At 39.8% G+C, this 206,690-nt stretch overlaps 4 protein-coding genes and 1 long non-coding RNA gene across 7 annotated transcripts; 3 read left to right on the forward strand and 2 right to left on the reverse strand.

The window, feature by feature from the left end:
* Positions 1-1,094: 1,094 nt before the first annotated feature.
* Positions 1,095-70,271, reverse strand: GSTCD (glutathione S-transferase C-terminal domain containing). The gene is made up of 12 exons (XM_082482649.1): positions 70,174-70,271; positions 64,994-65,425; positions 62,898-63,359; positions 56,969-57,223; positions 56,199-56,292; positions 19,606-19,721; positions 19,347-19,391; positions 18,804-18,932; positions 12,567-12,700; positions 10,767-10,797; positions 7,121-7,190; positions 1,095-2,154 (listed from the first exon to the last, which is right to left on the reverse strand). Exons 2-12 carry the CDS (start codon positions 65,402-65,404, stop codon positions 2,018-2,020), a joined length of 1,884 nt encoding a protein of 627 aa, XP_082338775.1. The 5' UTR covers positions 65,405-65,425; positions 70,174-70,271; the 3' UTR covers positions 1,095-2,017.
* Positions 70,272-74,521: 4,250 nt separating this feature from the next.
* INTS12 (integrator complex subunit 12) lies at positions 74,522-93,661 on the forward strand. The gene is made up of 7 exons (XM_082482245.1): positions 74,522-74,667; positions 80,980-81,143; positions 83,153-83,305; positions 83,866-84,053; positions 88,811-88,970; positions 90,333-90,485; positions 92,708-93,661. The coding sequence occupies exons 2-7, from the start codon at positions 80,988-80,990 to the stop codon at positions 93,287-93,289; spliced, it is 1,392 nt and encodes a 463-aa protein (XP_082338371.1). The 5' UTR covers positions 74,522-74,667; positions 80,980-80,987; the 3' UTR covers positions 93,290-93,661.
* Positions 93,662-95,755: 2,094 nt separating this feature from the next.
* Positions 95,756-102,238, forward strand: LOC309671024. 2 transcript variants are annotated; one of them, XR_014269085.1, is made up of 3 exons: positions 95,756-95,806; positions 96,344-96,505; positions 101,948-102,238. It is a non-coding gene; the product is annotated as an uncharacterized lncRNA (long non-coding RNA). The 2 variants fall into 2 exon arrangements; XR_014269086.1 differs by lacking the exon at positions 101,948-102,238 and adding an exon at positions 101,681-101,719.
* ARHGEF38 (Rho guanine nucleotide exchange factor 38) lies at positions 101,855-138,156 on the reverse strand (the record flags this gene model as incomplete). Of its 2 annotated transcripts, none has more annotated exons than XM_082482189.1 (14): positions 101,855-102,040; positions 102,799-103,058; positions 103,231-103,429; positions 104,597-104,737; positions 106,296-106,616; positions 109,053-109,175; positions 110,366-110,470; positions 112,159-112,292; positions 112,804-113,003; positions 117,311-117,328; positions 120,741-120,888; positions 125,044-125,167; positions 127,697-127,887; positions 137,961-138,156. In XM_082482189.1, the coding sequence occupies 14 exons, from the start codon at positions 138,154-138,156 to the stop codon at positions 101,855-101,857; spliced, it is 2,346 nt and encodes a 781-aa protein (XP_082338315.1). The 2 variants fall into 2 exon arrangements, with proteins under 2 accessions (XP_082338315.1, XP_082338314.1); XM_082482188.1 differs by having other exon boundaries at positions 106,296-106,637.
* Positions 138,157-148,002: 9,846 nt separating this feature from the next.
* PPA2 (inorganic pyrophosphatase 2) lies at positions 148,003-188,667 on the forward strand. The gene is made up of 12 exons (XM_082482224.1): positions 148,003-148,174; positions 149,942-150,006; positions 151,745-151,789; positions 160,424-160,477; positions 162,994-163,113; positions 165,477-165,563; positions 168,747-168,873; positions 176,527-176,654; positions 178,489-178,574; positions 180,128-180,197; positions 187,421-187,460; positions 188,494-188,667. Exons 1-12 carry the CDS (start codon positions 148,018-148,020, stop codon positions 188,520-188,522), a joined length of 1,008 nt encoding a protein of 335 aa, XP_082338350.1. The 5' UTR covers positions 148,003-148,017; the 3' UTR covers positions 188,523-188,667.
* Positions 188,668-206,690: the final 18,023 nt, after the last annotated feature.

Raw genomic sequence — 206,690 nt, forward strand, 5'->3', positions numbered from 1 at the left:
AACTGATCTCTGGAAAAAATAAATCTGTCAGAAACTCACTTTCTGTAGTTTGGCTCATCCAAGAAAAATGGGATGTCATGATATGTATAAACACAGCACCAGTTTTGCAGGTTTTCTCCCTTGCTTCTATAAACCTTTTCTGCCTGTGAAGCCTAGTTTTACGAGGGACAGCAGCTATAAAATAATTTACTTAAGTCACAAATAAGCAAGACCTGTGGGAAATTGCATCATTAACACGAAAACAGGTACTTTAAAAAATGGAAAAAAAACCCCAAATGCTAAGCACCTAATAACCTCTTGAACATTTGTCCAAATATGGCTCCTTCTCCACCTGTTTCCAAGAAATACTGGTTTTGCCTGCTAAAAAAGCCATTTCTATCTTTTATTCAATTGGACACATGCTCCCTGTGGCACATCCCAAATGTAGTACTTCTATCTTCTATTCCAGTAGATCCAAATACTATTACAGACTATTCAGACAGATATTGTAGAAATTCTGAAACACGCAGCAGTGCAGATTTTTGCTCTACTGAAAGCTGTTTATTATTGCATAATATCAGACCATGCCAAATATTCATATATTCATTCATTCAAATATTCAAATAAGTATGCAAGAAAATCCTGGAGGCAACTGGTATTGCCATATATTTTGTATTTGCTATGTATTCTTCCAACCTCCAGTTACTCCTGTAACTATAAAAATTTGCAGAAAAAGTACTATGTCATTATCAGGCTAAAGATATGAAATCATACTCACTTGCTTACCTTTGTGCTTCCAAATAAGTGTGCAGCTTCCTTCAGTCTTCACATTTAAAAAACCCAAGTATTTCGATCTTTTAGATATTTAAGTTTCATGAAGAATAAAATATTTCAGGATCTTTTTTTTCCTCCAATACCTATGGTTGTTTGTAATTCTGTTTGCCACATGCACTGAAGGCATATTCACACTGACCAAACTTCAGATATATTTAAATTAATCTGTGGCAGAAAAATCTTGTTAGAAGCGATCTTCCATTGTGTTAGTGTCAACAGATGATTTTAAATTAGGGTAGAAAACTGCCTACTAATCAAAGCACAGAAGAACGTTTATTTTCATTTTACAGTAACATGTCTGGGATTGATCTTTTCAAATGGTTCCACAACTGCAACTTTTCCAAATTTTAAACTGAATATAAAATCAATGAAGGTGATGAATACAGAGACACAAACTGCCCTTAAAGATTCCTTCTGACAGCAAGTTTCTTAAGAATGGGAAGCAATACACTTCAATTAGCAGAGGAGGCAGTGAAGTATCCATTTGCTAACATCACCACTAGCTCCCGTTATCTGGTCAATCAGTAGATAGACGTTTGCTTTCTTTAAACAGAATTATGGTTACAGAATTCTTGTATAATACTTAGAGATAATTTTTAAGTCTTTTTAAGAAAATTGGCAAGTTAGAATACATTTTTCTATAAGCAGAATGATGCCCAAAGTATTCAGATGAACTTTTATTAAAAATAATCTTCCTATAGTAGTATGGAATTCTTTAGCCAAGTCAAGCCACCACCTGTTGCACAGCCTTCTTCACTAACATCATAAATTTGATCTTTTCTGGTCCTCTAGTGATCTGCATTATTGGCTGATAACTGCTCTGCTTATGAGCACAAACAGTTTTGAACATGAGCACAATTTCGAAGCAGCCAAGACAGCTTTACGAAAAAGGAAATCACCTTCCCTTCGTTGAGACCATCTTTTTTTCTAAACTTTTTCAGCTGGATATGATTCCATGCACAGTCATTAGATCCAGAAACTTCTCAGTAAGAGAACCAAAAGTTGCTTAATGACAAATAACAAATATGATTTGTGACGCTCTGCATGCAGTTCACTTTCTAAGACTTTTTGTGCCGCTTCCTTTACCCAGCGCAATGGGTTCAAGACGCGTGATGTCTGGTTCCCAGCTATGCTTGTATCTGCTGGATGTCATTATCCGCCAAAGATTTATGTTCAACTTCAAATCAAATGCAAGTTTCACACTCTAAGTAGGGATGCCCACAAACATATTGTTCTTTGGCGAACAACTCTCTGGCTCCATAGATATAACTTGGACAGAGTAGTTATGTTCTTCTGCAGCCCATGCCCGATCCAGATCCACAAGCCCCATACACTGCTTTCCTAAAACAAGAGCAAAGGAGAGCATGGAAACTCTAAAAATGTAGAAACATTATCAGAAACGTGCACTTCAATATTCAATGTTAGGAAAACACATCAGTAAGTCATCTAAAAATTAAGCTCCAAATCCACTTAAAAAACTATCTTAATCTGTTTTACTTCAGACAGGCATTAATAGTTCAAAATCACATCTGTGACTTGTAACCCTCATTTAGCAAACAGCTTGAGGATTATTAACTCTTTACATATGGAGAAAAATAACAGGCACAACTATTTTTAAATATCCCCAAAACTTACAGAAAAGTCCATGCATTAATGTAAAAGCCATAGGAAGAAAAAAAATGCCTAGTTTATCCCTTAGCTCTCTGAATTTATATATATAACCATATATAACCAGTTATAACCATAACTGTTTTCCTCCTGTACTTTCACCTAAAAACTTAAAATCTCTGGTTATTGAATACCAATAAAAGACTAAAATACCAAACAGTGATCCAGTATAATTGATTTGAGACGTATGAATGTAACTGCTTATACACAAAAATACTAAATTACTAATGAAAACTAATCTTCTCTCAGATTTACCTGCAGAAAAAATGGGAAGGATAAATTCAAGGGTTTTTTTCTGCTTTGAAGTTTGTATTGTGATACAGCCACAGCAAGACCTATTAGGGCCTATTAGTCTGTATATATTTACTCATTATAATTGATTATTATGTTCTGAAATAACAGCATTTATTTGATCATATTTTCAGCAGTTTGAAACTCTCTTGTGAGAAAGATTTAGCACTTCCCTGAAACGTTTTATCACTTATTGTCATACAGTCTCAAGTCACAAACAAGGCACAATCCTGCTTCAGTCTCAGAGCCAATGATCCTACATCTTTTCTTGTTTCTGACAGAATTGTACAGTTAAATGTATTTGGGGTCTGAGAGGACACCAGGCTGGGTGGGAGCGTTGATCTGCTTGAGGGTAGGAAGGCCCTACAGAGGGATCTGGACAGGCTGGATCGATGGGCCGAAGCCGATGGTATGAGGTTCAACACAGCCAAGTGTCAGGTCCTGCACTTGGGTCACAGCAACCCCATGCAATGCTACAGGCTTGGGGAAGAGTGGCTGGAAAGGTGCCCAGTGGAAAAGGATCTGTGAGTGTTGGTCGACAGCCGGCTGAATACGAGCGAGCAGTGTGCCCAGGTGGCCAAGACGACCAGTGGCATCCTAGCTTGTATCAGGAATAGTGTGGTGAGCAGGACTAGGGAAGCTATTGTCCCCCTGTACTTGGCACTGGTGAGGCCACACCTCAAATACTGTCTTCAGTTTTGGCCCTCACTACAAGAAAGACATTGAGGTGCTGGAGGGTGTCCAAAGATGGGCAACGAAGCTGGTGAAGGGCCTAAAGAACATCTTATGAGGAGCAGCTGAAGGAACCAGGGTTGTTTAGCCTGCAGAACAGAAGACTGAGCTGACCTTATCACTCTCTACAATTATCTGAAAGACTGAGACTGACCTTATCACTCTACAATTACCTGAAAGGAGGTTGCAGTAAGTTGGGGGTTGGTTTCTTCTCCCAAGTAACAAGCGACAGGACAAGAAGAAACAGCCCCAAGTTGCGCCAGGGGAGGTTTAGGTTGGACATTAGGAAAAATTTCTTCATTGAAAGGGTTGTCAAGCATTGGAACAGACTGCCTAGGGAAGTGGTTGAGTCACCATCCCTGGAGGTGTTTAAAAGATTGGTAGATGTGGTGCTTAGGGACATGTTTTAGTGGCGGACTTTGCAGTCCTAGGATAACAGTTGGACTCAATGATCTTAAACATCTTTTCCAACCAAAATGATTCTATGATTGTATGATTTGATGAAGGGAAGAGACAGGAGCATTCATTCTGTCTGCCATCAGGATACAAGTCTGGCATTCCCAACTACCCTCTGGAACTGCCTACCTCTCTCCCCTGAACACATAAAGAGCTTGAGTGCCTGTATCATTACAAGCCCTGGCACACATCTCTTAGGTGCCTGTAGAAGTTTTTGGGTGGGTGGCACTAACATGCTTCTCAGTATGCTTGTATTTCAGAACAGCTGATGCACATCACAATTTAATAAAGTACTCAGTCCAATCTATTCATTCTTTCCACAGTGAGCCATTGGCCAAAAGTATTTTCTCTTTCGAAGCCAAATTCTTTATTTACAAAAGAATTTCACTACTTTGACTTCTCCAAATGTCATAATGTTGGTGTCACTTCTGCCAGTGGCTTGGAATTTGAGAGGGGTAGTAATTGAGTAGCAGACAATTTAGAGATACAATAATAAGGTTAAGCTTGAAAAAGAACTTTCCAACTCAGTCCTGTATGGAATTATATGTTGCAGGGAGAAATTACCAGTTTATATAACCAACCAGGACCAATCTCCATAAATTACTTCTTGTGGCACTATTCTCCCACATTTGTAGTTTCATAGAAAATCACCTTCTGCAGCTCGTTGAACAAAATGGCATGTACACGCTCCTGCCACTGACAGCAATATCATTGTTATGCAAAGTGTACACACTAAGGGGCAGACGGGATTGTCACAACTGGGGCCTGGTTCCCCGGGTGCTCTCAGTAAGATCGTGTGAAATACACGGAGCAGTTCTGTGATCAGATAGAATAAATTAGGTGCCCTGTACCAATGTTCACAAAGCCGTTCAGTGTGTTTGCACTCAGGTCCCACTGCTGCATATAGTGCGTAAAATGCACATGTTCAGTGAAAATGGGAAACAGAACTTTGTTCATTTAAGAGGGAATTGCTGTGTGTAGCGGAACTGAGTTCAACTGTGTATTTTTACGTTCACAGATACTACAGAAATTGGTGATAACTCTTTTGATAAATGCATTGTTTCAGCCATGACAGACATAGACAGAATGCTGTACTTCAGTGCTTTAGGAGCTTATGGGTAAAGAATCAAAATGATTTGTTACTTCACTGAAGCTGCATAAATTCAGTGGTAATTGCTAAAATACAGTTTACAATGCAATCCTTAAATATGCAAAGAAGTAGCAGAATAAGTCATTTTGCCACCATTTACAATAGAACAGAAAGTCTTCACGCATTCAGGAATATTTTCATTAAATGAAATCTACACAGTTTTCTCAATACCTGATCATGCATTGCACAAAATTAAATAAAATAAATAAATCTCACCACGGCTGTAACACTGATCTGATACAATCTTCAATTATTTGCAAGCAAAACTTAAAAGTACCCCAACAAGATTCCCATAAAACAAGTTTCAAAGCTGAAACAGAACACTGAAACAGGTATGATCTTCACAGAAACAGATTAATACTACATAGAACAACTTAAAGAAAAAATAACATTCCTTAAAACAGAAAAAGCAATGATGTATGGGAAGGCAGAGGAATAAGATTTATGTTTGGGTTTTTTGCCAAGGCAAAGCACATAAAAGTTAAGTTGGGGTGGGGGGGCACCAAAACCAAAAAAAAACCCCGCAGTTTCAGAGACAGAGAACAGATAAAAGTTACAATCTTTCAAAAAAGTTTTTTTTGGGCCCTTTTCCAATTCTCAGTTCACCTGGCAAGCAGCAGGAGACAATGTGGGGTGCTACACTGGGAACTGAACACTGCTCTTTTGTTTTATTTTTTTCAAATACTGTGATGATAGCAAGAGCTGACAAATTTATTATAAAATAGATATTGTTATCTCAGAACCTGTATTATTTTCTTTTTGTGCAGTGGGTGTAAGGAATACTTTGAATTCTTCAAATGAAGCTTTCTGAAAACATTATGATTATTTGCTACTACTGCTTTAATATACTTTCTAAGTGTTTCTTGCAAGCCAAGAATGCACAGTTATATCCGGAGGGTTCCCAGCCCCTTCTGTCTTTTCTGACCTGGAAGCTAGTTTATAGCTTCCATCAGAACATTAATACCAGACAGGAACACGTTATACCTTTTTTGTAAGCCACAGAATACTAGAACATTGCACATAATGAAGAAATGGCTTTGCTTATTCCAAATATTTGAAGTGTTATGCATTTTGCTGTCCTCCTGAGTAATGAAATTCTCTGCTATCTTAAAGATTGCTTCTTGCATTTCTTTTCTTCAGAAATCATTGACACCTGACCAAGCAACTAAAATCTCAGGGATCAACTTACTTTGGCCATTAATTGCACGGAAATGTCCCACAGAAGGCAGCTGCTCTTACTCAGAATGGCAATAAAGTACAAACCTGAAACAGAACTGACTACTGAATGGTAAAAATTGAGTCATGCACTGCTGTAGCTGTAACATAAGTTTCCCCACAATGGGAAGGCTGGTAACCCAGGGGTAAGCCAAACCATGCTCTTGGCAAAGCCTTCAAATTAAAAATATTATTCACTATTAAAAAGAAAAAAAAAAATCCCAGAAAACCTTCTGTTTTTTTTTCTAAAATTATTATGATGATCTTAATAATGAGGTGGGCCAAATAGGTTTATATGTTCTTAAGCCTGCCTGTACCAAAGCTAGCTCAACGTCTGAAATTTAGCCTTATTGTTTCCAGCTGTCATTAGAATTTTGCCCTTCTAAAAGAGTTATCACCAGCGATTACAAGCAGAACAAATGGTGCACGCTGAAACTCACCACTACCAATACCCTGTGCTTTTAATGTAAGATAAACCAGTAACAGCAGGACTTTAGTGAACTTTAGAAAAACCTCATTCTTTTCAGAGAATTATGAGAGAAAAAAAAAGGTGGAGCAACAAAAATCAGTAAAATGCAAATCCTCTCTCTCACATTGACAATTTTGAATGAAGAGGAGTTTATATACCACAGTTCAGAACAGCAACAGGAGAAATGTGAAGAAACTTAAATTTTTCAAGTGTTATGTGAAGAGAGCAACTTAATGCCCTCTTTAAAAATGTACTACTACTTTCTTTATATAGCAAAGTAAATCCATTACTAAGATAATTTACACAACAGCTGCAGAAATTCCTACCTATTAGCCGGCGTTCAGGTGGAAGCTGAACAGCTGTCTGATCTGCAAATCTGCAAAGGATCATGTGCTCCTAGAAAAAAAAGAAAGTAAGAAATTTTGTCCTGTAACATTTCCCTCTTCCAAATAAAGTAAGAAAACTCTAATTAAATGCTTGAAAGTATCAAACCCACTATCATATTGAAGACTATGTTTCTAGAAAAGTTACCTGCATGCAAATCCTAATTTTGATACTGCCTTGACTTGTAAATAAGCATGTAAGTCAAGTGTTTGTAACCATGACCACATTTCTACACATGACTATTTGTTTCTTGCTAAAATTTCTCTAATTCTCTGCAGTACTTGAATTGGATGCAACGTATACAAGATAGCATTCTTCATATACATACTACAGACTAATTTTGTCTTCAATCGCTAATGAGCGACACAGCCTTTTTTTTTAGCACAGTCATCATCATGGGGCTTCATCTCCACATCAATAAGCGGCCAAGACAAAATTATTAAGTAGGTGATTTGAACTACTGCACATTTCTCCCAAGCAGTGATTTTGAATCCCAGAAGAATTGCCTTGTGGGTCAAATTTCCTCTGCTCCTCCACATCCATTCAGGATCAACCCAAAAGATCCTGAAGGCAAAATTGATCCTAAAGGCAAAAAACACCTGGCTGTGAATGGGAGAGTTTCCTACTTCAGAAAGAGCACAATTCACTTTCAAGCTATCCCTGTTCCACTTGAAGTTTCTGCAGAGGCTTCTACAACAGCTGCTGTTGATTTCTTCTTGTCTTGTCACCCAGGGGAATGGTGCAGCGGAGAGTTAACTCCACCACCTTACTCCCTGCTTAGATCGCTACACAGGCAAGCAGAACCCCATCCTCATTTGCCTTCAAAAAACACCGTCTGTGCTAGCACAATTGTATCTCAAAGGCCAGCCAAGCCAAGGAAGGCAAGTTAGCCAGATGGTGAGACAAAAAGCCTTGAAGGTGTAGCCATGAAATTAATGCCCTGATGACAGCTGTGCTCTTTGGGACAGCTGCAATATTAAGTACAGGACAGAGTAAATCAGAACCATTTTAGAACTGTACAACACTCCCAAGTCTCGTATACCACCATTGGGAGAAAACGGAAATGGACAACAACAAAAAGTGCTCGGCTTAGCAAAGCTTCCAGAGCTATAGTTCTGAAAAAAGGACACGTCTTGCATCAGAAAGAAAACTTTTTTTTCTTGCCTGATATAAAATGATAATTTTAAAGGTCTGGTTCCTGTAATAGATGGAGAGAGCAACTTCACCTGAGGATACTTCAGTATCCTGAAGCAAAGGTACTTACTCTGACTTTTTTTTTTTCCTTTCCAGACATAAACATCCAGTAGTCTTCATGTCACAAAAGCCCTGAATTAAATCCCATCTTCATATTAAATCAAGATGGTAACTTCCTCCACAGTCCATTCCATCCAATTCATAAATTTAAGACACCTGACCACAAAAAACTTTGCCCAGATACTATAAAAAAAATATTATCACTACGTGATGGTCGAGTATTACTCATTTAGATAAATTTACAGTATCTTGAGGCAGGGATATTTGTTCCCTAGTACAACTCATTCACATGAAGGTTTTCAGCTCACAGCTCCATAAAAAATATGTAAGCAAACTGAGAACATGTTATAATATGTTTAGAACTTAAACATGTTATACCCAGTCAGTTCAAATATGTCTATTTTTGTAGTACAGAAGAGCCAAAAACATTAAACCCAGATATGACTACTGAAGAATGGAGGAGGAGAGCCACAGGCAATGTGGCTGCTGTTAGTAGAGAAGAAGCAGTGATACGCAGCTTGGGGAGAAAAAGAGGGATACAGAGGAGAGGTAGAAGATACACGTTAGCACAGAACCCCTCACCAGCCTTCAGGCACTCAACACAACCCGGCTCTTTGCAACTTCAGGTTCTCAGCGCATCCGACTAGACCAGAGCCAAGGTAAGCCTTGCCAACCCGAAAATTTGGACTGACTCTTATGCCTTGGCTTCCTAAGGAAATGATCCAAAAAGTTAAACTAGGCTCTAAGTTATGATTACATCGTTTCCCCATGGCACAGTCATTAAATTTTCCCATTCCCTGTTGGCAGAAATAAGAAAAGCATTTCCAAAATAATGAGGATAATAATTATAAACTGCCCAAACTTTGTGTGTGCATAAACAGTTAACTTGCTTACTAGAACACCCACGCCTTCAATTCCTATTAAATTTTCAGAGCTGTATGGGCAAAGTTATTCAGTTTTACTTTCCAATTCTCCTATAGGGAGAGTGTCTTGACAAATAGAGTCTCAAAATGTATCATGGTAGAAATCTACAGCTATCATAACCTTATTCTTTGCAGCTATAAACTAATGAATTACAGCATAATGTTCTCATCAAAAAAGTTTTGGAATTGCCAGACTTCTGGATGTCTTTTTAGATCTCACTAAAATGAAAGATAAGAGAAATTTAAAATGGGAACCGGAGGGGGGTGACACAGACAATGTCTGGCTAACACATGGCAGCTTTGGCTAGTAGCCAATAACCTGTAACAATTTATTAATATGAAATATAAAAACGCCTATAGCTAGCTGTATAAAAGAAGTTATTTATAAGTAGGATTATTTGAGGCACCAACCAGCCTAGACCATTTGTATAGACTCTAACATTATCAAGAGCAGTAATATTTTTCAGCATTGTCCTTGGCCCCTGTGCCCTTCCTCAACACAAATAATAAAACGCTGGAACTTCTATAGTGTTGGCAAACCCTGTGATTTAAACCTCCATGGATTAACACATTAAGAAAAAAATTCACTGATCTTTAATGAGATTATACACACTACCCTAATCTAGGCATCCTTGACTTTACAGTTGTCACAATCTCTCTCTGTACTGTCAACAGGTCTACTTTTACTAGTATGTTAGTAAATAAACTTTTTCTGAATTGAAACCAGAGTTCTTTGTGATTATGTGTTAGAAACATATAAATGTGTTGAAAATAATGTTCATCAAGGGAAAAAATAATGGCAGGTCTAAATCCACCACGCCGCTTTTATCATCTCACTCTACGGACATTTATTTCCATATGAATTAGTGAAGTGCACATAAACCAGACTGCCATGAAGATAAGACTTGTGTTACCAGACAACTGAACTTCCCTATATAAGATGGCTGGAAATTTTCTGAATTTTCTAACTGCCCTCTTACTTGAGGACTAAAAAGGATAATCTCCAAATTCCTGCTACTTATCTAAAGTTCATCAGAAAATTAATATTTTTACCTAAAATATAACCAGACATTTCCAAAGTATAAACAGTTGTATTTAAGATCTACATAAGTTGGCATCCTGTAATTGTTAACTGGTGCATGTTGAAGTATCTTAGGAATGGCTCACATATATTATGATTTAAAAAGTTCTTTTGTGGAAAAAACATTTAATTTTATTGAAGAAAAAAAGTCAAAAAATGGATGGTGGAAAGTACTATGACATCTGCACTACTAATGAACATTTCACATAACACATACTCCTCTTTGCAATTAAAAGATAACCACTTATATTTCATTTAATAAGAAGACCCAGTGAAACACAGGAAACTGCACATAACCCTCCCACCTCGCCCCACAACCCTTTTACATACCTTGTAGGACAAAATTTCTTTGAACTGATGACTGAAAAAAAATAGACCAATTCAATTAACATCTAGAAAAGCAGAGGTGGAAAGTAGAAGCAATCATTACATACTTGAACACATTTTAAACAAAATAGCAATATCTGTATCCTACAGAAAAGGCATTCAAAATCCAGAAACTATTACAGTTCTAGTTCACTAGGAAAGGAAAAGTGTATTTGGTATTGTCTTTTTTTTCCAATTGTATTATTCACAAAAATTCTCCCTTTAGATCATTACAAATCCTAACACAGACTTACTGGCATTTCCATGTTGTCACATAAATACTTTAGATTACATGTACGCAACCTTTAGACATGCATATATTTTGTTTGTGTCACAAAAGTAAGGTACATCTACAGTGGAATTGAGCATAGAACACAGGTGATATGGTATCATGCTTTATGATCATATCAAATTAGGAAAAAATAAAAAGCAAACCCTAAAATATAGTTCGAGCTAGGGTTGATAATTTTCTACATAGGCTTAGGAAGTTAGATTCAAAATTTTCACAAACACAAGACCATAATTTACATTCTTGCAGCATCTACAGCAACAAAAGTTTTCTAACATAATGAGCATTTCCAGTATTCATGATCTGAAAACGTAAATGGTCAAAAGTTACACAGTATCCAGTCCATTTTAAAACAAGTCAACAGAGAAAAGCTATATGCCTGCTAACTTCAGGAGACAAAATTGTATTGCTTCTTCCTTAAGAATACTTATTTGTTTTACTGTGTTACAAGAGAAAACAGAGAAGGACACACATAAAAAGATGGAAGAATCAAATTGACTACAAATACACTGTTAAATACAAAGTTTATCAAACAGACAAATTCTAAATATTTACTCGACCCACACTTCTGTGACAGCACACTTTGATATTACAGAAAAATATGACAAATATTTAACACGGATGCATAAGTTTTTTTAGATTTGTTGATTCCTTTTAAGACAGCTTGTTTCAGTTTCTTAATTTAGCGAATATATACCTAAGTCAATGTTGTAATTCCTAGTAGAATTAAATCTGATTAATCTTGGACATCCAAAATGAAAAGCCAGCTTTGTGAGAAAAAAAAAAAGCACAACCCTCTTCCCCATCTAGTTCTGCCTCAGAAAGCTGTTAGCCTCTTACCTTCTGCCACTTTATCCTTACCTTTTACAATTTATTTATATCAGAGGCATTAAAATTCTTAAGCCTGAGATATATAAATATCTCCAACATGGCAGATTTGAAGATGACAAAGTATCTACACAGTCCATTGAAAAAGTATTAAAAATATGAACTGAAATACAGAAGAGCTTGTCTACTTGGGAATAAATCAGAAGAGTTTCACAAGCAGTAAACTGTGGTATAAGGCAGACCCATTTCTTTAAGTTGACTGCCTACATCTTTCTCCAACATTAAAATGTCAATTCCCCTTCTTACAGTAATTTTCATGAGTTTTCTATTAACTGTGATTTCGAGGTAAAAGGTCTGCATATTACATAGATTCTCACATACTGTATCTACTATGTTGATGTTATAAAGTCTTCTGAACTATGAATAGATAAATCCAGACAAAAAATAACCCAGGAATTACCAGTCTGTATCCCTCTCAGGATGGGTTTGCAAAGAGAAAGAGGAGGAAACAGTTGTATTAGAACTGTGAACCAATTTAGCTTAGACGCTTCCGAAGGTCTTCAATCGATTAATTCTATACTCCTTTAGCATTTTCTTCCCTCATTTAAGTTGATATTTTAAAGCTTATCTTGTTAGCTTTAGTTTACCTTCGTGGATATTTAAACTTCACTGTGTTTTGAATGAAGCCATAGCAACAAGGGGAGACGACAAAGGCTGCCCGTGCCTTGATGCAGTGTTCGATCACCATGTCTGTTGCCACACCACAAGCATGCAGAGCCACCTGGAGTGTTAAAAACACAAAAAACAAAGAAACAAGAAAATCCTTTATTGCAATATTCTAAATACAATCCTGTTGTGGTATTTTTTTGGTTGATTAAATTACTTAAATACATGCGGAAGTTTTTGCAATGAAACCTGTTATGCCAAAGGCTTGGTCCTTAATTCCTCTGTTTTTCATTCCTCTCCCTCATATCTATGCTGAGGAAAATTTATGGCCTATTCCATTAACAAGGCAACCATCAACACTGAACAAGGGTCACTCACCAAAAGCACTCAAAAGGCAAGTACATTGCATTGTGATATCAAATAAATTAAAAAACAAGCTCCAGAAAAAATATTAAAAGAAAAACTACTGTGGTCATTAGTAAAAAATTTGTGTCAAGCAAAAAGGACTTAGAAATACAAAGAAATATTTCAAAACTGGATTTCAACTTAGCAGTAAGAGAAGTAACAAATATACCTGAAGGTCACATTTAAAGGACAAAATTTATACATATGTTTTGATCATTTGATTGTAAAGTATTGAATAATTCTTTAGAAAACAAACATGAGGGGGGAAGCATCAAATACAACTTGCCCTCCTTTTCTTTTTTCCTCCTCATTGTTTTCTTTTTCTTAGTGATGGGCTCTCAAACTAAAACTAGAATGTCATTCAATCACAACAGCTACCTGCAAGCATCGATTGCGTATTTGGGCAACGCACAGGTTGCACCTAAATTCTTCATGCTCTCCTACAGAAAGGCAAGTTATCGCTGTACTCAATACACTGCAAGGAAAGGCAAGCAGCTCTCTCCTGTGACACCAAACGAGCCAGGTGAAACGGAGGCATTACTTTCTTTGCCTTCTTCCATGCACTCAGTAGCTCAAAGACTAGGCCTGGTGCATACACATTGCTCTATGTTTTCATTAAACTAAGGACATTTTTGAGGCATGTTTTTAATTTTCTGCAGCAGTGCGGATTTGTAAAACTGCATCATCGTGTTCTTTTTTTTTTTCTTCACTGTAAATTTAGGAAAAAAAGTTTAAAACCGCAAAGCTCAGATTTCAGGCTTCAAAGTTTTTTTCAAGGTATAGCAGTTGGAAGAGAAAAATTTTGCTCTCCGATATAGGTTAAAACAAAGACTGTTTTGCTTGCAGACTGCTTGATGTAAGCTCATCTGAGCAGACCATTAATCATCAACAGAACTATAACAGCATACAGATGCTAACAAATATTCTTGTCTCAAGCAGAACAGTAAAAATTATTAAGAACATAAATTCACAATGAAATTATGAAAAAATGAAATTTTCTGCTCGTATGAATTTAACAACAAAAATAAAACTACTTTAACGTCAGAAATAGATTCTTGGTACCGCAGCTATTAGATTGTCATGGAATATTGTTATAGTTACTTCCTCATCTATCCAAGCAGAAAACAAAGTCCTTTGCTTTGCTTGCATGTTTGTAAAAGAGACCTTAAAACAGCAGTGGATAAAAACAGTAGCTTTGCTGAGCCTGTATGAACTTTTACAACAGCTGATTTCTTCTTTGGGTTTCTCAGAACCAATTTAGTTAAGTGGAAAATCACAAATAAAACTCAAGACAAAGCTTTCTCAGGATATCCTACACAGTAGAGTCACTATCTGAAACAAAATAAAAAGTGAGGACTAATGCAGGTAATGCATTTGGTTCACAAATCCATACATCTGCAGACACTCGATCTTGTAGATTGAGAGAGGTCCTCCTTCCCCTCTACTCTGCCCTGGTGAGACCGCATCTGGAATATTGTGTCCAGTTCTGGGCCCCTCGGCTCAAGAGGGAGAGAGAGCTGCTGGAGAGAGTCCAGCGTAGGGCAACTAAGATGATTAAGGGAGTGGAGCATCTCCCTTATGAGGAAAGACTGAGGGAGTTGGGTCTCTTTAGTTTGGAGAAGAGGAGACTGAGGGGTGATCTTATTAGCGTTTATAAATATATAAAGGGGGAATGTAGTGAGGATGGAGCCAGGCTCTTCTCAGTAGCAACCAATGATAGGACAAGGGGTAATGGATTCAAGCTGGAACACAAGAGGTTCCACTTAAATTTGAGAAGAAACTTCTTCTCAGTGAGGGTGACAGAGCATTGGAACAGGCTGCCCAGGGAGGTTGTGGAGTCTCCTTCTCTGGAGACATTCAAAACTCGCCTGGACGCCTTCCTGTGCAACCTCATCTAGGTGTTCCTGCTCCGACAGGGGGATTGGACTAGATGATCTTTTGAGGTCCCTTCCAATCCCTAGCATACTGTGATACTGTGAAAACAAAGTGGCCCTTGAAGAAAGCAACGGAGCTAATGCAGTGCGAGACCACTGCCCTGTATCACTCCTCTGGCGCTTCAACTCCCCAGAACAGACTAGTGCACACAGAAAAGCGTGCAGGGAAGTGAAGGGAAAAGGTTTCATGAAACCTCAAGTTCACTTCAGTGATCTTAAAAAGAAAAGAACTCAACACACTAAGAGACATACTCCACCCCCAACAGAACCTTAAACTTTTCAACTTGTTCTCACAAATTAGCTAGATACTATGAGTACTACATAAGTATTAAAAACAACTAAGATCTCAAACACTCCTCTGCATGTTGGCATGTAAATGAACAATGCATGCAAATATTTGAAAGCTTTCACTTTTAGACTGAAATCCTTTGTTGTTGGTGGTTGTAGTACAACATATAATACTACAGTGTACCAGTACATTTGGCACTCTACAGGTTGTTCTGTAGAATGATAGAATCATTCAGGTTGGAAGGGACCTTAAAGATCATCTAGTTCCAGCCCCCCACCATGGGCAGGGACACGTCCCACTAGACCAGGTTGCTCAAAGGCCCATCCAGCCTGGCCTTGAACACTTCCAGGGATGGGGCATCCACAACTTCCCTGGGCAACCTGTCTCCAGCATCTCACCACCCTCACAGTAAAGCATTTTTTCCTAATATCTAATCTAAATCTACCTTCTTTCAGTTTAAAACCATTACCCCTCGTCATATCACTACACTCCCTGATACAGAGTCCCTCCCCATCTTTCCTGTAGGCCCCCGCTTTAAGAACTGGAAGGTTGTTATAAGGTCTCCACAAAGCCTTCTCTTCTCCAGGCTGAACAACCCCAACTCTCTCAGCATCTCCTCATAGGAGAGGTGCTCCAGCCCTCGGATCATCTTCATGGCCCTCCTCTGGACTCGTTCCAACAGTTCCATGTCTTTCCTGTGCTGAAGCCTCCAGAGCTGGACGCAGTGCTCCAGGTGGGGTCTCACGAGAGTAGAGTAGAGGGGCAGAATCACCTCCCTCGCCCTGCTGGCCATACTTTTGATGCAACCCAGGATGCAGTTGGCCTTCTGGGCTGCAAGTGGACATTGCCGGGTCATGTTGAGCTTCTCATCAACCAACACCCACAAGGCCTTCTCCTCAGGGCTACTCTCAATCCATTCTCCATCCAACCCGTATGTGTGCTTGGGATTGCCCTGACAAGGTTTCTGAACCTGGATCTTCAGTACCCCAACAATCCATAAGGGCAGAAAATTTATGTGGAGTGAAAGGGAAGTAGTCGCCGGAGAGGACCCAGAGAAGGGCCACAAAGATGATCAAAGGACTGGGAAGCCTGCCATATGAGGAAAGGCTGAGAGAACTGGGTTTGTTGAGCCTTGAGAAAAGGCTTATGGGAGATCTCATCACCATGTTCCAGTATTTAAAGGGTGGCTACAAAGAAGATGGAGACTCCCTTTTTACAAGGAGTCACATGGAAAAGATGAGCGGTAATGGGTACAAATTACTCCTGGGCAGATCCTGATTGAACACAAGAAGACATTTTTTCACAATGAGAACAATCAGCCATTGGAATAATCTCCACAGGGAAATGGTGGATTCCCCAACATTGGACACTTTTAAGATTCAGCTGGACAGGATGCTGGGCCATCTTGTCTAGGCTGTGCTTTTGCCATGAAAGGTTGGACCAGATGATCCTTGAGGTCCCTTCCAACCTGGTATTCTATGATTCTATTATACTTTTTTTTTTTTAATCTGCTTTTCAACTCCTGGCAGATAACAGATAAGTAAATAGCTATCTAATGCACACATTTGATGTCAAGGTAACTAAAATGCATATGAACATGTTTTAAACTAACACCAAAAGGAGAGAGATTAAGACTTCTATCATGTTCATTTCTCTATACCTCTTAGAATTTCAAGTACTATAAACCAGTGAATTTCTTGTCATCATGTTCACCCTTGTATTCACACTGTATTGTTTTACTGAAAATGGTGAAGTCATGCAATGAGTGAATATCTTTACAAGCCTCAGAAGATGGGTTTAGAAATGATTCACTGCCAAACTTTGTACATACCTATGTACTATGGTATTATATTGTTGTTTTTGTATCAGACCAGTGTTTATGACATAATGATACTAAGGCAGCTAAACTTTACATTATATACCTTCAAACACACCAAACACTTGTGCTACCAGTCAGCTCCTGTCTTAAATGTGGCTGCATAGCAAAGTTATTGCTGAGTTAATGACCTAATCCTGAAGAGTGAATCATGGTACGATACAAACTAATTCTGAAACTGAGATTGATACAGGTCTCCCAAAAAGGGAAAGCTCCAGGTTTGTCGGTTGAATAGACTACAGAATCAAGTCACAGAAACTGAAATCACAGGCCAGGAAATGAAGAATTTCCAAGCAATTTTTTCTGACTTATGCTTCAATATTTTCCTTGTCACAAAACTTAAAAGAGAAAATGTAGTATTTTTTTCTTAAATAAAAACTCCATAGAGATATTTAATTTAGTATTAACCTTAAAAATAGACCCCAAAAATGAAGACAGGAACTCTTATGATCACAAAATTGGAGACTCATTTCACTGAAAAACTATTACACATTTCACACACAGAATTCAGTAAGTTATTCATGAGATCCTGATTTTTTTGAAACAGATCTCTAGTTCATCCACTGAGATTTATATGACAACGTAGTACAGAAAATAAAACTAGAGAATTGGAAATTTACACTTGGAAGGACTGGGCTAAAATAATTTACTCTCCTCTTTCTTCTGCAGTGTATTTCTTTTCCTTTATTAAATAAACCAACCAAATAGTTCAACAGCGCTGTTCACGTACCATAAACCTTCAGCATTAAACATTCTAACCTATAGCCAAAAGTAGGTCCTTGGACGGGCAATTTAAAGAACAGAGTCACCTTGAAAGCTTTGGGCTTGCTGCAGAAGTTCATACTCTATTAACAGAATATAAAGCTGGGAGACAGGAATCAGGACAAAAGACTATTTATACCTTACTCTTCACTAGGCCTACGTAAGTGTAGAGAAGACATTAATCTTGTTTATTTTCAGGGTCTAATACACATGCTTTGAATCCATATTCAAATCACCTAACTTTGCTCCTGCAGAAGTCAGATTCTTGCTTTGGTCTGTTCACGTACAGTTAACTTTCAGAATACCACCTGTTGACTGCAATAGGTGTGCTCAGCGTAAGTCCTACAAAACTGAGGTATCCTTCTGCCTTTATAAATATAGCTTGAGTGTACTTTACACAATAAATACACGTGTATATCCATAACATAACAATCTCTCTGTCATGATAGTTCCTTCTCAGTTTTGCATTGTGTAGTCTGGAGTTGTTTGCTTTATCTTAAAATGCTTTTTCTGTCACCTAACTACACTTCTCATCGCACTTTACTGTACTCCTGCTTAATTTGAGCAACAGTAGTCTTCTCTTCTCATCTTCAAAACCTTCTCCAGAGTTTATCCATTAACGAATCACCGATTTTAAAATAACATGATTAAACCAAGAATCTACCCCACTTTTTCTTCAACAGGGTCAGGCAGAACTCATATTTTTGCATTTTTGACTGGAGCAGACACTCCTTTCTTCACTCATTTAATATACAAGCCATGTCAATTTGCAACAAATAATAAATACAAAACAAACTTAATACAGATTAATATAACAAGGGTGCTTCTCATAGCATCAAAAATACCTGTTTGTAAGGACATACAGGATTATCTTTTCTCAGATATTTTAGTTGTTTTAAAAATAATTAACCAGATACTGAAGCTCTGAAGTGGAAAAGTTATAATCACTTACCCCAATGTTAAAAGTCCCATTAAAATAGTCCAAATTTGCTTGAATGAAGCAAATGTTGTTTAAACCTAGTTCATCACTTCTGTCTTTAGCACGCATCAGAGACAACTCCTTATTTTCTATGAGCACCACCTAGATTTCATACATAGCAGAAAGTAAGGCAAAATAACACTGAGAAATCAAAGTACGACATTACCATCCAGCACAAAACTTAATAGTTTAATTGAGAAAACCTCTAAATTACCTGTGGCAGAGCCCGAGATCTCAAAAAAATAATTAACAGGAAACCAAACAAAAATGCAAGCCATTTAATTCTCGCCAATATCAATCAGCTTGTAAATATTTCATATTTTCCTATAACTTTTGTTTTCTCAGGAAAGCATCATACGCAATTGGGATTATGCTAAAAATTTGCATGATTCAAATCCGAGTCCTCTGCTGAGACAACTGTATCTTTATATTTATTCTTCCTACGTGCACATCTTTTTGAGATGATTACCAGAGATGAAAAGCTCATACTGTCTGTATTTTCTATTTAGAAATTACCTGACATGATGGCATCATGTGAGCAAGAACAATTCCAACATGGCCCTGTGAGAACAAAAACAAACAACAAAATCCAAATCACTTTTCAGTGTCCCCTGTTGCTGACCCATTACATGACCTCTAACCAGTGACGGAACCTTTGAAAGCAGCTAAAATTTCAGCATTTGTACTTTTGCTTTGCTTTATGGCAGCAACTGCCAAGAACGGCAAACATGAAAGCTGAAAGAAAATGCATCATGTAAACAAAAATATACGTTACCCCTCCACTGCAAAAATCCACAATCACATCTCCAGGCTTAGCAAGCTTTGTCACCGCTGCTACCAAATTATTCAATTGCTGCTGCTTCCTCAGAGCCCGGTCTCTAGACATTTTTCCTGGGAAAGACAGAGAAAATGCCTACGTAGTGATCAGCAGTTCTCTACACCGATAATTTTAAATGGGTGCAAGGCATTGCAAATGAAGTTTATAGCTGAGACTAAAAACTGGCTGGAACACTTGGGCATCTGAACTCACTTTGAGCTAAACCCACAAATATTTGTGAGAGCTTTCCCTAAAACTTTAGCATCTTTACAAACTTACTTTCCAGCTGTTGCTGTTAATGTATCCTTAGGAATAGGCTAATATAAACTTCTAGCCTGATTATATTCCAAACCTGTGAATCATGCCCAGAAACAGAGCGCAAACCCATTCACAGTAGTAAGGTTGCCAAAATAAATCCCTCTTTACTATATCTATACACTACCCTTAAGCATCTTGCTTTTAATAGTTGTACTTTCTCCTATCAATTTTCATTTTTCATAATAAGCAGCCCTGTTTATTTAAATGAGTGTGTGTGTAAATTGGTACTTCTCAAAGCGGATACTCCTGTGTAGCAAAGTCTGTCTTTCCATCACATCTATAACACAACTAGAAATGGAAAAAATTATTAATTTCTTTCAAATGTGCTCAGTAAAGTCCAACATACCGTTGCTTCAGATATGATGAATTTGTTCAGTCAGCACTTACATATTTGTAAAGATGCATTTCGTCTCAGTGGGGCTAACAGAGTGTTGACAGTCCTATTTGATACTCTTTTCGTTTGTCCAGAAAGCAGAGTTTGACATAGATATTGACAATAAAAATATTCACGAGCTCATCTTTACAGTAAGAAAAAAGGTAATGAAACAACTCTCTTGAATGAGTTTTCATGAAGGAGGTTTAAGTGTACCAAACAACGCTAGTGTTCTCTGAAATATGAACATATTTTCTACTTGGAGTACCACATTATATTTGAGTATGGGCACTCTCAGGTTTTGTATTAAGTTCACTAACTTTGTCTATGAAAAATACATTTTTCCCCACTACTGAGGAATACTTTAGAATAAAACCCACAAATCAGTGAAGTTTCCTGGTTACTACAAAAGCAATTCATTTATCATCATAATCATAAATTGCATTTATTATAAAGTTTATTGTTTAAATCTCTATCCTGAAAATGTATTATTTTGTTTTATATTTTACTGTAAACAGCATTTCACTTTACAAATAATCCATCAAATTCAACAAACTCATTAGATAAAATTGTCCCTATGTTGCTCTGGATAGAATGAGGAAAAAAAAAAATAAAAAAATCACTTTTCAAGGTGTTACATTCTACAGTGTCAGGGCAAGGAAAAGAGAAAAAATGGAAACAGGAGGCAGAGGAAGTAGGGCAGAGTTCATTCTGCACAGTTATTGCACAGTCAGTCATTTAAAAAAATACAGTAATGACGTTTTAAAAAATATTCCTAGGTGACTGCACTGCATGGTGACATAGTAAAATGTGTACTACTTCTTAATGGAAATTAAGAGACTGAACACAACCTCCTCACTTCTTATCAGCTTTATAAGTATAAAATAGTACATTTTCTAAAAATAAAACCACTGTTACACTTCAAAGATTTTTTACACTTTGTGAAACTTACCATAAAGAAGAGACTCAGAAAATGACAAAATCTTTCTAATGACAAAAATGTATACAAGGACTGTGGATATGAAACCTTTACCACATTACGTAAAATGACAAATACATTTTAAGAAATCATCTCTTTCACATGAGCAGATCCTTGGAAAAACCTTTTATGAAAGACTATACTGGAAACCCTAATTCCTTGTGTGCCAAATATCTATGCGAACTGCTCCATAGCATTTTCATGCTTTCATCTGAGAAACTGATGTTCAAATGCTCTCAATGCCTACAGTTCTAACTGAAGCCAACAGAAGATGCAGGCATTCCAGCATGTGTAAAATCCACTGCCGTCACAGTGTTCGAGCTACAAATTCAGCTTGTGAGGTCAAACCTATAATTTTTTAGGTAGACAGGTATTGTGATATTAACACCTAGAAAATCCTATATCTAAAACCACACAAGTACGTTCTGTGTGTACATGTATATACATATACACACGCACACACAATCACGATGGATTGATTGAGTTTTAAAAGTAGATGTTGTCCCGCACATAGCTTTCATGTAATTAGGCTACCTGAGCAATAAATTAAAAGAATCAAGAAATATAATTTATATTTGTCTGCCATATCCCACACACCTGAAATACAGTTGTGGCAAGGGGGACACAGTTAACAGGGACTTTTATCTTGATAATACAGGCTACTACTTGGGCTTGTTTTCATCGATCAACAGATCTTATTGTTTTTGTTTCAATTATTTCAATTCTACCTGATAAAGTACTTAATGAAATAGATGCTACTCTAAACCAAAACATGACCAGATGCCTTCCCCTTTTATAGAGGCAGCAAGAAACTGAGTCACGTCTGAATTCTTTCATTTGATAAGCAAATGAGCAGCCAAGCAAGTCCAGACATCCCAACACATACAGCTTCCTTACAAGCCCGCTACAAGCTGTATATGCACAATATCTACATCTGACTATGATTACACAGCTGTAAGAGGTGTGATCCCGGCTCAGCTCAGTAAATCTGAGCCTGCTTTATACAAGCCAGTTTGGACACCGATGGCAACACTGCTACGACAGCTCTGCGTTTAGGGCAAGCTAGCCTTCCAGAAACCTATTTGGCTCCTATCCTTGTAAAACCCAAGCTTAAAATTAGCTTGGCTTACCGCTGTAAACTGCAGGCACACTTCTAACTGTGATACAACTGTGATATTGCAGGTCCAGAACTAGTGGACAGCAGTAGGAGGAACAAAAGGCAAGAAGGAAGCAGCAACATAAGTCCTGATCAATTAAATCACATAGAATTTCAGGTTCAGCTAAAAATAGGAAAACGGGCTTTCCAAAAGCATGATAAAAGCATAAACAGAGTTTTTTGTTTGACAGAATTCAGTATGGACTTGCCCTTTTAACCTCAACATAGTCAAAGCACACAGAATCCCCGAGTTAGAAATACACTGTGATGATACAAGGTCAGCTCTGTTCTCCAAAATGGGTTTGAATGAAACAAAATTTGCCTCATAAGCTTAGGTGGCTTCATTTACACTGTAACTCATTTTTAACAGGGGTTGGTTCTCCGCAAGCTCCCTTGGGGGAAAAGCCTTCAGCATTCAAGGCTTCCTGAGCTCAAGTAACTGCAGCAATTAATTTAATGGGATTTGCTGTAAATGCCTTTTCCCCTGGTAACTTTTGTATCGCTGTCTTATATCTGCTTTCAACTGCAATATGCGTAATTACGAGGGGGACCAGACAGACAATTTTGTTTCCAATTCCTGTCTCTCAACAGGCAGTAGCACAAATATTCTTAACTATTTTCCTGCAGAATACTGAAGGACAGACCGCACCTGTCGTGCCACAAACAGCACAAAAATCCATCCATGCAAATGCTTACTTCCCTACCCAACTTTTCTGATATTATTACCCAGCCCTAAGGTTTTCCCATAAGGTCTGGGATTTATTAATATCAAGTACAACTCCTGAAAAATGCCATGAAATTTTCATACTGTGCAAAGTCAGCAAATAGATCCCAGAGTGACTAAAAATCAAAAAGTAAAATGGTAACAGCTTTCATCAGCAACAACAGATCCACTACTTAGCACACAGTTAATTGACCTCCTGAATATTAAATTAATAAGAAATACTTAAAAAAAAAAAAAAATTAGCCTTTAAGAACTCCCTAAAAAATTAACTCTTTATGGTTACCAACACACAAGGTTTCATCTTCCCTTACTGTGCCAACAATAAGTAACATACATTCCCTTAAAAGATGAAGAAACCCAAGCTTGAATCAATCGGTCTTTTGTCTGCTCTACTGCTGTATTTTAAGCTCAGTAGCTGGAATTAGGGAAACATAGCGAGCTATGATGTAGCCTGTAGCAAATGTTAGTTAGCACAGCTGGGCACAGTAGTCCTTCATTGCAGCAAATAGGCAATAAATTCAACTAAAATTTCTGCGTCTAAAAACACTAGAACTCACTTTGCATTTCTCAAGCCCTGTGATGGTATACAATGCTAATTGTTGTCTTCAAGAACAATAAGAGAGGAGGTAGCTTGAAATTTAGCCCTGTAAGGTAAAACCTTGAAGAACGTGACCTTTTCCTCCAATACACTGAAAGGCCCCCACAAAATGCTTTGCTCCCTTCCTAAGAACCCAACTGACAGTTTGCCACACAGTGCCAGAAAGATATATTTTCATTTTTAATTAATGGTCACAACAAAAATATTATATTTAGCTTAATGAATCCAACATTACTGTTAACTCAGCCCTTGTCAAGCAAAGCTTTGAAGTCTCTGTGGCACTTAGAGGTCTTGCATTTTGGCACAAAGAAATACAACTTTTCAGCAGGCAAAAAACCCTTTATTTTTATATTGCTGTTTGTCAGTGTTGAAGTTCATATAATCCTTCAGTCTTCAAATAGTACTTCCATATTTCTCCAGTTAAACTTGAAAAGCCACTTAAGTTTCCTTAAAGAAGCAAAACCCAATTATCATCTCTAAGACTTTAACCTTATTCAGCTTTGAAGTCATGACACAGTACAACAGAACACACAACTACCAAACCATATATATATAACACACAATACACGTCTTCTCCTACTCCATATAGCAGAATTGCATACTTCTATTTAATAGCAAGATACTTTAGCACAAGTATCTTGCTGTTAGGTTTTTCATAAGCCTCAGCTAACTAATTCAGATGATAATGTGAGTCTGCTTTTCATGGAAATTCAGGTAGAAAATATTTTTTTTTTATATTGATTTAATTTTAGTAGAGCAAAAAGGCTCAGTAACTATAAAGCAAAAGCCAAGAGACAGTTTTATTATTTTATACTAAGCTGAACACATTTTTCCTAAACCAATGTGCTTTTTTTTTCTTCTAGTTCCTCATAATTCAGCACATTCTAAATATTTCTTAATACTCAGCTCAGATCTCCTTCACTTTGATGATGTTATCTCTTCCTACACTATTTTTGGTACCTGTTGGGTGATAGGGGCGGTTGTTTGCTCCTGTTTTGGGGGTGGTTGTTGCGGTTTTGCATTATGGGTGTTTTTTTCTTTTTAAATATAGTATTTGTCATATTAATATAGTGGTTCCCAAGCAACTGCTAGAAAAAGCAGAATTCAAACAGGTGAAGGATGCCAGCCCAGCTGACATTTATTGACAAAGAAATGTTCTTACTAGTCAGAAATAATAATACCTTCTCTGCCAAATCTTGCAATAAATACAATTAGCAAGGACAATAACTTTGCTATGGCCCAGTGGTCACCTTGGTTACTTGAACAATATTCTTCTTCGACTTCAGCTGCTTTAATTCAACCTGTGTGGGCCCAGTGCTGAAAGCTGAAGATCTGCCTTCTCTTTCTCCAGCCGGGGGCCACCTTCCAGCTGCCCCCTTTCACTGCACTGACCTGTCTCCCTTCCCCTCCCGCCCAAGAAGGGAACTGTTAGCTTTCAGCCACATCCATTCCCCACTCTTATTGCATGACCACACAAGAGGAGAAGTAGTAAGAGACAGGCCAGGCAGTCTCTGCATCATCTACAAGTATGTCATGCTAAAGACCCAGCTGAATCGCAGTCCGAAATACATACTACATTATAAGGCAAACCTGCCAAAACGGTGTGCGAGAGGCAAGTGTATCTGAATTCTCCCTCTCACCCTATTTTCATAACAAAGGAAGGAGGCAACTTTGATCACGCAAATAGGATGATTATCTTTTTTGAGCAGTATTTGAATTCAAGACAGCAAATGCTGTGTTTGTGGTTTTCACACTTAGGTACAACTCAAAAGTGGGGGACCCAGAAAAGAAAGTGGTGCTGTTGAGAGAGAAGTTTGACCACATCCTGTATCAGGACTTGAATATCTCCTAATTGATATAAATCTGTCCATTGAAAAGCAAAAAGTTACATTCTTCAGAGTATGCTTTCAGCTTTGGGAATAAAGCAGGCTCTTATTCCAGAGTAGCTGCAAAACAATTAGCACCGCAAAATGTCCTTAACTGATTCCTCATGGCAGTCTAGATTGTAGAACAACACTAATCTTGGCCCTCCACTTGTCAGGCTTGTTTTCCTTATGTCCAGCTCCCTTATTGTTGCATAGCTTTATGAAATAATTCAGTCTGGATGTTTCCAGTGATGCTGAACTAAAAAGTGTTTGTCACTGGAAGTCTGCCTCTTATTTACAAAGAATGTACTCCTTTACTAAGGGTCAGACTTTGAGCTCTCACATGAATGCAGCATTCAAAGGCTGGCCTCTAACACAGAGTAGTTTTGAAAAAGGATTTTGTGTGTTTGTTTTACTACTTTACATTGACATACAGAACAAAGTAACTTGTTAGCAACAATCTTGCTTCTTCATCTTGAGAATTCTCTTTCCTTTGCTAAGAAAAATAATACAGGAACACCTAAACGTGAAAAATAAATTTGAGTCCAACCAAAAAAGAAAGTCTGATCCAGCCCAATGCTAAAACAAGTCATCTGACATAGTAAAATGAAATTTGACGAGCTTATGAAGAGATGAAAGAGACAGAGAAGCAAGGCTGAAAATACCCAAGAAATGCAAAGTCTGCTGAATTTGGTCATACAATTGCTCTCAACGAAAAGTAAATGGAAACATTTAACTCAGAACAGCTTCACAGAATTTTAAAGCAGGTATTTAATCAGCATTTTCATTATATGGAGGAGATATTTCTGGGTTGTGCTACCTGCAGCAACATATGAAGACTAGGAATCTAATTCACATTTTGGAAAGCCAGGGAACAGAATCATCAGAAACAAAAAAGACATACTTTGAAGCATCACAAAGTATCAAATAATCCTGCAGCCAAAGCTCTATGCCAGAAACTATGTTTTACAGTAGGGAAAACTACAGTAAACCTTAATTTTTTTCTGTTTCATTCTTCTGCTTTTTTTGCCTTTCCAAGACCTTCTTCCTAAGGCATACCCAAAAGGCAGTTGGCAGGTGGGGAAAATATATGCTTTTTGGCTCTGCAGACAAACTGAGTTGTAGTGTGACATAAAGACAGAGGGGCCAGAGATCTCCAAGGACCCCTGGGCGAACTAAATGCTCAAGCCCTTTCAAGAGACATACCTAACAAGGTGCAGCAGAAAGATGTAGTTACACAAGATGATGGCAACTGTACTGGCTCTTTGAGCAGTGTTAATCCCAAATTCCTTCGTCTCTACTACTACTTTTAGGAATCCTCAGCTTGTTTCTCTGTAAGGTGCTACACTGCACCATATGAAGTAGGTCGCACTCACTGCTTATTTGAGCATGTCCTAGTGCTGTATTCCACATTTAGACGGTATACATACACTTCAGCTTCCTCCTTGCCTTTCTCTAGGCACTGTGACACTGTCCCAGAAAGCAAAACACATTTTAGGACAGAACAGAATTGTTTTGTACTTACAAAGGCTGCTTGTAGCAATTCTTACAGGTTTTCTAATGCATATAGCCATTGGATATTAGAAAAACTTTCTTCCCAGAAAGGTTTAACACTGGAACAGTGGGTGGGAAGTGGTGGAATTGACACCTCTGGAGGTATTTAAAAGACAGGTAGACATGGTACTTCAGGACATGGTTTGGTGGTGGTTTTGTCAACATTAGGTTGATGGTTGGACTCAATGATCTTAAAGATCCCTTCCAACCTAGACGATTCTATGACTGAAGCCCTCAAAGCGGAAATCACTTCCTCTATTTAACCAGGTATAAATTCCTATGCAAAAATCAGACTAGAAGATAAGCTTTACTACCTGCATCACTAAGGGACAACATTAACCACCCTTTTCCCTAATTCTGGCTATAATATTAAAGGAATTCTAAGATAAAAAAAAAAGGGAGCCTGCAAGCGAGTTGAAAAATTGCTTGCTGAACAATTCCTAATAGAAAATGTCAGTAAAGCAGAATAGCATCTACAGTGAGCAATCACCTGCTGCCTTACTCTCCTACATAGATGACTCAAGACAATCTATCATTATTTTTTAGTTCTCAAAGAAATAGATGTCAATTCTTTTACATTTAAACTGTTGTGTTTGTTTACAGAGGCTAAAATATTTGTTCAATCAGATACAAGATCAGATAACTTGGGGTTATTATTGACTCATTTGCTCTTCTTTTACTTTTGGAAATTGCTATTCTGATCTTTCTAACCACACATTGGATATGAAAAAAATACATATATACACATATATATGTGTACATATATATGCATATATATATGAAAGTATTGTATTTTAAGCTAAAAAAATGTAGATATTCAACATTAGTTAATATAATATAGGTACACTAGAAATACACCAGGGTCTCATTTCTTTTCAGCTTGGACTTCCTGCATTGGCTTAAGTCGATTTCCTCTTAAAACCATTTTCCCACTGATTTAATTTCAAAAGTAACTGAGTTGGGTCAAACTAAAAAAAAAATTAAAAAGTCTAGTTCTGATTGTATAAATATTTCCTTACTTCTGCATCAGAATTTTAATGCATTAATCCTATCATGAAATAACCTACTTTATCACAAACATAAGCAAAACAGAGCAAGTGAGTAATAAAACCCAGCATGACGGGCTGTGCTTCTATTACTGTTCTCCACACCTCACCTCCTCTCCTTTTTAAGCTTTCTCTCTATTCACTCATGGAGAACGAAAGTATGAGCTAAAGATTCACAGAAAACACCGGTTTATAGATCAGGTTGCAATGAAGTAAACCTCATTTTCCTCTATTTTTAGTACTAACATTTTATAAAATAACTTGGTTTATAATATGCCTGTTTGAAGCAGACAGAAAGATATCCTGCTGCTCAGAGTGCATTTGTATGAATAGAAATAATCAGCAGCCTCAGCAGCCACATTTATCCAAACAGTTCAGAGGAAGGTGCTGCTTTGTCTGTTCCCCACCCCACACCCCCCCTTTTTTTTTTTTTCTTCTTATCCCCTTGAGTGGATGTTTATCAAAACATATTGTGGAACTATGAGGTTTAGAAACACCTCACATGCCTTTACTTGTTGGTAAAAGGGCATGTAAATGCTTACTTTTTAAAAGAGGTAACAGGTACATATGCCAATTCTACAGCTTCATGTATTTCCAAAAGTAGTCATCCCTATCAAATGAAGAAAATTGCTATTAAGTTGTCTAGGGATACAGTCTATTTAACTTTTCCTATCAGATCACTGCATATTTTCATTGGCAACATCTGTTGCCTGGAACCTCATTACAGCTAAGAATATACAGCTGCTCTGCTCTTTACAGTTCAGAATGCATCAGATTTCATTCTGCAAAGACCATGCTTTGCATACTTGGATGTTCCTGGCAAGTCTAAGAACTAACAGCACTCATGAAGTTTACTAACGCGCACAAATGTAAAATAACAGCCTTAGCATTCAGAGGGCAAGGGAGGGGGTTGACAAAAAAAAAACAAACAAACAAACCCAAACATCACAAATAAAGCCTATAAACTATAAACTAACTTTCTGGAGAACATATAGCATGTACTTTCAGTCAATAGATAAGGCAAGAAAAAAGTCCTCAGAGCACATATTATTTTTTACTATATAAAGGCTTTTATGATCAAATGTCGTGATATTTTAGCTATAGTCAAGGGAGTAGGAGAAGAGAATGCTATAATGCATGGTTTAAAAACTATAGATATAGGATAATAATAAAAAGGACAGGAAAGACAACTGAATTCCACGGGAACATTTTATTGTTTTTTTAAATAGGACTCCCTCCTGATCTTACTAACCAATCTGCTCTTTATTAAGGCAAGCTTTGCAAAATAGCTTTATCACTTCAGGCATAAAAAGCCCCCTTCATCTCACATACACTACCTTGGTGTAGTCTAAAAAGGTCAGAGAGCTATGAAAACTGACCTTTGACAGCTTAAGCAGGAATTTGGCCTGCTTCCTTTTTTGTATTAGAGGATTTTAAGCAATAAAAGAATAAGTCATCTTTAAAAAAATAAAGATCAACATAAGCCAGTAAAAAGAAATGACAATTAATGCTGGGCTCCCCCTGAATGTAACTATGTTCTACTTATAAAAAGATTTCGTTTTTTTTTTTTTTTCCAATTGCTAATCTTCAAAAATCATCTTCTGAATATTAAACAAAAATCAATCCAGACACAAACAGCTAACACCATTTTCACACATCTAATCTAGTATTTACATTATTTTTTGTATTTTTTGTACTAGATTATGAAGCCTTTATATGTACTCAAAATTAATGAGTGTTATCCACACTAGTATGTACTTGTTAGAGACAAGCTCATCTAAGTTTTTCACATTATAATATTGCCAACAGCAATCTTTAAAAAAATCATGTACCAACACCTCTCCCAAAACACTAGGTTTGTTCCAAAATTCTGAGCTACTACACATTTAAGCTAACTGACAATCTCTGTTCATCCTTATTTTGATTCTGAAGCCTTTGAGATTCGTATTTTCAAGCTATTTTTCCAGAATCCCAAAGATTAGGGAATTATTTTATTTTAAAATAAAAGCAGGCAATATTATACAACCATGGGATTTCAAGTAAGATATCAAACACTGTGTCATAACAGAACTGTGAGAAAAAAATGTCATTGCATTTACCCTTGGTTTTCTCACATTTATTCATATACTGCCTCTTGTGCACTCCTCTCTTTTTTCCTTCACCCTTCTCTCTTACCTTCCCTTCTTTAGGTTCAAGATGCCATAAAGAAAAGTCAATGTGTTCAGAACTCATAGGCATTTGCAAGATCTCATAACTGACCCTACTGGACTACATGACCATCTGAGGTCCCTTCCAACCTGAATATCTTATGATTCTATGAATGGATATATTACAGGTACTAAGAGTGTTAAACATCTTGCTCAAAGAGCACGTATCAAAGCAAACACAGTACAGCAGACAGATTTGTAACAGCTTCACAGCAGTGGTGTTCCTTTAAATTTACATCTCCTGTCCTCACCTTACCTCCTCTGTTGCTGCTTTTTGCCTCTATCTTCCACTCCTTATGTGCCCAAACCCATCTATCACTTACAGCAAAGCGTTTGAGTAAGATGTGCGGAGGAAAGCACATCAATACAAACCTTAAAAAGTGAAAGACTATAAAACTTTTGGGGAAGAATAAAGGAAAAGGAAAAGCGGTCTCTGCTGTGCTAAATGTGGAAAAAGGTCTCTAACCCCAAAAGGTGCGCTGCTTTACCTGTCCATAATATTACACCAAAGCTCAACAACATCCAGGCTTGTGAGGCAGGGACTGCTCACTTTCTGCAAAATTTCTTTAGATGAAGATTTCACTACCTGACAAGACAGGAATCAAATGGTTTCTTTACCTCTCACAAGCCTAATATACTGATTGACAGCTACTGTGTGGCTAAGAAAGTGGAACAGCTAATTCCTGCTGAATTCAGTGCTTACCAGGGGCAAAGAGCAGTTTCTCTTGCAGAAATAGGAGAGCTCTTTCCACAGCAGGAACCAGAGATGAGGTCCAAACAAGGGCCAGAAACCCCTGTCACTCACACTCACAGCTGTTCAGCAGGATCTTGCCTTCAGGGGACCAGTTCTCGGTATTTAAGAGGCAGCCTATTCACTGTGCATGCAGGAACACAGCAGATCTCCCTTTCTGAGCTCCTTATGCTGAGTATCTATAATTGATTGTTAAGAAAAGGCAAGAGTCTCTGTACAGTATGGAGTAATGAATCACAAGCAGTTGAAGAAAAGACCAAAAGACACCTTCCCACCACAGCCTCTAAAGAGGTAAAAAAAAATGTAAATATTAAGTATATTAATAATTTGGATGATTTCTGTCTCTGATTGGCTTATCAATAAGAGTGAGAAAGCATGAACTAATAATTTAGAAACAGGAAAAGCTGGCTTAGAAGACAGACATGATTCATTGGCCCTTATGCATCAGGCAATCGAACAGCTGGCTGCTGGACAAACTTTCAGCTTAACTTTACACCTCATGTCTGTTTACTGTACAAAGGTTAACGGCTGGAGGCTCCAAAACATTTACCCCAATTAAAAGGAATTTCATCCTTGAAATTTCATCCTGCATTTCAGTCATTACAAAAATTAAATCCCACATTGCAAAGGGTTTGATGACCAATTAATAATTCATTGATATTTAAATACACAAATTACTACATGATTTCACAACGGCTTCAAAATAAAGTCATTCTACTTGAACATGGAAAGGCCAAGGTTACAGATTTCTATCTTGTCTGATTCACACTGCAATTATCACACCAATTGTAGCTTGATCCTGTATAAATCTCCTGTTTATGAAAATTTTAGTCAATTCAAGCAATTTTACGGTATTAAATGAGTGTCTGGTATTCATGTGGTTTATGTTAGTTAAGAGGGCTGAAGAAGCATTCAAGAGTTGATAGGAAATATAGGAATTACACGACTCCATCATAAGGTTTTAATTCAGTAACAGTAACTGCTGCAACACTTAACTGTTTTCCTTTCATTTCTTTTTTGTCCGATTAATTTTCTTACCAAAGTGGGGGGGGAGGGGAGATCAAAATGAACAGCATTTTAGACAGTAAACGCAATAATTCCTTTGAATACCTAGCTAACTAGGATGTTTTCTATACAGTTTTGAAGTGAGTCACCAGCTTTCAATAAGCGCTCTTCTAATCTCTGATGTTGAAGGTCAGTATCTGCTTCTGCTAGGTTATCAGTCTATCACTGTAAATGCCGATGATCAGTATTAAAGTTTGTATAACCTCCAGAATTGCATTCTATAATAAACAAACTTTTGCTATAAGTACATATGACAGATTTTAAAAAAGTTATTTTCAATTAGCATTTCTCTTTCCACAGTCTTTTCCCTCCAGTGCTTTCTCATACTACGAACACAAAATGACTAAGCCACAAGCAGCTGAGACAGCAGTCCTTTAGCTGTAATTAAATTCCTGTTACTGAATGCTAGCTGTACAATTCTACAGGTAGCATACCACAGCCAAGTATGGTTACCAAGTAGTCCTTTGATATGTTTATGGTGCTCTGAGTAACCAATTTGGGTCAGAATCAACATGTATTTCATCATTCTCAGCTTTGCCTTTGACGAGCTCTGTACCCATGTAAAACCAGACCACTTGCTAAGTGACTTTGGCTTTTACTATTATGAAAAAAAACAGGCTTCATAGCCAAGGTATTCATAAAGATAGTCCACTGGTATCTCCGCCACCTTTACAGCTGTAATAGATATGTTATCTATCCACACTAATAGAGTCAGGGCATTTTGCAGAATGCTCCTGTTCAAGCTGCTCCTTTTCGTTGTTGTCAGTAATCCAAACCACCCATTCAAATCTTTCAAATTAAGTAAAGCACAAATTGACTATAATCAGCACAAGCTAATTAGAATGCAGTGGAAGACAAACTAATGAAATGAACAGAATAAATATCTACTTTTTTTCCTTTTAATAAATAAAAAATAATGGTGTGATCATCTGGATCATACTTCATAGCAAGTCATCCATTATGAACAAATGCTACTTTACTGCACACTTTATGACAGAAAGATTGTGAAGTTTAACAATCCTGTCCTAAATAGAAATTTTTCATGACGAGTCAAAAACATGCAACGTGCAGACAATAACATTTTATATCAAGTTTATAAAAAGAAAATGTAATAAAATTTCAACATGTTTTAATGAGTTTCTGAAGGACTCCACGAGGGGAAAGGCCTCTCAAATAACACAGAAGTGTCGGCTTATGCTACACAGCACTTACAAATAAATACATACCTTGGAGATTTTCAGAGCAAGCATAAAATACCAATTAGAGATAATTTGGACGTATCAATTCAGAAAGCTGCCTAAAGATAGAAAATATTTTAATTCTGGTTAATCCAATGTAAAATCACTTCAGAAACACTGCTGGAAAAGCTAATTGTGCATACCATTCTCCACTACAAACATACATGCCTTTGACAAGAAAGCAAAAGACAGTCTTCCCTTACTGATACTATAAGGAATAAAAGTACTCAAGCTTGCAAAGATTGTCACAGGTAAACTTATTTTCCTGAAATCCAAAGCAGAGGCAAAAATTGAGTTTCCAAGACAACGGATATATACAATTGGCACTTGTTGCCTTATTAATGGTTCTAATAACAAAAAGCTCCTTTCACTTGCATCTTAAGCAGCTTTTTGCATTATTCTTACATAGTTTATGAAAGCAAATAGCCAGGAAAATCCATAAATCCCTTCAACCACGTTTGAAACAGAGACCAGGATTTAAATGGAAAAAAGTTAATGAAACTACAGGCACCAGCCCAGTACTGTACTCCAGTCCCCTAGGCTTTACACGTAAAGAACATTAGGAAACAAAGATATGATTTCATTTGGTCCTTCCATAGCAAGCAACTCTGAACAGCTGGCTGCCGGGCAAACAGCAGTACTTGCAGCTTAACTTTACACGTCACTTCTGTTTACTGTATAAACTATCAGCATACTTAAGGCCATCTAACTAAACAGTAAGGTCATCCATAAACTTATCTCCAGCATGAAAACTCTGTATTAATTAGAGGAGGAAATGTATGATAGTATCTTCCTGCTCTTTATGTCAACACCGAGTTCTTTGCAGAAGGGAAAACATTAGCACATTTCTCTTCCTCATCCCCCCAATATATTTTGATTACTTTATAATACTTGAACAAAATTAGACAAGAAGTTTTGAAGGGATGGAGACAAAAATTGGGTAGCATGGATTGAAGTAATTCAAACAGTTTTCCGAATTTCCATAAATATTTCAGAAATTGATCTGAAGCCAACAGAAATGAAAAATTATGAACTCTTTTCCAACAGAAATTAATCAGCTCAGTCAACTAAAAGACTCAGGCTAAAGAAACATCTGCCTTCAGAAACTTAAAAAGAAAATATATCTCCTACTAATTGCCAGAAGGCAGTTTCATAGAAACCTCTGCCTTAATGAAAAATACACTACTAAACACAAGAAAATTGTAGAAACATGACTTAGTTCAAGAATAGTAAACAACACAAACCTAAGATTTTTAAACAACAGACTAATATTTTTGTAGGGCATTGTGTAGAAAATGGTCTCTGACACACACTTCATATGCCAACACAATACCAAAGGAGCCAGAAGCTGGAAAACATACAAAGAAAACAGCACAACAAATCATCACAACAATGTATTTTTGGATAAGACCTCTGGAGTTATTCTGGTACAACCTCCTGCTCCAATTAAAGCTACCATCAAGACTTGGTCAGATCTTGCCAGGTCTTAAAAAACCCCAAGCGTGCAAATACCACAGGCCCCTGGGTAACCCATTCAAGTGCCATACTGCCCTTCTAGTGCAAAAATCATCACATAGAATTATTTTTCCTCCATCAACATCATCTGTGGATACAGAGAATATACAGATACATTTACTATACCATCATCATTCAATGCTGATGTAGAAATTGACCTAATAGGTCACCAAGTATCTGTGCCTATAGACCTCTTCACCATCTAATATATTGAGCACACGAAGCAAAGACAGCACTTACTTCACAGTCACTTCAGAGTGGGGCTAACAGTTTGGCTTTTTTGTTATCCTATTTTCCTAGGATAACAATTTCCTATTTGTTATTCCAAGTTTTCCTATTCACAAACTCCACACAGAAAAATCTGCAAGATTCCTACTGCATCCCACTCTACCTACAACACAGGCACTGACAGGCGGAATTATTTCTCTGGACATATAACTGGGTGGGGAATTGAGAAGGGAAGATCCCAGTCACACAGGTCACAAGGAAATCAAAACTCCTTAAAGTAGCTGAAAGGAACTGAGAAACATGAGGACCCCTCTCCTTTGCATGAACACCACCTACAAGAGCTAGGCACATACAAACTCCTGCAATATTTCCAAGACAGAAGTCCTGCAGATTTTTAAGGTTTTAGATACCCACCACACAAAGCAAGCATTCAAAGAAGAGTGAGCTAAAGGGGTATTGACATTGAGAGCAAATTCCCCTCAAGGATAAAGACATTAAAATGCTTTGACTGTAACTAATACAGACACGGCATAGCACCCAGCCTAACTTACAGAGAAAAGTGTCATCAGTCAGATCAATGCTGTTTTACAAATATAATCCTTAAAATGGGCGTTTCTGGTATAAGAGTGGGATTATTTTGAGGCTATTTGACAGAATTATTTTCTTTAGATTAAACCACTTCTTGAATAAACCAAACTGAAAAGACATGAAGCCAGAACAAGCATCTCTATACTAAAAGAATTATGTTGCAATTACAGGGAAAAGCGTTTCTTAGAAGTACCCATAACTGAGTATTCAGCAATTTTAAGGAGTGTTTTTAAATACAAAATAAAAAAAAAAAACCTGAGCTGTGATAGTAACCACAACCTCCATCATGTACCCACATAATGGTGAATATTGGCAGAGAAGTACAATATAAATAGTCTACAGTCACTAAAATCTGAGGATGGAAGACAAAATAATCACCGGTTTTCAATTCATTCCCCCCTCTTGATAATCAACAGCCCTTGTAAAGCCCATTTAATGTCTTGTATTGCAGCTTTATGTAAAAATATAATAATCATCACATATGCTTCTAAATTTACTCATGCAGCAGTCGCTAGATGTCTTATGAATGGGCTACAGACTACATTCCATCAGATGTGATTTCTCCATAAAGCTGTTTTGAGTTAATGACTAAAATATTACAGGGTCAGGTTTTGGGTTTTTTAGTTAATTAATTATTACTGAGTTGAAAATACTAAGAAAAGTAATTGAAAAAAATTAATTGAGCACTATGCTCTGTCCCTCTCTGATATACAATGAAATTAAATGGGAAATTAATACAGTATGGAGCACTTGACTATGCAGCATATTTGTGATACAAAAATGAAAGAATACGCTAAGTAAAGTAAGAGTCTTAAAATTTATTTCTTTGGCTTTGTGTATATTGCACAGTAGCAAATCTAACTAATTACCTTAATGAACAACATAAAATTAAAGCTGTGATTCTACTGAAGCTCTTGCTGCTCATTTTTTACACAACCTCAACAGGACTACTCCTACATTTAGACAAAGTATACACATGGTTGCAGTAGGGAAGAATAAGCTCTACAAGTCACTGCAAAAATTAAAATTACTAAAAAAAACCCACCCAAACCAAAACCAAATGGAATTTTCCTTATATCTTTTTAACTAATTTAAGAAACTACTTTTTTTTTTAAGCAGGCATTTCCCTATGACATTTATTAAAATGATGAACGACTTCCGCAAAAAAAGTTCAGCATTCATAAAATGCTTTGAACTACATACATTACCTAATTATTAGATTATTACCTTATCCTTGCAGACCTTCAGAAAAAACTACAGAACAAAATCTGCTCATCTCCCTGATAAGAAAAATCATGAACAGATACGTTCATATAGACCTGCATATTTTGAATTTGACACAAACCCAGGTGAAGCTGAATCTACAAACAACCAGCGTGTTCTGCAGAAAGTTACTGCAGTGATTTTCAGCCCTACTGTTTGACATTGCAACAGCTACAAACCAATCTTTAAACAAAATTTCTGACCTTATAGCTCTAATAGGAGTGCAATATTCATAATCTCTGCCATATGTTCTACTTGCTCTGTAAATCAACTGTGGCTGTAATCTTTCTGTCACAATTAAAAACATATAGAGATGTAAAATGCATGTATTAACATGAAAGAAGAAAAAAATGGGGATACAAGTATAGAAAGAAAAATCTAACCTTTGTTTACAAAGCAATTAAGATCCAAAATGTCAAGAAAGCTTGACTGAAGGTATGATTTATTTTCTGCATCACATCTTACTTAACATCATCCAAAATAAGTTACAGAGAACTTATAATTCCAACATACATCAAGTGGGATACAACTGGGCCAAAGCATCCAGTAACAAGCACAAACAGAGGAATGTCAAATACGTGCTGTAGATAAGATGGAAAGTAATCCATTTGGCAGATGTTTATTTGAACAGCACAGAACACAGGATTAAGAACTGTTCTGTCTCAGCTCAAATTGGGTGCGGTTTGGGGTTGGGTTTTTTTTGTTTTGTTTTGGTTTTAGAGAAGCAGATTATTTTAATTAAGAAGTGATTTCCAGTCTTTCAAAGAGATGAGAGTCTAGTGAAAAAATTATGGCCACGCTTCACAAAAATTGTACAGCAATAGATTGTGCTCAAAAAATACATTACAGAATATAGGGACACTAACAATTTTGAAAGATGGCTATATACCCATTTATGTTTGCTTTCATATTTTAGATCAGAGGAACCACATGAACAAAATTTATTTCTATTGTCAAAGTTCCTCAAAACTGATACCTGCCTAGCAGGCTATGGTTACTTCACGTGAATCTTAAATGCAAACCTGATTTACAAAGAATGAGAGTCTAGCAATGGGGAAGCAATGGAGTGCTCAAATGAAGAATTTTACTGTTTACATTTATACAATTTTGAAAAAAACAATCACTAGATTCAAAAATGGCTAATTTAAGAAAGCATGAAACATTCACATGATTAACTCAAAATGCATCTCCCTCCCTCAAAAACTAGCACCATTAACAAATGGTTTACAAAGAAGTACAAAACTATCTGACCCACAGTCTATTAAAAGAATGGGAAGTCCAGAAAACCTGGAGAAAAAATATGGAACAAAAATTTATCACAATTTTACATGCCAGACTTATTTTCAAAGATTTTTGGCAAGTGGTGTGACAGAGAAAATAAAACTCTAAGTTTAAAGTGACTAACAAATGAAATGTCTTATTTAGAAACTATCAGTCTGAAGTTACAAGATCTGGATGTAAAATCTGGGATTTGCTTTCACATTTCCTACATTTAAAGCATAGTGACATTTATTTTTGCTTACTTCCAGTTTGCTAGAGAAACCACCAAAGAATGCAAACAATTTCAGGATTAGCACGCATAGAAAAGCTGTACAGCTACTTTATGGTTAAAGGGCTAAATCAGCTACAAGTATAAATTCGGAAGCCGTTCAAGAGTAAACAGTCTTTCTTAACCCTTGATTCTAAAAGTCACATACAAAAAAATAACACTAAACCCACTGGCTACAAGACTTTTCACAGTACTTGCTTACAGTTTTATATTTCCATTACAAATAAAAAAGAAACATATCCATATACATTGAACCATAAACATAATTATTTTGAAGCATGTCATAAATATCATACAATACAGTTTTATACTAGAAATAATTTCTTGCTACTTGCTTAATGTAACACCACACTGGTCAGTAACAAGTTTCCAGATCACAAGTAAATTAGGCCTGGAAATCCCAACTCATTATTTTGGAAACCATTTAAATTATTAATTGGATTTCATGGAGCTTTCAACAAGCAAGGTGTAAATTCTTAGGCTATGAGTTATTGTAGAGTTAGATCTGCAAATTCCAGTATTAAGGAGTCGTGCATTTCAGATTAAGCCATTTACTGAATTTGCTAGGACTGCTCACATTCACAAATCATACCTAAACTTTCAGTTTTATTTGAGAAGAAAAAGATGGGTCATGGGCTACTATACTAACAGTAAGCAAAGTTCAGGTTCTGGCTATTTCATTTTTCTCTTGTAGACCTCCTCAGGCTAAGCCCAGTGCCTCAGCTGTTATGTGGGTATTACTGTTGTCCCATGTCACAAGTCAGCTCTGAATGTTAACAGCTGAGAAACTATGAACTAGATAGCACAGCAACAGCAGTGACATAAATGTCTACAATAGAAGGATACAATTGAAAGCGTTTCCACTTCTGAAAGAAACTTGTGTAAGAGAGCTATGTTGAAAAAGAACAACCAAGGAACAACCACACTGCAACAACCCACTCATCAGAACAGATTTTTACGGTACAGGCAATTACAAGAATTTCAGAGGCTGCACAAACAATGGGGAAAAAAATGCAACAAAGCAAATGGGAAAAGAGATTAAGATGAACATTACAATAGCTATCTTGTGGTATTTTTTATTTTCTTTTTAATCTTCACATATGCTAAAAGACTAAACGCATATCAATCCACGTCCATCTGTGCTGCCACCTCTTCCTCCTTCTTCCATTAAAAAAAAAAAAAAAAAATCACTAGGTAGTTCAAGCCAAATCCAAACAAAATATTCTGGAAAAACAGAAGTCATTAATGCAAAACATTAAAAATGTACATCTCTGTGATTATATTAATTGAATACGTACAGAGATATCTATGTAATTGTCTTGCAAACAATTGCAACTGCCTGGATAATGATAGAATGCAGACTTGCTGCTGTAATACATACACTTGGTTCAAAAAAAAAAACCAAAACCAAAAAATAAAACCTCTTAGTATTACCTTGGGTTTCTCAATTTACTGATTTACAGTGATCAGAGATGCAGTGATCTCAGCCAAATTATTTCAAAACCAGTTATGCTGCTGAATTATTCTCAAAAGAAATAAAACAGTACCTTTTTTTTTTTTAACGTTTAGTCCAAAGTTGGGGTCAAAATGTTTTCATAGAGAATGTGGGAAAGAAATTTGACAGTGATGAGATGATGAAATGAACAGACTGGTCATACAGCCTTTCAGATGTTCAATATTGGAACTGAAGAAGGACTTGATATTGAAACCGAGATACTCATTACTCTGCTGAGTTTTACATCCTTATCTTTTCTTCCTTAGGAAATTACTCTGGAAATGAACCAAGTGAAATCAAAGTACAATTTAATACATGGAGGAAGTGGCAGAATCAGACTCTTCTAGGAAGAACAAGGGACAGGTTCTCCAGACAACAAGCTGTTCTGGGACAAGGACTCTAATTATGGGTACATGCAGAATTAAGCACAAGAAAGGATTCTAGGTCAGGTGGAAGTTAAACAAGTTATTAAATCATGCTTGAGTGCTACTACTATCAGACCAAACATGCAGCTTCCTCATATTGAAAGCATTGATTTGATATCACCCTGAGGGCTCAAATGACACTTCTAATTCTGTCCATCCCTGTCCCCCCCTTTTCTTTTTGACATTTAACTTTTACTGAAAAGCTTCAATTGAGATAAGATGCTCTCTATCTATAGTACTATCTATTGCCAAGTCAGGTTTCAGGTGTCCTGTCATAGCTAGCATAGCAGTATCTAGGCACAAGGCCCAAATTGTGTGCTAATTTGTCACAGATACAGTAGCATGCCAATGTCTAATTCAGATCAGACTTTGTACTGTGAAGAGATCTGGCAGTGAAACCATTGCTTCTGTTGAGAGACTTAAGTATAGTATATATACTTAAATACAAACAACAAAAAGCCTTAGAACTCTGCAGATCAACAGATGTCTACGATGATTAGAAAGCTCAAAATAAGCAAATACTCACAAACTAGAAGTGAAGGAAGTCCCACCAAAGCCACCTGTGACTAAGGTCATGGTGATAGGACTGAGGCAGTCTCTCTTATTTACCTGCACTATTCTCCAGCATTACACTGTAGGAGTACAACGCAGTGCTCTTTTCAACAGAGGACACTTTCAAATCATGCCTTCAAGAAGACACATAGCACAAGAACAAACAAAACATAGAACTGAATTAATATAACTAAAATATTTTTCAGTGTTAGCATTGTTGCTTCATCCCTTTTTCCTTTTTGCTAAATATAAAAGTAACATTTTCCAAGGTCTGGAGGACACTCTTCACAGCAGACTACTAACAAAAGAAAATAGCTTAACTTCTCACTGCAGAACGAACTATACTTTCCCTCTCACATTAAGAAAAAGTTTGCTGATTTCAGAATCAAAAGAATTCTCTTCCATTGAACACACAACACCAACACCTGTGAACAGCCATCTTTAGTGAACAACAGACTTCAAGCAAACTGTTAACTTCTGCTTTTGAAAATAAAAATTCTCCATTCTTCACACTACCGACCGTACCTATTTTTAAAAAAATCCACTGAAGTATCTAACCAGGGTACATTTTAAAATGTACTCATCAAAAAGAAAGAGTCGCATTGAGAGAATGTGAAGAAATATAGAAACTGCAAGCTCTAAAGAGCAGAAAAAAAAAAAAGAAATTTCATTCACACTTAGATTTGTAATACGAAGCTTGTTAGAGGTAAAAAAAGTAATTCTCACTATTACAGTTGACAAGTTCTAAAGCATAAGTCAAAAAAAAGCCCAAATCATTGATTTAAAGTAAGAAAACCACTAGAAATTTATCTATATTAACGTCAAATTTGTCATTACGGTCCACAAAATTTACCTTGTGCAGCAAGTCTGGTTTTCAGGCATACCTATGTGTATTTGATACCCTGGCTCATTTTTCAATTTACTACTTCTGAACAAAGATTTAATTACATTCTTTTCCCTGTATGAGGGCAAATGAGCTACAAACACCAAATCCCTACTCACAGTATTGAAACATGCATTTTGAGAGCAGGCAACACATATACAAGTAGCTTCTGTTGATGATACAGAAACATAAGAATGATATACATATATAAATAACATTTCAAGCAAAATATACCCAATATTACTATAAAACACAATAGAAATGTGAGGCATGATTCAAGGTATTACATCTACAAATTGCCTCATTTCATGCACAAAGTAAGCCTGTCACACTGCAAGTAACAGCACTGTGTTCTTTCCTAAAGATACCGGCTAGTTAAGTCCCACTGAAGTTGCAGCAAAACACATGAACCCACCAGGATGCAGCATGAAATGCTAGCTCATGAAAATCCATGACACATATCAACATTTCCTAATGTCTTTAACTGATGAAGGATAGGGAACCAGTTTCAAAATGCATTTACAAACTGAGCAAACTTTCAGTCCAGACTTCAAAATATCGCATTCAAAGTCTAGGACAACAAGGAGAGTTTATATAAAACAGACAAGTTTAAGAGTGCATCTTATTTTTTCCAGCATACTCTTCCTAACAAAGGAAGGACTGCAGAAAACATGCAATGCAACTAAGAGCCGAGATAAGAACTTTGTCCAGTGTACCATTTCTTCATGGAAGCACTCAGAACAGTTTATACTGCTAAGAAGTACCTCAGCCTTGGGGGGGGAGGAATGTTGGTTTGTTTCTTATTCCTTGCCCCCAAAAATGCAAGAACACAGGAAAGATCTGCAAATGGGATATTCAAAAGTATTTAAGCAGATTTAAGAGCACTTCACCAATCAAATTAGAAAATCCCAGGTAGAGTGTGCTGATGGAATGACTAAATGAATACTATCTCAACTGGTCTACTCACAATACTAACACAAGTGATTTAAACATCAACACAAAGACCAACTACTCAGTGACAGATCTGCAAAAGTTTTAAAGTAACATCCTGGCACAAACTGAAATAAAAGCATCATACCTCTCTCTGTTATCTCTGGATTTTTAGATTAATGTTCCACAGTAACACGGGACAAAGTTTATTGCTTCAATTAGATTTGACTGATTTTAATATTGGGATTATTCTCCAATTCTTCTACACTTACGAGACAAATTATACAAACAGCTGAATTTCCTACTTGCCTATGCTCTTCAGTACTTTAAAAGTTTTTAAAGGATGTGAATTCCTTTTGATATTGTTATGGTATGATGCCAGAAATTTGACATGAGACATGCGCCAAAAATTAAATTTTCAGAAGCTATTCCAGACCATCTGGAGAAGATGCATTTCAAGTACAAAATAATTAATACCACCTTCACTGAAACACTAACCAAACAGTAGTCTGGCCTTTCCTTTGTGCAATTAAAAGCTTTGAAAGTATCAGACTACTCACAACAGATTATGAATCACACATAACAAAATAATTATACTTTTTTTTTTTTTTTAACACTATTAGGTTTGGGGTTTTTTTCTTACACCTAGCAGTGCTGTCTTCCTTGAAATTGCTGATTAGAATTTCAAATGCACAACTGTGGCCTAAGAACTCACTTTCAGGAAGAGCTAAAATGAAACTCCTGACCTTATCCAATGTGGAATTGTATCCAAATCAAGTAATACATTCATGGTTCTTAACACAGAAATCTAAAAACACTGAAAGTGCAGATGGAAAACATAAGTAACTTCAACAGACAGAAAAATTCCTTCTTATCTCATATTTTGTCACAAATGATTTATGTATTGGAAACAAAACCTGTACCTGACTTCTGCAACAGATAAAGATTGGGGGATGGAAAAAGAAGGTATATGCAGCCACTTGTACAATGCTTACCTTTAAGAGTACACACACCACCTGTGTTTCTAGCAGAAACATTAGTTTCAAAGTATGTTTTATATATACAAGCCTACTGCTTTGCCTCCATGAAATATGTTGCAATTCATAAACTCCTTATAAAATGGCAATAAAGAGCTTACAGAAATTCACTAATGCCGCACAAAACTTGACAATACCGCAATAGCGTTATGCTTTTTACATTACAACGAGGCAGTCCTGCCCCCTACTCTGACACTGCAAAGTAAGGCTGTTCAAAACATGTTTGCCTACATTTCTGAGGGAAACTGCGTGGTATAATAACTGTAAAATAAGCCTCCATTTTATTTACATAAAATCAAGACAATGACAAACTCTGGAAACAACCAGTAGCCTTAGAAATAACTCCTTAAGGATATTAAATACTAAGCAAGAGAGATTAATAAAGTAATCCAGTAAAATAAGAAACTGAGAATTAAGAACACAGGTTGAATTATTTTTCACAAATAACCTAATGGGTTCTCCAAAAACCATTACAAAAAAGATAATGTAAACCATCTATGAAATATTTCAACTTTCAGCAAATCCTCTCCTCCTTCCCTCCCAAATCAATAACATATAATGTTTTTAAAGAATCTTTTCCACAACAAAATATGAGTGAATGTCAATAAACCTAAGTGAGAACAACATATAAATTCTTTTGGTATGTTTGCAGCATTTTGTCACCAAGGAAGAGGAGAAAGAGACACATTCAAGGTCAGTTTCAGTCGTTCTCTGGGCTGCATTTTTTTCAGTGCCCAAGCACAGAAGCTATACTTTCATTCTCATGTTTAGTTAATCTCCTGATCTTAACTTCTGTGTAATTTCTCAGGGCCTACATTTCCTTTTTTGGAAGCAAGATTATACCAAGAAGAGAAGTTGTGAGAGGTTCAATTAAGAGAGAGAATCTTTTTTGACTTGTTCCTGGGGAACATCTTCAAATGTTTGCAGAGGCTAGACAGCTCTTTCACATTCTGACCACTGCCCTCCCCTTCCAGTAAAGAGGGTCACATATTCTCATGTGCTCAGAGCGCTGCTACAAAAAGAAATATTACTGGTTAGTTGCTTAAAATTCACCTCTTTACATCCTTTCATTTGCCTACTTTTTTTTCTTCTACCATATCAAACAAGTTCTTTGTCTTTCCTCTGAATTCCAGCCATAACCTAGCCTTCAACGCTACCATCTTTTTTAATTACCAAAACTTTGGCCCTTGAACTGTGGCAGCATTTATTGATCAATTAAAAAAAAAAAAAAATTAAAATCACTTGCACAATTCTTCTCATGTTGTTACATATGTGCCAGGAAAAAATTTTCAGAAATTTCCATTGAGCTCCTCGTTCTCTTACAAACATCTTCCAAGCATTCTCCTTTATCTTCAAATATATGAAACCATCAGAAGCTAAGCTGATCAGTTTTCTCCTTCTGTCACTCCCTGCTCAGCTGTTACCTCTTTTCTTAGACTTGAAAGCAGTCAAGGCAGAAGGCATCACTCTGCTACGAGTTTACACAGCATCTAGCACAACAGACTCTGCAATTATTGTTTTTAGGTCCTACTCTGACATAACGAGTCTGTCAACTGTTAAATCATCAACTCTAATTTGAAGGAAGAAAAAAATGTTTTAAACCAGTCTTTTCCATCAGGTGGTCCCAAATTTTAGGATTAGAGGTTATTGAGCTGAGAACTGTCACATAAAAAGCATCTTTCTTTTGGGTGACTCCTTAGTCGCAGGGCACAGCTCCATCCATCCAGGTATAGTTTCTTATCCAAACAGATTTTGCTGCCCTCCTGTGGCCTGTGAAGATTTTAAACTCCAAAAGTCAGACACACACCAGTGCACCGGCAAAACAGCTAAGAAAAACTCTGATTCCGCTGGACCAGTTTCCACTTTAGCCTTGAAAGACAGATTGCACAGCTCAACATTTGAAGAAAGTAAAAAAAACCCAAAATGCTGTTGCAGAGGTAATGAAGGTCTCCTGATGCCTCTGTTTGAAAGGATTGCTTAGGCTTTGTAGCAGAAATACAGAGATCAGTCATGCTCACTTAACAGTTGAGCCGATAAATTTAAAACTCAGCTGTCTCTCTGTTCACAACACGTAGAAAACAACAATGTAAGTGACCTATAAAAATACTGCAAAGAAAGGGAAAAAAACTACCTTTAAATCCTTGTGCCGATTATGCTACATAGCTACATGAATTATGAATCCCCATACTCTCAGATATGGCAAATGAAAACACATGAAACAGCTACAGGACACAAGCTGTACAGTAGTTACTATCATCGATGGAGTTGGGATTTAAGTCTAATGAGAACACTTGCAGAACAATCTTCAAATAAGCAGTGAAGACGCTTTACAGCAAGAAATACCAGAACGCTGAAGCAGATTATATACTTCTTTTGAAGACAATGCTGGTGCTACAAAAGTTCAATTTAATTGTACAGCAACCGGAATACTAAAATATTAGTATATTCTGGAAAAAAAGTCATGAAGACTAATGTCATCAACAATTTAACTTTTTATCCAATAGCATATTCAGAATATTTGGAGACAAAGGCAGGCATTTACTCCTCCTAAATCTTTGTAATTAATACAAATATGCAAATGCATATGGAATTCATTACTACAACATTTATTAAAATATTTAGAAAGTTAAAACAGATCTTTCAAAAAGGGAAATACTGGCCCCAATGACGTAAAACCAATCTTTTCACTTGCTTAGGTGGAAACTGGACAGGATTTCCTTACACATCTGTACAAGTTTTTAGACGGTATCCAGAGGTTTTTAAAGGAAATTATATTCCAAAAACGGGCACATAATTACAGAAGCATGCTGAAAATCAGGTACATACAGATTTAATACTGGACAAGGTATAAAAATGAATTTGCTGGAAGTTTGAAGACTATATATACTGTGTAGGAAAGTTCACATCTACTAGTACAAAGAGCAAAACTCCTGAAAGAGGCATTTAGTTCTTCCTCATAGTGGCAGACATAAAGTGCATTTTGACCAATTCAGAGGTATGCAAGAGAAAATAAATGGAAATGAAGAAAAAAAGCCAGCATTCCTCCATCTAATTATCTGTTTATATTTTTGCTGAAGTTCTGAAACAGGCAGATTTTTTTGACAACTAGTTAGCCAGCTGCCACGAGGACTTTCTGAGGTCCAGCAGTGCATGAATGGTCAACATCCGTGTAATTCAGACTGGATGGCATATATGGAATCAACTATTATGAAATGGCAACAATATAAACAGGACTCAAAAAAATAAAAAGTAGTTAAATGATTTCTCGTATGTTGTTTCCAGGCAAGAAGGAGCAAGAAATGTGTCATCACTGTCTTCTCTACAAAGTGTCACTTTGTACCACAGCATGACTCTTAAGTACACCTTACTGACCATTAAAGGAGATAAATTTCTATACACTCTGGCTTCCCTAAAAACACCCTTGCTGATGATTTCAAGACATGTTTAGAAGAAAATGTCTTTTTTGATCCCATTAATCATCTGTCCTGGATTTTTACTGGACATTGTCCCAAACCAAAAGTGCTAGAATGGATCATCAATCTTTCTTTCCTCCACAGTAATCTTCCATAAAGCATGTCCCACATCCCCATGCTGTGGAGCACTTAGCAGAAACTTCTTCTCTAAACCTCTGCCTTAAGAGATCAATAATATAACTTTGGAGCTCTGCTATCCCATGAACAAGGAATACAGAAATATAAAAGGGGCAAAGAAACAAGTAAACTCTACTATTGTGATATCAGGAAAAGACCAAAAGACCAAATAGTCTAAATGAAACAAAGGCCAGAGTTACTTAGCAGGCTATTTAACGCTCACGAAAGGTTTCAGAGGAAGACATGGAAAATTAATTTAACAGCCCTGTTAATAAAAAAAATAATCAAAAAAAAAATGCTACTCATCTATGGTTTTGGTTCTTATGTCCTTCCATATGTGTGAGAACTTTAGAGACAAAAGAAAAAAAAAATCCACAGTCTAATGAATAAAACTACTTTTGCTATCTAGGGCAGATCACACAGAGATTCTATCTACACATAGCCAGCTCAGGCAGTGACTGACAAGTGCAGACATTTTGTAAAAGTTCACTCTGATTAATCAAGAACATGTTTTAATTTAACTGTCAGAACTAAGACTACTGTGAATTTACAAAAACAAATCATTAAGAATTGCCTTCAGTTCCCAAATCATAAATCCCTAAAACATTTCAACTGGCAAATCGCAGCATTTAATTTTAATTCTTTAGATATGTTCTGTAAACAAACACAAACCACAACAGGACTAAAAAAAGCCTCCACAGTACTTTATAGACTGTATTCTATAAAAGAAATCTCTTAGAAGCCTAAAACCTCACAATTAACAAGGACTTGTGAATTGTAAAAACATACCTCTAGGGTTTGAACTTCATCAAAAACTGAACTCCTGTTATAGGGGATATTCAATATGAAGGGCTAAGGCTTCAGTAATTCTCTGAGGGTTTACACTTATTCCACAAAACAAGGCACTAAAACAAAGGTGACACTTTTCAGTATGATTATCAGCTGTGTGGAAAAATCTGTCAATCACCCTCACCATACTAATTTCTTACAGAACAGGCCAAACACCAATGAGAATGTGTCCTAACTGAATCAAAATGCAGCTGTTAGAACTTGACATTATTCTTTCTAGTATGATTTTCAGTTAGAAACACTGGCAACTGCTGTTTTTTCTTTGCAGATTTTGAATAGTTCAGCAGCTGTTAAGCATGTAATTTAGATCAAGACATCACTTAAGAATGCAACAGACTTTGAGCAAACATCAATGTACTGAACTTGTATCCCTCATAATGCAGATGCATTGATTTCATGAGGCATACAAACCTTCTATGTTTTCAAAAAGTATTCGTTTCTGTACAAGATTGTACGTAAAAATCATTACTACATACTAATCCAACTTAGTTATAATAGCTTTGCCTCCTATCTCCAAATAGGCATCTTAAAAATATAAAATAACGCATACCCTTCCCTTGTTTAGTTTGGTAACCAAGACAATAAAAAAAAAAAAAAAAAAAAATGGAAGGAGAGCATAGTAATAGTACAAACAGTGTATATTGCCATGGACAAGTTCTCTGGTTTGGTGGCATGCATAATTTATTATTTCCAGATACACATAAAGATTTTTTTGTCTAAAATTTAGAAATTGCACTCAAACTCCCATCAAAATTGTCCTCAGGTCAACTATGCAGTCAAAAAATCCAAAGAAGTCACATATGAAATCTAAAGTGTTGCAAGAATCCTCTTTTTAAGATAAGCCACATTAAAGAACAGTGAAATTGCAGTAATAAGCTTCCATTTTCTTACAATTATCACCAATGTTGCCGATTTTGAAGTCATAAGCATTTCCTTTTCTCTTTGTTATTGATAATTATTTACTTCTTAAGTACTTATTAAGAACATGAGGCAACCTGGCTTCACTGCCATCGCAGGTCTTCCAGATCTTGAACTGCAAAATACAATACATTTATAAATGTGGTTTAAACTTATTTAAATGAGTGCAGCAAAACTATAACTTTAAGAAGAGGTTAATGAGAAGCAGCTTCAGCTGAGTTTCCCTTGGATTGTTACCCATGTGGCTTGCAGGCAAAGAACCGTCTGATATGGAAAACTCAGTTGAAGAAGAAGGATGAGTTCCTGCTTCAGGATGCTTGAGATACTGAAATAGGCTACAAAACTATTAAAAAAAAAAATCTTCAAAGTCTTTCAAAAAGTTTTGACAGGCTTGGAAGGGAAATAGAGAACTTTAAAGTATTTCTTTTAACTCTTTTTGTTTTATAGAATAAATGACTGCCTGGATGTCATTTTAGAAACACTGTTGCTTTTAACATTTAAAGTAAAACACATAATTTGCATCTCTTGATTAGCAAAAATTTTAATAAGATATCAGATTCTCTAAAACACCTTTGATTTTTAAGCATTATGTATTCTTATCTCAGAAAGCATCTTTCAATTCGCAAATATTCCAAAGGTAATACCAATATAAAAACCAGAACAAAATAAAATAACTGTGACCTATCTTCACAAAATAATCCAAAAAGGAACTTGGATATACTGAATCAATCTTGACAACAATTTCAAATAAAATAACTCTGCATCTAATAAAGCAGTTATTCCACAGTTATAATGTTAGTCAGTTCTGTTAGCAATTACAAACAATTTTAGTATGGAACCAAAGTCAGAAACTTTTAAATTGGTAAAAGGATAATTACACCATTTAATGCTGTTTTCCTTCAATATTGTAAAAAAAAAAAAAAAAAAAAAAAAGGCAGCAACCATTAAAACATCAGGAATCTCTAATCATGTGAAGCTGGAGAATGGTTGATAGTCATTTGGTATAAGGGTAAAGCCCAAGAAATCAACATTACATCCAAAATACAAGGAACTCCGTGGGAAGCCAGGCTTTTCAATGGTTGATGGATCTAATCAAGAATCTCATCACAGCTCACTGATGTCTCACAGAAAGCAGATGAGGAAGTAAACTTCTGAAATAGTCCTCTGCATACTTTATTTAAAAATACTTTCTCAAAGCTTAATGCAAGTTTATTATAAAATGTCCTATTAAATCAGTGTTTATGGACAGAGAAAGAAAGGAGAGCAGGTATGGAGAGACAGTATGCAGAGCAGCAAATTACTGATACGGTACTCGGTATTATGCAAAGCAAAATGAACAAACTCAGTCCTTGAGAGTTGACCCCAGAGGACAAACCAAATTGCTTTGGAATAATATACATAAATGGAATCTTCAAGATCAATGGTTGTCCAACTATAAAAACATTTTTGAGGTCCAAGTCTCAGTGGTCTTTTATTTAGCAGGTTCATTTTTGCTGATGAAGGAAAACTCTCTTGCCTTCCTAAGACATTTTAACAATTCCAGTGCAACAGTGTCTGCCAAATATCCGTAATTCATTTTTCTTTCTGCCAGAAAAAAGATTTCTATTACAGTAACCCTAAGTTACATTGGATATTAGGTTAAAAACAAAGCCTGGTTTGCAAATAATTAATGCCATAAAGAAAAAGCGAGTATTAGCTTTATGTGACAATTGTGGAACACAAGCATCCTCCTTCTACAGGGAAGCAAGTTTCACTGCCTTGGGGTTTCAATGGTTTGTTTTTAATTCATAAGCAATTTATTTAAAAATAATTTTAAGAAAATTTTCTATTCTTCATCTGGCCATACATATTGTGATGTCAATTCTCAAAGCCACATACTAGATTTACTGATTTCTTACCATACTCAAATGATTTGACATAACCAGTCATCAGAAATTATGTTCAAACAGTTTCACATACGTTTTTACCAAATAAAACAATATCCCAATCCCCAAATCCCAAAATGCAGCATTTCCTTTTGGGAAAAAACTATCACCACTACCAAACAAAAAGAAACGTGGCACAGTAAGAAGAGTTTCATACTCATGTCACTATTCTTTCTGTAAATCAGACAAGCTCTCTATTTCCAATCTGAACATTCTGTACTCTATGTGTACACAAATAACTGAATATGGCACCTTTAGTAAGATTTATATTCATGCATACATTAAAAAAATCTCCTATTAATAAAAGCAAGCCTCTCAAAAAAGGAAAAAGCACTGAAGATCAAGTTCTCAGCTGGCATAAATTATTTAGGAAAAGAAGACAACATAAAGGCAAACTTTTAAATATTATATTCCATTTCTTCTGAATTTTGCTTCTCTTTTTGTCTTTCCCCCAAAAACATTTACAGTACATTATGAATTATTCTGTGGCTTATAAATCAAGGTAACAAATCTCTTCTAAACAACTGTTTAAGGGACAGCCTTATCCATGAACAGTAGATGTTGGGCTTTCCAAATTTTGTCTCATTTTAAAAGCTAAGTGTTCTAAAAATCTAGCTACTTTCTCAAAAGTCTGAAAACTTAAATGCAAACACTCTCCACCCCCCCATACATACACTATCATTCCCCCCCCACAATGTGCTCTGGGTGATCCTAAAGAAAGCACCTCTAATCATAACCAGTCAAACTTATCTTGATATCCACAAAGCCTTGGCAGCTAATAGGAAATTAACCTGAAGACAAGGAACAGTTTCACACACACACACAGGACAAGGAACACAAGCAAAAACTCCGGGGTTGACTGAAGTTCCAAAAAGGGGAAAAAATCCTTTCTACTGCTGCCTAATAACTGTGAAACCACAGAAAAGATGCCCCATTTCTTCATTGGTCACAAATCTAATTAAATATAACCTCTTCTTTCCCAGACCTCACATTTCATCAGCAGTGGCACATTATTTCCATTCAGCATTCTTATTTCAACAAGCCCCTCTCTCCAAAATTGCAGCCACCACCTTGTCAGGGGAAAAAATAAAAACATTTTCTATGCTGACATACATCATGTGATTATGCCCCTGTACTGCTGATGCAAGTATCTCATTTTCCTTCAGTCTCACATTGTGACCACCTACACTTTTATATTCTGACCTGCTACCCTCTTCTCTTACTGTCTGTACATATTTACAATCGTATCTACCTTTACTTCTACGGAAACCTCAATGCAACCAAGCACTGAGCCTGGTTAGGACCTCTGGGTTGTGCCTACTGCCAATCGAAGTATTTATTGCATTTATTTCATTAAATATTTTAATGGCATACAAAATTCCAGTATTTGCCTCTGAAATAAGAATACTGCATTTCTTTTGAGATTTGGCAAAAATTAATTTTTCAATATCAAGAGATGTATTTAGCCAAACAGACCTGGTTTGTGTGCTTGGGGTAAGTCTCTGTTCTTTCTTCCAAATCACGTCGTGTATAAAGTGTGGGGTTTTGGCTTATGTATTTAACAGACAATATCAACGTATTTCTGATCTAAACATAGATTTGGAAAACAAGCTTAGAAAACTTACAGTTAAAGCACTGCCCAAGTTTTTATACTAGAACAGAAACCAGCATTTACAATACAGTTTAAAATAAATGAAATATTTTGTGTTAATTTCCTTCCAAAAGTGAAAGTTTGTACAACTCAACAACTACAATACCCTAGAATATCAACAGTTTCAGAGGGCACTAAGATACTGTATTTTTGGATATTTTGCGATGTTTCCTATACAGTCCAGATGCTTGCAAAGGCATACAGATTAACACATTTCAAGGCTGATACAAACAACTTTAGAAGCCAAATATTTTAGAAGTAATTGGCGTAGCAGCAGAAATTTAAAAAGCTGGAAGATATCTAAAATGTAAACATGAGTCCATTTTGGTCAATCAAATACCTTTTAAAAATTGCATCAGGAGTATAACGAACAGAGTTGTTTTGCATGGGAATGGTTCAAAGCTGCACCGGGGAAGGTTTAAACTGGACATTAGGAAGCATTTCTTTACCAAGAGGGTGGTCAGACACCGGAACAGGCTTCCTAGGGAGCTGGTCGAGGCCCCAAGCCCCTGCCAGTTTTTACGAGGCATTTGGATGACACCCTTAACATGCTTTAACTTGGTCAGCCCTGAATTGGTCAGGCAGTTAGACTAGATAGATGATCCTTGTAGGTCCCTTCCAGCTGACATAGTCTATTCTATTCTAACCATCTCCTCCTGCTTCAGAAATATGACTAAGCAAATGAGATGCAAATCATGTTGTCATAATCTTTAGTTTTGCAACAGTAAATAATCCCTATCAAAAAAAAAAAACTCAATGAACTTAAATGTGTAATCTAAATAATACATTAGAACTGCAATCATCAGTAATTCTTTTCTGTAGTAAATAGCTGTGACAGCAAGGTGGTCTAATTAGACTTACAGACTGAACAATTCAATCCCAGAACCTCCACATACATATAAGACAAATTCTGAGCTATCTAAGCTGAGATAGAGTGAAGAAAGTATATAGTGTGTGAAGAAAGTATATAGTGTATGCTATTAAATTAAGATTTTCCAGCAAATTAAATTTATTGTGGATAAAAAACAAAGTGAGTTTTAACTGAAACATTCTCTACTTTGTCTCAACTGCTATGAACATTAGTAAAAGGAAATTTATTTACCAGTTATAGAGCTAACCTGTTTGAAAGCTTGAATTGCATTACTAAAATCCAGTTTAGAACCCTGCCAGATTCAGTGACTGTTTTCTTAGCATGCCAGGTAGGATTTAGTAGTAAAATATTGAGAATTCAATTCATATAACAATGACTATGCTGTACAAGCAAAAGAATCGGGAAAGAGAGAGCAGTACCACTTAGAACAGCAGAGGTAAGCATGCAGATGTATCCAACCGAAAAGCAAAATCAGTTCTCGTATGAGGAGGTTTCTTTTTGTCCTATGTGACTCTCTTGCTCCTGGACCAAAAGCACAACCATTTCGAGTTTCCCTAAATCAGAAAATGGCATCAGCATCACTGTGATCTTGGGTGGAGGAAGGTGAAATCTCTTGGCACCTTGCTGAGCTAGCAAATCTTCCCAAAAATTGAACTGAAAACCGATTTCAGATATCAACATGATTAGTAACTATTTCAGCAAACATGAAAAAAGAAAGCAAGCACGCACGCAGGCAAGAAGAAGCAGGAGTTGATTTTTTGTAAGTGCCTATAGCTCTTCAGTGATTACTAACGCATTCTGTGAGGAATTTCACATATTGGTCATTGAAGAGCGTATATATATTGCACATATATTTCCATACTCTTCAAATCAGAAGCTCTATGCCACTGAGGCTATACTGAGTCAAGTATCTAAGTTATCTTATTTACACAAAAGAACACAAACCTTTTTCTTCCCTGTAGAAAGGAGTTACCATCCACTAACTTCTTACTGTCTGGCAGTATGTATAAGACCTTTTAGAGGAAACTCTGCTGTGTGATGGAAGAGGTATTCAATACTCACACCACTGATGAAAACAGACATTACGATAAATCAGTTTTTTCTGTGTAGAACTATAGCCACTGCACAACAGACTGCCCTGCAAACCAGCAAAGCAAACAATCCCTATAGGGCAGGGAACGCTGCCACAAAAGGGAAGACTCACTCATATGTAGCTACCAAACTTTGCTAATGAATATTATTTTCATCAGAATAAAATCAGCTGCTGCTGCTGCATTGGGACATACAGTCCGTGTACAACAATCATGCTGATTATATTAACATCATGTAGTCAGAATTTACTGTTCTAGATATGAATAAAAGTCTAGGAAAGTAGGAAACTGGGAAAAATATGGTTCTGGAATCAAGGTCAGGCTTTTATTCCCAGTTTGGTCATCACAGAATCACAGAATGGTCAGGGTTGGAAGGGACCTCTGGAGATCATCTAGTCCAAGCCCCCTGCCAGAGCAGGGTCACCTACAGCAAGTAGCACAGGACGGCATCCAGGCAGGTTTGGAATGTCTCCAGAGTGGGAGACTCCACAACCTCTCTGGGCAGCCTGTTCCAGTGCTCTGCCACCCTCAAAGTAAAGAAGTTCCTCCTCATGTTTAGATGGAACTTCCTATGTTGAAGTTTGTGCCCGTTACCTCTTGTCCTATCACTGGACACCACTGAAAAAAGACTGTTCCCATCCCCCTGGCACCCTCCCTTTAAGTATTTAAGCATTAATAAGATCCCCCATCAATCTTCTTTTCTCTAGACTAAAAAGTCCGAAGTCCCTCAGCCTTGATGACCTGAGAGAAGTCATCTCACCATGTGTCCCAAACAGACTGAATTTTAAAACAGATTTAAAACTGCTTACCTGTGAAATACATTGAAAAGTGACATATTTTCCTATGAAACAGTTAAGTAGTTTCACCAGAAGAAGGCACTGTTAAATACATACACACATACATGAGAGGCTGGGAGAGTTGGGGCTGTTCAGCCTGGAGAAGAGAAAGCTCTGGGGAGATCTTATTGCAGCCTTCCAATACCTAAAGGGGGCGTACAGGAGAACTGGGGAAGGACTTTTTACTAGGGCATGTAGCGATAGGACGAGGGGGAATGGCTTTAAACTGGAAGAGGGCAGGTTCAGATTGAACATTAGGAAGAAGTTTTTCACTCTGAGGGTGGTAAGGCTCTGGAACAGGTGGCCCAGAGAGGTTGTTGAGGCCCCATCCCTGGAGGCGTTCAAGGCCAGGCTGGACATGGCCTTGGGCAACCTGGTCTAGTGAGAGGTGTCCCTGCCTATGGCAGGGGGGTTGGAACTCGATGATCTTCAAGGTCCTTTCCAACCTAAACCATTCTATGATTCTATGAAAACCCCTTACCTTCTCCAGGATTGACTGCAGATGGCAGATTGGTCCAGTCTAGGGTCCAGCTGGGGCATGGATGAGGAGAAAATTTTGCTTCAATACCATTTTCCTATGTGAAATGCGGGGAGGGAAGAAAAAATTACCCACTGTAGTTGGTAGCAAAATTCCCACTGATTTTAATGGCATCAGATCAAACTGTGCAACACTTTCAGCGTAACTGAAACTAAACAGGCAGCTGTCTCTATGTTATATGGGATTCAAATTATCTATTTCTCTCATTTTCACAAGAAAGCCCTGTTAATTTTCTTTAGGAAATGCTGTCAGCCTCTATGCAAAAAATATTGAGAGCTATGGAACATGACAGAGAGTTTTCTTTAAAAAAACTCATTAGGGTTCCCAGATGTTCAAAGCTCTAATCAAATGGCAAATGACAGAATAATGAAGCCAAACATAAAAGCAATGTTTTTTGTGATCCTTTATATAAGTATCTTTAAAAGAGGAATACAATATGGCAATTCAAACAAAAAGTTACTTTGATTATTCAGAATTATTGACAGGACTTCCAGCAGTTTTATCTTAGCTCAATTCCTCACTCAATCAAATATCACAACAACAAAAAAGTAAAATCAGTTCTAAACCGATGCATATCAGAGAGAAGATGGGCAAAAGGTATTAAACTGTTCAAGGCTGTCAGACTTAACTTCTGCAATTCTAATGAATTTCACCTATCCCAAATCAAGCAGAGTATCACTATTAAAAATAACTCATTAAAAAGCTTAAATTACCATTAACTTAGTCATAGTTGGCCTTGGACCACCTATAAAATGACTGTCTTCATTCTCCTGTTCTAATTCATCAGGAATTGAAGAGAAGTCTTGTGGCTGTTCCTCTGGAGCAGACATCAACTCCGGAAGCTGGAGAAGCTCCATACTGCATTTGCCAGCAGCTTTCTTTACTCCAGGTACTTCTTGAACTCTTCGATACCAACTGGATATCAGAGGCAAATTTACCAGGTTTTTACCTTGTTTTTTACTGGAAACCTAGAAAAATAATATGGAAAGGTTATTTGCTACTGTAAATTTCTTCCTACAAGCCAAAAGAAGGTATGAACTACAGAAGTCAGCTCGGCTCCATGCTGAGCATGCTTACTCATAGCATGATGGTAATGCAAAAAGCTAGCTAGTTAAGAGCTCAGGCCTGCAGGTGGAATTGCCAGTTGGCCATTTAGACTTTATCTGTAATTCCCATTTGCTTTGTAGGATGAAATGGTTTACATGACCAATTTTAATTATAATTTCAGTCAGTAACAGGAAAACACAACTTAAGTAATATTCTTAATTATTTGCTACTTCCTAACAAGGGAATGATTCATTTTGGTAGGTAATCACACACACAAAAAAAAAAACCAAACCAAAAACCCCATAATTTGCAATGAATATTGAACTTTAAGCAAGACATTATGGTACCTGAATGCTCTTCTTTCCCATCAGCACTCTGAAGCCCTTAAAAGTTCATCCATTGACAGCTGTTTTTCCAGCAACTGCAAGCCTGAAATACCTTTGACTATGTGGTAACAGCAAAACAGGCACGAACATACATTGTCCCTGGTCTTTACTGAAGTCTTTGCAATGCATCTGTGACTTTTTTTTTTTAATAGGACTGAATCAAAAACATTTTTTTAAATCATATATTTACTCAAACTTTTGTACCATCTTAACTTCATATTTTTATACAAAAATGGTAACTAGTATATTTCTTTTCTGAATTAAGTATATACAATGGTGAGATGAAGTGGCCTTCAACAGAAATTAGAACTTTTAAGTGTGAAAAAAAAAAATTCTTAAGTAAGAATACAATGTACGTATTACAAAAAAAAGATACCCAAATCACATTTTTACATGGAGACCAGCTAATTTTAAAAAGGATGCATTTGGTGAACTTAAGTAATTTTTGTTCAGGTTCCCAAATGTTCTAGAACAGTGAAGATCATCCCCTCACAGGAGAGGCTGTGAAGTCTTCGTCCTTTGAGACTCTCAAAACCTGACTGGACATGACCCTGGGCAACTGGCTGACCCTGCTCTGAGCAGGGGGGGTTAGACAAGTTGATATCCAGAGGTGTCCTCCAACTTCAACTATTGTGTGATGCTGCTCTAAGCAGAAAATTAAAAATTGTGATTACAGGAAAAGGCAGAAAAGGCCATGCAAAAACAGTGCTCTTCCACATATCTGTCCTCAGTGTGGAAATAGAAATTGGTAAAGAACACTTGAAATGACAAAAAATTTCAAGCAGCTTTCTTGCATGCTGTGTTTATAATGTCCTTAGAGTAATCACAAGTAATTAGTAATAGCTAAGGGAGCAAAAGGAGGATGAACTGTGTAATTTTAGTATCTAATTCAATATCCTAGTAGTAACACAGGCAGAAATATATTAATTCAGTTAAGGAAGAAGTCTTTTGGAAAACAATTCTAAGAGGCACTGTTACAGTTGATAACAAGTGTTCTAAATTGTATTTTAAAAAGTCAATAGTGGTTTCTCCCAGATGGAGAATGGAGCTTTTGTTATTCTTCTATTAATTTTAAACAGTTACAACTAATAGAAAGTCTAACAAAACTAAATTCCAAAAGATAACAGAAATGAAATGAGGTAATGAAAAACAACTCTTCAGCTTCATTATCTTACTTTTGGCAATTACAATTACAATCAGCTACTCAGGTCTCCTCATATTTATTGTATAATAATTTCCAGACACATACCCATTGAAGACATCATTATTATTCGCACTCTTAGAGCAAAGTGGAAGTGCAACTATAATGATTTTTTTTAAACACAATCAAGGAAGTCCAGTTGTATGTGATAAGTAACATTTTAATACACAATTAAACTCTGGTACTCCATCAACAAGAGTAGTTTCAAACCACTGCCTACAAGAAGCTTTTAGATGCAAGTTATTCAATTTTAATGACAACTGTAGGAAGCAAGGTACAATTGCTTAGAAAACGTCAATTTACCAGAAAACAGAAATAAACCAACGTTATCCCAGAGCTCTTATAATTTAGGTAAAAATTAACTGAAAGCCAGTTTTTAAGGACAATCCTTGGTGAGAGCTAACACAAATGTATTACACAATATATAGTCCATAAGCTGCAGACCACCAGGGTTCAAGGGTCACACATGAAGAGCAAATAAATACAGCATTCTCAGCTGCTCACGGTACACCTACAGAACAATTTCAATTGGATTGCTTAAATCAATTAAGCACCTGATCCAAGAATCTTCTCACGCCTAGCACCAGTAATTCAAATTTCACTGTAAAAAGTAATGCTCTTCTTATTTAAAAAGGCCTTGGAAAAATAAAGGCTGAAATACATTAAACTTTTTAAAACAGTAGGAAAGCATTTTGTCTTATTACTTTTGTTTAGTATCATCCATACAGAAGTTGCTGTTAATCCTCAATTATGTGATTTGCAAAACAAACAAACAAAGCAGAGATGAATTAATAACCTTTTCTGTAAAATAACTCATCTTAACTCAAAGGTAGCCATATTAACTACTGCTGGACTCCCATACTGCTATCATCATACAGAAATCCACTGAGGATGATGATCTTGGTTAAAGAAGTTATAAATTGGACATTTGTCACATATTAATGTTCACTAGTTATTATCTTAATTTTAGGGATTGTTTCTCTGAATACGACTGACAGCATCTTCTCCAGGAATTACATTTGTTTTCAAACACCATAAGACAAATTTGGAATAACAACTTGCAAAATCAAAATGCAAATACCAACTTCACTCAGAGCTCTTCCTGGTGACAGACACCAGCTTAGCTATCAATCTCATAGAGTAACTGCAGGAATACTGGTAGTAGGCAATCTTGTACCATTTTATTGTCGTGGGAAATAAAGACACAGTAGCCATTTCTTTATTTCTGTTCTGTGTGCACATCCTCATAAAACTCAGTGCACATATTGTGCTGAGCAAGACTCTCACATAAGTCTTGCCACAGAAGTTTTTCCCACAGTAAAATTGATTTTGAAGCTGAGCTCAAGTCACTTGCACTACTAAGCCCTACCTCTTTCCAGAGGTGAGAAAAGAGTAGAGGGAGAAAAGGGGGACGGGGGGGGGTGAAGGGTTAAAAAAAAAAAAAGAAATAAAAATCAAATTGCATGGCTTTATTAGGCTCAAAACATATTTTGATACATTCTCCTAATCCCGATGTTAAGATATTTGTGCAACAGAATCTGCAAGACACTCGCACTTACTAGATAAGTGCTATAAAAAAAACAACCAACACACACACACACACAATCTCCTTCTTAGGCTCTGTTAAATTTTGTACAGTGGGAGAGATTCACCCCAAAAGATTCAATAACCAAGTGAATAAGGGTCTTCCCTAAAAGAGGGGTAAAATGAGTTTTTAACAGCTCATTGATCGAAAGGTAGAAAGACATGAATTCTTTACTGATTCAAATTACAGTCAAGTTGACACAACCAATAGCCTGGCAAACTGCATCCTGGAGTGCATGAACTTCTAAAATCAGCTTTGCCACTTGCAACAGTGTTTCTATAATGACATTCTATGTCAGGGAGCAAAGATTTATTCCAGTTTTCCACATTCCATGTGGTGCCTGGACTGCCAGCTGTGTCAGTGCTTTTCTTGTTTTACCTTGGTGAAACTCTTGGAAGGTTTCAAATTCCTCCATATACAGACTGGGAGACCTCTAAATACTTTTGAAATCTCTAAACACATCACAAGATGCAAAATAGTCCTACACTCAGAAATAAATTTTGCATATACCCACTATATACAGTGTCCATATTACTTTCCTAGCATACACTGTTTTTTCTCATTGTGCTGTGAAAACCTCTCGATGTGAAGGAAAAAGACAAGGATGAAGACAATTGAAAACAGCCCATTGGCACTTAGCCAGTGTTGGGAACGTGCTACGTTGACTGCAAAGGAGAAGAGGGTATCTTTGAATACACCATGCTCTTGGCATTTCCAAAATACTTACACAATTTGATAGGAAAACATTCAACTCCCCTAAAGGAAAGTATGGACGTTCTATCAGCATGTTATTGGACCACACAGGTAACGCAAGATTCTATTAGAAAAAAATTAAGCAGCCAATCTCATAAGACTGCAAGGAGAATCAACTTTTCAGTTATAAACTTCACTCCACGAGCTTCTAGCAACGTAACCTTTTCCAAGGAGCTTCTCCTTTCACTGCAGTAAACAAAGGACCTTCCACAAACTGTGGAAAACAGTTTCGTAGCAACAATACTATGAACGACGAAACTACAGATTACTGAAGTTTCAGGGGCTGAAGCACATCCCAAAGAAGCTGACTTCCTAGACACACCACCTCATTTCTGAATGGGGTCACGGTGATCAGTCCTTCCTTGAAGAATACAGACTAAGTTTTGTAAAAACTGCACAAAAGAATAAAAGGTTTGCTGATATGTAGGTATTATGCTGTCCTAGGCACCCATCTTTATCTACAGATGTGCTATGAAGGTGGCTTATTTTGTGGAAGGGCTTGATAAAAAGCCAGGTTGGCTACACAGGAATGTTTCCTCCCAAACAAAGAACTCATTCCTAGGAACTAGAAGAAAACAACAGTAAAGATTGAAAGTAATTAACCTATTATGAAGAGAAATAAGCATATCAGGAGTCATAGCATACCATATTTTAAAAAGAAATATTTGTAGACAAAAAAAACTTCAAGAGAATCTCAAAAAATTATATAACAGTAGCATAAACAAATGAGTTTTAGAAGTCTTTCCCTAGTCAATAACCGAGTACCTCTTCAGCTCTAGTATGGGTAAGGAAAATCAAGGATTTACTCCTTCAAAAAGCCACCATAGTCTCTGATTCACTCCCTCCCTAAAAGGCATTCTCACTTTCTTAGAAGGTACTTGTTTTCTTTTAAGCGTATCTGTCCATGTCAAGATAAACTCACATAAAGTTTCAAGTCTTTGCTGAAAAGAATGCCAATTCAGATAATATCCATGTGATAAAAGTACAACAAACCAGGCAGGAATTCATTTTGCCTTGCCCCCCAGTACACTGAAACCAAAATTAAAATAGGTCCATGCTTACCTACTTTTTTTTTCTATGAATATTACAATGTACTTTAAGTGTCCATTTTAAATCTCCCATGTGAGACATCCCTTCTAGTATTTTAAAATTACTATACCATTCTCAACCCTCCCTCCTTTTAAAATTTGCAATTTATGATGGAATCAAAATTCCAAAACTCAAAAAATTCTTCACAGATAAAATGGTCTCACTTTAGTAAATATCCATTGAGTCACGGTCATAAATATAGTACACTAAATTTGAGCAAGAAAATAGGTTCATGCTTACCTACTTTTGCTTTATGCATATTAGAATGTACTTTAAGTGTCTCTTTTAAGTATTTTCATGGAGGAATTTTCTGGGCAACTTGGTGTCAAAGTATTTCAGTATAATATTTTAACAGTTTGCAGTGTTTACTAAGTATTGATATGCTATGTAAATAAAAATAATTTTGGTGATCTCACCAATCAGTTATTTGTTTGTACAAAAACAAAGTCAAATCTTCTGTTTCAAGTTAAGTTCACACTGCAAACACCACAATATATTTTAAATTAATACATTTTACAACTTTTCAGTTGTTAAAAAAACACATATACACTACTTAATATTTGCAGAACTTGTTGTCTTACCAAGAACTGATGGATGCATGGCAAAAGCACTATATCTGCCAAGGTAAAATAAAGCCCTTCTGCAAAAACATGGTCCAAAAGTGGAAGGTCAGAGGTTTTTGTTCTCCTGATGTGAGGGGCCTCCCTGTTGACTGGATCTGATACTTCCGGGGCAAGCAGCTTGGAGAAAGCTATGCTCAGTTCCAAACTTGGGAGTGGATGTTCATGCATTTCCACTGTCTTTCCTTCCTCTGTTGCTTCTTTACCAAGTACAGGCACTGCAGCCTTTCCACCTGCCTTCTGTTGTTGAAGTTTTTGCCTTCGAATTTTGTCATCATTATGTACTCGGACAGGTTCTCCAAGCTTCCTTTCAAGCTGTAAAATGTCAGGAGGAATAGTCTGACTATGCTCAGGAGACGCCGTCAAAAATCCTTCAACAGCCAGAGGTATGCTGATCTCACAAAGCCTGGTCCACTGGCTAACCTGTTAAGATAAATTTATGTAATTAATGTCTCTACAGAAACAAAATCCAAGGTACCTTTTTGTCCACTTTGAGCAAAGAAATTCCAGCTTTAAATACATTCTTTGATAATCTTAGAAGCTCAGATATTCCATATTACCTTTGCAATAGCAGAATTAGGAAGATAAATCTTATATATAACAGAATGAACAGTTATCCAGTATAGTGTATTTTTATTCCTTATTATTGGTGTAAGATTAGGGTGGCTGTGTAACTCACGAGAAGCAAAGCTGTGGTCAATTTATATACATCATCTCTGCCAAGTGCTGCTAATAAAACCAGATTACAACTAACAGATTTTGAGTACATTTATTTTACAAAAAAGTATTATATTATTACTGGGGTTTTAGCATGCAACATCAAAAAACTTTAGTCTAACCGAACAACAACTGAAAAGAAATCTTTTTTTTTCCATGTTCTTATCCTCATCCTCTTTTTCTTATTATCTGTACTTAAAGGTTTTAAAACTTTTAAACTCTTGTCTTTTTGTATTCAGTTTACTCACTTTGCAGCCATCTGAAATACAGAATCAAGTTTTCCAGCAGTTCCAAGAAGAGATTAGAACCAGAGGTTTCTGTAGTATGTCAGGGACAACTTCTTTATGCTAGTGCTAGATGGACTAATGCAGGGATATGCTTCCCCCTACTCACCAACAGGAATGAACTCGGTTGGAGGCACAGTAATCAATGGCAACCATGGATGTAGCGATCATGAAATAGTGGAGTCCAACCTCCCAAGAGAAGTGAGGAAGGCAAGTCTAGATGGATGAGCTGCCAGATGAGTAAACTGCTATGTGATAAAAGGGCTGAAATATCAACTCAAAGGGTAGTAGTGTTTTAACGGTTCACACTCCACCTGAAGGTCAGTTAGAAGTGGAGCTCTTTAGGGGTCTATACTGAGATTTATCCTATTTAATTATCTTTACCAGTGACCTGGAGGGGTAGATGGAATACACTGATATCAAGGATGACAGTGAGTTGAGCAGAGCAATCAACAAACTCCAAGAGGCAGCTCCCGAGAAGGGGGTCTGCACAGGCCAGAGAACAGGCTTATAGGAACCAACATGAAACTCAATAAAACATTCTGCACCTAGGATGGACCAAACCCCTGTAATGGTACAGGCTAGGGACCGACTACCTGGCCAGGTAGCAGCTCTGCTGAAAAGACCCTGGACACCCTGGTGAGCATAAGCTAAACATAAGCCAGCAGTGTGCCTTGGCAGTGACGAAGGCTAACAGTGCACTTGAAATCAAAACTAACAATCAATTAGGTATTTCCTAGTTTATTTCAAACTGCAAGAGCTGTACTTTATAACTCATCGAAACTACACTGCTAGACATGAAACAAAGATCTGACCTATTTTTTGAATCTTATTGGGTTTTTTGTGCTGCTAAAAAGTAATATCTTTAAAAACAATTATTTTTCATCCTTACACCAAAATACAGATACTTCTCCACTAAGGAAATTTCATTTTCTAAGCAACTTAACTTTCTCACTAAAATAACTTAGTTTACATCAATATTAAGAGTCTACTTCGGAGTATTTAATGCTTACAAAACCCCCTATTAATGTATCAAAGAGAAAGAGGCGCACTCACTTCAGCACAGGCTTTTAAGCAGGTCTTCTTAAAGCCTAAGAGTTCCAAAATATCCTTTTTAGATGGATCTGCCTCGTATGTTTTCTGTATTATATGCCTTAAGACAACAGAAAGCCCAGCTCGGCAGAACTTGCCATCTTTCACGACAACAGCAGGTAAACAGCAGCTCTGCACAACCAGTGGAAGCTGACATCTGGAGATTAAATGGACCTCAAGATCACCAAGGAGGTTTTTTGTCACAAACTGATCATCCACATCTTCACCAGTTGGCACTAAGAAAACTTTGAATAATTTACAGTCACAGTAGGATAGCAAAAACAGTGAAATAGATGTATGAAGAGGAAAGATACTATCTCTGTACTGATGAGAAAAACCCAAATATAAATGTTCTTCAGCGACACTATCTTTCATCTTCCTCCTGAGCTGAAGTTCCTGAAATAGAAATTAGAACATAACATTCATAAAAGAATACAGAATTTAGAACAAAAAAAGGGGGTTTGAAATAGTGGTCCTTCTACTATCTGCTAAAACTGATTTTAACATAAGACACTATTAAAGACATCCTGCCTGAATAAGTGGACTGCAAGCCCTTCTTGAGAGAAAAGAATGGTTTCACATATACACTGTCTCTTCACATACATATCATTGATAAGGAAATGATCTGTGTAATTTTTTTTTTTTTTTTACATTTTAGCATATTTATGACATTAAACAAAACATACAAAACAAAAAGAAAATATTTCCTTTTAAATTTTTTGGTGTATAAACATTTTATAGCAAGACTTTTTTTTTTAAATCAATAATCTCCCACAACATTAACCATATATTACTGAAAAAACATGTTCCTGAGCACAAATCCACAACAATCAGACAAATGTGTGCGTTAGAAAACTGTCTGTAACTGTTAGAAGGTGTATATATAGGGTATTTAGGCCATGTGAAATAATATTGGTTTCTGTATTAAAAACGAATTTAAAGCCTGGCAAGATACTAACTGAAGGTCAAGAAGACACATAAAAATAAAAAAAATGTTCATTTCAAGAATGCTACATGAAGACCCCAAACACACAACTACTTTAAAGGTTACATAGCTGAAATTAATGTCTTCTCATTATACTACAAACTTAAATTCATTTTCCTTATACCTAGTTGAAAATTACATTTTTCCTATTAAACTATTCCATACCAGTTTAATATAAAGCAATGATGCAATAATTTTTCTGCTCAATCATTCAATAAAATTGCCCATTAACTTATAAATCACAACTCATATTGAAAAGCTTTAGACACTAGAGGGCAGTCTTAAAACAGCATTACAGAAGAAAGCTTTATTATAATAAAAGAAAGAAATCTGAATGTTGCTAAGAAAGGCCAGTATGGTTTTTTTTATACATATGTACATAAAGCACAAGTGACACTGGAACAGCACCAGCCTTTCAAGTAAGTGTCTAGATTAATAAGGTCTCTGTACAGTTACATGAATATGATGTAATTATTTAAAAAGCAAAAAAGTTTTTCATATCATACATCTAGATTATTGGATTTTATTTTTTTTCAAGTAGATGTGCACATCAAATTTACTATTTTATATCATCTATCACTGGGCCAAATCAATTGTCCAAAAAGAGGCAGTACAAGAAGAAAATCAAATCCACCTGACATTAAGTAAAGATCATAATAATGACTGTTATAGCAAAGTATTTTTAAACCATCACATGACATGACTGTCTCAGAACAACAGTGGCCCAACATAATAGTAATGTTGCTTTTCTTCAATTAATACACCTGCCACACAAAGAATAGTACAATACATAATGAAATAGCTACTTCCCTCAAAGCTATTTTATTTGGATAAATCTTGACAGCATATAAGTCAAGACAGATTGAATACTGTAAGTACAGTGGAAGAAATTACATAGTGAAGGTACCATTGAGGAGATTAGTCAAGAAGAGTTAGCTTTACCTGCTAAATCAATAGATACTAGCAGTTAAACTCATATCCTTGACTATAGTACTTCTTTCAATATTAAATAGTACTGTCATACGCATTTGGGTTGTTTTTATTTTCCATGGGAACCTGTAGAGCATCTTTTCCTGGCCACTCTAGCCACTCAGACATATGCATTCATCTTACAAGTCACTTCACCACTGAATTTTTTCTTCTGGTTGACCTTTCTGGACATAATCAGCATTTTTTCTTTTTTTGTCATTACCATGCCGTATAGAACTGCTAAATATTTTGGTAAATTCTGAAGAGGTTTCTATTTCCCAAGTACATTATTCTGTAGTTTCCATCTGTTAATCACCTGTTCTTACAAATTATTCCAAATCCACCACTCAGGACTGCATAAGTAAAACATTACCCTTTTTACCACACAGGTTCTCTTAACAGGTACACTGGCCTTTGCCCATTTTCAATCCAGAGTAGCAGCTCTGGTGCACTGTTTCCCCACAGTGGATAATATATCATTAGACTAAAAATAAAAAATAAATACTTGAAAGATGCACAAATAGAGGTACTACTTAATAACACTACTGATTAAAATTACAAAAATGTCCTGCTATGAAACTGGTAGACAAAAGGGTGAACTCCATCAATGTGATTTCTCCTTCAATCTGGTGAACAAGATTACTTCTACACAGTAGCAATGAGTAATAGATAGCAGCCATCAGTCAGTCCCAGAGACAGTAACTGATTGGAAATAATGACTTGTTGGTTACTGGTCTGCTATGTATTCAACCCAGTAAAAGCCACAGCTGACGCTATCCTATTAATCCACCTGTCTTCTTGAAGCTTGAAATTTGACTTCAAATTTCTCTGGAAAATTTCAACTATTCTTATCCTCAGGTATACAACTATCACATACAGAAGTCACACAAAACAGATAAACAAATACTTGGATCTTGCTGAAGCAGGATAAGCAGATGTTGTCCAGAGCTACCCGCTCCATTCTCGATAGGGTCAGAAAACAGGCATATGCATGCAGCCCACTTCATTTAGTCCACAGTATCTTAACTTAAAGTTACTTCTCTCAGCCATTTTAGGTAAAGCTCTGGATTTTGCACTTAAGCAACGGTACACTCAGAAAAGGTCTGTTCTTCTAAATGCCTTTAAGAGAGAACCTCTAGGAGACAGCTGGGCCAGCAGCTTGAGGGTGGTTACTAACTTCTTCAAAACTCAAAGTAATTTTTTGTAAACATACAGAGTAATTTACCACTACTCAGCTGAAACATGGTGAACTATGCCAGAGAGACAGATTTTTCTGAACCTAAATGAACTTCTACAAAGACAGAAAGAACACTGAAATAATGACATTAATGATCTACTCACACAGCAGCACTGTGCTCACGCTGTAAAAACAGAACAGTTTGCAGAATTGATTGAGAACAAATTATTTTGGGGAGGGGAGGAAGGAAGGGCCAAGGTTTTTCTTCGCCCTCATCCAGAGCAGCAAATTAATGTCGCTCAGCACATAGCTGCAAATGTGCCCATGTAAAGGACATGGGAGAAATGTGCAACTACAGGTGACAAACAGCCCAGGAAATTACTTGCTTTCACAGTAGCTCAGACCTAGATAGTGTCAGCTGGTCCTGGTATCACATGCTGAATCAGCATAGTACCCTCTAGTCCCATGACTTGTTATACCTTCTCCACAGAGTCAGTTCAGACTTCTGTTTGGTTCTTTCTCATATTCTCCTTCCTCAGGTAAAGCCACCTCACATAGGCTTGGTAGTTCTTAAAATAAGCTTAGATAGCTTATGAGAGGGGTTCTCACTTAAGACAGTCCAGTACAACACTAGTTACCGTACTCAGTGGCTGGCAGTCCTCCAGTGCCTGCCTGTAATCAGCTACTCGTAAGACCCAAAGGACAAAAAAGTTCTCCAGTAACTCTCCACAGAATTGTACACTTCACCTCCATGAAGCACAAATAACCAGTGAACAGGTCTACAGAGATAAGCATAATGCTTAAATGCTCAGTACAATTTGAAGCTTAGCTGTTCAAACAGAAGTAGCTATACTAACCCCAAAACAAAAACAGAGCTTTCATTGCCCATTGACAAGAATCTCAGGGCTCTTAGTGAAGTTGCAGTATCTGCTGTTCAATTTTCTGATATATAAAAACCCCATTTATACATTTTCTTCTGGTTGGATAGGCAGTTATTTTTAATAAGTTTTCCAATAGCTAGATTCTCCTTTAGCTAGGCTTTGTGCACATGCTGAAGTTGCATTTACCCCCAAAAAAGCAAAAAATTGTAAGTACCACTCATTCATAAAACATTCAGTAGCAACGCAGTTTTTTTAAAAAAAGTACTCACAAAAAGAATTTAGAGTGGGATTCTCGTATCAAGGTGTGGGGGAAGGAGAAGGGTTAAGCTAAGGCAGCTGTTTCGGCTAATTAGACTCTCCCTACATGGGAGGAGTAACGGAAAACCCAAAGATGAAAATTATGGTCAATATTATCAGAATTTCCTCTTTAAGGAATCACATAAATAGTGACAGTATCAATACAGCAACAATTAATCATTCCAGTTAGTAATACTGTACCAAATAAAAACAAACTGTAAATTGCTAATTTCTCAAAAACGTGCAAGCAACTAATATCTTACACTGAGCAGAACAAACTCCAGAGGAGGAGGTAACTTCAGCTCTCATCACAAAAATACAAATGTCTCATTTCTTTGGTTTTCAGGGAGAGTTAAGAACATTGCACACTTCACAAAATTGGGTCTTAAATCTGAAAATAGGTACTTACATACACAAATGATTTCCAGACCCTGACAAAGCAATCTGTCATTTCATCATTTATATGACAGCGATTCATTTCGGTTCATGCAGGCAATCAGATCTCTCTCAACTAAAGGCTCTGATCCTGCAAGTACTCATGGTACCTGACCTGCAGGTGTCTTTGCAATATATTGTCCCATTATTTTCAAATATAGTCATGAATTCTTCTCATGTACTACAGTACTACTATTCTTTCTACCAAAGACCCTTTCTCTTCTCAAATTTGCAGTGCTGCAACACTGAAATTGGTTTCCCAGGACCATACTCGCTCTTCTGCTACTCATATGGTCAATTTAGATCTGAGTTATTAAACTTACTGTGTGGAGTGGAACAAATTCTATTCTTAATTAGGGTCCATTTGGGAAAATAATATTTTTCTGTTTCTGCATCTAACCTTCAAGGGATGAAAAGATGAGCTTCACTCAGCAGGAAAACAAAAGAAATGTTGCACTTGAAGCTCCCGTTTGCATCCTCCAGCTGTTTCTCTCCTCCTTTGCTATGACCAGTGTGGTGATCCAGGGACACGTCTCCTTTACAGCTGCCAAAGAACTCGCATCTAAATTCCAAGAAAGCCCAAACAAACATGTTAAAATATGTATCTTTAAATTCATGATAATTTAAGCTCAAACATTGGACTAAGTTTTTTTTAAGACTCTTAACTATTGATTTAATGAAGGCTAAGATTCACTTGTCAATTTGCTCAGGTTTTCTCCTCCATCTCCTTCCAATACTTGCACTTAATTCTTCATTTAATTTCACCCAATTGAAAATACAAATTATTAACATGAAGGTACCATTCTCAAACGAGAACAGATAAGCTTATTAGCTGATATTTCTGTTGGTGATCAACACTTAGAAAATTAACAGCGCTCACGTTAAAACTGCTACCAAGCGAACACCCTTAAGAACTGAGCAGTAGAGGACAACATTTTTCAGAATTCTAAAGGAATTAAGGCTACTGGTTTGGTTTATACTTAGAAGTTACTTTTTCTAACTAGATTGGCTATAAATTGTTTCTAAGTTAATTCTTAATATACAAGATTCTCAGGGAGCAAAAGACTTTCCTTTCCATCGTCCTTTAAGACAGCTGAAAGTTTAAGGGTTTTGGGGTTTTTAATCTATTTGTATTCAACATAAGGGATTTCAGAAGGCCAAAACATAACAATTAAGTTAATTTTGTTCATAGATATCCAAGTTGAATACCCAAGCGATATTGTGAATAAAGTAAGTCTCTATTAGAGATTCAGTTTCATTGCAACTACAGAGCTCACACGGAATAAACACAGAAGAAAGTTCAACCTATTTAAAACTTCCTACTACACGAAGAAGAAGGAAAAAAAAAACAACGGCCTGAGCTCTATTGATGAGAAAATCTTTTGTAAATCCCCTTCACCCATTTTCTGACTTCTATCCGCAGGTCTCTCTCTACCATCTGTAGAAAGCACTGCTAAAAGTTCTCCACCTTTATTTTTCATCCAGTACTTACATGGAAAGTTCAACTTCTGAACTCATACAGAACTTTCATTCAGGCTGTGCAATTGCCAAATAAGATGCCTACCTTGGTAACGTAAGATTTTTTTTTAATGCATATTTGAAATGAGAAGATTTAGACTAATTCAGCAGGTTTCTCTTCTCTCAGACATCAAAAAAAAGTCTTCACCACAAAAAGGATGATTCAGCAACTACCTCAAAAGTTTATTTAGGAAATTTTCTTTTTCAGCCTCAGACAAATGGTGACTAACGTAAAGCCACCTGCCACATTCTAGAAATACAGAGTAACTGTTCAAATAAAAGATTTTCCTCTTTCTCCATTCAACATTTGTTTCTAGAATTACTAAAATGAGAGCAGCATCATTAAAATATTGTAACAGAGATTTTAGAGATTGATAAAATGCACATTAGCTAATATGAGAAACAAGACTTTTGTCCTGGACACAAGCTTTGCCATCTACACGGCTAAACCACAAGAACTGCATTCACTACCACTGTCAGAATCCCCAGGCATTGAAGTTTGTCCTGATTCATATTGGCAATTCAACTCTCTATGCCACAGATCTCTACTGTCTCAATCTCTTACTAGATCACTGTAATATTTCTTCACAACTGGAAGCACATGTTCTTAACTAGTTCTTAACTAGTATTTTTCCCTTACCTTTTGCCTGAATTTAAATTTTGCTATTCCATCTGTTTAGAGAGAAGTTAGCAAATTTTAAGCAAATTGGAAAAGAAAAGGAAATACTAACTATGGGGATGTTTAAAGTTATGTACTTTTCAAACCAGGAGGACAAGACTTTTCCAGACTACAAGGTAAAGAGAGCTAGCAATGGAAAACCCCGCTCTGCTTTTTGCATTGAGCTTTTCAACATCAACAGAATTATTTTTATACTTTAATTCCCACAATAACTTTTAAAAGTATTTTTAACAAAACGGGTTTCTGCAACTCATTACATATTTATTTCCATAGAAGAGCAAAGCATTCAGTCTGGATTTATTTATATTGCTAGTTACTGTAAAAACTTCAATGTCATATCACAATAGTAACTGATCATCTCATAGACTTTCCTCTCAAAAGCCTCGCAAGGTGGAAGTTTCCCAGATTCCCATTATACATGTGAAAAAGCTGAAGCACAGAGAGTATTTTTAGCCTAACGTCACACAGGAAGTCTGTTCTACAGCAACCCTAGAAATCAGACACCTTCCTCAAGGGTTTTGTTGTTTGGTTGGTTGTGTTTTTTTTAAGTCCAGTCTATGAACACCACGTAAAACTACAATCAGGCTAATTTTATTCCCAAGTCTCTCATAGAAGAGAAACCAAAATAAATCTGTCCAGTTCTGTCTATAATTGACTATACCTGTCTTTCCTTAAATTGTTTCCTGTAAGAAGGTAAGGCCTCCTTGCATAGTCACTCCAACTGAACTGTACACTCTTGCACTGCCATATCTCATCCCTCTCCCATTTTTAGTTCAGAGAATTCCTCCTAACATCTTGTCTCTAAGCACAGACTTATCTATAAAGCCTTGTTTCCTATACTTTTTGTTTCTAAGATAGTTGGTTTTTCGCACTATTTTGGCTCTGCAGGGTACATCTTCCTTCTGGATTTATGCACAGCCCTTCCGTTGAAAGGCTTAATAGCCTACCTGGTTGTCCATTCTCACTTAAATATATTCACATAACTACTACCCTTCCATTAAATGCGATAAATTTATGAATCCTTTGGCAGCTTACTAAGATAAAAGCAGCCACAGACATACACAATACAACAAAAGATGGAACTCAGAACAAACAAAACCTACAATACTTTACACTATTTACTCACACTATTTTTTTCCAGCACTCTTCTCTAATTAGACTGTAAATTCTGTGGGAAGAGATGCTTTTTATTCTACATTGGCCTTATTTTACAGTAGCCACTGTTGAAAGAGGGAAAGGGAGTAGTGAACATCACAAGATTTGCAATGCAACTTAAAGACAAGATAAACAGTGTTGTCTACCTTTGGCATAAAAACCACCTTGGCTATTTAAAAACAATAAACATTAAGCAAGTACAATTTTCACTAATTGTACTTTGTTACCATTTTCTCTTCCTTTTCAACATGCACTAAACAACAGTTAAATTAGTTTCACTGAGCTACTGTGTTAATGTAATAAATTGTTGGTTTAAAAACAAATGTTTCCCAGGAAAATGAAAAATTAAAAAATTAAAAATAAGAAAGAAAATAAACACAGACAGAACTTTTATTAAATATGCGCATTAACATCTGAGAATTGTTCAACATAGTAAGAAATTTAAAAATGTAGTTTTCTTTCATCAAATATTTAACTTAGCACAAAGTAATATTTGCGATTTAAGGCAGATAACTTTAGAGGTTGGAGTTGTATTTCTATGCAGGCAATCAATTTACTGTATGAGTTTAAGGCCACCATTCCATCCTCAAGTGAATCCAGAGAGAAGAATACAAGCTTTTCATGAAGAGCTTCAGATGGGAATTTCAGGCAAGTTTATTAGTAAAATAAGAGACGTTTACGGTTCAAGAAAGTAAGACACAGGCTATGAAGAAGCAAAGTCAAACTTTAGAAAGACAGCATATTAAAATTCAGTTATTGCAGAAAGTAATACTACTGAGTGAAAATTCCTTTGCAGACCTACTACATAAAACCTCCAGTCCAAGCTTCTCTCAACAGTTCGTCAGCCCAGAAAAATCGGACCTGGTAGTCAACACTGAAAACGTTTTTTTTATTTCTTTTTTTTTTTTTTTCCTTTCTTTCTAAAAAAGCTTAGCCGTAAGTCACCAAGTGCCAGATGAATGACATGAAGGCTCTAAGGGTGCTTCCCGCCATCAACTACCACCGGGCTTCACAGACAAACACCTCAACAAGGAGTCTCCAGCCGCGCCTCTTTCACAAAACACACAACGAGCGGCTAAGGGGACCGACGCGACCGTTCTCAGCCCGGGAGGGCAGGAAGCAGGAAACCGGGACTTCCCCAGGGCTGCTGAGACCCGCCACCCTCACCCGCGGTGACCCCGAGGCTGCCCCCCTCAGCGGCCGCGGGACAGTAAGGCCCGGCCCACCCCTAACGGCTCGTCCCCCCGCGCGTGAGCCGGGCACCAACCGCCGCTTACCCCGCCCCGCCCGCTGCGCTCTGCCGACCCGGCCCGGCTCAGCTGCTTCCGCCCCGACTCCGCCCCTTCCTGCGCGCGCGCCTCGCCGGGCCCCGCCCCGGCCCTCACGCAATCTCCCCCCCGCCCACAGCGTGGGGTGCGCGCCCGGAACGACTGCCTCCGGGGCTCGGGTTGCGCGGGGGGACCGGCGCGGCGGTGGACCTGGGTCCGGGCGGCGAGCGGTGGTGGCGGCTGTCTCTGCACGCCTTCCTCCGCCTTCTTTCCGGTAAGAGCGCGGCGGGCGGCTCCTCGGGGTTAGGCGCGACTTCCCCGCGACCCGGGAAGAGGGGGTTTGGGAGGAGGAAGAGGGGCGCCCCGCGCGCGCGTGCTTGGCGGCCGTTACCCCCGGTCCTGAGGCGAGGCGAAGGGTGAGTCTCCTTATGGCGCGGGGAAGGCTCGGGCGGAGCCGGCGGAGCGGGGAGACGGCCGCCGCGTTGTCCCTTGTGGGCGCTGGCGCTCCTTCTGCGTCTTTCTGGATGGTCCCTCCTGGCACACGGGCACGCCCGGTGCCGCGGCCTTGAGGAAACCGGGCCAGGGCGGTAACGGGTGCGGGAGGATCCCCGGAGCCGTTTCGGGCTCTGCCGGGCCTGGAGCCCGTCGCGCCGTTCTCCCTCGGGGCAGCGTGTCCGTGAGTTTCCACGCATGGCCTTGAGGCGTGCGGCGCTGCCCAGCCTGCCCGCGGGCGGGAGGCTCTGGGCCCGGGCGTTTGGCAGCGGTGTGAGCGGGCCCGGTTGTCAGCGCTGCAATGAACCGGAGAGCTTAAGCTCCTTTGTCGCGATAGGGACTGGCAGCGGGCATGGCACCGCCGTCACGAAGGCGGCACTGGCCTCAATGAGGCGGAAACAGACCAAGCAAATGGAAGTGATGCATGCATAATATAGGGCACATAAGTTTCAGCCACAGCATAGGATGTTTTGGGGTTAAAAGGTGGTGGCGTTTTATTCTTTTAAGCATTTTATTTTTAAAGAGTGACTTTCAGATGAGAGGCCTTTTCTTCATTCTTAAAGGAAACGTCAGGGAGAAATTTGTAGCAGGTATGTTGCAAAAGATCGGGTCGTGGCTTTGGTGTAACTAATTCTGAAATTTAGTTTTAACTAAAGTTTGGTTCTTCCACCGAGAAATTGCTAGGAGGCATCTAGGGAATTCGTAAACCTGATAGGTATTGGTAGGCATTGAATTAGGGAAAACAATGGAGATATAATCAGTTTACCACTGACAAAACAATGAGCAGTGGCATCTGTTTATACAGCACCTTCAGGTCTATTTTTGCAGAAGCTCGGTGATAGTAGGGATTAGCAAATCTCAATTGTGTAGGTATGATTATCTTATTTACTTCAGTAAATGTTTTTTATAAAACTGATTTTTGTGGCAACACAACTATGCGTGAGAACAAAAACATTTTGTAGAAAGATAAGGCAGATGTAACAGGAAAAGGCCTTGATTAAACAAAGAACTCAGGACAGAGGTCCAGTGCAAAAAGGACACATAGAGGAGGTGAAAGTGGCAACACAGGCGACAAAGGAAGAATGTAGAAATATTGCTCAGGCATGTGGGAATGGTGTTAGGAAAGCCAAAGCTAAACTAGATTTGAAACTTAATGAGAGATGTCAATGGTAATGAGATGCTGTTTATCAAGAAAAGGGTTTACAAGGAAAAACATAGTGCTGCTGCTGAATCAGGCAAGTGTTTTTGTGACAACAGACACAGATAAGGGTGAGATAGTTGATGTCATCTTTGCCTCAGACTTCACCAACAAGGTCTCCCAGGCCTTTTGCCACAAGGCAGGGTTCAAGGAGAGGAGGAACTACAAGTTGTGGAAGAGGATTAAAGCAGAGATTGTTTACCTGACAAGTCTGTGGGCCCAGGTGGACTACATTCAAGGTTGCTGAGAGCTGACAGTGTCTTCATGAAGCTACTCTCTGTCATTTTTGAAAGACCATGAGATTGGGGGAGATCCCTGAAGACTGAAAGAAAGGCCAATCTTACGCTCATCTTGAAAAAGGGCAAGAAGGACAATCGAGAGAACTACAGGCTAGTCAGCCTCTCTCCTTCCACTTGTGGAAAGATCATGGAGCAAGCCATTTGTAGGCATAATATTGTGGTGACTGGGGATAGCCAGCTTGGGCTCTACCAAGGATAAATCAATCATACCTGACCAACTCGCAGATGCACTGCAAAGGAATGAGAGACAGCACAAGTTGGGACAGGGGAGGTTCCAATTCGAAGTAAGGAAATGAGGACAGGTTGCCCAGAAGGTTCCCCACATTCCTGTCTTTGGAGGTTTTCAAGACCCAGCTGGGCAAAGTCCTGGGCAAGCTGGTCTGAATTCAGTGTTGACTTTGCTTTGAACAGGAGGTTGCGCAGGCTGACCACTTGGGTTCTCCTCAAAACTGAATGATTCCATGTTTCTTAAATAATGTGCTGTTTGTGAGGAGTAGAAAACAGCAAATATAGGGCAATAGTGTAATCTTAGAAATTAAGGGTAAACAGGTTACTTGTGATATTGATTGAAATGTTAATTTAAAAGTACAGTATAAAATATGCTGTAGAATGGAACGTAAAATGAAGGATACCAGTCCTGGTAACTCCATAGCAGAAGATTTTATTCCAGTCTTCTAAAATTCTGTGGAGAAGATGTCAAATAAATAAGAACTGATTAATACAGTTGTTCTGATTAATACAGTTGTCTGGACTACTAAAGTGTGTGAGTTCTGAAATATCCCTCATGGGAGATAACTGAGAAATTATCTTGTCATTAATCTAGTCCTGATTAAGATACTAAAACAAAAACTGAAAACAGGAGCTCAGTTTTTCCTGCTTTTAAGATTTTTCCTTGATCTACTTTATTAAGATATAAATTCAATCTGAAAGTGAGCTGAAAAAGGAATTATTGGTAAATAAGCAAAATCTGCCACTATCACAGTTATGAGATTAGTCAGGAAGGGAGAAAATCCTGAGGAACATAAGAATCCAAGGGGGGGGTGAATTGATATTATGGTGGTAAGTGAAATCAATTATTGATGAACACAGTGCAGTGCATCGGAAGGAATTTTGTGCTATTGATTAATGTTACTGGGTTTTAAATTGACTGCTACAGACATTGAAGGTAGCTGGAAAAGATATGTGAGTGAAAGTCCTTTTAATCATCAGTAATGTAAGTAGATCCATTTAACTGAAAGGTATGATGAATAAGATAATACATGTGTAGGCATGCAAAATAATAGCTGCCAAATAAATGAAAAGAAAGGGACTCTTACACCCTGGAAATCTAATAAGTCTATTAAATTGGAAGACCATGTACTATGTATAGTGCTCAATTAAGCTTGTATGTATTTGGCAGAAGACAATAGTGTGCTCAAAAAATGAGAGCCTTAAAAAATTCTTAGATGTTTTAAGAATAACAACCCAGTAATTAACTTTTTCCCCCCAACGGGGATTTAAACTTCTTAGAGCAGTCCTTATTAGGAGGTTACTCCATGATTGTACATTGTAGGATTTTTAATATTATCTCTGATACTTCAGAGAATTTTGTTACCTTATATTTGGTCTTGTCTATCCACCATCAAATAGTTCTTATACAATAGTGAAGAAATGTCAAACAGAAACCTAAGTTAAGAAGGGTGCTTTTAGGGCTAGGCTAATGGGTTAATGCTTAGTTGCAAGAGGGTGCACTTGAGTTCCTGTCCCTACACCATGAGTTGCCTGTCTGTTCCCTTCAGTTACTGCTTTGTGCAAAACCAGTTCTGCTCTGGGTTCAATGATTATAACATAGCCCTCTAATCTCACAGCTGTGTTATTGAACTGCTACACAAAAGGCAGTGTCATATTCACTTTTTCTTCTATCTCTTTTTCCTAAACAACATTTGAATTATTTTCTGTATAAAGATTCCACTTCAACAAGAAAGTCAAGGAGTGCTCTCACTTGGAATAACATATGGCATCATCATTAAAACACTGTATTATTCTTGCTCTGAGGCTATCCAGTTGCTATGTGCTGACTTCACCACCAGAGGAGGAGTTTATGAATGAAAATATGAATGAATGTAATTGGATCTTAGGTTTATAAGTATCAAACCACTGTTCTGCTCTGTAAGCATCTAGAAAAGGCCACTACCAAAAGCAATAATTTGCCTTTTGGACCAGGCCAATTATTGGTACTAGCCTATTTGACTGTTGTGTTATTGTGGTCCAGTAAGAAGAACATATTTATCAATTTACTTTTTTCAGATGATGTTATTTTTAAGACAGCTATTGATGTGTTTGTCTTTCCATTAAATATCCTTACCTTCTTTAACTCACAAATAGAGGTTTTTAATTTGAAAATATATGCCTAAACTGAGCATACTTGAACTGTTTCATAAGCCCGGTTCCCTCCCTTCCCATGAGAAATTTCTTGTGATATGTTAGTTGTAACTGTAGTAGCATATGACGTTATGATTTACCTTTGAAAACAGAGAAAGAATTGCTGCAATTTCATATGCAAACAAAAGAATAAATACAGAGTACCCTTTTGAAATTTGGATTTTAACACTTCCTTTGCAATAGATGTCTTTAAAAAGCTAGAGCTAGAAAAAATATAGGAAGCGTTACCTTCAGAAAGATGAAAATGGAATCAGTGTGCTTACACTTGTTCTCTAAATACTCCAGACATCTTGAACTGGCTGCTAATGACTGTTGCGGCTACCTGTTCTTTACATACATGAGTATATATTCCTAGAAGAAGCCTCAGAAAAGAACTTAAAGGATTTAAGAGGGAGTTATTCAAAATTTCTGAAATTAGTGTTTTAATTCTACTGTTTTCATTTAGCAGAGGGTTTAGCGGAGTCTGAATTTAAGACTATATAGTACTGAAACTTGGAAGGCATATTTCCAGAACAAAGAAATGGAAGAGATAGCCTATCCACAGAACTCGGGAACAGCCTGAAAATTTATCAGAGGTAGATGCATAAAAAAAGAGGGTATGTGCTTTCCACGTGCATTGAATTCACTTTTTGTAAACATCAGAGACTGAATTGTCTGGATGGGGCTTGCACTGCAGTCTCTGCTTGATCAGTGAAAAAGCGGAGTAACTGGTGTGTCGTACTTACTAGCAGAAGTTCTGTGGCCACCAGAAAATGATTTGACAAGCAGAAAAGATTAAGGAAGAGAGAAGAGGCTCTTGAAGAGGATTCTTAACTCTCTGCTGGGTCCATTGATAAAATCCCTGTGAAGTCTACTGTATTTCAAACTCCTTGATGATTTTAGTTGAGCGATTCTCTGGTGTCTCGTGAAAGCTCAGCATGAGATAAAGGTTCCTGGAGACTTCTAGGCAAGTGTTGAGGGAGTAGGCTGCCACTGCTGGTGTTTTGGCCAGAGAGGTAAAAGTTCACTGCCTTGAATATCAAAAGGAATTAATCAGACAAAACCTTGGAAGCTCTAGGTGAAAAAGCTGTCCAGGCAGTGCTTTTGAGCAGAAGTGATGAAAGCATTTTCAAGAATGTCTTCTAGATTACTGTATTTTAAAAAAAAAAAAAAAATCCTGATGTGCTTCAAATGAGATTTGAAGGGATTATTAACAATACCACTTCTCATCCATTTTGGAAAGAGCAGTAAACTTCCCTTGCCGTGTTATTTCTTAAATTATTACTTGTTAATTACTGAATAAGTTAGAGAGATACCTATCTTTGTAGGGACAATCTCTGTTGTAAATGCAATTCCTTAGAGTTTTTGTTAAAGAAATTAACAGTGAAGGCTCCAGAGTGCAGAAAAGTCTTGCTATAAAGCAAACATATATTTTTAAATTCATTCTACCTTTTTCCTCACTTTATTCCATTTACACTGGCGCTATGGCATCTTAGAGCTCTGCATAGTCATTACTTGACATAAAAACCTAAGCTGTCACAGGGAGACTTGGATAAATCACAATCTGAGTTACAAATTTTCTCACTGTTTCAGCTAAATTTAAAAATGGACAATATATTTTTTTCAGATTTTTAATATATATAAAACTGTATACTAGCTGTTTTGTATCTCTTATATGTTAAAATGAGTTGTTCTTTTCAAAGTTTCAAACGGCAATTTTTCTACAAGTAAGAGATTTTGTTTCTTATTCTTAAATGAGCAATGAGATAGAAATCACTTTATGTGCAAATAATGTTAAGAAGAAGAGTAGGAATTGCTTTTCTTGAGGTTTACACTTACTTTGCATGCTTTTCAATATTCTGTATGTATGGAATATCAAGAATATGGAATATTTGTTCCTTTTATGGAAGTATGATGAGTTTAGTTTCTGAACATCGAATATGCAACAGAATGAATTTGACGTCATTTCAGCTGTAAAGACAAATTCAAGTTCTACAGCTCTGAAGTTCACAATCAATCATCTTCTAATGATAATTAATTAGCATATCATCCGTGCTGTGATTTAATATAATTTCATTTTACAAAAAAAAAAATAATCTGTGAGATAGTTAGCCACATGCTGTTTGAGTTACGCTCCATATGAATAAAGTTGTCATTGTTTATCTTTTCTTTTTTTTTTTTTTTTCTTCCTCCAAAGACACCACTATGGCTGCTACAGTGAACTTGGAGCTTGATCCCATTTTTTTGAAAGCCCTGGGATTCTTGCATTCGAAGAGTAAGGACTCTGCTGAAAAGCTGAAAGCGCTTCTGGATGAGTCTTTGGCCAGAGGGACTGACTCAAGCTATCGTCCATCTCAGAAGGTATTGATATTAGAGAGCATGGGTCATTTTTGTATGCCTTTTTAAAGCTCCTGCTATTCCTAATTTGTCTTTTATAGCTGAAAAGTTAAAGGAGAATCAGAAATTGAGGAAAAAGAATGAGTAGTTATGAAATGTTCATATTCATTATTCCTCTTTTATGCAACATAATCCATTAAATTAATTGATATTAATGGGAAAAAAAACTCTTTATCTTGTTGATGCACCGAGATCTGTAAAAGAGATATTCAACACTATATTGCAAGTGTCATGACTTTGTAGTAGTACTTTTTATATTCACTTTTATATGGGTTTTCGCATTTTTGTTAGTAAGCTATCATACGTGCTGTTTAATATGAACCCAAAATTATGGATGTCTCCAGTTACAATCAGAGCCAAAAGGTCTTTAAAATGCATGTTATTTTTGCCACAGGTAAATATGAAACAAAACTAGCTATTTCCTGATAAATCTGGATCTCTTTTGAAATTCTGTTGATGAAGTCATGAGAATGAAAAGCACCAAGTGGTTCAAACCAGAAATGATTTGCAGGCTGAAACCATCACAATCCAATGGACAAACACTATTTTTCATCTACTGAAAATCGCTAAACACCTGCTAGAGAGGATATTTGAATCTGAGATTAGTGTATGGAAATAACCAAGTGGGGGATGTCCTCATATTGCTATGTATTGCCATATGGATAATGAGGTAGTTCTCCCCTAGGATGCCTAGAAGTCAGCCTGGTATTTTCTAATGATGGTCCATATGCTAGTACATTAGTCATGTTTAATTTCTACATGTACATGGTTCTGAATAACTAAAAGGCACTATTACTGCTACCATATACATGATGCTTGTGATATCCTTTCTATTGAAATTGTTAACTCCATGAAAACTAAACTGCAGTTCCCTCTGACACAGGTCTCAAAACTCTCAGGAGCCCTCTGTGTCAGAGCTCAAAGAAGCATTGGTTTGTAGTTTAAAGAGGAAGCAGGGAGCTGAATAATAGTACAAAGGGGCTTGGGAAGCCAATTCTAATAACAGCTTGGCTGGTAGTCACCTGCCCTCAGGTGAGACTGAGGCTCAGGCCAGAGGAAGAAATCTTTTGTTCCCCTCTTTTCAGTGTGTCTTCAGTATCAGCTGGACTGCAAAGCTCAGAAATGGAAAAAGTACAAGAATTCCTTTACTTGCATTTTCAGGCTGCAGTATGAATTTGTGGTTGACCATGAAATCCAAGAACAGTGTAAGGAGCATAGGTTTACCATAATTTAGCAGATAAGGAAATCCATTTCTGACTCTGCATGCAACAGGAAGTCAGCAAACTTCGGGGGGGCAACTGAAGCTCAGGGCTCAGGACCCATCCCAGTATACAGCAGAGAATTACTCCCTTCTTACCAAGCTGGGGGGGGTTTCCCTTGCCATGCACATTGCTGTGATTAATCACTCATTTACAGACTCGCTCACTTATTATCCATTGCTGACACTAATGCATCGTTAATAAGAACAATTGATTTCTGTTGAGATCTAAATTTATTCATCTGATAGGTGAATATGGACTGAGATTAAGCGGACGTCAATATTTTCCTCAATGAGGGAATGAAGTATTGATATCTGGTGACATCAGATGTCACCTTATGTTTTCAGCTTATATTGAATTTTATCCTCAGAACTATCTGAAAATTTGTGTTCATTATCTCTTTGAATTTTAAAAGCAGAAAAGTTTTCCTCCTTAATTAAAGTTCCAAAGAGGATGTGTCTTTGGAAAAAGAGCACCTTTTCCTCTGGAAGGTGAGTGATAAGGGGAGGTTTTAATAATTGACTTCATCTTAAGCACACTAATTTGCCAATGTGATACGAAAATATTTAAGAAATGTTAAAAAAAAACCACGTGCATATATAGGTCATCAACGCTGTATGACATGTTGTTTGCCTAACCTGTTATCTGACCAATTGCAAACTAGGAAGTAACTCAATTGTAGGGTTTGCCTTCAATTTTTGTTTCTGTTTTTAGGAAGTAGAGCAACCAAAAGTATCTGTTACCAAGCCTATTTCCAGTAAGCAAGAGCCTAAAGTTTCTTCTAGTTTGCCTTCTGGCAACAATAATGGCAAGCCCACTGCATCAGAAAAGGTGAAAAAAGAAACAGAAAAGAGATCTGCTGATAAAGTAAGGCATTTTTGTTCTTTAATGAAATAACTTCGTTAATAAACTTGAACATGTTTTAGACAAAAGCTCTCTTTTTTAACTTCTGTAAGTCAAATCATCTAATTAGTCATAGCCTGTGAGCTGCATTATCCAATCACATTCCATTTAGGCAATTCAATGAAAGTATTATCATTATTCTGTGAATGTTTTCCCTGCTCATTGCAGAGGCGTTGGACTAGATGACCTCTAAAGGTGCCTTCCAACCTAAACCATTCTATGATTCTGTGTCTTAAATATCCTGATAATAAGAGGTTACTAAATGTAGCAGGCTGAAATGTGGGATTCCCAAAGCTTCTTCCAGGATTTCGTGGTGAAGTACAAAAAGTGGACTTGAGTTTCTAGTTCATAAAGAGTTTGAAGAAAATATGTATCTAAGAAAAATGTTATGTGTATGCTATGTGAAGTACACCGCCTTATACTGCTAACCTAATTGTTCCAGTCATTTTCTCTTTTTAATAATACCCATTAGCTTTTTGCATTTTCCCATTCTCTGTGTGTGTGTGTGTGTGTGTGTTTAATAGATAAAGGGGGATACCGCTGAAGGAGCTGATGCACCAAAGAAGCCCAGACTAGAAAAGCAAGAGGCTCGCTCGTCTCCTATTACGGTTCAGACAAGCAAAGATTTATCCATGCCTGATTTATCTAGCTTTGAGGAAACCAGTGCTGATGACTTTGCTATGGAAATGGGATTAGCCTGTGTTGTTTGCAGGTAAGTCAACATTTCTTCATTGCAATTGTGTAGTTACTTTTGGATTATTTCTGTGTACTATTGAGTTAACGCTTCCTGTAATTTTTAATCCAGAAATCACTTAAGCACATATCCAAATTTAATAATAAATTTAAGGATCTTTCATGAATAAGAATGGCTTCTTGAAAATGGAAACTTTAATGAGGAAACCATCATTTCTTCAGGAAAGGTCAAGATTAATAAAACTAGACAAGATGCAAAACCTATTGTAACAAATACTGATTTTTAATTATTGGAAAAAAAGTTTGAATATCATTAGCTATTAATATTTTTTTTAAAAAATCAGTTTTTTAGTGGCATTATTATGGGATCTGTATATGTTGCTCCTTTTTTCATAATTGTTTGACGTTAGTTTACCCATAACCATTTCTTTTCAGTTAACAGCATAAATACATCTTGCAGTCAAGACAGGTCCTTTTCACTTTTCAATAAGGGCTCAAAAATTGGATCTTAGTAACATTCTGCTGACAATACATTTAGTGTTAACAGAAGTATAAAATACTCTTTTGAATATCCACCCTGGGATAGAATCACTTGAGTCAGGATTTGGTTTCACAGGTGATTTATATCCTTGTAAGTCCTCACCACTGCCGAAAGGAACAGTTTGGCTCTCCCAATTGTACCTCCTTCCCTGTTCTGTTTAGGTGGTGTATTGCCCACATACGCTTATGATCAGCTGAATCAGCTTCTGGGTCAACTCTCTACTTGGGTTTTTGAGTAGGTTTAGGTTTCAGGCAGCTTAGTGAGTGTAAATGCTTATGCTGGCATGTGTGTGGATGCAGGGGTGTAGAGCTAGGACAGAGAGGAAGGTGGGACTGTCCTTTTGGTAGCAGTATGTATTTTAGCTCAGCTTAAGTGAGTTGGGAAACTGCGCTGTATAACTTTGTTCTTTGGTCGTTTCCATGGTCGTTCCTTTTGTGCAGATAAGGAGGCTTCTCCAGTCCATGAAGGGTACATTTCCGTTGTTACAACTAATTATACTGTTAACCAATTGTGAACTAATGAGGTTTCATGTCGCATTATTCCTGTGTGTAAGCTCAAATGTTTAATTTCTTATTATAGACATTGAAAAAGGAAGAACAGTTAAAACATTTGAAGTATGAAACAATTATTTCAATTTTACCTTTCTTCCTGCAAATTCAGTTTTTTGCTGTCTCCTAAAGGGGCAAAGTGGTATTCAGCAGTATGTTAAAATGCTTCTAAAAACAGTATAGTATTAACTTATTTGGCAGGAGGAAGTAAGGAAAGGTTTTGTTTAGACAGTCTTGAGCTGCTGGATTATTAATTCTGCATCTTCCCTGGCAAAGGAAAACATATACAGGTATAATGAGAAATGCCTGCAAAGTAAAGAAAGTAAAGAAGGAAAATGCAAATACTGTGCCTAGTGTGGCCAAGATCTTGCTTTGAAAAGCATAGGCCAGGTATGTGGTTCCATTAGCTGTTCCACACTCAGTGTTTAATCTGGCTGCTGAAGGCGTTATTTCTAGCTAATCATGATCACAAATTCATCGTGTTCTTGCAGAAAGTGCATCTATCCTGGCTAGCTAACAGCATTGGTAGATAAGGGGAGAACAACTGGTGTCATCTACTTGGACTTGTGCAAAGCATTTGACACTGTCCCACACGACACCCTGGTCCCTAAACTGGAGAGACATGGATTTCATGCGTGGAACACTCGGTGGATAACGAACTGGCTGGATGGTCGCACTCAGAGTTGTGGTCATTGGCTCAGTGTCCAAGTGGCAAGCAGTGACGACTGGCATTCCTCAGGGGTCGGTACTGGGAATGGTGCTGTTTAACGTCTTTGTTGGCAACACAGACAGTGGGATTGAGTGCACCCTCCAGCAAGTTTGCTGATGACACCAGGCTGTGTGGCGCAGTCAACACTCTGGAGGAAAGGGATGCCATCCCAGAGGGACCTGGACAGGCTTGAGTGGTGGGCCTGAGCGAACCTCATGAAGTTCAACAAGGCCGAGTACAAGGTCCTGCACATGGGTCAGGGCAGTCTTAAGTACAAATACAGGCTGGGCAGAGAATGGATTGAGAGCAGCAGCCCTGAGGAGAAGGACTTGCGGGTGTTGGTTAATGAGAAGCTCAACATGAGCCAGCAATGTGCACTTGCCAACCGCATCCTGGGCTGCATCAGAAGCAGCTGGTCAAGGGAGGTGATTCTGCCCCTCTACTCTGCTCTGATGAGACCCTAACTGGAGTTCTGTGTCCAGCTTTGGAGTCCTCAGCACAAGAAGAACATTGGCCTGTTGGAGTGAGTCCGGAGGAGCACCATAAAAATGATCCAATGATTGGAGCACCTCTCCTATGAAGACAGGCTGAGAGAGTTGGGGTTGTTTAGCCTGGAGAAGAGAAGGCTCTGGGGAGACCTTATAGCAGCCTTCCAGTATCTGAAGGGGGCCTACAAGAAAGCTGGAGAGGGACGTTCTACAAGAGCATGTAGTGATAGGACGAGGGGTAATGGCTTCAAACTGAAAGAGGGAAGAGTTAGATTAGATATCAGGAATAAATTTTTCACTGTGAGGGTGGTAAAGCACTGGAACAGGTTGCCCAGGGAAGTTGTGGAGGCCCCATCCCTGGAAGTGTTCAAATCTAGGCTGGATGAAATCTGCTGGAACTGATACCGTGTGGTTCTCTATCTCCAGCTCAAGCTCAACAAGATGGTTTTCATAGTACTCGTGTTTCAGACTTTCTGAATCCAACACATTAGTTAGACAGCATTCCACTATTTACTGCTCAGCTTTCAACATGTGGGCCCTTTTTGGGGTTTACCATCTTGAACTGAAATAATAACGTGAAATGTAAAAGCATCGAATACTCTGTAAAATAACTCAAGTATGAATAGTATTTAAAAAATGACATCTTTTAATAACTCAGTTATTCACTCAATTATGAATGAAAACATGTCCAATTGCAGAGTAGGTGGGTTTCATAGCTAAAGGTTTTATATTTGTATTGCTTAAGAAAACAAATTAACAAGAACCCAGCCGTGGGCTCACAAATGGAAAAGAGTGCATTTGAATATTAACTATTCTTTTTTTATAGATGTAGAAACTAAAGCAGAGACATTAAATGTTTCTTCAAGATTTGCCAAGTGTCAAATGTATTTTCATAGTGATTAGGAGTATTGAATGTTGAGGCCTGTGGTGTTTTTCTTCTTGTTCTTTTATACCAAGTTAGGCATAAGGAGAGGGGGGGTATTAAAATAACTTCACCCTCTCCAATAGCTGCAGATCTTAGAAAAACAAAATTCACCAGTTATATGGCTCCTCAGTTATACAAAAAAGAAATACTACATGCAGTTTGCAGATGATAGTGAACTCTGTCTCTCAAAAGAATCAAAAAATATGTCTTTAAAAAAGCCTGGTTTTGAAAGAACAACCTTATTTTTTATGAGTACTTTTTTGTTTGTTTGTTTTCTGAAGGTAAAAAATCATTAGGTTCGTCTCTCAGTTATCATGTCATTTAAAAGTAACTCCAGTTTAACTTATTTCTGGGCATAAAGAGTTCATGCTTTTTTAATCAGTCTGGGATTGTTCTTTGTAATTTTAAAATAGGGTGAGTCTCCTCCCTTGAGTCACAGGGTTGAAACATCGCTGCTTTGTTCTGACCCAGTTTATTTAGGAATAACAAACAAACAAAATGGCTTTTAAAATATCCTGCATCTAAAATAATGGTCCCTGGAATTTCAGAAATGTTTCTCCTTCTGTTCTTAAATAGCCCATTTAAAAGAGAAATGTTTCTTAGAAAATGTTCTAGTATCCATATGGATGTTACCTTCAGACTTCATTTTCCTGTTATGTAAAGAAATAAGGTATTACCTTTCCCCACCCATCTACAAATGGAGTTTCCATGGTTACCTGGGTACCTGCTCCTCAGGGATATGAGCAAAAGCAGCTTAGCAATTAAATAGCCTGATTTGTCATCTGAAAGAAGAATTCATTAGGAAAATGGTATTTGGCTAATTCACAGACATACTCCCAGTCATGTGTATATCACTAATTTGTCATTTATACAACGTGATTACTTTCACCAGAGGCCCACGCAAAATTAAGTCCTCATCACCAGCTTACATGTTTGCTTCCAGGCAGGACTGCACAGTTAATCCTTTCTATTCCATCTTTCCATGATTCTGGTATTATCTCAAATTCCAAGTGTCTGTTTGTGTAGTAGGGACCAAAACGATGGCTAATAAAACATCTTAAAAGTAGTATACACCTTGGATGTTTTAAATCCTGTAGCAGAAACCACTCTTACAGGCTTGTCACTGAGAAATTATTTGTTCTTGAAGTGTATTGCTCTACAGCTTACAGCAAAATTATCCACATGTAGACTATGCCTTCATATGCTACTATAATGAGGAAGTTATAATTGGTATAGAGGTATCCATAAATGCTCAGGTGAAGCAAAGCAGGTGAGGCTTACATTTCTAATATAAAAATCAAACAGGGAAATCAAGTGTCATATACGCGTGTTTAATAGTATGGCAGTTTTAGATTTTTGTGAAAGAAATTACCTTTAAAAAAACCCAAAATTTCGAAGTATTTGTTAGAAAGAAAAGGAATAAATTTCAGTTGCCACAGGTAGAAAATATATGTGAAAGCAAAAATATTTTTAGTTTTTATCTTAAGCTTTGCAAAATTTCCAACAATTGGATAATCCTTGAAGTGCTTTCTCCTATAATCTGTTCTTAACTATTTGCTCTGCAGGCAAATGACAGTTACTTCTGGGAATCAGCTAGTGGAGTGTCAGGAGTGCCATAATCTCTACCACCAAGATTGCCATAAACCTCAGGTGACAGACAAGGAAGTGAACGATCCTCGACTTGTATGGTATTGTGCCCGCTGTACCAGGCAGATGAAGAGAATGGTAGGAGTCATTTTTTTGTTTCTTATGAGCACTATTTGAATACAGCAGGCTATTTCTAATATGTGAGAGTATTTTATGGGTTGCAGAAATCTTTGGAAGCATTTTGGAGAGCCATTTTTCTCAGCAGTACTCCCTTTTCTGCAGCTGTATTTTTTAATGTAGCATCTCAAAGACTATTCTGTAATGTGCTTTTTAAACAGAGCTTTTTAAAAAGCAGAAGTTGAGTGAATAAGGGTGAAATAGGATTATTTCCTACTTTGTAAGCAGCAGTTGAAAAATTTTTTCTTTTCTTTCAGGTGATACTCAGTTTTTAGTACGTCTACCAAATAAATAGCCCTACAGTTTTAGTTTCCTTCTCAGTTTAGGACATGAATGGATGTTTTCCTGTAAGACAAGACTGCAAATTTTAGTCCAGATCTTGAGTGTTGAGTGTTCTCAGGCTCAACAATAAGCTGAGGGTAGCACATTCCAGGAAAAAAATCCCTTTATTTTGATTGATCTGCATGTTAATTTCTTGACTAAACAGACTAATTATTCCTAATCCCACAGGAATTCCACTCATCTCATTATGAGAAACGAAAACATCAGAGTAAGAAAGCATCTCTGGATGCATAAAACATTAACCGTTAGTTCTCATGACTTTAGTTCTGACATTTTAAAATCAAACCCTTTTATACAGCAGAAAATGTGTTCTGGTTTGGAAGTGTTCTATGATAACTTAGCAACTTATTATCTGTTGAAACGGCTCTACTAAGAAATAAGGGAAGAAGGCAATGTAAGATCCTGGCCTAGGAGTTATCATCACTGACTGAGTACATGATTATTCTGATGATCATTAGGCTTTTGAACTCAGAGGAGTGTTTGCTTGAGGTCTGTTTTCACACAGGATAGCCATTGCACCCATTCAGTATTTGCCTTCAATATGCCCTTTCCTTTTTTTTTTTGTTTCAGTGTAAATTCTACCATTTTACCTGCTGCTTCTTAGCAGACTCTTGCAGCCTGTGTCCCAGTACTGCTAGATTATGTCCTTGTCTTCCTCAAGTTCACCTGTCTTTGCCTTATTTCTGTGAAGGCCCAGTGCTTTCCTGTTCCCTAAGTGTCAACACTTCCGTTCCTTCCAAGCTGAGCTAGCAAATCCTATTCGGTATGCTTTTTGGCTGGACTCTGTCCCCAGTACTATACTCGGCACTACCTCCAACCTCCACATCCCCTATTATGTTATTTCTCAGGTACCATTCAGCTTCAAATTGGAAAGGCTAGATTGCAATCTAATAATGCTCATGCTTTTTGTTAACAGTCAAAACAGTCTTTGTTATGCGGCCCATAACTAATTTGGGGTGTTTTTTTCTACCACTTACATAGGCTCAGAAGACACAAAAACCACCTCAAAAACCAGCTCCTGCAGTGGTTTCAGTTGCACCAGCTGTGAAGGACCCATTGGTCAAGAAGCCAGAAATTAAGTTAAAACCTGAGAACCCACCAACTTTTCTAGCATTCAAGAGAACAGAAGTCAAGGTAATGTAGTTTAAATTTTCCAGAGGAAGAGTTTATATTTCACTGCATAAATGATCTTTTTTCAATCAGACCAATCTTTTATCACAAGAACTGTGCATTAATATAGTCTGGTATACTGTGTGTACTAAGTAGTACCATAGCATAGTGGTTTTACATTAACACCAAAAGAGTGGGGGAAAAACCCTCGATTCAACTATAAGTCTCCAAAGCATCCAGCTCTTGACTGTGTTTTTATGTTACAAGGGAGAGAACAGAATTTACTCTATGGATATTTTTAATGATATTTTGTACAGATAGAAATCCTTGTAAGTGTGCACTAGCAGCCCAGAAAGCCAGTCGCATCCTAGGTTGCATCAAAAGAAGCATTGCCAGCAGGTTTAGGGAGGTGATTCTATCCTCTACTCCACTCTGGTGAGACCCCACGTGGAGCACTGCATCCAGCTTTGGAGGCCCCAAAATAAGAAGGACATGAACCTGCTCAAGCAGGTCCAGAAGAGGGCCACAAAGATGATCAGGGGGCTGAAGCACCTCCTCTGTAGGGACAGACTGAAGAGAGTTGGGGTTGTTCACTCTGGAGAAGAGAAGGCTCCGGGCAGACGTAAAAGCAGCCTTCTAGTACTTAAAGGGAGGGCCTAAAGGAAAGATGGGGAGGGTCTCTTTATCAGGGAGTGTAGTGATAGGACGAGGGGCAATGGCTTTAAACTGAAAGAGAATAAATGTAGATTGGATATTAGGAAGAATTTGTTGACTGTGAGGGTGGTGAGACACTGGAACAGGTTTCCCAGAAAAGCTGTGGATTTCCCATCCCTGGAAGTGTTCAAGGCCAGGTTGGATGGGCCTTTGAGCAACCTGGTCTAGTGGAAGGTGTCCCTACCCATGGAAGGGGGGTTGATGATCTTTAAGGTCCCTTCCAACCCAAACCATTCTATGATTCGATGAATTGTATAAAAGATAGGATTTGCTCTCTGTGGTCAAGTAACATATGCATATTTTGATAGTTCGAAGGCTTCTCCTCTTGATAATAGGGGAAACTCTAGCTGGCTCTGTGAGACCTAATTGAGGAGGCTGCTGCTTCTTGTATATGTTGCCTCATGTTTCTGTTTCTCCAAGTTATTTAATAAATATTGTCACAAGTTGGTCAAAGGTGGTAAACCAGAAGCAGCATAGTAGTCTAACAAATCAGGCTAGGAAAACACCCCTTTATCTCAGAATCGAAGCACTTATTCATGTGCTCAAAGTTATGTTTGCATTGCTCTGCCTGGATGCAAACCATCATGAATAATGTGATGGCTATTGCTCAAGCACTTACACTTGTGAATAACTTTTTTCACCTCAGCAGAGTTATTTTATGTACGTAAACAGGTTGTAAGAGTGAGGCCTGATTTCATCCATCATGTTTACTGTTTAGAAACTGTCTCGATATATTATAGAAAGGGTTTTACTTGAATAGAGGGGTTTAATTTCCATTTTGATTCTGCTGTTTGGTAAAAGTCTGGTTTAGTAATTCAACATGTGTATTATCCCCATCTGAAAACTGGGGATTATAGGGTTTAAGGTGTGGGAACTGCAGTTAATGTGTATTGCAGGCAAGGAAAACTTTGTTTGCAGGAAGTTTGTCTTTTGCAGTATCTGACTGGGAAGACTACAAGAAAGAATTCCAGTGACTACTTTTTTTTTTTTTTTTAATTGTATGTGTGGTACAGGCTGCTAAGAACCAAGAGGAGGGGAGGGAAGGAAAGGAAAAAGTTTAGACACTGCTAGTTTGACCAAAAGACTAATAAATGCAGTACTTAATTGCTCAGTGTCTGATTTTTGCCTGAGCACCTGTCATGTTGTTGAGAAGTGACACCAGGTAACAACAGTAACCAATAAAAGGTGGTGGCTTGCCTCCCTTTTTTTTATACTTCATAAATTTGGGCTTTTTGTAGTTACTTCCGTTAAACCATCTTTTAGAGTTTATGGGGGGATCACAATGCCATATGATAGCCTGCTAGCTCTATAGAAGAAAGGAAGAAAAGGTAATATTGATTTTATGTGGCTGGGAAATTAAAAGTTGGCTGCACCTTTTCTTTACTTAATACTTTTAACTGTAGTGACTAGTGATGAAATATTGTCCACTGGGTGTTCTGGGAAAAGAACTAAAACAGAGGCTCAACCTATTCCTGCTGTGTTGTGTTACACAAATAGATGCTACTATAATAAGAATGCTTTGTTTATTTTAGACCTCAGCAGCAACTTCAGGGAACTCGGCCAGTACAAGTGTTTCCTCTTCAGCAACCAGTGGCCTTACAGGATGGGCTGCTTTTGCAGCCAAAACCTCCTCTGCCAACCCATCAGCTGCTAAACTGGGATCAACAGCACAGAGCACCAGTGGGAAACCTGCAGCTTCTTCAAATAACCAGAAACCTGTGGGTTTGTCAGGGTTGGCAACTTCCAAAACAGGACTAGGGTCAAAAATAGCTTCTGCCAACAACAGCACAAACCCTGTTCAGCTGAAACCTCCTCCACCTCTGACACTGGGGAAAACCACTCTTAGCCGTTCGGTAAGCAGCGACAATGTCAGCAAAGTAGGTCTTCCTAGTCCCAGCAGTGCTACGCCGAGCACCAGCAGCCAGGTGAGCAGTGGGAATGGCAACAGTGGGACTGCAGGTAACAGTGGGGGCAACGCAAGCAAAACCACGACAGATGCTGGTAATCAGTCAACCTCCCTAAAAGGCCCAACTTCTCAGGAATCTCAGCTCAATGCTATGAAAAGGTTACAAATGGTCAAGAAGAAGGCTGCTCAAAAGAAACTCAAGAAGTAGTATGGCTGCTTGCTAATTTTGTTGGTTGTGTTCTGTGAAACAGCTGCCTTGGTGTTTTTCTTAAAGAAATCCCCCAGTTACTGGACTGAAACAGTAGTTGAATCAGGGAAGCCCAAAACCTATGTTATACAGGATGTCAAACTTTGATTATCCTAGTATTCCTTCTCACTTTGCAAATCTATGAGTTGAATACGTAGAAGGAATTCACTATTATATGCTCATGATTTTTAGCTCAGAGCACTGAAACTTGAAATTGTAAAAGTTGGGTATTTTGGAGTATAAAAAAAACCCCAGATTTATGTGGACACTTAATAAATTGAAATTACTGAAACTGTCATTCTTAAATGTTGTTAATAAAAGTATTATTAATCTGGGAAATCATTACTGCTTTTCTTTCACCCCATTTTCCAATGGTTGAAATGTTTCAGCTGGTCAGTTATCTATATTGTTTGTCCCAAATTATACAGTTGCTTAGGGAAAAAATGTATTTTATTTTAAACAGTTTCAAAAATTAACTGTTAAACAACATATTCAATTTAAAGCGATAATTTTATGTGGCCTATTTTGGTTTTAAACACTGAGAAACTTCATGGGTCGTTTCATTGTTGTAATTCTCTGAAGGAGGAGAAAAGAGTGTTGGCAAAAGATAAATGGCCCTTGAACTGTAAAAAGAGTGGAAGAGAGCCAAAACAGTGTGTTCAAGCTTTCTTAATCTGTAGAGAACTTTAATATTGTCCTGTTGAATATGAATGGAAAATAAGTGGTAGTCAGTGTATATTTTACTTAAAACACAGTCCAATTGAACACCAATGTTTTGATGATGTGAGACAGGAAAAATAGAAGAAAATGAAAGGAATTGTCTTAGGTGTCAATAAGTTAGCTTCCTTTCTGGCACACCTGAAACACAGAAGACTCTTTGATTGCCTAAGTATTCCATGCTGTTAAGTATTGCTATAAAACTCACAAGCCTTGCATGTGTCAAAGTAGTATTGCCTGCCAACCTATCTTGGAAAATGAAGCCTCTAGTCTCTTAACTGTTCTACTATAGCCTGTATGATTATTATCTAAAATTACTGCTTTCTCATACAAGGAAGGGCTAAAGGCACAAATCTCTTTAATAGTGACAGCATTGGTCACTGTTCAACACTTCAGATAGCTAAAACCCCTTTTCTAGCCCTGTCAGCTAGTTTCTAAGGGGAGACGGTTGTTTGTTGCTTTCTTAAAAATATGTCTATTACAGAGTTTTGAAATCAGTTGGAAAACTGATTTCCAGCAATTTCTGTGGGAGATAGAAACAGAAGTAGATACATACAAGTGCATGTCTTCCTTCATGATACTCAAAGTATCAAATAGATTCTGTATATTCTAAAATATTCTAAACTTCCGTTTCTTTCCCCTTCCCTTCAGCGATTTGTATTTTAGAGGGATCACTCTGTTGGTGCATGCTTTCCCAAGTCTACTGGAATACCCTCTATTTGAATTTACTAGCAAGTGTTGCAGGACTTCTAACTGGATATTGGCATTAGATTTTTCAAGGCTTGTATGTAAATGGGTTTAAACCTGGGGAGAAGGGTTGGATTTCCAGTTGAGAAGGGCCAGGACATGTTGGAGATTTAGAAGAGTCTTAAGCTTATAGGAAGGTGATTCCAATCTCCTGGTTGCAAAAACACATTCACACAGAAATGCTAGGACACAGATGTTACCCAGCTGTTTTATGGCACCTGTTCTATGCATTGAGTTGTAATTAGAGGAAAAACGACAAACCACCCCACCAGTTCTGATGCACAGTGTCAGATTCATATTAATCTAAGACCTGTGGCAAGCTCCCTGCTTAGGTTTCAGGTTGGCTAGCCTGTAGCAATGTCTGAAGGTGCAAGGGCCAGGGTCTGGAACTTGGGAGGCTAGGTATTAGGATCCATGTAACCCAGAACTGGGATCCTAATGTGCTGCTGTCCCTCCCATAACATTAATGGAACAAAGGATTTATTTAATTTGGGCAGGGGCAGATTTTTCTCAACTCACAGGCTTCCTTTTTGGGCAGATTCTCCTCAACTTGAACTTCCTTTTTTTCCCCTCAACTTGGACTTCCTTTTTTTTCCCCTCTACTAGTTCCTTTGTGGATTTCTAAGTGTCTGAAATAGTGGTAAGCAGTATGTTAGCTGTTAAAATTGGTCAAAAATATTTGTAATAGCATAGATTTTCAAATAGAAAAGATTGCTTAGAGATCTGAATATATTCCTTTAGCCCTTCATGAAAATGAGGGTTCATATTTTGCTTAAATAAAGAATAATGAAAAAAATGGGATTTTTAACACTGTATAGGAAAAGTTTTCTTGTTATACTGAGTGATGTATTCCACAGCTTTCACTGGAACTGTCATATCTCTGTGTTTACATATGTGTTTCATTGTTACTTAGTGTCTCAGTTCCAGGAGCAAATGACGCAGATGCCGTGGGATTATCGCAAGAGAGAAGCTGTGCCGGGACAGAGTTGCATCCAGACATCAGTAGCGTCCAAGGTGACTTGTATTCTACCAGCATCTTGGGTCCTCTGCCTGACTACTAATAATGCTATGAACTTGAAGGAGGGGGAGGAAGAGGACTGTCTTTGTGTGTGGGTGTTGTTCAGGTTGCATATGTTAAATTCCCACTTCCAGGTCCTTGGGTGTTATCAGTTTTGTCTCTCTTTATTTTGCCAAACATAAGTCCCCATCACCCCCTCTGCCCCAGCACGGTCTTGCACTTAGCCCAGCTGCTGTTGCAAAGGAGGTTTGTAGGTGCTGTGACTGCCTCTCATAAGCTTCCTATGGAGGCTTTCACGGCTTTTTCCTGACTAGACCTAGCTCTTACACCAACAAGCTTCCCTTCAGCTATTTCCATGTATCCTGCCAGATTCTGTTACACTCCTTCAAACCTGTCCCAATCATGCATAGGTTGCACTTAATGCTTTACCACCGCAACTAAGACAGGTAGTTGAGAAAGCATTGGGTCTTCCAGCTCTCCACTCACATCCCTGAGCTGTTCTTCACAGCTTGTGCTCCCTCTCTTCATCCCAGCTGCTCCAGGCTTTGTTCAGCTCTCAAGAACTGGCTCAGGCTGAGCACTGGAAGAGGATCTCGAGTCTTATTGTCTGTGACCAGCACTCAGCAATCCTCTCTCCATTCCATCTGTGATGAGGGGAGCATCTCTAAACATGAAAACATCTCAGACTTCTATAGGTAGGTGAAAGCTACAGCTTGTCTTAGCCATCCTTGTGTTTTAAGTATGTGTAAAGTTGATACATGCAGCTATTTCCTATACCTCTTTTCCCTTCTCCACGATTAAGATTTAAGCCAAGGTTCTTTAAACATCCAAAGGAATAGTTTCATTATCTTAGGATTCCCTTAGCTACTTGGAGAATTTGCATACTTTTTCAACTATTATTTCCTGTGGAGGAAAAAAAGAAAGGCTTTGATTTGTAGTGCCTGCAGCTTTCAGGGCGATTTAAAAATAACAGCGAGAGGAGGAGGAATCCAGGACTCTTATTGCTTTTCGATCAGCCCATCCTTCTTCCTCTGTAGCACAGAAGGTTTTTAATGGTGGTATAGTAGGAAAAGGCACTGAAGCAGTTTCCATTAGCAAACAGAAGGCATATTTTCATCCTAAATATTAATCAGAAGAATGTTGCCTACGCTATGAAGTAGAATGTGAAGACAGATTCTTTTAATGGCTGGAGTGCTCCTATGTAAAGTGTTCACTTTAGTAGTAAAACCTGCTCCCACAGGAAGGTTCAGGGTGCTAGCTGCCTCTGTCTTGTCTCTGAATATACAAGTAGTTTTGCTAGCGACAGTTCAGGAGCTTACATCTGAACTGTGCAGATTACTTTAGGTACCACATATGGTGTGAACAAAGGCAGAAAAATTTGATCTTTTTTTCAAATTGTGGTAGCTAGTGCCATTTAAAATGCCTCTGAAACCTGGTTCAAGTGGATCCTGATGTTTTTACATCTATAACACTGGCATGGGTTCACTGTAGGTTATCTCCTGTTTATTTAGAATAAAATAACTTATGCTATACCTTTTATACATGCTTGTCTTTTCCCTGTAATAGAGCCAAGTCTAGACAGACTTGCCAATATCACTGTATTAGCAAAATCTGCAATAGAGCTGCAATTTGTATCAGCAAAAGACTTTCTTCCACTGTAACTTTCCCAGCTTCCTAAATGAAATATAAAGTCTCCTTCTGTTGGTATAAAAATGTCAGTTAGGATTGTGATTCTTTGAAGTATTATATCAGGAAGGATTTATAGCATAGACCTGGTCTTTTAAATCAAGTTTTTAGCTTGAATATGTAAGATAGGCACTGCTGAAAAACAGAGTAGATTGAAGGGAACAGTTGCTTTCTGCTTTGAAGTTATAGTTAGGATGGAATTAACAACTGTATTTTCACAAAAGGAGTCTGTTCTACAGGATTGTTTGACTTTTTGCACATCAGGTTGATGAATCTAGTATAGGGCAGAAAGAAGGAAGGCCCTTCTGACTTTCGAAAAGCATACCTCATATTTAGAAAAAAATAACTGTAAAATAATCCTGTGATTTTTCTATCCCCAAACCAAATTGCTCTCTGATTTACCCTCAAAATAGTTACTTGACTTTCCTTACCTATTTTATAAATTGGTATGGTAATATTTTACTTCCTCTTAAATACGATGTTTTTTCATAGATGCCCAAATTCTGATACCCTTTGTAATGTGAAACAATAGGTTACTCTGGTTCCATGAGTGCTCCTTCTGGCCAGATTAGGGGATGCTGGTGATATCTGGGTCTAAGAGGAAAGATCTAACACAAAGTTCTCTAATTTGTTTTAGTAACACAAGCTTTTATCTGTTACAACTCATGACAGGCCTCTGGCTGGACACAACAGTAAATAATGATCAGGGGCAGCTAGAAAAGAACAGAACTAAGCTGACGTTTGGAAACTTGAAGTGTATTTTGAAACTTGCTCAGTGTTTTGATAGTGTTTGAGTTCTAATACATGGATAGATAAGCTAGGATGCACACTAGAAATGCAGCGTTTTATCTGAGGCGACTGCTCTGCTAACTTTGCAGTGATGCTGTTCTCAACAGAAGGCAGATCTTGGATAGCATATAAAGCTCTGCTTCTGGAAAAAGTCTTGTTTAAAAAAAAAGAAGAAACATATCTTTACAAAAATAGATTTTTATTATTACAATAATTTAAAGGAAGATTTTTTCGTCATTTCTGAACAAACAGTATTGTAAGAGGAATTATTGGTAATAGATCTACAGGCACAAGGATTGTCATGGCTGTGTTTCCTATTGCAGGTGTTGGGTCCGCTTCACGTATCTGCATGTTTACAAGCTATCTTAAAATGAGAGCAAAAGTATACTTTAGTGTTTGAAGGACGTAATTACTCAGTGAAGCTTCCTAAGATGAAAAGTCAGAAGGAATAATTCTTCAATCTGTGTTTGCATTGAAAAGGTGAATCCTTACTTAAGGTTCACAAGCACCGTCCAAGCAGAGGAAAGATGGTAAAGCACACAGGTGCCAGAGGTCAGAGCCAGAGACTAGCTGTTCATTGGCTTGGACATTTTCTGGGTTCCAGGTTATCAGTGGCAACACTTAAATATTCCCTGAATGGAGAAACACTTCAGTTTGAGTGGACACAGTCTTGGAAGTACTTGTACATGCTTATTGTCAACAATGGTTCAAATAAGTAAAACGTACGTCCATTAAACTGCAGCCTGTCCCTGCTTCAATCAAAATAAATTAGTTTTGTCATTAACCAGAATAAGAAAACTCTAAGAATACTGTAACCTTCTCTACATTAAAGAAACAGCTGCAAAAACATTGCAGATTCTTAGGAATTTCTGGACCCCTAACATAGCTCAGTTTCTAGTATTTAAAGCACTATCTTAACAAAAATGTGTCTGAGCAAGTCTAATATGAATTGTAAATCTCCTTAATGTAGGAAGGCTTTAGATTTGAAGAGTGTCTCTTAAGTTTTTGGAATTGTAGTTTGCATTCATCTATTTTAAAAATAAAAGTTTGCAATATATCTGTAATATCAAATGATAATAGCTAAAACTTTGAATTTCTGAAATTAAGTAAACCAGTCCACCTGGGCACCTAATAAAGTACTTTTTCTGGATCCCAACTTATATGGCTATAATAAAGTCATATATTATCCCACAATATAAAAAATAGTACGGTTCCTAACCATACAGTGGGGTTTCATGCGGCCTACTAGGAGATCCCAAGTCCCACAGAAGTTCAGTGAAATTTAGGTGGCCAGCTCCAGTATATTTATCCTTCATTCCTTGTTACTTCAGGATACCTAGTGAATATTTTGGAGAGCAGCATTTGAGTACACTTTGAGACACCTTCACAGAGCTTGATTTTTCACGAGGAACATACCTAACACTCAAAATCAGAGCTCTCCCTATGGCTCAAGCTGAGTTCTCAGAGCTAAGACTTCAGAAATCTTTTTTTCCTGACTCTTGCCCTTAATTAATTTTACTGTCTGAAATACAAAACTTCATCATTGTGCTTACATGACTGCATTAAGCCTATTAAGTACAATTCAGTCATTTCTAAAACTGTTTCAACTATTGCAAAGTATAGATCATCTCCAAATAAAATATTCTAAAAAGTAAGACATACTGAAAAGCTTCTTGTGTGCATCTTCCCCACAATCTTAAAACATAAAAGCCAAAGCAGTGCAAGCTTAGTAGGGGAGAGTCTTTCAGTCCGTTCTTCCAATTTTTCTTTCCAGTCTTCCCTTCTACGGATTTAACTACAGGCAAAGTTTTCCATAAAAACAGCTGCCTCCATTAATAAAAAGAACGAGAACCTTTTTGCTTGCTATGGAAAAAGCAAGTTTTAAGCGCATCAGGTCATGTACAGTTAGGCAAAATATTGTGTTGTCTATTATTACTGCTCACTGGATTGCAGTAGTTCACAGAGTTTCACATACCGGTTTCTGGATGTCCATCTCAGAGAACTCGAAGTTTCTCTCTCATATAATGTAATCCAGCACAAATTTCAGGTTCTCATCTCTGTGAATCACTGCATTCATCTTCTGAGCAAGTTTAAGAACTTTTTCTACCTTTTTAGGAAAATAATACGAAAATCTGGGGCACTAAAGAAAATGGGTTCAGGTTCATTAGTGTAGCAAAAACTATTGTTTGCATCAACTGCCCTAACTTTTCTCATCCTTTCTTTGCTGACAGGTTATTTCCTGTTACATCTCAGTAATGATTTTGGATCATTTCATCTTCATACCCCACACTTCAACTATAGGAAGTGGAAACTTACACAAAAGTTTTATAATGATCTGTATACCCTTGATCAGCAACACATGCCCCTTTTATTTTAATAGTGTTGTCATTTTGATGGTCAGTCAGTAACAAGCAATTATGCAGCAATACAGAAAACACCTGACAGGAGTTTACCTTCAATTACATTATCTGCTGCAGGTGTAGTCACTGTTTTGTTTCCTTTTTGCAACACTTAGCACAGAGGTCCTCACTTATCATTAGAGGACCTTATCACAGACATTGCTGTATTGAAAGAAATTGTGATGAATGCCCAGTTATCAATGGTAATAGCAATGAGATGTTGTTATGTCACTATTCAGTCTAGCTCAAGTGTAGGGCACCAGCCTGACCTAAGGATCGGTGTAGTCAGTAAACCTAGAGAAGTACGACTTGACATTCAGATTGTTCCTTGGGATTTTTTTTTCTGTATTCATTGAGGATGCAATGTGAACTATATTCACTTGTTAAAACAGTCTCGATAATTTTGAAGATACTTGAGCAAAATACAGGGCTTTTGACTGTGAATTCTGCAAACTGCATCAGCTCATCGATACATTCTTCACTGTTCAATCTAACATCGGGCACTTTGAGAATGATGTGTTTTTCTTTTTTTTCCTGGAAGAGAAATTTTGAAAATTTCCCAAGTCTAATAACATGGGTTTCATTTCACTACATAGATCTTGCACTATAAAGCAGTTAGTGTGGAGACACATGTGGAATTTCAAACCTGCGGCACTTTCATATTGCTACAAACTGTTTCCTACCATATGAAGTACTTGTGTAATTCTTTTGAAAATCATAACTTCTTTATTTCACAGTACCTGGAACAATTCAGCCTGAACTACAGCATCGCTGAAGACTGAATTTGTCCTTTTTCAAGGCTAATTCTCTTCATCTTGAATATTATTTGCTAAATATCATGGAAGAAAAATGTAATTTTAGTTCAGATCTGTACTTGTAGGTTGACTTTTGATGTAGGACGCTTTGACAAAAGAGAAAATTATGGGGTAATAGAAAAGCAAGCTCTTCAGGATGTTAATCAGAATCAGTCTTCCTGTTAAATGTTTCCTCCCTCAGGTCTTGACAAGGTGATGGCTTTTGGAAGCTGGAGGTTCTCAATATCATCTGTGTGCTGTACCAGATACTGTGGCTTCTGTCAATCACTTGTGAGTTTGCCTTGCTTGCTGCAAACTGTAATAGATGATTATTCTGTCTACTTCAGAGAAACTGGCTCAATGGGCCTTTCTCTTCCTAAGCGTATGTCATCTTCCCAAGATAATTAGATGGTACGTATCCTTTCTGACCTTTTGCTTCTGCTAACCACCATTCTTTATTGCCACTCAGGTCAGAAAACCGAAGTATCCTAACCTTCTGGTATTCCTGAAGACTGAGTTCCTGATCATTTCTTGCTTGAAATGCGTAAACAGCATAGAAGGTCTGAAAAAGGAAAGCCACAAAACCCAAAATCTGAATTCAGAAATGTAGCTACATCTTACCCTGTCATTGCGTATGAGTATGAATTCTGTATAGAGAAAATGTGTAATAAACTATACAAACCAGTGTGCAACTATATGTTCTGCAATTACTAGACAGACTACAATGAACAGGGCCAAAATAAAAAGTAAAATTGAAGGATCTGGGGAATTCTGCATGGGGAGGAACAAACCAAGCTCCAAGACCTCATCACCTTACTGCACAAGTAAGGTTTTCAGCTCACGCCAAGTGCCTGTTTCTGTCACACCAAGTGGCCTTGGATTGGACAAAGACTTTTCCAGCAAGGTTTCTTCAGGGAGGATCACCTTTCCTAAAGCTCCTGTACTGAAATGTAGCACACAAGTCACTTCCGTGCCTTGCTGGCTTTGCCACAGCTTCCTTGCCAACGCTAAGTGGAAAAATCTCCCAAAACTGAACTATTTTGCAGGTTCCTGACCCATAGGCGAACCTTGAGGTGTTGTATGTGGGGTGTGTTTTCTGTGAGACAGGACTACGATTCATGGTTTAACTGATTATCTTTTCCTATCTCGTAGCTATTTAAGAAAGACAAAGAACAGAGGATAACAAATTCCCGTGCCATACTGACAGATTAGTGCCAGTCATTTCCGGTGCAAGAGGAAACAATTTAAATTATAAGCAGTATAATTCTAGATTTGCAATAGAAACAATAAGAAGACAGGTGCAGTGTGTATCATACTTACATGCTGATCATCCATATCCTGAAAAGCATCAGTCCCTGTGCCATTAATTGTGGCATTTTCACACAATTGAAGAGATGAGCTGCTGTCACTCTTCTTGTGCCCTGGATTTCTTATGCTGCTGTCAGTAGAGGGCCGTGAAGAAACAAAGAGGCTGATATTATCAAAATCGTCATCACCGAAGCCATTTTCTGCTGCGTCCCTCTGTGCTTTGGCTGGATTGTAAGGTCTCAGGAAGGAGGAATACACATACCCTTTAAGGACTAGACACCAGAATAAAAAGAGAGAAAAAGCAAAATACTGCTAAAACCATTTCAAAACCAACCATTTTATGCAGCTGTCAGTATAACAGAGGCAAACAGATGGGGCCAGAATGAAAAGAAATCAATATCCCAAAGGGAAGCTGTTATTGGGATGTTTGTGCAAAGAACTTACTTCCTGTGTCAACAAGCCATCTGCTCATACTTCCGAAGGGGTCCTTTTGCTTCACAACAGCCACCAGTTCTCCTTCATGTAAATCAATATCAAATTCCTGCGTGGCATTGCACTTGCGCTTAGCTTGGTATAGCAATTCTGTGCTGTACGTAGTCAACAGCTTGGACCTGTGGCCTTCTGTTTGATGTGGGGATTCGAGCTGAAAAGCAAAGAAAATATTCGCTGGGAATAATGCTGAGGCCATTTCTAGAGCAACACGGATTCCTAAAAAGCAGCGTATGCTGCATATGGCAACTAACCCTACATTTTTACACCCAGATCAAGGAGTTACTTACACAGCTATATGTAACCAAATCTCCTTTGCATATGCAGCAAGGACCTGTCCAACTGCTATATTAATAGGTGAGCAATAAAGGGCAGATTTTAAAGAAATGTAGGAATTTCACTAAGTAAAAACCTCTTAGTCCGTCCTCTGCTCTCAAAGAGCTGGTGTTCTGTATGTGAACTGTCACTTGCTTAATTATTTTTCCGTAGCAATGATCTTTGAATTCCTATCACAAAAAAAAGCATAATCCAAAAATCAGCTGAGGTGCACTAAGGTCACATAACAACTTGCATGATAAGGTGCTAGGCAAAAAAAAAAAATCAGTGGTACCCAAACAGACTGCTTTTTGTGTGAAATTACCTTGCTAAATAAGGGCAAGGTGCTATTAACTGCTGGAAGCACATTCACTCAGAGTTTGGTTAGAGGGCAGGGAGGGAGGTGCTGCACGTCAATGTGATCTTAACATACCAAAGAAGCAAGAGCACGTGTGCCTTATTGATGCTAAAAGGAATCCTACAGCTTCCTCAGCTTCTCCTGTAAATCTGCACTTGAGGTTTTATTTTTCTGTAAACTAGACTCCTAAAAGCTCTGGAAATGTCTGATAAGATTGGGAACCAGGGGACACAGACTTCCTGGTGGATTTTCTGAATCTTTGTCTATGGGGGTGTATGTGTGTGCATAAGCGTGTAAACACCAGTACACGTAACCACAGCTGAGGATGAGGAAAAAAAATTAGAAGGATTAGAAGGCTAAGACACACTGTAAGAGTATTTAACAAAAGAAGTAATCAAAATTTACATATACAACCTTAGACTTAACATTTGCAGAGATCATTTCAAGTGGATTTTCAAGATAACAACGTGAAAACAGTGAAAAATCTTCAGAAGATACAGGTCAATGGAACAGCTTCATTCCAACAAACTGATTCAGAGTGACAGTGAAGAGACCAAGCACAAACCTCTAGGTGGCATAAAAATGGGTTTGTTTCAAAAGCAGTCGAAAAAGGATGCTTCATACACAATTCAGATGTATGGTACTCACTGGAGAAGGGACAGGTTTCTTTTTTTCCAAGCTCCATTTTCTCTCAATGAAGGTTGCACTGCTGTTTTCTTTTACAAAATTCAGCTTGTGAACCTCTTCTATCAACTGATTCTGCACTTCGCAAATGCTTGAGGAAGACAGCTGCAAACACAAAGGTGGGTTAGATCTCATGAACAAAATGATAAGGAGATTTGAGAGAGCAGATTTGGTTTAATGGGCTGAACACGAGGAATCAGGAAACCTGACGAGTCACTGCTATTCTCTGCAGAGCCCATAGTGTGCTAGGTACGAGATGGAAAGAAAAGAAGGATCCTTGCTAAATCTAATGATTGCTATTAGATTTAAAAGACATACTAATTTAAGTTAAATAATTAAAAAATATTCTAAGCAAGCAGTGATGAAAATGAACAGCCTTGCACTTATTCTACTGAGCCACCTGCTTTCAGATGCAAACATGCATCTCAGCAGCTATCAGTGGTCAACCACCAGGTTGAAAATCGTTGGGTAAGCTGAAGTTCTGTCTGTGGCACTGGGTAAGTGCCTTTGGTCTATGTCTAACCCCAAATGTATTAGCTTGTATTGTAATTTTGTAGGCAGAGCCTCACAGAAAACGATGCTGTCAATACAACAGCTTTCAAAACATGGAATGGTCAAATTACAGGGATGCAATTTCTTCATGCAGGAAAAGCCTTCATTTTCCCATTAAACAGTGCAGCTCTATATTTTGATTCTGACCTTGTTTCTTAATATTTCAGCTGCCCCTGACTATAAAGTGCTGTGTTCAAGCCTTCATGGACAGGAATACTCCAGAATTGCCTCACTACAATGTGTTTCCTATCTAGAGCCTTGCTCCGGTTCAGGTGAGTGGATTTGGGCGTGTGGAAGCATTGTTGCAGCTGTGTTCCTTGGGGGGGGGGGGGGGGGGGGGGGGGGGGGTGTTCAAGTCGTCTAGGCAAAAGTACAAGAAAACTGTCACACTGTAGGATTTTTCACACAAATTACAAATAATTTCTCAATTTAAATCTTCAGGTAATGATCATAGTGCACAGAAAGAGTAGAGTGGGATGGAGGAACTGATGCCCTTCTGCATAGCTCAGACAGGCATCTTTGATACTTTTGGCTACATAAGTGAAATGATTTGAAATTTTCTAAAAATGCCAATGTAGGCAACACTATCTGTTACTGCTTAGAGATGTCTGCAGGATCTTCTGTGGCATATTTGGGTTTAAAAGCAACTTGCTTTTCACAGAAATTATTTCATCAGATCTCCTAACCTGCTTCTTTTCTGCCAGCATCTGTGACTCTGCGGGTCTAGCAGTAACAGTTCATGTACTTTCTTAGAAATTCTCCTGTGTTTTCAGGGCTACTCAGGATAGACGCTAAGAAACAAAGACTAAAATGCTAGCAGCTGCCTCCTTTTTGCTTTACTGTAATGCTCTTGCCATTAGTATCACTGTAGCAGCTGGAACAGCTGCATTAGGAACATTCTCGATGCAAAGTCCAGGCCTGACAAAACTTAAGCTCAGAACTTAACCTTTGCTGAGCTTGCAAGGAAATAAAAATACCCCAACCTGACTGTGCTTAGCAGAACAAACAAAATCAGCGTAGCTTGTAGGTATGTGTCTTGCATAACTCTAGCCAAATCATACAGAAAGAAAAAAGACAAAGGCAGAGCAACACATGTTTCTAATGTACTTACTGGAACAGGAACCACCATAGTAGAATTTGATTGAAGTGCTGCAGACATAATATTCCTGAGGAGGGTGATGAAGCAATGCAGGCAGTTCAACACAATCTTTTTGGCTGCTCTGTTGAATACCTGAAGTTCTTCCACTAGCTGGGCATTTAGAGCCTCGTAGTCTTTCTTTGCCAGGTCCAGTTCTTCTCCTGTTGACCTCTGAAGGTAGCTGTTGTAGTCCAACAACTTGTCATAGCGCTTCTGGATGAGCTTCTGTGGGCCTGAAAACAAGGCTTGTAGTGCTGAGAGAGGAGACAAAACAAGCTTGTCCAGCTGAGCCATCTGTAAAGGTATAAAACAGACCTACTTATTACTTTATTCATACAGTTCTTCAGACCCAGTAACAGGTTAAGCCTGATGGCAGACTATCAAGCAATCTGTTAATTACTCTTCATAAAGCACTGCTGTCAAAGGCTGCTTCAAGCAGTGTCTAGCATGAGTTAGAATCTCCTCCATAACATTGCAAAGGAGAGGTAATGGTTTTGCAGCTTAACGTGCCTGGCAGTGGTAATGGTCCCTTAGGAGCATGCAGCTTGCAGTACTGCCCTTGGTCTGTTACCACTGAGGAAAAAACTGGGCAAGGATCGGTGAAGTGGTCCAATGAAAATGGGATCTCCATAACTGGAAGGCCCTTGCCAATATACAGTCTAGAGGCAATGAGGTCTTGTTAAATGGCAGTCTTGCCGTCTTAAATGCTATCAAAGTTGTTTTTTTTTCTTTTTCTGGAAACAGCTGTAACTCAATTCCTGTTTAAGCAAACACAAACAATCACTTGATTTGATTAAATTATGTTATGCTTGTTGGTTTTATCTCTAGTAATCAACAAAATTAGACACCTGGTAAAAAAACCAAAGTATTTCTCAGACTTTTCCATTAGTCTCTAATTGTCTCAAGGGATTAATATTGCATGAAATAAAATTTATTTTTGGAAGTCACTTGTTCAAATACAGCTCAAGCTTGTAGTGAGTGAAACGCATCATCATATTTAAGTTCTTGGACATTCTATGTGAATTAAGTTGTTGGGTTGAATGTGAGAATAAAAGAGCAGCTGTCTCTACCCTCCGTAACACACCAAAGTTGAGGACAGATCCATTTTAGCACCAGAATTTCTCTCCCAAAGCCAAGATGATGTACACTGGCTAGATAGTTCCTACTTTATTTCCACATGAAAAACTAGGCTGTTTTGCAAACCAATTTTTGATATATTAGAAAATATTTTTTTCAAACTGCTGGACCTGATTTCTGGAAGAGAAGAGGCTATTGTGGATTTCTGCCCTAAAATTTTCCCTAAAATATAATGAGAGAGGAAATTATTCCTTATTGACAAATGCAGAAAGGAAAAAAAAATTAACCTGACCACATTGCTGAGATCTCCATTGATAACGCCCTTTCAGGAAAACATGTGAAGAACACTATGGGTTGCTCAGTGAGAACATCTCTTCATGCAATGTCAGGACAAATGTTTTTCTAAAAAAACGCTTACACATAGGGTAGAGAATCCTTTTAATCTTGTAAATCCAAGACATAGAAATAAATTGATAATAAGTAGAAATTAACATGGTTAACAACAATGTCAACAGTTAAACCAAATAAGATTAAGATTTTTTTTTTTTAATTACATAGACCTTCAGAATAGCTAGACCTTCAGAATAGCTAGGTCATGAGCCAATAAGAGTTACAAAATTTTTTCTGAAAAAATTTTTCTGTCTCATGTATTATGGAATTGCTTCTGCTTTTCTTTGATGTTTCTGAATATAGGGACATCTTCCATACTGGATACAGTCACCACTGCAATGATAGAGGTGTACTCTTCTGCACTTTATGCACTCATTCATTGTAAAGACATTGAAAGTATCTTTCTGATTATTGAGATTAATTTTTGAGATTCTTTTCAAATGGGGGAACTTCAAAGGAAAGGAAATACAAAATCTTAGTTCCCTGTCATTATCTGGGAGGATGTGGTCTGTCAAAGATCCTTCTGTTTCTTGGCAGACTCTGTTTTCAGTGTTTTCAAAAGGATTGAATGGCTATATTTTAGTCGGCACAAACATAGGAAAGTATAAGAAAACCTACACCTCTGAATATTTCCAGCTTTAGTAGCTGTTTGAAAAAGCAGCCTGCCCCATTTTGAAGAGACATTTTAGTCTATCTTAGTAGAGCCAGGCATTAGAGCTCATTTGGACCCTGAAAGCAAGAGACTACTTGAAAAAGTATTACCTTCTTTTTTCTTAAATTGCTTTTTAATTCCTATGGGCTATATTTAGATTTTCATGGTTTCCCTATATGAAGGACAGTAACTTACTTGAGAAAAGGTAATAAAGCTGAGATATTCACAGATCTATGATTCCAGGAGCTAACAGTTCATGAGCAAACAAAGGTGACAAAAATCACTCTAGAACTGCAAGTTTTGGTAACAAAAGTAGCAAAGCAAAGATCTGCTGCTCTTGTCTGTAGCTCAGGTGGAACGTGCAATTCAGCACGAAGGTTTCAGTTTAAACCCAGGAATTTAGCCTGAGAAGTTTTCTTTAGCTCTTCTAGGGAAAACACAGTGCACTTACACTGAATTCTATCTTACAGAAACTCAACCAAAAAACCCACTCATCTTTCCCAAAGGATTCCTAAGGTTTTTTGCTGTTTTCTGTCCTAGTCTTCCTCACATACACCTGTTTTCTCACACATACAGATATATGTGTAACACTGGACATTTCGTAAACTTACAAGGTCTTCACAGAGATTTGCAGTGTTGTTCCGTTTTTTCAAACAGTCATTGACTTCGTCATCTTTGTCTTGCAAGATTTCCTGAAGCCCAATTATATTCTGTGCAGCCAGATGTATAGAATCCTAAATGAGAAGATGGTAGGAAAATGAAGCTGTATTATGATCTGTTTAATATACTACATTCACTCATGCAGATACTGCAATAATACTGATGGAATCAGAAATATTTTCCATCTCTGACACCTGTGTTGTTTCTGTGTAGTTTCCAGCCATTGTGAGATTGTTTTCTGTGATAATATTTTCCTGTGTTTTGTCTGTTTTCAATGCAAATATTTAAGAATCAAGTTGTTAATGTTCAACTGAATAAATTATGCCCAACCTAATGAACATCCCACTGGAAGTTAGCTAATCCTCAGCAAGAAGCCAGCTCAAGACCCATACCTCAAAGGGCTCTTTTGGAGGACTAAGTAAGAATACAGTGGTGTATTTCACTTACTGTGAATTTTAATCTTAATGAAGTGTGCATCCATTTGCATAAGGAACTGTCGACACCATTCCAGGCAGCAAGCCTTGTTGGCTGAGCTCACTGGCCTTCCCCTGTTTGCTGAACCAAACGAGGTGTGTTTGTGATAAGCTCTGGCCAGCTGGCTATTGATCTTACCCACCTCTCAAACAACCTTCGTGTCCGGTTTGGGCACACTTACACTTTGAAGGGCCTCATGCCATCTACAAAGTTGGCAAGTTGTCCATGAGAGGGAAAAGTTGCTAAGTTACAAGCAAACCCACATCTTCAGAGAGGAAGATTAAAGCAAAGACATTTACAGCAGCTGAGTATTCTGTACAACTCGTGCTAGCCCTCAACGCAAGCTAGCAACAGGATAAAGGAAGGAGTCCTCAGATCCATAGTATGTGTTTTAGGACATTTTAATTCATGTTGCTGCAACTCATTTCTTCCATTTTTAATGAGAAGCAGTTGGTGCTCCACTGCAACAGGTGTGCATGACCCATATGACGGCTTCACACAGTGATTGAAAGTCATAACTGCCACCAGACAGCACCTTCTTTTCTGCACTGCACCCAGGCTCCATGGAGCCTGCTTGCCTAAGGGCAAAAAATGCAGAAGTGTGGGCTCCAAAACTTCTTTGCCATAGGCTCAGTAATGCAGCAGCAGCACAGCTCCTTTATTTAATATTGTGGTATAGACAGGCCTGCCTATAAATAATTTGGTGTTGCCTAACCAGTGGCAGAAATGTGTGTTAAACTGGTTATGGGCATGGTTTATGGCCACAGATTTCAAAAAGGCCTGTACCCACCTGTAGATGTTGCGAGGAAAGTGAAATGTTCTTCACACACAATTTCACAGTCTTCTCTAAACTTCGAAATAACTTTTCTTCCTTATTAAAGGTTTGATCTTTCACCTAAAATAGATGTTTGCACTGTTATTTTGGCAGCCCAAAAGAGCCTGGCTAATGAAAGAAATGTCCAGAGCACTGCTGGAAAAATCCCAAACCTTCCCTGAACTTCTCCCTTTGAAAACAGAACGGATTGGCCCTCAATTCTCCCAAGCTCCAGTTTTAATTCAAGGAAAGTCAAAGGCGCAGGGAAACATGATAGAGAATTTAATTTTTAATCCTTGTGGAAGCAGAGAGTTGCTTTGTTACAAGCACACCTACATATGCTAATAAAACTCTTCATTTTCTGTATATTGTTGTTCCATTTGAGGAAATAATGGTGAAAATTTTAAGACGTTTTTATGTCATGGCATTACTTCCCTGGGTGCTTATTTGTGGGTGATGGGGAGATTTCCCCCAGGCAGGCTGTAGGTGGAGCTGTTACCTCTAGAGCAATGCCAGCTCTTCAGCTAGAAACCTCAGCAGCTGGAAATAGGCTTGTACTACTTTTTTTTTTTTTTTTTTTTTATGCTAGCTGAAAAAACCCTGAAAATACGTTCATTTCTGCCTACATTTTACTTAAGGAATTTGAGAAATCTCACATCTCGTTTTCAGTGGTCTTGCTGTAAGGGTCACAGCGTGTTTCACAGATGTGAATTGGGAACTTTCTTAATCTAATTAGGTAGGAGAGAGGGCTGAATATTTAACAGATGTATCCTGATTCTAAAATGATTCTCAAACGTTTTAAGCTTAATTAAAAAATAAAACAAAAAAAAAAAACATAAACCAGAAGCTTCTAAAGAAAAAAAAAATCACATCTCCTCTTAATCAAATTTAATTCCCTGTTTTTCTCTGATTTTATAGCCTTGCTGGTATCCCATTCTAAATACAAAAATTTCCACAGTACAAATAAATGAACAGAAAAAAGAAATGTGGGTAGTTTGCGTCAGAGAAAGGGGGAAACCACTGATAAAAAACAAAATAGGAAAAACCAGCACGTATCTTGTAAAGTCACATCTAGAAAGGCGAGTGACCTTGTATAATCAGCATCTCATGCAGTGAGGTGCACTGGATATAATTTTCAAGGTCAGTTGTAATTGATTTTCTTTGAGATTTAGATTTAAGCTTTCCTGAAAATGTTTATCCTGCTAGGTTTTGAATTACAACCTCAAAATTATGAAAGAGTGTTTTATTTTTGGCCACTCAACACCCATCGGACTCATCACAGGGTTCTTTGCCTCTGGTAGTTTTGACCACTAAGGTTCCAGGTCCTTACACATGTAGAGGCAAACCCCATGGCCTTTCCTTATCAGAATTCATCTTCCTTGGTAGGTTCAGAACCTGAATGTTACGATGCAGAGCAAGATGGACTGCACACATTCTCAGCACTGACAACAACTACTGCCAATCTATCCGCAAAGTGCCGATCTCAGGCTGAGTTTCACAAAACTACCAGTCACTTCCTCTCTGCTGCAGATCAGAAGTTTGAGAAACTCTTAGATAAAAAAGGAAAAGGTGGAGAACACATTATGTTATTTTCTATTTCAATCACAAAGACCTTTCCTGTCTTCTGTGACAGTCAGAAAATGACTTTATAAATGATGCAGAAAAAAAGCAACACCACAAACTCCATTTTCAACATGTTTTAAAAAATGCCCAGCGCAAAAGCAGAACTGAAGCTGTCAATGCAAATCTGCAGTGGGATGAGTAAGTACCTGAGGTTCTCCCCCCGTCAGTATTTTCAGATGGCTGGTGACCCTCTTGGATTTCTTGCTAATGGAGTGGATATTCAGTCGGGAAAACTTTTCTTTAAGGGTTTCATCATCATCATTCCTCTTATACTTCAGCACTGCAGACAGAGAATTTCATGACACTAATAATCTGTATTCGCAGGGCTTTTCGCAGGGACAGGCACACAAATATGAAACCATTTGAGAGCACACACTTTGATGTCACTTGCTGTAATCTTGTGTGAAAATGCTTGAGATGATGAAAACCCTGTTATCAACACTAGCCTTGGGAAGAGGTAGGGCTTCAATGTGGCAAGTCTGTGAGAAATATTGCTATCGCTGCATCTTAATTATTATCAGTGTTTGCAACTGCATTACAGACAATGAACATGGATATAACATGAATTCTTTCATCATTTTCATATTTCTGGAGTTACCAGTCAGATAACATAGCTGGCTGAGGACAAGTGACATTAAGGCATCTGTTGCCTTCTGGAAACCCAGCCTATTACACAACTTGGGTAGCAGCAGCCAAAACTGTTGTAGTGATACGACTGGAGTTGAAACCTCTCTTGTAATTGCCAGGCCAAACCTACAAAGTCAAAAGAAATTACTGTGCCTTTTTCTTACCTAAGTCTTTCCTCCTTTTAAGTTCATTGATGTTCACATTAATGTTTTTCATAGCAAAAAGGGCGTCTTGTAGCACCTTGTGGTCAGGGTGAGAAGCAGGAGTTGATTTCAAGAGTTCACAGAGTAACAAGGGATATTTCATCACCCGTTGCACTGGTTTGATCATCAGGGATCCCATGTCCGTTAGATTTGGCTTTCCTCTATAATTTATACAAAAAAAATTGTCACATAAGGAGAAACTCCTTGAAGACAAAAACTTCTTATTATTTCTGTCTAGTCATTGAAGCTGCTGCCTTTTATATCCTTCAGTTGAGCTTTCAACTACAGAAAATATCAAAACCAGAGCACTGCTTTGCACTGAGTCATGGAAGTGTAATAACCACTTAAGTCAAAAAATAAGATACATCTGTCAGGGAACACGGGCCACTGTAAACGAAACCCTCCTCTCGCCCCCTCAATGAGAAATACACACCGGGTCTGAGTTTTCTGTATTGTCAGCAATCTGCCAGACTATTGCTCAGACATTACCTCTGAAACAAACCCACTCAGTCTGAGGGTGCCTGTGGTACAACTTACACTCCACAACACCCAGGAAGGGAGATGTAGGTGGAAGAACAAATAACAGGAAGTTTGAGAAACGCATGTGAATGGGGTTATTACATCCTGCTCTGGCCCCTCAGGCTTAAAATTGCAATATTTCCCTGCTGTGAGTAACTGGGATGCCCGTTCACAGCTGCATCCCTTCTCTCAACATATCTCAACTCGCCACTGTGACCCTTAAGCTTTACTGTCTTTTACCTGGGGTTTTTCTTTGCTGGCTGCCAGTAGGTTATTTTTAAGAATGCCTGAGCTTCCCAAGGGTACCAAACCTGGCCTGGGGAAACACTGAACATACAGGATGTTCACTCAGGCTTGATCCAATCTGCTGGAAGTCACTTTACACAAAGGCAAAGCAGGCAGCTGCCTGGGGTGGCAGAAGGATGAGAGTAGGGAAGTCACAGCTTCCAGTGCGGGCACAGGGATGCTCTGCGGCTCCAGGCTGGATCCCCACCAGCTCAGCAGGGGCAGCAGAGCAGATTGTCCAGGCACCCGGGCAGCTCAAGCCATCAAGGCCACCCAAGCTCTCTGGCCTGGGAGAAGACAGGGAAGGGTAGGTCCAAGACACACGTGCCTTCATTGCCTTCCACATCGCTGGTAGAAACACGAGGTTTCCTCGGAGTAGGTAGCACCAGGTGACCACGCTCTAGGGCCAGGGCCAGCCATTAGTGCCAGCCATTAGTGAGGCTCCAGCAGCAGGAAAGACATGTCCATTGTCTCTCCTCATTACAGCACGCTCCTGAGCAAACCAGGCAACACTCTAGCACCAGTGCTGGTACGAACTACCTGTGACTCACAGACCTCCCCTTTGAAACAGAGCATGAGCTGTTGGTAACAGTGTGAAGGGCAGTAAAGCAGAGCAAGCTTTCCATTTGCATGCCTGAAAAGGCTGCTTTGGAGGGGAAAATGTTGTTTGACGTTAACCATGCAAGACTTAATGCTAGGCGAAGAAGGATTTCTGCATATGGAAAGATGGCATAACACAATGTAGAAGGAAAGTACAGAAAACAGGGAACAGCCACTTGGTTTTGCAGGCTGACATCTATTGTTTTGTGCAGCAGGAAGAGTAAAAGAGCAAAAAAGCTTTCATTCCCACTTTTATATGTATAAAAAGTACAAGAGCCAATCCTTACTGCTGACTAATTAACTAACAATTTGAATGCCTTTGAGAAGCGACATCTGCATATTTAAAACATCTCTCTCGCACAGGCATTATCTGTAAAAAAGTTCTGCATGAAAAAAAATTAACAGTAGATGCCTTTTAAGGCTTCTTGATGTCCCCAAACCTTCTCATCATTTCAATCCCCCTCATTTCCCCTGTATCCTACATTAAATATAGAGAGCTATTTTCCCTTCTTTCAGCTTCTGGCAGCAATAATGAAAAAAAAAAAATCTTAAATTGTTATTGTTTTCTCTGAAAAGCCCCATGAATGCAAATCTATAAAAGCTGCCTCATGAATGGAAAAATCTTCAAGTGTCTTCTCTTTATATAGTTGCACTTTGGACAGCTGCCCAAGTGATAAACAGCCCTCTGTTCGCCTATCTGCATGGCACAGTCTTGCAATATGGTTTGAGAGATAGTAGGTTTGTTATAAGATAATGACTCCCTGGGGCACTAAATGCCACAAAGTTCAACTCATCTAATTCTCCCCAGCAAGATTAGCTGATGATAGCCACTCTCCCTGGACGAGTCCCGTTTGCAGTGCGCCCTGTTAGGATGCACCTGGCCGCAGGGCAGGACACAGCCTTGCCACACGACCGAAACAGGCGAGTAACGGCTTGTGACATCTATTGTGCAGAAAATTAAGTTGATAATTCATTTGTGATGCTACTTCAGCCTTTACCCCCATGTTATTGTGAATTTAGCAAGTATTCTAGGTCATATGTAGCTGTACTAATCTCATCGCAAATTATTACCATAGCTCTGCAGTAAATGCAGCTGGCTTAACGGCAGTGAGTTTCACAGCATACCCTTCCTCCCTCCTCCCAACAAAACAAAGTCACAAATGCAGAAAAATTCCTGCCCGTTTAAAAAACACACGGTGGTGAGCTATGCAAAGACAGGTGATGCAGGATTTAGTTTCCTTTGCTCTCATTACCCAGCCACTACGTCCAATGGCAAACGCAATAGCCAGTATGGTACAGCAGGGCTGAAGCCAGTGTCATATTCAGCTTGGCAGATTTGAAATGGTGTGAGGGCATCATAGGCTGCAGCGCAACTTAAAATCTTGGGCTTCCTCGTTTACTGTGCATGAACGCAGAACAAATAATTCACTGTGCCGTAAGACCCTCATGCAAACCCAGGGAATTCACTGGGGCTGCACAGTTGCTAAGCCAAGCAGAATTTAACCTATTGAGCTGCTAGCAAAGGGCAGCACTGTCTGGTATTTATGTAATTGTTTTCTTGATCATGCTTGAATGAAAAGCAATCTGGGAGCAGCAACATCACAGACCGTTTGGGGTGAGCTACGCTGTGTTTTCCAGCTCAACGTTAACCAGATTTTTGGGTGCAGTCCTGCCCAAGGGCTGCAGAGACTATGCAACCTCTAAGCTGAGTTGCAGGTGATGGCATTTCTGAGTGCCCTGCCGGCCAGCAGGGAAGACAGATGCCACCACACTGTGGGAGGTACCCAAGCTCAGGGAGGGTCCCGCAGCTAAACCTGGCTTGCTGCACTCTGCACAGCTTTATAAGAGCAAGTTTAAACTCTGAAAGTGAGTTGTATCCTACGCTCCACTGAAAACTCTTTGAAGGAGAAAACTAGGCATTCATTTCTGATAGGGTTACACATGGCAGAGCCAGTCTTGCGCTATTTCTCTATGTGTTCCTGGCTCACATGATCTTACTGTGACTCTTGGGGTATTTTGTTCCTCTTGAAGCCCCGCTCCTTGGGAGACAGGAGTACACAAGAATGTCCCTTATCAAAACAAAATGCAGAAAAACTATTTCCTGTCATAGACTAAAGCTCAAAAACCCCAACTGTAGAATTTCAACATGCAAATCCTTCAAAGTCTGTTTTACACTGATCTTATTTATGACATGCGATTGACTGACTGGCTAACGAATTCTCTGACTTTAAAGGCGTTCCTCTTCTACCAATATAGAGCACGCTTGCTCCTCTTTTCTCTCTTAACATTTTTGTCTAGGGTTGTAATCATTTTCTTCGGTTCAGCTAACCCCTCCTCTGATCTCTCCCTGCAGGTAACTTCAGGAGATGCTGCATTTCAATGATCCCAACCTGCTGGATGTCCAGAAACTGCAGCTGTGATAAACTCTGCTTTATAGCTTTTCAAAGATGTCACATTTGGCACAGACGTCCCTTAACCACGAGTTGTTGGTGAGTATCCTGGCAAAGTGTTGCAATGAGCTTGTTCTTTTCTGATGTTCTTCCAGCCACTGTCAGAGGGAAGATCCTAAGGGGGACTTCTCATATAGGGCTACCAAAGGGGTCGTCACCTTAGAAATAGCTTTACCTGTGAAACTAACGTGTATTGTAGCCGGTCTACAGAGGCCTATGCAAAATGATTTCAGAATGTCTGGGTTTCAAAGACTGACACTATGTTGTTGACAAGCACTCTTGTGGACCTCAATGCTCTCTAAGCACATTTATAAGACAGTGAGGTGATAATAAAGGGCTCCGAATGAATCGACAACCAAATTAAGTAACTTCATAACCACAAGTTTTGAAAAATACTGTAAAGCTAGTGCAGTGGTAATCAGAAAACTAGACAGGCTTAGGGAAATTAAAACTAAGAGTCTTTATCACATATGTCCTGGACAAAATCCATGGGTTATACTGACACAAAAGGCTTGTGTTGTTAAAATTTCCACATGTATAGTTTTAAACATACTGAAGATAAATAAAAGATATTTTAAAGATTATTTTACATGTAAGAAAGGCATAGTACTTACTCTTCCTCATATATCTTTCTGCAAAAGAGAAGAAAACAAAACATGTATTAGATTCGTCCTAAAAGGATTTATACAGATCAAGGGCCAGATTCTCAGATACACTTCAGTGACACAGAACAGCTGTAACTGGCCAGTTAACTTAGGTTTATGGTTGCTATGTGTCAGCAGAACTGCACAAAACAGCCAGAGGGTACTGGTGAATCTGGCCCTATATCTTTTTGAAAAGACAGCCCCAAATGAGAAAGGATTGTCAGAAACCTGGCTTTGGCTATAAGACTCAGCCTTGTCTTAACACTGTTAGAGAAGGAAGTTTGGGTCACTGTGCTAACAATGGTAAGTAAGACCAAGTCCTTAATACAAAAAATAAAATTAAACATGTCATTCTTACACTTTACATGCATTCCCATGTACTCTCTTTAAATAGAAATGTATTTCTACATGAGAAAGAATACATTTCAGCCTTTTAGGATATAGAATCAATGAAGCTGTTAAATTTTTTGTAGGCTACACATCAACTGAAACCTCTTCAGAGTAGGATGGTGTTGATACATATACTGAAAGCAGTAGGGATGTACAATTGTAGTTTGAAACATGCAAACATGCATATACAATATTCTCCTTATGGTATGAATTTACTCAAATGCAAAGGAACCAAAATGTCGTTCCATCTCTGTGTTAGGCTTTCCTGACATGACATCATCAGCCACTGCTTTTTGACTGCCTGCAGTCTTATCTCCTTGCCCACCAGTGCCTAACTGAGCATCTGGGAGCTGGTGCTTTCATTGCTTCTGCACTGTCAGCACTTTGTGTGCTTACGACGTCCCTCTGTCCCTGTAATAGTTGACCAAACTACTTCAGACTGAAAGCAGAGCAGGTAGTTGCCAGCATCCTTTTATTTATACCAGCTGCATTTCTTTGGCTAAGCTAGCAAACAACATCCCCAGTTTGCATAATCGCTGCTGAAACACAGGACTCTACAGAATTTGGATTTGCACATGTCTCCAAGGCAGACACCTACATTTTGGGATGGAATTTCTCCTCTTCAGTCAACAGGAGGAATAGGAATCTCAGCATGGCTAATTAAATCTGATTTGTCTGTACAGATGTGCAGAGTGCCACTCTCAAATTGCTCCTGATATAGAAATTGTTTTCACATGGCAGATATTACTCAGCTGAGGAACAGAAGCCCCTAATAACATTAGCCCATTTTAATTTTAAAATATTCTTCCAAGGAAAAAGAGATTATTTAAGAAGTAAACATTTTTCAAGAATAGTTGTCACCAGCCCCTGCATTTATTATGTCTCACAATGGAAAACAGCCTATAATTTATTTGGTAAAAATGCTGCATAATTTCATCCTAGGACAAGTATTCTCCAACCAGAAGTGACGGGCTAGGTGACCGCAGCCCTGCATTTGAGTGTGCACTTTCAGGTCTTAATATTTGAATTGGCTGCAATCTTTATGCACTGGGAAAAAACACAATGCACCAGTGCTTTTTTCATTGGTTCCTGTTTAAAGGCTAATCAGGAAAGAACAAGACAAAACAAGGCTTCATTGTGAGGAAGGCTTTGTCACTTCCTGCTAGCAAAGGCTACAACGGCTCAGCAGAAAATATCCTTTCTCCTCACAAATCCCAGCTGTGATGTTGGAACAGGAGCTCCTCTTGCTGGCTCTGGAATTCAAGTGGCAGCATCCACCCTAGCATGTTTGTGGATGTTATCTTTTGTCTTTGTTTCCATGTCCCCTTGTCTCAGCAGCAGAGATGAATGAATGACAGTAGCGGCTTCTCTTGATTAACCAGAAAAGAATATTGTAGGCATCAGCAACTAACACACCCCCTTAGGGGAGATACCTGGCCATCCATTAGCCTGAAAGCCTGAGTTTATATGAAAATCTGTTTCTTTCAACTTCCAGAGCAGCTAAAGCCCAAGTACCCTGCACATGTACTTTGTTACATATTTAATAACTGGAGACGTTGCACAAAATAAGCCTTATTTTCAACATAACCCATCATCAAAGGGAACATTTCATAGAATCATAGAACGGTTTACGTTGGAAAGAACCTTGAAGATCATCAAGTTCCAACCCCCCTACTATAGGCAGGTACACCTCCCACTAGACCAGGTTGCCCAAGGCCATGTCCAGCCTGGCCTTAAACACCTCCAGGGATGGGGCCTCAACAACCTCTCTGGGCAACCTGTTCTAGTGCCTTACCACCCTCAAAGTGAAAAACTTCTTCCTAATGTTCAATCTGAACCTGCCCTCTTCTAGTTTAAAGCCATTCCCCCTCGTCCTATCACTACATGCCCTAGTAAAAAGTCCTTCCCCAGCTCTCCTGCAGGCCCCCTTTAGGTACTGGAAGGCCTCAATAAGATCTCCCCGGAGCCTTCTCTTCTCCAGGCTGAACAGCCCCAACTCTCCCAGCCTCTCCTCATAGGAGAGGTGCTCCAGCCCTTGGATCATCCTCGGGGATTTCTCTTCTAATGTTCCTCCACCACTCTTTCCAGATTTCACTTGGATATACTTCCCATCTCCTAAGTCTTAACACATCTCTGCAGACTGATCACTAACTGGGGTGTGGTTGAAATACCTGTTGCTGATGTAAACTCCATTATTTGTGATAGTTTTACATCTCTCCTACAAGCATGCAGCATGGGCCATTCCTGGAGCTGGAGCTAGACTTCTGATCTGAAAGACTGTGGTGCATTCCCTCCTGACAGCTCTGTGTGATGCTTTTGGGAAGGTGAGGGGCAAGGGGATTTAGGGGTGGGAAAAGAAGCACTCTCCACGGAGTGGATGCAGTGGTTCCTGCTGCAGCAGGAAGCCACACTGAGGAAAGATGGATCCATTATTCTGCAGCATCCCCGGTTCTCAGCACATTTTGCCGAGGGGCTGGCACTGGAGCCGACGGCACAAAGCACTTTCCACTGTGGGACCTGGCAGCTTGCTCCAATGCTGATGGCTCTCAAATACCCACATTGTGAAGGGTCCAGCACCACACAGCTGCTTCAGATCCCTGGGGCCTTGCAACAGGGGCCCAGAAGCACCAGTGCATGCGAATAGCTCCGTTACAGGCTGTTTTAATTCAAGCAATAGAATCGCTGAAGATGGGGGCAGCATGTTTCCTGGGAGCCGGGCAAGGTGTTCCCAATAGCCCATGATATGATGCAGCACTTTTTTGCCAGTACGGGGCACTGAAGCTAAGGGAAGAACAACCTTTCTTGTGCTATTTTTGGCCATCTTAGAGAGAAAGAAATCTAATCATGGCCCCTGGCTTGTCATCTTTTCATGAAAGCAGCATAAGCCAGAGCTCCCAGCAAGCCTCATAAAACTCCGGATTTAGAGGGGACCTTTCATCTACATCCATTTAAAATGTTCCCTGCCAGGCAACTGACTATGGATGGAAATCAACATTTGAAAAGATCTTACTTTAAGGACTGTACACAGTGTCTTAAATGCTGCTTCAGTTCTTCATCCTTTTCATAGGATTCCAGCATGGTGTGTGCATCATCGTGGCGATAGCAGTAGATTTTATATGTGTCTTCTAGTGGGCCTTTAATCTGCAAGAACACTTCCCCTGTTAAGGAGAAAAACAAAGCGTGTCAAGCCAGACAACAGCATCTCAGAAGGAGTTTTATTATTCCACCACATTAGCCGTGAGCTAAAAAGGCTGGCTTCCACTTTACTTCCCTTAGAAACGATCTTGCGTGTTTATGTGCATTATTTATTACATGTATTTCTCAGCTGCTCATCTTTGTCATAGCCAGGCACCATTATATCAGTGTTAATGCACAAAAATTCCCTCAGGAAAAGGCATGAAATCTCTATGCCCTGCACCCCTTCATACACAACCCCCTAATTCACTGCCCCACCTTAATGCCCCTTCAGTGGAAACCACACAGGAGAGCTTAACTGTTAAGGGGAGACCATTTTTGTGTCACGGGCTGGCAGGAGGAATGAATGTAAGCCTGTTAATTTTCCTTTTGATTTTTTTTTTTCAACTGAGTATGAACTTAAATGGGTTATAACAGGAATAATGACTCCATCTCCCATTAGCCATTTCACTTTTATCTGTTTTGCAAAATCCTGAAATGGCAACTGTTATGGCCCAGAATAGAGATTTTTCTTCACATGACAGAGGAACAACCTCCACCCCTCTCCTAATTAAATAAAACAACTACGGATTACAGCCATAGTATTTAGGTTTATATACAACTGAACAGGAAAACATTTCCATTTCCAATCCTCTACACCACCATTTTCCCCTAAAGAACAGTTGGGAATTTTAGAGGCATTAAAGTAGTCCTGCGCCCATTTCCTATTTAATTCTGGTGCCTAATTCTCTCAGCCTAAAACTCCTGTGTCGGTTTCTGTGTATGCAAGAAATATTATCCGAGCGGAGAAGGCATGCTTCATCTCTTCTGCTGAGATATTAATTCAGTTCTTACACCCGTATGTAGCAGTGCCCCGATCAGCATCCTTGAAAATGCAAATAATAAACAACAGCAACGGTGAAAACTCCTGTCTCAGGCATTTACTGAAAATTACATCTATGTGGCAATCAGTCCAATGTTTTATAAACATTCCTGTTGAGTTATAGCAATGATTATTAAAGTTAAAAGCCGAACACCACATTAATTGGGAGCTCTCTATTCATTCACAGAGTGAGCGCCAAGCTGTCAGGCACACAGACCGGAGTGGGCTGTTTCATAATACATTGCATTGAACTGCTCCGTCTTAAAGTGAAAAATGATTCAGTTACCACAGTAACACAGCTCTGGGTTTTTTCCCCTAGCAGCGAAGGTTAACCGGGCTGTCTAGTGCATGTTGGCTTCAAGGTGCAAATAAGGGAACAACAATGATAGAGCTAAGACCACATGAGTTCATTTTAGTTACTGTAAGGCCACAGTCAGAAAAGCACCGGCATCCCATAGTTAAATGCTCTTTAGCTGTCTGTCTCCTCTGTCTTGTGCTTAATGCTAATGCTGATGGCTACCAATGCACATTGCACCCTGACTTTCCCATGAACTCTCTATACAGGCCTTTATTAGCCAACGGTGTAAAGGGAAACCTTAACAAGCTTTGTCTTGATCCTGCTCCCTTGGCACCTGATTCTCAGAGATGCTGAGCTCTCACAATTTTCACTAACTTTAAGCGGAGCTCCAAGTGCTTAGCACGGCCCATACTATGCTAAGCCCTCAAGAGAGATTACGTTTTCAGTAGCGAAAATGCAAGCTATAGACTTACAGCTTATTTCAGCATATACTGGAGGCTGGATGGCTGGATATTATCATTCTCTTCTCCAGAATGAAAGAGATGAGCAAGATCCGTTCACTGATGTATTGTGCCACAATGACACACACTTTCATTGATGCTCAATGATGAGAAAAATTACGTGCTGATTTCACAGATAGGGCCTTTTAAAAGCAAACAGATTTCTTAAGCCTAAAGTCCTTCTTGGTTCTGAGCCATACGGAGTGAATCAGATGAGCTTCAGGTATATCACTGTGGGAGCTTGCTTTATGGACCAAAACCACAGAGTATTTGGGCACAGCTTTAAAAATACGGAGTCTTTTGCGCACTCTGACAGATGCAAATCTGCATGATGCCTCTTCTTAAGTGTCGTGGTCATCACTCTCAAAGAGAAAGTCCTAGGCTTCAGTGACAGAAACATTTTCTGCCTGTGTGTTTCAGTGCTGCTTCCTGGGTGGACAGCAGTGGGAGAGGGAGGAAGAAGGGGTCTAATAGCTAAAGCCAGGGTGAGGTTGCTAAGTCTTCATATTCCTCCGTATACAGTATTCGGAGCAGAGAGGAGAAAAAATACAGGAGAGAACTAGACAGGGTATTTAACCTTAGTGGCATCTCTCAATCCACAGGAACAGGCTACAGCCAATCTGAAGTAAGACCTCCTGAAATGTGTAGTATGATACCAGGTCCTTAGCAGCAACTGTTTTGCTCTACAAGTCTGCTCCTATTGGACATCACTACTTGTCAATGTGAACATAGCATAAGGTGTGGAGAATGTAGTCTAAAATAAGACATGAATAGGAGCAACCACATTGTTTTGGTTTCAAAACAGTGAGTTAGCAGTTCTCCTCAACCTCACCATGACTGGGTTACCTTCCAAAGCAAGATATTTCAATGCAAGATGTTTAAATACCATAAACATGATAGAATACGATGGGTGTGTTAAACATTCTCACCCTGCTTTTTCTATAGACTGGCTTTAAGAACTTTTACACTGATTATGAAGATCTTGAAAACAAAATTATTACCTTGATGTACTTTTAGATGATGACAAACTTACTAACTTATTGCTTAGAGTGATGCAATTATTCTCCCTGCTTTTGTCTCAGCCTTTGGAAGAATGTCTCACACCTCACTTGCCATCTTTATCCCTGCCATAAATTAGACAACTCTGTGATCCACAATTCCATGCATTTTCATGGTTCTTTGGCTGATTCTGGAGAAATACACCCTAATAGATGGATGAAATTGTTTGTCTTTACTTCTGGATGTGGCAGGGAACTAAAAGGATGATTCTCTCAGCTGTGAGAAAGGCACTTCCTGCTAGAATAGAACATTGCTTATTAAGGGTATGACTCATCATGGTGCACTTTTATTGAAATACCGCCAAACAACACAGTCACATCAAACTATGTTAAGCTGTTGCCTTGGCAAACCAGATTGAGACGTGCTAGAATGAGTATTTTTCCCAAGCCTCATATACTTCAATATTATGTTTCTTAGTCAAATGGCAACCGATAGTTTTTTACCTCATTATTTGCGAGAAAAGAGGTCCTTTCTCTAACACGTTACCTGTGGTATGTGGTCAGTTCAGGGAAGAAAGAACCTCTCTGACCTCTGAATCATGGCTGGAAGTTTTTTAACCTAAACTGGCTGACTTTGCACTGAAGCAAATTAAGAATTCTCACCTGATCCCTTAAGGTGGATGACCTACTGCCTCTGGACTGAAGCAGCAGTTACGGGAGAGCTGATGCGTGTTAACTTCTTAAGCCTCTCTGGCTGTGCCAGAATGTCAAGTGAATAGATCACAGCCTTAACATTCATGGCCTGACCTGCAGAACGTGTGACTGTTGTGACATATCCAGGGCCAACACATTTGCTGAAAATGTCCATGATCCCTACAGGCATTCCTGCACAGATTCCCACAAACATAATATCAGTTACAGCTTCCTTGCCTTTACTGACCACGTCCCTCTTAAGCACACTTAATGACCTCTTACATTAATTGTATCACCAGTAGATACGTTTACAATGTTTGGGGGCATGGGGGGTGGGGTTGTACGTGTTTGTTATTCCAATCATTTTTAACGCTTTTCTTGAATGGAACAATTATGAGTATGCAACATAAGAGTTAGTGTAAGCATGAGCAGAGTTAGGTAGGCAATATCAAACTAGATGAAAAGGATATTATCAGTATGTGGCATAACTCAGTGCTGCAGTTTGTACTCATGCTAAACTCATTCTCTCCTTCCTTCCTTCTCCTCAACGTCCAGATGGATGGAAAAAGACCATCATGATCATACAAGTACAGTAGAGCAACTGGACAGGTTTCACATGTCACTTTTCCTGTGTCATTATGGACAGCTTGTAGCATGTTAGCCTCTGGGAGTGGTACTAGTTAAGTCTGATGAGGGTAGAGGACAGGAGAGTGTTATGTTTATTCTTTGACGTAGCTTTGTAGAACTCAAGAGGACAGTAAACATACCGATTATTTGCATGGGTGGTTCCACATCTGTCGTGGCTTCTTCCAACAATGACAGCAGTTTGGCTGATACTTGATGGACCAATTCAATGTTGCTAAACAAGCCATCCACGTCAAAGCGAGCAATCTAATGGAATACAAATATTAAGCGGCTACTGATGAAGGATAAAGAAGGACATTGTGTATTACAGACCTTCTCTTACTATGCCCTGAGTGTTCAACACTCCAGGAAGCACCACTTCTGCAAAACCTCATATAAACATCCTCCTTGTGACTTCAAGGACACATATACAGTTTTCAGATTAGTATAATGTGGTTGACGCAGTTAACAAAGGGCATCATATCAAGTGCTTTTAACCTTATTTTGAACTATTCCTAATCTGAAAGTGTTTACCTAGGAAGGAAATAAATATTATCATCTCAATAAAGAAAAGATCCTCAGCTGGCTTTAAAATGTTTGTTTACTTTCCCACTGAGGAGAATAATAGTTGACAGTGGGTTTGATTCCCTAATTACCAGTTGCTAACAGAGGCCGCTACATAAACTGAGACCTTGGCGCTTTGGTGCCAGTTACCAGCTACAAAGACTTCCAGATGGTGGTACTATTTTCAGTTAGTTGTCCTATAAATCCAAAAATAAGTCAAGATCATATCCTTTTCACTAAAACAAACACATTTACAATTCTGGGTATTAATATAACCTAAAGAACTTCCTACAGAGCCTGGGCGCACAATATTGTCTTCAGTGAACTGCATTAATTTACACCAACAGAAAATTTGGTTCTGTGTCCCTACATTTTAGAGCCCGTAAAAAATTTCCAGGACACATACTTTTCATGCAGGAGTTATTTATTTCCTTGCATAGTGGGGCAATAGTTAATATTCGGGGACAACTGGAGATAGCCAGCGGTAATGTGCTAATACTGAGAACAAAGGCAAGACTGATTTTGACATCCATCTCTCCATTAGAAACAGAATTGCTGAACTTATATAGCAGCTTACCAGATGCCAGGAGGATCAAATTGCATGCTATTGTAACAGAATCAGAAATATACTGTCAGTACTAATGCAGTTAATGTCTTTATAAGTATTATAGGGGCTAAAACATGTTTTAGCCATTTGGAAATAAGAAACAGATTCATTGCTAGGTCAATCTTCTAAATGCTATCCTTCTCTAAACACATTACAAACTTTCAATACAGTAGTTTATCTGAGAACTAGCCTTAAAACCATATAACATTCTTGAAAGCCTTTCAAAAATGCAGAGGTTATTAAATTAAGACAGTTGTAATCACTAAATTACTTTTCCTGTATACATCTAGCACAAGACTTCTGACCTCTGCTCCAGCGCAATGCCTACATAATATTTGGAACTACGCTGTGCATGGACACTTACACGCGTTAATACAGTGACAAAGGACAGAATCGAAACGTGTTTTCAGTTGGCTGGAAAAGAGCAAAGGAACACAGCACGCTTGTCAAAAATCTCAGTGAGTTCAACCAGGGAATACTCTTGCTCCGTGTTGGCCAGGCTCGGGAGGGAGTCAAGTGGAGACTACTTCTAAACTGATGAACAAGTGAGGAGGAAGAAGTCAAGAACTCCTTAAAGTAATGCCAGCAGATGCCAGCTCTTCTGAAAATGGGTTGGAACAAACTCTGACAGAGTTTTAAGAAAGAAAAAAGATCCTGCAGGAGCTTAAACAGCACAGGCTTCAGCTGGCCGCAGCATTTCCCAAAGAGGCAGTGCCAATGTCATCTGAAGACACTTTGGCACCTGTATTTTGTCGCCAATTTAATAAGAAATCCTACATACATAATACTTGGGTCAAGGTCTGTTTAAAATTATTTTTATTCTGTATTAGCAGCAGCTATCATTTGTGCAGCCTCTGTGAATGTTATGATGCAGGCCCCACAAATACGAATCTTTCTCTGGACAACCTCTTGTATTCCCAGCTTTCGGCTGCACAATTTTTCTACAAATTGAAATACTGTTGAGAAAAAGGTGCTCTTTGAAGTCTCATCTGAAAAAGAAAATGGATATCATTGGCCTAATAAGAGCTTTTGCCTGAAAGATAGTTTATGAGCTTTCCTTCTTAAATGTACCTTTTCTGTGTAGAATGCAAATTTCTGACGTGCTCACTGGTCTGTCAGGCATGGTATTTCTCCACCACAGCTGTCTGAAAGGCTGGATAAAGTTATCTTTACGACTGAATTTAACTTTGATGGGGAGGTTCATGCCATTCCAGGTTGTTATCATGGAAAATACTTGGTTTTATTGGTTTTTACTGCTTTTGGAGGCGCCAGTAAAGGTCTGCCAGGGCATGTACCCGGGTTATAATTACAGAGCAGTATGCTGAGGAGGAAGCTGCTATTGCAGCCCATGAGCAGGGATATAGCATCCAAGCAGCCCTCTGAGCAAGTACCTTGATGCAGGCTTTATGCAAGTGTAGCACAAGTGTCTGCAGCATATCTGACTTCCCACTCTCCTCGTGAGAGCCCTGGCACACCCTTTTCCGGAAAGCCAGCTCTGGACCTGCTCCTGGCACCTTGTCACTCTCATGCTGACACTTGTGCTTGCATTAACATCAGCTGCAAGCAGAACGTGGGTGAGTTGAGACCTTGACGTCACCGCCTCATCCTCCGCCCCCAGCACTCACCTGCTTGTTTCTCAGAGGCTGAATCACTTCCTTGATGCAGAGATCTAGGTCGCTGATATAGTCTTTCTCTGTCTGCATGAGTTCTGCAATGATTTTCACCCTTTTGGCCATCATGCGTCTGCTAACATGTTCTTCGTCCTCCTGCAGTGAAGTGGCAGGGGTTGAGGATTCCATCTGCGGAGCCATTTTTTCTATTTAAAAGAGAGAGATTTCTGAGGAGCATCACAATACCATGTGCTCACTGAGCTTGCCCTGCAAGGCCAAGGGGGAATGTAACTGTTGCCTGTTGGAAACTCCCAAATCACCATGGGGGCAGGAAAAGATGCATAAGAAATGGCAATCCCAGATCAGACCGAGTGTCGTCCCATCTCCCTCCTCTAAAAAGTGGACACAGGTTTGGGGAAGGAAACCATCCGTTTGGCAGTAAGGGGATAACCCATCATTAGGTCCCCAGCTTTGATGTTATGCATGTGGGCAGAAATTTTCCATGGAGCACAGGAGAGTCTGATCCTTGTGACACTTAAATTCAAGGATAGCTGATGCCCTTCTACTCCTTTGAAAACACAGTCTTGGTCTGACATCTATTATGATTTGGAGGATGGGAGAAAATGTGTTCCTATGGAAGAAAAAGGCTGTGTTTACCATAAATAAGCTTCACTGGAATAACCTTTGCTCTGTATGATGTGATGTTGAGTCTTTTCATGGGAGGCTGAGTGCTGTAGGTACTGGAAGACAAACTTTCAAATGAACACAATGTTACTAATGATGGCAATGAAGCCTGTAATCCTGTTTAAAAATATTTCTTTGACAGAGGCAAAGGAATTACAGGAGAATATGGGAAAACTTTAATGATCAATAAGAAACATTTCTTGGAACAACAGAGACCATTGGGATCGGGACGTTCTTAACTATTTTTCCATACTTAAGACCTAGAATATCTAATTTGTTCCAAATGCATAGAAATGCGAGGGAGTCTTCTACAGATAAGTAATTTACGTACGCTACAGGACCTGCACACAACCTACTTATGTCTAATTATGGTCTTCCCTTTGCTGGTTTGTAAGCATCCTGCAGGCATCCATGTCAGCTGTACAAAGGGCACCGAATTTTATCTGTGTACACTGACAACCTGTGTTTTTCATTAGGAAAAACATACATGCACACACACAAAACAAAAACAAAAACAAAAACCCAAAACAACGTGAAAGATTTCAGAGGCTATTCTGGTGTTTTTCTGCTAACCACAAGATGGTGCAGAGCACCAACAAAGATGGACATATCATTACCGCACTCATCTCTGCGTTACCCAGGTCATGCTTTGACAGCATGGGCTTTTATTGCTGAGCGGTAAAGGACGGGAATCTGCACTGAGGATCGGGCTGCTACACCTTCATGTCAACTTCTTGCAGGGAGCATAGTGTATAATGAGGCAATAGCAAGCAGTATCTGATGCTTTGCTCGCTGATAGCCAATATTGAATACATTGCAGTTGTTTGAGCTGACTGTCAAGGGCGAGGTCATGAGTGCTCAAGTGAGCGTCGAACAGTGTGCAGCTCACCAGTACACCACCAGCCAAGGCTGTAGATGATAACCTGGAGCTGGACTTGTGGGAAAACCAAGCAGCTTTCAGGAGAGAGGGCTTTGAGCTATTTTCCAATGAGAGCTGTAAAATGTTGTAAATCCAATGTATCGTCGTCCCCACCCCTTCTACAATTACACTGACCACTGATATTCAGAAAGGACAGTATTGTTATTAATCCTTCTCCCATCAGCTTTTCTAGTGATACTGACACGACCGCAGCTAATTTTTTAAATAGCTGCTTTTGGAACTGCACCTCTGTGTCTGTACTGATAGTTTTAAACAGTGAGGACAAGGAATCCAAACAAACTGGGGAGGAGGGGCTGTTTTTTCAGCCTTTTTTCTATTTAGATGTACATTTTACCTTTGAGTTTTTAGCCTTGAAGTCTCTCTATAACACAGGCATAAACATTTTGTCCTCAAGTTTGTACACAGACAATAAAATAGAAACACGATGAAGATGTCTCCTCTCTGCTAGGCTTGGGCTATCAAAAGAATTTTAAACTGAATGTTGCCCTAGTGAGTCTGTGCTGGCGTGAGTGCACAGACTGCATAGGAGCTCACCCTGCTGCAGAGCGCATCCACCAAAGGTGCTGTGTGCTGGAAGAAACAGACTCTGCCCTTACTTTAGTGAGGTTGAAGCCACAATTGGTACCAGTATCACGCCACAGTTCCCTCTGAGTGATTTTCTGCTAGGGCTGCAGAAATGAGACCACCTTGCCTGCTGTTTATGTGCTAAAATGGCAGGTACTTTTTCCTCTAAAAACTTACACTATGTAACCACACTTATAAAATCACAAGGAACCATATGAACAATCCATTTCCGTTCCAGTTCTGCACCAAAATCAGCATTTTTCTTGAGATTGGGTGTGAAAATGTTTGCACGTGTGTGACTGCATATGAGAGTTCAGGACGACTCCTGAGAAAGTGCAGAGAGGACCAGACGTCCTGGAAGATCTCAGAGGCGTCATTTCATCTCAGATGCAGCACTGTTACAATATCAGATGGAGTTTGAAGGTAAACACAAGATGCTGTGCAAAAGAACTTTCTAATCTTTTATACTGGTGGCAGGGGAAGGCATTATATGAGCAAAATAAAGCCACTGTATCCCACTTCAGGCTTCAAGTCACAATCCCTCGAGAGGCTGTTCTTTCAGTTTATGTCATTAGATCACCCTGATCAAATTTGATTCTTGAGTTATGTCAGGGCTCATCTATTATCCTTATTGCATGATAGATAATAACGCCAGGAAAGAAAAACCATTCTCAACAGGAAGAAATAACCATGAGAAATATCAGGTAGATGCTGTTTCCTTATAGAAAACATGTTTTTTAATAAATGTATCCTTTTGTTAAAAGTAATATAATTTTCCATTTTCACTCAATACGTTCACTTTTTCATTTCAGGCATGTCTATCTCTATAGAATGCAACACCAAGATCCTGAAGTGATGATTACAGCCAAAACCTGTGATTTCATGTTTGGCTGATTGCTTTTGACCAGTTTGAGAACATTAGTAGCTTGCTGAAATTCTTGTGGAGTAACTGAAACTTTAATGAATGCACAAACAGCAAGTGCATATCTGGAATATAAGCAGACTCGTTTCTACCTGGTAATGTGTACCAGCCCCAGAATGGTTCGAGAGGGAGGATTAGCAGCAAGAGACATTGCTGAGGATTAACTGGTACAGCAAGAATTTGGTCATTTGTCCTTGGAGATGCTAGGTTTAGAAAAAAGAAAAAACTGTCTGTTGAATGTTTTATTAGACAGCTACATCTTAAGACCCATTCACAAAAAAGTAATTGGTACTTTTAGTAGGCATAAAAATGTAAAGAAGAAGGTAGTGTTTGCAATTGTTGCTTTGCAATGTCAGTTATCTGCAGGAGTCACCTTTCTGGAGAACTTTGCTTTGGAGAGGAAGGCGACGATACTGTTTTTCCAGCTGCGTATTGAAGTACACGGCTCTAGTTGCATGCAACAAGAGGTTCAGTACGTGATGACATGGACAAAGCAGCCACACATCTTACAAAAAGTTTCTTGCACGAGTGAAGTCTGAAAATATCCCCCAGATAGATAGAGACATCCAGCAATGTAGTGAGAGTATGGAGGAACAGAGCCTGCAACATACAAATCATCAGCTCTCTTCTAGGCGCAGGGGAGGTATTGGGGGATCCACAGCAAGTAACCAGAGAAGCAGCCAGAGCAGGTCTGCAAGATCTGTGCATGCAAATTTCCCTGGCTTTCCCACCTAGAGAGTGAGCAGCTCCCAGAGGTCTGCTCTATCCATCCTTCCTCCCAGGTAATATGCTCAGGTTGGACACTAGGTTTGCCCTTGGGGACGGGACTCAGGTTTCTCTCCATCTAATGCTTTCCATCTGGAAGTGAAGGTACTGGCACAGAATATAGCAACAGGTACAGTGATGTCGGGGCATGGAGAGAGTAACAGGCCTTTTCATTACTCAGGTAGCGTTTGGAGGACACTAAAGCAACGCAAGTTCTACACTACGTTGTGCAGATACAGGGATTTTGCCTGGCACAAAGGAGCTGCGAAGGCATAAGTTATCAAGGTATAACAAACAAATTACAGCATTACTGTGTTTTCATGTGTGAAACCTAAGTCTCACACTACCCTAGATAGAATTATTCCTCTGTGAAAGCAAGTCCTCAGATAGCCTGTCCCCTCAGATAACCTAGCGATTACACATGGCAATGTACACCAGCTTTTATCAGCTGGATTTGGGAATGAAACGCAGGCAGCCAAGTTCAGAAATGGTTGCTGTGGCAGCTTTCCTCTCACCCCTTGCATCTCCCTTTGCACCGTGGCCCCGACTCTGCCCCTTACCACCCCTACTTCCACTGCGGGTGCCGGGAAGGCTGCGGGGCACAGGGACACTGGGATCCTTGGTAATGAGGGAGTCTGAAATGGGACAAGCAGTGGGAAAGGATGGAGTGTCCCACTGCGTGTGGGAGAAGTGCATCACATGAGCTAACACACAAGGAGTTTTACTCCAGATCCCTCTCCCCTTGTGAGAGACCACTTCATAGGGGTGTCATCATAGTTTTGCACCAGTGCAACAATATGGTGAAAACATGGTGTGAATTAGATCCGCTGAACTCCAGGTCAGGCATTGAAATACAAAAGGATTGGGAGAGGGTTGTGGAAAATGCCTTTTTTTCTTTTACTCACAGATGCACATAGCAGCATTGCTCAGCAGCGGGTTTGTTGCACACGGGCTGCGAGTTACACATGCAAAAAGCCCCTTTTCTGAACACAGGAGGAGGAGACAGCAGGACCGGAATGACCTTGCACCAGTCTTCCTGGGCGACAGGTTCACTCATAAAGTCTGCATCAGAGAGTTCCTTGCAATTAGGTCATTCAATCTTTGATCATTTTTCTGTTCCATAAGGTGCAGAAAATATTTACATTCAACACACAAGTTCTTTCTTCAATTCCTTGACAGCAGACTGCTTTAATTATTATGTGTGCTGACAGGACTACAGAGAGATCCCATGTGACCGCGGTGGAAGGGAAGAAAGCTTATCATCAGGTGACAGAAGAATGCCCTTATTGTTAGCGCCAATACTTACTAATAAATCTTTCCAGTGTGTCATATGCCTGTATAAATATACCACTCCTGTGGCATTGAACTAATATGTTAATAAAGTAAGAAGCAAGGAAGGGCTGCATCTGAACCGCTTCCCCTGGGACACATGCGCCTCAAGATTTGGCACTGTGAGCTGTGTGACCCCCAACGCTAAGTATCCCAATTAACAAAACATTTGCTAATATGCTCAGAGAAGGATCCCTAAACCTCCTTGGGTCCCAGCCTTCACTCCTTTACCCTGGTTGCTCTTACTAGTTATGCTGCAGTAGCTCCTAAGAGTCCTAGGCCACACGGCAGGACTTGATTGTGCTAAGTGCTGTGCAAACACAGCAGCACAAAATGGATTCTGTTCTGAAAAAGATGAGCTCGCTTCCCAGCCTGGCTGCCACTGGAATAAGTTCAAGGAATAACTCCAGCTTTATTGCAGCGCAAGTTAACAGACTTAGATCCTCCGAGCTTACATTTGCACAGGAGAAAATAAAAGTATTTGTTAGACTGTGATTTCTCATCACCGGGCACAGGGGGGTATTTTCATCAAGCCATCTCCTCCACTTCAGGAAATAATCCGGACTTTTACTCCTTACTTCAGCAAACCAGCCGCTCCAAAGATCAATACATTTTTGCAGTGAAATAGGATATTATCTGCATTGAAGTCCATAGAAAGTTAATCAGTAAGTACAGCGCAAAGCAAATAAGGAACTGGGGAGAGGTGCGGAGGATCTTTACTCCCGGCGGGAGGTGCCGAGAAGCTGCGTGCATGGGCAGCCCATGCAGGGAGAAGCGATGCGCTGCGTGCTGTGCAGGCAGGGAGGAGGATGGGGTGGAGGAAGGTGCCCTGCTTGTGGTGGAGGGAAGGGAGATGAGTTGCCTCTCTGACTGGGCTTTTGTATATCAAGGGGTAGCAGCTGTCCGGGGAATTTGTATAATTTTGCAGGTTTCTGCATCATTTCTGGTGTCGGTTATTTCTCTATAACTACATCAGACACAGGCAAAACGTGAAATTTGGGGTTCAGATACGAGCTCTGAGGTAATATATTGTGGTAGTTGTGTGATTTGAATCACTATCTATTACAGGTATGTCGCTGATGTATTTTAAATTGAAGTATATGCAAATTATTTAACAGTGCAGCTGACCCATTCACAGCTAAAGTTATAAGGGAGTTAATATGCAATAGATTTGTAAGACTAAAAGTATTTTCAAAACATGTATTGTCTCACTGAACACTGCAAATGCGATCTCTGATTCCTTCTGGAAACCCACCATTTTCTATAGCTTATTTTTCACACCAAGCATAAGTTTGGTATATGATTATTAACAAAAACCAACAATCCGTCCAAAACCTAACAGACAATGAACTATGTTTTAATTTCCTTTTCATGATCTGCCCATATTGGTTGATAGCATCTATCCCCACTATACACTGTATCTTAATCTGCCCTGACCTTGCAAATATTTATGTGCCAATAACTACATCAAGCAAACTCCTCTTACCGAAATACTCCCAGGTTCTCACAGAATGGTAGCTTTAGGTTAATTTAAAGAGTGCTCCCAACATTAATGCAATACATAGATATTAATAATGTTACTTTTACAGCTGCTACTGAGGGATTTTCACTGTAGAAAAGAGACCAACTCCTACCAACTACACAGGTACAGATAATACATTCGAAGAGAGCTGCAATGTTTTTGCCATTGCTGAAGGACAGTAGCAAGTTCTTCATTCCTCTTGAAAGGACGTATGTGCAGGATTTTCTAGTGAACATGGAGCAGAACACTGCATAGAAATATCACAGGAGCTGCGTCTTAGCTTTTATAATGACCCTTGATATTATTTCTGCATCTACCACAGATGCTACTGAATACACCTTCCTTAAACCCATTCTTCCTTCTTTAGGAAAGTGATGCTTCTGTCCAGTTGATGGAGAACTATGGAAAAAAAAAATATATATGTCTTGATCGAGGTATTTCTGGACTTATCCAAGAATGCAGCTGCAACTGAGTTCTGGATGACCGCACGGCTCCATCACAAACCTGACATTTGATAGCAATCAGCTTATTTTCCCCTATCTAAAATGGGGCTGCAGGCATTTGGTTATCTCGCAGGATGAGTTGAAATAGATGCACTAGCGCTTGCCAAGCTCTCTGAGAACATAATGGTTATTTTGCATCTTGTTTCCTTTTTAAAAAGAGTAAAGCGGGGAGGTGTTGCACGGCCATTCACACCAGATAAAGTACTGAATAGATGTGTCTAGTATAATAATTAACAATGAAAATGCTTTCTTGTGTTTTTAGTGAATCCTTAAGTTTCAAGTGAAAAACACTTGCAGAGGTTTGCACCTTTGACAATGCTATTGTGCTCACGTTTGTAGGCTCACAGAGCAAACAACCTTCATTACCCTGGAGATGTGGGTGGTAGGCTCCCTTTCTCACTCACTCTTTACAGCAAACATTTTGGATTCTGTATAAAACAGCAAAACTTAAGAGAAATCCAGGAACAGAAACTGAATTCTCAGGAGTTTCTATGCCTGACTGCTTGCTCACTTGTTTTGTTGTTTGTTTGGGGTTTTTTTGTTTGTTTGTTTGTTTGTTCACAGGCTTTTATTTGGGGACCGATATTTCTAGCACACTGAGCTGCACTTCTACTTCAGAGCTGCTGGAAATGGCTGGGGAGGCAACAGCCTGGTTTCTACTCAGGGAACCATATAAAGCACACAGAGGACGGGAAGGGCCCTGGACAGATGTCTCACCCGTGCCTCACCTTGTGTGAATGCGCTGCAACGCTGAGGTAGGCATTGCAGTGCAAAAACGGCTTGGTCCCCATGCTCTGCCTAGATTGCCTGCCACTAGCAGAGGTGGGGGGTCCTCCAGCCTCTGACTCTTGGCTTCCCAGTCCCGCTCACGAGGAATTCCCTTCTGCAGGGCTTGCTGCAGTTTTACACAACCTTCTCCGTGCTAACACCAACCACAGTTCTGCTGGCTGTCTGTTAGAAAACATATTAACAGGGGACTATAGAACGAAGGGGCAACTAAACACAGAGCTTTTCCTCCAATTCATATGGGAAGCAAGTGCAAATTATTACCATTTGTATCTTTTTGCAAAGTATTGACCATTCTAGGGAGACTGGAGAGTCCCGACCTGGTGATACACAACAGACGGTTTGTTTATATCACCAACAGATCTGTTGGGTTTTCTTACCAAGAATGGAGAACTCAAAAGCTTTGTGTCAACAAAACCACTTCCCTCACCTTGGAGTAAGCTGCTTTGCATCCAAGTGCTAGTGAGAAAAATGAAGAACATAAACATAAAGGCGTACAATCATTGCACATCATCAGTGCTGGCAGGTAACACATTAGGTCTGAGATCCATGATCATTATGCTCAGATCCAGGCACATCTAGCTCAGCAAAATTTGATCCAGATCAGACCTTGGCACACAAGCGCACTTCTTTCTATTGCGACTGTAAATACATTCATGGGAATTTCTGCTGACTTTGTATTTTCACTCTGAGGACAGGCAACTTCTAATCCAATATAAAGCCTGCAGGTACCTTGTTAACCCCTCACTGTTTTTCTTGAACAAACGTGAGCAAGCAGAGTGAGCCGACACCAGGCCAGTGCTTTGCAATGGGTGGCCACGGCAGTCTCAGCTGCTGGCAGGAGCCGTAAAGCTGGATTTACCGTCTCCTTGGACTGCTGCCATAAACATAACCTCATGCTCTGCCACGACTACCTAGGCTTCCCTGCCTCCTTTGCTCCTGATTTTAAACAGGAGAACGTTCATGGCAAGAACACACCTGACACGAAACAGAAAGATCTCATGCTTTTTGCTGGGTACCGGTCTGATAACCTTGACCTCACCTGGGCAACCCCCTTCACGAGTAAAAAAGCGCTGGTTTGGTGGGATGTGTGCCAGGAGCTTGCCTGCCCAGCCATAGCGATCCGTGCTTGTATCCTGAAACTCCCCCGCCAGATCCCTGCAGCGCGTGCCTGGCTTAACTGACAATTTTTCATCTTCTCATTGATTAGCTATCACAAGGAAGGAACAGCATAATCGATGAACCGCTCTGTTGTTTTCAGCGCATGCAGCCCCCATAGAAATCCTATTATTTTTCAGGTTTATGATTTTATTTTCTGCTTTTATCGTCTCTCTGAAGGAATGCTACTTCCTAATTAAGTGCATCAAAACCATAATACAGCAACCCAAAGTAGCTTCCTATTTTATTTCCCCATAAAGGATTATTGCCACAAGAGTGACTGTCATTAGGCAGTTATATCACTATTAGTAATACATGCTTATATTATAATACTACTCAAACCCCACATTTGTGATGGGACCCTGTTGTTCGAGACCCTGGAAACCCACAGAAATTCATGTTTGTGTTCCAGAGCGCTCCCAGAAACAGCCATACACATTCTTCATGTTTTTCCTCAATTTGTGGGATCACATTTAATTTTTGATTGACAGGCCCAATACTGACATAATTTGCCAATTTCTGGTCCAGATGCAATTTGGTTAGTTGAAAATAAACCCTCTCCATAATGGTAGAACTTGAATCAGCATATCCATCAAAACACGCATTTGGATGTACTTCAGTTCAGGCTCGTACAATCTGAGCAACAGATAAACACAGTATAGATCCTGGTATTTTTAACTGAAAGAAAAAACTGCCCTTGATGCTTCTAATTAGTTAGCATATACCCCACTTGGTATGACAGCCCAGCCAAAGACAGATAGGATGGAGCCATCGTATTTTCACATTACTGTTTGCGTTGCAAATGCGCGCTGGTGATGAACGAGAAAGATCCCAGTTGCATACAGATTTTGCAGGAACGCACCAAACCCTTCGATTTTGCATCCCGTCTACACTACAATGTCTAGAAAAATTAGGGGAAATGTTTCACACCCTGGAAGCAGGGGAGAAGGGTGAGAGGGGGCGATTTCTCGCTCAAACCGTGAGTGCGTGGGGGCAGAGACTGCCATTCCCTTCTTTACCCCAAGGCTGCAGCCTGGAGGGCGTTGAGATATCACCCCAGCCCAGAGCATCCCTCGCAGCAGGGCACAAACAAGTTTCCCCTGTACCTTGTAATTTCTGACTGTACTCTGTCCTGTCGGACTGACTCCTCCTCAAGGTGCCGTGGTCCCCGGCGGCGGTGGTGCTCTCCACCACGGGTTCCGTCCGTCTCCTCTCCCCCATGTACAGCTTGTTCCTCAGCAGGGCCAAATTCCTCCTCCTGCCCCCGACACCTTCCTTCCCTGGACAGTCCGTGCTCGCCATGCCCAGCCTTGCTTGGTGGTGCTGGTGGCTGGGGGGGGGGGATAGCTTGATATTTAGGGAGGTGAACTCGCTGCCCAGCTGAAGGCTGGTTGCTTTGGGCTTGGTTTTGGAGCAGGGCTCCCCAGGGTCCCCAGGGCCCGGGCTCAGCCCTGCCACCTGTGCCGGAGCAGCTCCACCCCCGGGAAGCTGACGCCCCAGGCGGTGTTTGCATTCACCTGCCTTATGTGCAAGCACGCCTGGCGGGGCCGGTTTCGGAGCCAGCCCCAAACCGCAGCCATTCACCGGCCCTTTCCCTGCTGCAGGGTACGCTCCTCACCCCGCTGTGGGGCTGTGGGTGCCGGCACCCCAAAGCGGAGTCGCGTCCTTCCAGCTTGGCCTGGGCTGCCCCTGCCGTGGGCAAGCATCACGCTTTTTTCAGATGCCTTCTCTCTCCCACCACGCTGCCGGGGCAGTGGGGAAGCAGAGGGCAAGGCAAATGGGAAGAGGAGTCCAGACCCCCCCTTACCCTCACTGCTTCTTCTTCCATGGGGCTTCTGCCCAACCTGCAACCCGGTCAGGACCCCAACTCACAGTGTATCTGATTGCATCTGCCAGGCTCCCAACCCCACCAAGATGTGTAGCCTTCAGACTGGAAACTCCTGATCTACGAGTTTGAAGGGAGACCGATCCCCTAGAACAAGGAAGAAAAGAGCTGGGAGAGTGATGAAAAGCCCTCCCTCCGGGAGGTGGAAAGCAGTGTGGAGCCAATGCTTGCCTCAAACCAGGCTGTGTCCTGCTTTACACCGTACACAGAGAAGCGACATGAAAGCCTGCCAAGGACCCGCAGAGGCTGTACTAACAAATCACCGTGCTCCAGTGGATGAGGAAGTGGACAGCAAAACACCTGTTCGTAATACCTCTGGATCGACCCCTGGAAGAGACCTTATTATCCTGTCTTATAGCAATGGCCTCTGGCACGCAGGCACTGTCTAGTGGTCCTCCGTAGTGCCAGTCTAATCAAGCTCATGTTAAAACAGCAGGAGCTGCTGGCATCTAAGCTTGGACCGGCATTATCCTGGGAAGAGCCCCAACAGCCATCAGCAGCAATCACTGCCGCCACTGTGATACCCACCCCCTGCCGCCCTCCCTGCTCTCGGAAACGCCTGGTGGGAGCCCCGTGGTGCAGCCTAATCGGTGTCACTCGCACGCACGCTCATTGCCACAGCGTCTGTTGGGGGACATAACTAACATCCCTCTGACAAGCGCTGGCGGAGCATATTGCTTTAGCATCGCCACACTGTGTCCCCGAAGGACTGCGTAGTAAAGAACAACAAGCGGGAACGCAACGTAGTAGTGTAACCTCATTTCCAACTTCTATTTTTCTTTAAGAAGCTGGTCCTGTGATGCAACCTTCTGATCAAAGCCCCTCGTTTCTACCCAGCAGTGAAAGGAAAAGGTTATGAAACTGTTAAGCAATTTACCACGTCAATTTGCAGCCCCGTGCCAGTGCTGCACAAAGTGTCCAGCCCAAACACAGCCTGGCAGAGGAATAAAGTGGTGAGGGGGATACTGGGAAAACTTTGTGCTCACGCAGAGAAGTCACGTATTACGTAGGCAATTCATGTGTTAGTCTCGCCTGTCCTTTGATATTCCCTAAGAAACTCTTTTTGTTTTGCAAGCCAGACCACAAAAGTTCCTTGAAAGGCAGAGCAGTGGTGACAGTGGGGAGAGGCACACGCAGGGACTGACCCAGTGGCACCCCTGTGACAAGCACTGGAGCCCCAGCAACAAGTAAACAGATTAAGGTGGGAGTTGAGGGAAATCAACCACCCCATTTCCTTACACTGGGGACTTCATGAGGGTTTTTTTTTCCAAAGCAATGGCTTGGCATTCAGAGAGGGTGGTAAAACTGGTTTAAACAGTCACCACCCTGACTGCCCCCCTCCCCAGAGTAATTTTGTTCCCACTATTGCTGCAAGGTGTAAACACCCACATTTGAGAGGAGATGGAGGAACCAATCTGGCTGAAAACTCCCTCCCTCCTCCCTTTCCCCTGGGCTATTTTCCATCTGGATCTACGCTCCTGTTTAGTTCATCCCCCAGGTAGGCAAGCAGTTGTGGCAGCATGAGGCAGAGGATGATGCAGGGGCACATGTGAGCAGCTGGGGGTGAGGGCGGGCGGTTGCTTAAGCCAGCATTGCCCAGAGAAGGTATTTCCCCTCGCCAGCGTTTTATGGTGTCGTGTTTTTCAGAAGACACAGGTCCCATCATTCATAGGAGATCTCATTATATTTATTTAAATTAAGATGGTTTGGGGGAGAACTGGGGAATATATATTGGCTGGGTAGAGGTGGAAGAACAAACTTTATAAAATTCTTGGCTTTGGAGACTCTCTGCCACATACACAGTTACAGCCAAGATAGGATATAGTAACGTTTGTTCAGGTGTTTATTACGACAGCAATCTACCCACATGCAAAAGTTGTCTTCCTCTTCCTCCTCAAGGTAGGGTGTGAAAAGGTATGTGTTCGCTCAGCAGGAGAACAGTCGCGGGGAAAGCCGGCTGTGGTTTGCTACCGCCTTTGTGCTTGCAGTGGTTTATCTGGCTTCAGCCAGCAGCACTATTTCTGAGGCAGCCAGGAGCCCAGAGCGAGCTTACACTGCAGTTTGGAAATGCAGATGAGTACTTTCTGCAACCTCAAAATATCTCCTCTGTGCCACTCAGCATAGAAAAGGCTGAAAATAGCATATCTTCTGTGATGCTCCAAGTGAGGGGGGCGCATTCAGGACCAGTAGCTGCCCTATCCCCTCTGGAGGGAGGGCGGTTTGAGACACATCCTGGTTTATCCATCGTCATGTTAAATCCAATGATTGTTTTGCACTAGTGGGCTGTGCCAGTGCAGTAAGCAGGAGGAATATGTAACAACAATCAGAAGCATATTTGAGCAAGAAATCCCTATAAACTCTTATTACTGTTTACTGTACTTTACCTGGACCATAACAAAATGCCACAGAAAGCACAGTCAGAACTGCCTGTGAAGTACTTGACTTCAGCTGTCACTTGCAATAGTATAAGCAACCCTCTCTCAACTTCCAAATTACTCCTGCTCCCTTCTGGCCCCAGTAACAACTGATGGTCAAGCAGTATCAAAGCCACTAATCCATACAACGAGAGGGAATATTTGGCATCTACGCAGAAAAAACGCTCTTTTGACAATTAACGCGAAAATCTCTTTAACCGCTGTATGTTGTGCTCATTTAATTCTCCTAAGCAAACTGGAATCTAGTCGATGCAAGCGCTCACACAGGAGTTATTTGCACGGAAGCCACCCTGCTTAAGAGACAGAACAGGTGCTGGTGTCAACACAGACAATATTGCCATTGTGTTCCCAAGCAACTGTATTAGACGCATATAAGAGCTTATTGTTATACGGCCAATGCTAACCTTTATCTCAGTCCCGAGCTATAAATGAACCGGGAGCGCCATCAAGACTGATGTCCATTAAGTAAGCAAACAGTTATTTGTTTTCTTGTAATACCTCACAGCTGTTACAGAAGATTTCTTTATAACTCAGTATCCTGGAGCATATATGAAAAACACTGGTGCGGGTTGACTCCCGTGCCTGTTCCCTTCGTCTGGAGGCACAGACCGCTGCTGGAGTCCTGCGGCAATGACAACCGGACTGCCATTTTCAAGTTTGCTCGCTGCAATGGCCAGCACAGCCACCACGCGAAAACGAGAGTCTCCATACGCGGCTGCAGACTGACTCGCTGGCCAGCACAAATTTGGCCCGCGTAAAGCGATTACGCTCGACAGGCAGTGGAGAAGCAGGAAGGTACCACGGTACCACTGCAGAAAGCTGTCCTACCCTCCTCACAGGTGGAGCGTGACAGCAAAGAGCACAGACGTCTCTATAGCTCCCCGCCTCCGTACAAGGAAGCCGAGGTGCGTACAAAAGCAAGCCTGTATCTCTCGTTGCTCTGCCTGTGTGCACCAGTCATAGCATAAGATGTCTTCTGAGGGACAAAAAGTGGAGGCTTTGATAAGAGCACTCACACGCAAGGCCCCCAGAGGACTTGAAGCACTGGGAAGTGCTAGTACGCATACCCTACCTGTTTGCAGCTATACTGGTAAGATCAGAACAGAGTGACGGGTGAGGATAAAAGCAATATCAAGGGAAGGCTTAAGGACAGGCAAAACTGGAGTCTACACATTGATTTTTCACAATGAATGAATCAAAATTGCTTTGAAATATACACAGAAAAAAACAACTTCAAACACCTTTCAATAGTACAAAAAGAGAAAAAAGCCTGTCTCATAGGTGAAAAGTTATTTAGTGTGGCAGTGTCGCCTTCGCTCCTAGTGTTGATCTTGCCACACTGGTGATTCCTGTAGAGAAACAGGTCTGTAGAAGCAGATGCAGAGCGATAATTTCTTTAAGACTTGTCTATAGTGTTTCTTGACTAAAATATTTGTAGGAGAAATTAAGAAAGCATATGCCTGCCAGGGCTCAAGCTAGGCTGTGGATATTTTGAAGAAGGGATGGCTCAACCTATCAGGCTATGCAATCCATCTCCTCCGACTGCTGTGATGCTTTCTTACTCCGAACAAAGACTCTGCCCTAGTTTATACATACAAAAGGCTGACGCGTTTCCTGCCTACAGAGAGGGAGCCGGCTCTCAAACCAAACACCTGCCGCAGAGGAGAGGGGATGCTGAGAGAAGGGGTCGGCAGGGCATGAATTGTCCTCACAGCACCAGCGGATCCGTCACTGTCCAGCCGGGGCTTTGTGTCACTCTGTGAAACAGGCTCGGAGCCGGGCCACCTCCCAAAGGCGCACATCTAAGGGCAGTGCTGCTTTGAAAGGGCTGGGAGGTGTGGAGGAGAGGGGAACTCGCTAAGGAACCAAGCAGCCCTTTGATTTCCTTGGGGTTACAGCTCCGCAGTTATTTTCTAAGGAAAATAACCTGACTCTGTTGATCAAGTAGATGGCACTGTGATATCAAAGCTAATGAGGAAAGACAAGCAAACGAGCGAGGCACAGATAAAAGGACAGGAAGATGAATCTTCATTATTGTTATGTTTCGATGTAAAATAGGGGGGTGTAGAAATTACCAAAGATGAAATATTTTCAGTGGGATTCTTTGAGTACCTTATGTCTGGCAATTCACAAATCAAGAGGGGAATGGTGCCTAAAAAAGACTGTCATGAGCAATAGGAGAGATTTTCCTTCTAGGTCCCTATTTCGAATGATTATAGATTTGCAGCTTTGCACTAAAAGTTCATGTTTCCAGACAGTGTTTTTATGGCTGAACTGGAGCATTTTTTCTCTCTATCTTTTTGTGTATGTACACATATGTGAAAGAATGAATGGAAAAATGATCAGGAGAGAAGACTATTTGGTGATTTCTGTTTTGTGATGGAGAAGTTGCTTTGGAGTAATGAAGATGAGAGTCTTAAAAAAAATTAAGTTTCAGTTCATACTCACAAACAAGTTTTGGTGGGAGTTATGGTAGGCTGAAAGTCCTTGGTTCATAGGGCTTAAAATGAACTCAGTACAGATGCCCAGGAGGGAAGAAATGGGCATATTCTACAAAGCTTGACTCAGCCACAGTGTCCTGGCCTCTTGACAGGCAAATCACTTTCTAGGCAGAGGTCCAGAGAAGTTAATCTGGCAAGCAAATCCTAACATATATTACAGGGAGCCTAACAAAAAGCATGGTTAAAACCAAAAAGAACAGCTCAGAGAACCAATTTATTCAGAAAAAAAATAGGGTGTAAACTTGACATCTTCCTATACAGGGTAGTGGCTAAAAACGAATTTTGCATAAATACAGAGGATCAGTCTTTTTAAAGCAATAGCGTTGATGAAGTGAGTTCACTGCTACAAAAAAGGGTTCACAATCTGAGCCAAGGTACTTAGTTTCTTTGGGATAGGAGCCTGTCTTTACTTACATTGAGATGGAAAGTAACGTAACCTGATAAACCTAATTCTAGCTACTGAAATACACAATTTGTTCCTTTTAGTTAGACCATGGAGTCTTTTGCTGCCATCAGGCATTTGTCAGCGTGTAAAATGCAAATACGTGTAGGAGTAGGCTGTGTGTAGACACCCTCTCCCAAATCCCGCTGTGGCAATGAAAGAGGTTACTGACTCCAGCCATCATCCTGACTGCAAACATCTGCAGACGGAGCGGTTCATGCTCCTTAACTTGCTTCGGCTGAAAAGCAGCCCGACTAACTTCGTCCCAACACCACCTCAGCTAGCCTTGCCTGGCTTGACCTGGACCAGGGAGCGCCGACAGGAGCTGATCCATCGGCTCGGCACGTTGGTGAGACGGTGACAGCTGAACGAGTGACCTGTTCCATGCTGGCGGCTGGACGGGGAGGACAGCTGTGCATGGCTGCTGGTCTCTTGCACACAGGTAGCAGCAAAACACAAGGCTGGCAGGGACTGATTCCTTCAGATTAACAGTCTTATAAGCCACAGAGATAGAAAGTTACATTACAGCAAAATTTAATGATAATGATGTAATCACCAGTCAAGAGCAAACGCACTGACATAGCACATAGTGCTACTAATGAAATTCTTCAAAGCCTTATTAGCTGAAAAGATGAAAATGATTTTCATTCAGGAGGAACAGAAACTGTTGTGGTGGGGTTTTTTTTTTAATTATAATAATGTTTTCTGCAATTTGCACAGCATTTTCATGGGCAAAATGTTCATTTTTTATGTATGTGTCCGTGTGTATATAAATATATATAAAATAAATGTAAATGTACACTGCAGAGTACAAACTTTTAAAGTAAGGATGTCCTTCAGGCTTAGGTGATTATACCGCTGCTGAATTTTTGCTATACTCCAGTGGCATTCTGCTGGAATGAGATTCACCCCTGTGCAGAGGGCAAGCATAAAACCCAAGTACCATGTAAGTCCTACTTAAGTCTTAAGGACCTGGTTCTAATTCCATTGAAATAAATAGCAATATTTGCACTGTCTTTCAGTGGGAGCTGTTTCAAGGTCGATAAATGGGATCAGTCCTATACGTGCCTTTTGCTGGCCCAATTGGAATGATACTTGAAGGAGCTGCATGTAAAATGCTTGGGAATAAAAAGAGGTGAAATAACACCTTGGTAGTAAAAGCCTTGGTAATTCTGAAGAATTTGCCTAATGTAGACACTGGAATCAAAACATCCATTTGTTTCAAAGGTTCAAGACTGTTGGGTTAATTTATTCTAATCAGGAAGCTGGTCTTACCCAAATCTGACTTGAGGAGTCCTGTACTTCTGCTATATTCTGTGTAATATAATGCATAATACTGAGAAATGCAGTCAAATCTATTTAGAGCTTTATTATTATTACTATTATTTCTGCAGTACTAGGAGAATTTTGGATACCTTAGAGTACTAAAACATCATGTTCTCTGCCCTGGAAGCATTAACAGGGTTTCTGTGTGTTTTTCTGCTGCATCATATACCCTTGCTCGGTAACACGATGGCATCTCTTTGCATCTAAAAAGTGCATGCACAGAAAGTCGTTTATATTTCATAAATTCCAAACATTTCATAGCTGATTTCCCATTACAGATGAGAAAGCTTTAGACAAGACCATGTCCAGAACACAAAGCAACGGAGAACCCTATGCTCAGCCTTCGTGTATCTTACAGGGACTCCTGGCCACAGCAGCTTATTTCACTTCCCAGCTTGTATAGGGAAATAAATATATATTGGACTCCTTCTGGAATAACCTTACACCCAACTGCCAACTTTGCAAGTGTAAAAATACTGTGTGTGTGCTCAGTAAGTGATTTTCAAAGGCTCTGACCTCCCATAAATGAAATCCAGATTCCTCAGAACCAAGCAGAGGTGGAAGGCTAGGCCTGTGGCACACGTTTGTTTTTAACCTTGCCTGTTTCAGCAGTAACCCAACTCAAAGAAAGTGCAGAATACATTTTTTTAATAATAGAAAAAAAATCTCTACTTTATTATTATTATTATTGCACATGAAAACCAGATGGTTTGACCCCTTGACAAGCTTAAAAAAAAAATTAAGAACTTCAAACAGAGACCGTACGTGAAGGATTTCACCCCCGCGTGTCTGGTTGAGGAGGTTGTCCCTGAAAACCTTGCATTTGGTGAACTCAGGGAAGACATCAACTCCCCTGGTGAAATGCCAACTCCTGTTCTGCAGCTTCTGCAGAGGTGGGTAATGGGTCTGCAAAATAGCCTCTCTGCTCTCCTGAAGATAAGTCTGCTGTAACAAATATAGCAAGTAGTGGCACAAATCAGAAGAGACCATAGCTTTTTTTTTTCTTTCCCCAGAGTCCTCATTGTCATGAAAAATCCACACACTAGAATCCAGCTCCCTCCAAGATCCAGAGCAGCGACTAACACATTTCAGAGGAGTACGTGGAAGAATAGTGACTGAGGCCATCATGAAAAACTCCTGCTCTGGTGTAAAATAATGCTGGGTCCTTACTGCAGACATGAAACAGACAATCCTGATGCTTTTGAAGCCCTATCTACCAAACAGTAGAGGGGACAAATAAAGGGAAGAAGTTGTTACATGCTGTTTAAATATGATGGAAGATCTTGACTTAGCCTTTCTGCTGGAAATAAATCATTCCCAATAACATTTAAAACACCGTATAAAATAATCAGGGTAACACACAGTTACCCTGCAGAATTTTTTCAGGGTAATTCAAATCAGACTTAAAATTCAAAGATAATACTGACCACCACCTTTAGAGGTGAAGACACAAGAGGATTGGCTTGGCATTTAAGAGTCATGACAGCAACAGGAGTTGTTCTGCTTCAGTTTCTCTACCAATAAAATGCAAATAGTGATATCTACCCCTTTTCAGGAATTTTTCAAAGATCCACGAGTAAGAAGCTCGGCACCAAGAACTACCACCCATATTGACAGATGAAATCCATTCGAAATCCTCCTCAAGGGTCAAAGAAAAGAGAATTCAAAGTAATCAGATCATATGTAGGGGCAATAAGCTTTTAAAACAGCTCAACCCGAATACAGATGAGAATCTAATTGAAGCATCAGCAGGGTTCAATATAAAAAGACATTTACCATTGGGAACCTGTGCAAACTGCCGGCCTGTAAGTGGTGCAGACAGAGACTTGCTTGGGTGACATAAAACTGTGCATGTGAAGAACAAATGCACGCTTCCGTCCCAAGGCAGCAGCAGGGCAGGGTCGCCACACTGCCACAGGCCTCAGGTAAGGAAACAAGCCTGCCTCCATCACCCCTAATTTTGCCACCACACTCTTTGGCAGCGCTGATGGCCTGAAAGCATCTCAGCGTGGGCACAGCTGGGGTACTGCCTGCCCTGCTTCCCACTGGGGGACACCTGCCACCTCAAGTGGGGTGGTTTTGGGGGGGGTTCTTTGTTAATTTTCAACTCTGTGGAGCTCTCCCTTGAGGCTGCCCACCCTACAGCCTCCTTCTTCCTCCGAGGGGCTGACCCTGGCCTCAGCAGGGGGGAGCAGCCGCCTCCCGAGGCCCCGCTGGGCAAACGGGGCAGCGCCTGGGCCCGCCAGCAGCCACCCCCTCAGGAAAAAAGCCCACCCGCTTTTCGAGGGCCGACGCCGCCATTTTGGGCCTCACGGGGCTATCGGCCGTGCCGTCCCTCAGGCGGCAGCCGCGGCCGGGAGCGTAGGCGGCTGCTCTCCCTCCTCGCCGGTGAGGCAGGAGGGGACAGGGAGCAGTCCCCGGCGGCCGGCAGCACCCTTCGCCGCCGTGCGAGGTTTGCCGGCGTAGTGCAGGCGGGGCACGGGGCCGGCGCGGCGCGGCGCGGCGCGGAGCCGAGCGGCGCAGGCCCGGCGGCCGCAGGAAGGGGAAGGAAGGCGGCGGGTGGCCGCCGCCATCATGCGCGCGCCGCCGGGGCTGGCGCGGCTGCTGGCGGCGCAGGGGTGGGGGGGGCGGCCACCGCCGCCGCCGCCGCGCCGCTGGCTCGGCACCATGGCCCGCTACGGCACGGAGCAGCGGGGGCGGCCCAACTCTCCCGATTACCGCCTCTACTTTAGTAAGTAGCAGTCCCCGCACTCGATAGAACCCTTTCCTCTCCCCGCCTCGCGGGCTGCGCTGGTGGGGAGAGGCGGCGGCTTCCCTGCTCCCGCCGAGGCCCCTCGGGCTGGCTGAGGTGTCGCCCCTGAGCCTTCCCATCCCCACTCCACGGGGGCATTTTTTTTTTTTTTGTGGCGAGCGAGGGGATTTTCTGGCAGATAAGCTTTTGGAGGGAATGCTGGGCCTGCTCGTTCCTGCGGGCTGGTGTGCGCGGCACAGCCGCGCCCTTCCCCAGCGCCGCGAAGGCCCCTGGGGGGTGGGGTGGGTGAAGAGGTGCTGGGGGCGCCGGGGCCGCAGCCCTTCCCTGGTGCGGGGTTGTGGCAGCCTGGGCGCTCTGGGAGCCTCGCCTCGCCTGGCCTCTGCGGTGTGACAGCCCGGTGGGAGCATGGCCTGGCTGTTGTCCCCTGTGACCAGGCCAGCCCTCCCTCCAGAAACGTCACGGTGAGGGGAGGCTGGCATCCAAAACGTGGGGCTGCCCAGCCCCGAGGGGGCCTGTGGGGCCAGCAGCAGCAAGCGGCAACTGGGCGGGCATGGGCAGGGCTCCAGGAGGCTTCCCAAAACCCAGTGAAGGCTGGGGGTGTGCAGTCTCAGTATTACGCATTTTAGTAACAACTTTGTCTATTTGTGTGCGACTTCTCTAGCAGTGGTTTTGTATGGTTTTGGTCCACTGACTTACAAGCAGTTAATTCTGACGTCCACGGGTGTGAGAGAAGCGGAGGCGTCGTGTACCCTGTGGGTAGTACCCTGCCCAGGCTCCCTTCTGCTCAGTCCCCGGGGGGCTGCCAGCACAGGAGCTTATCTAGAGAAAAGTCACTTTAGTTAGCGGGAATAAGCAGCCTACCACTAACCTTTGTTTTATTTGGGAGGAGCATCTGGGAGGCTTCCAGGAGTTGCAAAAAGAACTACCATTTACTCCTCTTTACTGAGGTGGTCAAAGTACAGACCGAAGCTATGTGAAGTGCCTTGTCTGCTTTTCCCTTTACTGTGAATAGGGGTGCTAGTAGAGGATAAATTTTGGGAGATTTGTGTTGGCACCTTATATTGTTGTTGATGTTTGTGTTTTGGTGCAATACTTGGGCTTTTAGTAAATTGAAAAATTTCCAAGTAGTTTGAAAAGCTTAAGCATCCTCTACAGTGAATTTTTTTCCTTTCTACAGTGAGAGCAAGGCTGAGATGCAGATTGGGCCCCCATTAGGTTAATGTCAATTTCTGCTGGTTTCAAGGCATGGTGTTTCATGTCTAGGGCCAGAGGAATTATCCCATCTCTCACTTATTCTTTTTGGTCAGACTCTGGCCTACTATGTTGGGGGATTTTCTGTGTTCATGAAACTCAGTTTATTGGAAATACAGTGAAGTCACAAGGGCACCATTGCTAGAAACCCAGATGAATTCACTGATCGCTGTGTATTTCCAGGAAGGAGAAGAAGAAAAGAGAATGAAAGGATCTTCTCATCTTTACATAGCTTCTATTCCCAGGTAGTCAGAAGAGAAGTGTAGTATTGAATACTAAAGCAATAATTTTGATTCTAATGAATCCTTGTCAATCAATCAAATTCTGGGTCCTGCATGTAGGTTATTTTTTAGTCCTTGGAATTAAACTTGAGTGAAAGCTTAACTGATGCATAGTTGTGGCATATCATACATTTCTGTAATGCATAATAGTAATAGCAACATCTTATGGCGTATCTTTAGATTTGTAGTGTTACTGGTTTGTTTTGTTTTTCAGAGAATGCAGATGGTAAATACATTTCCCCATTTCATGACATTCCACTGTTTGCTGGATCTAAAGAGGTATGTGTTTATACCTTGAAACACAACTAATTTCAAAATGCTAACAGTTTTGTTGATATTCTTTAGGTAAAAATGCAGCTTTTAAAATATTGTTGGGGGTTTGGTTTGGTTTGTTTGTTAGCAATTAACAGACAAATGTATAGCAATTAACAGACAAATGTATAGCACCAGAAAGGACCACTTTAACCCAGGCTGATTCATTATGTAACACAGGCACAATAACTCCGCCAGATTTTCTCTGCTGAGTTCAGTAACGTGCAGTGAAACATAATGATTACCGTGTAGACAAGCCTAGGTGTCACTTTAAGTCTCCAAGTGACTGAGGATGTGGGGAACCCTCTTTGTATCTTGTGTTAATTCTCCTCTATGTTTAAGGTTTGTGTTTGTGTGCACTTGAATTCATTTTCTACTATTACTCTTTTTAAATTGACATTTTTCTACACCTGCAATTGAAAATGTACATTTCCTTGCAGTAGGAGATGTACAGCACATGCTTATGTAACTTACAGTGTATTTCATTAATTCCCGAAAGGAGCATTATAATTGGAAGCCAACAAAAATGCCCAAGAGAAAAGTGGTAATCGCACCTTTGGAGAATTACAAGGCGTGAGGTGCAGCTGAGCACTTTCACGTCTTGTTAGCCACACTCCCTGGAGTTTCATTATAGCAATAATGAAACGCCTCTTTTATGTGTCACTGGTGGGAACTGCCAGTCTTTGGTTTAGACTTAGGTTTGCTTGTTATGGTATGCTTGTTACACAAACAGGTTGGGAGGGTTTTGGCTGTTTTCTTGATTTGTTGCTGGGTCTCTATGGATGATATGAATGGAGAGAAAGGTCAGCAGTTGTAACGTCTTCAGTTTGAGACTTCTGAACTAATGAACCAATCTTTTGAATTATTTAAACCAAGAGATTAAAAATATGCATGAAACCTTTTTGATCAGCAGACCCTAAGCATGCTAGTCAATGGAAAGGGACGTCTCCTTCAGAGAGTCATTGCTAAGATGCTCTGTTCGGTGGGTGCTATTGCTGGAAAAGCAGTGGGCATTTTCATCACGTGTTCCCTGGGGGCCTTGCTGTCCCTGCATCTAGAGTTTAAGTTTTGGAGGGGTGGATTACAGTCTGTGATTTTTCTGTAGATTAAATTATAGTACAGTGATGTCTGATCAATGTGGAGAGACTTTCATTTTGGTGTCTGAGCAAGGAAGAAGCATTCCACAGGATATAGGGGCCTGAGGGGGGGAGCAAGAAAGGAGTCATTGTGAAGGTCTCTGTTAATTTTGCCTTCTTTGCTATAGGAGGATGTAAGGAATTGTATGCTATATTCTTTCCCTCCCCTGGTCTAAGTTTTGTGGACTTTATTGTATGATGGATACCTCCAGCCTTATTTTCCATACTGGTTTTGTTTTTTATTTTGTTTTTTATCTTTTTAAAGTGAACAGAAGGATGACTCTGTTTTTAATCAGTTGAGGACAGGCCTAAATTGCTGCTTAAATCTTTTAGTAGCTGGGAGAAAGTGCATGTGTCCTTGTACATTTTTATCTTCCTCTGTTAACACATCTGGAAGGTTATAATCTCACAATTAAACAGAACTGAGTACTTTTAAAAGTTATAGTTCAGGCCTTTATGTTCACAAAGGGATGTTTCAATTGCATTGAAAACTACTGTCATCTGTATTTATATGAATACAGTATTGCGCTCTAATGTTCTTTATACACTTCTTCGCTCTTTCCCTATAGGATAAAGAGATTCCTGCAAAGAGGTCAAAGACTACTGGAACTGAGGTACTGCTAAGCTGTTGGTTTTTGTTTTTTTTTTTCTTTTGTAACTATCCCCTCTGTTTCCTTTCCAACATCACTTCGCTATTCTGCAAAGCGAACTTGCTTTCACTGAATATAGTTGACATATCTTTAAATGCAAGTCTTTTAGGAGGAGAAGGCTTAAAGGGATTTAATATTCTCCTCTTTGAATGGGCCAGAAATGTCAGCATTCTTTTATTCATCAAGATGTTCTCAAAGGCAAACACTTTTATACCATTCTTTGAAAGGTTCATTACGACTGTTGCAGCGTAGATGTTACCTTCTTTGCTATTGCATTCAGAATCATTTGCAATAAAACCTCCATTAATGAAATATTCATTATGCTCTGACTGTGGGTAATCTTTGATATATATACAAAACTTCAGAAATCCTAAGTGTGTTAGGGCAGAAATTAGACTTAGTATCTGCTTTTTAGGACTGAGGAGATGCTGTTTTCTATACTCATATGGGCAGTCCAAAGAGAGAAAAATCACATCTGCTAATGGTTCAGCATTAACCAGCACTTAAGTGAAACCTAGCAGAAGACCAAAAAACCATGGAAGGTCTGCTCAGGCTTTTTCCGCGAAACAAGATTTGTTTATGCAAGTGTCTTTTCCAAAGTGTAGCATTTTTTGCAGTGCTTTCCCTGGCACATGAGTACCTGCAACTTAGTAGAAGAAAGTGAAAGAGAGAAATAAAACAAACTATGCTTTAAGGCCATGATGTGTTCTTGGGGTGGAGGTAGAAGGGTGCCCTAATCTTTACCTTCCCATATCTGTTTGGCCAGTCATACTGCAAAACTGTAACTACCCATCCGATGTGAAAGAACTGTCCTAACTGTCTGGGTTCTCATAGTTTGGCAACTACTGTGTGGTGCACTGGTTTTTCTACTGTATAACAGTCCCCACACAATCCTGCACTATATATTTCCTCTCCCTTTGCCCTATGATTCATTCAAGCTACAGTGCCTGGGTAACGCTTTTTAGATTTCCTGTTTCTTGATGCCCATTTGAGTACTATTTAGTAGGTGTAGAATCACGTCTAAAAGAAGGATTGTTGAAGAGAAAGAGTATATACCAGTACCCTTTCTCAAAAATCATTGTCTTGCAACATGAATTCTTAATTACTGTTCTTGCTGGAATTCAAGTATTCGGTTTCTTACCTGCTTACAAATACTGTGACTATGCCTTGCTGGTTGCAAAGATGCAAAGCCTCATTTATGCAGTCTAAAACTGTTCAAAACTGCATTTGTCTGTGTAGTGGGAAGCATAATAGCTTGTTAAAACCCATGTTTCTAGTACCCTTTTTCTGACTTCTGCATCAGCCTATGGAGCCGTGGGGAAAATATGCCAGTGAGGCTGAGCAGCTCTTGCTTCCTGGGCCAGTGTAGACTCCAGAGCTGCTTCACGTAACTCCTGCTATGAGAGACCTCTGGGCTGTGGTTTAATAAAACTACAGAAAATGACCAAAGGCAAGTGTACATTCCAGTCTTTCTGGGCTTGAGATGCAAGTAAGCAAACAAACGTGCAGGCTGTAGGCGTCCCAGACATGCTTGGTCTTTATTTAGATGGTGAAATGTGAGAATGTAAATCATTTAGAAAACTCTTTTTCATCATCATCTTTGGGAGTTGAGGAGAAGAGAGAAAACAGAGGGATCTTTGTGTCCAGGAAAGCAGTTTCTTCTTACACTGGGCTCTTCAGCAGCTCTCCTCACCTTGACCTGGTGGGAAACGCATCCGTGTGTGCCTTTATGCAGGGAAAGCACAGCTTAAACAGGGGGTAAAGTGAAAATGAGGAATTTAATGCTGTGTACCGATTTCTGAAGACCTTTGAAGCACTGTACTCCTTACTCTTCTCTAGTGACACAAAGACTACTATTGATACCTGGTGTTCAGTTGATCCTTGCACTGAATTTGGCCAGAATTCAAAGCTGATAGTTCCTCATGCCCTGGAAACACAGTGGCATCTTTAAAACTTGTGCTTTTAGGGTGGCAGTTATTTTTTACTCTTGGAAAGGGCAAGCCCTCTCAAGAGTGTGTGTTAAATTACACTGAACTGGTGTTCATCAAATGGCAGTTTAGCTATGGAAAATGAAGATAATTTTGCGTGAGTCTCCTCAGTCTGTCTAATCTACTTTAAATTGTTCTTGGTATTCCTGGTGCCAGAAAAGAAGGTCTCACAATAGAGGAGTTTCAGTTTTCAACATTCATGGAATAGAGGAATGCACGTCATACAAGTGTCTGTTAGCTGCTTTGCAGTCTCAGCTTGTAGTTGTAAGGGAGATGCTATGGTGTTTCTGCATGAACTGTTCTCAGTAGTGCATCCATTTCTTGCAACATTTTGGACCTTTCCAAATCTCAATTAAATTTAGCTTTGTAGCCACTGTTGACAACTGATCTCTTTGCTTTCACAGATGTTTTTTGGCTGTTTGAAGACTAGAGAGAAGTTATTTTGAGGGAGAAACTATGCTGAAAGAAATCATATTCAGCTCCAGTCTCAAAATTATTACCAGCTTGCTATCTGAACCTCTGCTTGGTCTTAAGCATTGCAAGCACTCAGAAATCACTCCTGCCCAAGTAAATCTCTGTGAAAGGTATCAAAAGTTTCACATCTCTGTCTGGAAGAGTGGATGTTCCTGCTGTGGTTACAGTCAAAACTGTCAGAGGCTGATTGTTGAATATGGTCTTCCATGTCTAGCAGGAAGAAGGTTTGAAGAGGTCATCGTTTTCTTTTCAAGAGAAATGTGACATGTTGCTTCCCTGCAGTAGTGGAAGAGTTTCTAATCTACTTGTCATTGTATGTCTTTGGTAAAGGAGTCACATGTCATCTCATTCAGAGGACGCAGGTGTTCTGGAATGCGAAGTTTTACTTAAAATGTTGGCCTTGGTAAGGAATCTGTTCAAGCATTTAGAGGTTATAGTCCTCTAACTTGCAGACACCCACAAGAGTGTTTGAAAAAAAATACGAAGAGAGAAACAAGACAGTTCTTGTTTTGTTGCATCCTGCAGGTTGCACAGTGCTGGAATGCCCTTGTGGACTTCAAATGAATTGCTTCTGTCAAGCAAAAACTTCTGATAAATTAACTACTCAGGTGAGATATAAGTGGTCATCAGAATAGTCATGCAGTCTGAATAGGTGATCTGATAGAGGACCTCATGCTTGGAACAGTGTTCAAAACTGGTGTCAAGAGTTGTCATTATAAAGTTAGTATGTTTCATAAGAAGGGACAAGCTGTCATCATTTCCCGTGCAGTACAGGTGCAAACTTTGTACTGACTTCGTATTCTGTCTTAACTACAGCCTCTGTAACCTTCTTTGATCACGTTAGACGTGTTTGCAGTATATGTAACCTGGGCTGTAGTGTGTCCATTATGTGTGTTCAGGGATTTGTGCATTTCAAATTTTAGGTTATCAGTGAAGCTTTCATCCCGATGCTTGAACTTGCCCAGCCTTTTTCTATGGATGTATCCAATAGCTGCAAGCCTTACTTTGTGTTCTTGTAGATTCACAAATTCTGAGAATAGAAGTAATCTTCACTCAGTGGTCTAGTTAAAATCTACTGGAGTAGAGTTGGTTTACTGAGGAAAGTTTCATCAGTGATTTGATCAAGCTTAACTTCAAATAAATGGTTCCTTAAGCTTGAGAAAGTCAGTGTTTCATTTTCATTCAGGTCGTGATTATACAGTGAGTAGTTTTGCAGGTGAATGTGACCAGTAACTAGTCTATCAGCAAATATGCCTGACACCACTTTTGGGATACCTGTAAAGTAAAAACTTACATGGTGTTCGTGATTCCCTTTTCGCTATAACATGAGGGAAGTACACTATGAAAAGGCTGCAGGCACTTTGCATTTATGCTGTGCACTGCATTCCTTTTTTGCTATGTGGCATGTTAATTTATATTGGAAAAGTTCCACTGACTTCTCCTTTCGATACAATATATTTGGTCTCCAGATGTTGCTGGCATCTGGTTTGTTGTTTTCATTGGCAAATACCTCGTAGCAAGTGTTACATTGGGAATGCTTATAACACGGGTACTCATTTCATAAGCAAGCCCCTCTCTGTTTACTTCTGGGTGTGTGTCATGACAGTCCTTCTTTTCCTTCTCCTTTTTTTCCTTTTTGTTTTTTTTCTTTTTTCCTTTCAAACATCATCCTTTGTTCCCACTGCTGCTGGACTGCAGCTAGTCTTTTTCATTCTTGTTAGTCCTCAGGTGCGTGCTGCCACATTCAGTTGATGAGAATCCCTGCAAGATTGCAAATGAGCAGACAAAAAAGAAATGGAAATGATAGTTGCTTTTTCTTCTCTCTGTCTTGTAAGCTCAGAGCTTCTCACTGAGGAAGGGTCAGCAGCCCCCAAATGCTGCCTCTAATGTCTTCAGAGTTGTTTTTAAGCACTCTACTATAAAAACGACTAAAGTAAATGCAAGCTTTAGCATTATCTTTTCTCCCTGTCATGCAGCAGTGATGGTGGATGGCAAGCAGGCCTTAAGTGGTGATGTTTGTCATTTAATTAAATTATACTGAGTTTTCTGTTCTTCTCTTATCTCTCTTGTTTTGTCACTTTCCTCACTCTGCATAGGTTGCTCCACTTCCACCTCAAATTTGCTGAACCTTCAGAGTTGAGCATTAGGTGTTGCAACCCTTGGGCAAAATCATACCTATTCAAAACCCTCCCCTCGACTGCACCAGCTAAGGAACTTGGGAAGACTGGGAAAGGAAATAGTTGAACAAGAAAGGGAAAGTTAGGTAAGGAAGAATTGTTTCCGAGAAGGGTGTAGGGGACTCCAGGAAGGCAGGTTGTAAAAATAGTGTCAGAAGTGCCCTTAATTTTTTTTTCTCCCTGTGATATTCAGGTTTGTAGTAATAAATCCTGATCAAAATGAGTTATCTTCTATAAGAATCTGTACAGCCAGAGCTAGCAGTTTTTCTTGGCCATCAGTCTTAGTGGAGAGAATGCTGACTCAAGGTTTACCCGGATACAACAGTCTGTATTCTCCTTGCTTTTCTCAATACTTGCTGTATGAATATGTTGAAGTATATTTGTATATCTTTTTATCTTTCTGTGGCTTTCTTATTTCAAAAAACCAAAAACTGTTCCTGTTTTCTGTACGAAAGGGACATTCTTGCTTCTGTCAGCAAAACCGATATCATGATACATTAAAAATGATGTTCAACCGAAATGGAATGCAGTAAGTTGCTAAGCAGTATTAAAGAAAACACGCCAATAAAGCCAACATTTATATCTTACGTGAGTTCCCATGTAATGTACTTATCGTGTAGTTCTTAGGAAATAAAGGATATCATTTAGACATCCTGTTTGTTCCTTCTGATGTCATTTTCTGCTGATTTTCATATTCAGTTTTAGGTATTAGGAAATGCACTTTTGACTTCTCTGTGTTGAGCAAATGAATTATTTTTTTTTCCTATCACCTCTTCAGGGTATAACAGAGCATAAGTACAAATGTCTGTCTTGTGTTCACATTAACCCAAAGTCAAACAAGCTACCTAATACTCTGGGTTGAAAGTCCCTCTGGGCTCTGTCAGGTCACTTCCCCTAGCAGATGGGTTCTGTCCCTTTTTCTGAATCTAGGAAACTGTTTCCTCCTCTTTTCTTGCGTGATCCAGGAGACTGTCCTTCTGAAGCAACAGTCAGCCAGCAGAGTTGGCATGAGACTAGCCTGTAGGAACTACTCCATCTGGCCTGTTGTACCGTCTGCCGTCATGAAGTGGAGTCCCTTCTACATTAGGTGCTTGCAGAGCTAGATTAAATCTGGACTGCAGCAAGCAGTGATCTCATGGGCAGACCAGTTGACTGCTGTTAGACTAAGGCAGTTAAATGGTAAACTTTCCAAAGCAATAATTTTCGTTTCAAGAAAATATTTTTTCTTTTTCTGTCACTGGAAGGTGTGTTAAATGGACTGTTGAAACAGTCTCCCCATTGAGGGGGTAGGAGCGCTCACTTGGGGGTTTGGTGAGGTGGAATTTTTTGTTTTACTGATTTAAAATAAAGATAAAAATCTCAATTACCAGATGCATTCACCATCCAAAACTCCAAAACTAACCACTGAATGGCATATGCAGATGGTAATCTGTGAAGGCAGGTGGTGTCTAACACTTGCATTTCTGTTTGCAGCTGAGGCAGGGATGGTTTTGCAGCAAGGGATGGGGGAGAACATTAAAGTGGTCAGAAGGAATAGGTGCTTGGTCTGGGAAAATGAAAGTGGTGGAAAAATACCTCAGTGATATTTAGGCAAGGAGGGAATTGACGGGAAAGAGGAGGAAAAATCCCTAAAAAAACAGGGGAGTATACTTTTCTCTATCTGTCAAACTATCTAGTATGTGCTCTCCTTTCCACACCAGTGAATCCTGTCTCATCACTGTGAAAATGTGATTGCCCTATAAATAAAACTTTTTATTTTTAAATGTAAGCACTGCATGAAGTTATTAATCTCTTGTAAATGCTTGTGGCAGCTTAGCAGTAGAGAGAGTACTTTCGGGGATTTTTTTGCATACAAATTAATCTGTCAGGCTGTCACGTTTAAGACTCTTGACAATTCACGTTTGACTGATACCACAAATTGTGAAGGCCTGGTCTTATAGCTGAGCTAAATCCAAGTGATATTTTTGTTTTTGAGAGCAGTATTGTGTTCATTTCAGTCCAGTTTTTGTCCAGCCCTGAGAGCTGTTTTGGTGAAGACCTCGAATAACTCTTGACCAATTAAAGGTCCAAACGAAGATTTACAGGCTGCTGAAGCCATTGTATCTGACATGGTCAGGAAAATGTACAGTGGTGTGTAAGCAACACAAATACAGGATTGGGGTGGAGGGGAAGGCATTGTGTATATTCCAGGAGTAGTTTGTAAGTTTTCTGCCTGTAGATACCAGTCAGAACAATTCTTTGACCTGCTTGGCAGTTCTTGTCAGCACTGGTTTTCACGCTGTGCATTTCTTTTTTCCAAGTGTTTTCCAGATGGATGTGCAGACTTTAGTTGGCACTCCTCCAACCCTTCCCTTACCTGCTGCTGCATGTATGTTGCTTTGTTCTGTTTGCTTCCTTAGCGTTGACATCTTTGAGCTTTCTTTCTGATGACTTCTCTGTTTCAACCGTTGTTATATACATAAGGTGTACTTCATGAAACTGATCTGAAGCACAGCTCTCCTCTGCCCCTTCCCCCCCCCCCCCCCCCCCTTGTTTTATTTGGTTATGACCTGATCGGAAAAAGTGATTCCATCTGACATGCCACAGACTGCAGTATGGGCACAGTACTTTTGGATGGTGAATTTAATTAAAATTTACTGGGAATTTGCCATCAGGATTGTGCATAGCTTGTGATCTCATGGGAGAAATGCTGAGTGACAGTTGGGATTTTCCTTTGCTTTCTTGCTTTCCACATTCCAGGTTTGTTTGGAAGGAGAAGATCATAGGACCATTGGAATTACTTTAAACGTAGTGTGGCATTGACCCTGGTAATGGTATTTGTTTGTTGCAGCTGCAGGATACAAGGAGCAAAAATACAAATGTTTGAGTCCCCTGGAGCCTTAATTGCAGCGTAGTTAAAGAGTCAGTTCTGGTCTTCAGTTGGTTTAACTTTTTTTTTTTCCTAAAAATTTCTGCAAAAACATACTTTGTTCTTCCTGAACTGCTGCAATTTTTAATACCAATGCAGGTTTTCTTTGGCTATGAAGAGATGTCCCAGGCAATGTGATATTTTGGGATTATTTTAGTAATCTAGGAGAAAATAGATTGTAGACAATGCTGTGTGGTTTGGTCTAGTTACTCATTTCGATTAATACTCTACTCCTTGGTAGTACTTAACTCTGACAGCTTCAGAAAAAGAAACCTTACAGCAATTACACGGTTTTCTCTTTTGAAAGTGTCACTTTAACCTCCTCAGTAAGAAGAGCGTCGATTACTTATTTTTCTTGTAAAAGCATGAAGGTTTACATATTTCAGGTTTATTTCCCCCAGACTCCCCTTCTTAAACCAACTTTCACTTTGTTTCTATTAGGAAGAAGGCTAATACAAACATGAGGTGTCTGTGTCCACGTCCTTGTTCTGCCATCACTTTTGGATTCATGTTGCCTCACTTCAACCAGATTTGACTGAGAATCAGAAATGTCAGTAGTTGTTGCATTTGCATGGGTTTAAAAAAAAAAAAATGAATGAGGCAAAAGAGGAGGGCCTGAAGAAATAAATCTTCAGGGGAAAAAAACAAAACAAAACATTGTCCTTTCCAACACTTGAAGGAAGCTAACCGTCCTATAGAGACGTCCAGTCCTCTTTGACTAGTAGACTGAACTACTGCTTTGTGACAAACCATTCCATGGACTTTCTGAACATTTTGTGAAGAATAATATTGATCTGGGAATAAAAAACATCATGTGGATTTCCACTACTTGTAGTTGTTCATATTCTCAGAGGGGTGGGGAAAGGGTGAACCAAGGAGGTTGAATATCATTATGTGGAACTAAACGAATTGTACTTAATGTAAAAGCAGCTGGAATAGAGAGATGTGATGTATGTTGCTGCTGAATACAGAGGAGAGAATTTGTCTTATTGTAAAATACTAATTACCAAGTGGATTTTATTTTCAGTTCTGTCATTGTTTTTTGTTTTAGGTCCTGTTTAATATGATTGTGGAAGTGCCTCGTTGGACAAATGCAAAAATGGAGGTAATTAAGAAAAATCATAGAATCATAGAATGGTTTAGGTTGGAAAGGACCTTGAAGATCATCGAGTTCCAACCTCCCTGCCATAGTCAGGGACACCTCTCACTAGACCAGGTTGCACAAGGCAATCAATACCTTGATTATATAGGTATCTATGAAAGTTATGTGTGGCTTCCAATAGTCGGATTTTAATCAGAGTGTGGATTACTCTTTACACATAAAATTGTTTCTGTTTAAAAAATTAATTTGAAGTTGCACATACAGACGCTTCCCTTGCAATTATAAAGTGTTGAGGTTCTAATTTTCTTTCCCTTCTGCAGGTGAGTACTTGATATTCTTGACAGCCCTCTGACTGCAAAGTGCAGCACACCTGCAACAGAGTCTGGCTTGCAGGGCATTGTCCAACATGCAGTCTTACTCCTGCTTGCTCATACAGCATTACACTTGGAGGATTTAATTCCTCTCATTTCTACTGTAGAGTGTGCTAGGCCCAATCCTGACAAATGGAGTTGCAAATGAAAAAGCATTTCCTTGTGACAAAAAAATAGTTGGGGACCTCACTGACTGAAAGTATCCAGTCCTGCAGAGAGATACTTTACCAAGATATGTCCTGTCTCCTTGAATGTTTATATTAATTTTAGGGATGCTTCCTGGATGTTTTTAAGGAAGTTTGTGGTTGAGCTGTTGATTATTTTGATTATTAAAAATAACACCAAAGAAGCTCCCCAGCGTATTATTTCAGAATTCTGTTTTCTCCTTTCTCCGTTGCTGGAAAATCATTTGAACTGTGTTTACCACCACAGTTGCTACTCTGCAAGCAGGGTTACCTTGGATATTTACCTTGTATTTTAAGATGATGATTTATTGTGGAAGCTGAGTTCTCTTTTGCAGAGTTTCACTTTGACAATGCTATTTGAACTCTGCATAAAGGTCAGGTTGCTGTCCCTCCCCTTCTCGTGGCGTGTTATGTCAAGGGTAGAAAAGTTTGCTGTCCTATTAGGTTCAGAAATCAGTGGGTTTAGACATTTCTGGCTTGATAGAGGAGACCAGATGTAGTTCTCTAATCTATAGCTTTTAATATACTTGAAATTTCCTGCATTAATCGTTAAAGCAGTCCTGGCAGTCCTTCAGTCAGACTGTGGTAAGGTGCTAATACTAGGTCTTGTTTGCATCTCAGTGCTGAGATTCCCTCACATGGAATGGAGACTGTAGGAAATTAAACCTTGCCTTAGGGTGAATGTTTCCCACTGTTACATCCCTAGTGCCAAATCTCCTGCTCATCAGTCTGTTGTATTTCTGTTTGTCTTCCCTTGATTTTACTGAAGGTGGTTTTCACGACACTTTTGTCTGCTGCTGTCAGTTACTCCTCTTTGTCCTGGTTTACATCAAAAAAAAGCATTGCTGAGCTCCATTTCTGTCAAAGTCCCAGGTAGCATATTGGAGGTCTTCACGGTTAAGTTATGACCAGAAGCAGGTAGAATCAAGTGTGAAACCAGAAATGTAAGAACCTTGATCTCAGCTCTTGGGGAAGGTTTACTTGTGGAATAAGCGCATGCTATTGACAGCTTGGTGTGGTTCAGAAAGGTGGAATTCCTTTGGGATGGTTTTGGTGGTGGTGCTTTAGGTAAATTACAAGGATGTTGTAAAATGAATGTGGACTAAGGGCTGCGTGCTTATGCACGCAAACTATGTACCACCTGAGCCGGTGTAACCATCTGAGCCTGTAATGAATGTGATGCCATTCAAAGGAGTGTTTGTAAGCAAGAGCCAAGCTAACATGGGTTCAGTTGTGGTGTGGAGTGTCAAAAAGATGGTTGCAGTGAATTTGCTGACGCATGGTAGGTAACTCATATGGCAGAGGGTTTGTATTTGAGGTTTTGGGGAGGATGATGACAATAATAAACTGTTCAGCGTTAATTAGTTCAGTCCTTCTGTGAGTGCTTCTTTGGGAACAAGAATGCTGACTTCTAATGATAGCTTAACTTGTTCCAAATCTGTGTTAAGTTGGCATTTGGTGACTATGCAGGGCTTGTGCTTACTAAAAAGCATTTGTATGCTGAGAGGTAATGAAGAGAAGGGGTACGTGCAATAGGAGAGCAATAAACGGAGGGTGAGAAGAAGATGAAACATTTCCCCTGTTGCTGTCAAAGCCCCTGTTGTCAGAAGAACTTGTGCCACCGTTTGCATGTCTTGAACCTGTACTGTAAAGTGCAAGAGCTTCTAACTTAAGTTCCTTTCAGTATTTATGGTTGACTGTGATAGTCTCCTTATAAATTTATGACTTTCTCTTCTAGATTCATTTTTTTTCCTTGCATACTTCACAACGTTATTTAAAACCTTAATAAGCTGCTTTTTGAACATGACCCTTGAGATTTAGAGTGAGGCCATCATACTTTTAATACTTCTCAAACCAGAAGCACATGCTCCCAGATGGATCTTTCTAACTGGTTGGGTACAGAATGAATTGCTTTCCACTTTACCATTCTCTCTTTCTCTCTCTTTTTTCACGATCTGCTTAGATTGCCACTGAGGAGCCGTTGAATCCCATTAAACAAGATATAAAGAAAGGCAAGCTTCGATATGTGGCAAATATCTTTCCTCACAAGGGTTATATATGGAATTATGGTGCCCTCCCACAGGTAACATTTTTGTTATAATGGTGAAAGTTTTCTGTCTTCTGTGTAAATTGCCTTGTAAATCTTGGGTACTGCCTAAATGCAAATCAGTTGCAAGAGGAATGTTTCTCTTTGATACATTTGTAAATTAGGATTTTTTTTATGTTGAGCTTTATTGCATCTATAAATTTTGATCAGAATTTGGGTGTGGGCGTAAATATGTGCTGTGTTTCAGGAAGGAGTTAAATGATCAGGAAATCTCAAATCTTTAGTCTGTGTCTCCATACTATAGTGACGGAATTAAACTGTCATGGTCTGTCATTTAAGAATACTTTGTCAAGTAGCCCTTTTCGGCTTAAGCAAGGCATTTTTTTAAGAACTAATTTAGGATTTTCATGTATCGCAGCATAAATTTTAATTGCGATTTCTTAATATCTTTAACAAAGAAGAACGCAAGGGCTCTTCTTTTTCAGATTAAACCTCAACTGCCTTAGTTAACTTTTCTCTGAACTGTGAGACTTTACTGATCATGACATATTAAAAATTTTGAGCCTTGAAAAAGCCCAACTAATGGCTGAAATTTTGAGCGTAATGAAAAGTTTCAAACTTTTCATTTCTGTGAATCACACATTGAACTTAAATTATTATTAAAGAACATGATGGAGCTAGAAAAGAGTAATTTATTTTCTTTACACTTAACTGCATAAGCAATGAAAGTTTACTCATGGAAATCTGGTTCTGTATTTGATCCCCGAAGAGGAGATACGAGGCAGATGCTGGAGCATAGTAATGAAGTTCTTACCCAGTGAGCAGTCTCAGTAGACAAAGTTTCCAAGTAGGTATAGTTGGGAACCAGAAATTCCATTTATGTTTTGAAATTCATGTGTGCCTTAGTACAAAGTCAAAATGAAACATTTGAATGTTTTCCTGCACAAAGTGCATTATTTTGGACTGATGACACTTTCCCCAGGAGAAATGTTCAGCTCTCCCCTTTTTACCTTGTGAGTCAGAGAGGGCTGGAGATAATTGTCATTTTTATTTTCTGTAATAACTTCAAAATACCAGTCGGATCGTTACACCTCCAATTGTTGAAGTCTAGATGATACTCCAGATTCCTACTAGCATCTGTACATACAAAATCCAATTCAGTGTCTCTATTATCACAAGAGGACTTTTCATCAGGATCAGCAGGTGCCAGAAGTGCAACCCTAGTATATGGTGTAAAGATATGTATTTGTGGCTGCTGTTTTATGCTGCGGAACAGGGAGTTAAAAAATAATGGTAGGACTGTCACTATTGCAGGAGTTGCTGTACTGTCCAGAGAACAATACCATTCCTCACAAGCTTTCCTTCTAACCTACAGGTGGAGGCATGCAGCTGGGCAGGAGAATAGTTACTGGTATAATGCAGCCTTAAATAAAAAGCACATTGCAAAAATAAGTTTTAAATTTAAAATTGTCTCGACTCCACTTCAGCAATTTTTTGGTAATGATCCTGCTACGTAAACACCTGAGCATTGGCTTTTCACCGTTTTGCCTTTTAGTATCAGTCAAGTTCTCAAGAACACGTTTGAGGTGGAGGTTTTACCGTGGACAGCAGGAGCTAACAGTATAGCTGCCTGGAAAAAAAAAATTTCCAACACCCTTTCAGCAGAATTTCATTGGACTCAAAATTCTTACCAGGAAAACTTCTCAACTTTAGAATGAGTTAGTCATTGTTAGCCAGTAAGAGACAAAGCAAATACTGGTCTAGTAATTCAGTTAATATAACTTGGCTGTGATTCCTTGCCTGTACAGAGCTCAGAGCAGGGATTTGAACTTCCCTACTGGAGGATCTTCTTTGGCTGTTCTTGGGAATGTACGCATCTCAAAATACTCAGAAATATTTCCTATCTAAATCTAAAAAATTAAAAAGCTAATTGGGTGCTGAAAAATCCATATATAGGAGCTTGGTTAGCTCAAAGCCTAGATGTTTTTGAAAGCAACTTATTTTATTGCCATGGTATTTGAAGAGTATAATAAGAATGCAATTGTAGGATGTCCTAGCTTAATCCCACAGCCACTAGTAACTAGAAGAATACGTATTCAGGGTCCTCTGATGCCTTAATCACTGCAATTTGATAAAGTGTGTTTGTGGAGTCATGGATGCAGTTAATGTTTTTGTTCCTATGTCCTCGGTAATCCTCATGTTACTTGTCCTGAGTATGAGTTACTCAACATCAGTCCATTGGCTGTTTATTTGTTTGTCTTTTCTTTTCCCATTGAGCAAGCGTGTTCTCAGAAAGCTGATGTTTTTATTGGTGTTTTTATTAATCTTAGTGATTTAGTGGTTAGACGAATTGTAATTGCAGGTCAGCTGGTAACTGGTAATTCTCTTTCCTTTGACAGACCTGGGAAGATCCAAACCATACAGATGACAATACAGGATGTTGTGGAGATAATGATCCCATTGATGTTTGTGAAATAGGTTCAAAGGTTTGTCTTTATCAGGATTAATTTAATTTATCAAGGTTAAGTTAATAATTCGGTAACAACTTTTGGAAGAGAAGGGCAGATGGAAAATGAGAAAAGATGGTAATAGTCTCAAGGGATGACAAAAGTATGAATAGAAGATCTGAGGAGGGACTAGGTAAGGAAATGGTGGGTTTTTAAAAAGGAGGATTTGGTAAAGTTTGTGTACTGGATAAAAGGAAAAATAAGAGAACACCACCCTGAAGTTCTATGGCTGGACAGTGAGTTTTGAATGAAGGAGGAGGGGGTTAAGATTTTCAGGGGAGGAAAAGATTCTGTCTTTTTCCCCTGTTAGCAGTACTGGAGCTAGGAATAGCTTTCTGAAAGATGAGGAAGTGTGGCAGCACATAAAATTATAAGGTCAAATGCGCAAAGGAAGCGGGTTTCAGTTTTCTCATGGGTGCAAACAGAAGTAGATCCCTCTCCTCTAGAGGAAAAGACAGGAACCTGTTGCAGTGTTGCGGAGTTACGAGATGTGGAGTGGGTGGATGAAAAAGGTGCAGCAAACGCCATTAGTAAGTTTTAGGGGAAAGGTTTAGCTTTGTGGCATCAAAGATGGGGTTATGAAATGGATGAGTTTGGAAGAGGAATTTCTTGGGATATTTTAGGTAAGGGGAAATTTAATTGGTCACCTCAGCGAAGGTGGCTTTATTTGAGGAAAGGAACCTAAAGCTGAATTTCAAGGGATCCAGAAAGAGTTATAAGGGGAGTATTAGCTGGCAGGGAGAAAGTTCCCAAGAAGATGCAGAAAAGAGTTATGCTGAAATTTTTGGGGAAGGGGTGTGTGTTTATATGTGTATATTAGAGTCTAGAGGAAGGAACAGCAAAAGATAGGTTAAGGCCAAGAGTTGAGAAAACAGAGTCAAGAGGCAGGAAGGATTTAAAAAATGAGCATGAGATACTTTTGACTTGTAGTTTGGGGTGAAGATCAAGAAGGTGTGGGGGAAGTAAGGTAGAAGAGAAGGTAAAATTTTCTAGCTTGTGTTGTCTACTTAAATGCTGACTGGAGAATTGAGAGTTGAAGAATAGCAATGGTGGGAGAAATCTAGTAATCTTAAATAGATGTATCAGTATTACAGATGTAAGCTGTATTACAGATTTATCTTGCAGTTCTGTCAGTTGCTGGTCAAAAATGTACTAAAACTATTTTGTTTGTAAGGTAAAAGAGAAATTCTGTGTAGTGTTTTCTGAATCTGAACAGGGAGCTAGGGTTGCAACTTAGGGAAAAAAAGAGGATTTATGGCCTTTGAAAGGAAGGGCAGGCCACTCAAGAGAACTACAAAGAGGTAGTGAGGCTATGTAGGGAAAAAATCAGGAGGGTCAAAGCCCAGCTAGAACTAAACCTGGCTTCTGTTGTCAAGGACAACAAAAAAAACTTTCTATAAATATATTAGCAATAAAAAGAGGACTAAGGATAATCTCTGTCCTCTAGTAGATGGGGCCAGTAACATAGTGACCAAGGATAAGGAAAAGGCTGAGGTACTTAATGCCGTCTTTGCCTCAGTCTTCAGCAGTAGGACCAGTTGTTCCCTGAGTACCCAGACCCCTGAGCTAGAAGACAAGGATGGGGAGCAGAATGAAGCCTCTGTAATCCAAAGGGAAGTGGTGAGGGACCTGCTTCAGCACCTGGAGGTGCACAAATCTATGGGGCCGGATGAGATCCACCCAAGGGTACTGAAGGAGCTAGTGGAAGTGCTCACCAGGCCACTTTGCATCATTTATGAGCAGTCCTGGATAACCGGGGAGGTCCCAGCTGACTGGAGGTTTGCAAATGTGACACCCATCCACAAGAAGGGCTGGAAGGCGGATCCAGGGAACTACAGGCCAGTCAGTCTGACCTTGGTGCCTGGGAAGGTCATGGAACAGATCATCCTCAGTGCCATTACACGGCACATGCAGGAGAACAGGGTGATCAGGCCCAGTCAGCATGGGTTTGTGAAAGGCAGGTCATGCCTGACAAATCTGATCTCCTTCTATGATAAGGTGACCCACTTAGTGGATGAGGGAAAAGCTGTGGATGTTATCTACCTAGATTTTTGCAAAGCTTTTGACACCGTTTCCCACAGCATTCTCCTGGAGAAACTGGCTGCTCATGGCCTGGACAGGTATACTCTTCGCTGGGTAAAAAACTGGCTGGATGGCCGTGTCCAGAGAGTGGTGGTAAATGGAGTTAGATCCAGTTGGTGTCTGGTCACAAGTGGTGTCCCCCAGGGCTTGGTGCTGAGGCCTGTTCTCTTTAATATCTTTATCAATGATCTGGATGAGGGGATCGAATGCACCCTCAGTACGTTCGCAGATGACACTAAGCTAGGCGGGCGTGTTGATCTGCTTGAGGGTAGATTGGCTCTGCAGAGGGATCTGGACAGGCTGGACCAATGGGCTGAGGCCAATGGTATGAGGTTCAACAAGGCCAAGTGCCGGATCCTGCCCTTGGGACACAACCCTGTACAGCGCTACAGGATTGGGGCGGAGTGGCTTGAAAGCTGCCCGGCAGAGAAGGACCTGGGGGTGTTGGTGGACAGTTGGCTGAATATGAGCCGACAGTGTGCTCAGGTGGCCAAGAAGGCCAACAGCATCCTAGCCTGTATCAGGAATAGTGTGGTGAGCAGGACTAGGGAAGTGATCATCCCCCTGTACTCGGCACTGGTGAGGCCTCACCTTGAGTACTGCGTTCAGTTTTGGGCCCCTCACTACAAGAAGGACATTGAGGTGTTGGAGCGTGTCCAGAGAAGGGCTACAAAGCTGGTGAAGGGTCTGGAGGACAAGTCTTATGAGGAATGACTGAGGGAACTGGGGTGGTTTAGCCTGGAGAAGAGGAGGTTGTAGAGAGCTGGGGGCTGACCTCTTCTCCCTGGTGACAAGCGATAGGACGAGAGGAAATGAGTTCAAGTTATGTCAGGGGAGGTTTAGATTGGATATTAGGAAACATTTTTTCACTGAAAGGGCTATTAAACATTGGAAGAGGCTGCCCAGGGAGGTGGTGGATTCGCCATTGCTGGAGGTGTTTAAAAACAGGGTAGAGGTGGTACTTAGGGACATGGTTTAGAAGTGGTTTTGTCAGGGTACGTTAATGGTTGGACTTGATGATCTTAAAGGTCCCTTTCAACCTCAGTGATTCTATGATGTTATGATTATGTTCTGTTACAGATTCGTTCTTCTGGTGAGGTGGTTCAGGTGAAGGTCTTGGGTGTTTTAGCTCTTGTTGATGAAGGAGAGACAGATTGGAAGATAATTGCTATCAGTGTGGATGACCCAGAAGCTCAGACAATCCATGGCAAGTATTTTTATCTTTCTTAATGCAAGTTATGTTAGCAAATTGCACACTAGAATGGTGCCTGAGTTTAGGCCACCCAGAATAACAAGAGGCAGACAGCCGAAAGGCAAGACTTTTCTATTTTCTTTTTTTTCTTTTTCTTTTTCTTTTTTTTTTTTCTTTTTTTTTTTGGTTTAAACCAGGTGCTTCCTTCAAGGAGGGCATATGTGCTTTCACACTAAGCTTTTGAAAAGGTTCACTTGGATTTTCAAGAGGACCTGTCATGCAGAAAGTCTTTTGATGGCTGAAACACAACTGCCTTAGAAAGCGACCTCTTAAAATTACAGGCTTATCTCCTGTGTAATAGTGCGTATTTACCCACTCAGATTATGTAGCACACTGATGTTTTCCTTGTTGAAAGTGTTTGTTCCTTTTATATTTGCAGGCGTTGCGTTCCATTCTGAAAAGGACTATACCCTTCCAATGTTTTGTGACTTGTAACTGGGTTATTTCCAGGGTTTGTTGCCTAGTACGGATGAGTAGGTTTCACCTTTTAAATTGAAAATTTGCAAAGTAAACTGCCAATGCAGCTCACCCTAGTATCAGCCTTGGCGATGACTAACTGTGCAGGGGGAAATATCCTGGCCAGACTTGTCCTACTTGTGACCATGCTCCTGGTATCCAAATGGAATTCAAGTGCTAAAATGTGTCTGTGAATGGCACGTGAGGTGTAATTCTGCTTGGAGGACTGTTTGTGAAGATGATGATACAGATGTCTTAAAATTGCAGGGAGTTAGGTTTTTACAGCATAGGTAAAGTGCAGCTTTTCTCTGGATAAATGGAGGTTCACTTCCTCAAATGCCATGTTATTGGGAATCATGAGAATTAAGTGCGGAGATTTGTCTAAAAGTTAGTGATTGTTATGAGACCAAAACCCATATATACCATCAAGTATGCACAATTGGAGCCTGCTCTTTGTTGGTGGGGAGCACCAGGGCTCAGAGTAGCCTTTCTGTAGGAAAAGGGCTATCCAGTGGCTTCTTAAGAAATTGTATTTCTCAGCCACTGAGGCTTTTTCCTGGTTTCTGAATGTGAAGTAAGTATATCACTGGACTGGCCCTTCATTCTCAGTTTTCTTGCAGGTTGCTTTCACATGGAGAATACTTGGCTTGTGGGGAAAGAAGGGGAGAAGAGGAAATAAGGAAAAGGAAACTCTTGGGTTGATGCTGATTAAAATAATGGGCAGATGAATTACTACATAGTGTTTATGACTCTTTAACTACTTTGACAGTTAGAGATTAAGAAGTTCAGCTTAAGGAAATAGTATGTAATAGTTTGCTGTTAATGTTAGTAACAATTTAAAACTCTCTATAATGTGCAGTGAAACGTGATGTGTCAGTAGTTAAAAGACAAGTAATTAGACTTTATTTCTATACATTGTTCTGTTTAACTGTTACCTTTTTTCCTTAAAAATTTCTGAGAGAGTTTAATCAGAAAAGTGGATGAGAGAATTTAAAAGGAGTCCACTAAGTAGGGGTAAAACTGGAACAGTTTATGTCACTGGGTTAAGTAGCTCTAATTGAAAGCCCTCTGTTTTGTTTTTGTTTTTGTTTTTTTTTCAGGTAATGACTGATTTGTGTCAGCTTTAGTTTGTTTGGGAGAGGAGTGAAAGTTTTAGTCTTGTTTAATAAAAAAAACCAAACAAACCCACAGCCAAAATGAGCAAACTATTGCCTGTAGTTGATTCCTGTGTGCATCCTTTCTTATCAGAGAATAGATGCAAAACTTCAAGAGTTCAACTCCTTCCGTCTGAGGTTCACAGAAGTGCAGAAATATTTATCCAGTTTAATATGATTTCCCTTTGGGATTGGAGTTGCAGTCCAGGATTTACAAAAGGAAAGAAGGAGGAAAAAAAAAAAGCCCCCATCTGCTTTCACAAAACATGACTAGCTTGCAGTGTTTAACAGCAATCCTTCTTCAGTCTGAAAACAAACAAATCTGTTGGAGTAGGCAGTACAATATGTCCTTTTATACTTGTTTTCCCCCCTTCCCAAAGATGTTAATTATTTCAGTACAAAGGGGATAGCAGCTACAGATAAAACTGGTGTCTCCCTCAATAATTGACGTGCTGCTGTGTTACGGTGGTGGCCTCCTGGGGAAAAATGAGGCTAAGTGTTGCCTACTAAGTCTGTCCAGTCATTTTTGTATCATTTGCTAAACATTTCAAATTGGACTGAGAACCATCGCATTTGCTTTCAGCTCAGTATGTGCACAGCCCCCAGTGAACATTTGGAAAAGATAATTCCGAGACACCAGAGTGGTGATTACTTGCAAACCCCATCCTGAGCCCGCGCAGTGTGTTAACTCCTCTTGCTGCTTTAAGCACGCCCCAGGTACTCTGTATATTCTCCTTCTGGGATTGCGATCATTCTCATAAGTGCAATTGATTTTTCTGAGACTTCACAGAACTTAAAACTGAGCAGTCCCAACTTCTGAGCAGTACTCATTGTTTATTCATAGCACTCCACTGTACTGTGTCCTGCAGGCATTTATTGATAAATACTGGTTTAAATTGGAAACCCTGCCTAGAACTCTTCTTTCATGCATAACAATGAGAAACTCTAGTTTATAGTGACAATACCCAGCAATGATAAGCAGTGCTTAGCACCTATTCAGGTGGGAACTGTGTTGTCAGTGGGAAGAGCAGGGACTTAGTGTGGGACTGTACTTTGGAAGGTAATCTGTTTGAAGTTATAGCACTTAATACTGGTGAGCATGGGGACGATCTCCCTCCAGATACAAGCTGTATGTCAGATGTGGGTATCTGTATGAGAAAGTTTCTTTTGGGCTAAAACTGGATATAGTCAGATTTATCTATTTCAATAAGATCTGTCTTTGTGGCTACCTGAAAACCAGTGTGTTGTCTTTTTGCTCAGGCAGTTACTAGGCAGATGGCCATTAGCGGACCAGCAAAGCAACTTCAGACCAAGCAGGTGTGGGAAAGGGCCTAAACGCTCCCTGCACACCGAAACATTAAATCTTGGTGGTGTAATAGGCCTGGCTGCATTTTTTTAGGGGGGTGTTGTTGCTTTTTGTTTGATTGGGTTTTGTGAAATACTAGCCAGGAGAAGCAGCAAATTCTTGGAGTTGGAAGGCTGCTTGTCTGTTTATCTCATAATTTGGATTGAATTTAATATATTGGAATTCACATATGTATCTGGTGTCCATTACAAGGATGGGCTCGGAAAGGAAGAGCAATATTTATGTGCTCTAATTTGGTCTAAATGTATATGGCATCTTCATATTTGACAAGAGGTTTTGAAAATCACTGGCAGTTGAAGCAGGAAGTGTGTTTGAAGCAGCTTATGCAAAGTCTGGCTCTCAAAAGGTCATCTTACCCTCGCTGAGCAAATTGGACAAATCTTGTATGCTGGATGGCATTTTGGAGGTGATTTACCGGCCTGGAATCTTAGCAGCCTTTTTTTGCTATTGCTTACTGGAAGGATGCCTGGATATATTCAACAGCAGTTGGTGATGTCTGCCATCTTTGTTGCGCTACCATTTGCTGGTACTGGTATAGTTAACTGGGCTATGTCGCCATGCTTCTTTTCCACTGTGCAACTCAAGATTAGCTTTTTGAGTTAAGTGATCAAACCCTAAATGGCAAAAACAAAGCGTATTGCATACTTTGTACCATATATTGTTATAGACCCTTGCATGTGAGTGTATTTATATGCAGAGCAGCAGCAGAGGCCCTGAAAACCTTTGTTGTGGATTTGTGTAAGCATTCAATATAAAGAAATTAATTATCTGTACTGAGGCCCCCCTCCTACCCCCTCACACCATGCTGCACAAAATACACTAAATGCCTTTATATGGAATGTAGCTGCTGCTTCCTGTAAATGTTTATAAGATGTTATTAAAAACATATGTCCTCTCTTCCCACAGACCTTGTTTAGAAAGCTTGCTGCAAGCATGTTGTTTTAGCTTTGCTTGCAAGAAGCAGCATCTGTTGTACTAAAAATGGTAGTTTTGTACAAATGCTTTTGTTGCTCTCTTTTGTAAAGCCAGATAGAATTGGGATCGGCGTTTGCATTGGCTTGCTCCCTTGACAGAGAGCTAGCAGCAGTTGTTTGTGCCAACCTCTGGAGATTTTCCTTATTGAGACTAAACTGCAACCCTTAATGTGATTAGCCATCTTGTTTTAACCCCTGGTGCTTAACTTTGGTGCCCAGAAAAATGCGACCTGTGGCTGTATGTAGGTAGTACACAGAAATTACCACCTAGAGCCCAGAGGGTATGTGCTGATAATGTACCTGCAGGAGCCTGACCTTTCTGCTCTGTCACTCTGAGCAGGGCTTGCTTGCAGAGATGAAACCGCATTAGGCCAGGTACATGCTTGCTCCTCCTGTGCTGGCTCAGACCCTTTTCACATCAGTGTGAGTACACTGCTCTAAGGGAGGGTTAGCAGTCAGGGTCAGAAAGAAGTGACTAACAGTGTCACTTGCGGAAAAGACATCTAACTCTGTATTTTGGTTTTAATCATGATATGCAGCTGGCTTCTATGGATACCGGTGCAGTAAATCACTGTACTGCTTATCGTGATCTTTTCTTTTACCTTTCTTTGCTTACTCTTTTCTGAGTATATTTTTCTCCTTCTGCCCCTGATATCCCAAAGATGCTGTCTGGATTTCAAAGTGGAGGACAAGCTTTTCTATGGCACCTTGTAATGAACTGAAGAGGTAGCTGCTGTTTTCTGTATATTTTGTGCTATGTGCTGACTCAACAGCAGCAGGATTGGGTTTTTCTTGTTTTTTCCCTTTTTTTTTTTTGATTGCACTGTTGCACTTTTTCCTGCTGTTTGCCACCGACTCCCATAATAAAGAGTAGTGAAGTGTCCTTCTTAATAAAGAATAGTAAAGTGAAGCATGGGGATGAAGGAGAATAACTTGCAAGGAACCAAGGAAATAAAAGCAACCACCCTTTTAATTCCTCAAAACCAGAATATACAGTACTGTAGCGGCTATATAGTGCTGTAGCCTGATTCTGTGCAGGCATTTTACCGAGGCAAGGTATTTTCCAGTAGAGAGAGTGACATTCAGAGAGATGATGCTATCCATGAAGATGGTCATCCCTGTCTTAAGAAGGTAATGAAAGCCTGCCCCAAAGCCTATTCTAATGTTTGGCTCCTTTAAAGAAATATAAACAAAGCCTATAAATAAAGAACAGCAGATGGGGAAAGGCCCAAGTATTGGTTAGTAGACAATAAAGCACTTTTGATGGAGAGTTTTTATGGTAATATGAGGCAAATAACCAAGTAGGAGGAATGGAGAAGCAGCATTAGGAGAGAAGTTTGCTGAAACAGCAACGAGAAAAAAAGGAGCAGCAGTCTGAGAAAGTATCCTTGAATTTAAGTAGTGTTTGGAGATGGAGACCTGGAGTTCATCCACTGTTAGGAGCCATGGAAATTGCTGCAGCAGCCTAGTTTGCTTTACAGACTTGAGGAGATACTGTCTCTTCAACAAGTACTAGAAATTGTGAGTTCAAACCTCACAAGAGGAGGAGATGACAAGGACTCAAGATGGGATGAGGGATGTGCCCTTGCTTGGAGAGAACAGGATGATACACTGGAGCCCTGAAACCCATTTGAATTGGAGCTGCAGTTTTATTAGTGCCCAAATGAAACATCCTGCCTCCAACCAAACCTCACCCTTTTCTAAATCATTCCTTCTTGGTTGGTGTCACCCACCCACCGCAGTGAAGGGCTTCTTGTACTCTTAAACATGTATTGCAGCTAGAAGACCTGCCTGTAGCACAGCCTTATGTGCCCTTGCTTTTTTCTGGGCTTCTGCCAATGAAACTCCTAATCTTCTACAGGCGGATGGCCAGCAGCCAAGTTCAAAATGTGTTTTACTCAGAGTCCATAAACACGTAGCCCTATTAAATGCATGCAGAAGCAAAAATTTACATAGGATTCTTCAAAGTTTTATGTTTTATTCTTTGAGTAGTGTGTGATCCAGTGGAATTTGGAAGTGGCATCTACCAGATACCTATGAATGCTCAGCATACCTTCTCATATAGGTTTGGTCTCACAGTTCAGTCCGCATAATCTCTCTTGGTGGTCTACAGAGAATTGAATGGTCTGTAGCACAAGGCTTTTTTCCCTTCTCTTACTGTTCTTTTTTGAAATACTTGAATGTCTTTGCTCATGTTCACAGACTAGGTTTTAAAAAGACATTTAGGCACTTAAAGATAGAAAGCACGTGACTAGGTGTCAATCCCGTGGACTAAGCAACTCTGAAAATCGGTTTTATGGGACTGGATAGACAGAAGAGTATCCATCAGGAATCACTGCCAGCCAGGAGATGTCAGTGAGTGAGGTATAACTATGGGAGAAGAGAATGAAGTAGCCAAGCAGTATGGAGAGGGAGCAAGAGAGGGTGAGGTGTCAGGGAATCAGAAAGGGAGAAGTGAGCAAGTGACTTGCAAAACACTGGAGAAGGAGAATAATGCCATGGAAGGTGGCCTGGGCAGAGTGAGGTTATGAAATAGCTGGAAGTCTGCATGCACTGCACAGCAATGAAAAGTCAGCTCCCATTTCCATCAGAAGTGACTGTAGGAAGGAAATAGATGGAAAGAGAATGATTACACCAGCTACAAAAGGTACTTGGCTTCCAGAAAGGACAAAATCCTTTATTGTAGCAACATTAATTAAAATTGTATTGAAGGCTTTTTCCATGTAAACATGTTGCCAGAGAGTTAATTTGCCAGGGGGCTGGTAGGACCACCTCATTGCAAGTGACAGGAGCAGTGGTAGTCTCACAGGACAACCTGGTAAAATTTGATGTGCGCAGCAGAAGTAAACGTTTAAGATCATGAACTGCCTCTACTATAGCAGTATAGCCCTCGAGCAGAATTACTGTGTGACTGTTTAAACTCCCTGTGCCCACTGGGCAACGTTCACCTATGCATCCCAGGGGCGTCCTGCAAATGGCATGTGTTCCTCTTTGTGTCCTGTTCCGTTTTTGCACGGTAGGATTACAGAGGTAAAGGTAGAATTGGCTTATCGCTGCAAGTATGCAGATATCACAGAGTTATCAGCAGAGTTAGTGTTTAGTGCTCCTGGCATGTATCTGTCTTGTATCTAATGGGTTGAATTTGGAAGTAATGTGAGAGAGGGATGCCTTTAATATAACTTTGAGGAGCCAAGCCTGTATTTTGTTTTGAGGTGCTGGTTTAAAAATCCATGTGTTGAAATTGTTTTTACTAGCTATTCTTTCATTATCAAAAAATGCCTGTAGTCCATGCAGTTGCTGGGGAAAAAAATTAACTCACTGAATAATCTAAGTATTGTAAGAGGTACCTACTGAGATGAAAGCCTATAAATATGGAATTTTCTTCCTCTCCTGTCACAAGTATGGTCCTTTTATTCATTGTCCCTTTGGGTCTTAATTAATGAAGGGCAGGAGGCAACTGGTTTACCTGTTCAGTGTGCGTGTGAAATCATAAGATATCAACTATGAGCAGCTAATGTAATAAAGTGAAGTTCCCCAATGACTTTGGAAGTGCTCAGTGAAATCAAATTGCCTGCAGATCTATATGTGACTTTAAAAAATGAATGTTAGGAAAACTGTCAAAATGACCTTTTTTTTTTTTTTTTTTTTAACCCTGCAGATATTGATGATGTCAAGAAGCACAAACCAGGTTACCTTGAGGCTACGGTTGACTGGTTCCGATTATATAAAGTTCCTGATGGAAAACCAGAAAATCAGTTTGCTTTTAATGGAGAATTTAAAGACAAGGTGAAGATAATCCAAAATTAAAGATGCATCTTTCTGTCATGTGACCTCTTTAATACATCCTAGAATTTTTGAAATTGCAAAGGAGGAGGTTTAACAAAAAGAATTTTTATGAAAGGGATCTTTGAATATAATTTATTATGCTAGAAATAATGTTTTCTGTCTTCCATTCTATTCAGGGGAAAATGCATTGGTTATAAAAGGAAGTTGCAAAAAAACATTCAGTCCTAATCTTGACGAGACTTACACATGCATCTGTATGTTTGTAGATTTTTTTTTTTTTCACAGCATTTTTATTCTCCCTGTCAAGAATGAACAGATTGCCTTTTCAGGTATTTTTTCAGTTCTGATTGATAAATTTTCCTGACTTTTTTTTAAGGCTCTGCAGTTTAAGGCAGACAATAGGTTGCAGATTTTTTCATCTTCAGTATTTGCTCAAGGTATACTTTTTCTTGGTAATTTTATGTAAAAACATTTGAGGTGGTTTTGGCTTGAAGGCCGAAAAAATATTTTCCCCTTTTTTTAGAAAAAAAGAATGTTTTTTTAAACTATCTACAGTAAAAATGGCCAGTGTTTGAAAGGAGAGTGGACCTGGGAATAGACCTTGTTGAAGAAAATACCTGGATTTTTCCAGAGGAAATTTGGTGTGATTTGAGTAAACGTGCTTTGCAAATCGTGTATCACACACTCTCTGTAGACTATTTTTGGCAAAGAATCACAGGTTCCTATTGAATGATGTCCATGTGTCAACTAGTTCAGCCTTGCAGTGTGCTATCAAAGTTATAAAATGCCTTGTAACCAGCACAGGCAACTTTACATGTTTTGTCTGGTTAAAGAGATGCCCTGACTCCCTTCTGCACTAAAACTGCCTTTTAAATCAATCAAACGTGGAGTTATAAGGCTTGATAACCTGATCTCCCCCCTCTTCTCCCAGGAGCTGCTCTTAGAGATTCTCCTGCTCTATAAAGCAGGGTGTTGCTCTGTAGCGACAGTTTAACGGTATATACCTGTCAGGCCATTGGACTTCAGGCTTAAGGCACTAAAGGCCCCAAGATAGCTGGGTTTGCAGCACTTGAATAATTCTCAAGCATTTCTGGAGACCCAGGATGTGGCGAGGCGGCTGTGGCTGTGCTCCAGCAGCTCTGGTGAAGTTCACAATGTTCCAGTGGCATTTTGCCAAGTCACTCCTTGTTAGGAAACGTGAATGTTCTGTTGGCAGCTTTTTGCAAGCCAGTCTAGATATCGTCATCTGGACAGTGAGGGCTTATTTTACTTTATTTTTTTTGAAGCTTTTTCATCCGCCCCCCGCCCCCAATATTACTTTTGTTTTAAACAATCAAAAACTGTTAAGCAGCTGACATGTTACGTTGTTGCAAATGCTTAAGCATATGATTGGGCAATTAATGAAGTAAATGCAAATTTTGCCACTAGAGGGGAAACCTTAACTCTGACCCTGATGTGCACACATAACAGAGGAGTCAGCTCATACACTTTGTCCCATTTAGGACCTGGTACAGTTTCTACAGCTGTAGGTGTCTGCTTAGCATCTAGTGCTGATTTTTTTTTTTAATTTTTTTTTGTGCAGCCGTCATGTTTTCTGGCTGTAGACTGAGGGAAGGTCCTGAATATGTTACCAGTGTATTTGACAGATAATGAAGTTTGTTTCTTTTCATAAAAAAGGGTGTTATGTTTTCCAGAAATTTAATGAGGCCTCAGAGGAGGCCCCTTAAAAAAAAAAAACAACACATGAAACAGTATGTTTTAACAAACTAGTTCTGTGGCTTTTTTCTGTTTAATAACATTTTAAATCATAAAACTTTTCCTTGATGTAAACTAGGATTTTGCTGTTGAAATTATTAAATCCACCCATGAATACTGGAAAGCTTTGCTTCATAAAAAAGCTGATGGAGGTACTATTAAGTGGTAAGTATCCAGTCACGTCTTTTTCTCTTTGTATTGTGGTAGTACTGGTGGTATTCAAAATGTGGCAGCTGTGCATGAACTGCTTATTTTTTTAACTGATGACAGGAATACTCATGGTTTTGATTGATAATTGATAATAGATTATGATTGACTAATTGCACCTTGTACGACAATGATTTATGGGTAAGTGGTTCAGAAAATATATTGATTATAGAAAAGTGACATAGATTGCCACAGCTTATGAGAAGTGGCCCCAGAGAGTTTGTTCGGGTTCATTTTGGGAGAATCTCAGTATTCCATGCAAATCCTCTTATCGCTGTTTATTCTGTCCTTCCGTGCTGCATTGCTGTGATGCAAAATTCTTTTGCAGCTTAGGATTCCATACTTTTTAGTTGTTCTCTGGAATGAGAGAATCAAATTCTCTCAGTAGGCTGGTAAATTCTTTACTAGTCTTTGGCCTGATCTAAATTAAAATTGGCTTTATTAAGCTATCCGGACAGGTTTGCATTGGCAGTTCTGTCACCAGAGGCCCTGAAGAGCAGGCAGGTATCTTTGCCTGGTGCTTTCCAAGGGCTGTAGATTGCCATTAGCTAAACCAGGGGGCAAAGGCTGGGGGGGAAGCTGTACTCAGGTACTCACTGTTGTCTTCTGCTTTATTGGGAAAATGTGACTTTCTCTCTCTTTCTTGAAGTTGATTGAACACCTTAGCAATTGGACAGGTTCTCCTTCAGCATGGCAAGAACACTGTACTATAATATTCAAATTTTGGTCTTGATTATTTCAGAAGCACTTTTAGCTTCATATTGAAGAAATTAAAAAATAATTAAAATTGCAGTCTTGCTTTGAGGAATTGAACTTCTTGCTGTTTACTGTGTGGGACCTTAAAAATTCATGACCAAACTCACTTTGGTGTGAAAGGATATATATTCATACGGAAACACTTCTGCGAAGTATTTGGTCCCAGAGTTTGTCTGCTCTCTGGAAGTAGTACAGGTATCTGCTGCTTTATGTTGGAGCAGAATTTTGACCTGTTTTTTCCTCCTCCTTGTTAGATACTGCAGGCAGGTTGCTTCAAACCAAAGGTGGCCTGCCACAGAATCTGGCCAACCTTCAAGGCACAAGAGATTTGGGGGGGCGTAGGGGGGGGATATTCACACCATCTGTGTTAGCCCTCTAGGTGTTCTTCAACTCCCTCAGGAAGTGCCAGTTTCTCTCTGCTGACTTTTTGGGAGGATTTACTTTCTTAACTGTGGTCCTCTGAACTGTACCCAAGTTAGCTGCCAGAAGCACTGAGTGTGAGCACTGCTTGCATTAATATAGAATGTATAGCCTAAAAAAAAAACCACTCAAACCCAATGAAAGAAAGAACACCCTTCCACACCCCCATTCCCTTCCAATATTACTAGTTACTTTGTGTTTTTGACTTACTTGTTTCTTGCAGGTACAGATTTCTGAGCTCTGTATGTGAAAGTGTTTTTTTTCAATAGGTACTTCATTGTGTGTGTCTCTTTTTCCACTGATTGATAAAATACGTTTTTAATTTTATTTTTCAGTACAAATGTTCTGGTGAATGGCAGCCCATTTTGTTGCAGTGAGGAGGTTGCCCGATCGATTGTGCAGTCGGTAAGGATAATACTTTTTTTCCACTCTTTTTTAAAAAGTGATTAATAGGAAAGATTCAGAGCTCCAAAGCTGAAATAAAATAGCTAAACTGAAATGGTCCTTAAACAAAAATTTATGGCATAAATAAAAGGAAGAGCACAAAGGTTGTGGGGGAAATGTAAGCATTATAATATAAACCTTTCATTGCAGTGTTCCAATTGTGCTTTCTGGCAGTTTCATTACTGTTCTGGTGGGGGTTTTTTTGTTGTTGTTGTGTTTGTTTTTTTTTTTTTCCCCTCCCTCTGCAGTGCTGTTTCTTCTGATCCTGAATAGCAAGATGGACTGCTATTTGTATCTAGCCTGCTGTCTTCTCTGTCTCCCCTGTTGCCATGAGTTACCACCCAGTGTTAGAACTCATTGACTAGCTGACTGTAGTCCCTAATCACTAAAGAGATCCTTTGTTTGTCTACTTGCATAATTAAAGGCATTGCTGTGAGAGAGGGGGATGCTTTTTTGAATGTTTCTTAAAGAATGCCTGTCATATTCTGAAAATTAACATAAAATTAAAACATGCAGGTTTCCTGTTCAGTGAGAAAAATGTCCTGCAGGTCTGATGCTTTCATGTGCAAATGCTGGTGGAGGAGAGTTTCTTCCATTTTAAAATATGCTAGTTTGGATGCCAGAAATTAAGCAAAGTTACCAGAACTTACATGGAGAAAAGTATCTCCAAGTATTACTTTTTTCTTTTTTTTTTTAAACATATGCCATGATTGAGCCTGTGCTCATGACCACATGAATGTGGTAGGTATTACACACATGTGTATGACTGCCTGGGCAGCCAGTGTTTTGCCCCAGTAGTCAAAGTAGTTGTGCAAGCTCAGGTGTCAAAGGAGATGCCATCCACTGTCTGTGCAGTTAACATTCCAATAGCGTTTCTCCTAAGAATGTGTTGTCCTGGGTGGTGTTTTGTCACAAATAAGTAAGACTGTTGCAAAGAAGAATCAGTTCAAGTCCTACAGAAGTGTCAAACCTAACTGGTTTTTCTATTCAGGTCTCTTGCTTTCAGTACTTCTTTGAGAGTACCTTTGTGGTTGCACTTGTGAATGTTGATTAATGGGACTGTAAGTTTTACATGAAAGAAAAACTTATTTTGGAATTAAAATATGTTTCTAGGCATGTCAGTCAGAGGTATAAGCAAATCTTGACCTCCTCTATACTTTCAAATGTACAATAACTTTTAGTGAGTGTTTAAATGCAACTAAAATTTCGAGTTAAAATGAATTTGGGTGGTGACAAACCTGCAAAGGAATATTTTTGGTTTGCATTCTCTGCTGTTTGTACATTTAAGTATGTTGAGTAAATAATTGTCTGTTTCAATCAGCAGTATCTGTTATTTTGTCTCTTAATAACAAATCAAATTTTTTCTTGTTTTTTGAGGGGGAGGTTAGGAAAAGCAGTTCATAGAATAGGCACCTTGTATAAAAATTTAATGTCTTTTATTATGAGCACTTGCCACCTTATCAAATATTATCATTTTCTGGGTTTTTTGCGTCTCACGTTATTTTCTCTAAGTGATACTATTTTCTGAAGTTGTCATCACACACTCCTTTCCATCATTCTCTTTCACTTCAGTCTAAGTATTTTAATTGCGTCTTTGTAGGCTACTGTCTTTGGTACTTTTCAGATAGGGAAAAGATGTAATACTCTTAAATACTGTTCATACGGCATGCAATTTCTAGTCTTCAATAACTGAAAAAAGTAGAATGCTCTTGAAACTCTAAATATAAGCAGGGAAGTTGACTTGCACATTTAAGCAGGTATCTTTTTGTCTGGTACGCTACACTGCCCACTTTGGTTGTCAGGCATTCATCTCTTTCAAACTGAAGTGAAAATACGTGAGTGTTGGCTGCAGAATTTTAATGGCTGTGGTAATCTTAAATGAAAGCTGCCTGAGTATGTCTTTGTGGGATTTTTTTGTTTGTGTTTTTTTTGTTTTTTTTAACTAAGAGCAGACACTTTTTCTTCTCATTTATGTCCATCTGTTAACTTCTGGATAAAAACAGAAGAATGAAAGCTGAGGTAGAGATTTTGTATGCAAGTACAGCAAGAAACATATTTCAGCTACCACAAAATTTCTGAGCTACTTGTGGAATGAGAGCTGGTTCCCTACAATTCTGTTTCTTGGGTCAGACTTCAGTTACTGAGTTTTTGAGTGGGTGCTAATTGCCTTAAATCAGGTATATTGAGTTCTCAAGAAGAAAACAAAACAAAACAAACAACCCCCAAACAAACAAAAAACAAAACCCAAAAGGTAACACTCAGTATTGTTATGAACCAATTTTTATGGTGAGCAAGAGAACGATAAGAACCAAATGGAGAACAAACAAATCCTTACCAAATTTTGCACTAATCAGAATTTTATATAGATTTTGATTGGATAGTTCCCAATATAACCATGTTGATTTCAGAAGGATTTATTGTGCTATTATTTGACCTTTCATTATTTTACAGATGTGGGACTAGAATGGCTTGTCTGTGTTGGGGAATTTCCACTCCACTGAGTTAGTTTCCAGACAGTGGGCGTGTGTACTGTCATCTGTATTGGTGGCAAACTAGGAGTGATTCTACAGCTGGTGAAGTTGCCGTGTCCAGTCAATCCCAAAGTGATAGAAGATAATCTGTGCATATGGGGACACATACTGAACATTTGAACCAGCCAAAATTACACCAGCCTCCTGCAGCTACAAACTCAGTTGAGTTTTAACACTAGGTGGTGAAAACTTCTAAGGTTCTCTAGACTCTGAAAATTGTTTCATCTCTTTCTCAGCTCTAGTGCTAGTATATGTTGAAAACCAAACCCAGGAGGAATACAACTTTGTAGCTGAATGTGTTCATGCTAAGATGTACTGTTTATTTCAGGCTTTTAAGTATTGCCATCTGTAAAACTGACCAGGACAGCCAAACCTTTGTTTAACATTAATCCTGAGAACTACTTGCTCACTTGCTCTGTGAAGAAGCTGCTGAGGACTTTGCAAGTTGGAAAGTCTCCAAGACAATCTATATTTAGTTAGTAGAGCAGTGTTTCTCAGACTTATCACATAATTCTTCCCATATAGTACTGGAAAGTGAGCTAGGAAAGCTTTGCTAGATGCGGTCTCTTTTGATAAAATGCAGAACGATGTCTTACAGGGGAAAATATGTGTCTTTTCCTAATAATTGAAAAAATCTCCAACAAAATATGAATCTGTATACTTACTAATGCGTTTCAGATAATTCAGGTCTAAGCATGGAAGTCTGTTAACTGCCTTTATCCCTAAATGTTTTCTGTGAGAACATTTCCATTTGGGACTTAGTAGAAGCAAAATTTTCTGTTCTGTGGCCAGTTGTGAAACAAAAGATTGATGGGGTTTTTGCTCTGGTGGGTTTTTTGTGGTGTTTTTTTTTGGTGGTGTTTGGTTTTTTTTGGGGTGGGTTGTCTTTTTTTTTATTATCAGTTTGGGTTGTCTTTTTTTTTATTATTTGTTTGGGTTTTTTATTATTTTATTTATTTATTTATTTCGTTTTTTAAACAGTGTTCCAAATGAAAGGATCGTGTAGTGAAGAGATTCCTGGTTTAGTGGGATGAGTTTTTGATCTGTTCCTGGTAGGAAGGTGCTGAGACTTTCTGAGCAATTATCCCAGAAGTGGCAGACATCTGCTTATACATGGTAACCACTGGTTCTCCCTGCCTTATGAGATGAAGCTTTGGTTTTACTGGAAAGAGAGAGAGGGTGCTCTCATGTTCAGGCCAGGAAGATGCTTTCCGTAGAGTGCAAGAGCTCTCAGTCCCCACAGGTAAGAAATCAGGAAAGCACAGCAAGAGACTGTCATGGATGAGTCAAGACTTGCTGGTGAAACTAAAGGTCGAGAAGGAAATGCGCAGGCAGTGGAAATAGGGACAGGTATCCTGGGAAGAGTATATGGATGGGGTCAGGAAGGCCAAGGCACAGCTGGAGCTGAACCTGGCAAGGGACGCAAAGAATATTTAGAAGGGCTTCTATAGGTATGCCAGCCAGAAAAGGAAGGTCAAAGAAAGTGTACCCCCCCAACGAACACAACTGGCAAACTGGTAACAACAGACAAGGAGAAGGTTGAGGTACTCAACAACTTTTTTGCCTCAGTCTTCACTGGTAATTTCTCTTCCCACATCTCTTGAGTGGATGGACAGCAAAGGAAGGAATGGGAGAGCAAAGGCCCTCCCACTGTAAAAGATCAGGTTCATGACCACCTGAGGAGCTTGGACACACTGAAGTCTGTGGCCCCTGATGAGGTGCATCCCAGAGACCTGAGGGAATTGGCTGATGTAATTGCCAAGCCACTCTCCATGCTACTTGAAAAGTCATGGTGGTCAGGTAAAGTCCCGGTGACTAGAAGAAGGAAAACATTGCACCCATTTTCAAAAAGGGTAGAAAGGAGGACCCTGGGAACTTTCGACCAGTCAGCCCCACCTCTGTGCCTGGGAAGGTCATGGAACAAATCCTCCTAGAAGCTATGCTAGGGTACATGGAGGACAGGGAGGTAATTCGAGGCAGCCAGCATGGCTTCATCAAGGGCAAGTCCTACCTGACCAGTCTAGTGGCCTCCTATGACAGAGTGACTACATCAGTGGACAAGGGAAGAGCTATGGATGTCATTTATTTGGACTTCTGCAAGGCCTTGGACATGGTCCCCCACAACATCCTTCTCTTTAAATAGGAGAGATACGGATTTGATGGGTGGACTGTTTGGTGGATGAGGAATTGATTGGATGGTCACATCCAGAGGGTAATGGTCAACAGCTCAACGTTCAGGTGGAGATCAGTGTCAAGTGGTGTCCCTCAGGGGTCTGTATTGGGACCAGTACTGTTTAATGTCTTCATCAATGACATAGACAGTGGGGTTGAGTGCACCCTCAGCAGGTTTGCAGAGGACACCAAACTGAGTGGTGGGGTTGATGCACCCAAGGGACAGGATGCCATCCAGAGGGACCTGGACAGGCTTGAGAAGTGAAGCCTGTGTGAACCTCATGAGGTTCAGCAAGGCCAAGTGCAGGGTCCTGCATGTGGGTCGGGGCAACCTCCAGCATCAGTATAGGCTGGGGGACAAAGGGATTGAGAGCAGCCCTGCTGAGAAGGACTTGGGGGTACTGGTAGATGAAAAGCTGGACGTGAGCCATCAATGTGCGCTCGCAGACTGGAAAGCCAGCTGTATCCTGGGCTGCGTCAAAAGAAGTGTGGCCAGCAGGTTCAGGGAGGTGATTCCCTCTACTCTGCTCTGGTGAGACCCCACCTGGAGTACTGCATCCAGCTCTGGAGCCCTCAGCACAGGAAAGACATGGACCTGTTGGGACGACTCCAGAGGAGGGGCCACACAAATGATCAGAGGGCTGGTGCACCTCTCCTATGAGAACAGACTAAGAGAGTTGGGGTTGTTCAGCCTGTAGAAGAGCAGGCTCTGGGGAGACTTTATTGCAGCCTTTCAATACTTAAAGGGGACCTATAAGAAAGATGGGGAAAAACTTCTTAGGGCCTGTACTGAATAGGACAAGGGGTAATGGCCTTAAACTGAAAGAGGGTAGATTTAGACTAGATCTAAGGAAGGAATTTTTTACAATGAGGGTGGTGAAACACTGGCAGAAGTTGCCCAGAGAGGTGGTAGATGCCCCATCCCTGGAAATGTTCCAGGCCAGGTTGGATGGGGCTCTGAGCAGCCTGATCTAGTTGAAGATGTCCCTGTTCATTGCAGGGGGTTTGGACTAGATGGCCTTTAAAGGTCCCTTCCACCCCAAACTATTCTATGATTCTAAGACCTGGATTATGTTTGTCGCATCCTTTCAGACCAGTCACGTAAATGCCCCGTGCAGGTAATTATGCTGGGTAAAGTGGGGAAAAGAATACTGTTTTTCCCATCCCTCCCCACAGGCTTTAACCCGCTCTTCAGTGGATGGAGCTCTGTGCCTGCTTGGAGGCAGCAGGCTTGCGAGGGAATGTCACACCAATGTAGCTCACTCTGCTCCTGAGTGCTGCACTGTGCTAAGCCCGGCTGTGTGGCTTCTGGGTCAATTTGCCTGCCTGCAGGGTACTGCAAAGTTTTCATTAATGTCTGCACGTGCTGTTAAATAGTGGCAACAAGTTCCACCTGTTGGTGTGGAAGACATGGGTGGTCACTATGCAGCTTTGTTCTCCTGAAGCTTCAAACAGCTGTAAGTCCTGCCTTTGAGGTTGTTTCTTTTTTGCGTGGTTCATCTAAGTGATTGTTCCCGCAGTTATCCGCTTCATAAGCGTAGTTAGGGTGGCTTGTGTCTTGGCAAAGGCCAACATCCACATGTTTGTTGCAGTTGATTTGTGCGCGTGAGTGAGTGTGGTAGGATTCCTAGAAGCAGAGATGCTCTCTGCTTCTTTCCCATCAGTTACGTCTGTCGAAAACTTGTCTGTGAGGAGCTGAGAGAAGAGCAGTGGAGAGTTGCTGCTATGCAGGTTTTACCTCAAACCAGGACAGCAGGTAACTATCATCCTTGTTGTGAGGCAGGTTGCTTCCAGCTGGTGTTAAAACTGGCTTTAATTTTGTCCTTTAAATAATAAGACAAGACGTGCTGTGTAGTACTGCGATTGAGTAGTGGTGTATCCAGCTTTGAAATGGACCTGGACTTACAGACCTACATCTTCAAATGGTTTGTCACTTTCCATAGGACTGAATCCTACTCTGTCAAAACGTGGCTGTAAAAGAATTTAATTACACATCTTTTTAATATTTTTTTATATGTTTGCGTATATGTAATGTAAATTGTGTGTGTATATATATTCATTCATATGTGTACCTTTATACTGAAAGATGTATAATAATGCAACTGAAAAGGCATTTTTTACTCTTAAGTATGTAAACAGCAAATCTGGTTATCCTCAAAGACAATGCAGTAGGAAAATCCCCTTTACATTAGTTAAGATGTTAAGCTATCACTCATTATTAGTGTGTTTGTTTTGTCATTTATGAGCAAACAAGAAATCGGTACAGTAGTTATGGTGGAGGGGGAAGGAAAAAAAAAAAGAGGAGAGTCTGTAAGGTAAAGCATTGTCCTGTGGGGGCAACAGAAAGTTCTGGTTTTACTAATATCTCTTGACTTCAGTAGTAAAATAGCTTTGAGTTTGGGTGCTACCTGTGAAACTTTAACTAAACACTGATAGTTGGTTTGATGTGCTTTTTGTTTGTTTTTGGTTTTTTTTTTTTAGGCACCAGTGCCTTTGAATGGAGATCCTGTTTCCCCAGAAGGTATGTTTTTCCCCATTTGCCTTGAGATTTCTTTAATCATTTGCTTTAAAAATTGACATTAAAACTGTAGTGTTGAAAAAAGGTGGTTTTGTGCACATGAGAATGATAACAGTTATCTTCTGTCAGATTGTAATGCCTGTCCCCTTTAAATAGAATATATGCAGAAATTGATGCATGGTTGTGGGAGATTATTTTTGACTGTGAGTGAAAAGTGTAGTCCACATAAAGAGAGGAGAAGACTAAATTTTTCTGTCACTGGTCATGGAAGGCAAATGCATGATATTTACCCTTTTCAAAAGAGAAAGGTTGCTTTGCCTTAGTTTTTGTCATTCCTCACAGTAGCTAACTAATCAAATAGCCCCTTTTCCTAAAAGTGACATAAACATACTTAATTTTCAACTAAGTTCTGAAGACAAAATTCTCTCTTTCACTGTTATGACTTTTTTCATGTTAACAGAGCATGTGTTTTTCATCAAGAAATAAGAATGCATCCTACATTTTCGTTTTTGTTAACTAGTTTAAAAAAAAGATATTTTTCTACTGGCAGGAACTGTAGAGAAGACATACGTGCATTTTGAGATGCAGGGAGTTACAGAAACACTAAGAGAAACTTAGTCATGAGTTGAGTTCCAGATTGTTTGCAAAGTAACATCTGTGTAGTCCATGTCATGGGAAAGCAAGTTGCATTCCATTTGCCCTTATATGGCATGCCAATAAATAGCATTTATTTACTGAACTATTACATCTCAGACCTCCGACAGACAACTGAACATAATCTGCCTGATCTTTGATGTTTTCCAGGGATGGTCACGTCAGTCTTGTAACTTGTTGCAGGATTGTTTCAGCCAAACTGTTAAAGTGAACAGATACTATTTTGAGGCAGTGCTTTACGTAGGCTGGGGATAGAGCTTATCCAGCATTGTTAAGGGAGGGGAGATAGCTGAAAGGGCAGAATGTTACTTTTCCAAGTGTTTGTGTCTGGCTAGTTGTATGGAACTAATGTCACTCTTGATGTCTATTTTTTTTGTTTTAGTTGATTCCTGGCACTTTTTTCCCAAGTGATTGTCAAAATGTTCTGAAGCTGCATCATCGAATCTTAGTCATCCCGTTTTGAAGACAGGCAAAAGCACTAATTGTTGGGTTCCTGTTGAAACAACTTTTCAACTTGTGTAAACCTTCTCTCGTGTAAATAAAGTCTGCCATTATAAAGTGAATGTTTCCTTTCTATGTCTGTCCTTGTGCAGGGTGGAGCAAAGGGAAGAGGACTGGCTTGCTTGTTTGTTTCTGAATGTCAGAACTCCAGAATTGCTCTTACCCATTTATGAGGTGTAGTATCAAATGAGATGGGAAATAAGGTGTCTTCAACATTCTTCTCCAGATTTTGGAATAATCCAGCCATGAGATGCACAGAAGACTGTTAGTTTGTAATTTAGGGCTTGTTTGGCTATCCTGACTCTAATCCTTTTCAAGTAGACAATAATCTTTATGTAATAGGCTTAGTAGTTTACCATGTTCTTTAATATGCGACTGTGTACTTCTCCTGAGTTGTATTCATTTTGGGGCCCAGTTATCTTTGCATGCTTCATAGAGTTATGAGCAGAGCTACTTGCTTTAAAAAAAAAAATACAACTTCATTCCAAAGAGTAATTTTACTAGGAAGGGCTAATTCCATAACAATTGAAGTAAGGATGCATGTGTGCTCTTTGTACTACATCCTGTTTTGATAACTTGTGTGTTTCATCACACAGGAAGGACTTTCCTTATGGAAAGCTTCCATTTTTAGAATTGTCTATGCCTGAAGGCTTTTGATAGTTCCTCATTGAGTGAGACAAGATTAATAAAATGTATAGAACTGAGCTTTGTGCTTTTACGGTAAAAATATCTGCCACTTTTTCTATTGCAGGATTATATCTGACCTGTCTGTACCCACAGTGTTCAGTAAAAACAAAAAAAGCCAGATGTTAAGTAGAGAGGAAATGATAATATAGACAGCTTTATCCAGCTTGTTACTGAGAAAAGGTGAGCGTTGTCTGCTTTGTATGATGACTGAAACAAAAGGTTAATATTGCTGACATATGATGGAAATGGAAGATAAAGAACTGAAAAAGTTAGGCTGTGACTTGCCATAGAGGACTAACTTTTCCTTAGAAAGGATAAGTTATTAATAAGAAAGCTTTCGCCTTTGGGAGTGTTTCTCTGACTTTAGAAGATTTACTGGTTTAGAATCTTTTCTGTAGAATATTGTCCAGTGTATAAGCACCAGTCACTTGGGAAATCTCAGTTTGGGCCTCAGAACTTATGAGTAGATGGAGTTCTCCCATCTACATAGAGTTTTTATTGTTTTATACCCAGACTTTAGGTGTTGTATGAAAAATGCAGCATAAACCTCACATATTAAGGACCACTATTTTTTTTTTAAAGTCAAGAGATAATTTCATCCAGCATACATTTACAGTACTAATTTTCCATACTTTATTTTACACTTCAGAATTCTAAGTACATGTAACATTATATCTACAAATATAATAGCCTTTTTTTTTTATTTTTTAAGTAGAGTAAATGTTTCCCTGGTGTCTTGGCTTCATGTGCAGCTTCTCAGTATGAGATTACCCTGGTTTGAGATGAGCTCACCCTGGTTTGAGATGAGCTCTTGTGGAGTGCAGAACAGCCACTGCATTTGCCTGTGTGGTGGTACATCTAGGAGGTTTGCTGTTTGTAAAGTGTTTAGGGACAGTTGGACAATGAAGGGCACTGTGCAAATTGTCTTCCCTATACAGTGGTCACTGCTGTCCTTTTTTTGATATTTTTTTTTTTGAGACATAGAATGACAAGCTGTGCTCATGTGAAAAACAAGTATCGATTACAAACATACCTTTGCTGAACTATCAAGAGCAGGTCAGAAGTTACTTCGTTTTTGCTTCAAATAAACTTAGTAGTGTTTTAATTTATAACTGTATTGATGGCACATGGTTAGGAATTCAGAAGGAGAAATAAATTTCTAGATCAGATTAGACTTTGTGCAAGAAAGTAACAAATAGTACTTGGGAAAGCTGAAAAATTGAAGTGATCAGAAATGCCCAATACTATCATAAATTTGAAAATGTTGAAATATTTCTTACAGGTAGAGTATATAAACAGATGAACCTGTTGTCTTCAGACTACTTTCAACATGTGTTTATGTACATTTTCTAAAGGTTTTTCCCAAGCGGGATAAAAAGATGTGCCATTACATGTAGCCTTGCTGCTAAAAGGTACTGAATGCTACTGACGTGGATTTCAGAAATGAAGTGTAATGAAATAGGTGTGGCAAGAACGTCTGCTAATAAGCGGATCAGGGGGATAGAACAGATAAACCAGAAGTATATTTTTCAGATCTCCTCAGGAAAAAAAGGTCTGTGCAGTAAACACATTTTTTTAGATTTTATTTTGGCTTTTTTCACAGGCAAGGTCTTCTGTTTGTCTGCAGTTATATGTCTGTATTGTTGTATTTCAAATTGGTTTCATTGTAGTGGGAAGCTTAGTGTAGCAGTGTCCACTTCTCGATAGTTTTATGTAAAGAACTTTTTCATATCTGATACTAATACCTCCTGGAAAGATGTCTTGAAGAGACATAAATATCTTTTTTTTTTTTTTTTTTTTTTCCCCCCCCAGGAAATAAATCCATCTTAACTGTATTTTCTGTGTTGAATATATCATACCCGTATGTATATATGTATATATTTCAAGGATAACTTTGCATCTTGGTTTCATCTTTTTGTCTGTTTTGGAGAGAAAGGAGAGGCTACTGTTTTTTTGCTCTCACTATGTGGTAGTGAAGGTTCTTTTTACATATGGAAACCATTCACTGCTGCTCAAAATAGTACCTTTGACTGACATGAAGTCTACACTTCAGTCCCAGTCAAAAATGGGGTTAGAATTTTACTTACATGGAAATAATGTTCATTATTCTTTAAAGTGTGAAAATAAAAGGATTGTGAAAATAGTATGGTATTATCACTGTTAGGATGTTATTTTCATGCTGTTAGTAACAACGGACGTCCTCTGAAAACCCCCAAAAGAATAGAAAGTAATTCTGAAGTGTGTTTGGGAGAATTGTTCATAGATGTTATGCAAGGAGAGTGCCTTACCATAACTTGCCTGTGGTTGCCACTTGTATTAAGACGAGAGCTATGGCACGAAGGAGTCCTAAACTGACTGAAATATTATTTCATGCTTCTCTTTGCTTTTACTGGGATTGAGTCTCTTTAATGGGTTGTATTTCAATTTTAGTCCAGTTAAAAGGCAAAAACAATACTAAGTCAGTAGGGTGCAAAATTTTTTTTTCTGCCCTTGCTGTAAAGCTTACGGTGATTTCTTACCAGGTTTGATAACCTGGGTTGCACCCCCTGAGAACAAGAGATCTGGGATGTAGAGAACAAGGAGGTGAAAAGTTAGCTGGAAGAGAACAGAAAGAATGGAAGACAGACCTAGAAGGTTCAGGCAAATAAAAGTAATGAATAGAACATTAAATAGAAGTGGCTGAAATGCTTTAAAACAATTTTGCCTAAATATTGGAGCAGTACATAACAATGCTGGTTTCATATGACTGGAGAGGTCAATAGGGTGCATTTGCCAAGGAAGACGACTATGTACCACACAGAAGCTGCGTACCAGACCAATTTATGTACCACACAGAAGTTGGAATTGCATCCCCTAAGTGCCTGGAAGGTAGTACTTTAATCTTTCGTCTCCTGACTGGGGAAAAACAATGGAAAGCAACAATTGTATTTATTGTTGAGTTGACTTTCTGGAAGTCTTTTGGCTTGTGCAGAGCTGACCTGGGTGCTCAGCAACGTTGGCTGACTGATCCACACGCAGTCTTTGGTTTCTCACCGCTTACCGCTCTGTGCAGCGGGATGCTGGTTGCATGCAGTGCTCTCTTCCTGAATCTGCAGATGGGGTCTAGAGAGTAGACCAAAAAAAGCCAAGCTCACTGCAGTAGATTGTCACTTTGTGATTATTTGTCGGCTTTGGCTAATTAGTTCATTGCTAATTCTAGTGGCAGAAACTTTTAAGTGTTCTGGAGGCATGGGCAGAATTCAGATACTGCTGCATGTTTTCTCTCGTTCTTAATCTGGTAAATTACAACTGAATCAATCCTATCAGTGATTCACTATTCTAAGTCAGAAGTAATATTTTTGTTGATGATTTTGGTCTACTGTAAGGGTCAAAAAAGGTTTTCCCTTTTCAAGGGAAAATGCAGAAGCCACAAAGAAGTACACTATTTTGTGCATGAAGAATATGTCTTATGTGTCAGAACACTGCTGCCCGTTAGCTTTTTCCCATAGAACATTCTCATAAAGTTTCTAGATTCTTCACAGATATCACCAAATTGACACTAACTTTTTTATTTGTTACCTTTGGAAGAATAATACTTGCATTACCCAGGTATTACAGCACATATGCAAATTTATGTGTTCGACTGCACTCCTTGTGGTTTGCTTCTGTATATGCATTCATGTTTGCCTGGAAATTAAGGTTTGGTTTTTTTTTTTCAGATCTGAAGATCTGGGTTTGTGTGCACTGTTCAGTGCTGATCCTGTAAGCTTCTCTTTCAGGATGAAGAGAGTAAGTGTAGTCACTGAAATGGCTGCACTTTGTAGCTCTTATTAGCTTTATGCTCATTTATTGGTGTGTATATCAGGACAGGGATATTGGAATGTTATGAAACTGGTTTGTCTACTCTGTGTATCTGACTGCTGTCTGCTGCTATTATACCAACTACAGGTTTGGGGTCTTTCTTAAGCATTTTGTATTTCACATTTTAAATACGATGAAGAGTGCCAAAAGCCCTAGGTTAGAATACAAAGAATTAAATTTAAATTCTGCTTTTCCATAGCACACCCTGTGGGCTTGGGCAGACCACGTAATCTTTATGCTACCTGTAAAATGGGTAGAAAAGTTTCTTCTGTGAGTGGTCTGATCTTTACCAAAGAGACCTGGGGCTTCCCCAACATTGAGAGGGGAACTCCTTCCAGTGTCTAGGAAAACATAGGGTACGCTCAGCTTTGTTTACAGTGAGAAGGTTAGCTATACTCACCGGCTTTCTGAAGGACTTGACTGAAGATGTAGGCTTTGTTAGTCAGACTGATCTGCCCCAGGGTTGTCTGATGGTGTAATTATCTTAAGAGTGAAAAGAGCATCAATGGTGGTGAAAGTTCAAGGGGTAAATTGGCATCTTCGCCCTTGTGAGTTCTGCAGGAGACCAGACTCAATTCTTAAGCAGGTCTTTAAGTCCCCTAGTGACCTATGCGTGGTGTTTCTGGAGTGCAGAAAAGCCAATTTCAAAGTGTAACTTGTGACCACCTGGGAGTTCTGAGCATTTTAACTCTAAATCATAGGAGGCCTGAGAACAAAGCTGGTTTAAGAGTCAAAGTGAAAATATCCTGCTGGTTCCTGCTATTTGGGAGACCTACTATGTGGTAAAAAAATCACGTCTAGCTGAGCAGCATTTGGCAGCCTGCTCTCCCTGGAGAGCTGGGATGAGGGGGAAGGCACAGTCAGGTGAGGACAAAATTCCCCTGACAGAGCTCTTCACTGAAATTTACTTCTTGACTCATCGTTGCCTTGCTTTAACTAGATTATTTATTCCTTCTATGTGATAATTTGGGAATCAAGAATTTAGGAATTCCTAGGCATTTACTTGGACAGTTTTCTGACTCAGACAAACCACATAAATCTATCTCTTTGTGTCTATAAATAGGGATAGTATCTGTTTATGTTACGGTAATGTTGTGGGCATTAGTTGCTTAAAAACTTTAAACATCAAGAAATCCTTATTACTAACAGATGTCTCTCTGACCCTATAGGTTGGCAGCACAGATCTTCGAAGTGTTCACACAAGAGGATTTTTTGGAATCCTGTCAAATAAAGTTACTATAGCCATGTGTGTGTGGAAGGGAAATCCTGCAAGAGAAAAGGAGTGAGGGTAAGAGCGGGGAAGCTGAGCAAGGGTCATTGTGAACTGTGTATGAAAAGAAAATTATAGCTTGTCATGCAACGAACTGGGAGAACAAGAAGAGAATGAGGGGACTCAAATGAGGGAAAGGAAAATGGCATCTCCTACCCAAATACAAGAAGAGATTTGAGATTCGTGTTTCTGTGGACCTAAGTGTCACAGAACATCTTTGTATATCATGTACGTGTACAAATCATGTACAGGTGTTGCTCCCCGATTATGGTAATCTGCTTTGTAAAAGTAGCTCTCTGATTCATTTAGCTCTCTATCTTGAGCTGGAATGGTTTGTGGGACCTCCAACTGAAATGCAAATTAGCCTTAGATGTCTCTTTTCAATTCACGCTTCTTGGAAGAAGTGACACAGTTCTTGAAAATATCGTAATGATGTTTCTGTGACGTGCAAGCTTTTTATTATATACGTAGTATAGCTAATCTGAATCATACCAATATGCTTATGGTCTGTCTGAAAGTGTAATTTATGCAAATTGCACAGCGTGTGATATTTTTCACTGAATGCATATTCTGCTGATCTCACGTAAAAACAAAAGCTATTTTTCCAGAGAAGGGAGAGGGGGGAAGGTGCCCTTTACCAGGAAGGGACCAAGCAAACGGTAGCATTTAATGAACATATGCACACCAGCTCCTAAAACTTCGGGATTTTTTTTCCTTTTAACTTAAAAGCTTGATCCCTTTCTAAATATAAGTTTATTTTAACAAGTGAGCAAAAATTGTTTCTTTATGATGATTAGTTGCATAGTGAAAAAAAGTAGCTGACTCATTTCCAGTTCTCTTCTGTAATAATCGTTTTTTGCTTTCTGAAAGTTCAACTTGTAAATTTTCCTGTTTAAAAATGCCTATTTTTAAATTCTTCATTTTGAAACAATGTTGCACTGAAGTTTTCTGACCCATCAGATGATACAGATTATTCATAAAAATGAAATGCTCATTCTATATAACAGCTAGGAAGCTATTTTTTCTGATTTTAAAGATGCTATTTTCTAAAATATGAATAATGACAAAACCCCCTAATTTTGCAGCCATAGCCATTTCTGTCATCAATTAGAACTTGTGTAATCGTGATCAGACAGCACTGTAGTAGGTGTGTCGAAAAACACGTAGCACCTCAAAGACCTAACAATCTAAGTAGAAAAAACAGAGAAGACTTAAATGCTATTCCTGTTCTGCTATTGGAGACCTTGAGGAGCAGTGAACATTAGTGGGTTACTCAGGGGCTGATACGTGAAGGAGGTGAACTCTACAGAGACTTATCCTGACCTTTCAACCTCTGTACTCTAATATCATGGTGTTACTGTTTGACACACAGTTATATATTATATGGAGCAATAGCGGCTGTTTGTAATGCAAAACAGTCATGTTAGCAAAACTAAAGTTTAAGTGATAAATTTAGCATACCCTAAATAGTAAAAAAGGAGGATATTGGGACCTTAGATCCATGCTGCTGTATGTTAATATCTCAATGGCCTATGTACCGCATGTTGCTGAGGCCCAAAAGAGGAAGTCTTGTATTCATGAAGGAGGTAAAAGTAAACAAAGTGTGACTTACCAGGGAAAAGTACTTCCTCAAGGACTAAAACCTATCTGTTGTGTCCTTTTGCAGCTGAATCCTGGAGCTTCCGTGAATGACACCAGCCAACATGTATGTGCAACCAAACTGTGAAGAGTTACTGCCTTCCAGGAGTTAAGCTAGCCTCACTTGAATTGTTTGTGCAAACCCTTTGAGCTGGCATTTGGAGCATATTGACCTGCACTGTGTTGCCGTAAAACACTTTTACAACGTTGATAGAGAACTGTCACCTCACAGCTGGTGCCAGTGAAAGAAAACTTCCGCATCTAATGCAGACCTACTGGGGTCTCATCTTTCTGCTTACTTCCAATCTTGTCATGTTGATGAAAATGTAAACTAGAGGCATTGCTTTGGCAGGGTGACTGAACGTATTTCTGTGACGGGACTGTAGCTCTTTAAATCATAGAATCATAGAATACCAGGTTGGAAGGGACCTCAAGGATCATCTGGTCCAACAGTAAAAGCATGGTCTAGACAAGATGGCCCAGCACCCTTTCCAGCTGAATCTTAAAAGTGTCCAATGTTGGGGAATCCACCACTTCCATGTGGAGATTATTCCAATGGCTGGTTGTTCTCATTGTGAAAAATTTTCCTTGTGTCCAATTGGAGTCTCCCCAGGAGTAGCTTGTACCCATTACCGCTCATCTTTTCCGAGTGACTCCTTGTAAAAAGGGAGTCTCCATCTTCTTTGTAGCCACCCTTGAAATACTGGAACATGGTGATGAGGTCTCCCCTAAGCCTTTTCTCAAAGGCTCAACAAACCCAGTTCTCTCAGCCTTTCCTCACATGGGAGGCTTCCCAGTACCTTGATCGTCTTGGTGGCACTCCTCTGGACCCTCTCCAGCCTGTCCGTATCTTTTTTGTATTGCGGGTACCAAAACTGAACACAGTACTCCAGGTGTGTCCTGACAAGCACTGAGTAGAGTGGGATAATGACTTCTTTGTTTCTGCTGGTGATGCCCTTGTTGATGCAACCCAGCATCCTGTTGGCTTGCTTTGCCGGAGCAGCACACTGTTCACTCGTATTGAGCTTGTTAGCCACCAGGACCTCCAGGTCCCTTTCCAAAGATCTGCTCCCAAGCCAGGTAGATCCCAGTCTGTGCTGCGCTCCTGGATGATGTTTTCCGATGTACAAGACCTTACACTTGCCCTTGTTGAGCTTCATAAGGTTATTGTTAACCCATTCTTCCAGCAGGTCTTCCTGCTCTCCCTTTTAAAGTGCCCACTTCCACACTCAGCTTGGTATCATCAGCAAACTTTGTCAGGTTACGTTTGATCCCATCATCCAGATCACTTATGAAGATATTAAACAGCGTTCGGCCCAGTATTGCTCCCTGGGAAATTGAGACTGGGGCCATCAATTTAAGTTGAATTATTCATACATTCCCAGTAATTAACTATATTTGTTAGCAGTTTTCCATCAATAAGAAATTCTACTGTAGGAGTCTGTGTATTTGGCTTTTTATGCAAGCTGATGATGTTTGTTTCAGTAAAAGTGTGGTGTTTCAACCATATGCTCAAATGTTAACATGTTTAATGCCAGCAGCAGACTATTTACATTAAAGGACGTGGAGCCAAGTTAAACTCAATAGCAACTTTATTAACTGGATTACAGTATTATCAGCAAAAACCAGCTGTGGTAATCAATTGAGTGATCTCTTGCTTTTCTCCCTCTTTAATTTTCCAAACAGGCTCAGGCAGATCTGCCCTTGTTGGAAGTTGTGCTCTAATTACTATCTTAAGCCCTAGTGAAGCAGGGTAGAGGGGGTTCCAAGTGGTATTCCATTTGGATCTGAAACCCTTGAGAGGGAGGGATAGGAAGGTAAGCATATGCAGGATTTTATTCCATACTCCCTCCCTCTTGTCGGGGGACTAGAAAATGTTGCGTGCTTTCTCCCAGCAGTGCACAATTTAGCTGTGTTAAATTAAGCAGTAGTTCTGGAAGAGAGATTTTACAGGTAAGACTGAAGCAGCTGAGTAGATTGTCCCAAAAAGGCTGTGGATGCACAGTATCTAACTGTAGCAAATGCCTCATGAGGTTTCCACCTCTCAGATCAGGCTTGCAAAGATTTACAGTTTTGATTGTATAACTGAACCAAGGGCATTTTAATAGAAATGGCAAACGGAGGGATAACCAGACTAAACAAGTCAGCAGATTTGAGGAAGTGGTAACTCTGAGCAAGGCATGGCGTGATCGGTTAGTGATGGACTTCTCTTCTGCTCTGTTGCAGCCAGGGGAAATGATCTGTTCATAGGTGGTGTCAGAACTGGGACTGCAATGCAGGAATAAAATCTCTGTGCGTTGTTTTAAACAGCAATGACCAGGTTGTTGCCTAGTGGAGTCACAGCTAGTGGTAGGATGATGTGACCATGAAGCTCAGAATTTGAATAAGCATTCAGCCTTCAAAAAAAACCAACCCCAAACAAACCAAACACCAAACCCCTAAGAACAACCTCAAACCCTGGATGTTCATCCTGCCAGTTTGGAAAGAGGATGAGAAAAGTCTTTCTTTTTACAGTTCCCCTTTCCATCTGAAAAAGAGAACCATCTGAGGAGCACAGAAAGGAGAAGTTCAACGACACTTTTATGGTTTGTTTGTTGGCAAACACTAGGCCATTTTTTCTTTTCTTTTTTCTTTTTCTTTTTCCCCCTCCCCTTTCCCTTCCAAATTTGTTAATTCTAGTTAGGCCCATTCTGGATGATCTTGGAGAGGGGCTGACAGGGAGTTCGCTTCATGGTATGATGCAGGCACAAGTGATTTCTGCAGAAGATGGACCTTCGGCATCCCATGTGTATTTTGTATGCAATATGGCTGTCCTCAGATGAATTCTGCCTTTTTGTTGAGACAAGAAGGCAATAGAAGGGGCACGCAGTGAAGAATGAAAAGCTGAGGAACTTACACAGAGGAAAAATTGATCTGCCACATGACAGTAGGCAGCAATAGAGCTGTAAACAGCTTTCTTCTTGCTGAGGTGATGTTTCTGAGGCTGGGGATGGGGGACGTTCAGGCAAGGTGAGGGCTTGTGCACTCATTTTTGGAAAGCACAGATTTGTACAAGAGAGTGTTGGAACTGGAGTTGTCTAGGTGCTCAAGGTGAGAGGAGGTGATATATATGAAAATGAGAGAGAGAGAGATCAGGGTTCTAAGATGACTGTGGATTTTTTTGAGGCTTCTTTTTTCCCACCTTCTGTCCAATTTTATACTCGTGAGCAGGAGCAAATGAAAGAGACTGCTCTTTCGCTTGTTTGTTTCTCAATGCCCATCAGCTTTTCTGTATCATTCGGCAAAATCCTGTGACACACACTTTGACCACAGCAGCTTGTTTCTTGTTCTGAGAATATGGTCAGACTGTGGTGATGCTTAGAAAGGGGTTATACAGATGGTAGCCTCAACTTCCCCAGTTATTTTAGGGCCCAACCACTTCTGAAAGGAGGATGAACTTAGGGGGAACAGTTGATTCATTCACTTCTTAAAGCCATAAAGCTCTCAAGCCATCTTGTGTTCTTTTCCTAGTTACAGTGTCTTCTCAAGAAAAGATCCTGTATGATGCAGGCACTGACCCAAGCAGGAAAACAGTAGTTGGAAATGTCAGGAGGAACGGAAGGAGTACTTCCACGTTTGCAGAAACTTTAACATTTTGTCATGCATTTACCATGGTTTTCCAATTTTTTTTTAATCCCCCCGTGTTCAGTGACTTCATCCAATTCCTTGTAACAAGTTAGAACAGACATTTAGTTCATTCATTCACACGTGGAAGTTGGTTGGAAGTTGGTTCAGTGGTGCAGGCAAATGAAAAGATGCTCAAACCTTAAGAAAATATGTTTGGGGGGAGGGAGATGCATAAAGATTAAGTTAAAATTAAAATGTTATCCAAAACAAACAGTGGGCTTAAGTCTGAGTTAATTTTTCTTCTTGAAGTAGCTGGAAAATTGTCTCTTGCATCCCAGATCCCAAATTTAAAGTGCAGTCATGCTTTGTGAAACTGAAGACGTATTACAGATGTTGATTTCTATATGTGATTTAGTGGTTATGGCAAGTGGCAGATTTACAGCATCAGGACTTCCAAGTTTTACTGCAGACTGAGTCATTTAGTGACCCTTGGGTGACTCTTGGTTAAACACCTACATATGGAGCTTGATGTTGAGCAGAGAGGAATGGCTGCAGCTTCCCTGGGCTGCCCTTGAGCTTGGCTGAGACCCACGCAGAGGGGCAGGGAGGGTTCCCCAGTAAGGCCCAGCGCCCCGCACTGCTGCCCGCCAGCAGCAGGGGTAGCTACGCTGCTGCCTTCTCCGGCAGTGCTCTTCCTTCCCTCTCTTCCCTCTTCCTTGCCTGGCACAAGGGGCCGAGAGAGAAACCACAGAGCTTCTCCCCCTCGTTGCCTGCACCGGGACAGGGACAGGAAAGGGGAAGTGGTGCAGTGTGTCAGCTCGGAGGGTCGCTTTCCTGGAAGTGTGCTGCTTCCTCTGGAGGTGTGCATGGAGATGGGAGTTACCGTCATTGCTTTTTCTTCCCCCCCCCCCCATCTGATGCAAGACTTTTGGTGGAATGTCCTGAAGTTTGCTTTCTTGATGTTGGAAAAAGTTTGTGACCAATGTTTCGATACCCTGAGTGGAAAAACGCTGTCTGAATCTCTAGGAGACTTACAGGAGGTGAGGGAAGGTAAGATGAGGAGAAATGACAGCTTCATCCAGATTAGCTTCCGAGTTAATGCCACATGGCAGTCAGATGACTGAGCACAGCTGCATGGCTGTGTGGTCACATTAGCCACATCCTCGCTAAGTAGTCTTACTCCTTACTCCTAAGTCTGATTACTTCAGAAAGACAAGTCAGGGAAGGGGAAGGCAGAGAGACTGCTGGGACCCACCATCATGTGGCACAGGAGAGTCTCTGGTGCTGTGCTTCATGCTGGAACATACGAAACTGCTTACAAGTATCTAAAGGGTGGGTTGAAGGAGGATGGAGCCAGGCTCTTTTCAATGGTTCCCAGTGACAGGACGAGGGGCAATGGGCACAAGTTAGAACACAGGAAGTTCCGTTCAAATACACGGAAAAACTTCTTTACGGTGAGGGTGACAGAGCACTGGAACAGGCTGCCCAGGGAGGTTGTGGAGTCCCCTTCTCTGGAGATTTTCAAGACCCGCCTGGATGCAGTCCTGAGTAATGTGCTCTGGGCAATCCTGCTTTAGCAGGAGAGTTGGACTAGATGATCTCTAGACGTCCCTTCCAACTCTGAAAATGCCGTGATTCCGTGAAAATAGTGAAGAGTGAAATACCTTTGTGCACAGAGCCTGATTCTGTGAAGACCCAGGCTTAGTGGGCAAAGCAGCGCAAAGAATTCTTGCACCGATGAGTAAATGCTCAAAGGTTGCTGATTTCCACTTTCAGCATTGACTGTTTGCATACAAAGAGATGTGGTGGCAGGTCTGGGGCTGCTGGCAGGCACAGGAAGAAGCATTCAGCTGCATGGGCAGTATTTACTGTCCCCATTTCCTCCAGACAAACAACTGTGGGCTGGGCTGGTTTTAGCGCATATCTCTTCGAACTAGCTTTGCACATCACGCACGGTGTGCACACCACAGTTTGGGAAGTCCTGACCTAGATGAAGGGAAGCCAGTGAATTACTGCTCTCAGCCTGTTTGAGACTACAGTGCCATAAGTGAATGCTGCTTCTAAAAAGACCCGTTACCAGTAAGGTGCAGCAAGCCAGTGGTGGTGTTACTTACCTGATTCCTAGCAGAGCTGCTGAATCGGACCCACTATATCTATTCACTAAACTTAGTCCGACACTAAATGTAAAAATCAGGTAGAGGAGGGAATAGCAGGCAGGGAGGCGGCTAATTTAGTTCTGTTCCAGTAATCCTTTGGCTTCACGGAACACATCAGAAAAGGATGGGAGAGGCACATGTGGATGGATGTGGTGATGGAGCAACTCCTGGAGAAAGTGTGTGAATCTGAACGCCCTGGAGTTGTTGAGACATCGGCTTCGCTTCTCGTAATTACAAGGAGAGAGGAAACTGGAATAAGGGGTCAGACCCTTGCTAAAATGAGTCCATCTTTCATGAGGCAAAGAGTATCCTAAAGGGGTGATGAGAGTGGGCCAGCAGCAGGGCAGGATGCTGCCCTACCGTGGCAGAGGTGGCCATGGCTGCTTCTGTGGAAGGGCAGGAGAAGCGAGAGGCTCTTCGCTACTGGCTACGTAGTATTTCTCTGCCAGTCTGGAAACGCTGCGAGACTTCAGTACCTTATGCTGAATATATTTAAAACAGCCTTGATTATTTCATGAGGCTGATGTGACATGCCTACTCTGCTGTTTTTCATGAAAGACTGCTATGGTTTGGTAAAAAAGGAGGGGGATTATATGAAGTTGAGAGATCTCAAACAGTTTTCTTATTTCTTGAAACAAAAACCCCACCAAACAAACACCCCCCCCCCCCCCCCCCAACACAAACAAAACCCAGAAAACAAATGTTAATTTTTTTCACTGGGGAATTTTGAAATGTTCAAACTAAGCAGCTGTTTTTTCAGCTGTTGCAGGTATTAAACAACAGCAAGAAAATCGTCTGCTATGACCTGTCACAGGAAATAATCCTTTCTGGATCATGGTGAACAGCTGGGTTCATTGCTTCTCCTGCAATAGCAATCCTCAACTTCTCGACTTGTTACCTGCACAATGGCTAGTCAAAATTTTAAGCTAACAGTATAAAAAAAAGAAATAATGAAATTGCAGATGTTTAAGTGCATGCTTGGGAGCCATAAATTATGGGGAGCTACAGTGAATTACCGTTAGGAATGAATTAGGTGTTCGGAAGTGACCTGCTTTGAAGTTATTTTTCCTTTTAAAAAAACGCTAAATGCTTTTGACCTCTCTCCCCGTTGCAATGCAAGTGACCACCTAATAACACTGCTTCAATTTTATTGCTTTTTTTTTGTCATAGTAAATAACATTTACTTTTCAATGGTGATACTTGAATTATGCAAATCAAATTCTCACTTATAGCTTTTTTCAGACCCCATAAATCTGCAGTGTAATTTGTTCTTTAGTAAATAGGTCAGGAGAAATGCAACAATGGCGAGGGTGGGCGGCCGCATTTTGGATCCTCTGTTTAACTACATGTATGCTGCGTAATCACTTAAAAAAACCCAAACACCAAAAAGCCCAGAAAACTGGTGGCCTGTATAAATGTTAAGAAATGGAAATCACGATTGGAATTGCTGTGTTTTGTGTTGTTATTGTCAATAAAGGGGCCATTGCCAATTTATTTCACCTAACAAATACCAGTGGAACCAATCCCGAAAAATCTTAAAATCTTACTCTGAGAATATCCTGTAGGCTTCCTTTACTTGGAAACCAACATGTTTATTTCTGGCTTCAATCTGCTTATTGTTTAGATTAAAATCTGCTTTGCATGGTCAACATAGTTGAAAGCGAGCAGATTGTCTTCTGACATTATCAACACAAGAATAATTGCAATCACAAATAAAAAGGCAGGAAATAACATGCATTACTTGAAAAAGATCAAACAACTTTCACATTCACAGATTTTTAAGGTTAGCGGTTGCTTTCCCTTCTGCTTTCAAATCAAAACGGAACCCTACCCCTGAAAAGCACCAAAAACTCAGGAACAAGCAAACGACCCCGAACGCTGGGAAGCAGGCAGCTGCCATCTGTACTTGCTGGGGCAAATAAAAATCGACTTTTGCTGTGTCATTTCCAGAATAGTATTTGAGACTGGTACTGTGACTGAGCTGTTAATTCAAAGCACGTTGTTAACAAAAGCGCAGGGGCGTACCGAGGCTGAGTTGCCAGACCCAGCTGGACCAGAAACCCGGCGCGCTGCTGATACGTTTAAATTCGGTATGTAGCAATACAAAGTAGTTTCTGGATGATGTCTATACTCTCACGTGCACACCAGCCAAGGCCATTTCAGCTGGCTGATTGCACAGGATGGGAGTTTGCAAGCTAATATGAGGAGAAGTGAAGACTGCAGAGTCATGAGGAGGGGACTTGGAAGGAGAGTAGCGCTTTGCACCATCCTCTATACATTGAGAGCAGTGCGATAGCCCTAGCCAAAAAAGGTGCATTTTAAGAGAAGATTAGATGTTCTCCGTGGCATGCTTGTCCCTCCCCTTTACCATCATTTTGACATTGTAAGTTTTTATAAAGGAAATTAGAGCATTAAGAGCATGAGACTCCTTAAAGAATCAGTAGGTGAATACCAGTTCTTTGAAGATAAGCACAGTCTGTCTCCGAGGACTTGTTGATTATCCAACAGCAATTTGATCTCATGCTCTGTTGGTTCAGTGATTTGACACACCGTGTTGGCATTGTAATTTAGGGTGTTTTTTCTAAACCAGTATGAGCTGGTTTATCCTGTTTAGAGTGTAAGCTAGTTCTCCCATTCCTGCAACTGAAGCTAACAATTTCATCACAGTGACTGCTTTCCTTACTCGTTTCTGAACTTTTAACTATGATCACGAAAAAAACAGCTATGACCTCTGCCTTTGACATGAGGTTGTCAGATTTTTCTTAATATAAGACAGGGGATACTGTCTTGCCTTGCTTTGGAAGCATTTGGAAGCATCCCCATTATCTTTGGAAACGAAACCTTGTTTTTAAAAAAGGGTGGTGGTACCTGAAGAACCGTCATTATATCGGTGTTTCTCAGGCTACGATCCTGCATTGCTGGTCAGCCATAAAACGTGGAATGTTATCCCAGGGAGGACGGAAAGTAAAATGCTCAAACTGTACCATGTGTGTGCTGTCACATATGTCAGCAAATCAACAAAGTGGGAGGAAATGGGCAAATGAAAATAGCAGACGTACAGCGTTGTAGCCTCGTTTTTTGTTGGGAAGTTTTAATAAGTAACAGGGCAACAAGCATGGTCTTGGATATTGTTTGTTTAATTTCCTGAAGGGGCAGATCGCCCTTTGATTTATTTATTTCTTGGTTGCTGGGAAGCATTGTGCTTGGGCTCTGTTCTGGTGAGTCTGATTATCGTAGACAAGAGATGCCATCTCTCCCACCTCTGATCTGGAGCATTGGTGTCACAGGCACTGGTCTGCAGGAGTACACCCAGTACACCTCCTGCCGCAGCCAGCTTGTGATCATCTAAACTTGGAAACTCTTTGGTCCTACTTTTTCGCACTTAAATCCTCAGACACGGACAGTCCTGCTAGTGCCGTTCTCAGAAGCACCTTCCTTTTCTTCAGGGCTGCGTGGCGTGGCACGTCCGTCTCGCCTGAACCGTAGCCAGGCTGCTCTCCCGGCGGCGCTCGGTTCAGGCAGCTTTCAGGGCGGTCAGAGGTTAGAGCGTGCAGGTCTTCCATTTCTGACAAAACGCAGCCCTTGTGAAACTGAAGAGATGGATCTGAGTCCCGGCAAGTAGACAGGGAACTGTGTTTAATTCCCACATCCTGAGTGAGTGCTCTGACCGCTAAGGACGGGCAAGGAAACTGCTGCTTCCTCTGGCCAGGCTGGGGAGTAAAGATGTCACCTTTCCTCATGAGGGCAAAGGGGTAGGCAGGGCAGAGCTCAACGTGCCGAACTGCAAAGGAAAAGAAGGGCCTCCTTTTGCCCGGCGTGAAGGGCCCGAGCCCTCAGAATTGGTGGGCTTAAGGAGCTTCTCTCTCCTGGGTGCTCCCTGGTGCTGGTTGAACCAGCTTACCGTGCTGGTTGGCGTGGATCGCGCTCTGAAGCCTGGAGCCCTTTCCTGCCCGGGGAACCTACTTGCTGAAAGCACAATTTTTGCTTCTGCTGCAAAATCTACGGACTAAAACAGTTAAGTGCTTTTGTGTGGCACTGCTGTGCCAAAAACCTAGGTCCACAAAAAGTTTGTTCCTTAGGGGGCATTAACACCGCAATACTCTTGAAGTGTGTGCTCGTACAGAGAAAAAGTAGCGTTTGGTACTCGCTTTCTTCCTAAACCCTCCTCCCAGCAGTCTGCATATTAAATATACATTAACCCCCCCCCCCCCCCCCCGATAACTACACAATTATGACAATTGAAACAGAGGAGCTAACATAAAGCCAGACCCCGCGTCCCACCTGCACTGCAGGCTGCTGTCAGAGCACCTGTCAGTCACGATTTGCATCTGCGCCACGGTTTCTTCCCTGAAAAAAAAAAAAAAAAGGGAAAACAAAAAGCAGGCTTCCTTCCAGCCTGCTACCCTGGTAAAGCTTATCAGTCACAGCGACGGCATAGCGAGGATAGCTTATACCACTTGCATCGTTTTGCTTTTAGAAGTATAGATGACACGGTGCTGAAAATCAGTTCCTTGCATCTCATTGCACTTCTGCTGCTGGTGGGACATCTACCAGCGGTTACCAAAAAAAGAAACAATCCAGCTGTAGCATATGCGAAGCCTGTGCTGGTATTTCTGTGGACCCAACGATCAATCTCAGTGCCCTGCTTGTATCTAAAATACATAATAAAATATTCTTACAAGAAAAAAACCAGTACAGTTTCTCTAGAAAGCTCTAAGCTGCCTGGGGTGGTCCAACACCCGGAGTCCTGGTGGTCTACGCATTACCATAATCCAAGAACGGATGGCATCTTTCTCTTGAATAATCAGCACGCTTAGCAGGAGAATTAAGAACAAGGCACCTTTCCAAACAGCTGGGATAATGCATTGGCATTTTCAAAGG

Source organism: Vanellus vanellus (assembly GCF_965231255.1).
Source record: "Vanellus vanellus genome assembly, chromosome: 4".
NCBI classification, from domain to species: domain Eukaryota; kingdom Metazoa; phylum Chordata; class Aves; order Charadriiformes; family Charadriidae; genus Vanellus; species Vanellus vanellus.

Excerpts from the sequence above, each read along its gene's own strand:
- GSTCD (XM_082482649.1), bottom strand. The coding sequence starts at position 65,404 with ATGAAAGATAGTGTCGCTGAAGAACATTTATATTTGGGTTTTTCTCAT. Across the intron at positions 18,933-19,346 it reads ACATGATGCCATCATGTCAG|GTGGTGCTCATAGAAAATAA; the intron begins GTAATTTCTAAA and ends TATGAAATCTAG. Across the intron at positions 10,798-12,566 it reads AAGTTTAAATATCCACGAAG|TCATCAGTTCAAAGAAATTT; the intron begins GTAAACTAAAGC and ends ATTTTTTTTCAG.
- INTS12 (XM_082482245.1), top strand. The coding sequence starts at position 80,988 with ATGGCTGCTACAGTGAACTTGGAGCTTGATCCCATTTTTTTGAAAGCC. Across the intron at positions 81,144-83,152 it reads GCTATCGTCCATCTCAGAAG|GAAGTAGAGCAACCAAAAGT; the intron begins GTATTGATATTA and ends TTCTGTTTTTAG. Across the intron at positions 90,486-92,707 it reads TCAAGAGAACAGAAGTCAAG|ACCTCAGCAGCAACTTCAGG; the intron begins GTAATGTAGTTT and ends TGTTTATTTTAG.
- PPA2 (XM_082482224.1), top strand. The coding sequence starts at position 148,018 with ATGCGCGCGCCGCCGGGGCTGGCGCGGCTGCTGGCGGCGCAGGGGTGG. Across the intron at positions 165,564-168,746 it reads TTTGTGAAATAGGTTCAAAG|ATTCGTTCTTCTGGTGAGGT; the intron begins GTTTGTCTTTAT and ends GTTCTGTTACAG. Across the intron at positions 168,874-176,526 it reads AGAAGCTCAGACAATCCATG|ATATTGATGATGTCAAGAAG; the intron begins GCAAGTATTTTT and ends TTAACCCTGCAG.